The sequence below is a fragment of the Brachyistius frenatus genome, unplaced genomic scaffold, assembly GCF_029030835.1.
Source record: "Brachyistius frenatus isolate BFR_SWC_R1_liver_20210118 unplaced genomic scaffold, ASM2903083v1 Contig_76, whole genome shotgun sequence".
In the NCBI taxonomy this organism is placed as follows: domain Eukaryota; kingdom Metazoa; phylum Chordata; class Actinopteri; family Embiotocidae; genus Brachyistius; species Brachyistius frenatus.
The window spans coordinates 1,037,852-1,289,986 of record NW_027210675.1 but is presented as its reverse complement, the minus strand read 5'-3'; the positions used below and the strand labels follow the sequence as shown (position 1 = coordinate 1,289,986).

Genomic DNA, 252,135 nt, shown 5'->3' with positions numbered 1-252,135 from the left:
ACCGCAAATATCCTCAAATCAGGCGTCCGTGGCGTCTCCCGACATCACTGATTAATCCAGGAAGCTCATCAGGCTAATCAAGAAAGCCGCGTCACGTCATCTCGTTGAACGCAAGCTGCGGCACATGGACGTCGTGTGCGCTCACAAATATCAATGAAGCTAAATGTTTGTGATCACACATCAGATTACTGAACGCAAACTGTTGCAAGTTGTAACTTTCTCCCTTCGCTCGTGTCCTCGCTGACACGCTGTCAGGCGGTGTCTGCGACGTCGATAAAGTAAAAACAGTTGACAGCCGAGTCGATAGAGTACACGACGTGTCGCAGTCAGTTCGAGCTTTAGTGCCACCGCAGTTCTCTTTACAAAGATAGGGGAAAAAAACAACAACAACAACACGCATTTAAGAAAATGTAATAAAATACTCTCCAACGCACAAGATAGAGGAAGAGGTTTAATACTCTTCGGATATGCAGCACGTGAACCCAAAGCTAGATAACGCCATTTAAAATCACATCTCGTAAGTAAATACAATTTTAGAATGTAAATGCATGACCAGGCCTTTCAGGAAAAGGAAATGCCAAGGAAAATTGCCCTGTGCTGCTTTTCATACCTCATCAAGAGGAATTAGTTGCGCATCTCGCCTGGAGTTCTCTCGCAAGACGCGTCTCGCGCATCTGTTTTTCCACAATGCAGATTGGGAGTAACTCTTTCCTGCCCTCTGTGGACGACAGCTACCTACAATACTTTTTTTTTTTTTAAATGTCTTTCTCTCTCCCCTTTTCTCTTCATTTTGGTACAAAGAGTTTTTTCAGTCCGAGGTTGCAGCTTTCAAAGACTGATACGAGCAGAACCATAATTATGGGAAAGCAGCAAAATCCTCTGTGTTTTCAGCCAACTCTGCCCTTTTGTTTTTAAGGGAGGCGCAAAGGAACAGTGCTAACTAACCCTTTTTGGGAAACTGAATGATATATGATTAAATTTTTGCCGACTGTGACTTTCTGGCAAAGAACAGCCAAGTGTTAAAAAAAATATATATATATATATGTGTGTGTGTATATATATATGTGTGTATATATATATATATATATATATATATATATATATATTACAAATGCCAGAGTGTCTCTTTCGAGGTTTGTGGAAGCTGAAGCTCATTAGAAATATGTGTGAGCTGTTGTGTGCTGAGGAACGGGGGGGGGAAGAGTCCTGCGTGTCTGCGCTGACTCTAATTGCCTGTCACATTCTCAATCCTCTCCAACGCAGCGAGAGACCCTCCTCGCCTCACCCCTGCGGGGCAACTCGCGCCGCAGCGGTTCAACGGCAGAGGCTCCGCTGATGGATTAACACTCGCTGCAAAGCCAGCGCGATCCATTTTGTTTATCGCTCTCCCAGCTCTGACGAACGCCGAGCCTTCGTCACCCGCAGATGTTCGCAGATCGCTCCACGTTACCGTCGCCCTATTTCATGGACCCTGTGGGTGATCTTTGCGTACATTTTGTATCTGATTTACCTTGGTTTGTCTCTTAAAAGATGAACATGTAAAATCCCACAAGGACATGGACACTTTTTTTTTTTTTTTTTTTTTTAAACAAATTGCTCTCCTGTGTAATCTTTCATATTTCAGGAGCTTTGGAGGCTGGAAGGCACCCAGGCCCATCTGTCATTATGAACTCATTCCCTCCCCCTCTCTCTCTCTCTCTCTGTTTATCTACATCTCTGTCTGTGCCGGTGCAAAATGGCATTCAGGAGAGTTACGAATACGCATCAGTCGACCTGTGTGATGTTTGTTTGCAAGCAACGGGGCAGTCAAGGACGGATTTTTCTGTCTGCCTCGCATTTGTCTCTCTCGCGCTGACGTAGAAAGGTCAGCACACCCGTGTGTTCGGTGCCGAGTGGGTCCACATGGAGGCCGATCTTAATTGCTCCTGCTCTGGGTCATCATCGCGCCGACACTCCCGATGATCATAACGGTCTCATTGTCATCTCGTCAGCGTTATTAGGTCATAAAAGGAAGCAGCACCCACTGGACTGTTTTCAGTGTTGAGACGATGTACAAGTTTGATGCCGTTATTAAAAAACTGGCAAAGTATTACGTTTTCTTTTTTTTTTTTACACATTTACACATGATTGTTTCTGTATTGCTTCGAGTGTGGAGGCCTAATAGGCTATTGCAGATGGAGTATATGCTAATTAATGGGCAGCCCTTTTGTTTTTCATCAGTTTAACGAAGTACTTCACTTCATTGGGATGAGGGGAAAATTCGTATTTGGTCTGGTTATTTCTGCTGAAAACGGTTTATCGGTTGGATTTATAAATGAAATACACTCGGTTGCCAATTTATTAGGGACACCTAGCTAAAACTAGTGCAGTCAAACACAATCTGAACATATCGACCTTCATAAAGAATAGACTCATTGGAGGACTTTGAATAAATCCTAGCAAAGATGTGTTGATTTAACTTCATGGTCATTTTGGAGGACATAGTTGGGGATGGTGTTGAATTGTGTTAAAAAATATAGGAAAACTGCTTCTTTTATTGTCCTTATACTTAAAATTGGGATAGATTCTGTTGTCTGAATCACTGCGTGCATGTCTTTGACTCCTCCTTCCTATTTTTCAGTCGATTGTTTTCCACAAAGCTAACTGCAGCTGTTAATTAGTTGTTGTTGTTTTTTTGTTCCCGTTTTCACTTCTTTTCTCTCTTTTTTTTTTTAAGCGTCGTTTATCATTTCTATCATTTCTTTTTTTTTTTTTGCCTGTTGTCCTCGCTATGACACAAACCTGAATTGATGAGATGTCTGCACACATCTGAAGGTGTTTACGTGCCTCTGTTGCACAGTTTCAGACAGACCGCTCCAGTCAGCATTTTCAAGTTTCTCCAAACAAGGATAAAGGCTCATCTCAGTCAAACAATTTCCCCAGAACCTCCAGGTGATCTCTTGAAATCCTTGATATTGAGTTTACAGTAACAGCGGGGGGAAAAAGGGTAAAGAAGCAAATCCTGACATTTTATAGTTCTACAGGAAAATGAACAAAAACAAAGTCCAGACATGCTGCCTCATTATGGTACAAAAGTTAAAGAGCCTTTTAATGGTGGCTTAAATGTTTAAAGGAATGTTCAATGCATATTGACAATTTAATCACTTGTGAGAATCCCATCTAGCTCCCTCATTACCCCCGTTCTCAGCATCCAGTGAATAAACATAGGGCTGGGCCATATGGACACAATTAGATAACAGGATATTATTGAACAAATATTACGACAACATCGTTGGGATGTCTATATGTGCTCTCACAAAATATGTACACAATGAGATTTTTTTGCTAATTAATCATCAGTAATGTGGATTCAATGGCAAAGTGTGTAAAGGCAAATAATAACACGGCTACAATTCCATATTATGATATTACGATATCGAAAACCTAGGATGATATTTAGTCTCATATCACGATATATAGATATATATCTATATATAATATAATATCAATATATTGCCCTAAATGAACACTGTACATGACATAATAATGAAGACATACTGTACACACAGTTCCTATGTTATCAATAGATTGACATTTCTGAACTGTTGACAAACTTCTGGATATCTAATGAAAACTTGATATATTGCCAAACAAATAGCGTTATATTGATTCTCCTCTTTTGTCACATTTTTGTGTTTTGATTTCAAATTCAAAGAAACTGATTTCACCATTGACACACTTTTGGAGGGTGCTGTTATATATTGGTCTGTTTGATATAAATGTATTCCTACAAAAAAGAAACCACAAACATTTGCAATCCAATAAAAACAAAGAATAGAAATAGTTCAAGGTTAGATTTAATCTAAGCTTTGTGATTTGATATGTTTTAGACCGCCAGTTGTTTATGTTAATAAAGCCCTCAACATGAGGAAACTTTGACTTCTCCTTTCTGAAGTCGTATTTGGACTTTTCATTACGTCTTTGAGTGGCACTCCGCCGCCCTACAGTCACCTCTGGAACTTGCCGGCGAAAAAAAAGTCCTTCAGATGGCTCAGTCAGCCGTCTGCAGATGAGCTGTGATCCATGGCTACAACAGCTGCTCCCCCTCACACAACCCTGTGACTGTGCCTACCCCTGCAGCTGCCTCCATCTTTTTTTTTTTTTTTTTTTTTTACTCCCTCAACCATCACCTCCGCAGGGGATGCCATACCTCAATCTCCTCCATGAAATCACAATTAATTGTCATCAGGATAACCTGGAGTCCCAGCAGGCATAATCATTTCCTCAAGTGCGGCAGCATCTTCTCCAGAGGCGTCGACTCACTGCCGCTGTGTGCGAGAATTGTGTACATTTAGATTTACGCCACTCTTGTGCTTCAGTTTTCACCCCCATTTAAGCCCAGCCTGGCGTTAGTGGCGTGTTACAGTCTATAACCTTTTTTTTTTTTAAGGATGCCGGTTTACGTCCTCTCACCACAAATGATAAATGCTCTACATCCCCTCGGCCCCTACCGTAAACCAATATGTTCGGACATCATTCATTTATGGGGAGAAGTTAGTTTTCTTATCGATTTCACTGTTTTTACAATAAGTGGTTTCAGCCCTACAGCACGCATAACCCTCAAACTGCTGCAGTAAAAGGGCTGAAACTAGAGAACTACTCGGATATCAATGTGTGAGACATTGAAAAAGAGTCCTACCTCTGTCCTTTGGCTGTTTTTATTTTGGACCATTGTGGTTTGAATATACTGTTAAGTTGAGGCAAACATGGGCCCGGCTATTTGGAGTCAAAGGTGCATGATGTTAAAGCCTCCAGACCTTCCTGTGACTTCTCTTGTAGCTCCACCAAGAGGTTAACGTTTGTGATTCAGAGTGAATAAACTATTGGATTGGTTGCCATGAAGTTTGGTGCAGATATTCGAGGTCCCTGGGAGTTTTATCCTATAGCTTTGGTCGTCCGTTAACTTTGCGCAAAGACATACAATTATATCCAGTTGAAAAAACTAGAAATCAACAAGCGTGTCAGCTGATATTATCTTGTGTGTGCTGTATATCTGCTGATATGTAACAGTTAGTCAAGAAATGTCAATCAAGGTCCAAACAGTGTTACCAAGGATGCAGTCCACCAGCAAGCGAGATAGGTTTTGCTGTGAAATGTCCCACTTGGTACGCATCTTGTTCAATTCTTTAAAAAACAAAAAAACAAATGGATTTGTAATAAGATGTCCAATGGCTTGAAAATCTGAACCATCCAAGAAGTGTTTTCACAGTGAACCGAACCCATGGTTTAGTTTGATCCGGACCGAGACCACCTCAGGAAGGTGTGAAAGCGTCGTTAGCCTTGCTCCTCTTTTAAAGATTCGGTGTCGGCACGTCGGACGAGAACACCACCCAGTTTATAAGGGAGCCAGTGTGACGAATTACAGATTATAATTTTGTTCTTTTTTTCATGATTTATTTCCAACTTGACTCATCAGTGAGTCATACATCAGCGCCGTAGAAGAGAATATTTCAAATAATGTGGATTCTCTGTGTCATTATCATCTCCAGAAGTTATCTATTCCTTTCTCTAGACATTAACAAAATAAAAATAAAATCATCAAAGATCCATTTCCTTAATATTTCTGTCCTTGCAGTCTCTACCTTGTGGCGCCTTTCTACCCCGCAGCCTTATATAAAAAAAAATAAATAAAAAAAAATACCAGGTGTTTGATCTTTCCATCGGCCCTCAAATCCTTCACGTTGCCCTGCTATCTGTCATAAGCTCCGTCAGACGCCTCGGAGACAGGCGGGAAAAAAAATATGCCAAACGCCCTCGCTCTCAACTTTGTTGCAGGATATGCCATTCCTCAGAAACTTCCGCTCATTCACTCGCTGCTACAGCTGCTGTCGCCCGTCACCTCCGCGCGAGACGTGGTCCTTGAGTTGAACTGATTGTGACTCGGTAAAGAAAATAAAATCCCGTTACAGCTGGATGTCAGTTCTGTCTGTGCTTCGTGTTTCCTTCGCGGAGGAATTTCAGGTCTGTCTCAGAAAAGTGCTGCCACTGTGCAGAGAGACTGTTCAAACATTTATACAAGTTCTCGCCCTCAAATGTCGGGAGGCTGGAAGCTGCACCCCCACGTCCTCATTCAGGCTCTGAGCACGGCACCTGCTGCTGTCAGTCTTTTGACATGAGATGAATATATTTTATCCGGCCCTGCTCGGCATTAGGCACCTCGTTTCATTTCTGGGTGTGTGCAAACATATTCTTCCATGCTCATTGATTTTTTATTTTTTTATTTTTTTTAAAAGCTGAACTCGGCCTGAGCTGTGAATTTGATCGTGATTGATATTCAAACCAGTGTTTACTGCAACTCAACACTTTTTATTCCTGTAAATCAAATTAACACTCTGCTTGACTAATGCAGCCGGCGTTATTCACATGCCTGACCAGCATTTTGCTGACTAAGTCGTTGCTCGCTCTCTCTGCTCACCGTGCCGAGCGAAAGGTTGTTTTTTTTTATCTGGGTCATCAGCTAGGCGGCTGCCTCTCCTTTCCCCTGAGAAGACTACAGAGCACTTGATTTCAGACTGTTGTAGGGTTTCACCTTCTGAAAAATGAATGGAGTTGTATGTCGTGCGTACAGATATTCCACACAAGTAATGTAATATTTACATTATAATAAACAGAACACCTGGTCCTCATCTCTGAGGAAGTATTTGAACAATGCAAAATCTATGGAAAATACTTATGACAATGCCTGCAGCCTTTCAGTTCCGGTTGCAATAAGGTGAAGACGAAGACCGGCATGTTAGCATCTGGAAATATTTGTATAGCTCTCTTATACACCTGGGCTGCTGTGTAAAGCCTACAAGTGCAAATGGCAACAACTGCAGCCTTTTAGGTGCTTAATACTAAAGCACCTCGCAGCTCGGCGGTAGGTAATGATGGCATTATCATTGATCCCCGCAAAGTAAGTCCAGAGCGATCAATGCTTTCGTGTGTGTTTTTCCATGCAGCCAGATTAAGCTGACGCAGCACAGAGAAGACATTCTGAAGAGATTGAGATTTATCTGTGTGTGTGTGTGTGTGTGTGTGTGTGTGTGTGTGTGTGTGTGTGTGTGTGTGTGTGTGTGTGTGTGTGTGTGTGTGTGTGTGTGTGTGTGTGTGTGTGTGTGTGTGTGTGTGTGTGTGTGTGTGTGTGTGTTGCTCTGTTTCCCAGAAGCGGCCACAGGCAGAGCTTTAAGCCAACATGTTTTCTGGCTCCAGATTAGGCCTTGCGACAGCGTTGGCCAACATCTGTCTGCCATTACCCCTGTGACACTGGCAGTCATGCAGCAATTAATCACACTGTTGTGATAGTTGCTTTTCGGTCACTTGGCACCTCAGGCAAATCACTGAGCAGCAGGATGGAGGTCGGCGTTCAAAGGGTCATATGTACTGGGAGTCCTGACTGTGCGCGTACCTTCCTAACTGTAACAGAAACCAGCCTGTAGTTACTTTTATGGGGTCAGAGTTTCATGTCCGATATTAACCTCTGATCCTCTGTTCCCTCTTTTAACTGTTCATTTGTAACCATTGAAACCGGCCACCGATCAGTACCTCGATAATGTTGCAGTAATACTATGAGTGCAGAAGAATCCAGGAGCCTCACGCTTAGTGCTGCCAGATAATACTCCTCTGTTTATGGGGTCTGTAACCATCAGATCACATTTCTTTGTTGATATTGGAACAACGTATCATTGATTGATTAATCAGTTTGGTAATCTATCTTTGAACAATTTGGGTCATCGATTGATTTTAAAATCATTTATCAAAGCAGACAAAGCTAAACACTTGCCTTTTTCAGCTTCTCAAATGTAAGGATTTGCTGATTTGTGTTTTTATTCAATTCTAAATTTAATATCTTTGAGCTTCAAGCAGACTAAACAATAAATTGTTCGTGAAAACCTTTGTTGCACCCCACGCTAAAACTGTTTTGATATACAACTTATTCTTTCAGTCAGTTTTCAAGCTAAAATGACATATGTCAGATTTCAGCCTCCAATTTAAAGAAGTTCAGCTTTTCTTTGTCATATGAGTTTTTAGCTCATTGGTTGGACAAAACAAGGAATGTGAAGGTGCTGTTTTGGCATCTGGGACATAATACTGAGCACTTTACATTCATTTTATCTCCGTCATTTTATTTATGGCGCTCCTTTCTAAAACAAAAGCTACAAAGTGCTGAACAAAAACAGAGAAATTAAGGTATAAGCAGTAAAAAATATGTGAAAAAGACAATTGGTGAAATAATTTACAAGTGACTTTCTAGTAAGAAAAGTTGTGCAGGCGAAACGGCATATAAAGTACATCACAAAGAAAAGTGTTTTGTCGTCAGAAAATAAAGTTTTTCAGATTCAACATCCTGAGATTACCACCTGATATTATATAACGTTAAAGATGCATTCAGACATGCAGCGCCAAGGAGGCATGTAGCAGCAGGATGTCTGTCACTCAAGGCAAGTTGAGATCGCGCGCCTGTCACGTGATTGGTCAATGCATTTCCTCGCTCCAATCCTTGACACACACGCACACACAGTGAGGGCCGCAGTGATCTTCAAACATCAGAAATGGCCGTCACATGGAGGCAGCAGGGAGAAATGACCACCCGACAGAGGGAATGATGTTTGTTTTTGAGATGGTATCTGTCTCTGCTGTGATCTAACCAGGCTGTAATCAAAACCTTCCAACCCCAGAGGCTTCAATTCACCAGCAGCTCGGGGAATAATATCCTTATCAAGAGGAGCTGTTATGTTGGTGGAAGGTAAACACCCACCTGCATTCCTCTGGTCTCTGCGACTGTGTCAGTCTGAACTGCTTTATCAAGGGCCGCTCTCGGTGTTATGGGTTCCGTAATGTATTTGATAAGGACTGTTTGGCGCTTGGCCTATGGGCCGACATCCTCGAGGCTTGTGCTGCGCTGCTGCAATACAGCCTGAGCTCGAGCGGCAGGCTGCCTGCTGCTCGCACAAAGAAACAATCTCTGCTGAAATTTAGATTGTGCTCGTGATGTAAGAATCTTGCAGAGATGTTTACGCCTGTTTAAGTCGAGCCGCTGCGACTCTGTGTTGCAGATTTTGGCTCAGAGCTATCTTTTCAAAACAGCTGCAGACTGAAAAAGCAGCACCCGAGGTCTTGAATTTTTCTTGCTTTCTTTGTTCTCTCTTATTCCCGAACACGTTTCAATCATAGAGTGAAAGTAAGCTGGATACCAACATGTATATGAGGTTATTCCTGCATTTGTCTGGGCTCAAGAACTTAAAAACCAGCAACACTCGAGCACTGTGTGTCAGAAGATGCTGCTGGTTTCCTTTGTGTAAGCTGGAGCCTTTCTCCTCCTCTGAACCAGTGAAGATAATTCTGCACCGCTCTCTGGGATGAGCTGTTATCAAGGATGCTCAGTAATATGAGACAATGATGAGGTTGGGACGCAGGAGGAGGCCCTTTAATGAGATTTGCTGGAGGTGCTGTTGGTGTTGGCTCGCCGACTGTGTGCGGTTGACTAGTGATGGCTCTCCCCTGTTTTGTGCTCCTTCTTTGTGACTTGGAGAGAGAGAAAATTGAAAGTAAAAGATACCCCCTGGTATTCTGCAGCACTATGATGATTTTTTTTTTTTTTCTTACAGGAGGCAATCATGCACAGAGTACAGGGAAAAACAGGGAAAGCTGCTGGGTTTTGATAAAGGAACATTTACAGTGGTTGGATGAGGAAAGCCAGACTAAAAATATGACACATATACTGTAGCATCTCTGTGAAGACAAACCAGGCTGCCCTTATCAATGGAAAAAGTGATGTGATCAACCTCAAGGCTGTGACTTGAGTTCACTTCACTAAATGCTGCTCAGCTTCATGAAACGGCCTTGTACCGTTTACAGGTGCACTATAAAGAGGAGATATTTGACTAAGCAACGTTAATGAGCTCCACTTTAAATCATCTATTAAATGCAGCGTGATGGAAAAAAAAAGATTAGTCTCTTCCTTATTTGCATTGTGGCTCCAGAAAGTCTCTTGTTAAGTGGCTCCGAAAAGTCTCTCCTGTTGTCTTATCTTATTTGCAAGTGATTCCTTTTGTTTTACTTTCCGCATCTAATTGACGACTCCCCTGTGTCCTTATCTTGTGACCTACAACCAACTCAGTATTACCATACGAAAGCAGATACAAAGGGAATGGGGGTGACTGTCGACTGTTTGTCACACTGTATAAAAGCTGCCCTACTAGGAGGAGATCTGGGAGCACTGCTGGACACCTCTCTTTGAGTTGCTCCTTCTTGCAAGAATACATGTCCGATGTGTTTGATTTTGAACTGAGCCTCCGAGTAATTTTTCCAACAAACGCCTGCACACATTCTTATGATATTGCTACAGATAATCATTGTCACTCATTTTTCTGTTGTTCTCTCTCTCTCTCTCTCTCTCAGGTTCCTGTATTAAGAAAAAGGACGAGGAGTTTCCTCAGGCTAAGCCTCCGGGGGATTTTCTGATGAGGCGTCAGAAGATGAGAACATCCGAGACCGAGACCAGAACCAACTGGTCCTCCCAGCTCTCTGCCTGACCTGCGAGCAGCCATGCTGTCCTTGCATCACCCATTGAGGGGCACCCCACCCAAGATACGGGACAGTTTTCTTACATAGATTTGGCACAATAAAAAACAAAACTCACAATAGAAATGGCATTACCTTATGCAGAGCACATATTAGAGTACAGGTGAGGCTCAACCTCAGGCCAATATCCCCGGGACTCTGAAGAGGAGGTAGGCGGCCTCAGATGACCTTTCCAGAAGGACAGAGTTACACCCTGGCTTTGATGATTTAGTATCCATCCCGCTGCCTTGTTGACAAGGTCGACTATGGCTGCTGCTGATCCCCATAGCAACGGTTCCCTGGCGGGGCGAGGAGCAGACTGAGAGGGTCAATAATGCAGCGTAACGGCGGTGGGGTGGGTGTCGGAGGCCAGCCGTGGGTGTTGCGACGCGTGCGTCTCACGTGGCTCAGTTTCATGCTCTTCTTCATCCTGGTCTTCTTCCCACTCATCGCTCACTACTACCTCACTACCATTGACGAAGCTGGCGGTCCTGATAAGCGCATCTTCGGCCCGCGGCCCGGCGGCGAACTGTGCGAGGCCAAACATGTGCAGGACCTGTGCCGCATCCGCGAGTCTGTCAGCGAGGAGCTGCTGCAGCTGGAAGCCAAGAGGCAGGAGCTCAACGGGGAGATCGCCCGGCTCAACCTGCGCATCGAGGCGTGCAAGCGCAGCATTGACAGCGCCAAGCAGGACCTGCTGCAGCTGAAGAATGTCATCAGCCAGACGGAGCATTCCTATAAAGAACTGATGGCCCAGAACCAGCCCAAACTGTCATTGCCTGTCAGGTTGCTGCCAGACAAGGAGGACCCAGGACTGCCGCCGCCGAAGTCCGCGCGCTCCTGCCGCCTGCGCTCCTGCTTCGACTACGCGCGCTGTCCTCTTACGTCCGGGTTCCCTGTGTACGTCTACGAGACGGGCTCCTATCCGTGGGGGGAATATCTGGACCCACTGGTGAAGCAGGCTTTTGCTGCGTCAGTTAAGAGCAACATTTATGTAACCGATAGCCCCAGCATTGCCTGTCTGTATCTGGTGCTGGTCGGAGAGCTGCAGGAGTCCTCCTCCTCTCCGCTGCCGCCTCCTTCAGAGCTGGAGAAGCAGCTGAAAGCTCTTCCCTACTGGAGATCTGACGGACACAACCACGTACTGGTGCATCTCTCGAGAAAGTCGATGACACAGAACTTCCTGTATAATGTGAGCGCAGGACGGGCGGCGGTCGCCCAGTCCACCTTCCTGGAGCAGCAGTACCGGGAGGGCTTCGACTTGGTCGTGTCCCCTCTCGTTCATGCCCTCTCAGAACCCAACTTTTTGGAAGTGCCACCGCAGGTTCCGGTAAAGAGGAAATACCTTTTCACTTTCCAGGGTGAGAGGGTGGAGTCCCTGAAGAGCAGCTTACAGGAGGCCCCCCCTCAGTCGTTCGAGGAGGAAATGGAGGGAGATCCACCAGCTGACTACGATGATCGCATCATCGGCACCTTAAAGGCCGTGCAGGACAGCCACTTGGACCAGGTGCTGGTGGAGTTCACCTGCAAGAACCCGAGACCAAGTTTGCCGACAGAGTGGGCTCTTTGTGGAGAGAGGGAGGACCGGCTGGAGGTGCTCAAGGCTTCTACTTTTGCCCTGGTGATCGCTGCGGGTGACGGACAGCTAGTGGCCTCAGCAGGTTGCGGGATGAGGCTTTTTGAGGCCTTGGAAGTAGGAGCCATCCCGGTCGTGCTGGGAGACCACTCCAGACTACCTTACCACCAGTTTATCCGCTGGAGTGAAGCTGCCATTATAGTCCCGAAGCCCCGCGTCACAGAGCTCCACTTCCTGTTGCGCAGCCTGTCGGACAACGATATGCTGGCTATAAGGCGGCAGGGTCGCTTTCTGTGGGAAACCTACTTCTCGACCTCGGAGAACGTTCTCAACACAATCATGGCCAGTATCAGAACCAGCATCCAAGTCCCGGCGTCCCCCATCAAAGAAGAGCCCGCCCACGAGATCCCTCACAAAGCCGGGAAGCTGGCAGGAACCGACGCCAACCTGGCTGACAATGGGGACCTGGATCTGGGTCCGGTCGAGACTGAGCCCCCCTACGCGTCTCCACGCTTTCTCCGCAACTTCACATACACCGCTGCAGACACCTACCGAGCGTGGAACCGGGCCCCGGGGCCTTTCCACCTGTTTCCTCACACTCCTCTTGACCCCGTGCTGCCCTCTGAAGCCAAGTTCCTGGGCTCCGGCACCGGTTTCAGGCCCATCGGCGGGGGTACGGGAGGCTCTGGGAAGGAGTTTCAGGCTGCTCTGGGTGGGAACGTGCCCCGGGAGCAGTTCACCGTGGTGATGCTGACGTACGAGAGGGAGGAGGTGCTGATGAACTCTCTGGAGAGGCTGAATGGACTTCCGTACCTCAACAAGGTGGTGGTGGTGTGGAATTCGCCCAAGCCCCCTTCAGATGACCTGCTGTGGCCAGACATCGGCCTGCCCATTGTGGTGAGTACTCCTGCAGGAAAGATCCTTTCACTCAATAAATGTTCACACATTCATTGAAATAGCGTTAGTCTTATTCATAAGGGATACATCGCCCTCGCATCCTTTCTCTCTGAAATGCAAGTAACCTGCAACGGTTCTGATGTGTCAGAAGTGATGTGAAGTTTACTCGAGTACATCTGGATCAGTGTCACTTTGAAACTCTGGAGGAGTCCTTACAAACTACCAGCAGCTTTACTAAAAGGATTGAAGAAGTTTGACGTGCATGGTTGATAACATTTTTGCTTTTGAATTAAGCCCCCCCCCCCCCAAAAAAAAAAAAAAAATCTAATATTCATGCGGTTCTTATTTGCAGCATTAGGCCTAGTTTGTGACGGAGACTTTGTTCACAAGTGCTGAACTGACAGAGATGAAGGAAAGAGCTGGGCTCTGTAATGTTACTTCAATTAATAATCAACGTTTTGCTTTTGAACTAAGCTTGAACAATCAAATATTCATGTAGTTTCTATTCACGCCAGTACAGGGTTCCTACACATCCTGGAAAACTCTTGAAAATGAAGAGAAACGGAGTAGAACCGTTGTGTTGTCCTGAAAAATCATTTTGACACCGTCATCTTTTGCTGAAAGCAAAATTTGAGATCTCTACTGCAGCTGAAACGATGTTCAGGGAGATGACGTTAGAAAAGCAGGATGACCGTTTCCAGGCTGAAACACTCTGAACGCCCCACAAAGCTGCGGGCTTTTGAACGCACCCTGAATCATGTCAGGTGGGTGAAGACGGAGTGCCCTTCCTGAATAAAAACGACTGGCATCAAATCACCTTTTGAAATGTAGTCGGACAGGAAACCAAAAAAACAAAAGTAAATGAAGTGATCCTTCAAAATGCCCAAATCAGCCGGCTGGTAACAAGTTTGACTGTTAAATTATTGTTTTCACGCAGAGTTTTAACGCCAGCTGTCTCAACAGAAACATAAAGTCTGTAGGATTGAGGAGGATCTTTTGGCAGAAATGGAATATTCCACTATGTAATAATGATGTGTTCATTTAGTGAACAGTCACCTGAAACCGTGTTTTGGTTACCGTAGAATGGAGCCCCTCGTATCTGCGCAGGGAGCGGGTTCTCCTCTTTTTGGCTTTACAGGACTACGGGTACCGACACATTTATCCATGTCTTTTAAAATGTCTCGTCTCGTGTCTTGCAGGTTGTCCGCACCGAAAAGAACAGCCTCAACAACCGCTTCCTCCCGTGGGACGCCGTGGAAACCGAGGCCATCCTGTCCATCGACGATGACGCTCATCTCCGCCACGACGAGATCATGTTTGGGTTTAGGTCAGTGAAGCTCATCAGTACTTCTGGTATTTTACAGCGCCCGCGAAAAGTACGAGCCCACCTCGGAAACACTTTACCGCGTGGCAACATTAAAACAAAATGGATTTAATGACACTGATCGACAGAAAGCGTCCCTTTCAATCTCTAAAGGAGCCGTATTGCCTCGGCAATGAACAACAAATTCAAGGTTCAACGTAAGATATTCAAATTCAATTAAAGGTTTAGATAAATTGCAATCTGTATTTTTTTTTGTCTTTTTTTTTTTGTCAGGAAAATGCTGTGATGAAAAATGAATTAAACAGAAGGGAAAGCCTCGTTTCCTCCAACAAGCAAAAATGTCCCCAAAAAAAACCCCCACTGAATAACAGACAAACGGAACCACGGAAGTGTAGAAACTAAACAGGAAACGCGCTGTCAGCGTCTTACTCGTAGTGTTTTTATAACTTGAATACAGCATGACGGCCGTGTTTAAACCAATGAAATGATCAAGCACGCTGTTGAGTTATTTTTGTGCACCGCCTCTCCCAGACTCTCCAGCAGCAGATTGTCCAGGCAGGCAGAGACGAGCTCTCCCGAGTGTGCGCGCGAGGTCATTTGTCATGAATTATCTCGGGGCTCCCCCAGAATTACCCAGGAATGCTTCCTCACCTCCACTCGCGCCACGCAGGAGAAATTACGCAGCAGCTGGCTATCTTAGACGTTTAAGTGGTCTCGCATGAACTCATTTGAGACATTAAATTGCTTTTGGAGATTTTCTGCATCCTCTGGGTCTGAGGGAGGAATTTCAAGCATCTCAAGCTGATAAACTGACTTTTCTTTTCTTTTTTTTTTCTTTTTTTTTACTCTTTAAGACTTTCTTGCAGCGACAAAGCTTACAGCATCTGTAAACATGTGCCAAGAGTAATTGTATCTTAAAAAAAAAAAAAAAAAAGTGGGTATATACTAATACACGATGTAATAGAAAACAGCCGTGTGGATACTTGATCGCTTCCCAAGAGCAAAATAGTTGTCACACTGTATATTTGGATGGCAAGTTTGAAGCAGCTGGATTTTAAAGCACAGCAGTATGCGCAGATTAAGTAACACATCCACACAATAAAGTCTTCCATTAAACGTGTATTAATTCAGTCGGTCTTCATCGGTTAATTGAAAATGGGACATTTTGCTGACCCCCCCCCCCCGGTTGGTGTGTCACAGGGTGTGGCGCGAGGCCAGAGATCGCATCGTGGGCTTCCCGGGGCGATATCACGCGTGGGACGTCAACCATCAGTCCTGGCTCTACAACTCCAACTACTCCTGCGAGCTCTCCATGGTCCTGACAGGAGCTGCATTCTTTCATAAGGTAAGATCACGCACTCTCCACAAAAACCTACCACACCCTGACAAGTAGGGCTGCCCCCAAATAGTCGATGACGAGCGCATCATCAGTCGATTAGAACCATTTTTTTTTTTTTTTTTTTTTAGACGACCGGGTTTTCATCAGTCGTTTGGTCGTAGGAAGAAAAAAAAAAAAAAAATAAAAACTGCACTTTGGCAAAGATGTTTCAATGACCTACAGAAACATTTGGTACTGGCCAAGCCTTCCCCTTGTGGAAGGTGTCTTTGTGGGTAACCTGAGGTCATGCAGTTCCCGTCAAATCTTGTGCACCACTGCACATTTGGTCTGGACAGTACAGGCTCTTCACCAGCTCGGAGCCGGGCCAGCGTAAAGATGCTACGTGGTTCGGGCCGCGGTCTTCTTGTGCTCTGGCTGTCTATATGTTGTTTGTAGCCAAGACGAGATGCTAAAGGCAGACATACAAAACACTGTGTTGAAATAGATTAACGAAATGTTCCCGTCTCCTCGCTGGTTAGTTTTCCCGACACACTCGGAATCATTACTGCTTTTGCCGTTAGCATTGTCGCTAATAGGCGGCTCACTTTGTGCCTCTGCTTGTAAAAGACATATTTTAAAATCTCATTATTACAGTTTTGTATTTGTCTGTAATGTAGCACAGTTTTAACAATGTTACTCAATGGATTATTTGTCAGCCCAGAAACTTGCAGTGTTGCGAATAATTAAATTGATATGATTTCTTCAGTCGGGTGAAGTTTGTCTTTTAGCCGAGTCCGTGACGTATCCCCCCGTGTGTTTGTGTTCTTGCAGTACTACGCGTACCTGTACTCCTACGTGATGCCCCAGGCCATCAGGGACATGGTGGACGAGTACATAAACTGCGAGGACATCGCCATGAACTTCCTGGTCTCCCACATCACCCGCAAACCACCCATCAAGGTCAGTGACGGAACGTGCAGCTCCGGCTCTTCAAGCCCCGTTGCCCCCTTCGGGCCCCGCGTGTTCATATTTTCACCTACTTAGCCCTGCCATTACTCAAACTGGCACATCCAATACTACACACAAATTATAAATAGGAAAAAAAAAAAAAAAGGAGATCGAATCGGTGCGTTATGCCTGGTTTTTCTCCTGGATTTTTATTGGAAGGACATTTATTACCGGAGAGTATATTTATGGCTAGACAAAAAAAAAAAAAAAAAATGATAGGAATCAAGCCGGGGAAGCTGTTGGAACAGAAATGTCACTGCGGCCCTCAGTTTTTAAGTTCTTTTTGATTTCGCGTGGCGTTAATATTCAGGGGTGTTTCTGAGGGGAATTAAGGACGTCTTTGATGGAGTGTGTTGCATGACAGCGTTCCACTGCCAGGAATAAACCTTGTGAATAATGAATTTGGGGCAAGTTTGAATGTGGATTCCTAAATGGTAAAGGAACATATTTTTCTCTTTTAGTCAAAATGAGACAAATTAAAAAAAGAAAGAAAATAAATTGCTTTTTATGCACCACCGCTAAGGAATTAAAAAAAACAACAACTCGGACCTCGGGGTATCTTTCCTTTTTCTCCAATCCTTTTTTTTTTTTCCCCCGTTGTTGCTTTTAGTTATTTTTATTAATTGATGTCTCATCCTCGTACTTTCCCCCCGAGTCACATTTGCACGGGGCGAGATTTAACACAGTCATATTTTTTGAAACGACGGGTCCTTAATTTAAAAAAAAAAAAGGGCTCGAAAAAAGCCAGCGTTTGTTAATTTTGCGTTGTTTCGTTGTCAAGAGTTCAGCAACAAATATCAGTAATAAAGAAAATGTCAATATACATTGATTGCTGTGGGAATACATGTATTCTGTGCCGTTTAGTTTTTTTGCAATCCAATTTATAATTATAATTTATATGTGACGGTGAAGGCTTCAAGAGTCTGGACATTTCTGATTCGGGTACCTTTTTGAAAGAGCTTGAATTGACAAAACTCTTGTCTCCATCCGTCTCAGGTAACGTCTCGTTGGACTTTCCGCTGTCCCGGCTGCCCTCAGGCGCTTTCTCACGACGACTCGCACTTCCACGAGCGCCACAAGTGCATCAACTTCTTCGTCAAGGTGTACGGCTACATGCCGCTGCTGTACACACAGTTCCGCGTGGACTCGGTGCTGTTCAAGACTCGTTTGCCCCACGATAAGACTAAGTGCTTCAAGTTCATCTAGCATCGGGCCGAGAGACGCAGCACAAGAGCCAGAAGCGAGAGAGTGTTGAAGGACTGGAAATATTTCAAAGAGAACAGCAGCTCCCACTGCAAGCAGTGACAAAGATGAGAGGACCGCAGGGTAAATGCACAGAAGGAAAGTTCTGGGGTCGGACAAGTTTACCTTGAAAGCCGCTGGCTGGTGGTCTAATCCACAAATCGACAAGAGAGTTTGAAGAGTGGACACTGAAAGGGACCACTGCCAACAAAACAAGCCTTTTCAGTGGATGTCACTCCTCTTTTTCCTCATGTTCTCCAATCATGCTCAATCGTCAACCACTAGCCACAGATGTCATTTGCACCTCTTAACTGCCTGCTGAAGGAGGAAGGTGGTTGTATACAGTGTACAGAAACTCTCCCAGGTTCAACCCAACCTGGCAACGGAGTGAGTGAATTAAGTGACGGACTGAAGCTGGGCTGCGTTGGACCCAGCAGACTGTTTCAGCCGAGACGGCGAAAGCGTCAGTGGCACATGGCTGCCAGTTCGCTTTTTTTGTTTTTTTTTTTTTTGTTTTCCATTTTACAGTTACAAACTGTACTTCTTGTACATGTACGTGAGAGAAGCACTGATGGTCAGAAGTATTTTATTGAACTTTTTTTTTTAATTTTTTTTTTTAAATAATGTTTAAATGTGTCAATCTTGATGTGGAGTGAACATTTCCCAGAACCTGGATCTGCCTGTGGGAGATCAGAACGAGACAGGACCTCGACTGGAGAGTAAAAACAGGTCGGCCCAATCATGTTTAAGTAAGTGCTCGAGAGGGGATTCACTTCAGCGGTCACCATAATGCCTCAAAGAAGTCATGAAAACCAGCCACCATTTTATTGTTTTTTTACGCTTACATGATCCGTTTGTGTAAAGCGGCCTGTTTTTTTTTAATGGGGTGTTTACCGACGTTTGTAAAACCGGTCCGAGGTCAAAGAAGTCATGTTTGAAATGTAAATCATATTGACCAATGAACAGCTACTATGTCCTTAACTGAAGCGCAACTAAGTCCGGAGCCACAGCTGGCAAAAATCAGTTAGAGGTAGGCTTTGATATCTAATTAAGGTTGTAATTATGCAGAAAGTTAAATGTACTGTTACAATTATGGTAAAAAAACAAACAAACTCGGAAAGCAGTTTGATATTGTGGTGAATACAGTTGCTCTCTGGTGGAGCGTTTGGCGAGAAAATCAATTCTCTTTACAAATCGGTTCGTTATATCTGAAACTACAGCCAGCAAACGGTGAGCTTTGCTTCGTTTAAATTTGCATAAAGAGTAGAAACAAGTCTGACTGTCAAAAGGTAACAAGTAGCACCTTTTTTTAAAGCTCACTAATGAACTCTACATCTCATTTTATGGGTGTCGGAATATTTCTCGGCTGTTTCCCGGCAACCGGTAAAACCACAGGAATAGTCTGGCACATATTATGAAACCATCTTTCTTTTTTTTTGTTGCTTTTGTGCTCTACGCTCTGTGTGGATTAAGGCAATAAGGTGTAACGTGTTCATATTTGAGCTTTATAAAAAAAAACGTGTACTGCTGCTGTTACCGTTTCCCATCTTGGTGCTACGCTAAGCTAACCGACAGCCAGCAGAAAGTTTTTGTCCGTGTAACGCGAGTCGTTCCTCTCGAACTCTCCGCCAGAAAGCGGAACGGTTTCCCAAAATATACAACTGCTCTTTTTTTTAACCTGTAGCCAGTTCTGGCTCTGCTACGCAAGTGTTAGACATGTCCCACCGTGTTCCTGTCATCGCTCGAAGTAGAACTTTCCCACCTCCGACAGAAACGTCACTTTACAGTGTCGCCATATTGGTCTCACTTTGTCTTTTTACCGTTGCTTGATGAATGTTTTCTTTGCCAAATAGGTACGATGTCCGCTGCTTTACGGCATAATTTGCCGGGTGCGAGGTGCGAGTGCTTGCTAAAGAGATGCAGTCTGGTACACCCACAACCACGTCCACTCTGCATGGTACTTTACCAGGAGTCAGTCCGGTGGAGCCCAACCCCCTCATGTATTATAAATCCAAAATCCTTGATTTGACCTTGTCAGACTTAATTCCTGTAATCTGAACAAAAGACAAACCTAAAAAAAAAAAAAAGATCCTTTATATACGATATTCAAATTCGTGTTTTTCCCCAAATTGTGTTCTGTGACGATGCTTTTATGAAACAAAACTCATAAGTCCATGGTTCCTGTATATTTATTGAATATATTATTAAAAAAAAAAAAAAATTTTTTTTTTTTTTTTTTTTTTTAAACTAATAATGAGACATGCAATAAAATGGAAAAAAAAAAACATTGTAGTTTATTATTCCTAATGAGAAAGAGGTCCCGACTTGATAAGAGCCTTAAAACTCATGTCATTTGCCAGGGAAAACTAGCTGGTGCCCCCGAGTGGGAGGAGGGTCGGGGGACCTCACTGACCCGGGAGCAGCGAGATGACTGGTTGTTAAAAAGGTCAAACTGTAACCCGAACGTCACAAACGGAGCTGAAACGAGAAGCCAACGGAGACTAATTGAAGTGTTCTTGAAGCCAAATCTCGACCTGCTCCAGCTGGCTGCGGCTGCTTTGTAATCCTTGCAGGCAAACATAAAAATATTGGAACAGACGTGTTTACCAAAGAAGGATAAACGAGGAGCCAGATTCCTGATTAGTGTTTGGTAAAGTCCAATACAATAAAAAAAAAAAAAAATACAAATAAAAGGTCCAAATTTGACTCCGTTGTTCCACCAAACTTGGAAAAAAACAAAAACAAAGCTTTAGCTCCTAACCTCCTCGTCACATCTGAACACTTTTATTGGCGCTCCGGAGGCCTCATAATTGCCTGGCTGAGTCTCAAGCAGTCCTTGGGGCATAGCTCAGGTCAGCTGGTATTCCTCCCGTCCCTGTGGTGTCCCGTCCCCCGTCCCCCGTCCCCTCGGGGATATGTGGCACAGCTGGTTTTCCGTGGCTCAGAGCAGGTTACGTTTGCCTGGAAGGCCACAGTCACTCTGCTATGTGCTCCTGGGTCGGATCCACAACCGTGGGCGAGGCTCCGGCCACCTGCACCGCTGCTCGCGCTGTACCAGACTGATGACTGACGACAGCGTCAAACATACCATTGAAGGCCAGATGAATGGAAATAAAGGCTCTCAACATTGTTAAAGAAAAACATGACCCGACTCATGTCCTCATTCGTGCAACTGTCGTTCCTGCACATTGTGTATTGGTGTGTCTTGACACTAGAAGAGCGGATCGGGACACTTTGGGGGAAAATGATTGTTTATTTGCTCTCCAGTGGAGAGGTAATGTTAGCTTTTTAAAACGGCCTGTACAGAAGCCATAGCCAGCTTCCGGTTACCTTAGCATTATAGTCACAATCTCAAAAGATATCTATTTTAAATTAACGTCTTTTCAGTCACTATTGCTGAATGAACTAACACAATGGTGACTGGGATGGAACACCTTTTATTTGCATTAATGTATACGGAGCTGTGGCGGCGACGACCCCCGAGGAAAATCATCAACCGGCTGCAGTTCCTCCAGCGACCACTTGAGGCTCCAAAAGTGAGTCAAAACCCACAAAAAGTTAAAATTCTCAACTACGGGAAGAAATAATGTTTACAGCCTGGTATAAAAATGATTTTGGTCTCTGTAGATAATGTGCCTGTTCCTAACAACTTTACGAGGGGTGAATTTATATACAACTCGCCCTAAGTTGAGAATACTCGAGGGTGGGGCTGCTTTGAGTGACAGGTGGGAGCCATGATAGTTGGATAGCTGCCTGTGAGTTTCAGCCATGGACTTGTCAGCCAGAGCCAAACAGACAGCATGTTGGTTTCAGCAAAAAAGATTTTTATTTGGTGGCCTCTGCTCCACCCACGCACCACCTCTTTGCCCATTTTAGGATTAGACAGGAGTAAGGCATTGCCAAAAAAAAAAAAAAAAAGCCCCCCACACCCACACCGAGTTACGAATCTGCTCCTCAGGAAACCTATGAATGACGTCCGGGAGGCTACGTCCATTTTTTTTTTTTCATAAACCGTCTATAGCGTAGTCCGTGTGGTATCTGCCAACTGACTGACATCACTGCTTGGATCTCTGGAAAGTGAAGTCCAAAAGCAAAGCTGCAATTACCACTCATCGCCATAGGTGTCGCCAAAGACAAAAGAAATGGAAATCTATGAGATTGTAACTTGTAATTAATTGTAACTACGTGGGAAAATAACTGATTAGGCTGCCAGTAGATATAAATCTCAGGACTGAACAAGTCACATCCTGTTTGTTTCTTCCATAAAAAAAAAAACAAAGTGTGAAAACGGGAATTCCCCGGTTTACGTGGCCGTCATGGTAGTCCCATGTGTGGACCGGACTATTTCTTGACTTGGGACTGGTTGCCAGGCAATCAGAGGAGATTCAAGGAAGATACTTGTCGTGGCCAAGAAATACTTCAGGACGTAACCCGACGCAAAAAAAAAAAAAAAATCGTTACGTGAAAAACAACAAATCGGATAAAAAGCTTTAGAAGTGCGGGGTAGTTGGATTTGGACTCCGTTAAGGGGAGTTGTTTCCCTCTGTTCCTAGTCTTTAGGCGAGCCTCAATTCAAAAATTGCTTTACCGACATGTAAGCTAACTCTCCGCAGGAAAGTCCACAATAATCGTTTTCAGTGCTGGTTATGAACAAACTGTACTTAAAACAAAATTCAAACCAAACTTGTGATAAAAGCGCTCCAGTGGCTGATATTTCCCTTTCTGCAGTAAAAAAAATAAATATATATATATAATTATGAATCTGGTAGGAAGGAAAGAGAAATCCTGCAAAGTAATCTTTCTTTGAATATAATTTAACTCGGTAAGAATTTGTACAAGCAGGAGAACTGAAGGGAAGCGGTGCAGTTGCAGCAGCCGTTACCCACATGAATGGTTAGAATCTGACATCACTGGGATGGGGAGAAAGAAAAATGCATCCCACACCCTCAGCTTCGGCCAGCAGACAGAGGGGAGAGGGTTTCATTCAGGTCACTGAAAGGCGGGTGTGGCTGCGGAGTCTTCGGCAGCCTTTTGGGGGATTTTCTGACTCACAGCTGCTCTTTCAGATGAGAGTTTAAAACTGGCTTCGTTCCAGATGAAGATCTGTCAGGTACCACCGGATTTCTCACAGTCCTAAACAATTACATTTATTTTAGCCTTTATTCAACAGCACATTTCCAGCCACTCGAAATGAGAAAATATGATTCATGTCCTTCCTGCGGTTTTGTTTCTGCTCTCCCAAGTCGGTTCGCAGCGAACACGGCCGAGGCTGTCGTCGGCGCCGCGTCGCAGAGAAAGCCAGGTTTACCGGCCCGCGCGGGCTTCTTGCATATTCCTCCTCCTCAGCGGGAAGCACCGTGTTTCTACATGAATGAACATGGCTGAGTTGTCAGAAGGCTGAATGGTGAAACAGGCTCAATCTGTATTACACTGGAGAGGAAGCTGCTCTTTGATACCAGAGGCATGCAGAGCTGTGTCCAATTCTGTAGGAGACTCGGCGAACACAAGGAAGAATTGCATTCCTCTTGTTTAAAGTGGCGTCAGATGCATAGTGTATTGAGTTATGCAAGACCACGATATTAAAAAGAAAAAAAAACAACTAAATCTGCCTTTGTGTAACATAGACTCCAAAGACACCCATAAAACTGGTAAACTCTGACTGATTAAAGGAAAGCGAAGAATGGATCTTGCATAATGTCATATGAATGTAAACAAACTGTACAAAGCATAGCTTGTAAGCATAGTTGCAGCATGTTGTAGGCCCTTTATAACAGTCTTCTCATCGCATTTCTCTTTCATCTGTGGCTTCGACTGATGTAGAGAAATGTCTGGTATGCTGGTGGCAGCTGAAGTCCAGAGGAGCCCGGAAGGAATAGGGAAGGAGTCGGATGGTCCTGGACCGAGCTCTTTGGTCCGGAAAATGTTTGTAAGTGTATTAACATCGTCCTGTAAACAGTTCGTGTACATGCAGATTTTACCGCGAGCCGAATCGCTGGAAAACAAACCGTTTTCCTCCTGAACCGTCGTTCATTCTCAGCGCGCCGTTGCCTTTTTTTTTTTTTTTTTTCTTTTCTAAAGGCGGCAGCCGGAGATCGCAGCTCCTCCAGTAAAGTCAGTCTTGTCTGCCTCGCAGAGAAGTGGCAGATTAAAGGGCATCCACGCAGTCTGGCAGTGACGACCGGGAGCCGAGGCCCGTCCTCATACCTGTATGCAACACACACGGCGGCGCACTTCTCACGAGGTGCTTCCTGCTCTCCCACGAACCCCAGGGAATGCTCTTGCTGTCTCCCTAAATCATCCTCCTATGTGTCGGTGAGCGTGTGCCAGTGGCAGATCTGCTGTCCCTCCGCCTCTCTCATCTCTGTCCAGTGGGCCTGCTGGTCCTCGCTGGTGCTGTTGAGGCCCAGGGAGACCCAGCCCAGCTTCTCCCTGGGCCTCATGCTGCTCCGGCGGCAGAACACAGACACCACCAGTGACACCTCGGAGAGCTGGAAGAGCGCCACCTGGAACATAAATGTCTCCTTGTAGGTGGGGTTGGGCTGACCGCGGCACACGGCCGTCTTACACTTGGACATCTCTTTCCCCTTAGAGTCCAGCATGGTCAGCTTCACGTAGGTGTCTGAAAGGAGGTGTGGCAGAGCAGTGAGGCAGTGCCATCAAGTGGGGGGGAGAAAGCACTGCAGCAAACATCGCAGACCATAATAGCAGTGTTTTTTTTTTAATAGTTTTACTTTAAAAAAAAATTAAAAAATTAAAAAAAAAAAACAACAAGAACAAGAACACTGTCATTTTCTTTCTTGGCCCGGAGTCATAGGAGGGTCAGAAAAAAGAATAAATCGGCATTTAAAAAAAAAAAAGTGGAAATATGTAGAGGAATAAATGTAAGAATAATTCAGTAAATAAGAAATTCGAAATATAAAGAGAAATAAGTGAAAGTGGAAATATGAAGACAAACAACAAAAGGATAAAAGAAAAATTATAACTGTACTGATCAAAGAAAGGACTAAAGAGCCCGTTCATATAAATTCCAAAAATATGATTTAAACATATTAGATATAATTTTGTTCTCGACATGTACATCTTCTTTTTTACTGCTACATCAATGCGACCGAAGTAAATTTTGTTCATGACACTCGCAGCACTAAAAAATTAGATGGAAAGTTTTCAGTAGGAGCTTGTATTTCAATAAACAAGGGAACATTCATTTTCTCTAGAGTCTCGCTGCCGTCTAAGTTTTTAACTAGCTTTTTGTGGGCAGGTGGCAGCACAAATCTCAGTAATGGATTCTTCAAAACCCGCCAAGCAAATAAAACACAAATGATGTAAAAGAACTTTTACAGATGTCTTTTTTTTTTTTTTTTTTTTTAAGATAACCTGCTTTAAAGTCTGTGCTAAACTAAGATAACTATTTCACTGCTCTAGCTTTATAAATAATACACAGATGTTGGAGTGGTATTGAGTCCATATCTCGACAAGAAATCAAATATGAACATTTTATAAAATGTGGAACTTTGCCTCTAGGGCTAAGAACATCATAATCTGGGTAAAAAAAAAAATCCAACATGATCCACATTTCTAGATTACATTACAGGAAGTGAAAACTATGTACTTCTGTAATTGGGGTGAGACATTCGTTAATGTTTTTGATTGATATATATATTGAATTTTTGGTCTTTGAAATGTACTGTACACGTCCTTTAAAATACTGTATTTCAAACCCGTATGGCCCAAACTCACAAATCCTCTGTTGTCTTACCTCTCATGATATAAAGCTGTCCCCCTACGAAGTGTTTGACACAACAAAACAGACCATCTGCGGCGGGGACACACACACACACACACACACACACACACACACACACACACACACACACACACACACACACACACACACACACACACACACACACACACACACACACACACACACACACACACACACACACAACGGCACACACAGCGTTGGAAAGAAGAAGGAAGAAAGGAAGCAGTTTAAAGATCGTGATATACAGCTGAAGGTCAGCCTTCATGGGAACTCTGACAAGCAGCAGTTGCTTCAGCATCCTGGCTTCAATAGCTCAGGTTATTAAAAAGTAAGCGCTGTTGCCAGGAAACATTTAAACGTAGTGATGCACAGTTTGTTTTTGTGTGCGTGCTGCTGGGAGCCTCGCCCATCTGCTTTGCCAAAACAACTGCCAGATGTATCAGCACCCATTCGGGGAAGGGGCATTAACAAGGGAGAATTTTACGGAGGAGAAAATGTACAGCGTCGCTCAGCACCTCCAACTCCCGGCTCGCACAAAAACCCGAGACGTAAAGGCTTTAACGCGGCGGCTCTTGTACTCACTGACGGGTTTATCAGACGCTGTGGTTTTGAAGTGGCTTCCCTGGATAACCTCGGCCGACAGGCGTCCTGTGGCAGAGTTGTAGATGAGACCCAGGAGGATCTCCGGCATGGAAGAGTCCTCGGTGGAGCGGTAGGACAGAGCTCCCGCACTGCGAGACACACTCACCACAGAGCCGCAACCCTGGCAGGACCAAACACAGACGGAGTCGTTCAGAGGGAAGGAAACAACAGCTAATGATGGAAGAATTCATCTCGGAAATAGTTGCAAGATGCAGCTGTAATGAAGATAAATCCAAATATTTGTAACGATGGAAAAAGTGAAAGTGGAACAAGGTGTACAGTTGCTTCGACTAAACTGTGCGCAGTGGGACATATAACTTCACAACGTGTTCTCACTGTAAGTTCAGAGCCGGGCTCCAGGGTGACAGGCAGAGCTATTTTGCCCTGCAAGTTGAGCTTAGTCAGGTAGAACACCTTCTCTCCCAGGACCTTCTCCTTTTTCATCCGCCTGACGCTGTACAGGCGGAAGCGAACGGCGTAGTCGCCGAGGGCCTCCTGCTCCACCCTGGAGAACTTGAATGTCTCCGTGAAGACGGGACACGGGCCCTTCTGCACGCCGGTCTTGGCCCGCTGCTTCTTGGTAGGCAGCAGGACCAGGTGGACCTGCCACGAGATGTTGCCCGTCTGTTTGAGAGCGGGGATGTCGGTCGCCGCGGTGACCGTGACGGCCAACCACTGCTCGCTGGAGTCGTACTCGAAGGCGACGTCCAGCGTGCCGTATTGGGCGAGGGGCTCCGGCTCGTAGGCTGTGGGCAGCTGAGGGCCAGAACCGTCCTGAATATGTAAGAAAAGCAACAACAACAACAAAAAACTGGTTTGTATTCGCTCTCCGGCAATACGACTGTTTGAGTAAAAACACAAAATACAAAACTTCATTTTTTTGTTTGTTTAATCTCCCATTTTATATATCGACACATTCGGAAGTTTCTGAGCTTTTTGTAACATTCAAAGAAAACCCTAAAAAAAAAATACCTCCATTTTTCATGAAAAAAATAGACAATATAATTTGAATTATGTGCGCATTTCATATCAGAAAATTAAGTTAGACAAGAATCACTTTCATCTCCGATACGTGCTGATCGCCCACGCCAGCGAGTTAAGATGACCCGAAAACTGCAGGCCGAACTGCAGCTGACCCCGCCACTGAAGCAACGCGCGCCGGAGACGCGGTAAGCTCGGTCTCACCTCCGGGCCCAGAACGGCGGTGCTGTCGCTGGGTATGTCCTCCTCGCAGCCTTTGTTGAGGTAGCTCTCGGTGTCCTGGTCCGCGCTGGCCTCGCTGGAGCAGCGGGGGCTGTCGCAGCGCGGCGGGGACGACCCCCCGCCGACCCCTCGCTCGGAGCGGCGTCGAGACGGCGCGCGGGCCCCGGGGCCCTCGTCCTGGTACGGAGGAGGCCGGAGCTCGCCGAGGGAGGGATCTCTCTTCATCCCGCGGACGCTGTCGCCTGCTCGCAACGACAGTGACGAGAGAGGGGGTTTGCAGAAGGAGTAAATGCGACACGGAGGGAGCGGAGCCGGAGACGTACTGCGTGCTCTGCAGAGATGCTCATCAGGCACGCGGCGTACAGTCGAACGGTGTCGGCTTTTGAGTCTGCCTGTACACAGCCGCGCTGTTAATTTAAATTCCAGACTCGAAAGATGTCGATTCATTTATTAATGCGACCATTAAAAAAAAAAAAAAAAAAAATACGGCATCTTGGGACGAATTGATTTACTCTATACAATACTGAAATGATTCATGAAAAAAAAAAAATCTCTGTAAAATATGTTATTGCGCAATCTAATATTAATCAAGTGGTTTTTTTTTTTTTTTTTCTTGCCGACGGTTAGATTAGAAGATTAAAACCGCTTTTGTGTCTGTTCAGTGTAAATATGCTGGCAGCCAGTTAGCTTAGCTTATCATGACAACTGGAAAATCCGGTTACCAGCACATTTAAACGAGGAATTTGTCCATAAAACCACAGCTTGTCTTTAAACTTTGGTTTTTGTACGTATTAAACAATATATATATATATATATATCAGCCAAGCTAGAAGTTTCCCGCGGATTTATTCAGAATGGATAATCAAATTTATATTCCATTATCTCAGTGCCTTACATCTTATTTTCTATCTCTTGGAAAGAAAGGAATTAAGGATATACACCGAAAGGCTTTTTTTTTTTTCTTTTTTCCTCCGTGATGGAAATTTGTCGTTAATTTGAGAAGTATAGCGAAAAACCAATTCTCCAGAAACTTTCAACATGATCCAAAATCGCTGAAGTGAGGCTCAACGAAGAAACGTTTCATGGTATTTGAATATTTACTGCTCTTATTTCATCATCCATAATATGCCAGCATACTCCATCCTGGATGCAGAACATGTTCTACACCGTGTGTGTGTGTGTGTGTGTGTGTGTGTGTGTGTGTGTGTGTGTGTGTGTGTGTGTGTGTGTGTGTGTGTGTGTGTGTGTGTGTGTGTGTGTGTGTGTGTGTGTGTGTGTTTTCTCACCCCGTTCGCTGGAGGCCTCGCTGCTGTATCCTCCCTGCTCAGCGGACTGTTTGCGTTTGCTCCTCCACGCAGAAGTAGTGTCCTGCTGGGCCTCGGCGCCTCTGTCCTCCTCACTGTCTGACAAAACCCCCTCTGCACGGGACACATGGACACTCCAGTTCAAAACAATAGCCTCGGTTTATCTCCCGAATGTCACGTGTGCAGCAAGATTTTAAAAAGTAAGAAGTGTGAGAGTTTAAGACGCAGAGCAGCTGAAACTGGCACACAACACTCGGAGAAGTTGAATTTGAGGGTGAAAACATGAGAAGATCCAGAGAGTGGTGTCGAAAGAGAAGCAGCACACCCTCTAACCTTGCTCTCCTTTCTTTTTCTTCTTGCTTTTCTTGCCTTTCTCCTTCTTTTTATCCCCATTCGAAGCTTTTTCCGCCTCCTTCGAACTCTCCTTCGCACCCTCCTTCGCACCTTTCCCCTTCTTCTTGTCTGACTTTTTCTTTTTCATTTTGGAGGATGATCTGGAAAGCTCTGCCTCTTCCTCATTGTCTCCCTCCCTATCCGGGTCGTCCTCCATCTCCTCCTCTTCTTCTCCATCATCTTTTTGCTCTTTCTGTTTCGTCGTCGCGCTTTTGGTTTCATCGCCAGGTGAATTGGGAGTTTTATCACGTCCGTCGCCTCTTTGCTGAGCAGCTGATCGGTCTCCGTTGTCACTTGCCTTTCCGTCTTGTCCACGGCTGGCATCTGTTTTCTCGACAGCATCAAGCTCCCCCTCTTTCGCTCCCTCTTGGGACTCGTCTCTGTCCCTGATGGACTCGGCTTCTTTCTCCAGCTGCCTCTCTCTCCTTTCTTTCCTCCTCTGCTCTCTCCTCTCCTGCACCTCCTTCTCCTCTTTCTTCCTCTTCTCCTCCTCTGCTAACTCAGCTTCTGTCTTTTTAACTCTCCAGCATCCGTCCCTCCATTCCCACTCCATCTGGTTCGCCGCGCACTCTGCCTGAGTTGTGTCACCGGTTTGGTTGTTTTTGGAGCCCGCGTTACCGGCCTCGGAGTCTTTGGGCATTTGCCACATGCTTTTATGGCCGGCCTTGCCTTCCTGTGCGGCGGGGGCCTGACCAGCTTCCTGGCTGCCGCTGTTTTCCCCATCCTCCTCGTCCTGCACCTTGTTGATGATAGTCGTGACCTGCTCAGTCAGCTGGTCGCTGACAGCGTAAGTGGCGTCGCTGACAGCGTTGGCCAGGTCGTCCACGCGACTGGTGACCGAGTCCAAGATGGAGGTAATGTTGACAGATGGCAGGTTCTGCTGGAAGCTCTTGAAGAAGGCCATCTCTCAGCCGGGGATCCCGTCGCCGCGCTGACCGCTAGATTAGCTCGTACAGAGGCGCCGACACGGACATGTGGTTGTTCGCGGGATGCGGTGCCAGCATCACACCGTGAGCTGAGAGACACACAAAATCATGCCTGTCTCGTGTCTCATGCTCAGACATTGTACAAAGGCTTTTCCAAAGCAACCGCAATAAAAAGGTGTTTTAATTTATGAACTGGGATGTCAGCGCTCCGAACGCGAAAAGGAAATCTGAAAACTGTTCAGCCCCTTATCTCAGTTTCTACACATTTCATTCTTATCCTCCATGTTTTCCCTCAGTGTTAACTCTGACCTCATTTAGACCCCGCTGCTTTTCCATTCTGCAAATTATCCCTCCGCGCTTCCTCTCCCCTTCATCCTCCAGCCTGTGACCGGTTAAGTGATCATAATGTCCACCATCACCGAGGATGTTCCAATCATTAAAAGTGGGAGAAAGGAGACAGGAGCTTGAAGCAAGGAATAGAAAGTGTATCCTTCCATCGCACCGCTTTGATCAGAATGTTTATTGATCGGTCAGCTGATCTAATTGGACGGTAAAAGAAGCACCTGGCCTGTTGTAGAAGGAGCTTATGATTTGAATCACGTTGCATCAGTTGTGCTGCAGTCAGGCAAACTACCTGTGGAAACAGCAGCACTGGTGGCTGTAACGTTATTCAAGTTTATTAGTAGAATAAAACACATTAGACGTGTAGACTCTCAATTATTAATAAAACATAAACACACGATCAAGCAGAAACATTATGCAGCTGTAGAGTCCTATACGACCACACATAACATACAGGACACAAACATACAGTCATGACATCACACCCCACACTGAAGGCAACTGTCTAATATAAATATTTCCCTCTGAGGGATTAATAAAGTATCTATCTATCTATCTATCTATCTATCTATCTATCTATCTATCTATCTATCTATCTATCTATCTATCTATCTATCTATCTATCTATCTATCTATCTATCTATCTATCTATCTATCTATCTATCTATCTATCTATCTATCTATCTATCTATCTATCTATCTATCTATCTATCTATCTATCTATCTATCTATCTATCTATCTATCTATCTATCTATCTATCTATCTATCTATCTATCTATCTATCTATCTATCTATCTATCTATCTATCTATCTATCTATCTATCTATCTATCTATCTATCTATCTATCTATCTATCTATCTATCTATCTATCTATCTATCTATCTATCTATCTATCTATCTATCTATCTATCTATCTATCTATCTATCTATCTATCTATCTATCTATCTATCTATCTATCTATCTATCTATCTATCTATCTATCTATCTATCTATCTATCTATCTATCTATCTATCTATCTATCTATCTATCTATCTATCTATCTATCTATCTATCTATCTATCTATCTATCTATCTATCTATCTATCTATCTATCTATCTATCTATCTATCTATCTATCTATCTATCTATCTATCTATCTATCTATCTATCTATCTATCTATCTATCTATCTATCTATCTATCTATCTATCTATCTATCTATCTATCTATCTATCTATCTATCTATCTTGTTTGTAGTGTTAACCAAAGTTTGTACCTACATACCTGGCCAAGTGTTGTGGTACTCTGATGAAGGCTTATTTGCCAAAACATGTCAGGATAAGAAATCAAATGGTAAACTGAGGCCACATCAAGAGATCCTGTAGCTTTTGTTTCCGGAGAACTGCTGTCTCAGTCGATGACAGAGAAAGATTGTTTGGGTGTACGGTATACATCGACAGTTTTTCAGCCTACAAGCGTGGCGTGTGCACATCAAGCGCTCCTCTTCCTTATGGGACATGTGCGTGAGGTTCAAAACCACAACAGAGCCACTAATCATCCCAAAGTGTGTGCAAGTGCAGCCAGTGTGGTAAATGTATGAAGTGTGTTGAGTACCTGGCTTGTCGTTCTTATAGCCACTGAGATGTGACAGATCGTCAGGACTCGCCACTGACAGCTTGTTGCTGAGGTAAAGAAAAAACAGAGCCATCAACGCCATGAAGGCCGCAATGGAAGACAGGACACCCAGAAGCTCAGGAGAGACTGAGGAGGAGAAGAAGAAGAGCGAAAATAATAGGGGGAGGAGAGGGAGGTGGGGGGGTAAAGACAGACAGGAAAAGAGAAAAACAAAAAAATTAGACATAGACGAACATGAGTAACTCTAATTATGGAGGTATTTAACAGTTAAGTTTCCAAACCAAACTATATCTTTTTTTGTTTTGCAGAAAAAAAATATCCGAACGGCTATAAATAAAAACACACGCAGATGGCTGCAAGGTAAAAAAAAGAAAAAAGAAGAAAAATAGATCTTGAACAAAACACTTAGAGATCTGTAAATAACACATTTGATACCACAAATAATTCAGTTTGACGATAGAAATCTTACGTCGAAATGAAACTCCTCAAATTTGGGCTCGGAAAAGGAAGCATGAGCTATCGTACTTTTGAGCAGTCGGTATTGTCTTCCACTTCAAAGGCGGAGCAGATATAATCTACAGCACTGTATGTAGGCCAACCATACTTCATGTAACCATGCAGCCTTGTGCTATTTTTATGAGAGCCTCAAAGGGACTGGATGTAACTGAAACGAAGACTCAGTAAACCCAGAAAAACCCGACTGCGCCTGAACTTAATAGGCTACCGCACGGATACACCAGTGTAATAGCTGAAGAAAAGGGGGGCGCAGGTGGACAATGAAGCATGAACGGCATTTCGAAAGAGCAAATGCCTCCGTGGAAAGGGCAGCTTGTAGGATAAAGGACACTGCAGGTGAGGCTGCGTGATATGAGGTATCCGAGTTTTCAGTTTAACTACCAGAGGAGCAGAACGCAGCCATGATACAGTTTCATCCACGACCTATGTGGGCATATCAAGGAACCAATCCCTCGGTACTTTATAGAGGCACCGAGCTTAAAGGCTTTTTCCACATCCACGGCTGCAGGAGGTCATAATAGTACACAAAGAGTGTGGAGGGTCAAGTTTTGTTTTTCTTTTTTTACTTTTTCAAAAGAATATGGAAGGAAATTAAACAGGGTTTTCCCGTTAATGTGTGCTGCAATCATTACCATGTCTGGCTAGTTAGTTTAGTACCTGGAGTAGTTTCCTAACTTTACTTTTTAAGTTAGAAACGTCAGAAAACGCCCCATTCACAATTAACACAGCCGCAGCGTCGTGTTTCTACACAGTAGACCGAGCTGAACTGAACCTGGGAAAGTTCACACTCCTGCAGTCACAGCTAACGTCAACTGAGCCAACGTTAACTTCCCTCGTCTTACCTTATATTGGCTTGTCTCATTGAAGCGTTTTCATTTTGATATTTTAATATCAATATTACTATATTAATATTCATTTAGAGTCATGTTGAAATGGCCTGAGCGAAGGAGCTAACTCTTTGGATGCTGAATCTTTCTTTATGTTCACCAGCTGCCGTTTGGGGCGCTGCACGAGACATAAAGAGGATTTCTTTTGTTTCCCCGCTGTGTCAGTAAATCACGCAAAAGCGACGAGACTGAACCGAAACAGCGAAGCTGCGTGCGGTAAAAATAAAAGCATCGAGCTGAAAGCCACTAAAGTGCGCCGTAAAGCAGAGGGAACTGCAAAGTTGGTGGAAATTCATGATTTAAAAACAACCACCCTTTAAGTCACACGACGCCATTTTAATACATTGTTTACAATATCTATCAGTGCAGCTTTAAGCGTTTCTGTATTACAACTTGCATAATTCTTACCGGCAATTTTATTCTTGATTTATAATGTCAGTGTGGTGGATCTGGTTGAATATAAAACGATACATCTGGAGCTGAAACAGCTTGATTTGATTTAAAATCTTGATTTTAGTCATTTTTCTCGCAAAATGTCAGCTTCATGGTTGTGAGGATTTTTTTTTAATTTTTTAATATTCCGTAATATTGCATTTCGTGCCGAGCAGACAGAGCGTTAGAGTTGCAGCGTGTCTGCATGTAGCAGGTGCTCATACCCGAAGCAACTGTCACCACTCGCTGATGAAATTGATCGGCAGTGTGAAAACTAGATTCTTTCCTGAGCGCACAAAAGATACAGATGGAGAGGAAAACAGAGGCATACTTTTTCAAACTTTCTGACTACAGATTGAACTTGTTTGACAAAATTGCTTCACCATGGCAACAGACGTAGACCACTGCAGCCTGACGACGAGCGCTGCCTGCTGCACACTGCCAAAATGAGGAACACTAAACTCCCAAGAATGGCAAGAGAAGTCGATAAGAGAGCAGCAGCAGAGGCTTACCTTCACTAAATGAATATCCTCTTTAAAGCCAGCTGTTCCCAAAAAGCACCACTACCAAGTACTTCTGCAGCTATAGATAGTAAATGATCTAAGAGAAGGAAAAAAACAAAGTTGTCCTGCTCCGAAGTAATCCGACATGTAATAAATCCCTTACACTTAGTCCGGTCCAGCGCTTGCCAGGCTTACGTATCAACTCTCACTGCTGACAGTGGTGTCGATTGAGCCACAATGACCTCTGCAGCCATGGGCACAGCATCCGTCTGTCGAAAATGAACAGCTTATGGCCCTGTGCCCCGGGCTGTGATGACACCTCATACATGGCCCTGCTCTGTAAATGTCAACGACACCTGAATAATTTAAACACCTGAGATAACCTGACTCCTGCATCAATGTACACTGGAAAGTGGAGCGGTGTAGCAAGCCGGCCTATGAAACACTTCAGCCCCTTCTTCTTTTTTTAAATTTTTTTTTATATAACACCCATCACTCTCAGTAAAGTCTAAGGTCTCTCTTGACTGCAGAGAAGATTAAAGTGGATTTTCTTTTTAACTCCCCTCTTTCACTCTTGTCTGAGTGTTTGCATGTGCAATTTGTGTCTGAACAGAATAAACAAGAAAAAAAAAAACAGAATAAATCTACGTGTGAACCGAGGCTAAACTCGGGACTCTGAACTGAGCCTCCGGGTTCAGTGCTTATTTTCTTTTTTTTTTTCCGCGAGGTAATGACTCCAGTAAACTGACTAACAAACATAAAAAGGCAGCCAGTGAACCATTCAAATGGGAAACAAGCAAACGCATAATAACCTCAGAGAAAGATGAGCTGGTTTCTATGAAAAGTGTAAAATAGAAACGAATTATTCTGTCATATTTCTACATTATTGAGACACAGATTGACAAACGTTTCCTCATTGTGCTCATCTTTGTGAACTCCTTCATACAATGATTTATTTATTTTTAAGCTTTAAAACCAGTTCACTTACAGTTCTTGGCTGTAGTTTATCAGGCATGCTTGTTTAAAATGTGCAGGCAATCTGAAAATGTTGCTTACACATGGACCTCTGATAGGAAACAAAACCTCCACACTGAATAAATCATGAACACACAGCTGCCTTCTTTTGCTGTCGTGATCTGAAACTTGATATGGCATCCATAATTCACATTATGCTTTCTGAGGTCCGTATAAAAAAAAAAAACCCATCTGGACAGCATACTTCAGTAAAACTTCAGGACACAGGGAGGTGGAGTGCCCGGGATACATACTGTATTATTTGGACTTACCAATCTTCCCAACGCAACCAAACAGGCTACAACAATGCGCGCACACATGCTTTTATATGCTTATGAGGACACACTGGTCGGTCTTACCTCGTCTGGCACAGATGAGTTCATGAACACCACAGTTCCTCCCCCCTCCTGGGAGAAAGAGAGAGATGAAAAGCTGGGAGTCAGAGGTTCAAGCATGAATCCATGCACTGTGGAGACATATGCTCCGTCCTCTGGCTAAATGAGCTGGCAGATGTACATGTCAGCAAACATAAAGCTGATTAGCTAAAAACCCACTGAGAGAGAAAGAAAATCACAGTTGGGGTAATTTTAAAATATTCCCATTTGCTTTTCATGTGGAGAGTTGAACACGAATTGTTATTTCTGTCGAGCCGGGTTCAGAAGCCGGTGAGCTTGGCCTACTTCAATAATTACTGCTACCACTTCTCTTAGCCAAGAATTAGTGTACAAAACAACTAATGCTTTTTTTCTTTTTAAACTGCAGGATAAACAGACTAAATATTTCTATGTTAATTAGTCAGCTCTACAGGTGGCGGCGGGAACATTTTGAAACCTCTGGACAGAACCAGGCTTGCTTTAGCTTATAACCATTTCATGGCTTTAGCTTCATATTTAACACATAAACGGTATCATTTTTCTCATCTGACTCTTAGCAAGAAAAGACAAATGTTGTACTATCCCCTTATTTTATAACGCACATTGAAGGCTAAATTATAAATAGGTTACTACTGCTATAAACTATAACAGTATTGGCCATGACAAAGGAACGCGTTTTTAAAATCAAACTGTTCTAAAACCAGATGATGTACATCATATTAAAAGCGGTTATTATTACTTCCATGCGTTTTTTTCATAAGGTAACTAATACCTCAGTGTAACCAGGAATCTAAAAATGATTAAATCACACAATAAATTAGGCTATATGTATGCTTTTTGATGTTTGACGATGTAAAAAAAAAAAATAACAACATGCTTTGTGTGTCCTCACTGGTAGCTAAAACCCTGGTAACAGGTGTCTGATTATTACTGGAACATTGTCAATATGATCAATGAACACGCTCAAAGTATGCTTTGTCAGCTTTCACCAATAATATCAGCTTTTTTCTTTTTACATTACACGGAAATATGTTTCAGGTTTTATCATTTTTACTGACACAATGGGACATTTTATTACAGGTTAATAAGATATTACCTGCTTCTTATGTATAATCCCTCTGAGGCTTACGTTAATGAAGGATACCAACTCTCATATCGCTTTCTCACACTCACACACCCACAGGCTTATACATTTAAACACACACACTCATTCACACATTATCTCTTCTGGCTCAACACATCAGTGTCGAATGTCGACAGTTAGGAGCTCATCTTGGCTCTGAATTTGGGAGGATTGAGAAACAGAAAAACTGTGGAAGTAAATTACATTCGCTAACCTGTACCACACTTACTTTAAACTAGTGAAGCGATTTTTTTTTTTTTTTTTTACTCCCACGAGACTCCCCTTTATCATATTTGAAAAACTTTACTGTTACTGTATGTTGTACCGCTTCATTCACAGATAGGATTGGGTGCTGCAGGTGGTGTGAGGCACTGACTTGATGCCAGAGCAAAGAGAAAGCTCTGAGGCAGACTTGTCTTTTATCACCCAGCAGACGGACTCTCTGTGGACTAATTGACTTAATAGAACAGACGCTCTCTGTTGGATATTACTGGAGACGAAACTATTTCCAGAATGAAGCAATTCTTAATCACCGCTCACCTTAAAATAACAGGTAACTTTACCAGACGACTTTTCACAGGAACAGGAGAAGTTGATGTTTTGAGAGTCCTTTACTTCAGTCATATGTGTATTACAAAAATAACTTGTGTAAGATAGAATAACGGGATAGAGAGTATTTTTTACTTTGGATACTTGAAGTAAATTCTGTGGTTGTTAGTCACATTTTTAAAGCGCAACTTTTACTTTTAACAGAATAGTTTTAGATTGTTTTCTATTTGCACTTTTAATTCTTTCAGCGCTGTTTAGTGCGACTGACCATGACAAGTAACAGACCTGTTTGTAAACTGGTTTATGCCGGTAGACTAAAATGAAAGAGTCCCATTCTGAAGTGCAACACATGGGAGGCCCCTATGACATCGATGTATACCCTCACAACTAGTCAAAACCTTTTTAAATATCTCAAACCAAAGGTTGGCAGATAACTATACTGTTAATTGTTTAATTGATCGTTTTGAGTCATTTCTTAATGAAAATGCTGAAATTATTTTTATTCCAGTTTCTTAAACGTCAATATGTGCTGGTCCTTTTAGTCCTCCATGATAACAAACTGAATGGATCGTCGGCCTGGATAAAACAGAAACATAGGTCTATTAATGCTGCACCTGTTGTTTTGGGAAACACAGGTAACATAAAGACCACACAACTGCTCAAATAATCGTCAGATTTATCGTAATGAAAATAATCCTTAGTTGCAACCTTCCTCGTGTCGGACTCAAGAGGAGTAACAGTGAACTATTCATTCGCGTGTATCATCTGGACGAAATTAAATTCCCATGCCCCCCCCGTAACCCCGTGGAGCCCGTGGCGAGGCACTGCTGACAGCTCTCTATTAAACTGCTGCACCACCTCTCTCAGGTGTCATGTCGTATCAACAAACGCCGCTGCACGCATGGCTGCACGTGACACGATAGGTAACGGGGTCCGCGACCGGACGGGGCGACGCACGCGCCTACTCACCGATGTATCCCGGTGACTTTCACCGGAACCTCGAGGAGACACTTACGCGTCAACGCGAAGGCTGCGATGTCCGCGACACGCGTCAAACCATTAACGTTAAGGGAGAATGTCGACAGCAACGTGCCTCCTGGAAATAGAAGATCGATCGCAGCTGATCGGCTTTATGACACAATGGCCACCCGCCAAGTGACGTAGTTCTTCAACTGTAGCAAAACAAAGTAGTCGGCTGGTATTTTCGGTTCAAACATTTCGATCAATCGCTACGCGGTCCCCGGTGCGCCTTTAAATCGATGATTTCGCCACCGATATTACAACGTGATCCGGCCAATCAACGCACCGGGACTGTCTGCGCCTCCGTTCACTTGCGCATCAACTTCGAGCGCGCATCCCGTGAAATGAAGGGATCAAACCGTCCTGCATCAGTGCGGGTGTCCGCAACTCGGCATCGGCCCCGCGCTGCCAGTGAGCTGTCCCAGCTCCGGAGCACTGCGGTACTGACGGCGTGAATACAGAAAAAAAAAAAAAAAAAAAAAATTCTGATCTAAAATAAACAACAATAACAGACTCGGTAAATACTAAATAATCGTTTAAGCATCGCTCTCATTCTGCTCCGCGTAAAGTTTCACATGAGTCCCGTAGGACACCTGAGACCGAGCACCTACCGTCAATCGCCATGATGCTCCGTCCCGGACTCTACCAACTGTAGGGGGGGGGTGTGATGGAGGAGGGAGGTCATTCATACCAGTTTGTGTGTTTAAGGTTGTGTAAGCGTTGATATTTCAAGAGGAGCTCCGTGTCCAAATTGATATTAAACACATATATTACACACTTCAGATAAGAGATAAGACAACGATTTTTAGAAAGGGAAATTTAGAAGGAAGAATTTGGGTGTAACTGCAGCAGACAGAAAACATGTCTAAAATATGGATAAAATAGCGAGAAAATAATACAAAAATAATGTACGGTTCAATAAAACGGGCAAATTATGATTATACAATGTAAAAAGTAAGAAATAAAATATACTCAAGTGCAAAATAGAATATATTAACAAGCAATAAACAAATGCGCGCGTGAAAATATGGTGCTGCTGTACGGCCTGACGGCTGTCAACACAGTTGAGCTTGTGGCTGAAGTTAATTTTCTGCTATATTTTTTAATTTTATTGTTCTCAAAGTACTTTAAATGTGCCTCCCATTCTCACACCAGTGGTGGCAGGGCTGCCATGCAAGGTGCTCACCTGCCATCAGGGGAAGCTCCGGGGTTCAGTGTCTTGCCCGAGGACAGTTTAGCATGTGGACAGGAGGACCCAGGGATTGAGCCACTCGGTGGTCAACCCGCTCCACCACCTGAGCCGCAGCCTCCCCTACCAGTGGCTCGGATGCCCCCCATGTGCCACGGCTCGGCCTCGGACGGGACGGGAGGGGTTGCGCAAGGATGGTCCTGATTTTGTCCCTCATGCTCCTCTCCAGACATCTTCTCCAGACTGTCCTGTCTTAGTCCAACAACAGAGCGGGTCTTCATCACCATCCTATTGAGTCCGTCGGACTCCCTGCCTTGATGATGTTGAACTGACGGGGGTTGTCCCAACACCATCTGCTGAAGTTCAGTACCTCACCGATGCAGCGCATGATGGGCTGAGTCAATGAATATTTAATGAAATAGAATAATTGCGGCCTAAACTTGTGTGTGATTGATGCGGAGTGGTAACTGAGGTAATATTTCTCACGAAGCGGTCTGGTTAACTCAACAGGTAAAAGATCACCAAGGTTTATTAATGGTTCAAATTCCACCTCGGCCTGTTGATGGCGATTCAACTTTTAGTGAGAAATTGAAAAAGTTTTGCATACACTTCACATTACAGGAAGATATTTAATATCACTGCAAACAACTGGAAAACACGTACATATCTACTATCCAAGGAATGTCTGCGGCAATTTTGGTCGCATTTGAATGAATATTTGCGGACGGTGGAGTTATAGGTTGCAGTGAGCCAAAGGTTTGTCTCAATGGTGTCTCACTCCTGGGAAGACAGATGGTGCAGTGGTTAGCACTGCTTACCCCTCAGCCAAAAGGTTTGAGGTTCAATCCCCTCATTGTCATGATTTAAAAAAAATAATAATAATAATCACGTCATCTTTTGAACGACATGCTACAGCATGACTTTTGGGTCACTTTTTGGCCGCCACGCCCCGGGGCACCGGCGACCGACGAAAACATATTATTTTGATAACTTTTTAACTCCAAATCAACTTTCATGAGTTTTTGAATATGATAAAGCCTCCAAAAAAAAAAAATTCGTTTAAACTTTCAGGATAAAAAGAATAATCATTTTACGAATAACGGGGCTCCAATTAAAGGAACAGAAAACTCAAACAAAGTGGACTCAAAAGTAGGCGGGTTGTCCTTCTTTTGGGCGTAATCTGTCGGGAGTGCTGACGTCACTCCAGGAAGACGAGCCCATCAGACTTTCTTTTTACTACATTTCCGCAAACTTTTCTCGCAGCAGCCGCAGACGGTTCGTAGACTCTGGGTTCGGCTCAAGGTGTGTTGGACTCACGGAAGTTTGGCAAACATGAGTGCAATAAAACCAAACGATTCGGCGGCACCTGAAGACAGCAGCGAGGAAAAAGACTGGGCCGCTGCCAAAGCTTTTTTTGACACCCTCAAAAGTAACAAACCGAGACCTGTAAGTATCCTACTGACATCCTTCTTCCATTGTGGCCTTATGTGTTGCTTGTACTTACTTCCATAGCTTTTTGTTGTTGTTGTTGTTGTTGTTGCTGTTGCATCGTCGTGGCTCAACGTGTCTTGTATTTCTTCAACTTTTCCGGCCGCTCCCAGCCCAAACCTCGCTATGCCGTCAGCATCGCCGTCTCCTCCCGGACCCTCTTCAACATGGTGGCGGAGAGGAAGATCTACGAGGAAGAAGGACTCGAGAAGTATGTGGCTTTTCAGGTGGAACATGAAAACGAGCCTCTGGAGCCAGGAGCTGCTTTCCCCTTCGTAAAGGTAGGCCCGAGGCCCGGGGAGCAGGCCACCTGTGCCAAGACTCTGCGGGACGCCGGCAGGGCGCGGTGCCCGAAATGGATGAATTCAGCCGCTGCGCGCACCGTGCTGGCGCAGCGCGTACAAACAATACATGCATAACATCTGAAGCCCTCTGTCCACATGTACAGTCTAGTCTGAGACTTGGAGGCCTGTTAGACCTGAGACTTGGAGGCCTGTTAGACCTGAGACTTGGAGGTCTGTTAGACCTGAGACTTGGAGGCCTGTTAGACCTGAGGCTGCACCCCGCTGTCGTGTAAAAGCAGGTGTTCGGCATATGGCACTGCCAGAGCCGGAATAATCACAAAAATGTTGCTTCATTTTGAGTTTTTATTTTTATTTATTTTTTTTTTTTCATCAGGCTGATTGTTTTTGTTTGTCTTGAAGTGTTAGAAATCATAAAGTCATGACTGAAGCTGCAACAATTCATTAGAAAATTGATGACCAATTATTCTGATAATCAATTAATCATCTTAAGTCATTTTTTTTTTTTTTTTGAATGAGGTAATGCACACATTTTCTGACTCCAGCTTTTTCAGTGTGAATATTTTCTGGTTCTTTTAGTCCTCCACAATGATATACTGAACATGTTCTGGTTCTGTACCGATGGCCCGGGACAAAACAAGACATTATAGGTCACACCTTCTGCTTTGGGGAAGAAAAAAAAAAACTGGTTGACATTTTTCACCCTTTTCTGACATTTCTAGACCAAGTAGGTGATCGATGAGAAAATAAATTAAAATAACCATTATATTTAGCCCAATTCATGACAAAGCTTTTAAAATGGCAGAACCAGAACGACCACAAAAACATCAACAGCCTCCTCATAATAAATATATATATATATATATATCTTTGTGCATTAACTGACGATGGACGTCAGGTGAACCGCATTCACAGATTTTAAGCCCGCAATGAAATGTTTTTGTAGAAACTGAGTATCAGAGGTGTTGATTCGGTTGACATCTGGTTTTATTCTGTTTTTGATTTTTAAACGGATCAACTTATTTCTTAATCGGATACATGCATTTTTTTTTAAAATAATGTATCAGCAAAATGACCTTCATACAGGTTGTAATCTCTTCAGCGAATGAATATAGACTCGGTTGCTAGTTAATGAGATGCACTTATCAATAACTAATGTATTCTACATTTACAGCCGTGCAATATAAATCACATCTCCATGAAGGTAATAATGTTCAGATGTTGATACTGAAGAAAATGTTAAATCGTGACGACTCTCAGGCAGGTCTCTTCGTTCTGATTCCTCAGCACATTTATGGGTATTTATTTGTGACAGACATCAGAAATAGTATCATACTCAATCAAAAAAAAAAAAAAAAAAATCTGTTTCTGTTGTTTTGGTGCCACGGTGTCCTCGTTCTACGGTAAGCACGAGGGTGATTTAACTGACAGAAAAGTGTGGCTGAACTGTTGTAATGCTTCTGTTGTACTCTCACGCTGTGACTCAATATCCTGGCTCTGGGTGTAAAGCACGTTGTGCCCGCTCTCTGACAGGCGCTGATGAATGTCAACTCTCGACTGAGGAAGCTCTACCCAGACAGCGAGGAGCTGTTTGACATCGTCTTAATGACTAACAACCATGCCCAAGTGGGAGTGCGCCTGATAAACAGCATTAATCACTACGGTACGCTGCGTCCTAAACCCAACGCCGTGTGTCTCACCTGCCACAGCAGCAGACATAATCAAGAACGGCGCTCAGTCTAGTAATTACACGCCAGAAATGAACAAAGTCATTTAATTAGAATGGGATTTCCGTTTTCACGCATCTCCAACGTGCTTTTGTTCTTTCAGATCTGACCATAGAGAGATTCTGCATGACGGGAGGGCAGAGTCCTATCGGTTACCTGAAGGCCTACATGACGAATCTGTACCTCTCCAAAGACTCGGAGAAAGTCACCGAGGCCATCGAGGAAGGTCAGCGACGCTGCTTTTACATCACAATCCACATTTCTCTCGCGCGGGCTTTTTTTTTTATGAATTCTTTTGTGTCATCAATAAGTCGCGATATCGGCTTCTTTCTGCGGCCTTGAGCCGTCTATGTGCTTCTCATGTTTACACACTCGCATGTCGACTTGTACGCGTGCGACTCGTTCACACTTTGGAGGGAAATCTCGACCTCGTACTGAGCTGCAAGAAGGAGCTGCTTGAAGACGGCTTGTGATTTATGGCCCCCCCCTGTCGTCTAAATTAACACCTAACAAACATATATGAAGCATAAATCATTACGGAAATGTATTGATTATTAAAGAGCTGATTGACAGTGAATCTGAGATTCGGTGAAAAAAAAAAAAAGAAGCTCCTATTGGGTAAAAATGAGCTCGTTCCAGTTTCTTAAATCAGAGGAATTCTTTTTTTTTTCTTTTTTTTTTTTCATTATATTTGTCATTATGAACAGAATAAATTTGGGTTTTCCGGCAATGAATTTATGAGAAAAATAGTATACGAATTAATTTGTGTTGACAATAATCATTATTTGCGGCCCTTCTCATAAGTTTGTTTATAAAATCCACTTTTAACATTTCAATAACATGTCCATGCTGAGTTCAGGACCACAGCTGCTCGCGTGCATAAAATGTGAAATATCACCTCAAATCAGGATTTTAAAAGGGACTCCTTTTGCTCTTTCTTTAAATAAGTAATCCATGCGATGTGTCGTTGCTCATGAGTGACCATTGCGCAGTAGATAGGATGTGCACTCGTAGGTTGCTCTGTTGCTCACTTATGCTGCCGCATTAATTCCACGTGTGATAGCGAGTCATCAGCTTAATGCACAGACCGCCACCGAAAAGCTCCAGAATCGTTTATACTGAAGTGGTTGATCAGAGAGAGCTTTTCTCGACGGGTGCTCCTCCCTTTGCATTGTGGGATATTTACGTTCAGGCCCCAGCTGATTTACACTTTCTGTTTTTCTGATTTCAGTCCTACCAGGTGTCGGTAATGTGCAGAGTTTAGTGTCGCAACCGTAACTGATTGACAGAGGCCTTTTTTTTTTTTATTTTTAGCTCGGTTGACTCTCTTCATGAGAGACGGAGGTATCAGGGCAAAAGTGTCCGTCACCTGTGACTGCATAAATCGGAACTCAAGTGGCAGTTAAAACATCGTTACCGAAACAGGAAGTTGAAGTGATGGATTCACCTCCCAAAGTATTTGAGTATATTTTTTTTTAACCTCCCTTCGCCTCCATCAGGAATCGCAGCGGCTACAATGTTCACGCCGGACACGGAGAGCGACCTGAGCGACACTCAGCTGAGAGTGGCGTTTGATGGCGACGCCGTCCTCTTCTCAGACGAGTCGGAGATCATCGTGAAGCAACACGGCCTGGACACGTTCTTTGAGCACGAGAAGCAATTTGAGAACAAACCTCTGGCTCAGGTAAACACGCGGTTGCTTCTACATATTTCAGCCTCACTGGATAATATACTGTTTATATTCAGTAAAAAAACAAAACAACAAGTAAGACAGCAGGTAAAGTGATGTAATAATCAGCCTCATATTGATCAGCTGTGTACAAACATTTTTTATTTTTTTTTAAGCTCGTTCAGAGTTTCCTCCTTAGTTGTAAATACAGCAGATGTTGTGTTTCACTCTAAAAAAGCTCCTCGCTCCGGGTCAGTCGACAGTTTTTTTTTTTTTTTTGGTACCGTGTTGGCTGAATTGTTGTTTCGGAGGTGTTTCGACTGACTCGGTATCAGCAGAGAGGACTGACCGTCAGTGACTGTGTTGATTGGAGGAGATCAGGTTCTGGGGAATGTCTACAGGGTTTAGGAACCGGCTCGGCTGGCCTGTAGATGCGTCTTAAATCAACTAAAATTTCATTTTTGTTCCTCTGGGCCCTTTGTGTGTGGGTGTGTTTGTACTTTTTTAACTCTGCTGTCTATATCGAACATTGAAGTACATTACAGTCGTTTTCCAGTGAGAAACATTTACTCAGATGACTTGAAGAGTAGATTTTTTTATTAGAAAACACATTTCAAAGGATTTTCTGCTGATGATTTATTGTTTCTTTCGCTGATTCACATCTATTCCTAAAATCTACAGATCCAGACTGTTTTTATGATTGTCGTTTTTTTTTTTTGCTGTGACATTGTGCATTTACTTCCTCTTTCCTCTTCTTATCTGCTTCTTATTTCACACGAACTTTACTCTTTCACTCTTTCAGGGCCCTTTAAAGTGTTTCCTGGAAGCCCTGGGGAAGCTCCAGAGAAAATTCTACGCCAAGAACGAGCGCATCAACTGTCCCATCCGAACCTTCCTGGTCACGGCCCGCAGTGCCGCCAGCTCCGGGGGCCGGGTCCTGAAGACCCTCCGCAGCTGGGGCCTGGAGATCGACGAGGCTCTCTTCCTGGCCGGGGCTCCTAAAGGGCCCCTGCTGCTGAAGATCAAACCGCACATCTTCTTCGACGACCAGATGTTCCACATCGAGGGGGCCAAGGAACTGGGAACCATATCCGCACACGTCCCCTACGGAATCGGACAGAAGTACAACAGGGGGAAACTCATTGAGCAGCCTGCAAAAGAGGAGTAACCTAAATTTTTTTTTAAAAAACACACAAAAAAAACATTAAATACGCACTATGTTATCGTTTGCTACAAATTAGATTATCATATTATGAAAAATTTATATAAGAATACCGTTTCACTTCGAGAACCCCTCCAGGGAAAATCAAGTTTTGAACCTCGCTGTGTGTGTTGTGGGCTTTTTTTTTTTTACGCTACCAGACACAATGAGAAAAAAAAAAAGAGAAAAAAAAGCAGTCAATATCGTGCCTGAGCACTTCTGTTGTGGAACTGCAGTGACTGTCTGACGGTTTCAAAAACACAGATTCAGACAGTCTGGGTTTCATACGTCACAGACCTAAGGAACCAATCCCATCAACTTGCGGGATGGGAGGAGATAGAAGCAGGAGTTTGCCGTATATTCCTAGATCTGCACTTACTGAATGAAGGCGAAGGTGTCAAGTTACATCTCAGCCACTTTATAGCATTTTATTTTTTGTTTCTTGAAAAAAACATTTGAAACTATTTTACCATTTGAAAGGCTTATTGTCTGAGGAGTAACACATTTTCAATTTTATATCAGTGTTTATGTTATTTTCTTGACACTTTTGACCTTAAATGCATGTTTATCTTATCCATCCGGGTTTTTGGCCGTTGGTTCGTACGTGCAGTTTAGTGTGTCTGTACAGTGCGCAATATTGTATCGACACACAGACTCAAAGTCAGCGTGTGGATAAACGAAATATATAAATAAATACATTTGTCAAGGGCAGGCAACCTTTATGACAGGCAGGTATTTGTGTCCGTCTGCCTGACGAACCCAATTTGCTGCAATAAAAAAATAAAAAAAACAACGATAAAACAGATTTGAGGACATAATTTGCAGTTGACATTATGTTATCGCAGTAGTCTGCATATTATTGTAATATTGTCTAAAAGCATGACGGAAGTATCATGATAGTGTCGTATCTTCGGGCCTCTGGTCATTCCCTACCCTAGTATATATACTGTAAATACACACACACACACATACACATGAGCAAGCCGGGAGCATGTATCTGCTATAGTAGTTGTTGTTTTTCATAGAAGCACCAGGCAGATAGAAATGGCCTTTTCCATCATTTTTGACATCTGGCACTTATAACGGGGTCCATTAATATTTTAAAAGGGACATTCATCAGGGTACAATTGCAATTGCCTACTTACTTAAGAAACATTAATGCTGTCTGCCTTTGTTACTGTTCTTGCTGTTGATGCGCACAAGTGAGATAAAACTTTATAATTTTCCTCAAACTTTTATACTCATGCAGTGTGGCTTATTTTTACACTTTTACACTGTGTTTGTCCATCAGGCATCAAATTGTAACCTAACGTTTTTTTTTTACACATAGTCCTGACTGCATACAGTATGTAGTGTTTGCAGGTAGCATTTTATATGTTTTATATTGCAAAAATATGTGAATGTCAGTTACACCCATTTGTTTGTAAATGCTGGTAGTATTTCTCTGTATTTTGCATTGATTGATATTGTTGTAACAATCGCATCATTTTTGCACCAGTCAACTTTTATATTAAGGCCTACGTTCGTGTAATAAGCACAGAGGATGTGATTAGATAAATAAAGTAATGTGGGGGAACGATGCTCACTGGTGTTTCTCAATAGTGGAAAGTAACAAAATGCGTCTACTCCAGTACTGCAGGTATAATTAAGTTTTCTTAAGGCACTTTACTTTTGAATGAATTCACTTCATTACAGTACAGCGTTTACTTTAAAAAAAAATACATTTTTGACTCCTCAGATTTATCCTGCGACCCATTTGAGGGGACCTGACCCCAAGTTTTGGAAACGCTAAACTAAACTACTAAACTGTTGAGCTCCACCTCCACCAGCTGCAAAAGTAACATCACACGAGGGTCCTCTAATAATATAATGCATACTAATGTTTCATGTTTTTGCTCCAACGAGCTTTTCACTTTCGATGCGGTGATGCATTTTGCTAAAAATAATTTTAATCAAATGTGATTTTTTTTAATTTTTTTTTTCGCAGGACATCGTTGCTTTTGTTACTCAACTGAAGGATGTGGTCTTTTCCCCATCGTACACCTCAGCGGTAGATGGCGCTGTTGAGCTGTAGTCGCTCCCCTCTATGCTCTCACTTCTGCTTGTTTGCTTCACAGCCTCGTGTTTGTCAAGGTGTCTCTTCCTTGTGTAAGTAAACCCGCTGAGGTCAACAGTCCGCGGCGTATCTTCGGGCAGATCTGTTCTGTCATTAAACTTCCTCTGTACCTGTTCAGCCCCAGCTGAAGGAGGCCGACTCTCATCTTACCTGTACGTGATGAAAGAAGCCACAAGAGGGCGCTCGTGTTTAACTTAGAGGTGGAGGAGGAGGAGGAGGAAAAAAAAAAAAGAAATACCTCCGTGTACATTTTATTTTTAAAGTATACAGAACAGATAAATCAAATATATCAACACAAAGCATCTTTTGATGTATTTAAAATCTCAAAACAAAAGCCTCCTCCCTCCAACCACAATCAGAACAATGTTACATCTGAACACAGTCTACCGATGAGTACCTCCTCTTTTTGTTATAACCGCGCTCCCTCTCGGCCCATTTTTTCAGGTACTAAAATATCACTGGCAAGCACAGCGAGATCAACAGAATGCAAATCAGTCTGCTCTCACCGAACATTAGGTCTAATTGGAAGTTGATGAGCTATCCTGCAGTTCCAGATATGTTAGAATAGCTCCATGAACTTGATCCTTCTTGGACTGAAATAAGGTTTGGTAAACAAAACAGGAAATGGCGTTATTTCAGAAGGTCATTTTTCAAGTGTTTACACACTGACGGTGGAAGAGAAAGTACTCAGATCCTTTACCTCAAGAGGAATTTCATAAACTAGGTCATCTACGTTATGGAAAGGTGCCTTTATTTTTTTAATTTTTTTAATTGATGTCTATGAACATAGGAAAATAGTAAGGGAAAGGACAAAATCATACAACACGCAGAACTCTTCCGAGTTATTTAAATGGATATATTCCTATTCTTAATTAAAGAAAGCTTGTTGAGAATGGGGGAATTCGGCCTTTAAGTGAAAGTAAAAACACCAAACTGTAAAAACACTCCACTACAATTACAAGTTCTGCTCCTTACTTAAGAGTTGTAGCATTGCACTCCTATAACGTAAAAAAAAAAGTAAAAAAAATAAATAAAAAATGAATCAAACATACCGGAGATTTCATCATTTTATTCCTCACTGTTCTTCCCTGTTAAAATCCTTGTGTGTACATTTCCCACAATGCCATTTGCTTGCCAACAGGTGGCTTGAAGATTTTGGTGAAGTAAAATATAGTATCACTTAACGTAGTCCTCGACTTGCCAGCCTAAAACTGAGATGAGGAGCGTCTGGAAAACACTTCTTTTTAACTCCAATTTAAAAATATATATATATATGTTTTCAAATTTGTATTCCTTCTGCCTCAACAATCGCTGACTCAGGTGACATCACTTGAAGCATTTCCCTCTGTACTATATAACCAGAGTATAAGTATAAAACAAACTGCAGCTGTTTAGTATCTACTGAAGTAGCAGTATAAAGTGACATAAAATGGAAATACTCAAAGTAAAATACTTCAAATTGATACTTTGGTACAGAATGTACTCAGTTAAGTTCCATCACTGATTTCATCTTTCTTTCTTGGTCCTCTTTCACTTGCAGTGTTTTATTAGCAACAGGCATCTTTACCAATTTGGTCACCACGGTAACGGCTTTGAGTTTTGCTCCCGGATGAAAAAACTGCGAGCAGAAGACGGTCTGATGGGGCCGGATTTGTTTTAATTTTATTATATTTTCTACAGTTTAGCTATTCATCTTGTCAGTGGAGCATCTCTGCAGCGAGGCACGATTTTGTCAGGCAGCAGAGCGTGTGTGTGTGTGTGTGTATGTGTGTGTATGTGTGTGTGTGTGTGTGCATCCCTGAGAGCTGCGACCAACCGGCTGTTGCCATGGATACTCGGCGCTGACACCACAAGAACTGTGTAGGCTTGTTGAAGATATAATTAATAACAAAGGATTAGAGGCAAAGGTAGCATGGGACTCAGTGTGAGAAACCTCATCACACAGTTACTATAATTGGCACCCTTTTCTGTGTGTGTGTGTGTGTGTGTGTGTGTGTGTGTGTGTGTGTGTGTGTGTGTGTGTGTGTGTGTGTGTCTGTCTGCGTATGCGTGTCGACGCCACAAGAAAAGTTACGGAACAAAATAACCGTGGAAATGGCACTCTCATTCTCTGCTGCTGCATTTATCTTCTTGACAAGCAATTTACTCTAAATATGTTTTCTTGGTTGGTGTTTCAAGATGTTTTCTGAGAGTAAATTATTTGAACCAGCAACACCTTAGTGGGTGTTTTAATGCCTATAGTGCATATCTTGGGATCATTCATTAAATGTAATTAGATCATTGATATCTATTTAATAAGCTGTATTTTTTTGACATGGATGTACTGAAGCTTTATCCTTTGTTTTCATGGAATATAGGCTCAAATTCAATTGTGCTTAGCCGCACTATAGTTGTATGACTCTATGGCAGTGTCGGTCAGCGACTACTGATCGTTGACAACAACAAAAAATCCAGAAGTAAACAGAAGCAGCCAGAATATACTTATGTGACAAACCATGTTTTCCTTGTTATCATATCATCTGCAGTTTTTTTTATTGCACTTTTCCTTTGTGGCTGTCGACCTTTTATTGCATTTATTATTTGAGTTTTATTATTTTATGTTTTCATTCATTTTATCATTTATATATAGATCATTTAATATAAATTTTGATTGATTTTAATTTCTAAAATGCATCATATACAGCCCACAATGCTCGCTTAGGCAGGTAAAAATGAATTCAGAGACTGTGCCCTACTTTTGAATTGAATTACATTAAATTATAAATATATATATACTAATAGACTGAAAGTGAGTCATACAGTGAACATAAATAAGACATTAAAAAAACTGAATGTAGATGCGTTCACATCTGCAGAGGGGAGTTTAAAGTATAAACTGTCCAAGAAGGAAACAGTCCAGTGTCTGATGAAGAAACCATCTCTCTAGTTTCATTACACCAGCCAACAAGATCCTTCTCTGTTGCATTGAGACGCCTCGCATAGATAAGTCATTTAAAAGAAAAGCAGATATGGTCGTGGGCGCTGTTTCAGATAAGACTCTGGATAATTTTAGAGCTACTTTATTCTAGAAATATGCCAAAAGGCGAGCGATCCCACATCCTATCAAATAAAAGAGCCGGAGGCCTTCAAAGGCTGCACGCGGGGTCGCTGAACTTTGCCCATCACATGCAGATCGGGAGGCTATAAGCAGGTTCTGTGCAGTGGTGGACGAAGTATTCAAACCCTTTACTTCAACACTAAAACTCCATTACAAGTAAAAAGTCTGAATTGAATGTGATACTTAAATTCAAAGTGTGAAAGTATCATCAGAAATAGGTCCAATCAATCAAGTGTCCTCTGCTTTGCGCTATTACCACTAAATTGGTTGATTTGTATCATTACATGTATATCAATACATAAGCAGTGATTTACTTTTACTGTTCCCAAATAGTCTTTATAGAACAAGAACTCATGATTATTTTCATTATTCATTACTTTGGTGATTTTTTTTTTTTCTGAATGAAAGGTAGAAATATTTAGTTTCACATTCCTTATTTTGTCCAACCAAAGAATATAAAACCTTAAAATGATCTAAAAATGAAAATTGTTTTGAAGGAAAAACAGCAAATCCTCAAATTTGAGAAGTTGTAACAATATGTTTGACCTTTTTTTTAATTTTTTAATTTTCTGTGAATTGACTAATTAATTGATCAACTGATTATTTCAGCTTTACTTGCTCATGCCTTCAGGAACTTTAATTAATAAATATTCAGAAGTTTGTATTTATGACAAAACTAAAATTGGCAAGTGAATGTAGTGAAGTATAAAATGCAATATTTCCTGCTGAAATGTTGTCGAAGTCAAAGTATAAAGTCGCATTAAATGAAATAATCGAGTAAAGTAGTTGGTTACATTTCGCCTCTGTTTCTATGACGATAACTAAACTGAATCCCTGTCGATCATCCTGAAGAGTTTGTGTTGATGGAAGTTTCTGCGGGTGGCGCTCATTTCTTCATCTGTTCGATCGTGAAGACCGTCGACGCTCGTGATAACAACTCGGTGAATCTGCCGCACGATGCCTCAGTCACCATTTGCTGTGTGACTGAGTTGGTGGAGCGCACACAGTGATGCGAAAAGCTCTGTTGACTGTGGTATGATAATGACATGTATTCAGGTCAGCTGGTCCCCCTCCTCAGCACCACATCCTTATAGAAACATCGTCCGTGGGTACATATACAGTTCAGGAAAACAAGCTAAAGACCGCAATGCTGTAAACATCCAGCATCCGGATCCTGTTTACACTCCTGAACTGTTTGAGCAGAGCTGTTGGTGAGCGCCTTGTAAACATGAAACTATGGACTGTTTTTGTCTGTGATAATAACACACTGCCTGATAGAAACAGATGCTCATCACCCTTGTGGGTGTGCTATTTTATGCGCTTGTGTAATTGCTGTCTGGCGGGTGTCACTGCAGACCTGGCCGTGTGTTCAGCGGGGCTCCCAGGAATCTCTATCAGTACACATCCGCAGCAGCTCATTCAATTTGGCCCGTTCTCATTTTGATTGCACAGTGTGGCTCTCTGAAAGCGACCCCACAGGTCTGCAGCCATTGACAAGTGTCTCTGCGTGACACGGGTTACCGATGACACATTCATCGACGTGCCGTTTCCTTGTCTTGGCCTTTCACGAGCGCACCTGTTAGCCGTTATTGACTGGCATGGCTAAGATACAAGACACAGCTGGTAAGCTCCCGATATGCAGGCCTAAAGATGGGAACAGGTTAAGTGATTCTCTGAAAATGCTTCTAACGATCTGAAATCAATCACCACCGTTCCCGTTGCTCTGAAAAACCTAGCAGGAGAGGGAGGCAGTGATCTCGCTGATAGCACGTTGCTTCAAGTTTTAGGTTGGGCCTCCTGGTGCTCTCCTATGAGCTATTAATTCACTGACACATTTTATCAGTTTGTAGGGAAAAAAAAAACCGTTAAATGGTGCAGAGAGGAAATACAAGATTACTTCTTCTCCCAGCGTTTTAGATTTATCTGGCCTGGGGTACCCAGCCTGCTCTTGGCCACTGCCATAGTTTTATTTCTTTTCAGTATTTAAGCCACAAGTTAAACTGACTTTTGTCGTTTCGAGAAGCATTACACTGACTTCTTGTCCATCCAGTGTTTAGCACGAGGCTGTGTGGACAGATGGGAGAGCGGTCTCTGATCCGATGTGAAGGCAAGCCGAGCATGCAGAGGCACTGCCATAGTAACAGCTGAGCGGCACACAGCCATACCACTTCATGGCCAGAGCTGATCAGCTGTAGCATTTAGTCTGCTCCGCAGGCTTAGTCGGGGATGCAGACTGTGGCCCCTGCAGAGGCTTAGTCCAGCCAGGCAGTAACACAACTAGCCAGCAAAAGGGAAAGCAGAGTGCAACCAGTGAGCAAGCAAGCATCACCAATTATCTCCAACTCTACGCTTGTAGCAGGAATCCATTTCAGCACCATTACCTCTGGGTAGCCACAGGCTGACAGTCTCTCCCGTCAGGGCGATAGTTCTAAATTGGCTCCCACCCCTCTCCTCCTCCTAAGATTGAAAAGAGATTATTAAAGACATTCATCATAGAAGAGGCCCGAGCCTGTCTGGAAAGTCTGAAAATGGTGAGAAATGGCAGCACAATGGAGACGGCCTGAAGAAAGAGGAAATAAAGGGACGGAGCGGAGGGGGAGCGATATAGAGATATGTCTGCGCTGAAGGCTGGGTGCTCCTCCGTGGTGCCAGACAGATCAGGGTGGTCCCATGGGTGAGGCGGATGGACTGCAGCGGTAGCCAGGGTATGGGGCCCAAGTCTGAGGGAACGCATGCGCACCACACGCCACCCAGTCGTGGCTAAAACCCTACATAAAGGATGCGGCGCTAATGATACCCCCGGAGACCGAGGCGGTCTGGCTCGTACATGGCGAGATGGACTGTACAGTGTATTATCGCTGTCTGATCCATTTCGTTGGGGGAAAGAATGTGCAGGTTGGACAAGTTGAAGGTCTGCTCTGTGGTCTTATGCCCAGGCATCAAATTGGATCGTAATGGTTTGGAATATTAAAATGCTTATGACTTGTGAAAATCCTTCCGGCCGGGGAAAGACTATTGTTTCACACCAGCAGTGAAGAAGACCCCAAGCTGAAATCTGGATGCTGCACTGAGTGTTTGTGGAAGAAGAGAACACATTTCAGTCCAGTTTTGGACACTTTAATGGTCTCACTTTTAGGACATTTCCCTGTAACCCCTCTAAATTTGTGGTATTTATTTTCTGTCAAACTGCTGCCATTCACTTGCCAAACTCGATCTCGTACTCTCCTCGCATACACACACACTAACCGCGGTGTTATTGATGCAGTTATGTAATCACCTGAATATTGATGAACATTACAGCTACAGTATGCAAATGGAAATACACGCTTCGGTATGGGAAAGCTGTCTTCATGATACAGATTGCATTCATATCAGGAAATGATTCGTTTTGAGAGTCACAAGAAGATACAATAACAACAGAAAAAGATGAAACAGCAGTCGTTGCCAAGAGGTCAAGTTTCATAGACAACAGAAAAAGGAAAGATGCGATAACACTGGAAAACAAAGTAGTTGAGCTTCTTCTGCTCTATATTTAGCGTATGCACTTCATCTAAAGGAAGAGTTCAAATTTTGGGGAACTTGTTCAATTGACAACTACAAGATCGTTAGCGAGCACGGAGCTGTGAGCAATGAGGTAATTGGCTTTGGCGTCGTGTTGAGAAAAGGAAAACACTCCTGTGGGTCGTATGTGACCCTGGGGAGAGTGCGATGCGCTCTCTGCTCAAGTTTCGGGTTCATTGTGGACTCGCAAATTCACACGCATCACAAAAACAACGTCTAACTCATTGCAGTGCTGCACCCCGTTCATACACAACAGGAACGGTGTCAAATGTTTTGCTCGTACTTCATATGGTCGTATGGTCTGGAGGACTTGTTGCTGAAAAGTCATGATGGCAACAAAACTCTGGGAAGACGCCAAGAAATAGTTACACAAGATAACTCAAAGTAAAAAAAAAAACACAAATTAGTGTATTTTTGAACTTTTAAAAGAGGCCGTGTGTTTCCTCCTGCTTCCACTCTTTATTCTAAGCTAATGTAACTGGCTCCAGCTACATACTTAATGCGCAGACATGAGATTGCTATCAATTGATGAAAACAGCGCCATTACACGTGAAATAATTCCCAAGTTCAGTAGTGCAAGCTAATTTAATTAAAATGTATACGCGTTATCCCACAATAGATCATCTCCATTTCAAACATGCAGCCTGACCCCCTGCTTTGTTGAGACATATTGATGAGATTACCGTAATGCATTACTTAACGAGCCCATCATCCATTAGTCTGTGTGTGTGTGTGTGTGTGTGTGTGTGTGTCAGCTGCCATGTGCTCTGTTGGATCAATGCTCTTCTGTGACCAGTGACCTGGAAAGAGCTGAAAAAGCTTTGCCTGCTCTGCTATCAATAGACAGTCTAATTAAGAACAGCCACCTCATTGTAAGTTCTGCTCAAATAGCAAAGACACTTGCTAGCACTGTATGAAAATTCCTTCTCAGTAAACCCAAACCTGGATCTTCTGCGGTTTAACAGTTGAGGAGCTGTGAGTTTCAGTCTCTTTGACTTTGTCCTCAAACATGGATGTCCTTAACTAACACACCAGGAGGTTATCCTGGCACTGAAGGAGGCCATCTGTTCAGCCTAGAGTGAAATGTATTGGATCACTTTTAGGGCAGGCATGCACAATAATGAGGCAGGATTGGGGTAGAACTCTTTAAAATGGGACCTATCCATTGGACACGGGATCATCTGCCTGTTGCAACAATTGAAGAGTGGACACATCCATGCGGACCGAACTCAAACCGATGGAAGGAACAAGCAGCACAGCATGCCTCCTCTCCCACGGAGGTGCAGCAAAGCAGGGCCAGCCAAACCCCAAGTCTTGCGCCTTCCAGAGTCCCACCGGCCCCACGTTCAACAGTGACCAGCTCTGGCTGGAGGAGCTGATAGGCCTGCCTTCTAACCAGTCCTCGCCCAGCTGGCAATCGTGTCCCAGTGTCCCCAGCAGCAGCCCAGGAGGCAGCAGGCGCAGCAGCGAGGGCACTGGCAGCCTGCACAGCTGGAGCTCTGGGATCACCTGCTTCCTGCACAGCTCCATCAAGAAGCAGAGCCAGGAAGCTTTTCAAACTCGACACAAAGAAGAGAGAGGATGGGAGAGGCATGCAGCATGTCCTTTCAGTGGGCCTCGTGGCCGAGCTCATCCACAGGCAGAGCAAAGAGGAGGCCGCGATCACAACAAACCGCACGCATGGCCAGAGAGGGCTGGGCTGTGTCAGGGGAGGGATTCTGCACAAACCCACACCAGCCATGAGTGTGCAATCCTGCAGCGGCTGCTGGAGGAAAATATCGAATCCAAACTGAAGTTTTCGCAGTTCCTGGATGAGGTGACGTCCAACGTGCTCGAACCAAACAGCCTGCAGCCATTTGGAAAACCAACGTCTCCTTCTGGCTTCGCCACCACAAACCCAGATCAGCCTGAAGACCAGATCCAAGCGCTGAGCCCCAGGCTGCCCCGCTCAATGGCCCAACAGCAGGGCCCTTTATTCGAGCAGAAGACTCCAGAAGAGCAGGCTTTCCCCGACCCAGCAAAGAGGACCTATCTGGAGACGGACATTGACACAGTGAGGAGGGATGACGAGCCACAGGGCTCGGAGACAGGAGCAGAGACACCGCCACAGCTGGAAATAGACGCGAAACACGTGATTCCACCTCCTCCACAGTTCTGTCAAGGATTTGAGATGAAGAATCCCTTTCCTGAGTTTCATTGTGACTTCCCCAGATACCCCAACAGAAGCGTCTCTCTGCCCAGGGGCATCAACATGGTGAGTGATGAAACTCTTTCCAGTCTTTAATCAGAGCCAGGCCTCTGAACATATGTTATGATTGGAGCGGAAATTGTTTCTCAGAGTTTGAAGTGATGTCTGAAAAAAAAAATCAAGTCTTTGTATAACTTGAGTGAGCTGCTCCTGATTTTTCTCGGGCTTTTCGACTCTATTAATATACAATGTGCAGGAAAAATGGGAAAAGGAAAATGTCATGAAGTTACAACTAATTCAGACTCTGGGGTTTTGTTTTAATAATTCATACTAACATAAAATGAACACAAGAAAAAAAAATTAATGATCAAAGCCAGATATATGTAGAAAAATATGGAAAAAAAATCTCTATTTTACACTATGGGGAATTTATTTTCACAACTTGCACATGTTCATTTCTCATAAGCGCATGTATTCATACATATTTAAATCTTTAACCCAGTTGCACACATGTGCACGCACTGTAAACTATACACAATATAGAAAATGTAAAAACAGAAGGGGATATTATAGATAAATACGGAATATAGCAGATTTATAGATATAGAGCCACCATGAAACTTTAGTTCACTCTCACTGTTCTTGTCAACGTCTTGTCAGCAGTTTTGTTCGCAACAGGCAGCTTCTTTTGTGAATATCGAACTGACATTACATTGGTTCCCCAAAACAAACCTCCAAACAAATGCTAAAATGACTTCAAATCTCCTAGATGTGAAGAAAAAAAAATCAAGTTTTTCGAACAAGTTTTACAATATAAACTTAAAACGTGATGATGATGATGACCTCAGTGTTGCCTTCACATCTTGTTGTCCCCCAAGTGGTCAAAAATTAGTTTCAATTTGAAAACTTCTTTCTATTCTAATTAGTTTTGTTTAGTTTTTCAAATCCGTTTGTAAAAAAAAAAAAAAAAAATGATTCAATCTGTTGAATCTTTCATCGGTGAAACATTTGGAGCATTTGGACAACAGCTTAACAGTCGGTGTGCGGGTTATTCCGCTCATCCACGCTGACGCGCTCAGCTGATCCACGAGTTCAGGTAGATGACGACGAGTCCGTGAGTCCGCTCCGGAGCGCTGCTTCACGCTGACCGGTGAGCCGGCTTTTATGGGAGTCCTCATTAGCATTCTACCCATCAGCAACTCCTCCACACAAACGATCTCAACCGAACAATGCAGTCATTTACTGACTCAGCCCGCTCGCTTGCAGTTATTTTGTGGCATCCATCATTTACTCAGCATGAGACGTAACCTCGCTAAAATGGCAGTGCAAAGCAGAGAACCTTGGTAAAACAACCGTTTTTCATGAGGACGAGCAACCGGTGTTTCCACGGACGTAAAGCAGCGGTGTGCATTGAAAAGAGGAAAACGCCTGAAGGCTCAATCAGCAATTACTGCATCAAACGCAAGTCTCGGTACGACACTGATCTCAGTGGTAGATAATACTCCATCCGGCTGTGGTTATCGTGTTTCAAAGTGCACATTACCTCACTCGCTGCAAAACATAAAAGCGCTTATTACTCGGCTCAAATACCACCATGTTTTACATCCCCTGGACAATACAAAGAATCTCTGAACAAGCGATTGTTCTGATTCTCAGTCTTTGTCAGTGTTCCTTCCCCAAACCCGAGGCACACTTGACAGATGTTCACAATCGGGCACCGCTGCCATTTAATAATAAAGGAGAAGATCACATTGCCTTAATTTATTGTCTGATTAAAAATTCAGCCTTTGCCGTCACCTTAGCAACTGCTTGAAAAAAAAAAAAAAAAAAGGTGGGTGGTGTGGGGGCTGAGAGGCAGGCAATGCGAGCCTGTTGGTGTTCATCTCGGCGGCAAAGTGTGTGAGTGTCTGCGTGTCGCTGCAAAGTTGCGTCTCCTCACACAAAGTCCTTGTACTCGTGCGAGCGCACAAACGAAACATTCTTTGCAGCCACTCGACCTTCTGCTGTGAGCTCGCCGAAGACGCAGACTAAATTCATCAGGCATCCCCTCCCTCCATCCCCCCCCATCCCGCTTCAGGCTCAAAGGTGGTTCTTGTAGTTATTCTGACTCGTTCACGTTTCCCACTGACCCTCGGAGATCAAACCATGTCTTTGCAATGGTCTCTTCCTTCATTAATTACACTAAACGGACCTGCATGGACAAAAAAAAAAAAAAAAAAACGGTTAGCACACTCACCAAATCATGAAACGTGAAAACAAAGCAGCATAAATGTCCCACTCGATCGGGCCTGCACCCTAAATCTGAACGAAGATGAGAATTCAGGGGGAATATTCTCAAGTTGATCCATAATTCATCGCCTTCGGAAAGAGGGCCGGCAGCAGCAGACTCATAAAACGTATTCTCTCTAACAGCCGGGGACTTCAGATGTAAGATTCAACAGATTGAACCACCTGTTCCCCCCTCACCTCCTCCCCTCTCCTCTCCTCTCCTCTTCCTCTGTCTCTTTCCACCTCCTCCCCCTCCGTCTCTTTTGTCTCCATCTCTTGCTCCCTCTCTGCGATTCAGCACCTCGGCAGAGATACTGAGTTGCTGCCAGTATCCCCTCATGGGGGGGAGGGGGGGGGGGGGCCTTTGCCATGTATCTGCAGTCTGGCTGCATTGGAGGTTTCCACTCTCCCTCCCTCCCTCCCTCCCCCTACGTTTCCTTCCCCTCTTAATTCTCACTCTCTCCTCTCGCGCTCCTGGTATGATATGATTGTTCTCTTCTCACCTCAAGTGAGCGCAGATGTAGACATCCGGCTGCAGTCTGATGAGCTTTCTCACGAGCGGGAGTGGGAAAGGGGGGGGGGGGGAGAAAAAAAGAAGGGGAAGGGAGCAGAGCAGAGGGTGTGTGTGTGTGGTGTGTGTGTGTGTGGGGGGGCATAAACAAAAACAGAGGGGAAACAGAGAGAGAGAGAGAGAGAGAGAGAGAGAGAGAGAGAGAGAGCGTGCCTGCTGAATATGTATGTTTCATTTTTTGTGTGTGTGTGTGTGGAGTGTGTGTGCTGCAGCGATGCTCTACTTGGCAGCTCCTGGGCCAGTTTGATATGTCCCCTCCACTAACATGCTGTCATTTCCTTTAGGTGCCTGACGAAGAGATGAACAACATAGACACTATCAGGTAAGCTTCTCCCTCCCTCTCTCTCTCCCTCTCTCTCTCTCTCTCTCTCTCTCCCTCTCTCTCTCTCTCTTTCTGCACATATCTTCCAGCCCTCCATCCTCACGCCCCCGCATTCTCCCTGTCTTCTTCCTTTAAGCTCCTTCCCTCCCACTCTTCCTCTCTATCTTTCCACTCTTGCACAGCCTCTCTCTCCTTCTGTCTTCCCTCCCGGCTCTGCTGCTGTTGCTGTTGGAGCGGCGTGGTGCTGGTGGCGGTGGCAGCAGTGGTGGTAGGGGTGTGCATGTGTTGGGGTTTCTCTGAGCTTTAAGGGAGAGCTGGGTAAGCCAATCCAGATAGCATATAGAGTGGGGGGGGGGAGGGGGAGGGGGGAGTTTCTCCATCACCAGCGAGGCTCGGGCAGCAGGATTTCTACCTCTAAGTCTCCAGGATGAAGCTCTGCGTGAGCGGAAGGTACTGCTTCTCTGTTTGCATCTTTGATTTGGATTACAAAAGCTCGGCTTGGCTGTGTCTGCACCTCTGTGTGTGAATGTTTATGTGCTCATTTGTATGTGATGTGGCTGCACTCGCGGTGTCAGTTCGTGCTCTCCTTGCACTGATGCAGTGCTGTTGGGAATCGTCTCTCTTTTCTGATAGTTTGTCAAACATAAAAGGGTATTTAATTTATTTTTTTTAGCAGAACAAGGCTGAACGGTTGTACGCAGGGAATCTCTTGGCTAGAAATTTACTGCAGTGAATGTGGCGTTACTGTAAAAGCAGATCAATCAGAAGGTTTTTTTTTTTTTATTAAGTCTCGAATGTGTTGAGGTTGTAAAAATGTCCATCCACGACTGACGTGTCTGCTTCTGCATGATATTTTTGGACAATCACCTGTCGGAATGTACCTATAACACTGATTAATTACTCTGCATGATAGCGCTGCTTTGCCACCATGAATAACTAAGCAATAGTAGCTCTTTATGTGTCTAAATAAGTCTCGATATGAACACAAATCAAGGTAAGATCCAAGCTGATGCCTTCACATGCCTGCATAAACAGATTTGAATGAGCTCATTACAAAATTACAAGTGCTCACCCACTTTTCTGATTAAAGTTGCATTACACAGGAATTAAAGCGGCAAAGGAAACATGACGAAATGCAGGAGCAGTTTCACCCTCCTCTCCCTCGCTTTCCTCTTTACCTCACTGTCCTACAGTAGGCATGTTTTAATTAATACCGTTACCAATTAACCATTATTAATCCGGCACAGATGAAAATAGATCCCGAGCTTTCCCTTTTGTGTTCGATTGCCGATGGTATTATTACGATTTCAGGCAGATTACAGTCTAAAAGCCGTTTAACCAGCCGATGAGGGGTAATTAATCTTGACGGGGTGTTTCTCTAATATGAGGCATCAATTGTCCTCACCTCTGTGTCACAGCTTTAATTGAATTATAGCAGCTGTGCCGAGATAAGAGGGGGTAGCCCTGTGCCTCATCTCCTCGCTCTCTGTACTGGGGAAACAAGGTCACCTGTAGCCTCTGAAAACGCTGGGACGAGAGGGTTAAACAAGAAGCTGGGCCCAAACCTGAGAGTCTGACCTCACCTCTCCATCACCCCCCTCCTCCTCCTCCTCCTCCTCCTCCTCCAACACCCCCGCGCCTCATCTCCGAGATGCCTTCTGGCCTAAATGATGAAATGTCCTGAAATCTCTCGCACTCTCTTGCTCTCTTTCTCTTTCGCAATCTCTGTCCCTCCCTTGGCCGGGCTCCGGCGTCGGGGCCCTGTGGCGGAGATGGAGATTCTAAATTTTGCATGGCGACACAATGGAGCTGGAGTGCAGAGGAGGCCTTGGTTGGATAAACAGATTTATAGTTTCAAAGAGTTTTTGAAATATCCCAGTGAATGTCAAACAATTTGAAGTGGTTCCTTAAAAAAAGAAAAAGAGATTGACACCACTTAAAAAAACTAGTGACAGCTGCCCTTCCAGGATGATTGACAGCCCAAAATTGGACAAAATTATGATGCTGCTGTCTGGAAGAGTAATGCTGAAATGACATCCTTGGCTGGCAAGGAAACAACTGTTTGACTTGGTTTTTAGACTTTTAAGATGTTGATTGGTGAGATTAAATTTTTTTTCTATCAAATGTACTGAGAGGATGTCAATATAATATTATACATAATACTATTTCAATAACCACATTAAACAGGAAGAAAAGGCATTTAAAAGTTGCTTTTTACTCTTTCAAGCTTGTTTTAGGTCTCCTTGCGCAAGTTGTATTTAAAAGTGACATGACAGACAGGCCGGTCTGACGCGGCTGAAACGTAGTGTCATGAAAAAGGACTAATAATAGTTCAAATGCTCATTGATATGCAAGCTATAAATAGCTAGCATTATCCCTGCGACTTCTCCCAGGTGTTCACTTGGGTGGAGGTCTGGCGACTCATTAAAACATTCAGTGACCCCATGTGCCCTGAATAAAAGCATCCGCATTCATTATGTTTCTCCACTCTATTATTCTGTTGTGCTTTAAAAGAACAGTCCGTCATTTTGGGAAACACACTTTTTTTTTTTTATTGAGACGTCAATTATGAAACTGCAGCCAGGAGACAGAGAATTTAGCAGCAGGACTGGAAATGGTTTAAAAAGATAGCTTAACTCTCTAATTAACAAGCTGTCCTATTTGTTTAATCTGTACGAAAGCCCGAGTGAAACTACAACTTGTCGTTTTTAGTTTTTTTTTTTTGTACGGATCAAATCAGATTTGTACAGAAGTGCTGGTCGGTGGATTTTGTTGCCTGAAGACGGAGCCAGAGTGGTATCAGTCATATAATCTAATTGTGTGCTACAACGGCTTTCTCAAGGTTTTGTAGTGTTTCTTTAATTTCGACTCAAGTTCACCATTTAAAGTCTTTTCTTTTCTTCTACAGGTATCTGCTTTTATTTTTTTATTTGACGGTAGTCAGTAATATTTCATACTTCAGCCACTATATAATCCCTTTCATTCATTTAAATCACTTTCACTATACACCACTGAGCCAAAACGGTGTGACCGATGTGAAGGTTTTCGATACTGGTTTTAGTTCAATGGAGAAATGCGCAGGTGTAAAGACCTGCGTGGCTTTGACAGGATTGTTATGACGACCGGTTCGAAGCATCTCAGTCAGCAGTGGTGGGCGGAGGAAGACCAAGCGACTGGGTTTTGGGGGGAACAAGTCGGATCCACATTAGCTTCAACTCACAACTTTACAGGAACCAAAGGGTTCTACCTGTAAGGTGTTGATACCGCAGGGCACCTTCAGGGTTCCTGTAGAGTTCCTGTAGAGCCGGTCTGAGTCGTGAAAGCAGCGTGGGAGAGAGGCTGGTCTGAAGAGGCTGAATCATAGTTTTGACCGGCTTGAGTGGACGCCGTGGCTCTAACAGACTAATGTTCTCCTCTGTCCTGTGCAGTTTGAACAGCCGGCCTCTCGTTCCCACTCTGTCTGTGGTTCTCTCCCTCCCGAAGCACTGACAGCTCCTCCAGGGGTCATTATCATCTCAACCCCATTATTCCTCCTCCCCTTTGCCCTCCTCACCACCGGCAGTCACACTGTGCAGGTCAGATTTATTCTTCATGGAGATGAAGCTGCCTAAATAGTTTCTCTATATATGACAGCTGCTATATCTCAATGTTTCTGGTAATTTGACTTGAATTGAACAGTTAAATAGTGATATGCAATGTGACGCAGTTCCTTCCTCAGTCAGTCAAATTAATAATTTTAAAGTGAGACTTATGTAGGTGTTGCTGAACAGCTGCCACCGTGAGCCCCACGACATTTATTGAATAATGCTAAAATATACTATTAAGCGAAAGCAGTGTTTAGGATTTAGCTTTTTATACCAAACTACTTTAACACTATTTCAGCAGTGGGGTTGAGTCAAAATACGGCCAAATGTAGGAGACAAAAAAAATGTGGTCTATGAATTCAACTTTTTATTTGCAAGAAAAAGATTTCAGGGATAGTAAAACTTATTTGGGAAATATGCAAATTTACTTTCTTACCAAAGGTAAAAATCACACATATCCGTACGGTTAATATGACGATAGCCAGGAGAAAGTCGGTTTATGTCGCCTTCAGGTGGAACCGGTGAGCCGGAGAACACTGTTGCTAGGCAACGGCAACATGGACGACAATTTATCATTCAGGTAACGTAATGCCGTAAACACAAAGGCGTCGTAACAGGTGAATTTTGTTTTGTTGTTGTTTTTTTTTTTGGCAGATATCTATTAAGTTACGAAGAAAAACTCCGCATGACTAAAGTTACACTGTATGAGCTTACTATTCAACGAAAATGTCAGCAAACACGGCAGCATTAGCAACCAAAACTTCTTATTTCTACACATATTCCAACACAAATATAAAATGGAAGTAATTCTATCAAAATGAAAAGTTCAAGAGTTTTTAGAACGAGGCCTCCACTTTCTTGGTTAGACACCATACTCATGTCTGTACAATAAATAATGGGCTATAAGTTGCAGGTATGAGATTTCATTGCATTTGCGCAGACGTGATCAAAATCCTCTCATCTAACTCGAAGCAAAAACAGCAAACAAATGCGTTTTCTGAAATGTCTAACTGCAGCATTAAACCTTCATTTGAACCGCACGGCAAACCTTTTAGATGTAAAATCCCGGTGACCTTGGTAACAAAGAGGAGCAACATGTGAGGGAGCTTCGAGGAGAATTAAACACGCAAATTAATGCTATTCGAACACATTTCTGAGGCTTGTTTGCCTGTGATGATCCTGAGCTGGAGGTCACAGATTACACATCTTTTTTTTTTTTCAAAGCCACTACATTAATGGCACTACGCTGCAAAGCTGTTAGCGCTATATTGCTTTCTATAGTTTCTCAATATAGTCTTTTTTTTTTTTTTTTTTTTTTGCAAACGCTTCATTCATGCATCTCCGAATTGAGGCTTTTTAGGCAGCCTCTTGAGACTCATGGATGGGCCAGTAAGTACATCTGAGCCGCCTGCTGTATGTGTATAAGTGCATGAGGCAAATGCTTAGGGACACACACACACACACACACACACACACACACACACACACACACACACACACACACACACACACACACACACACACACACACACACACACACACAAACACACACCGCAGGCTCGCAGATTTGCAGAGGTTGTTCCTTTGTTGTCTAATCACTACCTGTCCATGCGAGCTCCACTCTTAAGCGATATGTTGTGATGGTGGGCAGTGTGCTGTGTTTGTGTGCGCATGTGTTTGTGTCTGTTCTAATTTTAATGAGCTGAACCCTTTTGAAAGCTGCTTGTGCTTCTCCATCCCCATCCCCTTTTGGTCGTGGCTGCATGGGTTGCAAACACTGGCCTTATTTTTGTGGCGCAAATGAGTTAAATGCCACAACATTTACAACCTTATTAAATTTACAGCAGCTGTATTGTTCCACCAAGAAGTCAGCGTCCAAAAATGTGAGGACACTGCAGAAAAAAAAAGACAGTGGACGGGAGTGTTTTTTTCTTTACTCTGAACTGTACGGAAAAATTGAAATGCCAAAGCAATTCAGAACCACTGACTTGGAACACAGTAATCACTGCAAAACTTTAGACTTTCAAACTGAGCAAGAGAGTTTTGAAGTCTCCATGTGAGTGTGTGGATTCTGGGTCGGAGAAAGACGAGGTCTCAGTGGCTTTGCTAGGACAGCTCTCGGTAGGATTCACTGGCACCATAACATGGATTTCTTGTCTTCAGGCTGATGCTGTTTTTTGTAGAACAGCATGTGCTTGTGTATGTGTGTTTAATGAGCTTAGTGTGTGTGTGTGTGTGTGTGTGTGTGTGTGTGTGTGTGTGTGTGTGTGTGTGTGTGTGTGTGTGTGTGTGTGTGTTATGTGTGCATGTCAGTGTTGTTATGGCTGGAGGCGTTTCTCGCCTCTAACTCCTAATTTTTCAGCGCACGTAATTTGTCAAAAGCACTTTTAGAGAACCAGTACTAGTACCAACCTTTTCACTTAGTTTTGTTTATGTTATTTGTATTGACAGGAAACACAATGTTGCTTCTTTGAACTTTAAGCAAACTGTTAATTAGGAAATCATTTCTCTACTCTCCTTTTTAAATATTTGTAATTTATATATGTATATATTTTATATAGTTTAAGGTTTAAAAAATTGCTTTGTTGATTTTAAGAGATCAGAAATGAAAAAAAAAAAGTATGAAAATCATATCAGACCACTTTACACCATTCCTTTTTTTTCATTCAGGTATACGAATGTAAACTTGAACTCATTTACATTTCATCAACATTTCCCTCTTTTAATCTCTGTGAACTGAGCACTGCATTCATTCAAACAAAACAATTATCAGGTGCCGTAAACTCAACATTTGAATGAATTGGGATGTGCAATAGGAACCCAGATGAAAAAGGCTATTTAAAAAAAAAAATAGATCTCTGTGTTTCTCAAAGTAAATCAATAAACAACCAAAACAATGAGCCTCAGGTCCTGTTCAGACCAGTATTACACCCTCCAATTCTCACCAACACCAAACATTAAAAAAACAGAAATCGACTTTAAGCCTGTGCAATGGAAGCCTTGTGATGGAGTTGTTCGATCCTGCATATTATAAACCACTGAACGATGGCATCTGATGAGCTTTAAAGGAATCTTTTACAGTTTGGGAAAAAGTGTTATTTGTTTAAATAGATAAGAATGAAATAATACAGCCAGCCGCATGTTAGCTTTAGCTTGATACAAAGATTAGAAATAGGTGGAAATGGGGACTGTGCCCAAGTAACAAACTCTGCCTACCAACACCTCTAAAGTTCACAAATGAACTTTATAATCTTTTGTTTAATGTTAAGGCATTTTGATAATTGGCCAGGAATTATATCTTCTGTTATGTAGGAATTAAACAAACAAGATTAACTGTCTTAATTCGTAAGCTTTAGAGGTGTTGTTATGTTCTGACAGGACAGGCTAGCCATGTTTCCTAACAGCCTGTAGCTTCATATTTCCGATACAGAGTGTTGTTGGTCTTCTCATTTATCTCTTGGCAGGAAAATAAAAGAGAGTTTTTCCTAAAATGTGAAAACTATTTCATTAAAACACCTGCGTGATACTGAAACTGGTCCTTTGTGATTATATTTCCTTTTTTCATTTTTTTTCATCTATTTTCTGTCTAAATCTTTGCTGCAGATTCTCCTGAGTTTGATGTTGGACTCAATCTGATGTTTCTGTTGATCTTTGGGATTTTAGCGGCAAAGAACTGTGTATATTTTTGTGCTTGGATTTGGGACTTAGCTCACCTCCGCCACCTCTCCTCCAGCTCATCCTAAAATCCTCTCGGGATGGTGTCGTGATTACACACTCCCCCTGTGCCGAGCGCCATCAGCTGCACATGAAATCCGTTCAGCAGGTCATTATCACCTGCTGCTGCTGCTAATGATGTTGGTAGTTGGTGTGTAACTACTTAGGTGTCTGCTCCCCATGTTAATCAATGTCGGACTGAGCAATGGCGATGGCATAAACCCACACACACACTCACAGAATAATTTAAAAGTTGATTTTATTTTTCCCCGTGAGGTGGTTGAGTCATACTGTACATGTCATTGTCCTGAGTGACTGCTGGAGGTTGGTTGTTAATCTGGAGGTATACAGGGCAGAAAGAGTGTCATCTTTGTCTTCTTTCTTCGCCTGCTGCTGGATGAGTCAGCCACTCGGGTTCCCCCGCTTTAATGTTGAGGTCTGGGCCTGTGATAAGGGCTTTTCCTGAGCTCCGATCTATCTGCAAGGTAGATGCGATCGGGACGGCAGAAAGGGAGGAAACAGATAGGCGGATGAGGCAGGGAAAAGCAGAGGAAGGAGAAAAGCGGAATGATGATTTTTAGTGATGACTTCACACCCTCTCTCTTTGATTTTTCTCTCTAATTTGGGCAATTATTGCTTCCTCTTTAATGTCTTTGGCTAAATTCTAAATACTCTGGCAAACATTTCCTCCCCAAAAGCTTCCTGCTTTTCCTTCTCCCTCCTTCCACAACTTTAATGTCCTCCTTCTCCTTTACCACCTCCCTCTTCCTCTTCTTTTCAATGCTCTGAGTTCCTCTCAAATGTCAGCATGGCACGAGTGGGTGGCAGGCAGCGCCATCTGAACGAGCCCCCTCTAAGGTTTTTGCTGCAGTGTGAAGATCGGCTAAAGGAAAAAGAGGCAAGCGAGTGAATGAGCGAGTGTGTGTGTGTGTGGGGGGGGGGGGGGGGGGTTGTGTGTTGGCGGTTTGACAGCGGACACCTGATGTGGCCTGCAGATGTGGTGCTAACTGCCGTCCTTCTGTGACTTTTAGGGCAAATAGAGTTGGTTTATTTCGTTCCTTGGCAGAAGGAGATCGAATGGGCAGAGCTGATGCCGCAGCATAAACACACACGGACACACATGTAGGTACAAACTTAAGACATATAGATGCACACGCTCGCACTCAGACCCCCACAAACATATACATACGGGCGAGGAAGTGTGCATCTAGATGTATAAGCACATTTCTACACGTCGTGCACACACAAAGGCGTCCTCACACCTGCCAAATCACACACGCACACACACACACACACACACACACACACACACACACACACACACACACACACACACACACACACACACACACACACACACACACACACACACACACACACACACACACACACACTCATCCGGTGTGCTATGACTCAGAGGGGAGCAGCTGGAGTGAAGGCTCCAGCGGCAGTGGTGAGCTGTCACCATCTGGGGGAGTACATGTCTCTCTGCCTCGTCAGCCAGCAGCATAAATCACCTCCCAACAACTGGGTGTCAGTGGATCAACATGTTTCTTGATGTCATCTGTTTTTTGGTTTTTTTTACACGTGTGTGTACAGTATCTCCGGCTACAACACCCTCACACAGGACGCTTTTCTCAGCTCTAACCCACAGCGGTCACATCCACAGTCTGTCATTGTTTTCTTTGCTGAATGGTCAGCGCTGCGCTCGGATCAGAGGAGCTTTGATCAAGCTTTGACGGGCTGTCTCATCTAATAACCTGCACCATTTGTTTGTGCGCTGAAGGCTGCACCTGTGCTGCCGACGCCATCAAGACACGGAGGATTGGAGGGACGGAGGGAATATTTATACAAGAGGCTTCGGTCTTTTGGCCTTGTCAAACTCTTTTCGTTCAGACTGGGTGGACGTGTCAGTTCGTGTCCTTTTTGTTTGGACATATACGAGATGAAGACGTTGGGTCTGCAAGGGATGTTTGTTTTTACTGATAAGTCTGATATCCGCCTGTCGCAAAAGACTTTCATCTCTGCTTTTATCCAAAGCAGAGAAATTCTGCATCCATTCATTGTTTTCTGCTAAATTTAGAACAGTTTTGGTTATTTCATATGCAATATTTCTGTTCCTAATAGTTTGAAGTGGGCGTGACTCACAAAAGACTAAATCTGATCAAACTGTCCTAATGAGGTGGATACTGTAAGTATTAAGAGTTCCAGGGTATCAAACTATTAAAGATTTTTAGATTTAGAGTTACAGAGATATACTATCAAACTGAAGCCATGTTTTCAAGGGGCTAATACATCATCAGTTTTCGCAAATGTTCACTACATAGGGTTGGGAAACCAACATTTAAGAGGAACAAACAAGCTGTTCATGAAGATTTTTTATTGAAGCAATATACATTTTACAGAGTTCAAGCTGCTGAACATATACCGACTATCTGCTTCATTGGATTCCCCTCACATGATCGGTGAACTTTGCTGGATAACGGAAAGAAGCCTTTGCTCTTTACGTCTGAAGGACCGAGTCCAAAGCTTGACATTTACCAATAATGCCTCATATAGTTGTACTTTCATTTTCACTTCCACTGTTTCACTGTTAGGAAACAACATAGAGCGACATCAGTGGAATAAGTAAAACCAAAAAACCAGGAAAATTAGTCCCAAAGCTCCATCACGGAGGGAGGATTGTACCCTTTTGAAAGATGTTAACCTTCAAAGCAGTCTGTTAGTCAGAATTTAGTGCAGAGTTTAATGCTGTTTGTCCTTTTCTTGTCAAGGACAAAAAATGTGGGGATTTTTGCCGTTAAGACGACTGTAAATGCAAAATGTTGGCAGCATATGTCCGGCCTTTTTTAAATCAACTTTGTCCTTCAAACAGGATCACTTCTCGAACCGTAGTTACTAATAGTTGCCAACCTGTCTGTCTGTTTGTTTGGCAGGATCAACACAGATAGAGAACTCAGTAACTCTACCGGCCAGACTTAGCTGATCTCCTTTGGGAAACTAACATACATGCCGGCTCCCTGTCGTCAAGCCCTATAAACACATGAGAGGGAAGGAACACAGACAAACCATGAAAAAGATATACATTGGCAAAACCGCCTTAAAAGTCCCCCGAAATGGCGGCAAACATCCAAAAAAGAGGTAAGAGAGAATCTCTCGGACGCCATCTTTCCATCCATCTTCGTTTTTATCTGTTTGTCCGTTCATCCGCCCACAAGGTGTCTCCTGTTGCCGTCCAGTGGTGCTAAAGCAGCCTCATGCCGCCTCTCCGAGCCCAGAAGTCACGCTGCCTCGTCATCTCATCTCACTGGAATGAAAACACTCATTATGTCTGACTCAGCCCCTGTTCACTGAGGAGGTCACTAATGGGGGATTTTACATCCCTGGAGCTACCTCACGTAAACTCATCCTCCACCAAACAACAAACACCTGTATTCCCTGGTGAATGGCTGCCCATCAAAATGAGGCGGGAGGTGACGGGGTGGGGTCTGCTGGGTAATGCGGCAATCAAATGCCATCCAGTCACATTCATTGAATCACCCTGTAGGCAGGTATTTTTTTTTACTCACTGACATACAGTAGTTGTGGATGCAGTAGCTTCCCAGGAAACAGTATTTCAGATCCAGTATGTTGTCACCACAAGTATCTCTTTCAGCATTCAGCTGGTTGTAGGACCATATTTGCAGGCGATCAAGCGGAAACAGGACTCACGCAAACATTTCTTAATGCAGAGCTCTGATGGCGGCAAAAATACTTTGTGTAGAAACATTTAAATGACTGAAGCCCTGCTGTAAGTCAGCAGTTGGCTTTTTTTCCCCGTTGAGTTTACGTTATAGCTTGCTTATCTCCGTTTTTAGAAAATCGGTGGTAGCACAAAAAGAGCCACTGCAAAACCATTATATCGACAGCATCAGGAATGTTTTTCCGTATGGTTTATATTGCCATTAGCTGCACTTTGAGATCAGTTTTAAATTGTCCAAACAAAGTCAGTACCCCTGGATTGTTTGCTAAATAAAATTGCCTCAGTTTGGTAGATGGCTAAATGATGAGCTAATGAGGCAAGTCACCAACAGATATTCCAACTGTTCTGAGGCACATCCAACAAACTGCTCATCAAACAGCTAACTCGACATAATTACAATGTCCGAAACTTACCTTTATAAGCTATTGCTTTTCTTTACCTGCTAAGATCTGATTCCAGCAGTGGAAGGCAACACCAATGACTGGACACTACGATGGCTCATTATTGCCTCTCCAGTTTTGTCAAAACTCTTAAAAAGTTGAGGATGGTGGCTCTGAAGCCGATGACACTTATGTACAAAACTGGTTTACATCCAGTCTTCTGTCAAACCTTTTAACCAAGTGAACTTTTTACTAACTTTAAGCAGATAATATTAGTTACCTAAACAAAGGTAGACTTTACAGAGGCCAAAATCACTTTGCTGATTTATTTCCGTTTAAACATTTGGAGTCACTGACTATTTCCTACCTTTTTGTTCTTAAGCTAAGTGTGTACATGTTCTGAATCACTATTTTAACCACAATGGTGGGAGATCAGAAAATGTGCATGTAAGTTATGTCATGTGGACCATCATTTCAATGGACCATTTCAAAAATGAATCTGCAAAACACATGTGGTCCATCTGTATTGTATGGCATCAGCATGCCTGTTTGGTGCATCTACGAATCAATTCATATTGACCATGCCGTGTCTGTGTGCCTGTACAAATGTAATAATCCCAATGAAATGGATTATAACACTAAAATTTAAACAAAAAATTGATAAGAAATTGATAAACTCAAAATATTTAGCAAACCCAACTGAAGTTCTGCATGAAGTCCGGTCTGACTCGTTCTACTTTTCATCCCACTGATTGCAGAAATATTAGTATGCATGCTAATGAGATGAAAACTGGGTGATACCTCTATTTAGTGACCTGAAAAAGTCCTTGAAAGGAACCTGTTCCTGATTTATTTTTTTCCGCCTCTCTCAGCCTCCTTCTTCTGAATCTATGATCTCGTTAAAAGGGAGAAAAAGAGACAAAGAAAGGAAGTGAAAAGAGCGATGTGACCACATCTCCATCCACTCTCTGCTATCTGTTATCCGGCTGCAGATAGAGTCATTACCCTCCTTCCTCCATCTGTCCGTCAATACAAGGTCCATTAAGCCCAGCCGTGCACATTCAGATCCATCACGGCAACAGACATTTCCTCTTTTCCCACTCACACTTGCCCTTTTATTAGATTGAAACCCAGGTAATGCACATACTCTAAAAATAGTCATCATTGTGCTGTCTCACTGAATTACTAGTGGGGGATATCGCTGTTTCGTAAATCTGAGCCTTCAGCTTCTATTCATATGATGTATTAGAGTTCATTGGCTCATATTTCACCACAGATTACAACCTCCAATTTTTTATTTTATTTTATTTTTTTTGGGGGGGAGGGAGGGGGGGGGGACCCAATCTCACTGCTGATTGGATTTCTGTGATGTGCTGCAGAACTTCAAAAGCTCTTTAACTTCCTTTTCCCCCTGCCTGGATTCTTAATTAGAAATCATGTTTTCTTCATACAAAGCACTTTTACAAGCAACTTTTCCAGTTTTAGCACCCTCTCATGATGTTCATCGCAGCTGCATGGCCATTCAGGGGTGCATTAAAAAGATATGTAGACCCTCATAAGCATAGACCCAAGTTACAAGCTTGTATCCTCAACCGTATGCCCTGAACTCAATCATCTGCTGTGTATCTCTCTGTGTGTGTGTGTGTGTGTGTGTGTGTGTGTGTGTGTGTGTGTGTGTGTGTGTGTGTGTGTGTGTGTGTGTGTGTGTGTGTGTGTGTGTGTGTGTGTGTGTGTGTGTGTGCGTGCGTGCGCGTAGTTCATTGCTGGAGCAGAAGGAGGACTTACGGAAGAGGCTTTCCTACACAACACACAAGCTGGAGCTGCTGCAGAGCGAGTTTGACTCCACACGGCAGTACCTGGAGACGGAGCTGCGCCGAGCACAGGAGGAGCTGGACAAGTTTACTGACAAATTGCGCAGGTAGGCCCACAGTACATACTGCACAACACTCAGGATATAAAGGAGGCGAATATGAAAGGTCTATAAGCTCCGAGGTCCATAGTTAAAAGTTTAAAAACATCCAGAGGGGTTAGACATTGAAGTGAATCATTTTTTTTCCCCCACACTATATGGTGCAAAGTGTTGCACTGAACTTTAAAAATTCAACATTCACCCATGGGTATCCACAGTTAGCCAATCTGGAGTTCTGGTCCACTGAACAAAAACTCTAAAACTGAGGAAAGATGAAACATACTAAGGGAGTTTTGAGGAGACCCTTGCAGCCCGGATAAAAGGACATTATGTAATTCTTCTCTTGCTGTTAATGAAGACCAGAGGATTTCTTTCATATGAGATTTAGCTTTATTAATAAAATTCAAGGCACATGATACATTTTTACGAATTACTGACTGAATAATATCTCAATAATTAAGCACAGGCTGTTCCTATCATCTAAAGAAAAATACACAATATGGACAAACCAAATAATTATCATCAGATTATAAAATTATTTCCAGGAAACATCCTGTAAAACAAGAAAGGAAGAAAAGACATCATTACCAAAGTAACTTTTTGTTTATGAATGCCACGAAGAGGGACAGGAAGTATTAGTTCTTGGAAATATGGGTTCTTATGAAGAAAAAAATTAAAATAATAATAATTAAAATAATTAAAAAAAAAAATTCAATAACACACCACTCACTATCCCTGACTTGGCACAGGAATTATCTGTGGCGAGTGAAAGTGTTGTTTCACCAACTGCTCAGACACTGCAAAAAACATTGCATGATGTGAGTCTCAACGGAGTCCAAGAGTAAACCATCGCTCACAAAACGTGCAAGATTAAACTTTGCGAAAGAACATGAAAAAAAGCCTGATGAATATTGGCTGGACAATATTTGGTCAGATGAAACCAAAATAAGTTTGTTTGGATCAGATCGGATTCGGCATGTTTGGTTTGGACCTGGCCAAGACGACAAGTGATTGCACAGTGCCAATCGTTAAAAATGACAGTGGGAGCGCGCTGATATGCGGCTGCATGAATGAAAACCTTGAAGAGGAGATTACTTTGATAGACGGCAGAACGAACGCAAGTCTGTGCACCCAATTACTGAATGAAAACTGACTCCCAGTCTAAAGAAGCTTGGCAGGAGAAGAATTTTCTAATGTGACAATGATCCCAAACAAACAGCAACAATCACAGCAGGAGTCGAAAATGTGAAAACCATGACCTGGACAAGTACCATAGGTCTCCTGAATTAAATCCAATAAGATACCGTTGAAATATAGTGAACGGAAAAGCAAAAATGATCATGTGTGAAAAACAGCACAACATTTCTTTACATATTTGTTTAAAACTGGTATCATCCAGTAAAGTAAAATAGTATATTTTTTCAAAATTGATTTGAATTCTTCATTCCTCTTGGGCTTTGGCTTAAAACAATTAAAACTGCATTAAGTGCATTTGCAGCCATTTGATATTTTAGTGATATCGACCACTGTATATATATCTTGTGTTGCATTTCCAGAGATGTTGCAAGATTTTTAACAAGGTATTTGAACTTTTTGTGGGAAAACTAATTATTATTCATATTAGAGCAGCTCTTTAGGTCTCATTAATCACGTCTGAAGGGGAGCTTAAGTGATCACATGGGATTATTTGAGACCATCCTTATAGAGTTTTATAGAACAAACAGTGCAAATTAAGATCCTCCAGTCCATGACAGTGTAATTCATCAGGTCAAATGTAATATCAACTTTAAGAGAGATGAGCAAATTGTGAGGTCCTGATTCTTATCTGAGCCTGTGTTATTTAATCTTACTTGTCAAACTTGTTAGCAGCAGTGTAAAGCAGGTTTTTTTTTCACAGCCTTAACCTATCATTTGCACATGAAAGTTGTTCCGTTTTTTTAGTTTGGATTTGTGATAACTTAAAATGAAGCCATGTCTCATTATGACGGCACCATCAACCAAAGAGTTGCATCGTTTCCTTTGAGGAATGTTTAGAAACCTGGAGAAGTGCAAACATTTCAATTTAAAGAAGACAGAAATACATGATTTTGTGCAGCAGATTTGATTTTTCCTTTAATCATCTTGTGATCCCTCAGATAAATTTCAAGGTCCCCAGTCTGGGATTCACTGTCATAAGGACTGACTGACTAACATTACTTTGAATTGTTGCCATTTATTGTGTGTCTCTTCCTTCGGGATCACACGTAATAGAGTAAATAGTCTGAATGATTGTGGTGTTGTACGTACACTAAAACGATGGCATGCGATTCAGCTTCGACCTGCGTCCTGCAGAGCCTGCCATTGTGCTTATTTCCAGTTTGGAGAGGTCCCTGGCTGCTACTGTCTATATGTGTATGCACAAGCTACTATCTGCAAGTGAGCGATGTCGTTTATTGTGTCCTTTTAGAATACAAAGCAGCTACTCAGCACTGCAGAGGATCAACCAAGATCTGGAGGAAAAGATCCACAGAAATGTAAGTGTCTAAGTCTGTGTTTGTCTTTTAAAGCCCGTCTGTAAGTGCGCGCTGAGCCCAGACATGCTTGCCGGTTAAATACCTGTAGACGGAGGAGAGAGAAGCATCTAAGCGAGTCGCAGGATTTAGAGATGGCACACTTGGAGAGCCAGCGTGAATATGAATGCCCTGCTGTTGGTACCACTGATGTTAATTATGGCTTATTACAATTGGCTGTCCTCCTTCCAATGGCAGAGTGATAGCAAACCCATTGTTCCCCAGTGTACCGCACCTCACTTCATTTGTCAGACGTTGCTTTTGCCGGTGGAAAGATACAATTAACTAGTCTGCCTGAGAACATTGTATGACCATCAGGTGTCTCTGCTGTTGAATAGACAGCTGAGAAACGCTCATCGAATGGGTGATGCGAGACACCAGGTACAGATAACAAGGAGCTGAAGGTCACTGAAGTTTTGTGTTTAAGAAAATTGGTCATTTTTCAAATAAAAGCCACTTTTTTTTGTCTTGTAAAGTGTTCTCATCAGCTGTTATTGATTCATCTCACGTATACCCTCCTCAAAGGTGAGAGAGGTGCTGAGTAAGTCTCTTTAATCGTAAAGCTTGTTTACTCCAGAGGTGCCACAAACCTATCTGACCCCTCGGCCCTGCACACCTACACAGAGTGTAATTACAAGACAGATAAACACTGTGATATACTTTGGATGTGTGTCTGTTTTATAAAGAGGTAAAACTTTTGGCACACTTATCCCTTTGGTACACAAGCTACCTGTATGCAACCCCCTTCTAATGCACAACATGGGTCAAAAGTCACCCGTATTCATTTCCTATGTTATTTCATATATCAATTTATTTCATCATTTAATATTCCAATTAGATATCTTATTTTTGATGACCACAAATGATTATTCTCATTCTTCCTTTCATACTCCATGAATAAAAATATTTTTTGTAGCACTACATCAAGTTACACATTGAGGTCAAAATTGACCCATGTATGCTAGTGTGCCAAAAAAAACAAAAAAACAAAAACAAAACACTAATAAAAAAAATTATTATTATTATAGGTGTGATTTGGACCAAACAATAATACATTTAAGATTTGACATATGTTTGTCACTTTTCACACATACATATTCCACTTATAACTTATAATACTGATATGAAACTGTAGTGTATCTGTAGTAAACATGCATGAAATAACATCTGCAATGAATACGGGTCATTTTTTTTATCCTGGTCGTGCATTAGAAGGGTAGAGATACAAAAATGTTTTTTACTCAAAAACTTAGAAAGAAAAAATGAAAATAAGGATTTGTGATGATCAAAAACAAGTTAATTGAGGAATACATAGAATACTGAATGACGAAAATAATTCATTGCAAAGATATAGAAAATAAAAACTCAGTCGGGTCACTTTTGACTCATGTTGTGCATTGAAGGGTCAAACCACAGGTGCACATTTTGATTACAGCTGCCGTGTATCCAAACTACTTTTTTTTTCTGACAGTTATGGACGTTGACAGAATCTCTGAATCAATTTGTTGAGAGTTCACACCAAATGCAACACCCAGAAGAAAATGTACATTTGTGAAAACTCTGTTTACTGACATCACGGTTTCTCAGTTACAAATCGTAGCCAAAATCATTCAGCTGTTTTATCTGTTGCTACCACATCAACACCGTCACCGTGCAAAGCTGCATATTGCAACTATAAATCCATCCTGTATTTGTAATTAGAACCAAGATCAGATACAATGTTTACTTTTTGTTTACATTTATACTTTTTTTTTTAAGCATTCACAAGGCAGGTTTTTTTTTCTCTTTAAAGGCTTCATATCCATAAGAATTGGTTCAACCTTATTTGTAAAATGTATTCATGATAAAAAAAAAAAAAAAAAAGAATATATATTTGGTGACAAAGCATAAGCAACTAACTTGGACATGTGGGAATTTATTGTAATGGGATTTGATATATTCCGAATGTTGTTTCCAAGTGTATTCTTCTGTTTGTGATCTCTAAAACTCTGTTCCTGTTGCCGTCAGTCGCAGCACCACGACGATGAGAAGCGAGCTCTGAGCAGAGAGATCATCGTCCTCAACAACCACATGATGGAGGCGAAGCTCACCATCGAGAAGCTTCAAGAGGACAACGTGAGTAAAGATCCCAGTGACCATCACGCTGCTCAGACTGGTGTTTCCTAACAACAGTAATATTCATTTATCTCTGCAGGACCAAGCAATGCATGTTAGCACTGGCGTTAGTAATAAAAAAAAAAACCTAGTTGTGCAAAAGTTTTAGGTAAGACTGTGGAATAATTCCCATTCCTCCAAGTATATAGCTTACCACACTATATTGTACAGATGGAATATCAGCAACTGAAGACATTTATGCTTTTCTTATGCTCTTTAATGCTAAACCAAAGAAACCAAAATTAATTTCGCAATTAAAGAAAACGGATAATATTTGCAGATATTAACAGTCAGATTCAGTCTCACATTTCTGAAGAGGCAAAGTTGTTTTTTGGGAAACAGAAGTAAAGTGAAACTTACCCAAATAAAGACCAGAAATAGTCAGCAACACTTTTGAATATCCATCTGTGGCCCCGTTGAACCTCCACAGGAACTGTACAGAAAGGACTGTAACCTGGCCGCTCAGCTCCTCCACTGCAACAAGTCTCTCTACCGGGCCCAGCTCTCCGAGGTGAGCCCCACTCTCACTTCTACAGGCTTCAATCCTAATTTTTCACATAAATCCTGTTCTTTAACCATTTCTAAAAAACACATTTCACCCGTTCTTCAGTTTTAGTGGGGATTCGGCCTAATCCTCAGCAGTTTAAATAGATGACACATTTAAACTCACAAAAGTCACATGCAGCCACGAGTGAAAAGCAGAGGAGCTGCAGGGTTTCTGTGTTGACATTTGATGTGAATCCACAAGAGAAAGAATTTTGTTTTTTTTCAGTTGTAGCCAGGTAAAAGAGAAAGCTTTGGTGAGGTAGCTGTGAGGGTAAAGAAAAAGTGTGAGATGTTTCCTGAGCAGCACTAAGCTGAATTTTCTGCTCATGACATGAGATGGACAAAGAATTTGCTGTCTCGACTGTTAAAGGGAAGGTCATCTTGCTCTGCGAGAAACAGAAAAGATAAGAGACGAGACTTGGTGGAGCGCGATGAGGACTGTAGGTCACTGCAGAATGGACAGAGATTGAAGAATTAAAGCAGTATGGTGGGTTTTTTGGGGGGTTTAAATAAGCTTCACCTGAGAGAGATGAAAGAGGCCAGGTTTCAAAAGGTTTAACAGACTTCCTGAAAAACTTATCAGTCTAGACCTACAGTATATAATCATGTAACGTGTAAGCAGAAGGTATGCAGTGAAGGCATCATTTGTATTATATATTGTACTGTCCAATCAGGTGTGTCTATGTCCACCAAGTCCTCCAACCAGGTCTGCTCATCACATAATTGTCTGACAATAATTAAGCATGAAGCAGCATTGGAAACTACTTCAAGGCTGTGAACAAACGTGAAGGACGGCTAACTGTTAAAGGAGGTAAAACTACAGTACGTGGCAAAATGTAAATGGGATCACACTGCAGCCTCATCACACTGTCCTGCTGCTGCTTGTGAAAACAAAGCATGTGGGTATTGATGAGTGTTTTAACACATAGCCAGCTTGGCGCCACTTTCCGCTGCATCAGCCATGGGCCTTTTGGCTCGCCCATGTGACAAGAGTAGATTGTGACGCTGGCACATGTCCATGAGGTTAAATCATTCCTCTCCACATTTTGCCCTTATGGCTGGAAGGAAATATCAATGCAAACTACGTTTTATTGCGTAAGACTCATAAAACATCGCCCCAGACACATACAGAGCACACAGATACATGCATGCACAGCTGCACCGTACACGGTGTGGGATCTATCACAGGGTGAAAAACTGTTCCGCGGGCTCACTGCCAAACATAATGAGGGTCAGAGGCTATACATGCTCTCGGTGTACGTCCAGCGGTCTGCTGGTCCTGTGGGCAGGAGCTAATCGAAAGCATATTGATGAATGGTGCTGCAGCATTTTGAGAAGTGCAGCGGCTCTCCAGCGCCCACTGAAGTGCTCCAGCCGTTTGTTGTGCTTGCAAAACAAGCGCAGAGAGGGTATAAAATGATCGGGCTCGCATTTCTGAACACTACACAAGAGCTAATTGTGATCTCGTTCAAAACAAGCCCAAATGAAAAAAAAAATTTGTGGACGGTAATTAAGTGGCTGATAGTTCGGTCCAAGTTGTAATAAAATTGTTATGATAAAATGCCTTTTTGCGTTCGGTCTAGTGTTTCTATAAAGTTCTAATTCTCATTGGCAATTAGAAACAACTGACTTGATTCCTGTTGATGATGTGCCGCAGCTAGCGTATTGCTTGTTGCTATGGAGAGGTAGCTACAGATAGTGGATGGAGGATTTTTTTAATTATTATTGAGAAATGCTCAAAATAGAACCATGTCTTTCTTTTCCTGAGGAAGACCTCTCAGTTTGCCTTCATCGTCACGTGCTGTGTTTTCTTCTCTCTGTTCAGCTTCTCACCTCTGATAATGACACACTTTTTACAGTTGTCGTGAGCACGATTATTGCAGCCGAGGCAGGTAAATGAATAGCTGGATGTTGTGGTGTCGTGCTCAGAAATTATTAATAGTAAGTGACATGGTGATACACATACAGCAGGGCACAGGGACAACACAACCTGCATGCAGCACAAAAAAAAGCCATCAAGACAGTGTATTAAGAAACTACACTGTAGTATGAGTTACATATCTTTCTACAAATAATCATAAATTGAGTGTGTATGCAATACAGAGGTTTCATGTTGAGACCCCATTACAACGTGGGGTTTTAGGCTGATTTAAGACTAAAGCTCACAGTCCTGAGAGAAGTGCAGGAACATCTTTGGTCATCAAACAAAGAAATGTGTTTGTGGCTCCCATTGTGAGACACTGATGGGCAATTTGGAGCTTTGGGGACTGAAGACAGACTGTGGCAAAAAAATACTGGCAGAAATTTAGAGCCAAGTATTCACAATGTAACTGCTCGATACCAAATTCAAAAGATGGTGCGGACTCCTTAAAATTAAAATTTTACGTCTGTGGTGTCTCCACATACATTATGAGGGCTTAACTCAAATAAAGTAACTTTTCCTGACACTGGAAACGTTTTTACAAAGCTAAAACGTCCAATGATGAAATTCCATAATAGAAAGAACGATATAATAAAGTATCAGGCTCACTTCATACATCTATGCTACAACCCACATCTACAACACATCCGAAGTTATGCAGAATACACTAGCTGCTATGAAAAAGTTTCATAACTTTTTCAATAAAGTTATGAAAAATAATGCGCAAACACACATGAACCAAAAAAATAAGTCCATTGGACACTGGCAGATCTGCAGTTTTAAACACAAAGAGTGGCATGGATGGAAGCTGCAAACTGAGGACGTGCCTCTGATTTGATATTTCATTTCCCAATCTAACAATCTTAATTAATATTGTAGAGTTTGACACAAATTGGCAAACTAGGATTTTAGTAGACTTGTTACTCAGTGTGAAATTCAGTGAACTTAAATTTTTGTTGTTGTAAAATCGAAAGGTGTCTTTGAGGTATACAGACCTCTGATTACAATGATAGAGACTGCAGGAAGTGTTTGATACAGAGAATACAGCGTTCAATAAACAGTTTACAGAATTAGGTGCTTGAGAATTATGTGTATTATATGCAAAAACTTCTTAAAGAAATATCTCAGGAATGCATTTATCTCACATATTTTCCCGGCCTTCTCTTTTCTCTGGCACTTGTAGCTGCCTGCAGATTTTCAGGAGCGACTGACCTTGCACCTGGAGGAGGCGCCTCTCTGTCACACCTACTCCGACTCCGTCCCGGCCTCTCTCATCGCTAAAGTGCTGGAGAAGCCAGATGAAGCCTGCAGCAGCAGCCAGGCCTCCCGCTCCCCCAGCCCCCAAACCCAGGACCATGATTTCATTCTGGAGAGTTTGGGCCCCGGAGAGCGCCTAGGGCTCCGTGGAGCCTACAAATCCGACCTGTACAGCAGTGACACGGCTCTGTACTGTCCCGACGATCGCCACCGCGAGCGGAGGCCCAGCATGGATGTCCACGGTGAGAGGAAGCTGCTGTATGGGCCCCAGAACTCCACCGACAGCAACCCGGAGGAGGGTTCGATGGGGCTGAGGGCCGGCTTCTCTCAGGAGCACTTTGCTAAGTTCCCTGCCACGCTGGGTGCCGGCTCCAGCTCTTACTCCAGCTTCAGCGGAGGGGGATCCGAGGACAAAGGCAATGGCCCTCCCAGCAGTGCAGCTTCCTCCCCGCGCCACCACTCCCTCTACATGGACTGGAGAGATGCTGGGGACTATGAGAGAAAGAGTGATTCATCCTGGGAGAGGGACAGTCCAAGGGCCTTCGCCAAAGCTCATCCCTTCCAGCAGACGGAGCTGAGCCACCACCAGAACGGCAGCTCACCTGTCTACAGTCGCACCATGTCCTCCTGTTTCAGTGAGCCCTACGAGCCGCTCCCTCCGTCCTCCTCCCCAAGCGTCGCCTACGGAGATAGTCGCCGGGGCAGCACGTTAGCCCCTGAGGAGGAGGAGCTGATCGGTCGATGGAGACAACTGAGTGTGGAGGACTTGAGTGCCCACAGCTACCGGAGTCCGGGCCGGGCCTCACCTTACAGCTTCTCAGAGCAGCACTTCTCTGTCCGTCCCTCCAAGATCCGGCTCGGGCCGCTCTACAGCAGCTTCCAGGAAGGGGCGGACTATTACCATCAAGGAGCGGCCGTCATGGACCAGGCGTGGGTGGCCGCCAGCCCCAGCCCCGAGTGCAGCCCGGGACTGCGGCAGGCCCACAGCCAAGCCCACCTGTTCCGGGCCGAGGATAGCCAGGAGTCGGAGCACAGCCTCTACCAATCAGGGAGCTCCAAAGACAGGGAGGGCAACGTGGCGGCTGGAGGCCAGAGCACAGATTACGTGGACCCCAGCCCCAACAGCTCCACCGAGTCCCTCCACCAGAGGTCCCTGGAGATGGCCGCGGAGCTGCAGCACTATCAAGTGGAGATGCACAGCCTGCCTGCGCAGGTGAGCCAGTCTCCTCCCCCGGCTCCGCCCCCTCCTCCTCCTCCTCCCTACAACCAAAAATTCGGCTCCCTGGGACTTTCCAGGAAGGACAGTCTGACGAAGGCCCAGCTTTATGGAACGCTTCTGAACTGAAGAACTTTCCAATTAGGTTTAACCTTTGATAGGATAGCGGAGGTAAGGCCCTGACGTGTCCTGCTACATCTTCTGTTAGCGCCACCATTTTGATAGAAAATGGTTCGAATAGCAGCCAGGAGCCAAATAATTCAGTATCATGATTATGTAACTATTGCTGATCATTTAAAAGCATTGATTGTGTGGCAGTGGATGGTAACTGTTTACAATACTAATGTCCACAGGAAGTAAGTCATATTAAGAGTTAGATGTAGGGGGAAACAGGCAGAGGAGCTCGAGGAGCCCTTAACATTTGTAAGAATGTGTATGTATTTAAAATACAAATGTACAAATATACACCAACTAAAAATCTAGTGATATATTTTGTATGTAGCTGTTAGCAAGAAATACACCCAAAACAATCAAAGAAATCTTCTAGATAATCCTGGATCTTGTACATAAATAAAAAAAAAACTGCCAATGCTATATTTTAATTGAGACTTGCCCCAATAAAACTGCACATAGATTTGTTCTAGTCATTATTTTTAATCGGCTGAAACTCTGTTGGCCTTGTGAAGATTTACATGAGTGTTGGAAGTAAGGGGGCGGGGGGTGAACAAATTCCTTAAATGATCAATGAGAAACATTTGTTTAGTTTTTTCTTCTGTTAATTGAATTTGACAGTATCGGTGGGTGTGATTTTATTGTTATTGATGGAACGTTTTGAGGTATAAACATCTGTCTTAGCAGTCGGTATTTCTTTAGTTTTGCTCTTCTGTATCCCTCAGAGAGGTTTTCCTGCCCCCCACTCTACCTCAGATTTGGATGCCCACACCCCACCAAGCCACTGTAACCCTGTTTCTTTGACAACAATGCATGTTTATATATTTTGGTTGTTTTGTTCGCCTAATAAAGCACAAATTATACATATAGTGTCCCAGCTCTTCCTTTAATGCTGTGGGGATTTGAAATGTGAATGCATGACAAGAGTGTTTTAATGTCACTCTACTTTCACTTGCAGCTGTTTCAACTTAATTACACGTCTGCTGATCCGCAGCGTTAAGTCGACGGCTTGAATGACGAGTCAGATTGCTGCAGCCATGTGGTACGTGTCTGCTGAGTCACCACGAAGCTCGGCTTTATCACTGTTGTGAATTTAGAAGTAGGTTAGTAGAGAAGGATTATTGCCAAGATCGGCAAACCCAAAACAAAGAGGACGTTTATTTGTGTCATCCAAAGACTCATCATGAAGAAAATGAAGAAAGTGGCTTCTATGCTGAGTATCTGTGATAACACACTAAATAGGAGCTGCTACTATACTTGACCCAGCATCGACTCTTCTTTGTTACGTTAAAACTTTATGACAAAATACCTAAAAGTATCTCTGCTTTAAATGCAATTTTTGTTATAACTGAGCCAGAGACTTGTTAAAATGTGCTCTTTTTAAAAAAAATTTTTTAGGGCTAATATGCTGCAGTAAGGCATAAAGCTAAAAACAAATAGTCAAGTAATTAATTATTTGGATAATTGCTGACAAAAATGTCAAACACATCTTGACCCCAGCATCTCAAATTTGAGGATTTTCTGTGTTGGAAAGAATTGCAAATCAAACATGTCTGACATTTTTCTCAGCTACTTGGAGAGTTAAAAGGACATTTTAAAAAAATATATATTTTCTCACAATTTACAAGTCAAAAATATACTAGATTAACTCTGGAAATAACTGGCAAATATATCAATAATGGAAATAAGGGTCAGCTGTTGGTGTACGCAGGAAATTCAGTCATTTCTCAGTGTTTTATTTATTTATTCTTATGCATTTGAACTTCACATTATAATGGTATTGTGTTGCTGCATCTCCTTTCTTTCCTGCGTGCTGACGTGATCCACAGGAGGGAGCCGTTGTGCAAGCAGCAGCTCTCCGATCTGCATCGTCGACGATGATTGTTCCAGTTTTTTCAAACACAGCAGCAAGCATTTACACATCAAACATATCAGGAGGAGGAAAGTAGATTAACAGCTGCCTCCCCCTCCCCTCCCCTCCATCCTTTACACTGCAAAATAGATGCTAAAGTGTGCACAAATTTGGTGTTCAAACACAATAGCATGAACCTGAAATGGATACGCGTTTCCCTCCACTCGGGAGGATTTGCCGAGCACAAGCAGTAACGTGACCTCGCGTCGGAGGAAAATGTGACGGCTCAGCTCGGCTTTGATGAACGCTACGAGGCGATTCGCTCCCTTTGATCTCGGTGTGCGTGTTTGAATGTTGGTCAGGTCACTGCTGTATGGAGCAGTGCTACCTATGCATTTATGCAGACTGACAGGGCTTTCAGTAAATTAGGAAAGTTTTAGTCATAACTTTACTGACGGTCTAAAAGTAGTTTCCTCCCTTCATGAGTGTCTTTCTGGGAAGTCAAGAGTTACAAGTTCTTGTCGACGTTGTCTTAATCAGTGTTTTTACATGCAGAGTTACAGTTGTCTTTTTTCAGCGAGCTGACTTCTTAAATGTTCTGTAACTAGAAAACCTGTTCTTATTGTGTTTAGGAGACGAGGGGAAACCTGGAGAGTTATCGAGAAGAAAGTTTAACCATCACTTTTACAGGCACATTTTTAAATTCAAGCATTAACACAATCTCAGATCAGCTCACTGAGGAAATCACTGTCGCACGCTGACACTTAATTATCACACTTTACTGGCACAATATGTCAGTCATTTAATGTTTTTATCCCCAAGGTGGCAATTGGGTCTTTTCACGAGTCATCTCTTGGAAAACGATGTCTGTGGGGCTGCAAGAGATTAACTATCTGCTCCCAGAGCACTTAAGTCCCCCCAGAAGTGGACTTTGCTCAGTTAGCGAGTCCAACCATCCTCATGCTTAGGTCCCACAGTTTCTTGGCTGCTTGGTCGTCTGTAGCTTTGGCCATCAGCTCCTCCTCCTTGCAGTTAGCGAAACACTTCCCCGACACTCCCTCCACCTCTGGGGAGCAGGCCAAATAGAGAGGAGTCTGGGCCCCCTCCAGGGGACTCTTGAAAAAGATCAGCGAGGCGAGGTGGAACAGCGGCTTTGCCAGGAAAGGGATTTGAACATGTCTGCCCAGCCCGGTCCTCACGATGCCCGGGGTGAGAGCGTTGACTGTGACGCCCGTTCCCTCGAGCTGACGAGCCAGCTCGAGCGTGAACAGCAGGTTGGCCAGCTTGCTCTGACTGTAGCAGAAGGCCTTGTCGTAGTTATTCTCACTGTTCAGGTCATCGAAGTTGATGTGGCCGTATTTGTAGAGTTTGGAGGAGACCACGACGATGCGGCTGGGAGCTGAAGTCTTCAGGAGGTCCAGCAGCAGCTGAGTGAGCAGGAAGTGGCCCAGGTGGTTCACACCGAGCTGCATCTCAAACCCGTCCTCTGTCTTCGTGTAGGGACACTGGTAGACGCCCGCGTTGTTGATCAGCACATCAATCTTAGATTCCTCCTGACAACGAGAGACATTTCAAACAGGTAAGACTCAAATTTAAAACATTAACTAGAATACGTTTTACCCATAAATACACAAGTTGACTTTTTTTTTAATTTTTATTAAATACTCGAAAAGATGTATATGTAAATACACTTTTAGCAAATTTAAAATTGCTTGTTATATTTATCACTAATTATTGATATATAGCACATGATACATTCTGTATTTGTCTTACAAGTCAAAGTATGAGTGTCAATGTGACCGTCCAGTGTACCAAATTTGATTAAAGCTCTAATTCCTTCATTTAGGAGCGTGCTGATGCTATCTGACTTTATTTAATTTCACGTTATTATAAATACATCCCAAAGCTCAGACCATTTCACAAACATAACAAAACACAACATTTAAACAAACACTGTAAATACAAGTAATATAATTTAATAGACCCTGAAATACAACAAATTTGGTCTTACCTCACATAACCACACCGTCAGCAAATGACAAAGAAAAGACAAACGGATGACTTTGTTATTTGACATAGAGGAAGGGGGGGGGGAAGGATGCCAGCGGGAAGGACAAAAAAAAAAGGTATTCTGTACAAAGTGTAAAGCATCCAAATTACTGATTTTGTGTCAAGTCACTAAAAGTGACTTACAGCATAAAATGTTCTTATTTCGAAATGCAGCCAGACGTCCCAGAGAGAGACCCCTGTTGGGTATTAGCTGTAACGACCCCCTTTGTATTGGACAATGACAACAGCTGGACTGAGCTGGACAGCTGTCTTGTCCGAAGACAAACTGCCCAGCAGCTCGTGAACAAACAAAGCCAACGTCCTCGTGCCTGCCTGCTCCCACAACACGTACCTCTTTGATTTCCTCACAAAACCGCCGCACTGACGTCAGAGAGGACAGGTCCAGGTGCTTGATGACCACCTCCCCTTGCTCCGGGCCCGCCTGCGCCCTGATATCCCGGGCCGCCTCCTCGGCGCTGCGCAGGTCCCGGCAGGCCATGATCACCCGGGCACGGAGCCTCAGCAGCTCCCCGGCCACGGCCTTGCCTATCCCGCTGTTAGCCCCGGTCACGATGACCGTCTTCCCTCGCATAGTGTCGGCCGGATAGCGAAGCAACTCGGCGGCTTTTTGACTGGGGAACAAACGGCGCATAAGCAGCAGGACCCCACCGCCGACTGCGGCGGCGATCAGCACCGCCGTGGACATAAAAGCAGGCGGGTCAGCTGGGACGAGCTCGCTGGGTGACCCGGTTCGTTATGAGTGACAAAACTCACCCCGGAAGTAATCGCTGCGCGCATTTCCCAAACAACCGGCAGTACACTGCGTATTTCATGTCGTATATGTGACGAAGCATTTTAAAAACGAACATACGACTTGTGTTATTGCCCGACTGAGCTCGACCACTACATTTATATTACAGTCTTAACCTGCAGCTCTTGAGTACAAAAGTTACCACTTCAAATGGCGCTTGTAGATCATATTAGATCGATTGGTGTCGTTCAGTTGACCCGTTTTGTAAGTTACCTGCGTCAACCACTAGGTGGCGCTATACGAACACAAAAGAAGGGCACTAAGGTGATCAAACATCTCTACAATCTTTACCCACACTGAAAAAAAACTGTGCAAGAATTGAAACTTTGATGGTTGTGAGTTAGTTAATCCACTTTTGGTTGAAGAATACGTCTATTTATTAGTCTGATGATTGTTTTCACAATTAATCGTTGAGCTGGTCTTTAAACTGTCAGAAAATGGTTAAAAGGAAAAAAAAAAAAGTCAACCAGCGTTTTCCAAAACTCAACGTGCAGCCTAAAATGTTTTTAAGCAAAAACCAGAAGATCTTCAGTTTATTATCATGGACGAAAAAGAGGAATCAGAAAATAGTCGCATTTATTTGGAATTTGAAAAATCAAGCATTTTTAAATACATAAAAGTCATAGTTATAATAGGCAGGACCACTTTATTATTACAGCTTTGACTGTAGACTAGGATTGTCATGATAGTTTTTAATTTGTGATCTTTGTTTGCAAACCAATCAGGATTGTCTTTCACATCTTCGCCATAGTTTTGGAGCGGGAAGCTTTTTTGCATCATCAAATCTGTCCTTTTACGTCGCTACGGGAGTAAATACAAAAGTTCAAGTTTGGATTCTGCCGATGAGTTTCTTCACTTCCTCTGTGTTTCCAGTTGAGTAATACCTCCCGTTTATTTCAGGTCTTGCCTCAGTTCCTCTTACTTGATGTCAGGCGAGGATATGCAGTGAGTGCGAGGCAGTGTGATATAATAGACTCAGTAAGTGCGACTGCTGTACCGTGTGGTGCAGCTGGACTACTCAAATCTCTAAATGTATTTTAAAAGGCGATTCCTCTGAGGTGTGGTTATAAAGTGAAAGGATGTATACTGTCCTTTTTGTCCTCATTGTAATCCCATCCATTTGTAAAGGTAAGTCACTTTTTTCCCCCTCTCTTTTATGTGTTTTGTAACTGAACAAGTGAGACGTTAAAGTAGCTCCATGTCATACTCTGGTTTTGGTTTCATTACAGAAGGTCCACTCTGGCTTTTATAGGTACTTTATTTAAAAATACTTCAAATTTATGTAGGCTACAAATAATTGTATTTTGCTTTCATATTATTTTTAAATACAGAGGGGTCTTGAAGCTCATTAAATGCATCAACATCTTCACTGTTTTATTCTTTCCAGGGCGTAATTTGTATTCAAGAATATAAATAAAAAGATATTTAAATGCTTTTATGAGATTAACATTTCTTCTTCTCAAAGCAGGTGTCACTGATAACATTCATTGTTGTAGGTGTCCATAACACTACTAGACACAAAAATAAACTAATATATCATTGTACTTTAACAAAAAGAGTCCAGTGACTTGTCTGAGGATCCCTCTCTGAAAAAAAATGGAAATCACCAAATCACTGATGCTGATTAGGAGAAAGCTTTATTGACAGACTAAAGGACTATACAGTTTTATTTTAAAGAAAATAAATATATCATGTTCTACATAATCTAAATTGAGGCAGTTTTCTTATTTTGCCAATGAATGTGTATGAAAAGTATTGTATTTTATGTTTGCATCTGCCATTGGTCCGTCATGATAAGAGTCAACATATTATTCTTGCTGTGGAACAAACTACCTGTAGATATCAGAGAATCTAGCTCAGTTCATACGTTCAAAAGAAAGCTCAAAACATATCTCTTTACATCAGCCTTTAACTAGATGCTCTTGAATCTCTCTTACACCTGCAATGCACTTGAACTACTGTGCTTATGCGTTTTACCTGTTTTATCTAATTTATTTTCTATATTTTTAGTTGTTCCTTTATATCTGTTTTTATGTGAAACACTATATGTAATTATTTTGCTGTGAAGCACTGTGAGCTGCATTTCTTGTATGAAAGGTGCTATACAAATAAAGATTATTATTATTATTATTATTATTATTATTATTATTATTATTATTATTATATTAACAGCCTTTAATGATTCCACAGCAGGACAGACTTAATGTTCTCTGCAATTGAGTTGGAAGAAAATACGTGCATATCGACAATCAGCTAAAAGAGCTGGAAAGACTAAATTTCCCCACTGTGGGATTAATAAAGTCTAAATCTAAATCTAAATCTAAAATATGGGGGGGGGGAATAAAAAAAAAAAATCAAATTTTATGCATCTGTAGTTATGTTTTGTAACTAGTTCTATGATCAAAAAATATATTTAACTCAAAACTCTGGCCTTGCCTATACTTGGCAAAAGTTTTGTCAAAAGTGCCAAGTCTAGATGCCTGCACTCAGCCTGGTGTCACCAGAAACAAATTGCCTGCGTTAATATATGGGATTTTATGGGGAATCGTATCCAGTCATTGCTTGGTGCAGATTTAGGGTTAATTTTTAAAAGTATTCAAGCAGACCTTAACCAGTTGCTATTGACCAGAATATGCGCTCAACTTGGACAAAAGTCCATCACCGCTGCAACTCCATTTAGAAAAAAAAACACTTGACTTCTGCGTCATTGCACGTTGTCACCTCCACTGGTCGCTGATTGGTCCGCCCTTCAAAGTTGCTGAGCAATCCTTAATGCAAACAGGGTTTCTGGACTACAATCACAACAAATAAAATGGAAGCTGTGAGCACTTGGTGGTGGAGCCAGGCTAGCTTGAACTCTGCTGCTGATGTTGTAGATATACTCATATACTCACTTCTGAGTCATTTAGAGTGGGCTGATGGGTGTTTACATTGCCTAAAGTCAGTCGAAGCTTTTCTTTCGTTATGTTGTTGTGAAACGATAGGCTCAGCAAATGTGGTCGGGCGGGGGACGATGATGGGACAACCATTTCTAAAACGCTTATAGTTATGCTTTCAGTAGTTTTTCATGTCCATCCACAATCTCTGCTTCTCATGTGTCATTGTTACACTCGAGTCACAGAGCCAAAGGGTCCCATTTCCTAAAAGTAAACATGAGACATTTAAAAAACCCAAAAGGTTGTTTTTACAAAACTTGCGGATATTTCTCCAACCACATGAATGAAAACCAAACGTATAAACTTGAATAGAATTGTGTTGCTTTCTACAATAATTTTTAAACACAGTAAAATAATACTACTTTTCTTGTGTTGTACAAAGAGTGCATAGTTAAAGGTCATGTTGGAAATACAGTTTAAGAAACATATCTAAAAATTAAGGGTTTTTGAATGACCTTTTGATTTTCTGATCTCTTGGTATTTATATTCCAGACAAATGGATGCTACGCTTTGTGACTCGATTGTAATTCTTATATACGACAGGCACAAACTGGGCCCACTGTGTCCCCTGTGTAGTGTAAGTGTGGCTCTTACTCCTGTTCAGATGCCTCATAGTTGTCTAATGAGCTCTTTGTGCTGTTGCAGCTGTAATAAACTGTATTTGCAGTGCTAATGTACTCTTAATGCAAACTGAGAACTTCCTGTTGCTGCAATAGAAACGCACGAATATGCACCTCATTTGCGACCCCCGTTGCTGTTTCTCCTCAGCTGAACTTGAGAGCATGAGAGGAAGATAAGAGCAGTATATCACTGACAGTTCTCTGTAAATCCCCCCTGAGGCGTTCTGTAATAATTTACAAAAGCAGGGACAAGAGCTTGGACTCTGAGGTTCAGAGGCAACCAGATACTCCTTCTCCAATATCAAGAAAAAAAGAAACAAACAAAAAAGAGTCTGATGTGAAAGCGACTGCATTTGAAAGCTGAAATAATGATTAGTATGCCAGAGACCGTTAATAGAAACATTAAACTGTATTCAACATGGACCGTAAAGGTCAGTTTTGGACGGCGATTTTAATCGAGTGTTTAGGACTGGTGTGTGGGGCACACCGTGTTGTTTGTGTAATAGAAAATGCCGCATTTTACATTTTAATACAGTTAAAATAAATCTCTTCATGTCTTCAAAGCATTATGGATTGAGTGAGTAGTGGCTTAATGACTATTTCTAGTTCAGAAAATGAACATGAGAATGCACGCTGGACAATGCTGTGGTGTTGAGTGCTTTGTTATTCAAATTTAAGAACAAGCCACCGAAGGAGGCCTTGTGTTTCATAACCGTGTTTATATTATAAAGATTTATTTTAGTCTGTTGAGATCACTGTTACAGTTCATCATCCTCTTGACAGATAAATAATTGCAGGTTTCTCCTTGTGGGATTGCAATATTTGGGCCCTTGCCTAAATTCTTGACATCAAATTTTATTATATTTGTATTCAAAATGTTCAACCTTCTGCTTAATGTCAGCTACCTTACCTCAATTTTTTTCTTTTTTTTTTTCCCATGAAGAGATGAATTGTGAACAAAATTGTAATATTTCATGTGTATACTTTTGAAATAGTTATTTCTTTCAGAAAGTAGAGTGGAGTCTACGCACTTTTACTGTTACTTTTTTAATGAATATGTAGCATAGAGGAGTAGTTTACCAACAGTTAGATACAAATATTGACACTTTTATGTCTGTTCAATAAATATGAAGCTTCAGCCAATAGAAAATGAGTTTATCTTAGACTAGAAAGATGGGAAAACAACTGGCCCGTCTCTCTCCCGAGGTAACAAAATCAACGACTGTACAGCTCAAATTAATAAAACTGTCTTGTGTCAAAATCTGTTCCCACCTCAAATAATATTTCCTTCCCATTTTAACTGTTTTTGTTGTTGTTGTTGTTTTTTTTTTATCACAGTGTCCAAACCCAGCAATGGGGGAGGATTTGGACTTGAGGAAGGTTATAGTACATGACCAGTACATAACCTCCCTGTAAAAGGGCAAAATATTCACAACCAATAAAAAACAAAGTGTAAAAACGATAAATGAGACAATTGCTTGATGGCTCCAGTTGTGCACAGTATTTGCTGCGTTTGATTAATAATCTTATAATTTCCTGCAGGCCAGCATGACAACCGCTGCATCGTTTTCCCTAGCGATCCGTACATTGAAATGGGATCCACAGCAGAGATAGTGTGCCAGTGTGTAAAGGGAAACATCTTCTGGACACTGAACAACATACCCATCGATGAAAACCTGTCAAACAAGATCAACTCCACACACACAGTGCTGTCACTTCGCAACTTCACTCACAACAGTGCGATACTGCAGTGTTACAGTGCAAAAAATCAACAAGTCGTTGGAGGCACCATCATCAGAACGTACTGTAAGACGATTAATGTGGCTGTTAATGTTGCCAGTAAAATGCAATCAATGACATTGGTTACTCGTAGGGATGTCCTGATCGAGTTGTTTTTGCCCCCGATCTACTTCATTTAATATTGAATTGGTCTATCTGCTGATACTGAGTCCCAATTCAATACTTTATTTTCACAGACAATACAACAGTGTCAACTTCAATAAAATTTAAATGACAAAAGTCATTCCCATATACTGTATATGTTTGACAGTTTAATAGGTCTGTAATGCATCAAGAAATGCATGTTCTATTCTAGCCGTTGTTATATTCTTTTTATTTATTTTTTTACAAAATTACAAAGTAAACTGAATGAAAGCAGTTTTTTAAAGCACATCTCCACTTAGTGCAGCCTTGGTTTCAGTTTTCTCTCTTTTAAAAAAACAAGTAAACAAACTAAAATATGTTTTTATAAATAACTCTTATCAATTCCACATAGTGCAGCGTTGGAGTAAGAGCATATTCAATATGACTATCCAACCCAGTATCACAGCAAAGCGTGAAATAGCCTCTCTAGGCATCAGTTACCTAAGTGAACTTAAGTATATTTTGTTGAATAATAATTTTTTAGGTGATGTATCAAATTAGTATTACTTGCTTTTGTTTTCACAGCAAAACCCACAAACATATCATGCACCTTGGGTTTTGACAACCAAGAGTTCAGTGGTGCACCAGAGCACCTCACATGCAAATGGGAGCATCAGATTAATCCTTCATTGAAAGTAAAATACACTGTAAAATGGTAGGCTTTGTGTTTTCTACTTAAAAAAAAAAAAAAGAATCAATACAGAAATATTTCTTTGTCATACTATTATTTATGTATTTATTGAAAACATGTTTTGCTTTCAGTTCTGAATCCAATTCCTCGAGGAACTTCTGCAACTCAGAAGTAAAAACATGCCATTTCAAAGATATCGATCGATCTGCTATGATACTTATGGAGAAAAATTACACTGTTACTGTGACAGCTACAACTGATACTATGGAGGTTGTGTCCGACCCTCTGGAATTTAGTCCATACCACATATGTAAGTGATATAAATCAAAAAATTTATAACTATATTTCCTAATGACTTGTTTGTGAAATAATGCTGCTGCCATGATTATGTTCCCACAGTGAAAATTATCCGCCCAAAGATAACAGTAACTGCGTCCCATGAGCATGTGTTGGTTGCGTGGATACGATCACTTCCCTCAATGAAGGGTTACTGTCAAGTCAGATACAGCCAGGTATGTCCCTCTTTGATAACCCGAAGACAGACGTTGGCCACAGAAGTATAAACTGGAAAACCAACTAAAAAACTAAATTTCAATGATGGTGACAGCAAATCAGACTACAAGGTCAATCGCAGGGCACCGACATCTGCCAAGACCAGTAGTCAACTTGTCTATGATGTGCAACAACTGTCCTCCCTATGGTCCATATGTGGAATTTTTTCTGGAAGTCTCTTCGAGCTCTTCCACAGTTCACCTCACTGCAATTCCTCAATAACGTTTTAGATGGTGAAAATTGCGAGCTGGAGGCTTTGATATATTTTTTTTATAACCTTCCCCTGCATTGTGGCTGAGGTGTCTGAGCAAACCCTCCCAGAAATAAAAAACAAAAAAAAGCCTTCAGCCTGGAAAAAAAAAATCCCACCACTGCATCACTGGTTTAAGGAAACCAGAGAGGTTGAAAAAAAGAAATCCACAAACAACGGAGACAACTGAGCGGACTTTACCTGCCTCACTCAAAGCAAGTCAACAGACACTTTTTACCAGAGACATTAATATTGCAATAATTTGACATTTTCTCCCCGATTCTGGCTGTTTTCTTCAGGTCTTCCAGTTCCCACAAATTCATTCATTCATTCATTCAATTCATTCATTCAATTCATTGGCCACTCTAAATTGCCCGAAAGTGTAAATGTTCCAAAGTGTAAAATCTTGAACTTCAAAAAATGTGTAAAAAAAAAAAAATCCTTCATACATTGCTGTAGTTTGATGTAGATGTATAAGTTTACAACCATGTCAGAAGCTCTGAATGGATGTGCTCAGGCATCGCTCAAATAAATGTTAAAACTGTTTGTTCATCTTTGTTGTTCCCAATGAAAATGTAAATACCACTCATGGCTCATGGCCTTTTCTGTTTACCTTTTCTGTTCCAGAATTCATCCGCCACTGAAAAAACTACTGAAGTGAGGAAACTTTTTTTTCTTCTTTGTCTCAGCTAGATGGGAATTCATTTTTGCTTTACAAGGATTTCTAAACTATTATGAAGTGATTGTTCATAGCTGATGAATGCTCAGCACAATAGCCTCAAATGGATCACAGAAAAAGGAACGTATGTCATACTAGAACGGTACTCGGGAGAGTGAAGACCCCTGCCAAATATCTCTGGTTTGAGTTTTTTGCAGACAATTCACATTTCATTGTGAGGAAAAGTATTTGAGTTGAATGATTAGTGTGTATTTAAATCTCCATACCTACCTTAGTTTGAGGAAAAATGGGTTTATAATTATCATTTATTTACCATTCCTGTGGTGAGAATTGTCCCAGTTTTCGTTCCCCCCTCCCATGACATCGCTGTTTCTGAGTGATTCATAACGTGAACTGGAGCTGCTGCTGAACTGTGAGGGTGACAACAAAGTGTTAAGCTGAAACCTAACTGCTACTGGCAGCGCGTCAACATTCGTGTCTTTATATTTCTTACTTAAAATGAAAAGCTGAAAAAAACAATGTTTTTGCCAATAACGCTGAAGACTAGACAGGCTCAAAGGTGACACACCTTTTCATAGGTAAAGAATCCTACACCAACAAAACTTAAGTTGTGAAATCTCGGCAAAGCATGACATTTTCCATGACAGCACTGATTTGACGGTCATGGGCCATTTTCTAGCCTTGTGGTTCTGGAAATACACTATAATTTAAATGAATATTTGTAATGGAAATCTTTGTTTTTCCTGTAGTGGGTGTTCAATAACTCCATCCCCATTGAAGAAGTAGAATCCTGCATCAACTATACATTTGCTGTCCGCTGTGCTTTAGACAAGGCTCCCCCGAGCGACTGGAGCAAAGAGGAGACAGTTCTGACCAAACTCAACAGTAAGAATAATCTGTACCTACTCTAAATTTTACAATCATTCCAAGGAATCACATTGACCGCTTAATTGTTACTGAGAATAAACATTAGTTCTTTACTGCATAAATAAAGCCATGACATCTCCATTTAAAACCATTTAGGACCATTAACCATCAGAACTATGAAGTTAAGGATGACATCTTTGATAATTTGATGCAGGAAAAAACACCAAAATAAACACATTTTAACCTTTTACAGGGAGTCATGTCAAGCTGCGTCTGTGGAGGAAGGTGGCTGAACTGGAAAAAAGTGGAGTTAGAAAAGTTTATGCCATGTGGAAGGTAAGGAAGCATCTCTTTGCTGCCTTACTACAGCATATTTTTTCATTTCTTTATTTCTAAACTAATAATTTAACTTTGTATCTGTTTATTTCCCAAGACACTTGCTACTCACATTGCTTCTTTATCTCTTCAATCTATCCACACAGGGTATTCCTTCAACATGTGAGGACACGCTTACCTACACTATCACACAGGCTCCCTACAAAGAGCAAATGACTGGAGTGAATTCTACTAATATTCCATATGGCAATTCAACTTATAACGTTGAAGTGAACCAAGATGCACACAGAATAAATCTGACACTCTTCCACAATGAAGTCCTGCTTAAAGAGGACTCTGTTTATGTTCCAGCCGTTGGAGAGAGTGAGTTTTAATGCTATTGATTTTGCATTTTTAATGGGTAACCATAATTTATGTGTCATTCAAATGGAACAATGCTTTGCCCTGATGCATGTTAGTGATCTGGTATTGAGCTTTTCACTTGATCTCATCCGCAGGCCTCCCTCAGGTTACAGATATTCAGACGTCAGCCCACAAAGGTGTTATTCTGGTCAGCTGGAAGGCTCCTGTTCAGCCTGTCAGTGGTTACATGATTGACTGGAGCCACGATGGAAATCAATACTATTGGAAGGAGAGCAAACACACTAATGCAACACTGTTTGGTGGGTTACAGAGCGGGAATGAAATGGCACATGGTTGACAGATAGTAAGATGGATTCTGAGTAAGTTTTGCATTGTGGGGGAAATCTGAGTCATTTTCGAATCCATGCAGAGCTATGGGTTATGACTTAACTTGTTTTACAATCAGATCTGTTTGCATCTTGTGTTTCATTGTCTGGGTGTGGTAAGTAATGGACCCACTGGTGGAACTGGCGGCTCTGTAATGCATCTGCCAGAAAGAGCTTATCATTTTAAAAATGTTTCTGAGAACTGTGAGTCATGATATGCTGCAGTCTGCTCTGTTGCTTTCCTGCTTAATTCGCTGCAATTAAACAAAAGAACAGAGGTAAAATGAGTATATTAACTCAAGTACTGCACAAATCGATTTTTTTTTTAATTCAAATTTATGCAGAAAATTTAGTTTTTCTTTTTTCCTATGTTGCAACAATCACTTCGCTGTCATATATTTTCAGACCAGTCTTCCCTTTCTTGCAGACCTCCTGGATAAGAAGCTGTACAGTATCACAGTAACTCCCCTCTTCGATGACAGGACAGGTCAAGGCACACAAGCCCTTCAGATCTGCTCCAGTTTTGGAGGTACAACATTCAGATCCTTAAATTAAACAGTATTTTTCTCATGTTATATCAATCTGAATTAAAAAAAAAAAATTTGGTCCCTACAGATGCATTCAATGTTGCCATCATTGATGTTAAAGCTTACGACAAGAGTGCCAACGTGATCTGGGAGACAAAGTCAGCGGATGCATGCAATGGTAACGCTATCAACTACACCGTCTTCTACTGGACAGGGAAAGAACCACGGAACAGTAAGTCCACCAGACTTTTTTTTTTTTTTTTTTAATTTTTTTTTATTGTACTCTATTAATCCCCGAGGGGAAATTCTTTTGCTACAGCAGCATCCCGAGGGGGAGCTGCTGCAACAGGCTGCTACGACTTCACTTGTGTGAAGCTTGCACGTTTCCATTTCACCCTATGTTCATGATATTTCTGTGATGGATTTTTTTTTTCTAGTTGTTCCTGTAGACAGCAACAAGCATGACGTCATTTTGGAAAATCTGCATCCAGTCACCCAATACCACGTCTATGTCGAGGGCACGGGGTTTACTGAAACTATCAAAAGCAGTGAAAGGTTATTTACAACCAAACGATTTGGTGAGTATAGTGGTTGAGGACTGTTAAGAGACACACATTTGACACAATGTTTAGCCCTGATCCTATAGAACAAGTGCAGCCCTCTGTCAGGATTCAATACCAGAAATTTGCATACTTGTCCTTCTGACTAGCAACAGTTTGACAAGATTAGAAGTTCTGTGCTCGTAGAACCAGAGGTACAACCGTGACCATTCAATTTCACACAGTCGTCACCCTCTGAGGACTCTCTAGGCTTAGAAGGGGGCAGCCAAACACTTGTATCCTCTACTGTGGCACCAGCGTAGTGCAAAAGTTGAAATGTTGAGATCCTGAATGTGTTCAAGAGGATGGTTTTGATCTCAGAACTTTTGAAACAATAAATTAAAGAAGTGCAGACATTGCTTTTGGCCCCTGTCCCAATACACTGTAAAAGGGGATATAGCTTCCGGGTCTGAAAGATGAGGCCAAGGCGGATGTGCCTTAAAATGCAATACCACCGAGTGCCACTAGGGATGGCTACAAAAAGGCTCTGGCTCGATAGACTCTCATTCAACTTCTCTCATGAAATACAAAGTCAATCAATTCTTTCCACAAGTCATTATGGTGTTATTTGCCAAAGTCACTTCTTCTTATTAGTTTGCTGGTGGTCCACTGGAAAATAATTCCATCATTAATTAGATATTAGGCCTCAAAAAGCAGCATTTTTGGTGGCGTGTCTGTTTGATTTACAGGCTTGTGGTGCAGTCAGGTTTCTGCTATCGGTGGGCGGGGCGTTGTGTCCTCAGGTACCAATCAACTTGAATCAGATCCACTGCTTGCTCCTCCCCATCTTGTCCAAATATGGTCACTTCCGGCACCAAAATAACAAGATGGCGACGGCCAATATACTGAACTCGAGGCTTCAGAACGGCAGTTATCAAAACCAATGGGTGACGTCACGGTTGGTTGTTGCTTGGTGCCATTACGTGATCATTTGCTAACGGTTCTTCAAAATGACTAAAGCTGCCCGTGTCTCTGAAACAAGAGGGATCAAGTGGGGTGAAGGAAACTCACAGACCAACAATTACGGCCTGGGGGCGTGTGTCAATGAGTTGACCCCCAGGAGTGATTGTTGTATGAATTCATGATGAGCCTCGGAGCAGTTTGGCACTGCGCAGTGTTTACCTTCGCTTCACACTCCAAATACAACACTGATATTTATTGATGGAATCAAAAGGATAAAACCTTAATTTTGGCATTTGGTGAATGGCCATAACTCAAACAGATGCCTCAGCTTCATCATCATGTGTGGTATGCATTCTTTGGCACTTCAAGCTTGATAAGCAGCAGTTGCTTCACGTTTGCAGCCATTTTATTTGTTTTCCTTTGGGGAGAGAGTATTTGTGGTCTTGATCCAAGATCTGTGTGCTTTCCAGCAAAGGCCATTAAAAAGGGACCGTTTTTTAAAAAATTTTCTTAGCAGACTAAGAAGTATCTTGGAGTCCATGTCAACAGCTGCAAACTGAGATTTACTGATTTGAGATCTGGGAAAATAAAGGGGAATCATGAATTACCAGAAGATGTGAAAAGGTGAAACCTCATTAAAATAAAAGTTTAATAAGGATTGGTTTGTTCTTGTCCATCAGTGTGATGTAAACAAAATATATCTGAATTAAAACTGCAAGCAATGATATACGGGCCCTCGCAGCTTCACATTGGGGATCCAGCGGGTCGGGGCCGCTGGCTCCCCGACGTGCAGCACGCGAGGGTCGGGATATTCCCGCTTACAGTTTTATTTTTTTTCTCGATGTTGTTCCATATTCTTCTTTAAAAAAAAAAAACAACAACAACAAAAAAAAAAGGCTTTTTTTTTTTTTTAGCAGCTTTAACATCTTCAAAAACTCATGAAAGTTGGTGCCTGATGCAAGTTTCATGAGGTTTGGAGCATCGTTTGACCTTAAACATCAACTTCCTGTGTCACGGCGAAACATCAAACTTAGCCGCATCGCCCTGGCTATACTATATACTGTATACGATATACAATATACAATATACAATATACTATATACTATATACTATATACTATATACTATATACTATATACTATATACTATACGGTCTATAATCTATACTCTATACTATATACTCTGTACAATATACTCTATACTAAAATGAATTTTGGGTCACTTTTTGGACGACATGCTATGACTTTTCTTTGGATATTTTGGATGACTTTTCATGACTTTTTGGAGTATGACCTTTTTCTGAACTGACATGCATGCCTCAAGTTACTTCTCACTGCTCTAAACCCACTGTGTCATACTCTATCATGTCCGAAATATGAAAAAGAAAAGTGACTTTTGGACTTGTATTTTTTTTTTTAGTTTTGTATTGTTGTTGACCTTTGGAAGTTGAAACGTTTGGAGAAATTGAAAAAGTTATGCATATACTACACATTACAGGAATATATTTAATATCACTGCAGACCCCCTTGAAAACATGTATATCTACTATCCAAAGAATGTCTATGGCAATTTTGGTCGCATTTGAATGAATATTTGTGGATGATGGAGTTTTAGGTTGCAGTTTGTCACAATGCTATCTAATTCCTGGGAAGATTGTTGGAGCAGTGGTTAGCACTGCTCCCGCTCAGCCAGAAGTTTTGGGGTTCAATCCCCCCCTTTGTCATGACTTAAAAAAAAATATCATAATTTTTTTTTGACTTTGAAAATGCTGGTCATTTTTTGAACAACATGCATGCATGCATGACTTTTGGGTCATTTTTTGGCCACCACACCAACTTTTAATTCCAAACATGTTAAGAGGGCACAGACTCAATTTCAAGTCGGTGTGACAAAATCTGAAGGAGGAGTTTGTTAAAGTACATGTGCGAATCGCCAAAAATGGCAATTAAATTCAAAATGGCGGACTTCCTGTTGAGTTGACGTAATGGTGCAATGTAACTTTTTTGTACGTCTAAGTGTGATACACATGTCCACCGAATTTCGTGCATGTAGGTAAATGGAGTGGCCGGGACATCTGTTTAGGGGGCGCTAGCGAGCCATTTGGCCACGCCCACTCGCGATTCCACTAAAATACCAAATTTTTCGCTGGGCAAGACGGCTGTAACCAACTTTCATGAGTTTTTGAATATGAAAAAGCCTCCAAAAATGCAGTTGTTTACAGAGAATCATAATAATCTCTTGGACAACAATAGGGCTTTCGCACCATCGGTGCTCAGGCCCTAATAAGAGAAAACAGACCAAGAGTAAAAAAATGGTATATTAACAAAAAATTCACTATTATTGCGTTGCTGTTGTAATATTAGCTGCAAAGTGCTGAAACTGAGATCATAACCAATAACAATCTTAGTCACAACAATAAATGCTCATCAGTGAGAATAATGTGTAATGTGCTGCATTTCATACAGTTCTGGGAAGTGAACCACTTTTTATGCTCAACAATCTGCTGCAACATTGTTTATGTTCTTTTTAACAGATCCGAGGCTCATTACAACAATGATTGCCTGCGGAAGCATCACCATAGTTCTTGTGTTATCTCTTGGATTATGCTGTGCTATTCAGTAAGTTTCAACCTTTTATTGTCACTGATGATGTGATGTGAATGGATTTAAAGTGAAAACAATGAACCAAGGACATGTCCATGTCAACAATAATAAAAGGCATGTTGTAATCTATTAAAATTTTTCCTAATGATTATTTTTAATCTGTCTTTGAGGTGGAAGAAATTTTTGGCGAAGCCGGTGCCAAATCCAAGCCACAGTTCAGTGGCGACGTGGCTGCCGCAGAGTCAACAAAAGGTGAACTATATCCATGTTAACGTGGCTGAAGGAATGAAACGATTCATTTATTGGTTATTTGTGATCAGAAGGGAAAATATTAAACAGTTTTCACTTTAAGTTGGTCAGGGTCATGAAAAAGTGTTAATAGATTGCAGTGATTCGTGTCCACAACCCACTTGGCACCAAAAAAGTCATTGTTTATTTCCTTATAGTTAAATGTTTATTGTCTCTAAATGAAAGCTGAAATGATTAGTCAGTTATTCGATTAGTTGATCAACAAAAATGTTTTGATATATCAAGCTTGATTCTCCATTCAGATTCGGACTCTCCGGTGTGAGGATTTGTTATTGTACTCTGTCATATATGATAAAAAACAGAATGTCGTTTTTTGTTGTTGCTGCTGTTCAGACAAAACAAGCCAATTAAAGATGTCACTTATAACTCTGATGAATTATAGTGCACATATTACTCTATTTTCATCACTTTACAGAAAAAGACCTGTTGATTAATCAAGAAGATCATCAAATTAATTAATCTGCTCAAATTTTCATTCATATCTAATTATATGTAATGAAGTTAGGTGGGCCTACATTTTTTTCACATTTGAAATGTACTGTCTAATAATTTAATCTGCATCATTTTTGTTTAACTTCTCTGAAATGAGTGAAATGAGTAGAGTTTGTTCACCCTTTCTGTGTGTGTGTGTGTGTGTGTGTGTGTGTGTGTGTGTGTGTGTGTGTGTGTTTATAGGAAGTGTGCCCCTTCAGTAATCCGTCTGAAGGCTCTTGTGACAGAGTTTACACCGAGGAAACTCACAGAGCTTCCACCCCTTCACTGGCCTGGACTTGTGACCCAGCCGCAGACGAAAACTCTGACTCAGCCATTGTTCTGGCTCCAGATATAGAGAATGATAGACTAGTTGAACCAGTAGAAACAAATAGTCCGTCTTCTTCTAGTGAATCCGCAGCCCTCCTTACCTCAGACAACGGCCCAGTCAATCCGTATCGAAGTCAGAGTTCTGTGGAAACTCCTGTTTCCAGCATGAGTAAACAGTCAAACTATGTTTCGGTAAAACAACAAGGAAAGACAGCGCTGGAGACTATATATGTTTCTTTGGACATGTTTGAACAAGGCCAGAGCAGGTGAGGGTAATTCCTCGAGTCGAGATAAGTCATTTAGCTCTAAATATAGCAGACGTGGTTTAAATTTCTCAAGGATTTCAATGACAGGGTATGGCATTATATTTAAATCTTATATATAGTGTAAATAAAAGTGCTTTTTGTGTTTGTCGACCCTTTTTTTTTGTACAAATGTAATGCTTATAGCAAAACAATGTATGTCTGCTTTATTCTGTCCACTTATTGTCTTTAACTGTGTAACCCTCAAGCAACAGTTTTGGTCTCATTTTACGCAAACTGGTTAAAAAGAACTAAGGAATTCAGGATGATATGTGGACCCAGTGTTCCCTATACTTAGTACTCTAAACAGTGAGTTTTGTTTTGCAGTGAAACTGGTGCCCACATTATGGAGCAGACTGAATTAATGCAAAATGCACATGTAAAGTCTATATTATAGTATTCTGTAAATATGATATTAGCTATGTATTATAATAATATTTCCTGTTGTTTCCTGTTTGTTTTCACAGTAGTAAACATGCTGTAGACTCATTGCAGTTTTTTCTTTTATGATGTTGTGTCACATGTAACGACATGAACTCTACACAAGTAAATGGTATGCATTTATATAGTGCCTTTTTACCTCAGTGGTATCAGTGTGCTTTACAATTCACCCATTCACACTGGGGTGTCTTGACCACTTCAACTTTGTGGTTCACCCAAGAATTGAACCTTACGATCAGTGGGCGACCCTAGCTTTTACTAATGTTAAAACTAGTAAGGCTGGAGTGGCGTCAACGTAAATAAAACTAATCATCAAAGCCAAATCCACACACACACAAAATAAAATAAAAAAATCATGCATCAATATTCTTTTTTAAATGTTTTGAAGACAAAGACAGCCTGCAGATGAATTTGTAGTTGTATGCACTTTCTCGTACGTACCAATAGGTGGCAGTGCGACACAGGAAATGATTTTGAACTACAGCTATGAACAAGAAGAAGAAGAACGTAAAGCTAGTTTAGCTGAAGCTAGCTAGCTCATTTAGAGATTACTGATGTTATGCTAGCAAATTGCTAACAATCTCGGATTTAAGGGAAACAAACAACGAAGACAGCAGCATCTTCCGGTCGCGGAGCCGCAAGCGAGTCGTGACAACCAATGTTTGGGGGTAAATGTCCGCCGGCCCGTCAGAAGGTTGACCGGGCTTAAAGTTGTTGGATGATTCTCCTGAATCAGCAGCGGGAGGGCCTCGAGTCCCCGGTGCTCGAGTGAACGACTACCCGAGGTCCGGAGCGTGAGAGAGAGGGGGAGAGAGAGAGGGGGAGAGACGCGGCAGCGCATCAAGCCTCCGGCTCGCTGGTGATACAAAGGGACTTTAGTTATTACCAAGCTCTTTCTGAACATGTCACACACCGGAGCCCCTCCTCGATGGCGCACTTGTCCCAGAAGAGGACAACCTGTGGCCGGTGAGTTGATTCACCTTAAATCAGGTCGGCGCTGTTGCTAACAGCTTAAGGGCTCTTTATATCTGCTGCACGACACGATGGGGAAAAAACACAACAAAAAACTCCCTGTATTCTTTGAAACGTTAAGATCCGCTGTCCAATTTCCCCCCCAAAACCTCAAAAGCAGGATATCAGGATATCAAGGAGATAATGGCTCGTTTTCATTCATACCAAAAAAAAAAAATCAAAATTTTTTTTTAGCAAGGCTAGCATCAATGAAAGCGAGCAGTATAGTCTAAATTAAAAGTGCGCTTAAATTAAATTGTTTTTTGGAGTGAACTGAATCGCCGAAGTCAACCGATAACACCAACGAGTTTATTAATTCGTTATATTTTAATGAGTTTTTATTTTTTTGTACTATTTACGCGGAGGCCAACTTAATTTGCTATATTTTTAAACGGAAGCTGGTCCAACACTATTCCGGCGCGCGTTGTTTCGCTAACGCGGCACCTGTGGCTAACGGACTGACGAAAAGCTCAGATTTTCGCAGACGTGCGTGTTTTTTTTAATTTTATTATTTTTTTTATTTTTATGTTCGCTTTCAGCGTTACTTTAATTTCGAACAAAAACAAAACAAAACAAAAAAAAAAACTGAATTTGTGAGCCGTGTTTTTCCAACATCCGGGAAACTGTTACGGAAAAGTGCTGCTCAGCTGGCGAGCTTTGCGGTCGAAGCGTCACGTGTCAAAACAAACTGGGGCTGTAGCGTGGTGCGCGCGGAGCTGTACGGAGGTCCTCGTCAACAACATGTTTACGTCGCAGGTCCTTGTTGGTGTCATTGCCGGTGCAACGGTCCAGACAGATGTTTGATTTCAAGGCGCAGCTGGAGGAGCTTGGTCTTCTTTTTTTTTTTTTTTTTTGAAATTCAGGTGTTACTTCTAACACATTGAATTGAGCCCGCAGTTTCATTGCCAACTTCAGTATACAATTGGTGTGCTATTTCACGCTTGATTTAACACAACCACAGCAGATACTTATTCCATGATTTGTACCACTGCCAAGGCTGGTTTTTTTTTTTTAAACCATGCCAGATTTGCCAGGTGATGAATCTAAATGTTTAGAATTGATCTGGTATGAAATTGTACATGCTGTAATGATGGCTACATAGGTTTAATACTCAGGGGACTATTGCTTCATTCCCTGTCTTTTCCCTCTCAGGTAAATTCCTGCCAATGAAAACAATGTTGGGCCCCAGATATGATGACCAAGTTCCAGAAGAGAATAGGTTTCATCCGAGTATGCTGTCCAATTATTTAAAAAGTCTAAAAGTAAGTATCCCAACAGCGACAGAGATACAGAGCTGACATGGAAACCCCGCGTCTGACAACATCTTTTTGTCTTGTCCTCAGGTGAAAATGGGTTTGCTTATGGATTTGACGAACACTACTCGCTTTTACGACCGCAACGACATTGAAAAAGAAGGGATACAATATCTGAAGCTTCCATGTAAAGGGTATGAGTGCATTCAGCGTTGTAAACTAAACCAATTGTTCACTCACTATGTTGTAGCTCTTTCTGGGGTAATGCAATGAAGACTAATGTCACTCTGTATGTTTTAGCCATGGGGAATGCCCTTCAAAAGAGACCACCACGATGTTCATCAGGTTCTGCGAACACTTCATAGAGAAGAATCCCACAGAATTGATAGGTAAGTATTGTGATGATTTATTCATTTACTATAGAAAATGTTTAATTAATTTTTTTTTTTTTACTTGCACAGATTTAATACAAAAGACCTATTTATATAGATAACTGGGTTTTGATATCGAAGGCTTGGGTCAGGTTGAGGTTTGTGGTGTTATGTTGTTGTATGTGAGGCACACTAGCAGACGCAGAGTCTGTCACTGCACCATTTTTACTTAGTGGTACTAAATTTGTACCTCTTTGATTGGTTTGACTATCGTTCTTTATGTTTGGCCCTTGCTAATGTAACGGCTTGATTTAAATATGACCACTTTCTTATTCCTGGCATGAAAATGGCAACGCATCAACCAGAATAGTATTTCATCACCGTTAAATCAGAAACGGCGTAAACAGAGGAGGTTGAAACTTGTCTGCAAACTTGGACTTCAATTCATAATGCTGTGCTGGAAAGTTGCTGGGTAATTGGTTGTACCAAACATACATCAATAAATGCTGATCTCCGATTTGTTCCCCTGCCATGTCCTAAAAACTCGGTCAGTTGTCAGAGCAGAGTGCTATTGCGAGCTGACATACTTGAATGCTCTGAAGGTGATTTCACATTGACATTGTTGTGGTGCTTTTGTAGTATCTTATGATTTCTGGCAATTATAATTATTTATCTTAAAAAGATTGGTCAGCCTGTCCCTTACAACAGTCAAAATACTGAACGCTTGAGAGCCGAGACAGACAGAAAACACACAGATATTTGCATAAGACTTTGATCTTGTTATGACTCCAATGTTGTATGTTGTTTACTTGTTTTTTTATGGAAATTTGCAAAAAGAAGTAGTTCAGATGGACAAAGGCAGGCTCATGGGCTGTGAACTCTGATGGTATTTATTAACAGAAATCTTCCTCTTTTGTTGAACATGCTACACGCAGTTTTGATAAAAATGTTGTACTTTGATTCTGTAATTTTTTTGTGTAAGATTAATAGTCAGTTATTCTGCTAATGGACTACATATTTATGTGAACATCCATATGTTGCAGTTTGTGCATAACATTTATATCTAAAAAAAAAAAATACTTGGTATTGAAATGTAAATCAAACCACACTTATACTGAGGGTGAAATTACAAAGCTACGGAAAAAGCTACAGTTAACTTCCAAACATGAAAAACATTGCTACAGTTATGTGTTAATGTTTGTGCATTAAATGAACGCGTGAATGGTCCGCTATTAGCAATATCTAATGTGTCCAGCAGAGAGCAGTGTTACTCCAGAATTAGATAAATGCAAATAAGAGTGAGGGGCATGTTTTATTGGAGAAAAAAAAAGTTGAGACTTTTTTTATGATCTCATGTTTTATATTCATACACTCATGAGTGGTGCCACAGAGCTTCCCAGTACAGCCAGTCCTCTTCTGGAGGTCCATGTAAGCAGCTGGAGTTTAAACGGCCCTCCTGAGGTTTACGACTGTTGTTGTTAAACACCGGGAGGCCATTTGAACGTTTCAAAATTTCCACATCACTTTGTTGTTGGTTTTTGTAAGTGTAGGAGTTTGACCTCAGAAAAAAAACCTCTCCTCTCCCAGTGAATACCGTGTAGGTGATTTACAGGTGAAGGAACATCAATATTCTCCTCGGCTAAATAAGTTTGATCTAAAACACAAAACGCGTGTGTGGGCAGTTTTTTCACTGTTTAAACAGTTTTTTTTTTAATGCTGTAGTTGTGGTGTAGATTCTTCAGCTCGTCATTATTTATCAGTATTTTACTTAAAAACATGTCATACTTAATTCTGCATTTCTAACACATGAAGTTAACAAGAGTTAGGTTACAAGTTATGTTACAGCGATCACTCTGTGTTGACATGCTGCATTGATATGCAGATAGTTTTAAAAAGAGCTGGAGACATATTGTGTCTACATATTAAACCTGGCTATGTATTTCAATTAGGGCTATAATTAGCTAAAATAATCTTATTGCATGTTTGTGTCAGTATATATGCTACTGTTTATCAACTTACTGCACAGAATTGGTAACCTAGGTTTGAGGTAACGTAGAAACACTATCACGATTGCGTAGTTTAATCATTTTAAAAATAATTTTGGCTGCTGATTGATTGTTATGAGATTGTTTTTGTTGGTTTGTTTAACTCATAAATGTGTGTGTCAGTGTCAGTATACCATAAACATATATCTAGTATTGGTTGGCTAACTTCACAACAGGGTTTTTGAAATATCACATATTGTTGAGTTTTGTGTAATTGGACCAATTTGGTTTTATGATTCATGATATATAGATCTCAGTTCTCAAATACTTATTGATGTACTTATTACCTCATGCTCGAACCTTGGGAATGTTTTGGTATAGAAAATATGTTTTTCTCATTTGTCATTACACTGCCTAGATACACTTTATTTCCAGTGTAATCACGTACTCAGTGATTATAATCTGTTGTGACATCCTTTCCCTAAAGGCAGTCCAAAGGATGTTTACTGATGGTGCACTTTCACACTCGTGACAGCAGGGTGCTCTCTTAAACCTCATCCTGAAATGTGATCTTTACTATTAACTACTGCCCGGCTTGAAAATCAAATTTCTCGAATGTCAGGGCAAAATGTGTGAATGTCATCTCGGCAATGTCCTGTCTTTAGCCAGCTGGTGGTTAGTCTCTGTTGTCTCCGCAGTACACTTGTTCGGATCAGACAGCTCGGCCGGTAAACGTGATCCCCATCCTCTCACGTTGGCTCACTTCATCTTGTTGCCGTTGTCAGGCAAACTTCCTAAGCTGGGGAAACATGATAGTCAGATGCTTTGATTTTTTTTAATTTTTTTTTGTGAAGTTTGAACCCTGCTGTGCACCTGCTGATGATTGCTTGTTTGGGAAAATGTCACGTTGTCACAAAAATGAGGAGGATTTTTGTAAAATGTGACTAAATATATTCAGTGGGCTTTTTAGCACTCAGGGGTGCTTTCTTTTCATAATCTGGTTTCGTCTTTCACCTTAAAATAAAGTGCAGGGTTTTTATCTCTGTTTTTGTTTTTCCTGTGCCCTTTTCATTCACTCTTTACCTCCCAGAATGTTTCATCAGCCTCTGGGTCTTTTCTGTGTTTGCAACGGCTAGCCTCAGACAGATTTTGATGTGGGTATAAAAGAAAGACCACCCTCTAAGGAAGGAGGCTTGTGAGTCTTTTGAGTGTGTGACTTGATGCCCTCACTCAAAACATGGACTCAACCTCAGTTTATCCAAGAGGACTGATGTTAGTGACATGAGAGGAGATCACATTGGATGAAAGTGTGCTAAAACAAATGGCCGTGGAAAGAATGATGACTCACTCATATTATACTATATTAAATTGCTTATGTAAAGGCTTCAAAGCATAGGTCAGAGACAATAGATTAGTTATAGGTTCTACATATTCCACCATTGCTCTTCTAAGTGTGAGGTAACTGCCTACAATTTTAAATAAAATTTAAAGTTGGGATTCTGAAGTTTTGACCTGTGTGCTTCTTTCTATCCTTTCCCCTGCAGGTATTCACTGCACGCATGGCTTCAACCGGACAGGCTTCCTGATATGTGCATACCTGGTGGAGAAGATGGACTGGAGGTAAGGGCTGACACGCTTCGACCCCTCACACTGCTGCGAGCGCAGTTTTGCAATCTTCACTATCGTCTTGCTTGACAACACAAACCCCACAACGTGTAATGCCTCCGGTGGATTGCATCATTACTCTGGTCTCATTCTCTCAGCGCTGTCAGTCTTTTTTTTTTTTTTTTTTTTTTTTTTTTTTTACCTGAAAATCCCATCCTCTCCTGGTAGTTGCCGTACGTTTGACGGCACGAGATGTTCCCTTGTCACCACCAATCAACACAGAGCATCACAGAGAAGCCTGTTGGTTACTTATGACCGAGCTCGGCACCTCATGACAGATAAATAATTTATAAACAGCTGAGCAGGAGGGGTGAGGGTGCATCTTTAGTCAGAGGTGGAGCAGCAGTCTGAAGGCAGAATCCCTGGAAGCTGTAGACATGGAGGCTGGATTAAACCCACCCACCGCCCACTACTTCCTGTGAAATTAATATTCTGAAAGCACTCCAGTATCATGTGTTGCAAGATCATTTAACAGATCAGATCATCAACACTGGTCCATTTTTTTCATTTCTGCTGACTGTTTAAATGTTGATCAAGTGAGTTATGACGAGCACCACAACTAGCTCGTATTTTGATTTGTTTATTTACTTTTAATCCCCAGCAGTTGCCATTGCAACAGCTATGCTTCCTGAAGTCCATAGGTGGAAAATTTAAAGTGAACATGACATTAAACATTGTACATATACTGTACATATGCACATACATGCATACATAAATGTAAATCATACACGCGTACATAATTAGATGTACTATTTTGTGTTAAAATCAGCAGTATTTTAGCACACACATAACCACCCGGTCTGTAAGCCTAATGCAAAACATTACACCTCCCCATTATGTAAATAAAGTATTTTGATATTTTCCTATATAAATACGGTATTTGTAAAAAAAAAAAAAAAAAGCGCCCTGATATCAATATGGGACATATTAGAAATGTCAACAGTTTGTTTTTCAAAGATCTTTTTTCATTTTATGATAAATATCCTGTTAAATTGCATGTAAAGAACAGAGTTAGCTCTGAGCTGAGTTTTGTTAAAGTTATTCCTCCTACCAGAGGTCGTTCTTGAGAAAAGACACTTTGGTTGTTTTTTGAGCATAGCAGAGAAAGGTTAAAAGCCTCTTCGTCCACCTCCTGTCTAAATGCACCGTTCAGGACCAGATGTGCTGCTTGATTTTGAGCCATTTGAGGCTTCTGCAGATCCTTTCTCCTGCCAAAGCATTATATAAATGGTCGTGTCAACACCAAGCATTGTACAACCTGCTTCAGTGTGTTTTGGAGATAGAGTGAAACCTTTTAACAGCGGATTTTGCTGTGTTTATCTCATAATGCATAAATTGTTCTCCCTTTTAATTGATTTATCTGGAGATTGTCAGACAATTGCAACACTCCTAGAGCCCAAATACTATCCTCAAGTTGCTGGTTTTATCTGACTGTCTAAAACCCTAAAATATTTAATTTACTGAGAAGTATGAGTGACAAAATCTCCTATTTGAGAACCTGAAACCATCACTTGTTTGTGATATTTGCTTAAAAATGGCCTTAAATGACTATTTGTTCATCAAAATAGTTGGAGATTGTTTGCTGATTGACTGGATTACTAGACTAATATCTGCAGCTCTAGTTTTGACAGTAATAAACAGAAAATCACCAATATACCTCTATAATCTATAACTATATTTCACCCCCTGTAATGCAGGTGTTGTTAACATAAAACTAGACTGAAACTCGAATCAAAGAATGAGGGTGTTGTCAAGATGCCCTGTCTGTGTTTTTCTGTTTCTTATCAGCGTCGAGGCAGCAGTGGCTGCTTTCTCCCAGGCCCGGGCCCCAGGGATCTACAAGGGAGACTACCTCAAAGAGCTTTTCCGTCGCTATGGCGATGAGGAGGACACGCCCCCTACCCCGGCACTGCCCGAGTGGTGCTTCGACGACGACGGCGGGGAGGTGGACGATGACGGTAACTCGGTCGGCCCGGAGTCGGGCCCCAGTTCCTCCGGGTCAGCGCCCGGCAAACGAAAGAAGGAGAAGGTGAAACTGGTAAGATTCCTGTGGAGCTCCAGGAAATGGACTGTTAAGTGGAAAATGGGTTGATCCCTCTCCACAGGACATGGATCTCATGCAGGGTGATGTAGGTTCCAGGGAGCCATCCTTTCTAAGACCCATGTTCAACTTTATATAATAATCCAGTAAATCTGATGCACTAATTCAGAGAAAATTACACTTTTTATCTCCTCAACTGCTGGCAAAGGTGTAATTATGATCAGCTGTCTGCCTGTTTTTATATAAAGCTTTCATCACTTCAGCCGGGTGAAATTAGGAGCGCTGAATCATCTCCAGTTCCCTATAATTTGGTTTTCTTCTGTTTACATTGAGCTGATGCTTCCAAATTATTTATAACTGTTACAAGAAGCTTAAATTCAAATGGTGCCAACAACCCGACAAACAGTCAACATGGAGGCAACAGAGAGGCAAAAGCAGCGTTTGGATAATAGGAAGTAAAGTAAATCATTTATTGGCGTAAAACATTTGTTGAAATTATATCAATGTCACTTTACTGCTCTCACCTCAGGAACTGCATTTTTCTCCGGTCATTAAGTTGCGACCCAAATTTGTCGAAATTTAGAGCCACTGAAATTTATTCCACAAAAAAACGTGAAGCACAAAGCTTGAAACAAAGGTGCAAACGGAGCTAAAAAGGCAGACTTACTTTGAACTAAAGGCACATATGCTTTTAAAGCAAGTTTAAAGTCCTGATGCTCATCAAGTTTTAAGAATCTTACCTGAAATGTATGAAATATATAAAAAAAAAGTGAAACAATCCTAAACCTGTTAACAAATTGTCTAATGAGAGCTAGCAACAGATGTGACCACCTTTGTTTTTGGTTGATCAAGTGCAGCAACAGAAGTTCAGGTGTTTTTTTGGTTGTTTTTTTTCCCCACACACACTTCCTCGGCCCCCTCACAGTGGCCCTGCATCCCACTTTTGTGTAATGAGCCACCTGTTGGTCTTCAAACCTTTTTCTTTCCTGTCCCCCTTCAATAGCCGAAAAAAGTTCACGACTCCCACCACATAGAAACTAGAATTTTATTAACATAAAATACATGATTCAAGTCAAAATGATAGCAGCAGCAAACTTGTTTACTTTTCCTCCATGAATCATATTCATTCAACTTCGTCCCACTCTATATCTTTCCTCTGGTCATACACGCCCCCCTGCACTGGCTCTATGGGGAACCGCCCCCCAGTTTGAGAGCAGCTGAATTAATTAGTGCTTTGCTTCGGAGGATTGTTCCTTCAGTTTGTGTTGGTAGAGTTTCCTCATTCTGTCTGATCAGAAATGTTCGAGGTGGAGGGGAAATCACACTCGTGTCTCTTTTGGACTTCCGTGCACTTCATTTTCATATGTTGAAACCATTTAATTATAATCTCTGATCCAACCAGAGCAGCGCCTAAAGATTTCCTCCACCATTTATTAGTCTGCTGATTATATCAAACTTTCATTAGATATTAGTGTGATTAAATAGTGTTAAACACAAAGGATCTCTGTGTCTTTAAGGTAGTCTAAAAAAAGGCCTTAGAAGTAAGTTTTATATCTTAACTGGACATTATAAACATCAAAGATTTTTTGCATTCAGAAATAAACATGGTTTTATTGTCAATTCATGGACTCATCATTTTTCATTAGAAATAAACATGGACAATTCATGTTTCAATTAATTAATTAATCGATTAATTTAAAGTCTCCTCCCACTCAAACATGGTTTTGACTTATGGTTACTTCTTTTGGATGTTTGCCCTTCATCACCCAGAATCCCAGAATGATGTATGTGCAGAATTTGAGAGTCTATTTTCAAATTCTTTTTGCCATCAGAAACTTACACTGTAAGAACAATGTTCTTTTTGGTGAAGTAGGAGATGCTTTTATGGATTAAATTATTCATGTTTTTTTACATGTATGAAGGAGATCTTATATGGATTACATCTCCAGTATTTTCTCAGAAGTAAAGAAAGAAGTAAACTAAAAATTCAGTAAATAATTCTAGGACAAACCCCTCCCTACTTTGTCTTCCGCTATGATTGAATTTTCCGGTATTAATGTAAAACGGGTATTACATTTTCTTTAGTGTGTCGTTAAAAAGTGTTGAAGCCTGCAATCATCTTGTACCCAACTTCAACTGGTCTTATTACGAGATAAACTGAGTGTAAAATGAATGAGGTTAAGCAGTAGCCTCACTGTCTAATACACACAGTCTCCTCTATATTGAAAGGCACAGAATGAGATTCATATGAATGGTACTGATCTTTACATTCTCACTACGGCCTCTCTTACTCAAAACATGCACTAATGGTACCGAGGGTGATGGATATTTCCATACCAGATCGGTTTCTGTCCTAATTGGCGTATATTATCATATTGTACCAGTCCTGGTGACTCATCTGTGAAGCATGAGTGTGAATAGGTCATGACAGCAGAAAAAACAGTGAGATTAGGAAACATGGTGAAGGACAAAGTGTCACAAACGTCACCAACAGGGAGCATATGGGTGAGAAGGTAGTAAGAGTAAGGAGGCAGTAGAGTGAAGTTTCCTGGGAGTCGTTGTAGAAACGGGGTTTACAAGTTGGATTCCTAAAAATAATTAAAGTGAGAGCGGTTTTAAAAGTGGAGAAGTCATAAGAAGAGCCGGGTTTTTGTATTCCTTCTTGATGCCTTTGCACACAGGGATTCATAAAGCAAAGAAGCAGCTGTTAGGAAAAGTATTACCGGTGTTCAAAAATGTTTTTCCTCTGTGTGTAGGAGGGCGTGAATGCCTCTTACAATTGAATCCAGATTCATCTGTCTGTTTTCCTTCTCTTTTCTATTCCCAGGGTGCAGTATTTCTCGAAGGTATCACGGTAAAAGGAGTCACACAGATCACCTCGCAACCCAAGCTAGGCGAGGTCCAGCGAATGTCTCAGCAAATGGCCGAGTGGGAAAAGTAAGAGCTTCCTTGTGCCCTCCTCATACCCCTCTGGGAAACTGTGTGTGTCTGTGTACACGTATGTAGGTGTACTGTGCTCTGACTCATTTGTCTTAGTCTTTTCTTTTTTTTTTTTCTAAGATCTATACAATTTCAGACAGGCGGCAGAGTCAGGAATAGATTTAGCTATTCTGGAGAAATATGCTGCTGCAGCTTTTTTGATGAAATTGCAGAGAGTCAGCTCTGCTGCAGTGTCTCGTCACAGCGGGAACAGTCCACGCTTCCATTGCCACTACCTGCTGTTGAAATGATTGTTGTTTTTTTTTGGTCTAGCTGTGCGGGCTCATTACTGCTAATTAAATGTGATCCAAATGTAATTATTAATGTTGTTTTCTGGGGTTCTTAAACATGTCTGAAACCCAAAATAGCTGTCGTGCCCCAACTTTGTGGTACGGGTGATGTGTGTACTACTTTACCAAACGTCTCTTGTACTTGTCAACAAACCTATTGACTGAGAAGTGTTTTATGAACTCAGCCGTTCACTTCTGCAGAGGTTTTATTTCTTTTTTGGGGGTTTGTGTGTAAAAACCTTTGCCAAAAGAAATGATCTCATAATGGTCCCTGAACTTTAAGCCAAAAAGTCTTGGACAAAAGGACTCTGTATAAAGTAGCTAACTGTAACCATAGCAAAGTGTAAGTGGCATTTCTAAATGCAGAGTCCTGGAAATGATTATTCAGATATATAGAAGCGTAAGTATTAGAGATATCTTTTGACACAGCGGTCTAAAAGTCAAGATTATGATTACATTACAGAAAGTTAGTTTTAGGTGATACTCTTCAGTAGATGTTCTTTCAAATCTTTTGTCTAGACTAATTCAAATAATGTTTGTAGTGGTCAGGACCAAACTCAAGAGTAAGACGTGTTTTCACTGTTGCAGGTCTGGTTTTCCCGGAGCTCAGCCAGTGTCCATGGACAGACAAAACCTGCGCTTCCTGGAGCAGAATCCATACAAAGTCAGCTGGAAAGCTGATGGCACACGGTGGGTCTGTTGTTCAGGAGTTCTCTTAATGACTCCTTGTCCATATGTGTGAACACTGGTGTCGAGGTTTGGGTCTCTTGACTGGACCGATCGGCTTCTTTTTACATTCATTCGGCTCCTTTTGAGTGAGTTTACGTCTGCGGGAGTTGTCAATGAGGACTAAAATGAATACTAACAGGAATTCTGTTGTTCAGTAGGTTTTAATTACACTATCTTCATATAGCTAATCAACCTGAGTGGGTGCTGATTGTAGCTGTGGAGATGTGCACTGTGGAATTGTAAATTAAGCTTCACCGATGGAGACACAGACTCAGCAGGATGAAATGCAATTGGGCACGTCTTCTTTTCTGTTACATAGTCACATATGCTTGCGTTTTATATCTCTTTTGCCAAAAGCTAATCCTGAGGCGGGAAAAGGTTTTAGTATTCTAGTGGTCTACTGTGAAGCACTGTCTCCCCATCTGTTGCAAATGTGCAGTGTGCTGGTGAATATTTAATGGTTGCAGTTAATTTCAGAATTTTACATATTGGTGCTTTAATTTCCTGTAAGAGTGAGACATGCAGAGTACAGATTTGGCCCTGGCCAAAATGCTGTTAATGCATATAATCAACTGCCATCATCTGCAAACGCTTGTCGTCAAAGACTTTGCTGTCTGAATAGAGAGTGACACAGGGCTCTTCCTCTACCGCTTCAGGCTCTTGTCCTTGTTGAAGAGTAGGGATACCTGATTTCTGCAGAGAGGCAGAGTATCCTATGTATGAGTCATCACTCAAAAGCAGGTCGTACTCTGTATTGAGAATATGATATACAACGCCCTCCTCAAATTTAAAGATAAAATTGTATCGTGCAAACCGGAATCTTTTTTTGTTTTGTTTTTTACATAAAGCCCAGATTTTCACCTCATCAATCAGTAGGAAATATTGCTTGAAAACTGTATTGATAATGATTAAAACGACATCAGTAAATCCAGGGGGAAAAGTGTAACAAAAAAATACATCGAAAATCCCTCAAAGAAACATAGAAGTTCCAAGATTTGAGTGTTGATTTATGTCACTTATTATTTATTTTGAATCTCATTTGAATCAAGGTTTAAAAAAACAACAAAAAAAACAACTATACACAGACTTACATCAGCAGCGTTACAAATCAAGTTGTCTAAAAAATAATAACAATGTTTTTATACGTCAAAAAGCCCCAAACCAGGCTGAAACAAACAATGTATTTACTTCAGTTCCTGTTAAGGAAAGCGAGGACAAGTCAGAAAACATTCAGAGACTCAAAAGTACATTGTTGGATTTAGTTTTTATAACGTTCATCCTGAGGTTGTCCTGAACTGTTTTTCTAAGCTGAGATTTTTTTTCTGTTTTTTTGTAGTGCTTGTTGAATGACAGCGACCTTCTTTCTTCATACAACTTCTATCAATATTCTGTCTGCTACAGCAACCTGTGAACTTAAAGTTTAGTGTCACCTGTGTGTGTGTGTGTGTGTGTGTGTGTGTGTGTGTGTGTGTGTGTGTGTGTGTGTGTGTGTGTGTGTGTGTGTGTGTGTGTGTGTGTGTGTGTATCTACTTTTAGTCGGTCTAAATTGACTTAAACATGCTATATTTACCATCATCATACATGTTGTCAGTGCCGTCCAAATATATGCAACATCTCCTGGTAGTCCTTATTTTTTTTACCACCTGAAACTGCTTTCCAAACAACTGGGCATCTTGTTGAAGGGGAAACTTGGACGATGTGGTGTTCCTGGGGCAGGAAACACTGCGCCGCATCCTATTATAAAGAAATGTTTCCTGACTCTTGTTAGAATATCAGCAAATTCTTAAAGGTTGTTTACACTTCACCACAGAAAGTCAAGGTTTCTATTCATCTCCTGCTGTGTGCATAAACAACATCAGGACCTCAACCTCATCATATTTACTTGGCAAAAGCTTTGATTTGGTAGACGGTGAACTTTGATGATTCTCTGTGTTTATGTTTTTGTCAGCGTGCTGTCGGCCTCCTGTTCACGATTCTGTTGTTTCTTTCCATTTTGAGCCGACAAAAGTTTTGTTTATCTTGGAAATTGACACACAGGGTAGCAGTGTGTCAGACAAAGGGTGCAGGATGAATGCAGTGTTGTGGATATTCACACCAGGCACGTCTTGCTGTGGGCTACATATGAGTATAATAAGTTTGTGCTCTCATTTGGGAAAAGTTTACAAAGGAAAAGGCCTTCATTCTCTTTGCGAGGGAGAGCTTGTTGTGGTGTGTATTTTCTCATATCACTTTATCCTACAAAGGCGAGAAATAGATTGCGGCTCTTTAACAGAGTCACCTTCTTCGTACCTTACTTGAACCGCTGTGCTTTTTAATTTATCCAGCAAATAACCACGTTTTTCATACAAGCTTTGCTTCAGGGAAATAAATTGAATTCACACAAAAGAAGTGATAATGAGAGACAGTTTGGTGAGAAATAGATGTGGAAAAAAAACTGTGATGAAATAAGTTGGGTTGGACAACAAAAACTGGTGTTAAAGTCAAGACTGAAAGGCAACCCACTTTGATGTCACACATTATTTTGTGAGCTTCTGTTTTGAACCCTTCAGTCTGGCATCTTGATTGTCGCCATCTTGTATTTTTTTGGAACCAGAATTGACCATATTTGGACAAGCTGGGGTGGAGCTTGGACACTGTTACTTCCCATCTATTGGAGCCAGAGGTTTTTTGGAGCCAGCCCCTAGTGGCCCTCAGTGGTATTGCACTTTAAGGCACCTCCACATTTCTTACTTTCAGGCTTGGAGACGACATCCATTTTTATATACAGTCTATGGCCAAAACAGAAAAAAGTCAGCTGTACAGTTGGGTCAGTTGTCTTTGAATGTAGGCCACCAAACAAAAGTATTGATTGGGTCTACTTTTAATTGTCATTTCTTAGGGTCTTTAATCTTAAAATATCTTGAAAATTAAAGTATGAATTCTGAAAAAAATTGCAGTTATATGTGGATGACTTGCAATGTATCAGATAAGACTGATGGGTTTTAAGGTTGTCTGCGTTTTCGGAGAGATTTACTGATTGCAGTGGTGGAGCATGAATTTGTCATTCTCACCACACATGGTATAGACTGTGCTCTGCATTTTTATTAAATGTCATATTTTCTTGCTTGTGGTGCCTCTTAACACTTGAAATGGATTTTTAATAAGAAATTTGTCTCTTCAAGGTGGTTGGAAAAGATTTTACTCTATGCATATTGCCACAGGGCCTCAATTACAGTATTACATATTCTCAATCCGTCCCACTTTCCTTTGTCACTGACGAGTATAAGAAAGTTTCCCATTCTAATGAAAGTCATTTTTACTTTTAAAATGAGTAATTTATTTTTTTTAACTTCATACGAAAGTATTATTTTTACAGGGAAAAGGTTAAGTGAGCAAAAATGTAAATTTGTAACAACCTCTAATGCTCTGAGAACCAAATGGATGACTCTGGAAGTCTCTTCTTATGACCACAGGACTGTGCATCAGCAGCTCTGACAGTTAAACTGCCTTGCTCAGGAGCACAATAACAGACACAATGGTGACAAAGTATTGAAGGGACCCCCACTCGCCTGTAAATATTCTGCAGCCCTCACTGATGCCCAGAGTAGTCATACAGTGAAAAAAATCTATCACTGCCCGCTCTCTGCCAAGAAAGTGGCTTCTAATGGGCTTTGGAAAGGACAGCAAAATCAGTGGATTTGCTAAGAAGGGGAGACATGGCTGAGTTGGGTTTTTAATCGCCTTGTTGTAGAGCCTTCTGTCAGGGCTAGATTGGTTTGTGCCCCAGTGAGGAAGAGGAAGAGGAGGAGGAGGAGTTAATCTGAGCAGAAACCAGTTTTAGCCAATGAGAGCAAGCGGACCGGGAAGCATCATCAACCTTCGTACAAGCCCAGAGAACAGATATATTAAAATGGAAGATTATCTTCATCGCTGTGAAAGGTCAGATAATGTATAAAAAAATTACTATAATTCTAATGATTATAGGTTTTACTGTCCCTCCAATAAAAGTACGATTAGCTTTGTATCAATAGCTTCCATTAGATCTCAGGTCCCTGCATTTGCCATTCTGTAATTGTTTAGTATGCACGTCGTATTTGAAATATTAAAGATCAGTTAAATCTGTCATTATGTTTGTGGTTATCCGTGTTTTTAAAGTTAAAACTTGAGGACCTCTAGTGTGCACCAGGCATCAGCTAGTTCTATGTATCCCCTGCTTAGTGGATACGATGGTCTCCCACATGGATGATGTCAGAGTTGGTTAAATATCCTGTTTTCACAAAACTTTCAAATGGGGTAGAAATAATAATTCCCATTTATTCAGGCTTGACTTTTAAGCAAGGCAATTTACCCACAAGTATGTCTATCAGGCTTTCATTTGGAGCATTTTATGTTAGAATAGCCCCACATCAAACAGAGGAATACAGTATGACCCATCTGCAGTATGTACATTTGAAAGATCTTTTTTTTTTAATTTTTTTTTTTTTTTTTACTGCATTTGCAGTAAAAAATGAATAAATGAATGAAATGAATGAAAGTCTAAATGAAAGTCTAAAATGAAAAATCATCCTGGCGTCTTTAGGTAAAAGAGAGCAGTCCTGCCTGTTGATGCACCACTAATGATGTGCAAAGCTGCTGTATCTGATCTAAGCCCTCCCCTGGTTCTCAGCTGCTGTCAATCATGCTGCAGGACTAGACTGGCAGAGACGACACAATGGCCGTCCGTGCCTCATTAGGGCTAAAGTGCTCGGGGGAAATGGCTCAGGGATAAGGATAAAATCTGAAGCGCACAGCACCCATTAGAGGACAGGACAGAGCAAAGGAGTAGGTGGGGAGGGTGGTACACTTGTGTGAATAAAGGAGCACATTATGTTGAATAATTTCTGATTGGTCAAAAGAACAGAATACAGTGTCTGCTACCGTAATGTCAGAGAAGAGCGGTAGAGATAAATAAGGTGAAGCTGCGATAAAGAGGAGGGCCGCTGGGAGTTACAGAGAACTAATGGTCTCTTGCCGCTTTCTTCTGATAGTACTTGACAGGAGTTAGCCGTGGCTAACCGGCCAATTAGACAGCAGGGGAACCACTTCTGCTCAGCGCAAACCTGTTATCCTCCCTGGTTGACAGATCTTCTCTGTTGTGACACTCAGCCTCATCCATTTGATCTTCATAGTCATTGCTTCTTTTCTCAGATAAAAGATTTTTATCCCTTTGCACTTGAAGATCTTCCCGTCTGTGGGAATCATCATTTATAAAACTGAGCTATCCAGCTATTTCCTGTCCCCTTTCTTATCCAGCTCCGCGTTCTCTTAATGCTTTCATTGTGCTTCCACTCCTACCGAGAAAATGTGAGTGAAGTTGTATCAAGCCCACTCACCATTCCTTCCTTCTCCTCCCACATTTTTTTTTTTCCTGCAGTTTCCACAAGACTTTTGGACGACCCTGTTTTCTGTGTGTGTGTGTGTGTGTGTGTGTGTGTGTGTGTGTGTGTGTGTGTGTGTGTGTGTGTTTTTTTTTTTTTTTTTTTTTTTGCTTTCAGCAGTCATGACTGGAGGTGGAGGGAGAGGAGGTCGAACTGATCGCTCTTAGCTCTCCACTGATCTCCTCTATTTGAACAGTGTGTTATGATGGCCACTTTCCTTGGCTAGTGTGCTTGAGAGGCATTTTACTGTAATGGAAATAATTAGGTTATACAGTATGTCTAGCTTTTCATTCCCCTCTGTAAAAAATGATAGCTTGTTGAAATGATCACCAACTAACTGTTAAGGGAGAGCCATCTACCTACACATTTACCCCGGTCAAACAACAATAATAACAGCAAAAACAGAAATAAAAGAGCTTTTTGTGATTTTCTTTTATCCCTACCTGGCTCCACTTGGTATTGCAACAATAACACATCCTGACAAAATTGTACTTTCCAGTTAGACTATTCCTTCAGCCTCAGATTGTAATTTTATGCCTAATGCATCTCAAAAAAGATACAAAAAAAGAGCTCTTGTTTATCTTGATATGGCAGTTTCAAAGCACCTCTGTTCAAATACTTCAAAGGATGATTATAAGAGGAATACAAATATTTCGTTTATTTCATTTTTCATGGTTAATTACTTGTTTGTGAGTTGTTCTGTTATGTAAGGGGTTGTAATTCTGTAATAGAAATATATCAAATGGTTCTAATACTACAAAGATCCACATTTGAGAATAAATATGTTTCCAAGTGACAATCTGAATCTACTATAAACTGCTGGTCCAAGCGACGAGGCGTCTAGGGGTGTAACTATTTCAGGATATTGTCATAAACAACCATTGTTTCTTAAACCCCTTACCTCAACCGGCTTTGGTTGGTGAAATAAATTCCTCATTACTGTTGAATTGACAATTGGATCAACAGAAATGGAAAGATGGCAACTTTTTCTTTTTTTGCCAGGCAAAATATTAAACAGCTTAATCAGTATGATTTATGTATTTTAAATCGATGTTAATCTAATGAACTTTGATTTGTCAATATATTATGAAAGGCACTTTTAATATTTCATTTGATAGATTATACATGTACATTATTTGATTCATCAAAACAATATTCTGCGGATGAATCGATAATGAAAACAATCAGAAGTTGCCTATAGTAAAAAATGGGAGATGTTCATTTACTCCTTAATTCAGTCCTGGTAAAAGTCACATTGGTGCAGTCAGTGCAGACTTTTGTCAGCTGGTGTTAAATTACACACACACACACATTTATTCTTGGCATCTTGTCAAGTTTCCCCTCTTTGAACCAGCTGGCATTGATGGCATATTTATTATGTCTAATCCCTTTGTTATAATGGTGGAGTCACAGCAGGTATGAGAAATGCATCGCTTTGTCTGTGGGGAAGTCATTAATATCGACTCCATCTCTGCCATTCGACTTTGTTTTTCTGAAAGGTGTGCATCCTTTTCAGTGTGTATGTGTGTCTGTGTGCTACCTGTGAGTTTGTGCACCATCAAAGCATTCCACCCATTTCATTCGGGCATGAATCCCCTATTATGTTAAAGTTACAAGATAATTAGCATCCATTTTTAGCCGCATTTATTAGGATTTTTAACCTTTGAAATACAACAGGACGGTAGTTGCTCATTCGGACGTTAGTTCATCCTGCTTTATCCTCAGCACTTGTTTTGTGTTGAAGAGCAGCAGGCAGCCTTCAAAGCATGACTGAGTTCATGAAAGGTGTGATGAAGCCACCAGATTACCATTTATGTACATTTGTCAGTACATTATTTTTTTTTTTTTATACAAATCATGTACACGAAGATCCAGTTCCTTCTCATTACAGCACATTTCAAAGGACTTCACTAAGACAAGCCTTCTCCAGTCTAATCAACCAGTAAACAAAATAATGGCATACAAGTGGTTGAATTTTCAGCCAGTCAACAGAAAATGATTTCACAATAACATAGATGTCAACCTTATGGCTGTGCTAGTTGTTGAGATATTACAGTCTGGACCAAAGTGGTTGACTGACAGACAAATATTGCCACCCCCGAGAGACGTGCTGCCAGCATGGCTAAAAATTTCAAATATTTGCTGCTTTCAGCTTCTCCAATATGGCTGGGTTTCTGTCTTTTATACGTGTGTAAACTATCACGGGATTTCAGACTGTTTCTCTGACAAACTAATTAATTTGAAAATGTCTCTTTGGACTTTGGAAATTTACTGACATCTTGGAAAGTAAAAGGTCAAGTGATTGAAAAACCATCAATAGATTAATTCATGATTAGTCACGGTGTTGTACGGTACAGTCATGGTATTCATATGCTTTTAAATGAATAAAAGGCTTTTGTTTAGAACGTACAAAAAACAAAACAAACAAAATACAACTTCAGAGCATTAAAAGTGTGTCTGACAGTAAATTAAAGGATTCCAAATCAATTGGTTAAATTTCTTTCAACACTGAGTGCTTACTGCTATTATAGTTGGACACTATTCTGGAGGAGACACAAAGGCAACAATGGTGCCTGTGTTTTTGGGTGTGGCCCATGTTTTCAGCTCGTTCTTCAGGAACCAACAGAAGGGAGGATCAAGGGTTTTAGTCGGTTTAATGTCCCCCATTTGAAATTGCCTGCGATGTTTGCCAACTCTGTGATCAGCCAACTCGGTTGATCAAGCAATAAACATTTGGATGAGCGCTTTGATTACACTCGTGCCTCTCTGGATACTCTTCAGGACTGTTCTATTTTGTCACCAAGCGTGTGTAATTTTATTTCCATTTTGTTTTAATCACATGTTGTTTGATTTCTTTTTGTTAGTGATTTTTCTTAATGTAACAGCTAATGAAGAAAGTGACCTCATACAAATAACTCACTCAGCACAGTTTAATTTAGCCTCCAATCAAACTGAAACATCCCATTACATGCCATATATTAGTTTAATCTTTCTAAATTGAGCAGCTCATGCAGAAGGATAATTGCTTGAAATTGTAATTGGGTTGAAGATGATTTTGATAACTGTTGTCCAGATAGGGTGTTTACATATTAATAGATCAGTTCATGTGCATCTCGAGCTCTAAACCGATCACTTTTCCTGCACACACCTCGAGAGAAGATGATGCCTCCAAGTAGAAAATCAAAAGTTCACACCTGAAGTGTTCTCTCAGGTTATTTAAAGATTTTCCTCCCCACACTGTAGTATTTCTTAAAGAGTTGAGATGGAGGAATAAAGATGATAAAAGTGTTGAAGTGTAAGAAGTCGTGACAACCTGGCACAACCTGTGAACATAATGTTGAGGAAGAGTGGGGTCAAATTGATACCAGTGAAATGCTCATATACCTGTGTTGGCAAGCTGACCTATTTTGACTGCTATTTTACAGTTGAACAGTCGCTGCTCTCAAGTTTTTGAATCTCCCAGATGAGCGTACTCAAGGATGATAAAGTAATTTTCCAGCAATACCCAGTCTTTGGTTGGTTTACTTAATTTTACTTTCACTGAATTCAAAACAGGGAAAAATCCGGGATACGATGGACAAAATACCAGTAAATCCCTTCTAGTGCAACACTGTCTAATCCAATAATACCAACAAAGAATGACCACAAGAATAAACATAAATCTTTTCAAAAGTTAAGCTTTTAAACATTGATGACTGTATTTATTGTGGAGCTTCTACGCTTGATTACATTTGTTTCCTGCCTACACAAGGGCCAATTTCAGTCAGTTTCAGCCAAATTCAGTACATTATTGCATTGTTTTCTTCCTGCAGAAGTTAAATTTCTCAAAGGGAGACTGTGGAAGTTATTATTTTTGTTGTTGTTTTGTGCTTCCAAGTCTTTATCTCACCTGTGAAGGCTGGCCATGGATTAGCTGAACTTGGACCACTGGTGATGTATGCAATTTGAAGATAGAGCAATTCCCCTAAAAAAAAAAAAAAAACAGTCTTATGTGTTGGTGCAAGGCAACAAGAGACTTTTGTAATGGGTAAGAAAATGTGTCTACAGTTTAGTAAACATTTTATTAGTATTTGCAAAACCGAGAAAACTACTCTTTTCGTATCAAAAATCTGCTGTTGTCATGAAAAGTGGTAAAAGTTTGTATGTGATATGGCTATTTTGCAGTCACAGATCAAAACTAATTTCTGTTTGCAATGATGGTTCCTTTTAAAACACGGCTAGATAAAAGGAAAAATGATTTCCTTGGTAATATGTGTAATTGGCAGGTACCTTTTTGGTGATCATTCTTCTTTTCCCAGACACGATAAAAGCTCTTCCGCATTCACCTTGTTTTATTTCAACTGAATGCGACGCATTTCCACATTAGAGACATGCACACAGGCTCTTTGTTATTTTGTAGAGCTGAGTGTAGCCCCAAATCTCAAGTGTTGTTTCTCTTTGCTCACAGCACTTCAGTTTTTAAGTATGATTACCAAATTCAATCCCCCAAGTAAACTAATTTAAGAAAATTATAGTCATTCTTTGTTTACCTGGAGGAATTCGGTTTGAGCAGAGCAATGCTAAATGTATTAATTAAGCGACACAAGGGTCGTAATAGTTGATGATAACCCCAAAGGAAACAATCAAACATTCTGTGTCTGAAATTGGAAAAACTCTGCACGTTGAATCAGTTCTACCAAGATACTGTTTTTCTAATGTAATCGGTAAACATACTGTAGTGAGGATGCTCGTGACACATTGGGCCACATGACTGTATAACTTGTCAGGCTACTTTTTGGCAGACTTGCTAGCTTGCTAGCTAACTTGTTTTGCATATGAGTGTAACTATCCATCAGGAAGTTTTTTTTTTATATATATTCAATGCATGAAAATGACTTGCTAGCTGCCCACTCTCCAAAACTTCAATAATGAATGCAAAAACATAGCTGCTAGTTAATGAGGTGCTGTAAACATGTTTTCTCAATAAGCTTCTTGTGAGTGATGGGTCCTAAAGGAACGGTCTGTTTTCTGCCAAAATTGTTTGAAGAGTTTTGTTTTTTTCATCAGACATTTCTGTGTTTCTTTGTTTCCCCTCTCCGTCCTTTTTAGTGGTGGTTTAAAGTGGGCGAGGCTCAGTTTTAAAAAGTTTATATCACATACTTCTGTGCACAAATCAGGATTTAACGATATTTGAATCAGAATCTGGTGACGGTTTCATGGCTTGTAGTTAAAACATAATAAATAGTATTTTCATCCAAAAGAAATTACACTTCAATAAAATCCATTATAAGATTAAATACCAACACTAACAGCAGTCTACAGATCAGCTCGCTAGCGGTCATGCAAGATTTGCGACGAGCACAAATACAATACGAATACAAAAAAAAAAAAAACGTGTAAGCTTGTACTTACGACCACCTCTTCTTCCACAGGTACATGATGCTGATCAACGGAAAAAATGAAGTGTTCATGATCGACAGAGACAACACCATCTTCCACATAGCAAACCTAGAGTTTCCCTTCCGGAAGGATCCACGCGTCCACTTATCAAACACTTTACTGGATGGGGTGAGTAGCTGTTCTTTTGAGTCATAGTTTCTGTTAAATTGTTATATGTGCCACGCTACGTTTTCTTGCAACTTGTATGAAAATACTACAAATGACCAATTTCTGTACTTGGCTGGAGTTGCATGTCCCCTTCATACCCAACTTTAACCTTCCCGTCCTGCCCCCCCTGTTGCTCAGTCTGGCGGATAATTGACATCAGTTGCTAAACTTCAGGTGAAAGAAGAACTTGTTTCAAGTCTGAGCCTGCAAAAGACGGCCAACAGGAAAATGATCACCCATGTCCTGGAGAAATGGCTCATGAAATGTTTCACAGTTTCCCCGTCTGTGTTTTGTTCTGTTTTTTTTTTTTTGTAAAGCTCTGCAGTGTGCTCTGCAGTGTGCTCCCCATGGGCTCCCCAGGGGCGGCGGCGGGGATAGGAGACTTATCCTCATGCTGTAATACCAAGCTCAGACTTTCATTGGCGTGTTTATGCAGTTTTAGGTCACGGAGGTCACAGCTCCCTCCAGCAGCAGGTGCACATACATGAGTCATTATCACAATCCCTCCCTGAGACCACAGCAAAGGAAATTGCTCCATGTTCATGTACTCGGAGGTTTGTTTATACATGTCTGGCGGGGTTTATGTTTGGTATTCCAGCGCTGAAGATAACAGAGAAGTGGCCTGTTATTCTTTTTGTTTTGCTCCCGGTGTTGTTGTTTTTTCCACAGTGTGGCAGTTTTATGCAAAATAGGTATCTGCTTCCTCTTGGCTTAACTGCCGCTGACTGATGTGGCGTTTTTGGTTTCCTCACTCCGACAGATCACCTAATTTTAGCACAGTGACGGAGCAGTGCGGATGTGTGTTTAGATTGCTACAAGGTTTGTTTTGACTGGTGCTTATTCATCTGTTGATGCTTCTGGCTCTCAGTTCACAGAGGCGGATGTGTTTAACTGTTTACAGCGAGCCCTGTGGAAGTCCAGCTGTGTTGTCTCTGATATGCTTCATCGTCAGCCACTGGTCTTTGTCTTTACATGCTTTTCTGTGGCACAGCTCTTAATGAGCTTTACATCAACTTGAGTTCCAATTTTGGATGAATGCACAGTCTAGATTAAATTCCTGTAGGTTTTCCTTGGTCACATAAATGTATTCATCCGCTACTGTCTGTCTGTGAAATGGTTCAGTGCACCAGATACATAATGATGGCATCCTCCTAGAATTACATCATTGTTCCTCACCAGCCACTCCTTCAGTTTAATGAATACCTCCCATTCACTCCCTTAGTCCTCTTTATTATTTAGTTTTGATGTGTGGTGTCTTTGACCTGTGAGATGTGAAGTAAAATTGCATCAGCCAGCAGCTATACACATTTGAATTATTTTTTATTCATGATTGTTTATTGTTTAACTCAATACAAATATTCATTAAGGTGCAGGTACTCGCAACCAGCAGAGACTCCAGGAAGTAGCTAGTCCTTGCCAAGAAAAAGTTCAGCACAAAACCCCCATTAAAACCACAACTTAATGTTTTTACACTTCAGTTTTGTGGGAGTTAAACAAACAAGTTATGACTAAGTGGCATTTTGGCCATCGCCATCTTGGTTTTTTTAGAGCCAGAAGTCACCATATTTGGATGAGAAGGTGGAGCTGGGGAGGAGTGAGGAATGGGTTTTACTGAAAGACTGCCCACCTTTAAAGGAAACCTGACTGCACCCCAGGCATGTCAATCAAACCAGGCACGCCCACAAACATACTGCTCTTGGAGGCCTCATATTTAATCAATTATAAAATCATTTTCAGAAGGAGTGAATATAGCTAACGTCACCATAATGGTTTGGAATAAAAACACTTTGACATCCTTTTTGAATGTGAATCTTTTGAAGTCTGACGGTGTTTGGAGACAGCCCCTAGTGGCCCTCAGTGGTATTGCACTTCAAGGCACTTTAACATGATGATGGTTAATTACCATAGTCATCTTACCCGTGTTCATGCTTTTGGACAATTTGGGGATGAGTCTTCCTAAAATAAATTTTTTGCATAACAGCGAAGACCTTCAGTGATGTCTTACCTGCTACCTTTTACGTTTCTGTTATTGCAGCCAAACACTGCTAGTCGCCTGAATATTTTATGAGGGGAAATAGAATAAATATAGCTCCCTAAACGTGGTGCTTCACATTCACATTCAGTTCAGGTAAAGCGTCAAGGTTGCAATCCTTCTTTCACTTCGACTACCTCAGCAACGGTAAGTTCACATGCTCGTCTCTGCTGTCACTTCACCGCATGGTTGTGTAACACTTCTCTTAAAGCTAATCAGGTGTCTGTTGGTTGTCCTGAGCCTTCCATAATAGATGAGCAGTGCTATTTCTGCTTCATGTGGTTCTTCACCATACCCCTCAAACACACCACTTTCAGAGGTTTTAACACACACACACACACACACACACACACACACACACACACACACACACACACACACACACACACACACACACACACACACACACACACACACACACACACACACACACACACACACACACACACACCACCCACTTCCTCAATTCCTTGCATCCTTTGCATTGCCGCAGGCAGCTCCCTCTCTGTACATGCGTCATCTGGAGAGTGCTCAGACTCTAGTGTCCCATCCTGCATCACTTCTTTTAAACGGGCACCACTTTGATCGTACTGTGATATTAAAACTGCACATATTTTATATATATATATATATATATATATCTTTTCCACTCAATTGTATATCTTTTTCAAAAACTTTTCTCCTGACATGACTCTGTTTTTATCTCTGCAGGAGATGATCATCGACAAGGTGAATGGTCAGCCCGTCCCTCGCTATTTAATATATGACATCATCAAATTCAATGTGAGTAGCCTGAGCATTTTAAGTGTGTGTTGTCTTTTCTTTGACCTGTTACTCCTGAACATGTGCCAGGTCAAGATGTCAAGCATGAGTAAAGAAAGTGCACATTGGGAGCACGCCATTGACGCTGTGGTCTATCTGCAGCCCTTTCTGCCTTTTGCTTTTTTCTTCCTGTTTAGACGGTTCATCAAAGGGGTGTGTTATTTCTGTGGTCATAGTCAGCAGATGGTAGCATATGAAATCGGAGCAAGAAGCACTGACGGGGAAATGGATTTGTTCATCCCTCAAACCTGAAAAATCAAAATGTAGCAAGCAGCAGAGCGGCGTTCATCCAGGCTCTGCAGAATCTGCATAGAGATGACAGAGCTTTGACATTCTGCATGCTGAAGGGGAGAGCATGTCTCTGCTTGACCCCGCACCCTGTCACGCACCAGGCTTTACTAAAGTGTGACCTTTATCACCAGACGGGGGCTGACCCATGCATGAATATTTATAACATATACGTTTCTATCCTTTCACCGCTGAAATTGGTTTTGCTGAGCTACAGTGAACTGTTTTTTGATAAACATGTAAAAAATGTATTTAATATATATCTAAACCTTTAACATTTTCAGGATTCAATTGAACCTGTGATCAGTCACTTACTTGCATTTATTTTGGGTAGCAGTAATATCTGGTGTGTGTGTGTGTGTGTGTGTGTGTGTGTGTGTGTGTGTGTGTGTGTGTGTGTGTGTGTGTGTGTGTGTGTGTGTGTGTGTGTGTGTGTGTAAGTAAGTGTGTAATTCTTTTTTTTATATATAAGTGAAGTAGCATGTTTCTCCTGTTACATTATTTGAACTCTGCCAATTTTCTTGGGAATAGCCTGAGGACAACATTACAAGGCTATTAATTGCTAACACTCTTCCGAACTGTAAATTAGTTCATCCTTTCGACCAAATCTGCGTGTTGCTAATGGCAAGCAGGCAGGGACAGAGACAAATTAACTTACAGTTTGCCCTTAGCGAGCCTCTGCTGTCTTTCTCAAAAAGAACTTGATGAATATTATGGGGGAAGGGGAGGCGGGGATTCAGCCATTGTGTTTGTCCATCGCCTCTTTTTCGCCATCGATCGGAGGATCGCACAACAAGCGGCTCAATAAAGGCTCCAGTGGTGAGGGGAAGGTCTTTGTAAGACGGTGCAGAGGTTAGCAGCTCCACATGACTCCCACCAAGCCTTCAGTAAAGCTCTGCTGTATCGATCCTTGCCGGCCATTATTAGCCTTCTCCATTATCTGTGGTGGGCAGCTCCTTCGCACTGAGGCTCCATCCTAAGACTCAGGGTGGAAATGCAGCAGGAGGCAGAACACAACAACCTGCTTGGCCCGTGGCCTAATGTGACGCCCTGCTTGTTTGGAAAGTGGGGTGTAGCACAATCCACGGGGATGCTTTCAATCCTAGTGTAATGACAAGACTGTGCCCTTTTGCCGTCTAGGGTAATCTAGTGGTGTGTGAAGAGTCAGACTTTTATTGACTTATGTAGAGTATTAAAACATTTTTTTTTCTTTTATCTTTCTTGACAGTTGTTGCTGCTCATCAGTCACTGTCAGCTCCCCCACTGTGGGGGAACTGACAAGACAGCAACAATTACATATATGTCTGCAGTTGTTTGGTAGAAAGCTGTAATTTTGAATTAAAACTGTGGGGGTTTGCACTTGACATCACCGCCTATGTGCTGACACTTTAATTGACCTCATCATCTTTCATCTTGCCAAAACAATCATGCCTTAGATGCGGAATTAGACAAGATAATTGGTTTAACTACATTAAGAATTGAGCAGGAAGGAGGGCTTATAACATCCACCACAGCAACCTTATCTGTTTAACTATGGACAGCTTTACTCACATCAGTTCCATTTAGTTATGCTTGAGTAAATCATTTCCAGGTACAGTCTGTAGCTTTCCAAAACCAACGAATTTTGCCTGTGCTGGAGTGCATAACCCTCTACACTATATGTTAAACTCGTGGTGATGAGGACTTTTACTTAGAGCAGATAAGAAGAGGTACCAGTCAATAGATAAACACAAGTTCCAGTGATGGGTTATAATGGACCTGTGGCTCGTAACAGCCACCACTGGCTAACTGTGCCTTCACCGTTGACCTCGGGTGCTGCAATTTCCTCACAAATCCCATCCACTCTGCTCGCTCTTTTATCTTAATTTTGCCTGTGATTATGACATCAGTCTTCACTTGTGTTTCCATGTGAGGCATGTGGTTGAACATGTGGACATTCATTATGGAAATTATGTGGCCATTATGGGGGTAATTGTACTGAAGTGTTGACGAGCAAGTAATGGTTTTCCATAATTGACAAATATGTCTGAATATTCAACACAGGACAGAGTTCATGTTGTGCTCCTGATTATCTAAAGAATAATAATGTGCTGCTTTTACTGCCCTCACTGAGCACAGTACATCCAAAAAAATGGTATTCCCTTTTTCACATTGTTTTATTGTGTTAATTATAGGAGGGTATTTGAAAAAGGATTAGTTATAAATCTTTTGGTCTTTAAATTATCTTGCAGCTCTATAAAACCTGCTGAAACATAGTGATCCGACAGATCTTTTCGACCTGTGAGATGCATTTATTTTTGTACTGTTTTTTAACTCTGTCCGAGTGGTGAACCCTTCACAGAATTAAAGTGACTCATAAAGGATCAGGAAGAGTACGCTTCAGGGGCTCGTACAGTATAGCTGGATGGACTGTCATTATAAATTCTGCCCTTTGGCCTCTTAGTATACATTTTTAGACACAAATAGACCGTCACCCACAGTCAAAGAGAGACTCACAGCATCTTAGGCACACCGGTGTGATGGTGAAATAAAGTTGCAGGACCTGAAGGCTCTTTTGTGTTAAAGTCTTCTGTCTTTTTTGTTGGACTGTGGATCTAAAACTTGAATATTACCAGCAGATTCTCAGCTCTTTATGTTATGTCTGTCTTTAGAGGAAGGAGTTCATTTATTGATCTGACTGCGTCACACCCCGGGATAAATACAGAGGGAATTGTTAGATTGAAAGCATTTGTTATCCAACTTATGATATAGCTAACATACGAGCAGTAAGTGATGTCACCTGGTTTTAAACCCTCGTTGAATAAATACAATTTTCCAAACAACTTGCTTTAACACGGCCCTCACATGTTTCTTTCATGTAATGGCTCAGTTATACAAAGCCATTCTGGACACAGAATGTGTTTTACAAACAGTTTTAGGCCAAAACAGTCTAAAAGCCTCTCTGTTTTTGTTAGAAATATCCCCGGGGAAGCAGCACATTAAGCCTGTGTTGACTGGTCCCAATACTGATTTTGTCACCAGTGAATAATGTCATTTTATTTTCTAAAATTATTGCTTGACAGTCTCAAAGCTTTCAACAGAATTCCCAGGGCTCTCACTGTTTTTGCTGTATTCTTGAGTTCATCCTTTAGCCTCTCCAGCTTCACACTCAAGGAGCCTTTATTTCTGATTCGGCTGTTCTCTGGTGTTTAACATTTAATGTGTCTGTATATATAGTTTACGTATGCACTTAGTTCAGTTATCTCGTAAAGGGACCTATGTGATTTTAGTTTTCTAACCCTTCATGTTACTGAGGTGACTCCTTCCAGTTTTTAATGAATACATTGGTGCATTAGTTATATTCAGTTTTATTTATAGTATTTCAAGAGCCTTCAGAGTTTATATTCGACTAATTTTGGATTTATGTTCAGATTCTCTGGATTGAAGGAAATGTTTCACTTCTAAACTGACTCAGAATTTTAGGGCTGGAACTTCTCATTGTTTTCATTGATTGCAATCTGCCAAATTCAAGTTTTGATACAGTGTTTGGCTTTAAAGATACAATGACAAAAAGTCTCTTTTATTCTCTTTGAAGATTAGAGGTAATTCTAGCTGTGGTAATTGCAGATTTTGGACGTTACTTCATTCCCAAAGAAACAAACAGTGTCACCTGTGTGACGTCTGACAGTTGGCAGTTATAGAGCTTCACACAAAAGTGAGTTGAAGAGCAAACCTGTTAAAAAACGCGTCACTGACTGTTATGCTTGTGATTTTTCCAGGGAAAGTCACCACAGACACTCGGCTCATATACTTCGTAAAATCGCAAATGCATGAGCATTCACTGGTGTAAAACTGTCTTAGTCACCGTTGTGTTCCTTCATTCTGTGACAAAGTGACTCAACAGACCGTTTATTCAAATTGAAATGAATTACTTTAAGATGTCAGAAAATATTTTTTTTAAAAATCCCCATCACTGGAGGCCATTTTGAAATATTGAAGTGCAAAAGTGGAACATATTCAATTTACTACCATATGATATTAGGCAAATATTTACACTTAGACTTTATTAATCCCACAGTGGGGAAATTTAGTCGTCACAGCAGCATAGAAACACAAAAATGTGCACACAATAAGAAAAAAAAATTACAAATACGTACACATAAAATAAGGTAGATAAGAAGAATTATTTGAGAAAAAAATAAGAGCAATGAATAAATACACACAAATAAATCAATAAATGAAACCAGTGACTGTTCATCATACAGTCAATTGATTGGCAAATTGCCAAGAGTAAAAGTACAAGTTTGATCTTCGCAGGATGTGTATAGTATTTGAAGTCGGTAAAAGCCAGTCTGTGAGATGAATATCCGAGCTGATGAAAGTATTTCTTGGTAGGTTTGTATTTGCTATGTCTCGCTAGATCCATCGCTATTGCTTTCCAGAGATGAGTGAATGTGGAGCAGCATAATAGCCCTAAATGGCAGCTTACAAGTTTGAGTATATTTGTCCACACTGACCATGAGCTATTCGAGAGGAATTGCCTCCTAGAATCACAGCAGAAAAGTACAAATGGCACGGTGTTTCCACTGATATAACTGATCTTTATTCCCTGTAATGTTTGGTTAACAAGATTCTTATCGGCTGTGTTTTCCTGTTGAACAGTCGTGGACAGCACATGCCTTGAATCATCCACACTTACATCTCGTTCTGTCCCGATGACACAGCTGACAGATGGTGCCGAATGTGTGGGACATGATACCAGCTGTTGTTCCAGGAGAATGTGGTGTGGTTACTGAAGTCACCCTAAAAGAGAACCAAGTCCTAAAAAAAAAAAAAGCCTAAATGAGACCTTATCAAACTTTATTTTTGGTCTGGGACATTTTTTGAAGTTGCCAAAAAGCCCTTAAGACGTTGCTCAGGCTACCTTAAGCATGACAGACTCAAACAAAGATCCAGGGACAGACACGGTCATGGCTTGCTGCTGGAATATCAAGATGTTATGGCTACTGTGTTGGCAAATAGTTGGCTACTGATGCATCCAGCAGACACAGGGCAACACAGGCATCCGACTGAAGTCACAACAGACTGCCTGACAAATTAAATGGAAATATTTGTTCCACCTGCTCCCTTCTTTTAGATGGTATATTTACCAAGAATCCTATGTCGTTTGGGCTGTAGTCATCATTCTGTAACAAGGATCTACCATCTCCAATAATTCCATACAAAGCTCTGGAGAGAAGAGATGGCCTTTACCAAACTTACAAAGCAGAATACAAATGCCCCCAAGTCACAGCTTCCTGCTCAGAGCCTCTTGATACAAATCAAAGAATATTGATCCAAAACCCACTGGTGTCATGTTTCATCACGTTTTTGATTTTTATGTTATTTTCTGTCTTTTAAATGGGTGAAAACCTCATACGGTGTTGGATAGACAATATTCGAATACGTGTAGACACATTTTTTTTTTTAGATTTGCCAGACAAACCAAATCTTTGTGTTTTTCCTTCCATTGTTGGACCCAGCTGTGAAGGAAGGTTTTCCAGTAGTCAATTAATCTACTGATTTCTCATTATCACATTTTTCAAGAAATGATTTATTGAATAATACTTTATTCACTTTCACATGTGAGGATTTGATGTTTTTCTTTTTCTTCTGTGACAGTAAGCTAATTATCATCGTGTCTGCTTGGTCTAATTGAAATTGTGACATTTCTTCTTCTTTTTTTTTTTAAAGAAAAATTAGGAGCCCTCAGGTTGATCCCAAGGAACTCTAAACCAGAACTTATTGCTTTTCTTCTGTAAGAAAACATTATAATGAACAGTGTGAAATGCCTTGAATATAGCTGTGGAAGAATGGAAATTCATCTGTAGTTTAATTGTTCATGGGCTATTGCTTTCTGCCTTTTATACATATCATGAAAACATTTGGGCTGAGTGCTAGATTGGAAACTATTTCCATAGATGGTTTATTACATTATTTTTGCTACTCGTCACAGCAGGACGCTCTAGAAAGGTTGGCCAGTCATGATTTTTAATGAGTTGGCAATTAAGAACTGTCAATCTAGTTGAAGTTTGAGCTCTTTTTTCCCCCTCTGATATCTTGAGAAATATGAAATGTTAAGTTGTCATGCGTTCAGTTCACATCCATCTCGCAGATCTTCAGAACTCTCTTCAACAGTTTTTTTGTGCTGATAAAATTGAAGTCCGTGAGTCATTGTTTTTAAATCACTTTGTCAATTGAGCAGCGGAGATGCGTGGTGGGAACTGTCAGTTGACCGAGCCGTCCCAGTCGGGTTTCATCATAACTCCTCTGCACCATTTAACACTTCAGTATGATCATGCCGTCATGTTTGTTGTTGGCACTTGGCAGTTTTAATTTTCAACCCAAGCTTTTATTTATTAAATCCTTGAGTTCCTGGTTTTCTTCTCCGTTTTCCTGCCACACTCACAGCAGTCCTCTAGGTGGGTTTGGAGGCACCTTTACTCTGCCCTGTCTGTTTGAAAGGCAGTGACGGCTCAGGTCGATGCGCTTATCTGTCGAGAACAACAGTGTGTCTGGCCAAAGATGTGTGGAAGCTGTTGTCATAGTGACAGGAAAACTGATTTCAAAGTACTGTGTTCTTTTGGTATTGATATTCCCATGAGTTCAGGTGATGTCAAGGTCTTGTTGTCCAAGGCTTTGCGTACTTTATGCACCTCCACACTGCTCACCCATTGAGTAACTATTAAAAAAAGAGCTGTATACAGTTACTTTTATTGATGTTTGAGGATGTTATTGTGTGCGCCATGGGTTTATAATGCAAGTAGTGCTGTGGTTAACGATTATATTTATTATTCATTTTTCTGTTGATTTTTTTTTTTTTTTTTTTGGTTTGTTTAAAAAGTAGTCAAGGATGTCTGCGTTTTCTGAAAGCCCCAATTTAAAACTTTACGCAATTTATCCATTTGGACATTATTAAAAGGAGTCCAAAAAGCTTTTCATGTACTGTTCATTACAACTGGTGTAACAGGGGTGTAGAAGTTGGTTTAATGTCTGGCTTGTTCCAAAATACAAAGGTTTTAGTCCTCAACCTTACAAGTAACATTACCAGTATTTCAATATCAGTGATTTGGGCAATATCTAAATATTTAAATATAAAGATATTTATTTTAAAATGTATGTTTTAATCTAGCCCTGGGTAAATTGGGCAGTCAGGTCCAATTAACGTTTCACGGCTACTTACTGCTTTATGTATTCTGTACATATGTGTCATAATTATTTATCTTTATGTGTATCGCAGAGTATAAAAAAATTTAATATACAGTGCATCCGGAAAGTATTCACAGCGCTTCGCTTTTTCACATTTTGTTATATTACAGCCTTATTCCAAAATGGATTAAATTCATTTTTTTCCCCTCAAAATTCTACACACAATACCATCATTTTTTATTTTTGCAAATCTATTAAAAATCAAAAACGAAAAAAAAAAAATCACGTGTACATAAGTATTCACAGCCTTTGCCATTACACTCAAAATTGAGCTCATGTGCATTCTGTTTCCACTGATCATCCTTGAATGTTTCTACAACTTGATTGGAGTCCACCTGTGGTAAATTCAGTTGATTGGACATGATTTGGAAAGACACACACCGTCTATATAAGGTCCCACAGTTGACAGTGCATGTCAGAGCACAAACCAAGCCATGAAGTCCAAAGAATTGTCTGTAGACCTCCGAGACAGGATTGTATCGAGGCACAGATCTGGGAAGGGTACAGAAAAATTTCTGCAGCATTGAAGGTCCCAATGAGCACAGAGGCCTCCATTATCCGTAAATGGAAGAAGTTTGGAACCACCAGGACTCTTCCTAGAGTCGGCCGCCCGGCCAAACTGAGCGATCGGGGGAGAAGGGCCTTAGTCAGGGAGGTGACCAAGAACCCGATGGTCACTCTGACAGAGCTCCAACGTTGCTCTGTGAAGAGAGGAGAACCTTCCAGAAGGACAACCATCTCTGCAGCACTCCACCAAGCAGGCCTGTATGGGAGAGTGGCCAGACGGAAGCCACTCCTCAGTAAAAGGCACATGACAGCCCACCTGGAGTTTACCAAAAGGCACCTGAAGGACTGTCAGACCATAAGAAACTAAATCCTCTGGTCTGATGAAACAAAGATTGAACTCTTTGGCCTGAATGCCAGGCGTCATGTTTGGAGGAAACCAGGCACCGCTCATCACCTGGCCAATACCATCTCTACAGTGAAGCATGGTGGTGGCAGCATCATGCTGTGGGGATGTTTTTCAGCGGCAGGAACTGGGAGACTAGTCAGGATGGAGGGAAAGATGAATGCAGCAATGTACAGAGACATCCTTGATCAAAACCTTCTCCAGAGCGCTCTGGACCTCAGACTGGGGCAAAGGTTCATCTTCCAACAGGACAACGACCCGAAGCACACAGCCAAGATAACAAAGGAATGGCTTCGGGACAACTCTGTGAATGTCTTTGAGAGGCCCAGCCAGAGCCCAGACTTGAACCCGATTGAACATCTCTGGAGAGATCTGAAAATGGCTGTGCACCGACGCTCCCCATCCAACCTGATGGAGCTTGAGAGGTCCTGCAAAGAAGAATGGGAGAAACTGCCCAAGAATAGGTGTGCCAAGCTTATAGCATCATACTCAAAAAGACTTGAGGCTGTAATTTCTGCCAAAGGTGCTTCAACAAAGTATTGAGCAAAGGCTGTGAACATGTTATATTTTCATTCTTTATTTTTAATAGATTTGCAAAAAATGTAAACAAACTATTTTCACTTTGTCATTATGGGATATTGCGTGTAGAATTTTGAGGAAAAAAATGAATTTAATCCATTTTGGAATAAAGCTGCAACATAACAAAATGTGTAAAAAGTGAAGCGCTGTGAATACTTTCCAGATGCACTATGTATGCATGTGTGAAAGAGTTACATTTCTTATGTACATTTAGATAACAGATTTTTTTCTTTTGTGTTTTTCAGGGACAGCCTGTTGGCCAGTGTGATTTCAATATCCGGCTGTTATGCATAGAAAAGGAAATAATTTCTCCCCGGATGGAAAAGATGAAGACCGGACAGATTGACAAAACCAAGGAGCCCTTCAGTGTCCGAAATAAGCCCTTCTTCGACATTCATGCATCACGCAAGGTAACTAAAGATGCTCTTTTCCTGTTCCAACTCGTTTTCCTCCCCATTTCTTTGACAGATGTGACCCAGTCAAAAAAACATTTCCTGCACACTACCGTGACCTGTACCCACTGGGGCTAATTGGGCTCAGCCTCAAGGTGGTAGCTGCTGATGCTAATCATTAGTTTGAACTTGTAAGCGATGGAAAAAGCATAATTTCATAGATTACATTAAATGTCTTGTATCTGGCATTGCTTTAATGTGCTCAATGATAAGAAGTCATGGGTTTTTTTGGTATATTTTGGGTCTTTTTTTCCCCTGTGTTTCCTTTTGTATTTGTCAAATAATGAATAGCATTATCTCAACTCAGGTTGTAATACTGTGCTGTTCACAGGCTGAAAGCAGAGCTTTTATCCTCTGAATAGCTGTCAAGCCTTCCTCAAAGGCCGGTACTTGTGCCCTACTGTCAGGTCTGTGGGAGGTCAGCGCACAATTAATTTGATGTTTTGCTCGGACCAAGATCAGTCGGAAATCTTGGCGCTGCACATTCGCAGATGATCAAAGTGTACAGAGGGAGTGAATTTTTATACGTTTCTTGTGTTTTTGTCGCATGCCTTCCCCTGTCAACAAGGATATCTTGGTGTTTTCGTACTTGGTAAAATTCCTCGTATGAATGGTTTGCGTTACCTCTGGTTTGACCCCGTGCTATTCACTATTCTAAGAACCTTTATGAGGAGTCACCCCCGCAGGTTAGGGGTTCATGTTGATGAGGATATTCTAGAAATGAAGTCACTGGAACTCTGTCTGGCTTCTGACTGCCCCATTGTGTTTTTCACTTGCCATCTGCTCCCCATACAGTCATATCTCTGTTGTGTGGGACATTACAAGGGGGAAACTGGAATCTGGCTCCACTGTATGCCATATCGACCAGAAATTCCTGTTACAGATTTTTCAGTCACAGCCTGGAGTTGTATGATGGCTTTTGTGTGTTGCTGGACTTCTGTTTTTCATATCAGACACTTAACACATTCATGTTGCCATTTCCCCACCAGTTGGGGGCCATTTATTCTTTTTGCTTCCTTCATTTATCCAATTATCCTACAAAGAGACCTTTTTGTATCACAGAATCTTTACACCAAGGCAACCTGATAAAATATTTTTGGAATTTCCCTTATTTGATTTAAGACATGCTTTGTCTTTAAGAAATTCCTCTTTACTTTCAATTTGAGATTTGTTGACATTTATCTGACATAAACCAGGCCTTTCACTCACAGCACCTGCAGAAAATTATTTAAAGAAGAAAAAGAAGAAGAAAGTAAAATACCCAGTAGTGTATTTTTATGTAGGCATTTATTGTCATAACTAAATGAAAAAGACAATTATTTTGCTTATTGTCTTTAATGACAAAATATATAAATTTTTAGTGTGACATAAATTTTGCATGCCACAAAAAAAAAATCTAAAAGGTATGTGACTCAGCAGAGGACTGTAGCTCTGCCAATACTAAATGAAAAGCAGCTATGTATTGGAGCTTTTTTGTGATATGGAGAGACATCATTGACAATAAATAATCAACTGTCCAGTCACATTTTTGGGGGGTAGAGGTGGGCAGAGCTTATCATCAATGTATTTAGCTGATAGCAGCCATGACAGATGATGTTTAACATGGACTCAATATAAAAATGGAGGTAGCCTCCGGGTCTGAAAAGTTGGGCCACTGCAGAAGTGCATTACCACTAACCACCTACAGGGGCTGGCTCCAAAAAAACGGACTCCAAAAGAGTCCCAATCAAACGCATTAACTTATTTCATGAAACATAAAGTCAATAAAAAATTTTCCACAAGTCATTATGGTGTCATACACTTAATTCACTCCTTCTGATCAGTGTACTGGTGGTCCTTATAAAAATAACTCTATATTTTATTAGATATTTGGCCTCAAAGAGAAGTATGTTTGGGGGCGTGCCTGGTTTGATTCGGTCTGGTTGCCAGTGTAGGTAGGCAGGCATAGTGTCCTCAGGTTCACAGGCAGATCCACCCCTTTCTTCTTCCTAAGCTCATCCAAATATGGCCCCTTCTGGCTCCAAAAAAACAAGATGTCTAAATTGATAGACTTAGACGTTGGGTTGTCACCGTTATCCTGTGGGCCACCTGTCTCGAGGCACGTTAGACAAAACCATCTGGGTACATTTGTTCTTGACTGTAAGGAGGTTTAGGTTTTGGAAGCTAAATAATTGGCATTTTAACATATCATTTTATTTAAATATGACACACTAAATACATGTATAAAAATGAAATGCACATCACAATTAGTGTTGTATGCAATGTTATGTCTTTTTTTAATTCGTTTTTATATTGGCACTTTAAATCCTCCACAGAAAACAAAAGTACACGCAGTTTAAAACTCCAATTATTGCCTCATGTCTTTGGTAATTCCCAGCAACATATATGACAATAATAATTGCAGTGAATGCTGCACATGTTTCCCTCATTTCTTATGAGCATGACCATTACACAGGCAAGTGTAATGCCTGTCAAACAAGCTCTTGTACCAATTTAACAATGTGTGCCAGCAAATAAATGAGTTTGTTTTCTCGATGCGGTGCACATATACGATACTTTTAATTTGATTTGGGGCAGTTGACGCTACATGCAGAAAATATATGCAGCATTCTCAATACACAGAGGTGAAATTTTCTCTCCCCATGTAATGGCCACTGGTAAATTGCCTGAAGAGTGTGTTTGGCAGGGATCTGCGTTTCCCCTACATGGAATTAGAAATCAAGTCAATTTTCTTGCTTGCTGAATTCAAGAGTATTAGCAATTTCCACAGAGGATCAGTGTACAAGGTAGAAATACCTATTCCGTCCCAGATTACAGAGACAAGTGGGTATGTTGGTCACACACAAAACATTTTATGACATTTCTATCTGACATTTTATCAAATTATTCATCAAGAAAATAATTAATAATTTCTGGCAGAAACATTTTGTAGTTACAACTTTAATTGCATGGATTTAGTTGTCTGGGCAATGCAGGATGGCTCCTTTTTTAATGAATAAGATTAACTTAAACCGTCTCCCTGTTTGCAGCTATAAAACATTTCTACTTGAATAAATCCTCTGAACTTTATATATATGTATGTGTGTGTATATATGTGTGTGTGTGTGTGTGTGTGTGTGTGTGTGTGTGTGTGTGTGTGTGTGTGTGTGTGTGTGTGTGTGTGTGTGTGTGTGTGTGTGTGTGTGTGTGTGTGTCCTGGTAACACCTGTCCAACTAAATGTATTGTTCCTCAAAAGCAGGGAAAAGTTTAAACCGGCGTAAAGACTCTTTTCAGTCCTTGAAAAGGAAACATTTGGTGAGGCATTACCTGGTTGAATAAGTGGAACATTTGCAGATTATACAGTGATTAGATGTGACTCGGGGTGTATCCAGATTTAATAAAATCACAGTTTGGTAACGTTGAAATTACAAAAGGATATTAGATGGTGTGAGTTCGCAGAGTATCTAATATCCCACGCTCATTTATCATAGCTTTAAAAGAAAAAAATTAGGATTAAGATGAATAAAGTCCCCCCCATAATATTGATATCTCCAACTGACCCCGAGACATCACTCCGCTCCTCCCAGGAGTCCAGATGGTTGTGAGAGAATCAGTTTTCTTACCTGAGAGTAGACCTCATCTTGACATACCTCTTTGGAATGAGATTAAATTTGGATAGAGACCTGAAAAGTAGTAATCTAAATGCATTTGTAAGACTGCATACGATTCATAGAGCTCAAACCAAATCACAGCAGGTGTGATTGCGGTATGGTGGATGCAACCTAAATAGTGAAGTGAAATAGTTTTTAGGGCCGATGAGCTATGAAATCACAATTGTTGATGTGCATCAAAGCACTTATTTTGTTTAGTGGGCTTTTGTTTATCTTGCACCGACGGATACTTTCCAGCTGCAGTTTATTTATACAAATATAAGTTTAAAATATTTTTCAAAATGGTCTCTTAACTCTTACTAAAAAAAAATTAATTCTGTGAAATGGCCTTTGGACCTAATGAAACAAATAAGATATTTATTTGTTTGGAATGTAGAAGGACAAAGTCTTGGTCGCAGATAATCAAAGGCCAAAGTGTGATGAGAAGACTCTGTATCCTTTCTGGACTTCCCTTACTCTCCAGCAGGTTTATTCATCAGTAATGGTCTTTGAGTCTCCTCTTGTTGTTCCACTCAGACTCGTGAGTCTGAGTCCTGCTTTTCCAGTTGAATCAGATTTATCGTGGTCAGGCTTGAAGTAACTAACTCCCCCTGAGCAGCATGTCTCGTTAGCTGAGGGCTGTCAGTCTGCTTGCTCCTCGTTGCTGCCTGACCTCACACCTCTGTCAGCTGTTGAGGCTCCACCTGACTGCAGGTCTCCATCTTTTTTTAGTCTCCTTTACGTGGGTGTTTGAGCTATGCGTGTCTGTCACGCCACAAAGTAGTTTTCAGCTTCTCGCTGGATAATAACTGAACTAGAGAAGTAAAGTTTTTGGTTTTGACTTTTAAACCTACATTATTTTATTTGTTCTAATTAACAGCAGTCGTGTGGGAATCCTTTGGCAGAGGAAAGCAGACAGTCCAAATCTCACAGCTCGGCTGCATGTCCCGCCTGGTTTATGAAACGCACTGCGAAAAAAAGCATTCATCAGCCCGCACCTCTGGCCTCAATAATACACACATCCTCCACGGTTAGGTTCAACAACAAGCCGCACTTTAAAACCTGCACCCGCTCTCTCTCTCTCTCTCTCTCTCTCTCTCTCTCCTGCTGCTGCACCCACTCACACAGGGAAACATGTTGACTGTTGTGTAAGGGCTTATGCTGCTTGGAAGAACACACGACATGGACTCGATGACTAATGTTTGTTTACCTCAGTTACTTTGAGATTTTTTTAGTTTTCTTCAAAGCCTCCAAGACATTATGCAACAACTGATGAAGCACGGCATATCTATACAGTAAAGGTCGGACTCAGTGGAGAAAGAGAGAGCGGCTGAAGATGCGGCAACATCGAGTGTAGTGGCTCATTCCATTTTTTTTTCTGCTCGCCTGCCCTCCTTGTGCCTTCCAGGCGCAGAGTTGATGTACTCAAGGAAAAAAAAAAATAATATCCTTCTTCGTCAGGTCAAGTGTCTTTCATCAGATGTTTTTTGGACTTTTGTGTTTATTCTGCATTTCACCACTCCCCCTTTAGACTGCTGTCTGTCTGTTTTCCTCTGTTTGACCCATGGTGATGTCAGGATGTCCTTGCCTTGATCCCTGTCAACAAGTCCTTCTGAGATAACCAGCACAGCTGCTGCCATTACAAAACAAACCCAAATCAATGTTTTTCTAGATTGCCTATTTTTCCAAGATTTTTCATTTGTAATGATTTTTTTTTTTGCTGTATTTGTTTTTCTTTACTTCAAACTGAATTACTTACTTTTTGTACAAGGACATATCGGCTATTAAACAGGATAAAACTATTTTTGAACATAACCATGGAAACTGTAATCTAAGATTAAAGTGGGCAGCTGTGGCTTGCTAAAACCTGAAAGGTGAAATGTTTCTATGACCTCCAAAGCTGTTACTCAGAAAGTGCACAAACATAAAGATATATGTGTGTGTTATTATTATTATTATTATAAATAAATAATGAGAAAATATGAAATTGCCCTGATTCTTACAAACAGTGATCATCCAGAGATATGTTGCAGCCAGTCGACCAGCACTGTTTCATTACAAGTCGTGTTCACCAGAGCATTTAGCAGCAGCAGCAGCAGCAGCAGCAACAACAACAACAAATGTTTGAGCCTTTCAAAAGACATGCTGTAATAATGGTTTTTTTTGTAAGTGCCAGACTTTGTTTGTGTACTTGTGTGCTAAATTGTCTCATAGCAGCATTTTAAGAGCTTTGCATGATGGAAAGAGTGTTTTTAGAAATACTCTTTGAACGTGCTTAGTACATTCACATACCAGGAAATAGCTCTGTAATTTTACAGCTGCATCAAATACATATTCCATTTAGTAAACATCCGAGTTAAACTGACAGTATCACTGGCAGCGTTTGGTACCAAAAGGTAAAACTGTTAACATTAGTGTAATTTAATCTATCTACGGTAATCTAATTATGCACGCAGAACCCACCAACCTTACTCCTCATTCCCAGTAAGTAAACGGTGTTAGTGCAGTTTACCAAAGACAGATGTGTAACTTAGGACATTGATTCCACAGAGCAGGGCAGTTGATTTAGAGAATTAGCTTCACTGATCAATAAATTAGTAGAAAGGAAGAAAACTAATCTGCACCTATTATGATAACTGATTGGTGTTTTTGCTTGACTAATAAATAATTTGGTATTCACTTGCTCGCTGCCTCTCAGTTGTGAGAATTTGCTGCTTTTGGAATATTGATTTGACAAAAGCCACTGAAATGTCTTTTTGGGCTTCAGGGAAGGAGAAGTTATTTTACTAATGTTTTCTGGGGCATTCGGTGGGCCTGATGTTGTAGACTCGTACCGCATACAGTCACTGCAGCAGCCAGGGGACCTTTGTTGCACGTCATGCAACCTTGTTTCCCTTTTATGCCATCATAGACTGTAAAATTAAGGTGAAAATGCCCCTAGAATTCAATTTTCTGCCTTATCATATGACAAAAGATTATAACAATTAATTAAGAACATTTTTATTAGGTTAACTGAACAAGCGTTAGTTCGCTTCCTTAAGCTTAAATTGAGCCTCTTCTGACACAGCTGTTACTATTTTGTGATGCACAACAGTATCTCAATACTGTGCGATATTTTCATTCAACGTGAAAAGTTTTGCTCTTGAATCTTGATTGATGATGACAAGTATGCTCTTTGTACTTTCAAACACAGAAACAAACCTTTTAACCTGTCAGACATCCAGACAAGCCCGGCGCTCAGGACAGACGGCCTCTTACTGACAGCACAAATGCAGCAGCATGCGGTCGGCGTCCAGTGAAGGGCTGCCTCCTGGTCGTTGCCCCTTCACACTGACTCTCTCTCCGCTGTCTGGATGAACGTGGCTCAGTGTGTGGGCTGTGCTGAGCACTGCTGTGCGTTTGTGGTAGTTCATTTATCTTTCCTCTCTCGGACACAGGCCGGCAATGTGTCTTAACCGGCGGTGATAGCAGACTTGCACTCGCCAAAGTTCCATCTCCCCGCCATGATAACGTAATCCTGTATGGTTTCTTTCTTTAACATTGACAATAATGTCAATTTCACTGTTTTTCAAAGATTATTTTCTGTTTATTGCCAAATTGAATATGTATACAAACTATTTGGGAAAGAGTCTATTTCACAATTTTAATGTTGTTATAGGGGGTCGTAGAAACATTTTTATTTAACCCTTTGCACACCAGTTTACTAACCTGCCTGTTGCTCACAGCTTCAGTCTTCGTTCTGATTATAGTCTGGAAAAACATAAAGGTTTGCTCAGCCATTGTGAAGGGCGGACCAGTCAGCGACCAGGGAGGGTGGTTAAGTATGATGGCATCGAAGTCAAGCTATTGTTTCTAAATGTAGTTTCAACAATGGTGGTGGTGGAAGAATTTTGTTGCAATATATACAGTATATGGCGGTCTATGCCGCTTGGTTAAAGGCTGCTCCAGTAGAGCCAGTGGAGTGTGCCCAGACCCATCTATGCATACAGGGAATTTGGGTCTGGTAATACCAGGGTATCCATTTACCCCTTAACAAACCGATTGACTTTTCATATGTAGGTAATAACTAATTTAACGTGGGAGCTGTGCACCCACTGGGGCAGCTGTGGCCTGGAGGTTGAAAGCAGGCCCGATTCCCAACTGCACCCAGGATAAAGCAGCTGCCCACTGCTTCACATGTGTATTTGTGTTCACTGCTCACGGGCTGAATACATAAAAGAAAACAAACAAAAAAACCTGAAAAAAATCCAACCTTTGTAGACACCAGTGAGGCATTACGTGCTGCTCAGGCAACATGCCAGGTGTAGACACAATGTAAGAGTTTAATATTCATAATGCCTTGTAGTACAGCTTATATCAGGAGGACTTGTGTCTGTGCTCAATATTCTTCCTCGTGTGCTTTGTTTACAGTATTGTTTTTGGGGCTACATGGGCACCTCTTCTTGTTTTGTCAAACTAGTACTTGATTTGATTTGTTCTGGGATACAATTTTTAAATAGAAAACTGTTGAATACTGACTTGGTTTGAAGCCCTTTGAGCTATGCTGCATAATAAAGTCTGAGAAACAATCAGTGGCAACCTGGACCTGTAAAATCAAATGCAATCCAACGCAGCAGCTCAGACCTAAATTATTAAGGCTTTCGTTTGTAGTTTTATATTTATTTTTATCCTCAATTCGTCATGATCTTGTAATAGCGTTCTAACATTTTCTAATTTTACAGTGAGGGATTTTGGCTGATATTAGACGCCTGTCTAGTTCACCACCACTTCTTTTTATAATAATTAAATTTCACGCTGTGGTCTGTTATTTCCCATCTGGACTGTTCTTGTCTCATGCCAGCCTATACTGGTTTAATCCTCTGAGTTTCAATGTGTCTGTTCATCGTTTCCCTCTCACTGCAAATGATTGTCTAAATGTTATCTTGATCATGGTTTTAATGAGACGTCAAATATCCATCAAAAGACGAAGTTGTTGAAATTCTCTAGACTTCGTAACCTTGTTTGACTCCGGGCCAGTCGGCGGTTTAGCATCTCTGCCCGCACACTCTGATGTAGGTTTTTCCATTTAATAGGGAACTGCACATTGGCCTCAGAGGGCCATTCACATTAGGGTTGAAAGGAGCCTCCAGTAACCGCCCCATGGTCTGACTGGAATATCAATCCATCCTTTCCACCTTTGATTCAGGCCCCGCACCTAAACCTCTCTAAGAGCAATGAGGATGAGCAGACAGCAGGAAAATACAAAAGCTGCAGGAGAGGAAAGTGCAAAATATCAGTCCAGGTGTGCTGAGGAAGAGATGGAGATACTGCACAGACAATGAGTCATAGAGTTGCTTTGTGAATGAGAATATGCTGCATTATCCTGCTTGTTCACAGCATGCATATTAATAGACCATAAGGTGTAGGAATATTTAACACGCATAACAGAAAATCAAATTCACAATGTTTCACTGCTCATATTGCTTATTCCTTTTTTTTAAACATTACCCCATGTTAACGGCATGTCAGTTACGCAGGTCTTTCATTCATTCTTTAAAGTGACGTTTTGTTAACTGTAAATGTGTTTTTTTGTTGAGCAACTTATTTTCAGCGTGACAGCAGTCAGCTGGAAAGTACCATCAGTCTATGAGCAGTCAGTGTGAAGAAACTGATTCCTCACTCTCTGGGATATTTTTGCGCATTGCTGTGATTTTGTCACTTATACCTTTTGTGGTGGTGACATTCATTCACTAGGTTTTGTTAATCTGACATTGTTGAGCAAAAATACTTTTAAGGTTCTCCAGATTGCTTTCCCCTTGGTGTTAGTCCGGTTGATGGTACCTTGAGTAAAAAAGAGTTTAAAAAAAACCAACAACGTATTTTGCATTCCATTAGTTTCTGCTTACTTTGTATTCCAGTCGAGCAATTACAGTGCAGCCAATGCAAACCCATTATTCTTAACCACACCAGGAAATGGTCATTCGATGTCAAGGTCAAGTTCCACACTATAAATTCTCCACATGGGATGTTTTTTGGCAGCAAAATACAAAACTGCTATAAATGGTGAAGGCGTGATAAGACGATTTGATTTAATAATTATAAAAAAAAAAATCAATTAATCTTTCCCACAGTTATGATTAAAAGCGTGTTCCACAAACACTCTTCAAGCAATGCCTCAGGACCTTAATAAAGTTCCAATTTTCATACATTTATCAAGGTTTTGCAATCTTGTCTTTTCCACGGGTATATGGATGAAATTTTAGAATGGGGACACAAAATCCATCATGACAGACCAAGATCAGCTCAGACTTTGAATATACTTGATGAACTTCTCTCTTCTCTTCAGTTTTGGAGTGACATTTGCATATTTGTTTGTCAGGTGTTTTTCTCTTCGCACTTCAGGTCATTAGTTATGCTGGGTCATTATCTAGTTTGCTGTCACCAACTTGACTAGAGCTGAAATGATCAATGGATTAGCGGGTTACCGAACTTTGATACTTAAATCGCCCTGACCGAACTGGTTCAGAACAATGGAACTTTCAAAAAATGCCTTATCTTTCAGTACCAAATTTTGATTTAAGTCTACATCCACACCAATATCTTTTGGTTTTTTGCATAACGGAAGTAAATCTCATCAAAGTTTGTGTACCACAGCATTTATAATTTGGGCAGCCCTCCCACATAGATAAAGTCACTATCTTTTCATTGCGCCTTACTTCAGTCTTTAAAAAGAAAAATGTGGTCACATATCTGTCTGAGTTGCATGCAGTGCAATAACCGGAGGCTTTTCTGTATATAGCTGGCCTAGATAGCATCTGCTGATAGCATGTGATGCGTTTAGGAGTCTTCTGTTGATCGTAACTACAGATTTCATCAAATTTATAGTGAAAAAAGTATCGTGCAGGAACCCGATTCTCGTTTAATAATATTTCAATAGTTCTCCGTGAATAAAACAAAACAAAAAAAGTAGCTTTGCTTAAAATGCCCATCCTTACTTTGGTAAAACATGAAACAATGGAGAGGAAACTGGTCTGACTTCCATCACCCTGACATTCACTCTCTTGAGGGGAAAGACTCCACTTAGTATGTTAGCAGTTGATTTGTCTCCCAAGTGCTTCTGTTGTCCCGTCTCTGCCCTGGAGTCTGCAATGAAAGCTTGATCTCCTAATGGGGCTTTGCTGTTCGCCTCCACCCACACACCCCTATTCTACCAGGCTCAGCTTTGTGTTTCTATCCGAAAGAGGTTTACCACGAAAGCAGGGTCGATGCCCCCTCTCTGCATTACCACTGCAAGGAACTTCCTTGCTGTAGGAGGATGTGTGATTGGAAGTCGTCTTTCTGCTCATCTCTCCATCCAAGGTTCACTGTGCTTGCCGAAGGTGGTGGGTGGGTGTGCTAAGATGGCAAAAGAACTGAAATGGAACTCCCAGATCTTACCGCCTACATGCCGTTCCCTCATGAAGGCACCATTTCTTTTTAGTCTGGCTATCTGCCTTCTCCATGTCAGCATGGTTGTCAAGCTTTGTGTGATCTGCTGTGACTCATTCATTATTCTGGCGAACACTGATGTTGCTCTGCTTTCTTTGAAGATACAGCAGGGAGTGAACAGTTTTCTGTTGCTTTAGTTAAAACTATGATGTGCTCCTCTACGGGCTAATGACTTCACTTACTTTCCTGAAGCACGTCGTTAGAAAAATGGTGATGTTTAGCTCCAAAGTGTTTGGTGGAAATCATTCACTGACACCTGGTATTTTACTGTAAAGCCTGTGCCCCGAATCTGGAAACTCACCGTCGTCAAGACCTTAAAAAAAAACAAAAAACAGTTCCTATTTGCTATAAAGGCCAAAGTAAAACCAAACTTATGGGCTTCTTTTCACAAGTAATAAAACCTCTTAAAATCACTTTGACATTACTAAACATTTGCTGATTACTAAAAATCACACCGTTTTCCATAAAATCTAGACTATCATGGGTCCCGGTCTCGACAACTGAGATAAGTCCTTGGATGAATTAAGTTAGAACAGCAGGACAAACCGGACTGACCTGAGAAGACTGCTAGAAGGTTGAAAAAAATAACATTTCAAAAAGAGAATTGGTAGATTTTATTTTGTAGATATTTATAAATCAAGTAACTGCTATACTATTTTGATGCGAACAAACGGATTATTAGACTGTGTAATTGTTTGACCACTAATAGTGCTAAAGAGTAACGTTTTTATGAGTTCGCCCCCATCTTGTTTGTACTGTGCATGCATGTGGGCAAAGTGATACCTTTTCTACATGTTTCGCACTATTCCACCAATTGACCTGTAGTTGTGTAATATTCAAAGAAGCATGGAATTGTGCCAACAAAGGCAACAAGTACAAAGACTGCAACCTTGTAAACATGGATGTTAACAGTAAATGATTCAAAATATTATTAATAACTGGATTTGCAAATGTTCTGTGGGAAAGAACATGTTTTCAAAAAGTTTGGAGGACATAAATTCAAGGACACACAAAACACATTTTGGTGAGAACACAAAATATAAAACATTTTTAAAGTCCTTATATTACCTTCAACTTCATTAAAATCCTAAAGATTTTAACTTCCAATGACACATGCTGTTGTGGATGCCAAAATGTCTCAGCCCCATGAACACATTTCATTTTTGAAGTAAAAGCAATGAAAGAAATAAATCAATGAGAGGTTGCATTGGGTCACAAAGGTTAGGGAAGAGGTTAGTCCAGACGTGATATCAGACCTTTGACTCCGTGTTCATTTCAACTGATAATTCCCATGTTTATGTGTTGATACCAGTGTCTTTGTTTCCTCATTCATTTGAAAATATAGATATATATCCTCCTTTGCAGCGTATTTTATCTGTATTACTATACAGCAGAATCTGCTCGCTTCAAAGAGACTTTTTTGAGAGACTAACGGTGTCATCTCAGACCACAGAGCGGCCGAGGCAGATCTCTTGGTCTAATGCTGGACAAAATGCTCGGGTCACAGGCATCCTTCACGGGAGACAATTTTATAGTGCTGCTGTGGACAGTTTGCCAACCTTACTTTAAGTCCAAATTAAGTTATATGCCACACTTTCTTGTATTTGTGACTGACCTTATAATTTGATTTGTCTGCAAGCAGCACCAGGACACAAGATGAAAATCTCTCATCTCTGGCACAATGACTAATTTTATTTTATTTTATTTTATACACTTTATTAATCCCCGAGGGGAAATTTCTTCACTACAGCAGGGGGGCTCTCAGGGGGGAGATGCTGCAGCAGGCTGCCACTAGCGCGGCGCCAGGTAACCTAATGACAATGACAGTCTGCCTGTCTGCTGAACACTTTGCAATCTCCGAGCCAAGAGCGACTTTACAACGTCCATGCCTGCTTATTGAAATGTTAGAGCTGGACAATAAGTAGAGATATGCAGGCTTTGTTAATTCAAATTTCATCATTTCATTTTATTGTTCATCCCAACAGGAGACGAGATACAGTATGCTGTAAAAGAGCACTGTACGATACTGTTGTTGCACCTTTCACGACCTTCCTGCATGGCTACAATGCATCGCTTTCTGCTTTAGCTCATCTTGATGGCCTGGATAGGACACCTGATATCCACTGCAGTGCACTAATGCATTCACTTTCTATTTTATTGACCAAGGCCATTTCCTGCTTGCCTAAATATATTTAACCTTTCCATGAGGTTAAGTGAAGATTACTTCTCAAGTTTTCACATAAAGCAAAAAAAAAAAAAAAAGAAGAAAACTCCACTGACATAATAAAGCTCCTGTGACTCATTCTCATTTTCTGTAAATCCATCCAGAGTATGACAAAAGTATGCGTCTTTTGATAACCGATGGATCATTTTATAATTTCATGAATTCATTTTTGAGATATTTCTCAAACATCTCTCGAACCCACAGATTTGTATGTGTTCACTGTTTTGGGGCAGCACAGTGCACTGTAAAAACATAACTTAACCCATATTTCATATAATCCATGTTTTTTTTTTCAATATCCAGCATTTTTGTCATCTTCAGCTCTTACTTGGCAATTGAGTACACCGTGATTCTACAATCTCTGTTACTGTCTGCCCTTTGAAAAGCTTGCATTACATCTCAGTATAGTTATGTGCACTTGCGTGTTAGGCTCAGCAATTGGCATTACGTTACAGCAGACCTTTTCCAAGGCACATTACACGGTTTCATATTGATTTTTTACTTTCCAATCAGCACAAAGTTATAAAGCTGTATGCTTCCATTCGCCATAGTACACGAGAGCACAGAACATGGTGGACCCACAAGAACACAGTGATCATATATTATTTTATTCTTTTCATCAGAGAAGAATAAACCAACCCATTATCCTACCCATGTCTGTGTGCAATAATAATTATTATCATCATCATCATCCTCCTCCTTAGGTGATATAGTTGATATCATAATTATATTGAAAAAAAGTTCATAAGTTTTCTCAAGTACTAATGTGATTCATTATTCTATACAACAGTTAAATGGTACATTGCAAACAAGAACTGCAGATCACTAATTCTTCGTACTTTAAATGGTGCTTTAAATTTCCCAAAAAGTAAACAAACCTCATTAAAATCTGCTTAAAGTTGTAGATTACCACTAACTCATTAATTCCATTGCAATTTAATCTTCTTGTTTACATCCCCCAAGTCAGGCCGTGTCAGATGATACATTTTTTTCTGAATATTTTTAGATTCTCAGGCAAACATTGTTTCCAGGTGTAGTGTACCCACCAAGTCATTAAGCATTTTGCAATGCTAAAATGATTTTTGCTGTTACAGATTTGGACAAATTTGTTCCTGTAGCTACAGGTTCAAATACTATTAAGATGTTTAAAGCCCATGGGACTGTAGCCAACCTCCCTGAACGCAGCTGCAAGAGGAAAATCTACCCTAGATTGAACAGAAGGGCGGTGTATAAGGTGATAAAAGAGCCACGGGAAACTTCCCAAAAATACCAGCTCAGTTCCCAGATCAGGGAACATCGGTGTCTGATTGCAATGACAAAACCCAGGAAGACTCCACTGTTAAAGTCAAACATAAAAAAATTTAAAAAAACAGACTGGAATTTACTAGAATGAATATTGACATGCCATAATGCTTCTAGGAGAGCTTCCATTGGACACGAGAGAAAAAAAACTGAAGCTTTATGGGGAGTCACATCAGTTCTATAAGGATGAAGCATTCCAAGAAAACAACACCATACCCACTGAAACCACTGAATCTGTGCAGGGCACAAGGAAATCGCAAGACCATCAAGGCATTCTGGAGCGAAACATGCTGCCTCGTGTCAGAGAGCTCTGTCTGAGTCACAGGTCATTGGTCCTCCAGCAGGATAATGACCCAAAACACAGAAGTAGAGTTGCCCCCGAATGGCTCAAAACAAAACTTCGGAATCTGAAGTGGCTTTTTATGAGCGCTGATCTGAACATTATTAAAGATAAGTAGAAAGAGCTGAAACATGCAGTCTGGAGAAGGCATCCTTCAAGAGGACTCCACCTATAAAAGTCTTGTTGAGAGCGACATAAATCACTGGTTTTCCGTGATTCTTTCTCAAGGTTTTGCAGCAAAATACTAAGTTAAGGGTCCAATCATTTTTGTCAATGATTCTTGTTGGCTTTTGCTGCTCTGCCGTTCCAACCATACTTGAAGAAAATCCGGTCTTTTGTCCCCATCCCTGCTTTTTAGCCTCCATACAGCGTGCGCTTAAACTTCCAAAATAAAAATTCAGCAGATTAAGTATCTTTAAGTTTCCACTGTAGGAACATAAAACACGTTTGTAGACAGGAGAAGAGAGTGTCGAGAAGTCAGAAAAAAACAACGTTTAAATTGTAGGATCTCTTTATCTGTTTCCTCATGCCGACACTATATCCAGCATTAATTTAGAACAGCTAATATCCCGACTGCAGTTGCCATGGTGGTTGATGTGCTTCGTGATGTAGAAAATGTGCTTTTACTGTGCAGCAGCTCCACCACGTCCCCTGGGCATCCCTCGTCAAGTTTGGTGCCGTATTTTCCTTTTCTCTGCTCCAGCTGCGGCGGTTAGTGTTAATGGAAGAGATGAAATCCACTCTGTTCAGTCATCAGGAACTTAATGATGTGTTGCTATTCTTGTCCTCCTGGTCTGTCAAGTTACAGATATTGATCGGAGTCATGCATTATCAATCAAAGAGATAAGTGCATAGTTTCAGGGATACACGGATGAAAACAAGGGATCACAATTATTCTTTTATCTGCAGGATTTGCCAAGTGCATGCCCTCCAGTTATGTTAAAACTCAATACGTCCCTTTCTTTTAGAGTGTTACGTAGGTGTTGGCAGGCTCTATAGCTATAAATCAATGTCATTTCATGCTCTCAGCTACCCATCGTGTCATTTAACAGTTTTGCTTGACTGAAACTGTCTTTTTTTTTTTTTTACATTTTATTTTTCAGCTCCTGGAAGGCAGCTTTACGTCCCAGGTCAGCCATGAAGTCGATGGGCTTATCTTCCAGCCATGTGGGGTAAGCCTTCATCTATGTACAACAGTCTGTCATTTTTCAAACCCATGGCACTACTGAAACAGGTTGCTTGTCGAACGCTGCTTTTTTTTCCTCCACCGACCTCCTACGTAAGCATCGGACAGCTTGTCACTATACCACCCGCCGTTTGTCACTCACTGTACCAGCCCTGCCGTCTGTTATTGTAAAGGAAACCGCACTCCTACATAAATTCACATAAACACAGGCCTCGCTGTTAGACACCGCGCTGTAAACCAGACACATGGCGGTTTGCATAACGACGGAAACGGCCTTAGTTGAAATACTGATTTACTTGGTTAGAGCAGTAGAAAATCTCTTTTAGCTGTGACAGTAATACTATTCCCCTTTTCTTCTTTTGTGATGGTCTCAAAGCCCCATATTCCACTGTGTAATATTTTACATAAGCGACATAATATGAATGCATGAAGGTCATACAATACGGTTTTTGCATATTATTCTCTGCTTTCGCATGTTATTCTCATAGTTTCAACTTGATGTTTAGCCCCTGTATCTATATTTCTGTTTACTTCCTCTAAAATCTCAATGTAGGTTGGCTCATATCTTTAATAGATTCATGTACAAAACAGTTGAGGCCAATAGGAGGGCACATTTTTCATTAAATCATCTGGGAAATCTATAATGGCAATCATAATAGTTTATTTCTAAAGCATTGATTGTTAATTGCAAAATGGAAAAGTTCAAAAATAGATACAAAGTCATATACATAAACCATAAAAACACATTCAGCAGCATCAGGTTACATGAAAGTATAGACATGAGGTGAACTCTACTGCTGTTTAAATACATGTTCAACTCCCAATATATCATTGTTTTAATTTCGGTGGCATGGAAGAATACTTCAGATTGCGCTTTGTAAGCTAAAGCCTCTGATTTTACTCATAAGCACATCTCCGAGTCGGGAGGGAGCATTTCATAATCACAACATGAGCAGCAGAATGTTTTTGGCCGAGTTGAATCCAACAGATTTGCATGTCAGAGAACCGGGCAGCACTCCCTTGCATGGATAATTGCTGGTAATGCATATTTTGTGTGTGGACACCTGCTTCTCTTTTGTTTTGATGCTGGAAATGCTGAACATCTCTTTAGTCAAAGGTAAAATCAACAGGGCATATAACTGCAGCCTCGCTGCTCTGGCCGTGGCCCAGACAGAGATGTTACATTCGGTGTGTTGACACTTGACTGTAACATGTTGAAAAAAATGAAATGGTTATATTTGCTGCCTTACCTAGGTTCACACCGAGGAGCACTGATGATTACCAGGATTGTTTCTGCCCTTTACCTAATGAGACTAATTTCCTTGGGAGCGAATAAGCTGAACGTCTATGAAAGGGTTTTCATATAATCATTTTTCACCATATGGAGGCTTTGTTTTTATTGTATAGCTGGAATATGGGAGTCATTGAATTGATATTGATGGTTTTGATTTACATCAGAGCTGCAACGCTCAACACTTATCTGTTTCTTAACGCGCTCAATCAACACATAAATCCAAAGAGATTTGACCTGTATACAATGCAATGGAGTAGTATAGTGACATAAAAGCCAATGGTGTTGATACACATAAGTGACATTTGCCTGTTAAATTAAAAGAAGATCTTATTTCAATTATTATTTTCCTTCTCTTATACAAGATCATTTTTATTTATCTCTTACAGAAATAAAATTTTGATTTATAAACTTATTGTTTAGGTAAACAAGAATTTGACATCAGCGGTGACTGTTTGTGGTCACAAAATGTCTGGTGGTAAAATATATATATATATATATATATATATATATATAAAAGAAAAGCGAACTATAATTGTGTTATAACAGAAATGCTTGTTGTGGCAGTGGCAGACCGAAAATAGAAATGCATGAAATGATGGAAACTTTGGATTCCAAGTTGGCCCCAGATTCAGCCACAAATCAGCGTGTTTCTCCCTCTTGTTGTTTTCTGTGATGTGAAGAAGTAATTATCAGAGCTGTGGTTTTAGTCATCAGGTAGAAACAGTTATCAGGAGCGCTGGCAATGAAATTTGTCAGAAGCAGGTTTACGCAGCTGCACTTTGTCTCCAACACAGCATGAGCAGAGACAATGTTTATTTCAGAACACAAGTATCTCCAAAGCTGTGTCATTGATGCGTTACTGTCTGGATCAGTATTATCTCTTATTTTTGCAGGTGCTTGCAATTCCTGAAGTTTTTTTTTTTTTTGGTTCTTGTACAATATAATCTTTCCCCTTTCGGTTTCTTTATATATACAGATATTGGTTGTTTACGGGTGTGCTTGATTTTTCTGAGCTCCTATTACACTGAAGAAGGAATGGGATTTAGCTCTTTTTATTTCCACAGTTCATTTGTAATTTTTAGAACTGTAAGGATGATCCAGCGTGTTTGGGGAATTATTTGTGCAAAAATAGAATATGATCTTTGGTTTCTCTTTTAGTTGATCAGTATGCATGAGATGTGCCTGAGAGAAAATGTTCATGAGACTGTATTGAATTTCCAGATTATATACAATCCTGACCTGAAAATGAGTTTGGATTCAGAGCAACGTGGTTGCTGCTTTTGATGCCACTCATTGATTTATGGTCATATTGTCCTGCGTAGCCTCCGTGAATGTGATGGATGATGAATAACAGGGTTGAAGAAAGGTGTTGAAAGCATTCTGGCCCGTCTGATGTCAGAATGTATGTGACTGAGCATTTATCGAACCTGCAGAGGAAATGGCAACAACATCATCTGCATCCCAGTTGAGGATTAGGAATACGCCGTCAACCCTGGTTTGTGATTTGTTTTGACAGCTGTGTTTTACAGAATTGAAATTATTGCTTTTCAGCAAGGAGGAATAAAATCAGATGAGGCGACGTGCAAATATACTAACAATAAAGAAAAATGATTGCACGGATAGGTCGTTAGTCAGACAAGTCAATTTGGTTGTCAGATGCCTTTTTTCACTCCCCGTTCTGTAATTCTTGCCTTTGATTTGGATGGAAGTCATTTGACAGCACTGCAAGGTTGCTTATGACATACAGTTTCCGAAAACTACCACCATGGACAGATTTTACATGTGTCCCATTAAGCTGTCTGTTCTCATTCATTCAGTGATGTTTTATAATAGTTTCGTGCATTTGACAGAAGGAAATGTCTCCAAACTCTGAAGGCCAGCAGCTTGTTCCTGTCTGCAAAGCCATTCAAACAAATAGGCCCGAAAAGCTGTCAAGTTTAATGTGACTCAATGACGATAAATAGTCCGACGTTTGATGTGAAATGACAATAGAAAATGCTGTATATCAATGTCTGCCTTTACTTTTCTGTTACAAAGTCTTTGTGAAACTGGTGTGTGAGCGTTTGGTTTGATGAATCTGTCTTAGATTGAGAGAAAATCGTAAAAATTGAAGACAACACAAACAGGACTTTTATAATAGACCAGCAGTAGTTACTAAAGCTGAATTAGAGATATTCACATGCATGTATTCACCCGGCTAATGAGGACAACAGTGTGACAGCGGCCGGGGCGTCATCTCAACAGGTCCTGCTGGTCACTAACAGGTCACTTAAATTAAGCAGCAGAGACACATTTCAGTGGTTAAAAACTACCGTTAACAACGGTGATGGCAGGGTGAGAGACACAACACTGAAAATATATCACACATAATGCAAATAGGAATGACGTGCGCCTGCTGTTTCTAGGTCTATTTGAAATTAGCCTGCTGATGTCGTTTACTGTGTCGTAGACTCGCTTTCCTGGCCCTCACATCCACCATGATGTAAGACTTTAGACTAGAAATTATGGCAAAGATAAAAGTAATCCTTCTTCTACCTTTCATCTTTGTATTTTATAGATATCAAAAATAGAAAAAGACCTTTAGATGTTGCCATGCTTAGATTTTGGATAACAGAAAAGTCTTTTCTGCTAATGCATCCAGGAATCCACAGAAACCTAATCTTAAGGTGGAAGCACATGATGTTATTTGATAGCCCGCATCAAATGAAACTTACACAGCAGAATAGCAGCCTGCACTGAAATACAAGAGACGTAATTTCCAAAAGGTTATCAAATATTTACGTGAAAGATTGAAGGATGAGTCATTTGGTAGATGCAGTTATTGTTTTAGGTGCATTGCTGCTTGTTTAAATTAGTCTTTCTTTCTTTTTTTTCTTCAGAAAAAACAAAATTTAAAGGAGAAGTAATTGATTTTGTAATATATTTGTCTTCGCTCATATCTGTTTGGTCCTCAGTTGACACAGAAAGCCAATCAGCAACAATAAGCTATGCACAGTTAGCATGTCTACGAACCATCCTTGCTTCAATGTTGTCACGATCACTTGCATAGAAAGAAAAGTCTGGCATTGTGAGGTTTACTGAATTAATGCACTGTTTAAAATGCATTTACTTTTGTGACCTTTAGCCTTTGCCATTGGATTATTGATTGGCATGGTGGCCCCTGTGAGGAATTGCCTTAATAAGCCATTTTTTTTTATCAAAAACGCTGTTATTTGTGAGGGATGCTGAGCAGCGGGAGCAAACATATTGCTTTGTGGGGACCTTTTAATGCCAGTCCTCAGAGTGAAGGATTGATGCGCTCTATTTGGAAGCACATTTTCCTTTGAGACGTTACAGAGGTCGACTGCCTCTTTTGTAAGAAAAATGTTCAGTTCTTTGATTTATCTAAATTCATTAAGTGTTAAAGCGCAGAGAGACTGTGGCCTTGATGCTGGATGGTGCCTCGTTGCCAACGAGGAGCTGATCACCTGCTCGAGTCACATTCATGGTGTGGATGCTTCTTTCTGCCCCAATTCTCATCTAATCAAGTCAACTGAGTATTGGCTCCACTTGACCTGTTTGTAATTTGCTTTTCACCATTTGATACTTTTACGGCTGACAGTCAGACACAATAAATGCATTTTATTGTTAAGTGATTCACTGTAAACCCCCGAGTGCCAACAGAGCCATTCATGATTAGTTAATTGTCAACAACAAGTGACTCAGTTTAGGTTTTATCGAGAACATTTACCCTATTTTTTGTCAAGAAGTATTTTTGAGTCAGTGCATGGATTGAATATTATTTTAGCCAGGCGAGAGGCGAACGTTAGACCCGCTAAACTTCAGCATGTTTACACTGACACTGTTAGCATGCTGCCATTAGCTCAAAGTGTTGCTGAGTCTTCATTAAGCCTCGTGGAGCTGCTAGCATGTTGCTGAAGCTGTAGAGTTGTAGTTTTTGTTATGACATGTTTAACAAGGTTCGAGTAAGAAGAGCCGGTCAGAAAAGGAGTTCCAGTTCACTTCCACTCGGCCCCAGATTCAACCATTACATCTTCCGTTAGTTCCATTGCACTTATTACCGATTAATGACAAGAGAAATCCCTTTGTAGAAGTTATGTAAACAACTTCAATTTTAGTTTGTATAGGGGAAAAAGAACACGCAAATCTGTATTCAGTGCCGATATGCAGAATTTAGATATTGTAATCAGCATTGGAGAGAAAAGGTTGCATTGCATTATGGGGTGTGAAATCACAGAAGAACTAGTCTTCCTTCTACAGAAGACTTTTGATCTTTTGTCATGTTAATCCTTAAAGTAGGCTAAATATCTGATCAGATTTTAGTTTACAAGTACATGACACATTTATGAAAGGCATCCTCACCGCAGTTTAAACAAATACCACTGAAGAATTAGTTTAAATTATTTTTGTATCACCAACGCTACTGGCAATCATTGTTGTGTAGGGCACCAGTAAGACTGGTTTATAGTGAAATGGTTTTCTGAAGTCATTGATTTTATTTCAGTGTCTACACCAGCCAGTGCAATGTTAATCTCTTCTTGTGCGAATGGGATTAGGGTGGTCTCGAGGTTAATCTCAGCGGGGTCTGGCTACATTGAACGTCCATTAATATTAGCACAAAGGTTGCCGCAGCAGCAGCCCGCAATCACTGGCTGTGTTATCTCGCCAAGCACATGGTGTCCTTGGAATATCTTTTCTTTGTTTAGTGAACACCGGAAAGATATTGAATTCATAACAGAACCATTGCCACAGATGGCAGAACTGCCTTCGGGAGCACTCCAGATGGTGATCTGTACGCAAAGAGTACAAATACTTTTTGTTGTTGTTGTTGTTTTTTTTGTTAAAATGTTTAAACTCTACTTAGAAGTCAAAATTAGAAATTCAGAAGAGAAAGTGTGATTTGTGTACCGCTGAACTTTTGAATCCTATTGTGAAAGATGATCTGAAAAAGATATTTGACCGTATGGGGTGACATCATTGGTTAGTGTGCATCTTATGTGGCTTATAAATCGGTATGATCATTTTCTGTGGGCTGTGCTACGCTTAAGTATGTCTTTGTGTCATATCTGCAGACAATTTACCTCAAGATTTACTCCTGTCCCAAAACACATTTTCTATGCCACTGAACCATTTTGCACAGTGACTGTAAAGCCCAAAAACACACAAACACATTTTCAGTGCACTCAGAGAAATGGGCCAGAGTGTCTGAGCTGTAACAGAGGGAGCTTTTCTCCGGGGAACGGATTTATTGGACTTTTCCAGCCTTTTGTCTATAATCCGTAGCACACTTGGACATAAAGTCTGCCTTGGAGCAAAAAGCTGTTATTGAAATGAGATTTAGAAAAGGAATACTGTAATCAAATGACTTGATGCAAAACATCCAGCAAGCTTCTTTTTACCCAATACATTAGGAATTCTACATGTATTAAGATTTGTTTAACATAGACGTCCTATGCATATAATTAGCCAATTTTTCACTTTATTTAATCCCTCAAGGGAATCGTGATATTCCAATAATTCATGTGAATTCCACCAATCTGCACAATATTTGCTTGCAATTTAGCGAAATTCCAGCGATTTCTCCAGGAAGTCAATAGTAGTTCTGCTACTTTGCTGCACAAAGTAATCCTTTCCAAACAAAACTTTGTTTCACCAACAAAAATAACTCTTTATTTACATTCAGCAAAGCTCTCTGCCCTCTCCTCTCATAATACAAATCAACCACATGCCAGCTGACCGCAAAAAAACGGAAAATCCAGGAGTTACAGGCTTTATGGGAAATGTGGTCTTATCATCACAACGTCCAGTTGTAAGAGATTATTTTTAGTTTTTGTGCATACAGTTGTTTTGAATTAAAATTATTTTAAAAGCATTTGAAGCATTTTTTTTTTTTTTTTTTTTACAGAAAATGCAGCCAAGTTCTTCTCTGTTATGGTCGCACTGTCACTTGAGCCCCAGTTTTGAAAATTTAAAACAAAGATGAGCGCTAACATATTTCCAGACATTACTTTCAGAATATTAAGGTAGAAGCTAAATTTATAAGTCTCTTTGAATTGTAATTTTGTACATTTCCCCCAATTTTTCTGCAGAAAAAAAACAAAAAAAACCCACATAAAACGAACTAAGATCAGGAACACGGTAAACATCATCAGCAGGTTAGCAAACAGCACTGCTGTGCCTAAATAAGCAGTTGTCAGCGTGCTTGTAGACTTCTTGTTAATCCCAACACGTGCTGCATCTAATTTGATTTTTTTTTTTCTTTTGAAAAAATATGTGGTTGATCTCAGCAGCTGTATGCAAGTATTGTATTTCAAGCTCAGAATTTTTTTTTAAATTTATTTATTTTTTATGAATAATGATCTTAATGAGAAGTGTGTTAAATGATTACCATCTGATCTTTTATTCCATGCATACCGTGTATACGGTATACTGTGGTGCAAAAAGAGCAGTGTTTCTAAATATTAATATTCAGCTTTAATGTATTCAACAGTATTTTCTTCCCAATACCTTGGCACACCGTGAAAATGATAGGGCTCCGTTTTTTCCAGTGAAAATATGGATTGCTCTGGATCCAATAAACCCTCTATTCCTGGACTTTGAAAGGGTAACAAATCTCTGATCTGTAGCTGTTCAATAACTTGTCACATTGTCTGTTTGCTTGTTCTCTCCTGAGATTGTCAAATGTATTCACATTCACAAAATGGCTTTATTGGCCAAGCATGTTAATGCATAAAAGGAATTTGACCGTTTTTTTTGTTTCTCTCAATGAATTTACTCACTAACACAGTAGACGTACAGCAACATAAGAAGAGCAAAGCTTAACAAATTCAAGTCGAATAAAATGGTTCTATACATCATTAAAAATACACTTAATACATTTTATTAAATTCCTTCAAAGTCTGCATTGCATAGATGTTATAAGTCTGGACAAATGTGACTAGAAACTGCAGCTTGATTGGCGGTCAAAGGCGTACAGCCGTGAGTTCTAGTTTTGACATTTAATCTCTACTTTTTAAAAATTAAAGACACCATAGAGCCAAACATCTACTTATACACTGTGCAGCTCCCTAAATTTCTCCTACTAACTCGAAACGCCAGCCAATTTATATTCAATGAAACATCTATGTGAAAAGGACTTTGAGAGATGTGTTTCTGAACAGAAGATCTGTTTTGCATTTTAATAAAGAAGACTAATAGTAATGAAATTGCAAGTGCAACAGGCAGCACTTTTTCATTTAGAGATGAATTTGAAGGTTGCCTGTTTATTCTATCTGCAGTCTGATTGGGCTTTCATGGGGTTGTTGCTATGGTTCTGCAGGCATGAATTAATTTAGAGGAAATATCACTGGTTTAAAAAAGGAAGCAAACACATTTTACATACAAAGTTGGGAACAAGCCTTAATACACCCTCCGGGCAGTGAATTGTCAGAGGGTCTGACTATTCATTAACAATTACAGATGTACTTGTGTTATTTTAGCTCAGTTAAGCAACACAGTACATGCAAACCTTCTTTTCCTTATATATTTTAGCTCTTCGGGAGTCAGCGTCGTATTTCTTTGTCTTGTATCCGGCTCGTGTATGAAGTCATTTGGATCGTTAGATGCATTCGTAGATGTCATTAGAGCTGCATAAGTGGTCTAAGTCAATTTGAGGCCTGTGCAGCATAGCATTACTAACTGTACTGAAGATGTTCCTTTCCACACCCACGTTTTCAGAAGAAAAGATGTTCTCAGTCGAGGTCCTTCAAAAGAGACATCTTTTCCTGCCGTCTAACTAACTGCAGTGAATAGCCATTGTGGAGTGTGTTGGTTTCAAAGGCACATGAAGGCCACCTCCCACACGGAGAGCTCCACGGCAGACAAAGCTGAAGGACACCCAGCATTCGTGGTCCCTTTACTTTACACCAAAAACTAAAGTCAATCCCACCTTCACTCTTCCAGTTTTTGAAGTTAGAATTCACCAAAATGATCTCATAATAATGCCCGTTACGTTCTGGGCACAGTGACATGTAATACATTGTGTAACATGCAGGAGCATTTGTTAATCCTTCAAGTGTTGACTTCACTTAAAAACATTATCAACTGTGGTATCTAACAATGCAGATAGGTTCTGGCTGTAGTGAGAAGCACTTCAATATTTCTATGGAAGTAAATGAAGCACCAACATATGATAAAAATACAAGAAAAAAGTAATTGTCCTGCATTCAAACTTTTGCTGTTATAAAAGTGTGGCAACAAAGTGTACTTAATGATCAAAAAGTAAATTAGTCTCTGTACCGAATGTTTCATTTTATTAAATACTATAAAACAAATCCTGTAATGTAACACATTATATTTGTTGTTGATGCATTATATGGAAGCAGCATTTTGCTGTTGTAGATGATTGAGGTTCCGATTTTATCCAATTTTTGTACTGTTAGGTTCCATGTGGTTTTTATATGCAGAATTACCCACTGAGATGCTGTATAATGGAGAAAAAAAAAATCCTCAGCAGCAGCATCTCTGGCGAGAAAAAACATCCCTCTTTGTGTAAACAAACCGTGCAGACTAGTAAATAGGAAGTAGAAAGCGTCTCCAACCTGAAAAGAATGAGATGGAGAAGCAACAGATATCCCCGACCAGAGCTTGAATGAGGGTTGATGGTTGGCATACAGTGTGAACCAGCGAGCTGCGGACGCCTCCGTCATTTTAACTTTTCTTTCTAGCTTCAAGAATAGACTGGTCAAATGTCTGAACTCTTCTCCCCTTCTGTGTAGTAATTACTTGTCTGAATAGACACATAAAAGAGTTATAGGGATCAGGGAGGTGTGATTATTTGGAACAGGTATAAAAAAAAAAAAATAATGTAAAAGTGCTTTTGACAGGCATCAGATAGGACATGAGAAATTCTGCTTCATTTCAAGTATCCCGAGCCCATTACTGCCTGCAGTGGCTCTGAACTTTGATACCAGACATAAAACTTGGGCTGCAGAATCACACAATGCAAGTATAATTTCTAGAGACACTGGTCTTGACCCTGAATGGATTTAATGTGTCAGGCCGTAAGATTTTCGCACTATTCAGAAAGCCAAACTCAGACACAAGGATTTGTGTTTGTGTAGGAGGAGGGTGTTTTTTTGTTTAGTTTTTCTTTTTATGCAGTTAGTGATGTTTCTTTCGGACCATGCTGATGTAAATTTCTTCTGGATGTGGGTGGAGCCAGGATGTCCGTACGTAATCATGTGCTGTGACAGTGGAGGTTCTCCTGAGGAATCCTGTCTCGTTTTCCGCATAGTTCCTCGGCGTAGACTTCTGTTACCGGGCAACCTGACAGTGACTGAATCTGGTCATCTGTTCCCGCCTCCACACGTGATGCCTTTACATTTCTCATGTTTCAGTGCACTTGATTCATTGCTTTCTAAATGTCAGGCACTCATAAATAATCAAAGCGACGAAAAAAGAGCATGAAGTCCAGTGTGTGTCATATGTATACAGTGAAACACAGCAGTGACGTGAAAAATGTGATTATGTTGAATCATTGTGCATCATTATATTTGCATATCTATTCTTGTGCTCCCACCATTACATTTCCCTCTATTAATCTTTTGTATTAATATTTAAGATACTTGCAAATTAGCTCCTCTTCATTTTGTCAGGAAATTATTTGCATTTCATAACGTTCTTGATTCCTAGAGACTGAATTTTAGCCAAAGATTAATTAGTTAGTAATAAGTTAAATAGTGCATTATAATAGAGCCTAATTTGTTGGAGGATTTTTTTTTTTTTTTTTTTTTGCTCAATAACTGACTATTGCTTAAAAATTCTGCTCTGCACACAAATTATTCAGCCATTTAGTTCTTCAGTGTTTTGTGTTGACAGAAATGAATAATTCCTCAAGCAACCTCAGTGTCACATTTGTTCTATGAAATCTTATGTAATATAAATTTAACCCAAAAAAAACCTTCTGTATTGTAATTGTCCGGGGGGGTTGTCTGGTGTCCCTGCAGAGATACAAACCCGGGAGGTGTGACGAAATCCTCAAGTGGAAGCCCCCCAACCTCAACTCTGTGGACTTTCGCCTCAAGATCACTAAAGTCGGGGGAGAAGGGTAAGTCACTGTTGCCAGGGAAACGCTCTGCCTGACGAATCCAATAGCACCTATCATTTTGTGACACACGCGAGTACTCGGAGAAAGCCACACACTCACACACACTCGTACATTATAGCGTCTGTGTTGGTATCAAAAGCATGCTTTGAATCAAAAACCCCATTGAATTCCTCTGACATTAATCTTTTCTTTCTATTTCATCCTATATTTTTTTTCTTGCGTTTCCTTTTCGCCTCGGGGTTCGATTTCTTTTACAGCAGCGCTGCTGCTACGGTGTACAAAAGTTCATTTCTCTCTCAGTCATTGCTTACGTACACTCTCGTCTGCAATACCAGACATTTGTCGTTTCCCATACGCGCTTTGTCCTTCTCCTTTCCTTTCATTTCATGTTCATTATCCCATGCAATATGAATTATTCAGATTTAATGAAGCTCATTCTGGTCCTCAACCTGGTAAACATTACAGCTCGGCAGAAAACCAGTTACATACCAGCAACGACAATCAACTCCTTGCCGTGATTTGCTCGTTGTCTTGAAGTCTGATGCAGGATATTTAGAAGTTAATTTCTGAAAAGAAACCCAATTTGTATTTGCTGTGAAAGAAAATCTGACAGCTTTTCCTCTCGTGTCTTCAGCAGGAAACATCTAAGTACCTACTGGATCGATTGTCACAAGACGTTGTGCTGACAGTCATTGTTCCTCTGGCATGAATTCCAATGACTGTTGGTGATCCCCTGAGTTTTCCTCTTGTGGTACTGTGAGATTGACATTTGTGGGTTTTAGCGTCTTGTAAAAAAATATATTGGATGGACTGCAATTTAATGCAAATTATGTAAATAATTTGTATAAACACATCCAATACATGCAAAACTAATGACATTGCCAGCAGCCTCAGTCCTACCCTGTGTTTTATAGTATTTAGCAAACATTACACCTGCTTAAACATCAGCGTGTTTGCATTGTACTTCTGAGCATGTTTGCGTGCTGACGTTAGCAGTTGATCATAGCACCAGTGGGCCTAAACTCAGACCCACAGAGCTGCTGGGTTGTTTGTTTATTCAGTCCGTGTACAATCATTTTAGTCTCTACTCTTCTTTTTTTTTTTAGCACAAGTCTGAGTGTTGTCTGAGTCGCAGTCCGGTTTCTGGCCAGGCTGTCTATTCCTCTGAGAGCCAGGTGACCTCTGCGACTGTCCTAGCTTTGTAGCCGTGAGCCTGCCACCATCGACCAACAACAGGCTGAGAGGAGGGCAGCAGGGCAGAGTCCCTCTTTCTACTCCGAAGCCACGCCAGCAGGCCGGCTAGTCCGCTTCTTGACTCCTCCCTGCGTGTGTGGGAGAGCACAGACGATTTATTGTTTCCATTCGAGAATGTTCTTATATTTCCCAAATATCTGTCTGAGAGGGAGAGGCAGAGACGGACAGACGTGTAAGGAGGTAACAGCCGTTTATTCATCAGCCCACGTGATCAATCCTCGAGCACATCTTCGTGTACCACTGAGGCATGCAGCCTTGCAAGTTTTCTTACCTTCTCTGAAAAGCTAGCGCAGAGCCAGACGGTGATTATTGTACGGTAGGAAGAGTGGAGAGGTGGGAAGGAACAAAATGGAAAAGATGAAGCAATTGGTAGCGACATTGCCAGCGCCCTTCCCAAGCGTGGAATCGAACCGTCTCAAGTATTGTATAGATTGCTTGAATTATGGTTAATTTGAGCCCGTGTTCTCTCTGAAGACGGGATGAGTAACGGTTACATCATCATTCAGCAGGTCTGGAGACTCGGAAAGGAAGAACGTTCCGGTCTGATTGACTCGGTTTGGCTCTTTGGGGGCCAGTAGCCGAGTTTTCTCGTTACTGCTCTTCTACTCAGAGGACTCCAGTGTCATTACAGCACCGCAATCCACATATTGTGTCTCGCATCCACAGTCAGACTTACCAATCAATTGCCTGCCTCGAAAGCACATTTGAGCAAAATTATGAACAACGTGAAGTCAGAGCTGTTGGGTCTTTTTGTTCCTGTGCTTCGACTAAATTGCTGAGAATTATTGTCCGCACACTAACGGATCATCCACTTTACCTCCAGAATGAAGAAGATTCAAACCATCGTGGAGGCCCTGCTTGGTGTCGGAGAGTTTTATTCCAATAATGATCTTCTGCTGTTTCAATTATAAGATGCAAACACTGAGTTCAGTTTAGAAGCAGCAGAGAAGGATTTAAGAAAGATATTCACTGCAACTCGAAGGAAGTGAATCTGAGATGTTAAGAGAGCCGCTACTCGCTGCGTTTCATCCGTCGGAGCAAACATGACCTTTACAATATTTGTTCGTTACTATTTGTTAACAGTAACAATCATTTGCCTAATCTCACAATGGCCACTCTTAGTCACGATATTTAAAGGATAAAGCTGATGGTGTTCTTTATTTTTGCTGTTGTCAACAAACTGGTGATGCTGCATTAATCCATCTCCTAATACTTGCTTATTGTTATAACGACAATAATACAGCATGGAGCGCTCGCATACTACATTTAAAGACTAAGCTTGTTTGTCATGCCTGTTTGTAGATGGGTCTTTATGTAAATATACAAAAAACACAAACATTGATATTATAAAATTAGCATAAAACCTAATAAATAGTTCAAAATCACTGAGGACTACATGTTGGATCATCAAAAGCCATTTCAACTTCCTGATCCCAGTCATGGCTGAGGATTTCCACACATTGATCCCTCGATCGGAAATAAGATTTATGAAAGCGCGCCTCATCGACACACCCTAAGGAATGACTTCCTGACACGTCCAAATGAAGGACAAATTTATATACTTTTATTATTATGGAAGACTAAGCAATTTCCTAAAACCGCTGGGTCCTGTAGTTTTTAAGTAACACATCTCAAACGGCTTTTTTGAGGAATATTTTCCGATGGTGATTAATAATTTGGTCATTTTAATTTCGGTATGCTACACAATTGGGATCGACTCAGTGATGGGTGCGCGTTTTGTGTCAATCACTCACTAATCAGACACTAATTTAACTGGACCTTTAATTCCCCATTCAATCTTTGTTCCTGTTGTATCTACGGATTGTGAGCATTCAATTATAGAAAAACATGGTGCTGCACGATCAAGGCGGTAAATCTAAAATATTCAAAATTTATAACATTGATAGTCATATAAATATTATTGCAGATGTGGAGGTTGTATTATATACAAGACCTTGAAAATTACATGTTAGTCGCAGTATCGGATATAAATCAGGAAATATATTCATGACAAATACCAGAAATATATAATATTACTAGACCTCTCCTTTAACATTGACAGCTGTGTTATGGTGAGGCGAGAAGTTAGTACATGATACACTTGTGTCGTTTTTTTATTATTATCTTGCTCCAGTCCAAGCAGTTATGAAGGTGTTTTATATTTTTTTCACTTGACTCCGAGTGCCTCGAACATTTTTCATCTCCTACCTTATTTTCTTCTTTTTGTTTCATGATGTTTTGCTTCACAAATCATTTGAGAAATTGTTCAGCTGGCAGGTAATGTGGTTCTGATTGCCTGCTGTTCACATGACATTTAACAGAATCTTGATGGTTTTTCACAGATCTTGTTCTCTATGTTGAATAACTCGGAGTAAAATTGATGTTGCGGTGTAACTTAAGAGAGCAGGACTCGTGGTTACACATGAACCATGAGCCTCGAGCACTCAGGTTGTGAGTTGAACATCAACTTTGATGTCGTGAACGACAACAAAAGCCTCTGTTCTTCTGCGGCTCTCTGATGTACATACTCTCATCTGTTCCTGTGCCTCTGGGAAAGTCTCACTGACATCCTCCTGTGTCACAATTAGTGCAACTGTCTTGTTTGCGAGTCCAGCAGTTTCATGAAAGTTGTCCCAATATGCAGGTAAGACGTATTAGTGGCAGCAATGATCGGAAGGGACTTGGGTGTTGTAAGGCTTTGGTACTGGACAGTGTCCATCACTGCACGGCTATTTGGCTCTCGTAATGTCTACTGCTGCTTCCTTCCTGCTGCTGCCAGCTATCATTACACCGGAGGGGGTAGGAGCGGATGGGAAGATGGTCTCCAATTTCAGCTCCAATTGAAATCACTGAAGGAGCTGCATTAGACCACGTAGCTGCACTGTTGTTTAGCCGTCAGTTCAGCTCAGCGGCCCCCTTATTTCCGTTCTAAAAATGGCAAACTAATATGAAACCTCTGCTTGGGCGCTCCGTCCGCGGCACACTGAGCAGCAGACAAGGTGTCTGGAAATAACAACGGGCACATGGGGGGTTTTGTTTTCAGTGGAGGGGGGTGAAGGGAGCAGTGTGTGATTAAGACATCTGTTGGTGAACTCTGGGGCACATGTTTGTCAGATTGAAAGGCAAGAGACACAGAACTGCACATAACAACGCCTAATACGAGTGTTGAGAGATCGCAGTCAGCTCTCACGCAGCGATAGTGAAGTATAATGTCCATGACTTCGTGTTCAGTCGGCATTATATGTCTCAGAATTATTATTACCTTGTATCCTGAACTTGCCCGTACTGTGGTTTTAGAAGTTTAGGAGCATCAAGCAGACAGAAAGACTCCGAGAGGTGTAATCTCACATCTCCGCTGGTTTCTTCGCGCCGTTGTTACCGCCGAGATCCTCTCCCGTTGAGATCCTGAGCCGAGTGTGTTGCGGGTGTTAACCGTGATCTTTTTGTCTTTGCAGGCTACTACCACAGACAGTCGGCTTGCTCTACGTCGGCAGCTATGACAGGCCCTTCGCGAAGATGAAGGTGAGAAAGGAAATGGGTTGTTTTGTTCAATTCGGTTCCTCTTTGCCGACAAGTGGAACCTCTTCCAGCGTCCCTTTAGCGTGGCATAAGAGTTTTGCTATGTTGAAGGAATGTAGGAAAGATCACACTGTCATGAATTAAAGGAGAACACCAACCATTTAGCAACATCAATTCCCCCCCCCCCCCCCCTCCTCTGTTGTGACAGTAATTAGCACTGCGGATACTTTTTTGAGTAGTTTTTTTTATATCAATTCTTCAGTGGTATCTGGGTTGTTTATTCACCTCAGTTCTTAATTTGAAATAGGCCTGTATTAAAAACTAGGGTTGCAATGGTATGCGTTTTTCACGATATTATAACCGTCTCAGAGAAAATCACTGTATGAGGGTGTCATGGTACATTGTATTTTACATTTATAATTATTATTATTATTATTACAAGTTACTTTGTTCATTTGAAGTGTAAAAGTCTCCCTCTTATGAATACATAAAACACATGAAGGTAAAGCAGGATTTTACTGCTGTAGTTGTTTGAGGTTGGAGGTCTTTCGAAACTATTTTGCATCCAGCAACAACTCCTGCTTATTTTCATTATGGAATATTGAGCTGATTATTTTCTCCATTAATTGATTGAACGTTTGGAAATGTCATCACAAGTGCTCTCGACTGTTATCAGAAAATGGAACCGTTCATGGAGGTATGTGCCGGCGCAGCCAGAGCTGGAGTTGGGAGCGGGGATGTGGAAAGTTATATCGATAGAGTATTTTATGATTGATCATTTAACCAATCACGTCTTTAGTTAGGCATTTAAAGTTATTCAAGAACAGGACACATGCTTTATTCTGCGCGGAGAGATTCTTGAAGATGTTTGACGCGTTTCCTTCTTTGCCTTATATTCCTATTTTTTTATTTTTTTTCATGTAATCGCTGCACTTAACAGAGACTGAGTCCAAGGATTTCTCTTTTGAATATTGTCTGTGTGAATATACAGAGTTGCGCTGTGTGAGATGACATCATCAGACCTTTGACCTGCAGCAACACAGAATCAGTGAAGTGCACTCCATGATAACCAGCATCTCATCTCCATTAGAGTATAATGAAATTCACTCGTCTGAGGCAGAGAGCCGGTTCAGGAGCAACATGGTTTGTTCTACTTTGATGTCGATTTCTATAAAGCCATTGTGTAATATGGAAATGTCCCATTTCAGGGAAATGAGTTGTCGTATGTGTAGGCTTTCCAGCAGTCACACTCATGGATTAGAAACACGCTAAATGAATGTTTCTGTTCCCCTCCGGTGTTGTCACTGCTTCGCCAGTTTCCCATGTATCAGCTCTGGGCTCCGTAACTCAACACGGTGGATTCTCTGTTTGCCGCTCGGTCTCTGAACTTCTCTCAGAAATACAGAGCAAATGCTGCAGCCCTGGGGTCGTCCTCTGTCGGCTTCCATGTTGCTATTTCTGTTGTGGAACGTGTTTTGCAGTCAGTCCAAGTGCAAATATGCTAAAAAATGGTAATTACATGCCAGCGCAGGGCATTATGACTTGTGGTTTTTGGCCAGAATCATGTTCCTGATAAGTCTGACACCTCTACACAGTTTGTGTTTATTATATGCAGTGCACCACCGTACAATAGTTTGGACATTCATCCTTGTGGGCATGCTAGTAATATCAATGTGCCAGATAGATGCAGTTTGAGGCACATCTAGTCTCCAGCTCATGGAGATGCTTTTGGCTGCCGGTGCAGGAAATCAAACCAACTGTGTCTGCAATTAGAGCAATGTCGTAATGTCTTCATGGAAATCTATTTTATTGGCTGAATTTCTCCAATTTAGTTCCTGATTGTCGTAATTTCTTACACTGTTGGTACCTACAGGGAATAACGAGAATTAATTTTGGAAGGCAGCTTTTATGATGTTTTATCAGCTCGGCCGTTCGTGGAGAGCAAATATTGTGAACGAGCAGATTGCTGAAAACCTTTTTGTCTCGCTGTGCTTGCGTCTCTGAAATCCAAACAGACTCAGAGCATTCACTGAAAATGGTTTAATTATGAGAAGCATGTCTGGACCTTTTTATGACTCAATGTTATATAATTATAATCATGTAAGATTTTAGAAAGAAAGATATTTCAATAATCTGCTAAAATTGTGTTCTTTTGCCTGTTTACCAGGTTTCACTATGCTGCAACTAAAATCCAGTAAACTACAATTTTTCCAATAGATAAAATCAGTAATATTCCTTTAAAGAAAACAGAAGTTTAGAACATTTAACTTTTTTATTATCGCAATTATGAAGAAGTCTCTAGGAAGTCCAACAGAGCATCAGACATGACAGGTTAAAGATCAGACAGTTTGTGGACAAACTTTCAGGTTAGTCTGAATTATTTGAAAGAAAAAAATGGAGAATGGCAAATTATTATTCAAACTGTCCGTTGTAAATGTGCCCTTGGACATTTTTCCTGAGCAGTGAGATCATTGAAGCTGCAGTAGGTGCATCACCTTCCACCTTCACCTCCAAATGCTGTGGTTCTAATTGGTCTACAGAGTTTTGTTAAACTGAATAGGGTACTTTAAGTTTAGAGTTAATACCATTAAATCCATAGTTCCTGAGAATTGAAGAGGGGTTTTCAGTCCTTCTGCGAGTCTGACGTCAACAAAAGGTTGAAGATTGGTGAAAGTTTGGTTGAAGTAATGGTTATTGTTTCTTCACTTAGGTGTCATTTTCACTGCTCTGTGTAATTGGCTCCCTGTGCAGAACTATATGTAACCTGTGTGCATACAGCTCATTAATCATAAATAATTTGAATGGTGCCTGACAGATGTACCCACCAGAGACGGAGATAAGAGCAGCTCTGTCAAAGACTGGCGGCTTTGATGAAGCTGTGAGAGTCTGGCAGCGGGCACTTCACCTGCTGAGTGCTGAAAAGCCTCTGACTGTTGTTCCCGTCACTGATTTCCCCATTTCTGAGTCCATATGCTTCACTAAGTGACTTAAGTGTAATGAGGGCAAATATATCTCTGTTTAATCTCTGCTATAACTTTATTGTTAAAGTATAATTAAAGTGTTTTGAAGATATTTTAAGTTTTCAAAGTTTTGTTGCCCATAGGTTTTTATCTATTATATAGGATGTAGGATTAAAAAGCATGAATACTGTCAGAGTAATTGAAAGTGCTGCCCACAGGAAACTAAATGAAACACAGTAAGTTGGACAGTTAAACACATCTCGGTGTTGTCGTTGGTGTCAGACTTCACAATGTGCTGTCCACCTGCTCTCCTCATTTCCCTCAGTTCCACATTATTACCTTGTTGTTGGTTTTTTTTTCCCCTCTTTGTTTTTGATACAGCAGCCAATCTGGGCACGTGGGATAATGATCAGTGTTATACATATTCACCAGGGACCCGAATCTGACGTCATGTAATTGGTTCATGAGGAGTCGCTGAGTTGTCGGAGTTCCATTTTGTTTACTCTCTGACAACAGGCCACATAGCTGCAATTGGCCCGAGTAATTAGACTGTGGATAATACAACAGATCCGAGGGAAATATGTTAACGTTACAATCCACTCGGGCTGCTGAGTCATCCGATTCAGCTCTATGTATTTCAGTCGCTGATATTAATGGACAGTCAGCTACTGTATTCCGTTTGAAAGCATATATTAAGGATTGGACATTTGTTTTGATGTCTATCAGTGATGTTATTCCCCCTGAGGGCGTGTTTTTGCTCTTCATACTTTTGCACCTTATGCCTTCTCCCCACTTAGATATTCTTCCATCTCGTTCCTCGTTATTAAAATGGACCCGGGTGCTGCTGCGTCGTAGACCTCCGGGCCACTTCTAATTAAGTTTAGAATGAAACAAAAGCAGGGTCAGTCTGCGAGAGCATAGACGAGCTAACAAAACAGCTATTCAAGGAAATTGCACACATTGAATGTTTATCCACCTGTGCTGCTATCTCTACAAACGTCCTGTCATATGGTGTAGCACAGCGCCCTGGTACAACAGTGCCCACGGGTGTCGGTATTTGATAAAGAAGCAGGTGGACTCTCGTTGTGAAAGGTCGGTTGCCATGAACCCCTGGAGTTTGTTTTGGGCCCAGTTTTTGTTTCCTGTATCATGTGGTGTTGACATAAAGTAACTTTCTATGGGGTAGACCACATGTTTACACCTCACTCCTGTTCGCTGTGCCTTTCAGTGAGGTTTAGGGTTGAATGCCTGTACTTCCAGCTAAAATAGGTAGTTTTCCCTCGTGCAAAACACCTAGAGGATTTGTAGCGTTAGTTTGTGCGTGTGCAGTTGAGCATTCATGCACAGTAGACTACAAGGTGGGATCAAAAAGCTCCGACTGTTCCTGCTTTGCACGAATGGAGCTCAGCACAGTAATGCACATGGAACGGGGCAGAGCAACAACTTTCAGGAGTCCATATTTCAAATTTCCGTCGCTTAATCGACATCATCACCTGAGTTACACACTTTTTTTGTGACCTCTGGTACGATTGTGATTTCATCATGAACTTGAGCAGCACATCAAGTTTTTTTTGTCAAATTCCGGGAACTCGGCAACGGAGAGTCGCGAAATGCTTCAGAAAGCCTACAGCAATGAAGTAAAAAGTGAAAGTCACGTTTCGGAGGGACAGGACGTCGCTGTCCAAGACCGAAGAAGGTGCATCACGTCAGCAGCATCCAGGGCTGATTTTTTTTTTTTTTTTTTTTTGGGGGGGGGGGGCATTCATCGAGTTGTGTGCCGTCGCTTCGTCCCCCAGCGTCAGACTGTCAACACCAAGTTCTACTGTGACTTTCTGAGGCGTCTGAAGGAAAACATTCAGCGCAAACTACCTGAACCGTGGCGAGGTGGCCATTGGCTTCTCAAACATGACAACGTGCCGAAAACACACAAGTTTATTATCCGGAACAACACAATCACAGCTCCCCACCGTACCTACTCGCTGGATTTTGGCTTCCTGCAACTTCTTTCAAAATTTCACGTGCGCTCTCTGTTCAAGTTTCAGGTCCTTTGTGAAATCATTAACGCACACATAGCCGTTATCACAAAAATGTGTGTAAGTCAGGTGCTTGGAATGCTTGTTTAAGAAGGTTATAGCTTCCCCCTCCTCCGTGCACATTACTGTGCTGCATGCCACAGGAACAGTCTTCACAAACCTTTTGATAATCGTTAACGCCGCCACGAAGCTGTTTCAGATAAACCCCAACCTCGGTGTTCTGTTGTTTCTTCCAGTTACTTTTCATGCTCAAATATCAAGTTATTGTCGAGCTGTGTGGTCAAATAGCGGCGAATAAGTGTGAAAAGAGTTTGTGCCGAGAGGTGCAGACGATTGCTGTAATGTCACAACTCAACGTCCGTGAGTAATTGTTCTGAAGCCGCACAAAATAAGCTTAATTACAGAAGACGTTCTGACAGGTCGCGGCAGGATGTCGAAGATTTTTCTTCACCGCTTCGAGTTTAAACAGCTCAGCAGTAACACGGTCATTTTCTTCTCGCATGTGATAAAAACGGTATCGTTGAGAAATTATTCAGAAAAACAGGATCAGACATCTGTTTTTACCTTCCACATACTGTAGGATCCTGTTGGCCTACTGCCACATTATATAAAAAATGTGAAACGATAACATCTCCAAACTAGAATTAATATTTTATTATGTGTTTAATATCTCATCTCATTTATCGGGCAAAATCCAAAGAATCATTGGAAACGAGCGATGTGTTGAAGTTAAAAATTTTCAGTCACAATAAATCCTTGGTGGTCCATCTATTTAAGTCGAGCTCATCTCAGGAATAATTTATATATATTTTTTATTATTGTGAGCCTGGATCTTAAAACTAGAATTCTCAAACGTATTTTCTTTTAATCTGTCTAATTTCAGACTGCAACTTTTTATATTTCTTGTTCCTTTTATAAACAGTTCACATTTAAGAAGCTGGATTTTAATTAAAAATGACTCAAAACGATAAATCGATCATCTAACTAGTTGGGGACGAGTCTTCTGACAACCAACTATTCGATTAATTGAGTTCTCGTTGCCGTTACAGTGTTTTGTGAAGAAAACCAGGAGTGTCAAAATGTGCACTGTTGCTTTTCTTTCTTGTTGATGGTTTCTTTATAGTTACTGTATATCTGAACATCGCCGGAACGTACAGCAGAGATCTGCATCAGTGCAACACAAAGAGCGTGACTCCCACATAACTGGTGGCACATGTGAGCCGCCACAATGAGACAGATTTGGACGGATTAAGCACCAAGTGGTGATGAAAAATGGCATCCAACATGTCACCCCTCACCAGCAGGAAGAGATCCAGCCTGTAGCAGCGCGTCCCGCCTGCCTCTGCGCTGCCCTTCACAGTTTGCTGGCAGTTCGCTGGCAGTTCGCTGCGTCGGGGCTTCAGAGAAGATTAAAAGATTCTGTCGCTGCTTGGGATCATCTGCCGTTCTTCTCCAAATAAAGTCACGTTTGACTCGTCAGTCTCTGTCTTCGGAGTGCGGTAATAGAAAATATTTTTGGGACATGGATGACAGTGAATAATTACATGTGTTAATAAATTATGAGTCCTCAAGGTTATCTAAAATTGCATTTCTATAATGTCCCTCTTTGGCCGGCGTTCGTTCTCTCCCTTTCTGTCTTCCTTCCTCGCAACACTTTCGCACTTCCTGTGTGAATTCGTGCCCCCACTGGGAGCCCAGACGTCCCGACGCTCCGGGATCACACATGCTCTTACTTTGTATTTTAGTGTCCTGCCAAAACGCCGGTGCTCTCTTGTGATAGTCTGACCTTGGCTGCAGGTCAAGTGTTCACTCTGACCCCCGGAGCTTGACGTCTTTGTCATTTTTCTTTCAATACAACAAACGTCTGAATAAAACTCTCTCTCTCTCTGTGAGGTGAAGGTGAGAGGTCAGAGTTGAGGCCTTTATAAAGCCCCGTGTCGCTGTATTGATGTTTATTTTAAATGCCCACTGTCACACGCGACCATTTCAGCCGCATTCTCTCCTGCCTTCTTTGCTCCCAAGCAGCTCGAGGATTTGCATTTTCCAAGTCTCGAGAACCCTCTCAGTGAGACACAGTCCCTCGACGAATAAACAACAGATGCTCAAATGTCTTCTTTGACTCATTCTTGATCTTCAGTGTCGTGTGCCATTTTCATACACTTGAGCAGTGTTACAGCGTGCTCAGTGTGTACAGCTGAGTTTTTTTTTGTTATCAAAGCAAAGTATGATGTAATAAGTCAGTGATCCTGTGTAGCTCAGTAGGTGGAGCAGGAACTGTTGCACTGCTTTGTTGAGAGACGCATCACAGAGACTCACATTGTGTTTGTATGTGTGTGTGGTTTAGCCTGAATCCCACAGAGAAAAATCATTTTCATTTAGATTTAATTTAATAAATAATTATCTCTTGAAATCTTCTCCAACCGTCTGGACAATTCGCCTCCTTCATCCTTCATCCATTATAGTTTTGCATTAAGCCTCATCGACAGATTTCTTCGCTACAGCAGCATTGAAAGATACACGGTAAAAGCAATAAAAAAAAATGACAGAATAAAAATAGAGGTAGTACAAATATTTATTTTATTTTAAATGTAAAATTGCACAGTATATGTAAATACAATTTTATAAAATTAGATTAAATTAAACGACAGGGCAATGGTGTAAAGCTTAAATTAAAGCTTAAAGTTCATATTTGTAAACAAAAATACCTCCTCAACTGTATTTTGCGACAGTAACTCTTATCACACATTTATTTATTTCATGTGAACTTCTGCCTCTCAGACTCGACACTTTTTATAGTACCTATTTGAAATTGACGCTTTGCCCATGTAAATGTTAGCTGCACAAAATAATAACTCGAAGAATACTTTTTCTCCCGGGGCTTTCGCCAGAATCGAGCCGTCATCTTCTTCTGCTGTCTGTGATTTGTGTGACGGAGGTTTCATGTTTTGTCCACATCGTGGTAACCGAACCTTTTTCATCACAGTTTAAACAAACTCCACCCACTGATGAAGACCATGAGATAGGCAGTTGGAAAGGTCTGGAAAAAGAGAATAAATGAAGCAGGAGTTACAATTAAGATTACTGGGTGAAGTTTATTGCATAAACCTTTAAAAGTTAGTTTTCAACAAAAACATTGTGATGAGCAAGTGTATAAATGAAAGCTACAATAACTAATATAAAAGCTATTAGACACCAATTTAAATAGTAGCGATAACATCAGTCGACAGGAAATCTGATTTTGATGTCAAATATTTGTTGGTTCCAGCCTCTCAAATTTGAGAATTTGCTGAGTTTCTCTGTTTAATATCTTTGTAAGTTAAATATCTTTGATTTTTGGCCTCTTTGTGGAACAAAAATATTCTTTAATTTGAAGATGTCACGTGGTGCTTTGGTAACTTGTGATGGTCACGTTTTTACTTTGTGATATTTAATCATATTCTTGAGTGATCAACAAAAGTAATTATTGCAAGTTTAATCAGCAGTGAATATATTTGTTAGTCGCAGCTTCGTGTATCAGAGCTTCCTCTCTGGTGCAGTGGAGCTTTAATGTGGTTTCTAAACCACATTTAATGGGTTCAGAAATGGTAACTCCTCACCTCCATTTGTCCGTTTTTTTTATTACCGATTTAAGATATTGTTATTGTTTTTTTTCTCCTTCTGACCAATAGAGAGAGCCATTTTTAAACCAGTCAGTATCTGCTGGAATCAAACGCTGCCTGAATCAACATGATTCATCATGCTCAGCTGTAATCAGTGTAGGTTCATTTGCAATTCCAACTGGGTGTCAAAGGATCTAATAGTAAGTAGTAATATCCAAGACGATAATAATTTGCAGTACACGCGTTTAATGCTTGAATGAACTGTAGTTACATGTGCCGATCATCAAACACGGGTTGCATTGATCAGTTCAGCAGCAGGATCGACGTCCTTCAGTCCCATTCGAAAAAAAGAAAAAAAAAAAGGCAAAACTGCACTGACTGATAAAAACATGACTAGATTGATCATTTTAATGGGCGGGTAATGGCAGCAGAATAAAATATAATCTTCCTTTCTTTCTCTCACGTTAAAAGTACAAACCGTCTTTCATCTCTGTCTGCGCAGGCCACCAAAGAGCTGAAACAATACGACAACAAGATCATCGAGTGCACCTTCGCCAGCAACACTTGGGTGTTCATGAGGCAGCGGGTGGACAAGAGCTTCCCCAACTCCTACGAAACAGCCATGGGTGAGACTTTGTGCTTCCCTCTCCAACAGTCGGTTATTAATATCTCGCTGTCTCCTCCCTCTGTGTCAAAATGCGAGTGAATATCTACCAGTGAGCCTGAGATTTAATGGGTTGTTTTATCTGTATCCCGCCTCAGTTTGATTTCCGCGTTATGACACTCCGTGGCTTCTATTTTTAACGAGCTAACGGCCCAAAGCGCGAGTGCACTTAGGACGTGTTCAAACCTGAGCGCTAAGCGAGGCGCACGGATCAAAAGTGTTGTATTAATCTTTTGATTGAGCATGGGTGCATTTTTGAGCGTGACACGAAACCAATCGGTGTTATCTTCCATTCCCTTTAAAAGCCAGGTGTCCCTGCGTGCGCAGCAAGGACAGTGTACACTTATCTTAATAATACGCAGTAAAATACTGCACCACTGACGTAACACCAGCTTTTTATTGGTCATTTGAGGAATTGTGCTCCGTTGCCTCAAGATAGCAATGCGGCAACATTACACTTGATCACACCTGCTTTTAAGACCAACATGCCAATGATGCTCAGATAGGCACAAGTACATTTAAACAACCTGGGTGTTGGACGGTAAAATAACAAGCGCAGACTCTCCAGCATTGCGCTCGGCGACGGGTGAATGATGCAGCCCTTAAAGTGAATAACTTTGTTTCCATCATTGAGCTAACATATCTTTATATATTAAAACAGCTCCACGAGCCTCTCGGGGAAACGGGCGGATAAAAACACAGAAGAGAGGAGGATGGAGAGAGAATACAAAGAGGATGGTTTCGCACAGTCATAAAAGCTAGTTTTTGTTGCACTTAATCTGAATGCTGACTTCACATTGTTACACAGGAATGAGCGTAAAAGTACAAAATTGAAGCAATAAAAGCCAGGAGCCGAAGCGAGAGAAAATACATTTAAAGAATGACCCGGATTGATTGAAGATAGAAAAGATAGTTCTGAATTATTGAGCTTCAGATCCTGAGGCGGGCTGTTGTGCAGCCATGGAGCTCAGATGGCAAAGCACCTTTTATCTAAAAATCTACACAGCTGGAGCTGCATTTCTCCCCGAGCTGATAACACGTTGTTCCATTTAGAAACGGTGATACTCATCAGTGTGTTGAGGGTATCAAGACGCGGTCACGAGTGTGCCGAAGGAGCTGTGAAGTAGGAGGAGCTTTTTTTTTCTTTCTTTTTTTTTCTTCCCCCCCCCCATTGGTCCCAGAAGCCCAACTCATTTTCTTTGAGGTGACTCAGTCGGAGCTCTTCTGAGATCAGATGACATAGTGTAGTTTTATAAGTTGTACTTCTGCAGTTTGGATGGGCATCAAGTTCACTCTGTTGAATCATCAGAACACGACTACGAGGGTGGATCAAAAACTTCTGAAACTCTTCTCGTTGCACGCGAAACACACTGCAGCACCCAGATCTTTTGGATCGCCGCTCGTAAGCCGGTCTGGAAATCTCTATCAGCGACTGTGTTGTAACTTCCTTCCACCTGTACGTGTGTGCGTTTCTTTGTTTTTCTGTCCCCAGCTGTGTGTAAAAGCATCCAGGAGCCCGTCACTAAGGAAATCCTTTTGGAGTACGTGGACCGCTGCGCTCAGGGAGTCCAAGGCCAGAACCGGAAACACCCACCGGACCCAGACGCTGAGCTCATGCCCCCGCCCCCTCCAAAGAGACCCAACCGGGCCATCCCGTAGCCCCCGGCCGGACCCTCTGGACTGCTCCTCGGTCACAGTGTACATCCTCATCACCAGCCACACACACCCTTACAGAAAACAGACATTTCAAGGCTTTCTTACCCACAGCGGCACATTTGCTTTATCAGCCTGTACATGTAAGGACTTTCAAAAAAAAAAAAAGTGACGGCCTCGATGTCATTAAATTGTAGACTTCTTTGTAGCTTTAATTGCTTGTGTTCTTATTAAAATGAAAAAAAAGATGTTTAGGTAATTTTTTTTGTTTGTTTTCCTATTTATCTTTTTTAAACTCTGAGCTAACTGGTGTTTCTCAACCGGGACATTGTTATGGCTGCAAATACCACCTGACAGACCTTGTTTACATTTTGTCAACTCGTTCCTTAATTTCTTTTTGAAAATGGAGTAAACATCACCGAAGCTCAGTCTGCTGTCTGTATGCGTTTAAATCGGGGGAGGGTGGAGGGGGGATGTTTCTTTCATCAGAGATCTCATTTAGATGACCACAAAGCTGCGTGGATTTGAGGTTTTCCGTTCAATTAACAGAATAAGTTTCAACCCGTGACGCTCAATCGGGGGTTTCCGAACGGTTCCATTTCTAGAGCCGGCAAACAGGTCGGGATGAGACGTCGGCGCTGCGCTGCATCCCATCTGTGTGGAGTTTAGTTTTTAAAGGCCACGCTGGTGGGCGGCGAGATGACAACATGATTACACAGTCTCTACAAACCCAGAAGAATCAACAGAGCGTCTTTAGAAAAGTGAAGCAGCTTCAACCGGTGGGACGAGCGCCGTTCTTCCCACCGATCAGAGCTTTTTATGATTCTCAAGTGTGGCAATAAAGACAGGGGTTTTTGTTTTTGTTTTTGTTTTTGTTTTTATCAGCGGGCGGTTAAAAGGTGTAGATGATATTCGGCGTCGGAGCAAAGAGCAGAAACGAGGCTCGCTAACGTCGGCCTCCACCGCTTCCACTTTTGTATTTAGAAAACTAAACTAACTGTAAAAGTTTTTAGTTTGCTGTTGCACAGCTCAAAAAAAACAAAAAAAAATGAACACCCTCAGACAATTTCCTGAAAACATCTTCAGTTTGAGTTTGTTTGTTTTTTTAATTCATTCGTCAAGGACCATATAAAAGATTTTGCTCGTTCGGAGTCTCTTTAATGAGGTTTAAAATTGTCTTGTAGTCACAACGATACCCCGAAACCCTGCGCAGTGTATACTGTATACTCAGTACCACTTACCCCCACCATACATGTGCCATTGTGTTGTTCTGACAACACAAACGCACAATAAGTGTCACCTCCGTCATTTAAGTCGTCACGGCAACATGGCAAAACATCAACGTGCAGCTCTGTGGAGATGTGACGAGAGTTACTTGCGCCTTGAAATTGTGCATTTGTTATCCGTCGGCACGTTTTTATTGAATTTCTCACCGTCTGCATTTCACGTCTTCGACTTTTTATACTGCAAAAATGACAAACTACTTGTGCAAACCACCGTTATGACCCGCAAGCGGTTGAACCTCTGAAGCGGGACAGATGCTGCGTTGAGTTTCAGCCCAGATGAGTCGCTACGATCGATCGTTTTAGAATTGGACAACATTTCTGCCACATTGGTGTCGTTTGACTCGAGGCCCAGAAAAATGTACTTGACAACCCGACTCTCAGACAGTCGGTTGGATTTGGGACAATTTGGGTGGATTGTCTTTTGGCAGTTTGAGCAGTTGTAGTTTTTTGGATGAGCGTTTAACTTGTTGGCTCAAATTTTGATCCCGTAGTTCCGGTCGTAGCAAAACTACACAAACGTTTGGTGTGTTCGGAGCTTGTGCGGATCAACTTAGGCGCTCCGGGCCTTTTATCCATCGACGGTCTGAACAGAGAGATCGTAGGTCCTGTTTGTGCAGAAAAGCTCGTTAACGTGAAGTTATGAATTACCACAACGGTTCCACATTCATAGAAACGCCATCAGACCTCCGTCATTGCCATGTTCACTCTTATAGTACAGCTCAGCAACATTGAATTGAACTTATATCTGTAAAATAAAATAAAAAAGAAGCTTCCAGCAGCGCCTGACAGAAATCACAGGAGACTCCAGATAACAGAGGAATTAAACGTCATCAGCCCGACGCGCGTGCCCGGCCGAAGTGACCTCCAGCAGCAGCAGCTCTTAAACACGTTGTGCTGTGGTTGACCTCTGACCTCCCCGCGTGGGGCGAGCAAATGACGCCGTTAGACCCCCTCATCACCGCTCCCATACTTCAATCCCATCTGACGACCGTGTTGCCAGGAACCTGTCGCCCGCGGTGTTGCCTGTTGCTAGGAGCGGTTACCGTCTGCTGCGTTTTTTCACCTATCGTACCGTTGGTGGAAAAAGGTTTTACTGGCTTAGTAAAAAAAAAAAAAAATCATCCCTCCATTAATGTTATATCGTCTTGATTTAACTATTTCTTTATGAGCGACGGTCTCTCTCTCTCTGAACCAGAAGTGGATGGTTCAACGTCGAGTTAACATTGCTGCTTCTGTCTAGCATTTGGAAAGCATTATGCTGCTGGAGTTTGTTTGAAACGTGTCTCTCTGGGCTCCGGTGCAGCCGGAGCGTTTAGTTTTCAGCGCTCGAGAGTCCGAATTTGTGCTTATTTTAAGATCAGGGTGACGGTGAGGGATTCGTCATGCAGCGGGGAGAATTTAGATCAGGTGATGGGGAATAAATATAAATCGGTGGCGTACGGCGCACACGTGTAACAAATCATGCCTGTGTGTGTGTGTGTGTTTTGAGTTTGTGTCTGTTGGTGCCCGAGGCGACTGATCTCCTTGTAGCACAGATAGATGAGCTCTCTTCCCCGCTGGCCGATTCTCATCAAAGTCTCGCTCACCGTTTTTGTCGTCAGGTTGCCGCGGCGGAGACGTCACCGCTCTCATGCGGCAGGTGCAGGATTCGACGTTTATTTTTCTGAACTTCAATTCCATTCGCTTAAATTCATCGTGTAAAAACACTTTGATTAAATATGAACCGAAACCCCTGTTTTTACCCCTTCGGCAAGGGCGAGGACGGAGGCGTGCACAGGAAAAACACGCGAAAAGAGAGATCCAGGAACATCAATAAGGCGTCTCCTCTGGGCGTGTTTGTGCCCCGGAGTGGGAAGGGGGGGACGGGGGGGGGGCGGGGGGAGCGCTGCTGCTGTACGGTTCTGGAAATGGAAATGCACTCGGCGTCTCTTGGCTTGTGCACAGGTGGCGCAGCGAAGATTATGAGGCTCACTCTCGGCTCAGGTGTTGGAGGCTGGGAGCCGCCGAAGGTTCACGGCAATATTAGATGACCAGAGAGGACGTGCGGGCCATTATCGTCTCGGCGTTGTCTGCATTGTGAATAATGCATTCGTGCGGTTCTGCAACCCGAGGTGCAGAAACGGCCTTTTTCGATTGATATCGGAGAAGCAGAGTTTTGTCTCCGCTGGGACATTTTTTACTGTCATCTTGAAAAATAACAACGTTACCCCCCCCGTCCCCCGTCCCCCGTCCCCGTCCCCTCCCCGCGATGTTCCATGATGACGAAAAATGTTCCAAAGTCAAATGTTCCCCAACAGCAAAACTCATGTGATCACATGTGCACCCTCACATGAGTTTTTGCACATGAAATTCAGAGTAGATAAAGTGGTCCTTCTTCAGATGTCTAATAAGCATTTATTTATTGACCTCCCTGAGGCTGTTAACACCCTCTGACCTGATGATGTTTTGAAATGCGTGTCTACTGTCATTTATTGATATTTCAGATAGATATGGTAGATGGATAGATGTTGTTTTAGATCGGTACTGTGGTAGATTAATACTGTAGATCGATAGATGATCAAAAGACGTTGGAAAAGCAGTTATATATCGACCTCTCCGTAGTTTAAGCGTGTGTGTGTGTGTGGCCACTTGTGACCTGATGAGGTCTCGAAATGTGTGCTTGTTCGCACTTCATGTTTTATATGAGTGGTTCTGCGTGAGAGAAGCGAACCAGTATAATTATAATGAAGTGTAATCTCTGCTCTAATCTCGAGGAAGAGCGACGTGAACTCCAGCGAACGCGGAGTCACGCTTGTGTATCAAGTCTTCATCTGACTGATTTTAATAACAAGCTTCGCTCTTGATAATAAAGTCAGACAGTCCCGACCTGATTACCTCGCTGAAATTATCAATTTAATTGGATACATTTCTCACCCGCCGGAATCGAGGAGGCACGGCGGCACAAATCTATTACCGGCACCTTCTCCCATCTCATGAAATGACTCCCATTTGGGTGCGAATGGCGGCGAGGCCGCAGCGCTGCTCCGGTTTCCGTCAGAAGGCAGCAATCGGGGAAGTGGTTGCTTGTGACGCCAGACGGCCGTTCTGCAGACGTCGTTTGTAACGGCAGCGGTGTGGCTGCCGGTGCTTTCCGGGATCGATATTTCAATCAGCACGACACCGAGGTGAGAATGAGCAGCGAAGAAACTGCACTGATGAATTCCGCCGCATTTCTAAAGACCGCCGAGCCAATAAAATACCGGAAGGGAAATCACCGAGGAACGATCGACATCACAGAGAAATACACGACAAAATCCTTCATTTAGGAGGGTGTTCTCCGATTCGCATCTTTTACTCAGCAGCGGCTCTATTAAAGCTCCGGCGACTGGATGCAGAGTGCCGGGAGAAATAAGCAGCAACGATCGTCTGCATTTACACTGAAAAGGTCAGGCCATTTTTTTTTTTTTTTAATTTTTTTGTAAATCTCTTTTTTTTTGGTCTCCCATCGGCACTGTAATGAACATTAAATCGCTTCTCTGTTAAGTTTTCTGCACTTCCACCAAGTTTGTATTAAGTAAATGACTTTTTCTTCCCGCCGGCTACCGCGGAGTACAAACCCAGAAAATAAGAATGAGATGTGAGTCGTGTTTTTAGTTTTTATTTACTCCATTAACTGCGTGTGAGAATGTCAGCAGGTGGAGGAATGCATTCACCCACGGGGTGGAATTTTCTTATGTTTTTTTTTTTTGGACTGACATTTTCTAAAGCTTTAAGAGGTGATACTTAAAGATCCACTCCAAACGGGTTTTAACATGTTAATAGTAAGGATCTGTCATGAATTTCAAATGTTCTAATAGTTATTCAAATGTAAAAAAAAAAAAAAAAAAAAAAAATCGATTAGTAAATGCGAGTTTTGTTCTTCCTTAATTTCCCTGTTTTTACCGGCGCCTGGTGGTCATGCATGACTCCAATCAGAAGGGGGCAGTAATGCACCTAAAAGCTGTTTCTTTGTTCAGAGTGACTATCGAATAGTATTTTTGCTTGAAATGCCCATTTAATAACACACTTTACTTTGATCAATAATTTGTTTCTGATACAAGAAAGTAAACATGAACAACGGTCATATTTACTGGATTGTGTTGTATTGCAGTATCGTCTGTTATTTTTCAGCTTGCTCTTCGTTTTAGCCTCCTGTCGGTCAACGGCGTGGACGCACTGTTGAAGTTGTCACGACGGGAGTGAAAGTAAAAATATTTTGATACGCTGGTTTTGTCCGGAAGCCGTTAGTATTGAGACAGAGAGAGGAACTCGGGCCTAATTCATTTCCGCATCTGTGGGATGTGAATTTAGTCATCTACCCTCTGAGGCAGCCCTTGTGCTTTCTGTCCGTCAAAGGCCCCAAGCTCAGAATTCTCCAGAAATCCTGTCCTAAGGCTGCCGACTGTGCTCGGGGACAAACCGCGTCTGGCTTCTACGCAGGCTGGAACATAATTGTAAATTGTAGTATTAATGGACCTGCGTCAGCCGACATGAATTAACCTTTAGAGAAATCCTTACATTCCATACGAGGGACTTGAAGTCATGATATCGTTGCTTCTGCCGATTTTTGACCTTTCTTTGTCAGTCTGTGGGCTTCGCGGCGTTGCACTGCTAAATTGCTCATTTTTCAAGAAACTAAAAAAAAAGACGATTTTCTTGTTTCGGTGCTCACTTCACAGGGCATTGCCGTTCTTTTCTTTTTTTTTTTTCCTCTCCCAGGGACATGAGATGATTCTGCTGTGAGTGCACTTAGCAGCAGCAGGTTGGATATACTCTACCTCAGTGCATTAACCGTCCGCTCCATCTGCTGCAAAGCACTAAATGGTGTCTCTCTTTCCCCTGAAAGTAAGCAGCGGTCTTTAGCTCGCTCCATACATTCACTCACTTTGTCAGCTTGACTTCAGTGGTTCAAAGGGAAGCCCTGTTCAAAATCAGTGATTCAGACCTCTGTAGACAGTCAGCTGCCTGTGGAGGCCAGCATGGCGCTAATGCTCCTCCTCTGTATCATTCCTACGGTGACTTTGGTGTTGAAGACAATATTGGCAACTAGATCAGCATCCGACTCTCAGAAGCGAACATTTCGCGAGTGTTTGTTCGGATTATTTTGTCAGTACTTTGCGTGTTATTCTCCCACAACACTTCAAACCGAATGTTTTTCTTCGTCTTTGGTTGAGCTTTTCTATGTTTCTTCGTGTCACTTGTGAGATGTCTGAAAAGTCTGACTGTTTTCATCCAGAATAAACCTTGTTCGGTCGTTTTTGATTTAAAAAAAAAAAAAAAAAAATTGTCACACATCCCCAGATATTCTCTCTCGGTGTTTCCATCGTTTCTCTCTTCACATCCTCCTGGCAGGAACGTTTTTTTAATCAACTTTGAACTGGCCTGCTGCATGAAATGAGGAAAAAAGAGAAGAACGTGTAGGAAAACAAGGCTGCAGTGCAGTTAATTTGCTCTTTAAAGTTTTTGAGGTGCACTTGGCGGCATTTTCCTTTTACGCCCATCTTATCAGCAGAACTCACAAAGTTGTGCAGCAATTTCTCGCCATAATTGAGATGCTGTTTGCAGCCTACGGGAAATTTGAAAAGTCATGGGGAGAAATTCTCTGGCAGAAACCCACAGGAAGTAGAATATTAAAACTTGGGTAAAGTCTGGAGGAAGATGGATGATTGTGAAGCTTTTGTCTCTTAAGCATCAGCGACCGTTTGTGTTGCTAGGAATGGCGAAGCGTTCTCCAAATGATTTGATCCATTGGAATTTATTGCCTCTGAGGTCATACATTTGTATTATTTTTATTGATGGCAGCCTGTTTTTCTGACAGCTGACAAGTGGTGCAGCGCCTCTGCTTGTAATGAGCCTAGTATTTAAGTTAGAAATCATAAAACCTGTGTTAAACATGGACTATAGCTTCCTAAGTTTTTATATTCATTTGATTTATGTTCTTTTCTTTTCTATCTTCACATCCTTATTGCTGTGACTTATTGCTAACCTTGTAAAGCCTTTCTAAAGACTGTTCTTGTCTAGAAAACCTGATTTCTCTTATTTTTTTCAGTAATATTCACCTGCTTTCCTCGAGATAAAACGCTACTTTTATGCAGGTTTGCTGTTGCCCAAATATTTGTGTATATGGCCTCCAGAACTTTTTGTTTTCTGTTGTTGCAATTTCAAGTCATAACGATCCCATATTCTCAAAAGAATCTCTCCTCGCCGAGATCTTGCAGATCAACAGATTATCATACTGGAAGAAGTAGCAGAGTCGTTTTGAGACGAGGAAATTGGATTTGGTGGAAGTGTGGTAGGAGGGGGCTGTTTTTGTCACAGCAACATTTTTCAGGTGATGCATCTGCAGGATGGTGTGCTGCTGCTGCTGCTGCTGCTGCTGCTGCTGCTGCTGCTGTGTATGAAACTGAATGGGGGAAGACGAATAAGTCCTTGGTCAATGGAAATATCCCTAAACTTTTTCCTTGACAAAGTTTCATCGTAAAACAATACCAGAGGGTAAAGTCTCATCTTGCCACGCCTCATTATGCTCAGGGAAACAGCAACAGTGATGTGTGGAGAGTGTTGGTGTGCGTCCAACGAGGAGCCATAAAGGAAATGGACTCGACAAAGACTCCTCGAACAACACGAGCTGACACGGCAGAAAGACTTTGTCGTCTTTGGAGTTTTTTTTGTTGTTTTTTTTTGGTTTACAGTGCTCCCTGTAAAGCAGAACTCACGACCACCCCGAGACTAAATACTGATGAAATATCTTCATATTATTAATATGACTCTCCCGCCCTCATTTCACTCCTTCGATCTCTGTCTCTGAAGCTCCCTTTATGTTCCCTTTTATGAATCCAGCCCTATCTCAAACCGCAATGTGTTCACCGACTGCCTGATGCAGATCTGTCTGAACGCTGAGTCGTTACAAAGATGCACAATAAAACATAACCACAACAGAAAAGTCATAATGAATTTTATCATTCGTCTAGCTTCAAATGAGCTTAGTCCTGCAGTGTGCCAGCATCAGTTCACCTGAATCACGTCACTTAATGACCAATAAATAGTCCATTTTTCAATAAAGTAGCCATTTGTGGTGAGATTAAATGGATTAATCATTCCGTTTCTACATGTGGAGCCACTGTAATTTGTCCATCATGTAATTACAAAGTTGAACTATGATTGAAATGCCTAATGTTTCTACAAGCAATATTTGAAATAATGGTCCCATTACTTAGTCCTAAAGGGGTAATCAGCTTCTTTTTTTTTGCATCCATCTTCAGTGTGGCAGATTTTACAATCCTACCAGCCGCCTGTATCAGTGATCTCGTTCTTTTTGTCATCACCGAAAACTTATGGGGTGCAAAACGACAGACACGGAAAACATTACCGCTTTACTGCTGATGCTGCACCGATGCGCCTGCCAGTCTCCCGCTCATCCACGCTAAATCGTGAACATGACCCCGAGATTGTTAAACGAGCGAGTTCCTTACTCGGGGGGTGATAGTGTAGAGATAGCGTAAGAAGCTCCAGCATCCGGAGGGGGCCTCGGAGTAGAGTCGCTGCCCGAAAGGAAAGTGAAAGGAGCCGGTTGAGGTGGTTCGAGCTTCTGAGTTGGATCTTTTCTATCGGAGGTTATCTGAGCATGTCCAACTTGTACGACGTCTTTAAATCCCCCAGATGGAGCTGGAACATGTTGCTGGAGAGAGGGACTCTGCAACTGTGAACCAACCCTAAGTGTAAGAAACTGGATTGATAGATGATACTATATAAATTTCACTCGCCCACAACATACAAGTATCCTGCAATGTCTCTGATAGAAGCAGAACCAGGCCTTTATTTTTGACCTCCCCTGATAAAGTAAACTCAAAACTCTCTAAATATTTAAACTCATTTTTACATAGTCGTTCATGGCGAGACCTATCTGCATCGCGCTGTGCCAGTGCTGGAGAATGGACCCATGAGGCTATAGGACTTGTTTATGTTCCCTTATCTGATTCAAAGTTCACAGTCAGGACCGTCATTTCTTCCTAAAGCCTCTCTTTACCTGCTGGTGTGGCTAACGGCTTCGCAACTCCCTAAAACAGCTGTAACTTGTGCCCAATATTACTCGAAAAGAAAGCAGTGCATTTCTCAGCCGCGGATCATTTATGTAATTTTAATAGTTTGCCTACAACACTGGGGCTCAGAGGAATAAACTTTGTTGTGTTTGTTTGCAGGGGCAAATAATTGTTGATTTTAGACTTGTCATTGTCTCCAGTGAGAAAAATAATATCAGCAGACTTGAAGCCCCCAGAACAAACCCGACAAACTTTGCTTGGTGATGTATCGTCTTCCGTTGACGCTCTCCTCTAATTACCTTGCTTGCTCGGCTCTGATTTGAAAATATGAACTTTTCTGGTGTCAATTACAGGCCCGTATAACTCAAAGCAGGAGGCAATTTTTGGAGAAAAAAAAATCCTGCTGCACTTCCCCCCCACCTACTTTAATGGAAATCCCTCTCAATGTAGCAGGCAAAGTATTGCCGGTTCGTGCAGCCTCTTCCAGATGTCACTGCAGGGATCCATTTGATTTGTGCGAGGTCCGCCTCCCCTTAGCTTCCAGCTCCACTAATGACATGACTTGGTGTCATTGGCGAGATATTTGATACCCAGGGATGAGACACTTGGAGTGGGGAAACTCCAAGCTTCATTTAGCCAGCAGTGTGTTCACCGCGGTGGCTGGTGTGTTTTTTTCAGCACCCTGTTTGTAGCCTGAGAACATGCATGAGTGTCTTTATCTGTGCTTTCTCCAAATGCAGAAAGGAACAAATAATGAGGTTTTTTTTTTCATATGTTGAATATTGTAGACTATGATTCACTCAAAAGAAAGAAAAACACCATACAATAGTAGTAATATACTACAAATTGTTTTTCAAAATTCTACAAACAAACACATTTCACTGCTTTGAATCAGCCTATTTAGCCAGTGAGTCTGGCAGGAAGATAGATGTTGGAAATTGCACCCCAGCTGCTATTTGTAATTATGCATTTTAGAAATGCATGAGCAGAAAATTGAGTCAGAATTTTAGTGTGAGGGGGTGTTTGTAATTGATATAATGCAACGAGGGGAAAAGCTTTGAAACGAGAGCTTCGGCGAGGAGAGCAGAGAAAAGCCTTTGTATGACTTCAGCACAGGATCTTTGTCTATTGCAGAGACAACACAAAGCGCCGCTGATCTGACTTGCAGCATTATTTTGGATTTAAGAAGCTGAATTCCCCGACACTACTGACCCCCGCCACATCAAAGACTGTCCTCCAGCTTAAAGTAAACAGGCTCTGTGTTGTTCGCTATCCACGGCGGTTTAATGGTGGACAGCCAGTAATGAATGTCTATGTGTATTAGAGCAATTTGGGATTACCACCGTCCCAAAACAACAGCTAAAGCCTTCAGATGAGGAAACATACATTATACAGTCAGTCTGCGTTGTGTTTGTGAGAGATGTAAAAACGCTGTGTCATACTTGCACATAGTAATGAGGGGTCTGCGATCTCATCACATTTTGTATGAACAGGCTACAAGAGCAGGTCTGAGAAGGATAAAAACAACTTGTTTTTTTACATTTAGTGCCAAGATGTTCAAATTTATTTCGCTGCAATATCTGTGGAGGTTATGAAAAGTTTCTGGGCACGACAAATACATTATTATGAAGGTATGGTTTGGTGCAGGTCTGTGATGATATAGTGAGCGCTCCATTCCCAAACAGCCAAATCTCTACATGCTTGAGCTGGAGGTTGTGGGGAGGTTACAGATTAGCAGTTACTCTGTTAAAATGAAATAAGTCATGTTTTTGAACAACAGAAAACATTCCTGTGGGGCGAAAAAAAACATTATGTTATATTCTAAATGTAAACTTATTACTGAAAACAATATATTCAGATGCAAACCCAATTTGTAATCGCCAACATTTTGAATTTAATTACATATTTGTTATCTCATTAAATGTAAGTTATTACAATCACGTTTAAGTTGCCGTTTAATTACTTAACTCTATTCCATGAAACCAGTCGCTAAATCCTGTCTTAGTTCAACATCAGATCTCCTACTAATCACAGCACCACAAACTTCAAATATATTCGCCACAGTAATGCGTTGGTCTTGATTTGAAATGATGATGTTGATTATTTCATATATTATCAAGCTGTTTTCTCTATAATTTGTTTGTACCGGTGTCAGTAACTAGTAGGAGAAAACACAAACACCTCAGACTGACCAGCCACATGCTCTCGCTGTCCCTTCGTGATATTTCTGTCGCTGCCATGACCTGAAACACTGCGGTTATAGAGGCACATGCGAGCTGTAACCCTTCAACAAAAAGTGAATAAATGAAGCTGTAATTTGTCCCTCACTGAATAAAAGCACGTTACTTTCTGCAGCGGCACCAACTCTGTCCTCTTCACAGCCGTAGCAGAATCATCCGATAGAAATGTTATGACTGAGTTTGGATACTTTTACCACTTGATATCTTTAAAAATCCTTCAAATGAGCTAAAACTTGTGGCGAGGGGCCACAAGGACACACTGCTTCCTTGTGAAGGCTCACAGGGCAAAAATATCTAGACGTACTGCACAAGGACAAGACTGGGCAATGAAATGTATTTTTCTTTTTGTCAGCAAATGTGACAAAAAAGACCAAATTCAACAATATGATATCTCAGATCTTCCAGACTATAGCAGCCTGCCTGTGTCCTTTCGTTCCTACAGAAGATATACATCTTTAAAAAGCAGTTCGCAAACACATAAATTCAATCTAAAACAGTTTGACACTGTAGCGTTTGTTGGGCACTATTTTCAGCTGCGGATGAATCCTCATAACTAAAGGGGGGGGGGAAGACCAGCAAGTGCAGTGACGCTACTTGGAAAAAAAAACCAAATAATTTCAAATGCATTAATTAGTTTATTGAAGTTAGGAGGGATCAAAAGATGTTTGAACTAAATTGAAAAAAGGATCCCACATGATGGGATCAAAAACTAATGAAAGTGGAGGAACCCTGGGAGCTTAGGCTCAGGGTGAGTGCAACACTTTGTTGATGAGGCATTTCGTGGCTGCATCCACCCCTCTCCCCCCCTGAGGTTTAGTACCAAGAGAGGAAACGAGATGGAAATGAAAAACAGGGGGAGGGAAGGAGATGTGAAAACAAACATGAGAAAAATGTGGATTAGCTCGATCTACATACGGCAGGTTGGGACAGGGAATCGCGTATTATCTGTGATATTTGTTTTTAAACTTAAGTTACAGTGTAATAATTTACTTTCTTGTGTAGATTTAAGTGGTTTCAACAGCTGAGACTCAGATTAAAACAGAAAAGCCAGTCTAAGAATAATAAGCGTCTGTCGGTGCCAAGGCCTTATCTCAGTTAGGCAGCGCTTTAGATAACAAACACCTCGAAGCTGCTGTCTTGTCAAACCAAAAGCCCAAAATCTGTAATTGAAGCACGGTGCCACCTGTCAGGACACAATCGCCTCAGTCCTGGCTTTGACTAGGCTTCAGTTTATCTGACTAAAGAACTTTTCTAAAGGCTCAAAATCACTCGAGGTTTGAACTCTTCCAAAAATCGGAGTCTTTGTTATTCTAAGCGGTAATGAAATGTTAGTTTTACATTTAACTAAGCGCATAAATCCTATGCATATTACTATTTTACTTTTATTTTGTAATGCAAAAAAACCTAAAGAGGACCCCTAAAATCATGATTTATTTGCAGAATTGAGGGCTGCTGCAGTGTTTTGCAACATAGAGGCAGCATATTCAAGTTTTAGAAACATTAAAGCACAATCCATAAACGCAGAAAGGAAGAAAATCAGGTAGAAATCAGTTTCTAAAACTGAAGCCAAAGCTGCCCTTTTTATTTACAAGTTGTTTTATTAGCTCAGTATTTGCGTTACAACATTGATAATCCAATCTCAAATTCAAATCAAGTTGTGTTCCCAAAACACTTGTTTTCCCTCTTGTTTTCTTTCTTGCACTCGTTCTTTCTTGTCTGCTTTTGTAACCTGATAATAGGTTGTGAAAATCACATAATTGCTTCGAAGTTCACCTGAAGTCCTCTGCATCAACGAAGTTAAAGTTTAAAGACGGATTATTTCTATACGCAGGAGTGGACTCAATCATGGGCTTTTTTTTTTATTGGCTTTAAGTTTATTTTAGATGCTGCCAAACTTACAGTAAAGGCAAGAGTACAAATTCAAGATAATTACAAACTACAGCATCTTTAAGGAGGAGAAACTATGGTTCTTGGAAACTGAAAATGTATTTCTTAACAGCGCCCTGTATTTCAAATTTCTTTTTTTTTTCTATTCTGACAAATGAGCTCCTTCAACTTGTCAGCTCAGCCAGAGCTCTGTAAAATTGTGTCAAACCTCCTCCTCCTCTGTTGTGAAGAAGTAAAATCTGTGACAACGTGGTGTGTGTGCACTTATTCTGTAAAAGCTGTAAATGGGGGGATGACAGCCCGTTCTCCCCTCCGCCAGCTTGTCCGTCAGTCACATCCTCATCCTCCACCGGCAGCCCGCCTGCTTCACTTAACCTAAACTCCATCTTAGACACAACGCCTCCCACCCTCTGGGTCTGCGTAATGTTTACTGCTGCACTGTCTACTGACTGCTCACACAGACTTTCAGTGTTTATCTGTAACTCTGTGTATTTACGTACGTATGAGGAAACCCCTTCTCTTCTTCACCTAAAATGATGAAGATGGTAATGAAAGTATTACATTTGTTTCTTTAGGTATTTCATAATGACTTAATTATCTTTTGTTTTGCTCATCAAATAGTCTTCTTTTCACCAGCCAACCCAGTATCACAGCTAAGCGTGAAATAGACTCGCCTGCCCACTACAGCAGAACGTGAGATAGCCACGCTTTGGCCTCTTTAGGCGTGGCAGTTTCACGTTTTGTGAGCGTGAAACTTACACGCGTGTAAAAGTAACGTAACGAAGGATCATGTGACCAGGTACCAATGATATTTTTCATCAGCAATGGTGGCATGAATCAAAGACTGCCACGTGGGAGGTTTGAATCCAGGAGGTGACAACGTTGTTCTTCAGCTGTTTTTGTTCTAACCTCAACCATGTTTTTTTGTTACAAACCTGAACCATGTGGTTTTTTTTCCTAACCCCAAACGTTTTTTCCTAAAAGTTTCATTTTCCTGTAAATCACATGTAGTAGGTTTCATTTTTGTACACTGCAGGAAAGAGTGAAAATGTCACGCCTAGAAAAGCTAAAGCGTGGCTATTTAAACAAATTTCTGTCGCGGAACAACGTGTCTATTTCACGTTTTTCAGTGATACCGAGTTGAAACAGCACAACGCTTGTATTTGTGTTTTGTTATGTATCCTTTGCACTATGCATTCCGTTTCGCTCCAGTGGTTCAAGTTCAGAAACCCATTTTCTCTATTCCTATTTAGATTCTCTTTTATTCCGTTTTATTTCTTCAGATAGCTGCTGTTGCAGCCAGTTTCCCCCACGAGAATGATTCAAGTTTATTTCTATCCTATCTTCATTTTCCCTTCAGCAGAGAAAAATCAGATTTCAATGTGTATATGGATGGCAAAAGCAATCAGCCTACATAAATCATATCAGGACATCGAGTAGACGTCGAAGGGAACACTAATGACAGCTGTGGACGTGAGCCTTTGTGACTCAGAAGGTGAGACTTTCACCTTAAATCTAGATTTCCATCTCCAATGGACATACACTGAACTCACACTCTAAAATGTTGAATCTAAAGCAAATGTCACTTTGATGCCGAGTTAGGTGAGAAGATTGATGTCACCTTTATGTCTGTGCAGTAAATAGGTCAGTTAAGGTCAGTTTATAGCTGAGCATAAATACTTGAAGGGAGAAACAGGTAGCCTGGCTCTTTCTGCCTAAACAATTACATTAACAAATTCTCAAAGAACGTGTCATTTCTTCTTCATTTCATCTAGAACTATTCATCCGTCCATTTATCCACCTGACAGGTGTGGAACATCAAGGTCCTGATTAAACAGCATATTATTGAGCCTCGGAATGGTCACAATAAATTGTGTAGTTTTACTACAAAAAAATTTCACATACTGATACCAATGTGCATTTTTTTTTTTCTAGGGGGCAGAAAATCGGTCAGTATCGTATGTGACCACCATTTGCTTCATACAGTGACACATCTGAATGACACATCTTCATGAAGAGTTGATCAGGTTTTTGGTTGCCTGTACTGCTCCTCTCCTCTTCAACGGCTAAGTTGCTGGATATTGGCCGTCTGTGGAACAAGCTGTCGTAAATGCTGATGAAGAACATCCCAAACATGCAGGCCATGCAAGAACCAGGGTGTTTTTACCCTGCAGGATTTGTGTACAGATCATTGCAACTTGGAGCTGTCCATTATCAAGCTGCAACATGAGTCGGTGACAGCGGAAGAACGACACGACAGCGGGCCTCAGGATCTTGTCACCACACCTCTGTGTTTTTTAAATTATCATCATTAAAACACACCTGTTTTTGTTGTCTGTAGCTTAAGCCTGCACATAACCACAACCCCACCGCCACCGTGGGCCACTCCGTCCACAACGTTCATATCAGCAAGCCGTACACGCTGTCTGCCATCTGCCCGGTACAGAACCCTTCTCCAAAGTGTCAGACGCCATCGAGGGGGAGCATTTGACCACTCACCGTTGGATGTGTCGGTCCCGGTCTGGCGTGTCGACACGTGATCTGCGGTTGTGCGGCTGGTTAGATGTACCGCCAAATTCTCAGAAACAACATTGGAGACAGTTTATGGTAGTAATGTGAAAATTCCTGTAGTCGGCATGCCGATTGAACTGCACATTTTAGAGCGGTCTTTTTTTATTGTGACCGGTCCGAGACACGTGTGCACTAATCATACTGTTTAATCAGCATCTCGATGTGCCATACCTGTCAGGTGGATGGATTGTCTTGGCAAAGGTGAAGTACTTACCAACATGGATTTGAACACAAGTTCGTGAACAAAATTTGAGAGAAGGAAACCTTGCGTGTGCATAAAAGAAGTTTTAGATCTTTCACTTTACCTCATGTAAAATGGGAGCAAAAACAAAAGCGTTGCACATATATTTCTGTTGAGTGTAGAACATATTTATATATGTAAATTTGTGAACTTTCGTTGTGCTGGATTGTCGGTTTAGCAGCAACAAGCAAAGCATTTTGTTTCAAGTTTTCGATTAAAGCTTGACCTTAATCGTTCCTCAGCTTTAACAACATGTTTACCTGGAAGAGGCAGTCAGATCAATGACGTGGAAGCTTATAAAATGACTTTATTTTACATTTGATTATAAAATGACCTTTTCACAGTTTAGGGACTTGCTCATTTGGATTCGCGATTGTAACATGATCAACATAGAAACAGGCTTGTTTGAACAAATATATACAACCAGTAATGTGGCACATTTTATTAGCTGGGGAGCCCTGAGGCCCGTGTGTGTCTTACAGCACCGAGTCTTTCACTGCTGTTAAACTCTCGGGGGACAGATGTTGGACAGTGGTGTGAATGACGGTGGGCGCTCGGTGATCACACTTCAGCTGAGATCAGCTCCATGATCATATCTGTCCGGAGGCCTGCTGTTTCGCCGCACGCTGTGGCAACACCAACATCTCACTCAAAGGGACTCAGTTGCCATGACGCCCAAGCTTAGCCCTGGTTCAGATAGCAGATGTTACGCAGTTCCTACTCATTTTTCTTTTGTTCTTTGTCTCCTCACCCTTCCTCAAGGAGCAGTAATGCTCCGTTTGTGCGCAGCTCAGTAACACTTGTCGGATCACAATGTGCCGGGCTTGAACATCCACCCACTCCAGCTTTGCTGTGTAGCAGTGGAGGCATCCTTGCACTTACTGGATGTCCCAGGGATAATTGGCATAGGACAGCATGTTATTGCCACCCCCCCCCCCCTTTTTTTTTTTTTTTTTTTTTTTTTTTTTTTGGTGCAACACTGTTTGCTGTGAAGTCTTTCCCACTGCGGGAAAATTATTATTTTCTCTTGTTTCGTTTGTGCTCAACCTTGGCTGTGTCATGCGACTAGCCATTTCAATCCTCACTGGTTGTCATGCCAACAGGATATCTGAGGCAGTCGTGCTAGCTCAGTGGAGGGATGGGATGCTTGCACTCCACAGACAGGCAGGTAGGTGCATGCAGCAGGTCAGAGTGTAAGCTTTGGTTTTCGCTGTCGCACTCTTATAGTACATTTGTATGTTTTTCTCATTTTATTATTTCAGGATCTGGATTAAATTTACAGGCCTGCTGAATCCGCAGGGTAAATTCTTAATTTGTATTCCCACTCATCCAATAAACATCATGCTTTCATTTTTCTTAAAAATCCCTTCAGGAAATGATGGGGTTTAATCTTTTTCACAATGTATAAATCACATTGTATAATGTTATCTCGTGTAAAAAGCTGACATGTAAATATACAGATTTTACTACTAGGTTAATGTTAACATCGAGATGATTTAATAGGTACAAGAAAAAGCACATTTTTATTATGAAAAATGATATTTTTGAAGGCTTTTCTCAAACTTAAACTTGCTTTAAGTTTCACCCTTACAGGCATACAATTCAGCCTCCGCATTATTTTCCTTAATGTACTTTTAAACCTCCTGATAGACTTGGTTTCAAATCCTTTTCTAAAAATGTATTTAAGTTATCTTCATTCATCAAAAAGCTCTCATCTTTAGTTACTTTTTTATAAAGAATTTAACATTTGAACTCTCAGCTAACCTACTTCTGGACAGTTTGATCATTTATGAGCTGCAGTGATGAAACATCCCACCGACTGTCACCAGAGTTTGATTCAAACGCGGCTAAATCCTGATTTGTGCACCAAAATCCCCCACAGACGCACAGAAACCTGCCATGTGTAACAACCAATTATAGTTTAATGTACTGCGGACTATGTACTGTATGAGCCTGTCCTCACTTTTCACTGAAATGAAACATTTACAGCGAGGAACATTTAGCTCAGCTATTCTGTGCATCGTTTTAGTCAAATTTGTCTTTCTTTGCTTTGCCCCTTAACAAACAAACATTTACAGCAAATGAAACTTCATCAAATTAAATTATCTTTATTTTGGAAATCAGAGAGTCTCACATAATGGCGGTGATATGATTTCACATTCACAAAAGTTACAATATTTGATATTGTTATCACTTTCTGATAGTTATATCAGGCGAAAGGGCTGCGGATATTTGGTCATTATTTCATGCTTGAGACTTTTTTTGTTTAGTTTCCTATCAAGGATTTGTTGTGATCCAAGGCGAATCTCAGGGGTAATTCATCATCACATGAGAAGGGACGACTTAATATATGACTGTGAAGATCCAAATATCATGAATATTACTGTTTCTTAACACAACAAAGATCCCAGTGTTTTGTGAATAAGGATGATTTTTATGTTCGAAGCTTCCTGGCTTTAAATTTGTGTATCACTGATGACTAATTAATTTTGTACTGTATCCATGGACTAAACATCTAGTTCGAATTCACATGCCGCGATTGTTGTTGTGAGAATAAGATTTAATGAGTTGGAGCCCGAGGCATTTCACAGTCCAAATGGGACACACGGTCCTCCGGTGGGTCTCGGGTCAGCCCGAGGTCTCCTCCCAGTCAGTCTAACCCGGAGCTCCTCCAAACAGGAGGCACGCAGCGGGCGTCCTCACCAGCTGCCCAGCTCAGCTCAGCTCGACATAGCAGTCTGACACAAAGCCTGCACGACAGGCCGTCAGTCCTGCTTCTTAAACTCTCGGAGGAATAAGAACACCGGACGGCTGCTGTCCTCTCTGATCTGGGAGAAGGCGAAGCCAGGAGAAGAAAGTATCTGCAAAGTATCTGAAAAAGATTGTCACTAAACTAGGAAAGCAATCGGTAGCGTCTGATACTGTATGTAGTCTAAGCAAATGCATAAAAAAAAAAGGTCACTGTGACCTCACAAAAGACGTCTGTGGCCATAACTCAACAATTTATGTGTTAATTATGAATATTTTTCACACAAATGTTGAAAGGACAGAATGATGATTTCTGGTTGTTATTCAACGCCATAACTGAAGCATTGTTTGTTGTCATGGCTCCAACTTTGTGTTCTATCAGAATCAACTTTTTTGGACAAACTCCTTCAATGTTTTCACATAAGTTACATACGTATACATGTATGAGTCTGTACTGACATGCATGTAAGTCCCTCTTTGGCGGATTATTCGGTTTTTCACTTGACTGCCTGACAAATGTTTCCTGGAGGACAATAAGATGAAAGACTCGGTTTTAAATCCACTGTAGAGAAGTCAGTACGGTAAAAACCTGGTGGTCGTACTGTAACAATGACCTGTTTAGAGTAAACTGTTCATTACAGCTTTCTGAATGCAGACTTTATTGTTCTGACAAAAACAGATTTACAAATTTGAGTTTCAAAGCTCATTCTTTATGGCTTTTCTGGAGCTTTCAATTGAATCACATGTTTGTCATCAGCACCAGTTAGCTCAGTTGTCATAGACCTACAGATATTGACATTCCTCTATATGCAGTTGCTGATCAGTATCACGCCATGTGATACAAAATTTACAGAAGAACTCATACATTTACCTTAAACAGAGATTGTTTTGTCAGACAAACACACTATACACTATGTTGTCACACTGTTTGAATCCGCATCCTTCTTCTTTTCAGGAATTTGTCTGACAATTTCAGGAATTCCTTTATTACCGGGCCTCTGTTGAACCACATGTCATTTTTGCACTTTGTAAAAAGATTAGCTTTAACATTTTAATACGTAAACTTCAAAGATTTAGAGATTTTATTACTTTTGGACAGAACCAGTCTGAGCTAAGCCGTAGCTGAACAGTTTATTTAAGACTGTGAATGTTAAGTAGCAGCTAAGAATGTATGTATAAATCTAAAAGAAACAGCTTATGAGATAAATTATTATCCTCAAAGCTGCATGCTGAGATAAATTTAAAAGCAGCTCTGTAATGTTTCGGTGACTTGACAGTTGCACACATGTCTGTTTCATTAGGAATATAGGATGTACATGCAGTTGATGCCTAGGTATGAACATTTCTTATTTTCAGCTTAGAGTGCAGCGTCTTCACCCACATTAGTTGTTTTGACTTATGATTCATAAAATGTGTATGAGTATGCTTGAAAGGGCGGCATCATCAGTCCACACAGTGGCTCAGCTCTGCGGTGTTCAACCATGTGAGACGTCCTGACTTTATTGCATTTCCTATAAGTTTGGCAGGAACAAGGAGATAAACAAAATGCTGATTTGCCTTCTTTTTTTTCTTGCTTGCAGTGCATTATGTTTCCTATTTCACGACCAAAATGTCTCTCTTCTACTTCAACTTAACTTTATGACAAATGAAACAATACATTGTACATTTCCTAACACATAGCCCACAACGTATAATGAAAAACTAAGCGTAATACTGAGCTTGTTTTTGAAGTTATTGGTTTGGTATTTTGCATTCGACAATAATTTATCATGCACAAATGAAAATACAAACACAAAGGCAGTAGTCTAACAGAAAAGTGGCAGTTTCCAGCTGTACAATTTGTTACTGTTATAATGTGCTCCTTATGGGTATACAAAAAAACATATGTTTCCCATTAAATAATGCAACTTGCAGAGAATTAGACACTACAGCAGCGTATTAGTGACACACCAGAAAAGTTATCATAAGATGTTTTTCACATCAAAACGGCATTTATTTCATGTTATAACAAGATATTTTCCCATTATTACAACGCACTTATCTTGCTATAACTGTACTATTTATGTTGTTATAACATTTTAAGATGGTCTTGGGTGGAGGCGACATGTCCCTCTCAACCCAAGCATGAATCAAATCGTGGAAATGAGTCATATTCCTCAGTTTATCAGCTGCATGGCTCTCATGTCACAACAATGTAAGTTATATTGTAACATCAAATGTCACAACAATGTAAATTTTCACATTGTGATGCAAAACATTTCACATAACGTGATAAATAGTCATTTTTATAACAAGAAAACTCTCTTGAAATAACGCGATACGTTTATATGTCGTATAGCATAAAAATATCTTGTTGTTATACGGAAAAATATCTGAACTTTTTTATGTTGAAACGTGTCACGAATCAGTTTTTCTTTTCGTGGCAATATGCGATATACATAGAAAACAACTGATGAAGAAATAAAATATTAAAACTGCAGCCACGCTGACAGCACTGTGAGTCTTTACAAGCTAAATGCTGACGCTACAGTAGCATGAAACCTGCTCATGTTAACATGCTTGTTGAGCAGCTGTAATGTTTTACCCTGATTTATTTGGCTAATTAGCACTAAACACAAAGATAAGAATGTTGTTTGTTTTGCAGGACTGACCAAATTCAAAGTTTGATCTGAAAACGGTGCGAGATGGAGAGTTACAGAATCACCACCGTTATTACGGTTCTTTTTAAAATCATTGTGCCGATCCATGTAAAAGCTGCTGAGGTATTTCAGTCTGGGCCAAAGTGGTGACCGCTAGTCCGACACTGCTGCCATACTGACAACACAACAAACTTCAAAACATTTGTGATAACAAAAAGTTATTTGTGAAAAGCTGTTTTAAAAGACAGGATAATTTGAGTGTCCACAGTAAACACGCTGGAGAGTAATAATGCTTCACCAGATTCTTTTAAAAGCTCATCGCATATGCCTATCAAAGAAAACTGTGCAGGATGATCAGTCTGCACTTAAGAGGACAACTTTAAAGTCTAAATTTAAATGTTGTTCTATTACCTGTTGTCAAGCTTTTATTTCCTGCTCTGTTTTTTGAAGCGAGGTCGTTTGGTTTGTAGAGGGGGGGGGGGAAGTGTTTTCAAACACAAATGATCAAATCAATAAAGGCATAAACAAACTCAGTATTTGGCTGACAGCATTTCAATATGCAGTGTCCTTCTGAAATTGCAAAGGCTCTCGGAGGGGAGGAGCTAACAATGGAAACATCAATCCACCAATAAATCTTAAGAGAACGTGGCCTCTTCTCCTGCCACAGTGAAGACAGACTCATCAGACTCATCGTCAGATGACCTTTTAAAACTAATCAACTCTATTCATTCCAATTACTCCCAATTGCTGGTGATTATTTATTGTTGAGCACAAATAAGCAGAAGTTCAGCGTGGTTGTTGTAGAACTGGAGTAAAGTTTAATTTGTCATTTACTGATGGTGCAGCTGCAGCTCTATTACAACAAGACAGGCTTTAGAGCTGGTTTGTGTCTATTTATGGAGGCACCAGACAACGGCTCAGTCGTCTTTATAGTTTTCTCAGCATTTCACACAGAATCATGAGTGAGAGCCACACGAGAATAATGAGCTCTGACTTCGCTGAACTGCTTCCTGGCAAAAAAGGCAAAGTATCTGCTTACTATAGATACGGCCTCTTTTCAGATGGAGGTGACTCATGCAAAGATCATGTGATAACATTAATCACTGGTTTGGAGTATTTAGTAAAAGCATGAGCAACTGAACTCTCGTGTTTCTCAAGGAGAGCGTTGATTTCCAAGCTCAGATCAGGGGAATACCGGTGGGAAACCGGGCTCAGGTCGACTCAGGAACCCAAGACACATTTTATTTATTCAGCTGTACTTTTTTCCTCTCATATTGACGAGGTTGTTACTTATGCATTATTGAGGTCTCGCCCAGGTTCTGTTGGTCAGAGCTTCCTCCTGAATGAGCCTTGAATGTGGAACAGTCTGCAGGAACGAGGCCGGCTATTAGGATGGTGCAAAATGCATTAGGAGTCCCAACAATTATAATGTGAATGTGACGTGAGGAAGTACTTTATAGGTTAAACTTATAAAACTATTCCTAAAGCCTTCTTTAAGTTTGTTTGTGAGACTTTAAACTAGCCAGAAGTTGCTGAGAAAACAACAAGTACGACAGGAAGTCACCGCAATAAGCTTTAACATAGTCACTAAAAGTAAGAAGCAGTACAATTTATAACGACATATATTTAACACACACATCTGTGCGTTTCAAATTAGTTAGTTGCAGTGAAACTGATCCGACTCAGTGACATTATTGACATGTTTGTTGCTGTATATTTATTTATTTATTTTTGCTAAATGTAATTTAAAATCTTCCAAAGTCTTTAATTTGAAAAGTCAATGTCGACCATGTTCCTATAGACTACATCTCTTACTCCTTTTTCTCATTTGAAACTTTTCTAGAAAGAGTCACAGCTTTTCCATCAAGTTCAGATATGGCCACCATGCTACTTCTTAAAGGTGCAGTGAGTAGGATTGAGGGGATCTACTGGCAGGAATGAAATCTAATATTCTTAATTATATTTTCATTAGTGTATAATTACCTGAAATTAAAAATCAGCTTTTCATATCTGCATAGGTACCGGGTCCTCTTCCACGGAGCCCACCATGTTGCGCCGCCGTGTTTCTACAGTAGCCCAGAATGGACAAACCAAACGCGGACTCTTGAGAGGACCTTTCGCGTTTTTTTTTTCGTGGGTTTCGCAGCCATCGTAGATTCTCTTACATGCTTGAAAGGGGAAGTGCAACAGTTACATTTGGCTTACGGGTGTAAGTCTGTTTAGTGACGTCTAACCTCTACGAGTGAATAGTTAACGTTAATTCTGTCACATTTGATATGGAGCACGCACACCTGGCGATCGTAGGTGTAAATATTTTGAAACAGCTACTTCTTAGCTGCAACAGTTACAGCTGGCAATTAGTGGGGGTATGAAAATAACGATGCATTCAGGTTTATTTTAACACGTTAATTATAATACAGGCTTGAACTTGAAAACAGCTGTTGACGTTTCTATTTTACAGGATGCTTGTGACATTGTGAGAAGTTATTTCTGTTTGACTCTGTCGGTCATTTTATCAGCATAAATGGCTGCCGGTGAACGTATCTAAACTGGAGAGTCTGACATTTAGCGGTGAACAGCGATCAGTTAGGACTTCCTTCCTCTGACTGGAGTTTATTTCCCCTGTCCTAAGCTCTTTTCTCGGATCAATGGACTCAAAGTGAGTCACCGAAGGACAAAACGTTATGTACCAGCACTGAAACACAGATGGCCGCGAGCTTTGCTTCAGACATCACTCATTGCTCACTCACAGGTTAGCCCGCCAACCAAGTCAGAAGAAACTGTCACAGTACACCAGTCAGTTTGGCAATCCACTGTGTTGCCTAAAGTCAACTGCTCCATGTGGTCGATATTACAAAGTGGCAGCTACTGGGATGAGAATAATAAGCAGATGAAATTCAAGTGTTAAACACTTTTACTGGTACATTTTGCGCTGTTTTAGAATACGACTCGTGCTTCCTGCGCTGCGCCTGCAGATGTTTTATGTTTGATGAATGTTATATTTATAGGCGTTGCATGTCTAATTATACATAAAAGGCAGTCGATTACGTTGTGCAGGGGTGACAGGGAGATTTGTATCCTGGCTACAGAGACATCAGTCTCACAGAGACGTATTTAGCTGCTGCCGGTTGTCAATCAAATAGATGTGAATACTGAATGGTGCATTCTGCAGAAATAACATGTAGATGTAAGAAAGGCCTTCACATTTCCAGCAGGCTGCCTCAGGCTTAAATGAAATTCAACATTTAAAAAAAAAAAAACAGCTCTCTGTAGCTATTTGCTGATGGACCTTACATTATGGATTCCACTGTTGGGTAGTTGTTTCGAAGGTCGGTTCATGATTTTGATTGAGACTAATGTCTCTTCACAACTTTTGGATGGACTAACAATAGCAATGGCTTTCACAAGGACAATAAAACATACAGAAAAATACATCGTAGAGGTTGCCAAGATATAGATTTCTTCACTAAAAGATAACCTCAACAAATGCCAGATCCATAATAGATACACTGTTATTTGGCCTAAAGTTAATTGAAGCAGAAGTCGACACACAGGTACAAACAAAGCAAAGGTGAAGCACATGATCAAAACAGAACTGTGCAGAGGCTCTATTACAGTGGGAGTGCATCCTTCCAGGGTGTAACTAAAAACTGGAAGATCAATACATCAAGCTTGTGTGAACTCCAGCAGAGGGAGCGCTTTGATGTTTTAAGAATATGGAATTTATCTGCTGGCTGGAGAAGAGGGCTTTTATTTTGGTCCGCTGCCCGTTTCGAGTCAGTGTGTTCTTTCTCAGTTTGTCTACAGAAGATTTACAAGTAACTTAGCCGATCACACTGACGACCTTCCAGCAGTTTATTTTGACCAAAAAAAAAAAAAAAAGAATCTGAATCTACAGAGACGTGAAAAGATTTAAGTTGTTTGCAACATTTCTATCATTTCCTGATCATAAATGTTTTTACATTTTGGGAAGTAATTTTTTCATTTTAGAAATAAATGGCTGAGCAATTATCAATAATGAGACCTGTGGTAATGATAGAGGCTCATTTCAGTCCCAAAGAGAAACAAGGTTGCCATGTTCTGTCCGCTGAGGCAGTCTGTGGCTGCAAAATGTCACATTAATGCACCTGCTCTGATTTAATGCAGCCACTCAACTCCTGCCTCCATGGCCTACACTGCTACTCCTACCGTTGTGGCAGTGTGGAGAAAAGAAAACATCACCAAAATGTTCCAATACATGGAAATTAGATCATTCATTATCAGTGAATTGAATGGGTTTTCATCTGGGCCAAGCAGAGGCCACATCTTTGGTACTGTGATCCATAACAGGATCTGACTCCTTCATTTGTTGGTGTAATCAGGTTGAATGCGCTGGTAAAGTAGTTGGTTTGTCCAGAGGAGAAGGGGCAGCTGGGGCGGATGTGAAGTGTACAAAAAAAAAAAAAAAACATAACAAAGTGTGCATGAATCATCACTGCTCTTTGGAGTTTAGCTGAATGATTTGGCTCCTAAAACGTACTTTTCTTTTTGCATGTTCATTCAAACACAGGCTCACTTTTATGGTCTTGAAATAGCCGTTTTGGATCAGAAAATAATCATGTGGACAGCTTGATGGGTGAAGACGGCTGGGTTCACCATTTGCAGCTCAGCCAACACCATGAAGTCTGCTTTCTGTTCTCTGAGATTGTCAATTTTGGTTAATTATTCACACAATAAACAGACATGCTCTGGCTATCAATGAAGTCTGCAGACTAAAGTAAAGTCTACTCCGTGCCACTGAAAATAACCTTCACGAGGACATTTTAAAGAAGAAACTGCTGCTTTTTGTTCCCGCAACAATGAGACAATTGTGTTCACAATTACCTTATAAATTAGGGAGGATAAACTGCTTTTAATCAATTTTTTTTTTTTTTTTTTGGTGCTGGTTGATGCTGGTTATTTGTCCGACCACTTCGTCTGCTTGGGGAATTCAAATCAAATCCTTTTTATAAGCCTCCGCTGTTGTCTCCCTTGTTCCTATACACCGCACTTGATAGCTTTATGGGTTGGGCATATGAAGCTATATGGAAACACGTGACTGGGCTTGTAGCGACGCTTCATAAGTGTGAAGACAGAGGAAAAGACCGGAGACGTTGGAGGCAGGCGGCAGCAGCAGCAGCACGCAGCAGGAGCGTACTCCAAGAGCGACAGGACACTTCTGCAGAAACTTATGTTACACAGAGAATTTCAAACAAATTATTATGATAAAAAAGTGACGACTTTGTTCTAACACATTCACGCTGGTGGTCTCTCCTTTTATGTAAGATCTGAGTTGGTTGGACGATGCGCTTCTGACTTGGATTAACGCGAGGTGATAAAGGGTGATTCTGCGCGCTTGGGAAAATTATGTAAGGTAAATTAACCACTTTTCCATCTTCAAACGTTTAACGAATGCTTATATTTGCACTTTAAATGCTTTGCACTGGGTTTTTTTTTTTTTTTTCCATCATGCAAGTGTTCAGTTTTCTTCTTTTTTCTATCGGGCAGATTCCTTTTTGTGCATCAGAATAATGATAGATTTACATTCTTTGCTTGGTTATCAGGCTTTCTAAATAGCTTAATGTTTAAAATAACAGTGCAAATTTGGCATATATTGTGACAGTTTTATTGTGTATCTCTTTAGTGTTACTGTCAATTAGTCAATCCAAATTTGAACAGGCATAGATTGTATTGGTATAGGTGTTGTTTGCTTGGTGCTTTTGGCTCTAAATATCAGAGAAAGAAAAAAAATTTGTTGTTTCTTGTTTTTATATGAAGGTTTCAGGTTCTTGAAAAGTAAAAGCCAATTGATGCATCATTTTATGTTGTATTGAATCGTACATGGTGCACATTTCAGGATTAAAGTGCAACCAGCTCTGGTTTATGGCCAGTCCAGGAACTCAGTTAAATGTGTGAAAAACACATCTGAATTGTTCAAACTATGAAGGAATTGTTTACATCAAACATCTGAAATATTTTGATTATAATTGTTATTCCATGTTAATGGATTTTCTTCATGAAGACTCAAATATTGCACTGCTTCAAACAGAATCACAGGGTTCTGTTTTTAAGCTTTTTAGAAATGTGCCTGAAATGCTTGTCATTCAATTTGTAGGTTGTCCAGGCGTCTTAGACTGCAGTACTACCCTCAGACACAGCCATGAAATCCGTGCTGGATGGTGTGGCGGACACCACCTTCCGGACTATCACATCTGGTTTACAGTATCTGGGCTCCAACGATGCCAACTATGACGACCCCATCAATGATGTAGACTTCAAGGGCGGCCTCTCTCTGCAGAAGCCCTTGTCTGCTTTCCGCAGCAACTCCTTCCCAAACAAACTACCTGCGGACGAGGAGCTCATCCTCAAAGGCATCCCGTTCTTCCCCACCAATGCCACAGACTTGTTTGGCAACAGGAGCACCTTCAGAGATGAGACTAACAATATACAATGTGGGGAGAACTTTATGGACATGGAGTGCTTCATGATCCTGACTCCCAGCCAGCAGCTGGCTGTGGCTATGATGTCTCTGACTCTGGGTACCTTCACGGTGCTGGAGAACCTGGTGGTGCTCTGCGTCATCCTGCAGTCCCGCAGCCTCCGCTGCCGGCCGTCCTACCACTTCATCGGCAGTCTCGCTGTGGCCGACCTGCTGGGCAGCGTCATCTTTGTCTACAGCTTTTTGGACTTCCATGTTTTCCACAGAAAGGACAGCCCCAATGTTTTTCTCTTCAAGCTGGGTGGAGTCACGGCATCCTTCACGGCGTCAGTCGGGAGCCTTTTCCTCACTGCTATCGATCGCTACATCTCCATTCACCGGCCTCTCGCCTACAGGCGCATTGTGACACGGACCAAGGCTGTCATAGCCTTCTGCATGATGTGGACCATCTCCATCATCATCGCAGTGCTACCTCTGCTGGGCTGGAACTGTAAACGTCTCAACTCTATTTGCTCAGATATATTCCCTCTCATCGATGAGAACTACCTGTTGTTCTGGATCGGTGTTACCAGTGTGCTGGTTCTTTTCATTATCTACGCCTACATATATATCTTGTGGAAAGCACACCACCATGCCGTGCGCATGCTGAGCCGCACCTCCCAGAAGAGCCTTGTTGTCTATTCAGCAGACGGGACTAAAGTGCAGACCACACGCCCTGAGCAGGCACGCATGGACATCCGCCTGGCCAAGACCCTGGTGCTCATCCTGGTGGTGCTGGTCATCTGCTGGGGCCCGGTGCTCGCCATCATGGTCTACGACCTCTTCTGGAGGATGGACGATGACATCAAGACAGTATTTGCATTCTGCAGCATGCTCTGCCTGCTCAACTCCACTGTCAACCCGATCATCTACGCCTTGAGGAGCAAGGACATGCGGCACGCCTTCCTCAGCTCCTGCCACGCCTGCAGGGGCAGTGCCCAGCGGTTGGACAATAGCCTCGAGTCAGACTGCCAGAACAGAAATGCCAACATTTCTGCCAACAGGGCTGCAGAAAGCTGCGTGAAGACCACTGTGAAAATAGCCAAAGTAACAATGTCTGTGTCAACTGAAACTTCTGCGGAAGCTGTCTAATTGGCCGTGACGGGGAAAAACTGTGTAAATGTCATCGTCCCGAAACAATGCCATTCCACATAATAAAGCAGAAGTTATCTATTCACAAGAACATCCTCTCAAAGTGTTGACTTACATGCTCACGTAGACGCTTTAGTGGTTCCATAACTTGATGTTCATGTATGAGTATATAGTGTGCCAAAGTGCCAAATGGTGTTGCAAGGTCATAGAAAGGACTCACAGTTGGGAAGGATTATTGAAGACTTTCATAAGTCTGCTGTTTACCATATAGACGTCATGATATCCAATTAGCGAAGGCATATTATATTTTTGTACTGTGAATTCAGGTTTTGAAAACAATATATCTTCATTTATGGGATAAGGGGCTACCGACATTTTTAATTAGAGATGTTTTACTGTCTCATTTAGACTTTAACATGTCTTTCACCTTCAATATAACTAAATCCTTGCGCCTTGATTTTCTACAGGCTTCATGTACATGTTGCACATAGACATTTCTATAAGCAAATAGAAAAATAACTTCAATTGATTCTGATTGTTTTTTCTCCAAAATGGCCATTAAACATGTCGCTTTTGTACCTTTTCTGACAACACTCAGCGGGTGGCAAATGTGTAAAGAGATTTTTGAGAAATGAGAGGTGGTTTCACGTTCAAGGGAAGAAAAAAAAAACTATCACCATGACAAAATAGACTATAATAAGATAGAGGTAAAGAGACTCACAGCTTGAGTTTGTGAAATCTGAAATGGCATTTTTCTGTGGCAGAGTGATTGTCTCTGACGTCCATTTCTTTTCTCGCTAGCTGTTACTAGAGTAACGTGTCTTTGTTCAAATGTATACCTAAAAACTGTACAGTGTTCTCTTGCAAAGTAAAGTGTTCAAATTGACTCATTCAGCGATCCGGCCAAGACAACAATAACACCGAGCCATCGGTCAAAGCTTGAACTGATCAAAACTGAGTCTGGACGCAGTGTGCTGGTCACTACTGTGGGAAACTGACGTGGTTTCTGACTATAGCTGCTTTCATCAGATGTATGATTTTACTGGATTCAGCCTTATATGTGTGTGATACCTTGTGACTTGGTGATATATTTCCAACCCCAAGCCGTTTTGATCATTGCAGTGAGTTGTTTTAGTGCCACTGTTGCAGCGGGGCATCATTTCGGAAAACAGAAGCAACCCGTGCACATGGCTAGTGAAGTAGTATTGGCGTAACTCTAAATGAATAAAAAAAATAATGTATCTGCTGTTAATTTCACTGAACAAAACAGAGAAACAAAGGTCTTTTCATTCGCTGGTAACTTCAATGGGAGTTTGTGTGTATGTCTTCTGTGGCGCATCGAGAGCTGACCTTACAAAAGAAGTTAAGACGATGTGACTTTTCAAATAGATGATGTAGTACTTTTAATAATAGAAATCTCACTGCACAATTGTTGTATAGACATGTATCTTGGTGTAAAGTTATCCAGACTGCTGTTTATCAGTACGCTTTGCTGCCTCTTGTATTGTTGAGTATTGAAGATCAAAATGTCAACTGTCAAGTGGCTTCTGTACATTGGTGGCATAATGAGGAATCTATGACTTAAAAATCACAATTCGTCAAGTGTTTTTAGTATTGCTGTTTTCAAACTTTTGAATAAAGTCGCAGCTGGTGGTCATTTTTGCCTACAGTTGTTTGATTTATTAATTAATGATGGAAAACACAGGTCAGGACACATTTTTGCTTCATCCATCCAACAGTCACTGATTCAACAGGAACATAAAGAGGAAGCCAAACCCTGAGCTGATGGACACTCACAGCCATCAGTGATGTTTTACTGCCCCCTTGTGGAAGATCTAATACTCCTAATAATGGCGGCCTTTCTGAGGAGTGAGAGAGCATGTCTCCACATGGATGTTGAGCTTTGTTAACATCACTATGGTTACTTCTCACCACAAAAGTGACAAATTGCAAATAAACAGCAGCCACAGCCTCCTCTGACAGCCACATCTGCTTTGTTCTTTTTTTTTTTTTTATCTCTTGGCTTACAGAGATACGGAAATTGCAACATCTGTTCACACAGATGTCCACAGGATTTTGTTTCATTTATCTACAAATGGCTCCAGTCTGGAGAAAGCCACGAGACCGGTTTACTATACCATATGTCCAAGGGGGAAAATACAACACATAAATAAATAAACACTCCAACAATCTATTCGTCATTTGACAGAAATGTATTTAGAAGACTTTTTGAAAATATGTACCGAGTGCAGGGGAAGTCTAGACATAACATGTTATGACTCCCCACTCGTCCCGTTTCCAGCCGAACGGTATGAATCAAGATTCAGCACCATTTATGCGTCTTCAGAGATGAGCATTGATGAAAACAATAAAAAAAAAAAAATAAAAAGAATTCACTGGTTAGCCCTGAACTTACCACATCAAACAAAGACAATCCTCTAACTCGCAGCTCCTAAACCAAAAAACAAATACACAAAAGGGTTTCTCGCTCCAAAACTGCTTATCAGATAGTCTATATTTACAAAAGTGCCGTGTACAAATGTAAGTTACGCTGTTTAAAAACACCACTACTAACTCAGGATGATCAGAATCACCAAAACGATCGTCCCAGGCCACCAACATTTACATGACCGGACATTACCAAGTGAAAGTGCTCATTTGTGAGCTGCTTTTTTCTGCCTCATGTGGAGCTCAGTCTTTGCATTTTAGAAGCTGCTCAAACTCAACAAGCAATTTGAAGACATCGCTATATGGCTTTCAGGACAACATGTTTATAAACCATCAACTTAGATCGGAGAAATATTACCTAGATTTTCTACTTGCACCATTCTTTAACTTAAGAATTTGTATCGCTGACTGGATCTGGTCAACTTTCCAGCTGTACATTGTGAGGCTTTACGTTTTTGTTTTTTTGCCTCGGGAATAAGTGTTGACATACAAGTGGCTAACATCCTGTTGCACAGTTCACGATATGAGTGTGGACAGATGTGGGTGGGAAAGTGGTACCGATGGAAATGTCTCAAACGTTTGTGTGTGTGTGCAAAGAGGGTTGTTTCAAAACTAAAAAGTCAGACAAAGAGTTTGATGACCTGTAAGCTTTGAAAAATAGTAGATTACTTTAATATCTATTTATCAGTGTTTAATCGTCTCACACAGTCCCATTTTATAAAAAAAAATTTTTTTTTTTTTACAACTTCATTAATTTACTATCAATTTGAAATGATCCACAGATCATTGCTGACCACTAATTTAACAGACCTCACTGCAGTTTTATTGTTAACTTTGAACAAATTAATTCTTGGGCAGCACCATTGCTATTGTCTTTTCTGAACCGGCCATATCAACATGTGTCAAGAGAGAGTACTTGATACTGTACTCATAAAATACTGCTGAGAAAATACATCAATATACGTCTCCTTTAAAACTGCATCCAGTAGTTTTCAATCAATGTGTGTGCATATTATGATTATTATTATTATTTTTTTTAAAACACATTAGAGTGAAACAATAATGATTGAATATTTCCTCTTAAATTCTCAAAAGTGAACCCTCCTGTATATCTTGTGTAAAGGGTAAATGATTGGTCCATAAAACAAACGATGAGTCATTTGTGTGCACGCCCAGCAAAAAGTTTTGATTCAAAAGTTTTTAAGTGAAACAGAAACTTTTGCTTGGGCTTAGGGGAGGGAGGGAGGGAGGGGGGACTAAAAAAAACAAACAAAAAAAAACAAATTTAAAAGGACGATGTTTTCTGGGTTGACGGGAAATGTAGTATTCAATATAATGACAGTAATCGACACAGCGCGCGTTAGAAACTACAACTACCAACACGAGGCGGTTTTTCTTGCGCATGCGCTGTTCCAAGCAGATAGGAAGGAGTGAAAAGTCCGCTCGCCCGGTCCGTCGTGATTATTGCCCACCCGATGATGCGGTAAAAATCTACCATCATCTGATTCCCCACCGCGTTTATCCGACGTTATTTCATCCCGATTGCGTAGAGATATATCCGGCGACGGAAACATCGAGATATTTTTGTAGTTGAAAGCCGCAGGCGAGAAAAAAAGAAAGAAAAAGAAAAGGAAGTACGGATTTGTCTGCTGCCCGGAATCGCTAAGCTAACGCCAGCTAGCACTAGCAGCGCGGACCCGGGGCCCAGATCGGCGACTTCCTCCGTTGAACAAAGAAGTTCAGGTTTCTCCTCCTCTTCTTTCTTTTTTTTTTTTTTTTTTTAGAGTATTTCCGAGACATTTTTAAAAGCGCGATGGCTTGCGGAGCTACTCTGAAAAGGACTCTGGACTTTGATCCATTAATGAGCCAGGCGTCCCCCAAAAGGAGGAGGTGCGCCCCGATCATGTCTCCGGTGTCGCCGCAGAAATATCTGCGTATGGAGCCCTCTCCTTTCGGGGAAGTGTCCCGGCTCACCACAGGTAGGAGGAGACGCACTCCGCGTTTTGTATTTCAACGCAAAAATAAAAAAGTGTTGTTTTACTGCCGTGTCTTAATTGTGAACTGGACTACGTTAGCGTTTCTCCCGTCGACATCCCAAGAGTCGTGTTGGTGGCGTCGAGACGAAACTCCAGAGGAAATGTTGTCAACTTAAAGGGAGTTTTATTGTTGTGACTGCTGCTGGTGGACAAACTCGTTGGAGATAGTTTGATGTGAATCCTTGTTCTCGTGTGATGAATTCGGCATACATTGAATGGCAGTTTTTTTTTTTTTTAAATCACTGAAAGGTGTTATTTTGGGGGATCTGGATTAAGTGTGGGAATAACATGTAATGGGTTAATGTTGTACTAATAATCTGTTTTTTTTTTTTTTTAAACAAAGCTAGGTGATGTGCTGATATTTTATTGGATCGTGATGAGACCAGATATTGTCTTGCGTTTTAAATAATTGTTGTCTTTTCCTGGTTTTATAATGTCCGTTTCAGTAAAGTGATGGCATCTTCTGAACTTACCAGACTGCTGTCACTGTTTTTTTTTATTATTATTATTTTGTCTTTACCCAGTTGGTCATGATGTCCACATTACTGATGGATATTTATCCAAACTATCTCATTATGAAATGATTTTGTGAAAGCACCAACAGAGATCCCTTCAATATCGCGGCAATATCCATATTGAGGTATTTGGTCCCTTTTGTCCAGCCTTTCTTTAAAAGTCTCAAGTCATTATGTCCCTGAATGCATCACCGAGGCCACATGAAGTAATCAAATCTGTGACTGCTGCAGTTTCTTTGTCTCCATTTTCAATAAATTACTTGCGTGTGAAGATGCCAGTTAATAATAATAATAAAAGGGAGGCTGTAGGTTGGTGGTTCGATCCCCAGCTCCTCCTGTCCACACGCATAAGTGTCCTTGAGCAAGACACTGAACCCTAAAATAAAAAATTTCTCCCGATGGTGTACCATCGGTGTGTTGTAAGTCGCTTTGGATAAAAGCGTCAGCTAAATTGTAATACACGGGGCACGTCTTTTTCTTTCTGTTTCAGAGCAAATCCTACACAACATCAAACAGGAGTACAAGCGGCTGCAGAAACGCCGACACCTGGACAGCGCTTTCCAGCAGGCCGACGGCTGCTGTCCTCTGGATCTGCACAACGTTCAAGGTGGATTGGCCCTCCCAGGTAGCTACAAAGCGCTGCTTCCAGAAAGGATACTCAAGTTTTGTTTTTTTCTCACAAATTCATCAACCTCCTCTTTGAGCTCAACATTTAAGGGATAATATAAACTGCTGTCAGTTATTTATCATATGGATTTTCAACCATTAGCATTAATCAATGTAGGAAACTTAAGGAGTGTGAAGGGCAAAAATGTCCCAAGAAATTTCAGAATTCCTCTAAAAACTGTGATAAAGGGCCAAAAAAAACTTTTATATTTACAGATTTATGTCAGTATCCTAATCCTACTTCAAGATTGAATTATATATATATATATATATTTTTAATTAATTTCCTTTCTGTTCACTCTAGGGATGATCATTTTAAGAAAAAGGAAAAAATACTATTCAAAATTTGTTCATGGGATGACAACATCTAATGGGTCATTGTTAAAAGTGTGATATTCAGATTGAATAAGCATTTTGTCAGCCCTTCGTTATTAAGCGTAACACTGCCCTCTTGTTCCCCGTTTTCTCCTGGAGGATGAGTTGATTTGACACGACCCGTCATCTCCGTCCTCATTTTACTTTTGGAATTACAAGCGACTGCGGGGAAATCCCGCCGCCTCAGCCAGCTCCCAAAGAGGAAGAAGAGTGGATGGAATTTCGCATTTATTTTTTCACTTTCTTTTCTTATGAAGTGGGTCTTTTCCCCCCATCAGTCCTATTGTAAAAGTGAAATTAACCGAGGCTCTGGCAGGGAGTATACGTGAGGCATTGCAGGGAATTCTCCACTGAGTCTGTCGCGCGCAGTACAGATTATAAAGACCTTTATGGTTTTATAATTGAAATTGAGTTGACACAATGCAGAGTGGAAAGGAAAACATTAAACTCGGGTTCAAGTGGAACAGAATCTGCTTTTCCGATATTAAACTGAAGTCGAAGGTGCTGTCAAACGAATGGTGAAGCCTTTTTTTCCCTCATCAATAACTGCTCAGCGTTAATGCGGTGACACATCGGCCTAATATTTCCAACGTGAGACTGTTGAAGCGCTCGTACTGTGTTTTAAAGCCATCCGTCCCGCATTAATTGTGCGATACTGACTCCCCTTACAGGTACGTCCGCGGGTGCCTCATCTCCCACCCGGAAAGAACAGCCTTTATTCTCCCTCAGACAGGTTGGGATGATCTGCGAGAGACTACTGAAGGAGCGGGAGGACAAAATCCGCGAGGAGTACGACGAGATACTGACAACAAAGCTTGCAGGTATAAATTTCTTTATAAATGGTTTCGAAGACAAATTGTTTTGCGTGATCCAGACCGATTGACGGTAATTGCTTCTTTTGCGGGGTTTTTTTTTTTTTTTTTTTTTTTTCCAACAGAGCAATACGATGCATTCGTCAAGTTCACGCATGACCAACTGATGCGACGGTTCGGAGAGCAGCCTGCCAGCTGTAAGTGTACTCAGTATTGTTTAACGGTTTAAACTAATCTGGCCTCTTCAGGTTCGAGTCCATCACATGTCGTAAACTACGAATGGTTAAAAAAAAAAAAAAGAGAGAGTTGACCAGGGGAGGGGGTTCAGTGTCTCCTGGTTTTTGCGAGTGCTGAAATTGCTAATTTTTCTCAAGGATTTCCCCCCATTGATTAAGGCATTGTCTCTAAAGGGACGTGCACACACATCTGCATTTGTAGCACAGCCAATAGTGCTCCTCTTTCTGAAATGACCTCTGATTGCCCTACAGTTTTTTTGTCACGGGCTCCATTTTCCAATGCCTGAATACAGAACCGATAGGAGGCGAAGAAGTCCAGTGGTCTCTCAGGTTACTAGAATTACAATATACTAATACAAATCCTCTGCTTACCCCGGCTTTAAATACATACATTAAGAATAGAGATGAGTTTTAAATGCCATCTATTTTTATCATCTGAAAGCAAACGTCAGTCCTTCCGTGCCTCCGTCTACGTCCAAAGTTACACAGGAATCATTGCACGTCTTTACATTCAACGCAGCTGTCAAAGCTGTGGCTAAGCTTCACAAATGACAGCAGCTAGGGATATAAGAAGGAGTGATGATGTAAGACTGTCTAACATGACCAAAGTATTTTCCACAGTATTCTGTAAGAGCGAAGCCTTTCAGCGTCCCCCAGTCATTGTCATAATAACCCACAATCAGCTCGTGCTGTCCGAGTCAGATAAAGCTGCAGTCAGGTCAGCATTAATGACAATCTTATTCTATGCCAAGTGTTTATAGGAACTCACAAAACCAGTATTTGTTCCTCTCCTGTGTAAAATAGTGGATGAAAGACTATCAGAACAGTTAAAAAATGTCATTTTAACTGTTCTGATATAACATCAGGACAAACGAGAGGTTTTGTGATCAGTAAAAAATGTACTATTTTGAAACGAGTAGGTATTTGAGGCAAACTCCCAATTGAATTTTTTTTTTAACGAGAAATGTGTTAAGACGGAACAGGCTTCTGAAATTCATTTATTCAACCTTTATTTATAAATCTCACGTTTTATCAAACGTGTTAATGTTGTTGATATTCACAAATGTTTCTCTCCACAGATGTTTCCTGAGTGTCAGCGTCGGATTTCTGACCATACCATTCGCTGCGAGCTACTCCAGGGACTCAGTGTGTCTAGTTGGACTTTTCTCCTAGCTGTGCCATACCGCCTCTATGTGGACTCACTGCCTCAGGCATCAGTTAGTGGCATCAACGTTTGCTGTTGCTCCCAGAGTTAGGAGGGGCTTCCCGCTGCCAACATGTCCGAGGACTCTCTGCGACTCTACCAGTGGCCTCTTAACTGCTGTGTCGATATTTATTTGGCTTTGTTCTGATGCCTTCGTAAAAGGCTGACTGCCACCACACACTTGGCCTTTTCATTTTACTTTATTTTTGTCTTTGTTACTTTCACAGAAAGGATGTTAGCTGTGCAGCTTTTCTGTATGTACTTTAAACAAAACAAAAAACAAAAAAAAGGGATTGGATGTTAATGAGTGGAGGAAGGCAGCTTTCAGACTGGACTCCAGGAGCGGTTCTTTTTTTTTTTTTTTTTTTTTCCCCCAACATTGTTTTAACTGTTGATTACTGCTATTACATTTGTATACACTGTATTTTTTTTTTTTTTTTTTTTTTTGCTTGACTTTTGTTCATTGTACCAAAATTTTATGATTTTAGTTGCTGTAGGTATTAAGGGGCTCTGATTCAAGAAGAATAAGTAAATAAATAAAGTCTTTCCACAACTGTTTGTTTTGGCTTTGCAGTGATTTTTCAACTCTTGTTTGTACATCATCAGAATTGTTATGTATGTATATATGTATATCTTTAAGTCAGAGGAAATGAAGCATTAAGCAATTCTGAAATGAACTGTCGTTCCAGAGACTGCGCCTCCCAAGATTTGAGATAAAACAAACTTTGGTGTCAATATTTATCATTTGCACTTTTTTAATTTAAATTTTTGTTTTGTTAACTCTTCATAGCTCCAGGTCATTGTTTTAATAACTTTTCTGCCATTATTATTTGCCTTTTTCTTTAGTAGCATACCCAGGGTTTAAGTGTGTTCACTACATTTCTACTTTCTGTTTTTACATTATGTATTTAAAACGGAAAATTGCTTATTTATTATATCTTATATTTTTTTACATAAAAAAAAAAATTCATGCTTATTTTGACGTTAGAATTTAACGTTATATTAATGTATTTAAGGTTTCAGTGTTTTTGAAGTAATTAAAAGGACCGGATGGAAGATACTGATTTACGGGAGAAGCGGGGATTAAAATCAAACGCACGTTTTCTATTAGTTGTGACGCTGTTCTGGAGCGAAGCCTGTGATTGGTCGAGCTCAGAGGAAGCGGCGTTGTAAAGGAGGAAGTAACGCAGCTAACATGTCAACGTGAACAGACCGCGGACAGATTTATTTATTTTTTTCTCTCCTCGACATAAAAGTTTAACGTTACGTGTTATTTGCGCTCGTAGGAAACATGGCTTGTTTCTTTAGAAGGAGAATCGCAGCGAAGGTGATGAAACTGAAAGTCTCTGAAATTAGATAACACTGTGCAGAGCTGTCTGGGAGCAGGTGACATCTTTATCCTGTTGTTGTTGTTTTAATATCCAGCTGAGCAGGGCGCTGCAGCAGCCCGAGGAGGCCTTCATACCAGCTCTGACAGCAGTTCCAGTTATGAAGAAACAGTTAAGTGTGTTTTGTGTTTGCTCGCTCGTAAAAATCTGCCGAGATTGCTCCACGTGTGCGTCTGTCCTGTCCTCTCTCTCTGTCTCTTGTCTCTTGGTTTGTTTACGTGTCCTGATCTCGTGCTTCTCAGGCAGAGTGCCGACTTTAAACTGGCTGTCGGCACGTTACGAGTCGGCGGGGTTTTACCGTCCGGCGGAGACGTCCAGCTGCAGGCGGAGACCCTGGCCACGCAGGTGAGACTCGTCCTGTTACAGGTGTGTTGACATCTGTCTGTGTTAAAAACAGCTGCGTGAAACTCACGGAAATGTCATATTTTCCATCACCTGCGTCTGCCCACGTGACGTGAGAATCAGCTGTTTATCTTCGGAGTTCGTCGCGGGAGCGTCTCAACTTCTAACGTGCAATTGCGCGAGTTGCAACGACGTCATAAAGGCAACACACGGAGAGAGCAGTTGCGCATTTGCGTACTTAAGAAGCTGGAAACAGAATGCGCTAAAATACTTGATCAAAAATGGGTTGCGGATGAATCCTCTTTGAGTCACTATATTTTGGCTGAACACGAGCGTTCACGTTCTCGGTTCATTAAACATCAGAAAAAAAAAAAATAAAAAAAAATAAATCAACCGTTATTTAATCCAAGCTGTGTTTTCCAGTTGAAGCCGGACAGCGTGGTGGAAGACGTCTCTGCTGGACGTGGACTGATCAACTTCAAAGTTCATCGCCAGCTTCTTGTTCAGGTTTGTGAGCGATCACTTTGACAGAGTGAAGAAAAGTCTCCACCGTTAATCTGCTTTGTGTGTTTTAGAAAATGCTGGAGCCATTTGGAAAGGGGGAGGACCACCGATTTGGGTTAAATAGTGAACTTTTTAATCATCTCAAACAAGGAACAACATTAGTGGAGTATAGGTACGTTTGTTTGTGTGTTTCTCTTCTGTACGTCTCCCGCTTTTACAGACTGTAAGTAACGTGTTGTTTTGTTGCAGCTCTCCAAATATCGCCAAAAAATTTCACGCTGGACACCTACGATCGACAATTATTGGTGAGTTTGGGCTAAAGTTCGTTTACTACCGCAAAACTCATATTCATTCATATGAATGCAAGTGAGCTGCATTGTAAACTCCAGCCTGACCAATAAATCTGTCCGGGTTTGTTTATCAGAGAGTCGCATCAAGCTCGTTTTAGGCTATAAAATCTCTGGCTTTTGTACATTTCATGGTTGCAATTCAAATAAATAATAAATGTAAGGGAACTTGATTAAAAATGGGCGTTAATGTTGTGGGTTTTGTGAAGAAAATTAATATTGAATACACCATTATTGGATTTTTTTTTTTTTAAAGGCCTAAAGATCAATTATTTTCTTTCACAGTGAAATTACATGTTGCAATAAAAGATATAAACTCCATCTCCAGGTAACTTCATAGCGAACCTAAAGCAAGCTCTTGGAAATAATGTTATTCGAATGAACTACCTCGGAGACTGGGGGATGCAGTTTGGTGAGTATATCGTGCAGAATATTCAACAGTGGATTTTTATCAACAAAACCGTTGACCGGTCTCCGATTTCAGGTTTGCTGGGAGCTGGTTTTGGACGATTTGGAAATCTGGAAAAATTTAAACAGAATCCGTTACAGCATTTGTTTGAGGTGAGTTCGCATGTTTAGAGAAAGAAAAAAAAAAGAGCTGCTCAGCGGCTCTCTAATCATCGTGTTTGTCATTAATTTACACGGAATCAAACACGCCGAGAGGGTTTTTTTTTTTCCTTACGTAGTCTGAAATGCTGTTAAAAGGTGCTTTTGTCCAACAGGACCCTGGTGGTTTGACAGCATTTATTGTTTGTGTTTTGCAGGTTTATGTTCGAGTGAACAAGGAAGCAGAGCACAACGAGGAAATGAAGCAGGCTGCCCGAGACTTCTTTAGACAGCTGGAGCAGCACGAGAGCTCGGCCGTGTCGTTATGGCAACAGTTCAGAGAGATCACGGTGAAGGAGTATCGGCACGTTTATAAGGTACGACCGGTCACGCAACTTAGTCCACACTCGGCTCTCTAAAACGCAAAATGTCTGAACAGTTATGATGAATCTGTGCCATAAAACACGACTGAGATTCGTCTTGAATCTCTCCAGCGGTTGGGGGTCCACTTTGATGTTTACAGCGGGGAGTCCTTCCACCAGGATCAGGCCCGGGAGGTGGTGCAGCAGCTGCAGAGCCGAGGCCTGTTGAAAACCTCTGAGTACGTGACGGCCTTCCAGCGGTGACTGGCGTGATAGACAGCAAGTAAACATGTGCCGAGATGCCGACCGGGGGACCCGGGGAGCTGAGCAATGAGCTGAAATTTGATTTAAAATGAATTGAAGCTGAAGATTCGCATAATAATGATATGCAACCCGCTTCAGTAAGAAGTTTTTTCAAACTGTAATTGCACCTTTTTGGGGATTAACAGGGACAACAACTTTTGAAAACCACCGTCAGCGGCAAAAACATGCGGTTTAAGTACATGTAAAGTATTACTCAGCGTCCCGTTTCACCAGTTACCCGCCGAAGAGCTCTCGCTCAACACTGGACCGATCTCAGAAGTTGTTCCCTATTAGTCACCAACTAGATGAACTCGTGTTTTTTTTTTGTAATTATTTTTTTTTTTAATTGCACTTGAAATTGATGTACAATAGATCAAAGATAAACACCCAGCCGGAACCTTTGTGTGCTGGGCTTGATGGGAGTTTTTGCATTGACAGGAAGGGGACTGGTGTTGTGGATCTTTCCCCTGATGGAGACATGAGCAGCGTCTGCACACTCCTCCGCAGTGACGGAACGACCCTCTACATCACCAGGTCAGAAGATGTTTACAACTGCGTTGAGACTTTATTTGTCCGCAGGATCAGAGATGATGTATCGTCATTGTAATTTTTAGCCTTCTCATTGTGGAAATACAGGCATTGGAAATATCAGTCTCGACTATTACTTCTGTACAGCAACAGCTTATCTCGCGTTTTTCTGTGTTTCAGAGATATCGCCGCAGCTATTAGCCGAAAAGAAAAGTACCAGTTTGATGAGATGATTTACGTGGTAAGGACACTTGTTCGTTTAGTTAAGTTAATGTAGTTAATAATTTTACTGCAGTCAACGGTGAGGAGCAAAAAATGGAATTGAATTTATCCTCTGAATTATAGCTTCATTGTTTTTGTTTTTTTTGTAGATGAAACAACTAATCAATTAATTGAGACAATATTTGGCAGATTAACAGAAGATTAAAATAATAGTTGACTATAGCTGTCTTGCACAGTATCATAGTGTCATTAAAGGTTATTTTTTTATATACTTTGTTTGACTGGAGAAACAAATGTCAAACGTTGTGACTAACATCTGAATAGTCAAACACAGAAATGCAGTGTGTCTCTGCTGAAAATTGTTGATCTAGTTTGATAATTATTGATGTCACTGTGAGCCTGTTTCCTCCTTTAGTCGCTGCTGTTCTGTGTTACAGTAAAGCAAATTATAATTTAAACAAATGTGTATTTTAGTGATGTTTTGAACTGTGGATTCAGATTTTCCTCTTGCACTACTACTATAAAAAGTCAGCCTTTCTTTTTAAACTCTGCTAATGCCTGTTTGTTCAATCTGTATTTTCTTTTCTTTTTTTCTTCAGACCGACAAAAGTCAAGAGAATCATTTCTCCCAGTTATTCCAGATCCTGCTCAATATGGGACATTCATGGTCTGACAGGTAACTGGAGAAATATCTGCACACAACACGTCACGCTTATAACACGGGCAGGTTTAATCAAAACTGTTTGATGTTAGGTCATTTGTAGTTCTTATATTTAATCCTACATACTGCGTCATTTAAATCACAAAATGTCAGATGGAAATGAACATTATCTTTAAGATGGACTGACATCAGTATTTTCACTGCCTCTATCGTTACTTTATCACTTTGTCAGATTTCCACCCAACGCAGACATGTTTTAATTATAAACACGTTTAATTTTGCTCTCGAAGATGCCTTTTGTCTCGTGTGAAGTGTTGTTTCAGTGTTAAAATTCATCTTTGATGTATTTTGTGTTAATATTGAAAAAAAATTCAACTTTGGACTTTTACTCTACAACATTTCAGAGGGAACATATCATAGTTTTCTACTCTACAATTATCTGACAGCTGTAGTTACTTTGCAGTTTACACTTTTTTCTTTCAAAACAAATGATACTCTTAGACATTAGGATATGTCAAAACACCCGACAGTCTAAAAAGTACTGAAAATTAGCTCCACTTATCACTCAGAAATAAGGGGTACTTTTACTTTCAAGTATTCTTGATTTTTTTAAAAAAAATTTCAATAATGTTGTTCAGATACTTTTATCTGTGTCCGTGACGTGATTACTGGTTGCAGGTGTCGGCACGTGTCCTTCGGTCTGGTGCGGGGCATGAAGACCAGGACCGGCGACGTGGTGTTCCTGGAGGACGTGCTGGACGAAGCTCGGGCTCGGATGCTCCGCAACATGGGCCAGTCGAACAGTAAGGCGGTTATTAAGCAACAGAGAGCGCACGGGACCCGGGGCCGCACATCTATCTGCATGTGTTCCTGTACTTCAAACTCAACCACGTACTCAATGCAAACTGGTGTGTGCAATGTGAATATTGTGACACTCTGAAGCTGATCAATCATCACGAGGGCTTTCTACGCAGCACTTCGTGGGCCGCATGCTGCCTGGTCTGGTGTAAACTTGTGATATTGTGTAGGTGCAGCTCACAACAGGAAGATGGCGCCGTGTCCCAAATGCCTACCGCTTCCTCCCTGTGAGTTGTTAAATAGCAGGCTGGAAAAGTGCCAAAACAAAAGTGTCATTAAAGTAATAATCACGCCTAGGACAGAACGACCTTCTTTTTCTCCCACAATGCATTGCAAAACTATAACTTACAAGTTGCTCACGGCTGTAAGAAATTCAAATTGGGAAGAAGAGTGCTGACGGAAAAATCTTGGGTCGGTTTGCTGTCTCTTGTATTCCTGAGTCACAGCTGATTGTCATGCAAAGGTGCTGGTATTGCGTCATTTCCTGTTAGTATATAAAGGTGAAGGGTGTTGACTTCTTGGATACTAACTGCTAAATCAGTAAACTATAAAGATTAACATGTGGTTTAGAATTGGGCCACAAACACTTCCCTCTCAACCACACCTGTCATTTACTTCTGTCAGGATCATTTAGGGGGTGGCGCAATAGAAATTCCTTCATTTAAAAACTGCTGCTGCTGTCATGGCAACAGGAACAAACGTGGGAATGGAAACAGATTTCATCATGTGTCATCATGCATATTTAAACCTTTTTAAAGAGGGTAATACAACTGCTCGTTGTGGGAATAATGAAGCTGTATTTGGGGACTGAAGTGACTCCAGCGCTCGTTCTCTCCACAGCCACAAAGGAAATGGACAACCCGGAGGACACGGCAGAGACAGTGGGGATCAGCGCACTCATAGTCCAGGTGAGCTATTACAACTAAAAAAAAAAACACGTTTTATAAAACTAATATCCAAATGCGAGCTGTTCCATTTCTTGGTTTCAGGACTTTAAAGGCCCCCTGCAGTCGGACTATAAGTTCGACTGGGACCGGATGCTGCAGGCTCAGGGCGACACGGGCGTCTTCCTGCAGTACACGCACGCTCGACTCCGCAGGTCTGTTTCCAAACTACCTCCAGAGCTCGAATAGTCCCGATGTCACTTGGCTACTGTGGTGATTTGATTGTTTGAATCTTTGACATTGTCATTACCGATCATCTTAATACTTTTGGTTCATCGTTTAGTTGATGAAATGACAGAAACTAGAGGAAAGCGATGTCTTCGGGTTTCTTGTTCTGTCTTGAGTTCAGAACTTTACGATATTTAATTTAAAGTTATATAAAACTTAAGAGCAGCAAATGCTACTTCAGAGAAGCTGGAACCAGAGACTATGAGGTGCGATCAGAAAGTTCAGAGGCTGTTACTGCTGCGCACTAACGGGAGTGCAGCGCAGTGACCTTTGGGGAGAGCTGTATTTAAATAGCGTACCAATAAAGTCTTAACGGCTGTTTAGTCACGTTTATGATATAAACGCACCGACCGAGTTCATTCGCGTTGCTTTTATGTTTGTTCGCAATAAATAGCCGCGACCTTTCGCGCAAGTTTTCATCAGCACTGAAACTAGAACCTGCGTCGTACGGCAACTCTGCTTCCAAGGAAAAGAAAGACCACGGAAATGTTAATTGTGCTGCAGTTTAATCCGGAGGAACGAAGGTGCAGAGGCAGCTACATTCGATCCATCTCTTCTACTGGAGCAGACGAGTATCGGCATCCTGCAGCACCTCCTTCGGTAAGCAACTTTTCCAATTCCCGTGTCAAACATGAGGCAGTGAAAGCAGCCGGCACGATCTCACAGCGTGTTTCCTCTTGCTTTCCCTAAATTCTCCCGTGTGCGTTTGCAGCTACGACGAGGTGTTGAATCAGTCTGCCCAGGATCTGCAACCGAAACACCTAATCAGCTTTTTACTGAAGCTGTGGTAAGCTGCAGGATGTTAGTCTTAAGGGTTGGGTCTTATTGCTGCTCAGAGTGTTTACCCGTTTCTTTACATCCATGTAACCATAAATTACGGTCAGTGGGTATAAACCTACTCTTGTGTTCTTGCTCTCCGATGCCTTCCAGCCACCTCGTCGCCTCGGCACACAGAGAGCTGCCGGTGAAAGGAAGCTCGCAGGATGTCGCACAGGTAGAAACAAACAAACGCTTCTTTCTACGTGCGAATCTGCGATTTTTTTTTTTTTTTTCTTCCTTTTGTAAACATGCAACATTACACAATCGGTAGATCCTCATCTTCCTAAGCACATCAAAATCAATAACATAAGTAAATATTATCTTTTAAATACATTTCTTTCCGCCTACACGATGGTGTTCGAGCCACCAATAAAAAAACAACAAGTGCTTTTGCAGTATTACTCTGCAAACATTAAATAGATCGTGTTTTAAAAAGTGTTATCTTATTTGCTAAATGTCAACAGGCAAGGTTACGACTGTTCAGCGCGGCCGGCTCCGTCCTGTCCAACGGGATGAGGATCCTGGGCATCACACCGGTGCACAAAATGTGAACCTTTTAAGACCGTTAATGTTTCATCAGGATTATTTCACTGCTGAAGGTACCAGACTGCTATAATGTTAAAAGAAATGTTCATTTATACTGTAAATACAGAGCCTTACATTTTTTTTTTTTTTTTTTTTAAATAAAATCATCATCATTAAATTCAGTTGTTATCCGTCAACTTTAGTAGGAATCGGTGTATTCTGACGTACGAGAGAAAAACTTAACGTCTCTTTTTAATCCATAATTCTGTTCAGTTTTAATAAAATCTTTAAAATAATGTTCAGAACAGAAGGCAACACAGACGTGACACAAAAGATACAAGACATTGGAAAGATGGTAGTACAAACATGCAGCCTGTTGTCATTGTTTCAAGTGAGTTCTCCTGTGAGTTGGATACATTCAGAAGAAGTGATTTGGATGTTTGACAGTCACATTTCAGTTTAAACTGACTAACTATTGATTGGGAAAGAAAAAAAAAAAAAACCTCCATGATAAGGAGTTGTGATATTTTTCCGCCCCCTCATCACACATATAAGGATGCTTCAGAGTACGAGTAACAAAGTCCAGTTACTACTTATCAACTCCGGCGTGGCTGAAGATGAATTCCACGACTTCAGTGATTGATTATTTGCAAACTTTACAAGCAGCGAGCTGCACGGGCCAGTTTTCAAAAATGTTTTGTCTTCTCAACTGAATGATTGTTTGAATCTGGCAATGAAAAGATGTCTTCAAATTATCTGGAAATTGATAGTTGTGTGACCAGTCCCGTGTGTGTGGAGGGTGGAGCAGGCCTACGTTAAAGTGGAAGTTGTCATCTGAACTCGGGTGTTCACTTGAGAAATAGCGTGAGTGGCTCGCTACTCCCCCCTCTCCCTCTCCCCCAGTACCTGAACTCTTTTATATCCCCAGAAAAAAAAAAAAAACATGACCCCCCCCCCCCAAAAAAAAAAAGCCCACCTGGTCCTCCAGCGATAAAGACTTCTCTGCTGCACGTCAGTGATTCACACGGTGACCAGTTTCTGTTTGGATTCCTTCTCCATGTTCTTAAGCCCCACGCTGGATGTGTCTTGCTTCGGCAGTCCGTACAGGTAGATGGAAACGCACACGAGGAGGGCTCCGCCTGCAAATGTGATCGCTGCACAAGAAAAAAAAACAAACTAAAATGAGACACGACTCTTGAATTGACAAACAATTTTACACGTTCTCTTATTGCCAAATAATTACGAGGGAATTCTCCCAGAAAGAACTGAGTTGGTGACAACTATGGGAGAAAACTAAAGTTCCCCAAAAGCTCAATTTAAACCCACGGAAACATATTCATTCTTAAAGTAAATTGGGCTTCCAAGGAGACAAATTTGACATTTTTCCGTATAAAGTTGGCCTGCTGTGCTCTCATGCCTGCTGTTTCATCCGCTGATAATTAATTGAAAGTAATCACTGCATATTTTTCAATTAGAATCAAATTGCACCGTCCTTATCAGAAAGTTTAGGAGTTTAAAGCCACATTTCAGTTTTTTTTCTTTACAGAGACCCATGAAGCGATACTGAATGTTTTATAAAGTGTAGCTTAAAAATCAGCAAATAAATAAACACTTAAAACTTGAACAAGACAAGAATGTAGTCTGATAAAGGCCGAAAATCGAGGTTCTTCTTCTGAGCACGCCGTATATTTGAATGTTTACAACCTACACCTCATCAGTATGCTAACAACGTGGCTGTAAAAAACGGACTTACTTATCTGGAGTCCAAACAACAGGACAGATGCCACGGTGGAGAGAACAATGGCGGCTGCAGCGGAGAAGCCCTTCATGATATTGTCGGTGTACTTCACCACCACCGATGTGTAGAGACCGCCGACGCTGGCCAGGACTGGAAACACAAAAGAGAGCAGGGTCAGTCAGAGCGTCAGAAAACCGAGGAAACGTCCTCAGGTTTTGCCATACTTACATACTACGAAGCACACCCAGGGTGTATAACCAAAGAAGAAGCCTTTCTCCAGGACGCTTTCTCCATCGGTCGCGTAAACGCCAATCAGGGTGACCACAATGCCGGACAGGTACATCTGGATGTTCCTCACCCACAGAGACGTGTCTGAGCTCTTCAACACCTTCTCAAAGTACACACCTCAAGAAGTAGAAACAAAACTGTCAGGTACCAAAAAAAACAAAACAACGCAAAGTAAGACACTTCACCTTAACACTGCTTTAACCGACTTTTGGCGAGATGTCATTTGGAATCGGTTTCTCGTTTCAGTGCACATCAAGTGTTGCTTCGGCCGAGAGTTTGTTTAGCCGCTGAACGGATTTGTAGGGATGTTTGGTCGCTGAATCAGATTTGGACAAACGGATGGAACCACATCTCCCCACAGAAGCCAGCAGCATTTTTACCTGCAAATCCAGAGCAGAGGACGGCAATAGCGATGGCCATGAACCCCTGGACGGGGTTCTGCTCTACCTGGCGAGAAAATGAAACGATAAGGTAAACACAGCCTGTAGCTTTACTGAGGAATCAGGACGAGGGTACACGTTTAAATTTGAAATCGTCCCGCCCTTACCTGAACTTTAGTGGCCTCCGCGGGCTTCCACTGGACGAGTGTAACGCCTCCACAGAGCATAAAGACAGAGAACCACTGCAGCCGGCTGAGAGAGCGGTTCAGCATGAGGACCATACACAACGCCGTGCACGGGATCTTCAGCTGATAGGTGACCTAAGTAGGAAAACACAAGTCAGCCACCTTTTACTGTTTACTGGGTAACTTCACACTTGCAGAAGCATTTCGACCGTTAATTCAATACTTTGCAGAAGCCTCTTCTTCCTGCAGGTCCCCCAGGATCACGTCAATCTTATGGGATATGACCGTCTTGATTTGCTGCTTTAATTGGGATATTTTGAGTTTTGAATTGCTGGTTGGACAAATCATAAAAGTCTTCAAGACAGAACGACGTTGGAAATTTTTCACTATTTCACGAGTGATCGATTAATGTGAATGCGATCGGCAAGATAGAAAAATCACACATCGTCCATTACGTCAGCATAAGCATCAACATTTTGTATTCAATAATTGTGTAGCCATCAATGTGATATAATTTGAACAAAGATAGTGCAAAAGAGCGTTATTCTCTACACTTAGAAAAAAAATAAATAAACGGAAACAACAACCCTAAAAGATATCAGATCATAAAATAGCTTCGACAACTACTCGATTTACTGGTTCACAACCAGCGAACGTTGACCACACCATGCCTTCTTTGTTCATGTTAAACACCAACGAAACAGGCTTCCGATCGTACCTGATAAACTGCTGCGTCGAGGTTACTCAGAGCGACGAAGGCCATGTTATTCTGAATTGCGTACACCACCGAGGGCACGCTCAGCTTCAGCAGCTCTTTGGGGCTGAAGAAAATATGCTCCTTTATTGCACTCTTGAGTCTGGTGAAGCTTCCCGTTTCTCTGGGAGAGTAAACAAAAACAACAACAACAAAAAACAGACCAACTAAGATGAAACGTCGACACCAAATAGATGTCGATTCCCCGAGCAGAGGTCTTCAAAAATCCACATCTGTGATGTCGTTGGTGTTTTTTTTTTTGAATTTTCAACATTGTGATTCAACTTTTGTCATTTTTCTTTTTCGCAGCTGTTACATTACTGTGAATATATATATATATATTTATTTTTTTATTACTCAGAGACCACTTCCCTCCTAAATATGAACGCATCGATTATTACCAGCGTATATATATTAATGAACCGTGTGTCCAATGTGGTGGATCCCTGTGGTTTACAAACCCCTTCATGAGCTCCCATGATAACAGCGGTCGAGTGACCCGACACTTACTTCGACAGCATCCCCAGACTCAGGATTAATTTAATGACCTCGGTGACGCACACTGCCGTCGTGGAGAAGTACATGTCCCCGGTGGAGATGGTCCTCGTGTACCGTAGTGCCACCGTGTACGCAGCGGCCACCAGCGTCATCACCGTCAGGCAGTACAGTTTGAAGACCACGTTCACGTTTTCTGAGAGAAAGAAGAAGAAAGAAAGAAGGAAATAAAAAAATAAAAAAAAAGGGGTGGGGGAGATGAAGATGTCTTAATTATGTCAAAGTATAACGTTTACACCAGCAAAACAAAAGATCAACTTCAGTAGTTATGTCACGTTTCAAAAAGCCGCGTTACGACTTCGCGGAGTAAATACGAGCACGTGACCGGCCGGTCGGTCGACAGCTCCGTAATTCAGATAAGATATTATTGTTGTTTTGTTTACTAAATGTTCCCGAGAGCTAACGTTAGCTTCTCGTGTTCACCGATGAAACTCACCGCCGGCCATCGCTGCTCCGCTTCGTGTCCGTCCGAGTGGCAGGAAAGTCGGCTAACCTGCTTGCCTTACATGCCATTAAAAAAAAAAAAAAAAAAAAAAAACACCAAAAAAAGAAGAGTCGTGTCCGGAGAAGATTGAAGAATGCTGCCCGACCTGCTGCACGTCGAGTTGACCCGAGCCTTACGTGCAGTTTCCTGTCTGGCGCGACACCAACTGCGATTCCCAGAATGCAGCGCGAGTCGAGGGTGCGTTTGTTTTTGACGCCCCGATTTTTTTTAACCGGCGCCACTCCGGACGCGTCTCCAAGCGAGCGGGTTGCCACGTGTGTTCGACGCCAGGCGGCGCTGCGCAGCGCTGAGGTCGTGACGGAGCTGATGCTTTCTGTGAGTCCGCGAATCTGCGTACGTCATACTATAGTATTACTTTTTGCTGATTTTTGGGTCGAAGAAAAAGTCATACTATAGTATGACGGTTTGGACGACATACTATGGTATGACTTATTCTTCATATTTTAGACAACATATTAAAGTATTAAGTATTTTAATTTTTTTGGGCCAAAAAAAAATGTCATACTATAGTATGACTTTTTGGTGATTTTTTTTGTCGATGAAAAAGTCATACTATAGTATGATGGTTTGGACGACATACTATGGCATGACTTTTTCTTCATATTTTAGACAACATATTAAAGTATTAAGTATTTTAATTTTTTTGGGCCAAAAAAAATGTCATACTATAGTATGACTTTTTGGTGATTTTTGGGTCGATGAAAAAGTCATACTATAGTGTGATGGTTTGGACGACATACTATGGCATGAGTTTTCTTCATATTTTAGACAACATATTAAAGTATTAAGTATTTTAATTTTTTTGGGCCAAAACAAAATGTCATACTATAGTATGACTTTTTGGTGATTTTTGGGTGATGAAAAAGTCATACTATAGTGTGATGGTTTGGACGACATACTATGGCATGACTTTTTCTTCATATTTTAGACAACATATTAAAGTATTAAGTATTTTAATTTTTTTGGGCCAAAACAAAATGTCATACTATAGTATGACTTTTTGGTGATTTTTGGGTCGATGAAAAAGTCATACTATAGTGACTGATAGTCATACTATAGTGTGATGTTTGGACGACATACTATGGCATGACTTGTTCTTCATAGTTTAGACAACATATTAAAGGATTAAGTAATTAAAATTTTTTGGGCCAAAAAAAAATGTCATACTATAGTATGACTTTTTGCTGATTTTTGGGCAGATGAAAAAGTCATACTATAGTGTGATGGTTTGGACGACATACTATGGCATGAGTTTTTCTTCATATTTTAGACAACATATTAAAGTATTAAGTATTTTAATTTTTTTGGGCCAAAACAAAATGTCATACTATAGTATGACTTTTTGGTGATTTTTGGGTCGATGAAAAAGTCGTACTATAGTATGACGGTTTGGAAGACATACTATGGTATGATTTATTCTTCATATTTTAGACGACATATTAAAGTATTAAGTACTTTTAAGTTTTTTTGGCCGAAAAAAAAGTCATATGACTTTTTTGACAAATACATACATTGCTTCCAGTTGGACTCGAACCCATGGCCTTCGTATGACTTTTTGGTGATTTTTGGGTCGAAGAAAAAGTCATACTATAGTGTGATGGTTTGGACGACATACTATGGCATGAGTTTTTATTCATATTTTAGACAACATATTAAAGTATTAAGTATTTTAATTTTTTTGGGCCAAAACAAAATGTCATACTATAGTATGACTTTTTGGTGATTTTTGGGTAGATGAAAAAGTCATACTATAGTGTGATGGTTTGGACGACATACTATGGCATGAGTTTTTCTTCATATTTTAGACAACATATTAAAGTATTAAGTATTTTAATTTTTTTGGGCCAAAACAAAATGTCATACTATAGTATGACTTTTTGGTGATTTTTGGGTCGATGAAAAAGTCATACTATAGTGTGATGGTTTGGACGACATACTATGGCATGACTTGTTCTTCATATTTTAGACAACATATTAAAGTATTAAGTATTTTAATTTTTTTGGGCCAAAACAAAATGTCATACTATAGTATGACTTTTTGGTGATTTTTGGGTCGATGAAAAAGTCATACTATAGTGTGATGGTTTGGACGACATACTATGGCATGAGTTTTTCTTCATATTTTAGACAACATATTAAAGTATTAAGTATTTTAATTTTTTTGGGCCAAAAAAAACGTCATACTATAGTATGACTTTTTGGTGATTTTTTGGGATGAAGAAAAAGTCATACTATAGTATGACGTTTTAGACGACATACTATGGTATGGCTTTTTCTTCATATTTTAGACAACATATTAAAGTATTAAGTATTTTAATTTTTTTTGGCCAAAAAAAAAAATGTCATACTATAGTATGACTTTTTGGTGATTTTTTTTTTTACAATGAAAGTCATACTATAGTATGATGGTTTGGACGAAACACTACGGTATGACTTTTTCTTCATATTTTAGACAACATATTAAAGTATTAAGTATTTTAATTTTTTTGGGCCAAAACAAAATGTCATACTATAGTATGACTTTTTGGTGATTTTTGGGTCGATGAAAAAGTCGTACTATAGTATGGCGTTGTGGACGAAACACTACGGTATGACTTTTTCTTCATATTTTAGACAACATATTAAAGTATTAAGTATTTTAATTTTTTTGGGCCAAAACAAAATGTCATACTATAGTATGACGTTTTGGTGATTTTTGGGCAGATGAAAAAGTCATACTATAGTGTGATGTTTGGACGACATACTATGGCATGACTTGTTCTTCATATTTTAGACAACATATTTTAAAGTATTAAGTATTTTAATTTTTTTGGGCCAAAACAAAATGTCATACTATAGTATGACTTTTTGGTGATTTTTGGGTCGATGAAAAAGTCATACTATAGTGTGATGGTTTGGACGACATACTATGGCATGAGTTTGTCTTCATATTTTAGACAACATATTAAAGTATTAAGTATTTTAATTTTTTTGGGCCAAAACAAAATGTCATACTATAGTATGACTTTTTGGTGATTTTTGGGTCGATGAAAAAGTCATACTATAGTGTGATGGTTTGGACGACATACTATGGCATGACTTGTTCTTCATATTTTAGACAACATATTAAAGTATTAAGTATTTTAATTTTTTTGGGCCAAAACAAAATGTCATACTATAGTATGACGTTTTGGTGATTTTTGGGTAGATGAAAAAGTCATACTATAGTGTGATTGTTTGGACGACATACTATGGCATGAGTTTTTCTTCATATTTTAGACAACATATTGAAGTATTAAGTATTTTAATTTTTTTGTGCCAAAACAAAATGTCATACTATAGTATGACTTTTTGGTGATTTTTGGGTCGAACAAAAAGTCATACTATAGTGTGATGGTTTGGACGACATACTATGGCATGAGTTTGTCTTCATATTTTAGACAACATATTAAAGTATTAAGTATTTTAATTTTTTTGGGCCAAAACAAAATGTCATACTATAGTATGACTTTTTGGTGATTTTTGGGTCGATGAAAAAGTCGTACTATAGTATGACGGTTTGGAAGACATACTATGGTATGACTTATTCTTCATATTTTAGACGACATATTAAAGTATTAAGTACTTTTAAGTTTTTTTGGCCGAAAAAAAAGTCATATGACTTTTTTGACAAATACATACATTGCTTCCAGTTGGACTCGAACCCATGGCCTTCGTATGACTTTTTGGTGATTTTTGGGTCGAAGAAAAAGTCATACTATAGTGTGATGGTTTGGACGACATACTATGGCATGAGTTTTTCTTCATATTTTAGACAACATATTAAAGTATTACGTATTTTAATTTTTTTGTGCCAAAACAAAATGTCATACTATAGTATGACTTTTTGGTGATTTTTGGGTCGATCAAAAAGTCGTACTATAGTATGACGGTTTGGAAGACATACTATGGTATGACTTATTCTTCATATTTTAGACGACATACTAAATTGTTAAGTACTTTTAATTTTTTTGGCCGAAAAAAAAACGTCACACTATAGTATGACTTTTTTGACAAATACATACATTGCTTCCAGTTGGACTCGAATCCATGGCCTTCGTATGACTTTTTGGTGATTTTTGGGTCGAAGAAAAAGTCATACTATAGTGTGATGGTTTGGACGACATACTATGGCATGAGTTTTTATTCATATTTTAGACAACATATTAAAGTATTAAGTATTTTAATTTTTTTGGGCCAAAAAAAAATGTCATACTATAGTATGACTTTTTGCTGATTTTTGGGTAGATGAAAAAGTCATACTATAGTGTGATGGTTTGGACGACATACTATGGCATGAGTTTTTCTTCATATTTTAGACAACATATTAAAGTATTAAGTATTTTAATTTTTTTGGGCCAAAACAAAATGTCATACTATAGTATGACTTTTTGGTGATTTTTGGGTCGATCAAAAAGTCGTACTATAGTATGACGGTTTGGACGACATACTATGGCATGACTTGTTCTTCATAGTTTAGACAACATATTAAAGGATTAAGTAATTAAAATTTTTTTGGGCCAAAAAAAAATGTCATACTATAGTATGATATTTGGTACTATAGTATGACTTTTTGGTGATTTTTGGGTATGATTTTTGGGTCGAAAAAGTCATACTATAGTGTGATGGTTTGGACGACATACTATGGCATGAGTTTTTCTTCATATTTTAGACAACATATTGAAGTATTAAGTATTTTAATTTTTTTGTGCCAAAACAAAATGTCATACTATAGTATGACTTTTTGGTGATTTTTGGGTCGATCAAAAAGTCGTACTATAGTATGACGGTTTGGAAGACATACTATGGTATGACTTATTCTTCATATTTTAGACGACATACTAAATTGTTAAGTACTTTTAATTTTTTTGGCCGAAAAAAAAACGTCACACTATAGTATGACTTTTTTGACAAATACATACATTGCTTCCAGTTGGACTCGAATCATGGCCTTCGTATGACTTTTTGGTGATTTTTGGGTCGAAGAAAAAGTCATACTATAGTGTGATGGTTTGGACGACATACTATGGCATGACTTGTTCTTCATATTTTAGACAACATATTAAAGTATTAAGTATTTTAATTTTTTTGGGCCAAAACAAAATGTCATACTATAGTATGACTTTTTGGTGATTTTTGGGTAGATGAAAAAGTCATACTATAGTGTGATGGTTTGGACGACATACTATGGCATGAGTTTTTCTTCATATTTTAGACAACATATTAAAGTATTAAGTATTTTAATTTTTTTGGGCCAAAACAAAATGTCATACTATAGTATGACTGTTTGGTGATTTTTGGGTCGATGAAAAAGTCATACTATAGTGTGATGGTTTGGACGACATACTATGACATTACTTGTTCTTCATATTTTAGATAACATATTAAAGTATTAAGTATTTTAATTTTTTTTGTGCCAAAACAAAATGTCATACTATAGCATGACTTTTTGGTGATTTTTGGGTCGAACAAAAAGTCATACTATAGTGTGATGGTTTGGACGACATACTATGGCATGAGTTTTTCTTCATATTTTATACGACATATTAAAGTATTAAGTATTTTAATTTTTCTGGCCGTCCAGCCAAACTGAGCAATCGTGGGAGAAGAGCCTTGGTGAGAGAGGTAAAGAAGAACCCAAAGATCACTGTGGCTGAGCTCCAGAGATGCAGTAGGGAGATGGGAGAAAGTTCCACAAAGTCAACTATCACTGCAGCCCTCCACCAGTCGGGGCTTTATGGCAGAGTGGCCCGACGGAAGCCTCTCCTCAGTGCAAGACATATGAAAGCCCGCATAGAGTTTGCCAAAAAACACATGAAGGACTCCCAGACTATGAGAAATAAGATTCTCTGGTCTGATGAGACCAAGATTGAACTTTTTGGCGTTAATTCTATGTGTGGAGAAAACCAGGCACTGCTCATCACCTGCCCAATACAATCCCAACAGTGAAACATGGTGGTGGCAGCATCATGCTATGGGGGTGTTTTTCAGCTGCAGGGACAGGACGACTGGTTGCAATTGAAGGAAAGATGAATGCGGCCAAGTACAGAGATATCCTGGAAGAAAACCTCTTCCAGAGTGCTCTGGACCTCAGACTGGGCCGAAGGTTCACCTTCCAACAAGACAATGACCTTAAGCACACAGCTAAAATAACAAAGGAGTGGCTTCGGAACAACTCGGTGACCATTCTTGACTGGCCCAGCCAGAGCCCTGACCTAAACCCAATTGAGCATCTCTGGAGAGACCTGAAAATGGCTGTCCACCAACGTTCACCATCCAACCTGACGGAACTGGAGAGGATCTGCAAGGAAGAATGGCAGAGGATCCCCAAATCCAGGTGTGAAAAGCTTGTTGCATCATTCCCAAGAAGACTCATGGCTTCCAGTTCAAAAGACTCGAGCATCCCATGTGATATTTCAGTTTTTCGTATAAATTTGCACAAATTTTTGGTCAAGATTTTTGGAGTGTACATTAATGAAAATAAAATGAAATTTTAGCAAATGGCTGCAATGAAACTATAAAGTGTGATGGTTACATTGCTTCCAGTTAGACTCGAATCATACTATGGCATGACATTGTTCTTCATATTTTAGACAACATATTAAAGTATTAAGTATTTTAATTTTTTTGGGCCAAAACAAAATGTCATACTATAGTATGACTTTTTGGTGATTTTTGGGTCGATGAAAAAGTCGTACTATAGTATGACGGTTTGGAAGACATACTATGGTCTGACTTATTCTTCATATTTTAGACGACATATTAAAGTATGAAGTACTTTTAATTTTTTTGCCCGAAAAAAAACGTCATATGACTTTTTTGACAAATACATACATTGCTTCCAGTTGGACTCGAACCCATGGCCTTCGTATGACTTTTTGGTGATTTTTGGATCGAAGAAAAAGTCATACTATAGTGTGATGGTTTTGACGACATACTATGGCATGAGTTTTTATTCATATTTTAGACAACATACTATTATTAAATATTAAGTATTTTTAATTTTTTGGGCAGAAAAAAATGTCATGACTTTTTTGACAAATACATACATTGCTTCCAGTTGGACTCGAACCCATGGCCTTCGTATGATTTTTTGGTGATTTTTGGGTCGAAGAAAAAGTCATACTATAGTGTGATGGTTTGGACGACATACTATGGTATGACTTATTCTTCATATTTTAGACGACATATTAAAGTATTAAGTACTTTTAAGTTTTTTTGGCCGAAAAAAAACGTCATATGACTTTTTTGACAAATACATACATTGCTTCCAGTTGGACTTGAACCCATGGACTTCGTATGACTTTTTGGTGATTTTTGGGTCGAAGAAAAAGTCATAGTATAGTGTGATGGTTTGGATTACATACTAAATTATTAAGTATTTTTGTTATTTTTTGGGCGGAAAAAAAAGGTCATGACGTTTTTGACAAATACATACATTGCTTCCAGTTGGACTCAAACCCATGGCCTTCTGACTGCAAGGCAGCAGCACTAACCACTGTACGACATACTGATGTCTTAAGTATTTTAAAATTTTTTTGGGCCGAAAAAACCCATCATACTATGTCAGTGTGACGGTTTGAGTCCTGCTCTGTTCAAACATTATACTATACTATACTCATTTTTTAGGTTTTTAGGTTTTTCAGTCAGTTTGGATGACTTTTTTATGATTTTTTTCGAGGACACATTTTCAATATCTATATACTTATATGTATGTATGTATATATATATAATCACAGCGGGGTCTTAGCGGGGGCAAATGTCATTTTGACCCCCCAATGTAAATATTATGGTTACACCCCTGGCTTTAAAACTGATGAACCCATTGACATAGGATCAGTAAATCAGACGGATGGAAGATCTTTGCAGCAAATGCGTACTCATTGTTGATTTGAACATATTGAAATGAAAAAATTTAGCTTTTTCTATCGCTGTAAAACACATTCTGACGAACTTTCTCATCATTTTCAGAAGATAAATAAAGTGGATGAAAATCTCATAGGCTGAAACTGATACAAGGTTCAGTGGAAGTGACATCAACATGATAAATTAATATTACAGTTTTTTTTTAAATGTTATAATAAGGAACACTCTGACACAGCTAACATTGAAAAGTAATGTAATACTTATTTGACAATTAAACAATTTCCAGCAAACTATCACATTGAACACTTGCTTGAAAAGGAATGTTTTGTAGCATAATGCTTAGCGACTAACTTTATTTCACTAAATCCAACAGCATCAATAGTCTCAACTGGCCCAGTCTTCTGATAAGATTCACCAACTGTATGAGCAAATCCTCTTGGTCCGACAGTGGCCAACATCCCACCACACCTACGCGTCACATTGGGCACACATTGAAACAGTAGGCGATCTTAAATGGGAAGAAAGGCAACAGCATTTCCTCTCTCAAGAGAAATCCCGAGATGTTGAAACTTAAGGGACAATATCCACCACTTCCTGTTTAATCTTCCCACAAACACCCAGCCTGTGATATTTTTTTTGGTGTAACTCTAATCACAAATGGAACACGGTCCATGCAAGTCCAGGCACTGCTGCTGGAGGGAAAGCGGTCGTGTGCACGGATTGAGCATTGCCCGGCAGTAACTGGAGCGAGCTCAGGAGTTGTCGGAGGGAACGTGCTCGAAGCCTTCACTCTCCCTCACCAGCGCCCTCTCCAGGATGACTCGGCCCTCCTTGTACCGCTGACTTTCCTCGGTGGCGAACTCGTACATCCAGCCCAGCTTGCTGTTGCAGTTCTTGCAGCTGACGTCGCGCACCATGTGTCTCCCTGTCAGCATGACTCTGTCCTGCACCTCGCTGTGCTGCAGATTCACAACCTGGAGAGCAGCAATCGCACATCTGTCACTGTAACGGTTAACTGCTTCTACACAGGGGATTTATTGGGTTTTTCAAGCAAAGTAAAGTCAAATCATTTAAGAAAACATTTCAGAGTTGAATAGGAACAAATGTAGATACAAAGTAAACAGAACTCAAGTGAGCCAAAGCTGACAAGTTTAAAATGTTTCAATTTTTTTGGTTCAATCAAGCCTAAAACCCAAAAGATATTAAACCACAATGATATAAAAACAGAGAAAAGCTAAAAATCCTCATATTTAAGAAACTGGAACCCTGGAACATTTGGCATTTTTGCTTAAAACTGCTCCATGCCATGTTTTAATGATATCCACAATTATATCTTGATGTTCTTTGCGTTGTTTTGAGAAATTAGGCCCTTTTTTCCCCCTTGTACTGGATAAAAACATTTTTTTTAAAAAACTGCGTTCATGCTCATTTTTAATCTGTTACTGTTAATTTGAAATGCTTGCTGGCATCTGGCAGCAAATGAGAAACTGATCATGATATGGATAGTGAAATTTGTTTACAATCTACCGAGCTATACGCACAGTATATCTCAGTGTTAACACGAACTGAAACATCTGGCTCAGGTTAAAGTCCGACCACATCATCCAAAGATGTGTGTTTGGGCATGTCAACAACAGTCCAGTCAAATTACAGCAGCACAAAAAGCATTGTTGTCTTTGATGACTGGTGTACGTCATGTGAAGGAAGCGATGCGCAGGTACCTTGTTGAAGAGGAAAGCTCGGCCGGTCGCTCCTGTGAAGCGGGTGGAGATGAGCTCAGTTCGGTTGGTCAGGATGGTGTCACAGTTGGCACAGGAGAAGAGGCGAGTCCCGCCGATGTGATCTAGGAAGATACGTCCCATTGTGTCTACAACTGGGTACGGACAGCCTGAAGTAAAGAAAGCAGCCGTTAGATGATCTCTCCCACTTAAACATAAATACAGTGAATTATTTTGCCCCAAAACAAAAAACAAAAAAAATGTCATCAGGCAAAATTCATACAGTTCAATGAATTTCTAAAGAGATTTCGAGTGATTTAAAGTCTGTAGGATTATTTGGTTGTCTTTTCGAGTGTTTGATCCTTGTCACTGAGATGTTGTCGTGAGTAGGATTTTTTTTTTAAATTGCACATTTATTGGCAAATGGGCATAATAAAGACCCAACACATAAATGCAACATTCAAAATAGTGTTTTTCTCACGGGTGAAAAATATGCAGTTATTGAGAGCATAAACTTGTCTACCATCAGAGATTTTGTTCTGTTTCTAATGTTTCCAATCCCATATCTGATTTAGACACTTTTGGGTGCAAATAAATGTGTAAATCTAATTTACTGGTTGCAGATTTTTTTTCTGGATTTGCCAAAGATATTCCAGTTCGGTCCTTTTAATAAATTAAATAGCTGATTTTCCAGAAAGGTTATTACATCACACAGATATGACATAAAAGCATATATATCACAGAGGATTTTATCCATTGTGCCTGCTCCTTTTCATTGCTGCATTTAAAAAAAAAAAAAAATTTGTCATTATGGAAAATTTTGATGGACATATTACCATTTTCTGACAGATTAATCAACAATGACAAAAATCGATGGTTTAATCCCGATTAAAAATTATAACAGTTTAGTTTTACTCTGAAAGATCCATTCATAAGAAGAAACTAGTAGGCTATTATTGACTAGAGACCTTTGGATTTCTGACATTATTAGGAGCCACCTGAAGGCATCATCAGGCCTGGTATGTCTATAACAAGGTTACGAAAATACAGGAAACTGTGATTCAGCTTGCTTCATAATAAATGTGCAAAGCTGCAGTTTAAAAAAATAAACGGTACGCTTTCAACCTTGTAGGAAAACTGTCTAAAATGATGATGTCAAAGTCACCCAAACAATAGCCAACTAACGGTAACATTAATAGGCCAAACAGGCTTTCAGGAGACTCCACATTTCTCACCTCGCAAAGTGAACTGAAAGAAAAAGACCCCTCGAGATATTTTGAGTCGCTGAGTCGTCTTTATTCTCCAGTTCAAGAATAATTCAGTGTTTCCTCTGTTGTTATGATCGTCAAACTCAACACAGAGCAGTTGATGCAATTATGGCGTTTTTTTCAGTCAATTCACCAGGATGAGAGTGGTAGTTTCTGGTTTGGACTTTCAAAATAAAAGCAAAGTTGGTAAAATATTTTTTTTTTAAAAGTAAAACTTGAAGTGAGACAATTTCAGAAACCCAATTAATACTGAATTCAATGATAATTGTAATCTTAAACCTGCCTTATCTGCATCTCCTCTATATTTACAACCAGCCATAGAAAAGCCTATACTTTTATTTTGAATGCCTTGTGTTACCACTGTTTACCGTGTATCTATGCTGGCTTGATGCACCTCCCAATTACGGCCACGAGGAGGCAGCAAAGCACACCGCGATAGAAACCCAATGGCAGACTCGTGGAAGTAAACGTTGCAGCGACTACTTTCTGCAACTGTAACAAAACAGTGCTATTTAATGCCTACTAATGGTGGGTTGTTACTTCCCAGGATCGTTACCTTGCATCAAACATGTGTTGTTAAATTAGGGCCAAGACACCTGCTGACAAAGATCATGGAGCCACCCTAGAGAAGAGAAGAGTTTAATCTGTAAGAAAATATGTATATGTAATATGTAACTCATATTTTAGATGAATATAGAGAATGTTTTAGATGTCAAGCTAAATCACCGTGCAAAGTTGCATAGAGTAGGAGCATGAAGTACAAGTACCTCAAAGCGGTGTAAGTAAAAAGAGTGTCTGCTGTCAGGTGTACTTTTGATGATTTTACTTTATTTATTACAGTAAAGTTGCCGTACTTTGGCTGATCAACCTCGTTTACTGTAACAAACGCTGCAGTCAGATAAAACCAAAATGAAAAATAACAGAAAATCCTACACTCTTGACTGCAAGCCCTCCTTAATCTAAACTCATCTACTGTCCGGCTCCACCTCCACCACCTCAGTCAGGTCTTTGCTTCCATACTATACACCTCACGCACTTTCTCCTCTCTTTCTTTTATATGTCCTCACCAGACTTAAAAAAGCTCCAAAGCCTCCTTCTTTAAGATGGTGTGTCAAAGCCATCTCGCCAAATACCACAGAGAGATACCCCTCCTCCGGGATGACTGACTGCATCTGTTGTCAAATCATATCTGTGTGCTCGGAGCTGCCAGAAAAGCAGCGATCAGTGACATCCATCTGGTGGTGTATCCCTCCAATAGGTGCGGTATTTGAAGGCAGTCATGTCTCCCTTCACTTCTTCTTATCTCTTTGAGCCTCTCCTTTGTTCCTTCAGTTAATTAAGAAGGAACTTGATGGATTTCATTGTCAGTTTTGTGGGAACTATCCAAACATGCTCTTTGATGATTCATTTTTTTCCCCCAAAGATTTACTCCAATCTGACAATTGATTTTTCATTTTTTTACAACAGGAAGACTCTTAGACCTTCTGTTTGTCAGGTTTAAAGAAATGTGAAAAGTAAGTACACCCCATGGAAACTGTTTACTTTTTTTTTTTTTTAACGCATTTGGATGATCAAACATGTGATTTTCCCTGACACAGCACCTATAAAGGGAAGATTATCATTATCCTGTTGAAAAGTTTTCTTCTGGTTCAACATTCGGACATATGGCCTCATGTTGAATACAATACTGCCTTGAGGCAAAGAAGGAAGATGGTGCCTTGACACAAGTAGGCCAATTTGTTTTGAAGTGTTTGCAGAGATCATGTGCTATAAATGTAACTACAGGACTGACTTGTCAGCCCAACCAAGTCCATTCAAAGATTAGCATAGATCGGGGAGATAATATCATGCTACAGCAGGAGGTTCACCGAGAGTTAATGTCCTTGACAGAAGATAACAGATTGCAGAGTTGGCATAACCGCAGCATTCAACATGCTGGGAGCTTTGATAAAGTCTGTATTCGCAGGATAAAAGTATTAGGTAAATCTGGGAAACTGACAACATAATATATTTGCCCTCATTTCTGATCATCCTCTCAGATAAGAGGTCAATTGTTGTTTCACCTTAGCAGTAATTCTAAAGAGAGAGGTAGCATCAACTCACTGAGCTATTATCCAATATCATCTGTTCCCCCTTGCACCTGTGGTGCTTTGCCCCATCACACCACAGACATAATCATTCACACAGTTAAACCATTAACCAGCGCATTAAGTGGCGAGATCCCTGACCTTTTTACTGCAGTAGTTGAGGGGTCAAGTCAACATCCCACTAACGTATACTGTGTATTAGGAGTTAAAGAAACAGCTCAACACTTTGGGAAACATACCTTTGCATAAAGAATGCAAACAGGGAAATAGCCTGGCTCGGTCCGCCTACAAGCCACCAGCACCTCTGAAGGGACTTCTGGAGTCTCGACTGAGGCTGACAGGGAAGTGGAAGAGACTCCAGGAGGCTAAGAAACAGTCCAACACATAAAAACCACATCACGTTGTTTGTGAAGATTTGATCTGAACTCCCAAACTATTATGCATAGTTTATTAAACCAGATGCTTTGCTTCAGCTCTTATCTAACTGTTCAACAGATGAAAAATTGTTGCTTTAACAGAGAAAAGCTCCAACATCAAAGCTACTTCGTTTTGTAAAACTAATTGTCTCGATTTCGAGTTCAGTGTGAATTAGACTGTAACTGCAGATTTTCCTTTGCTTATAAACAGCACTGTTATTTGGTATTAGTGGTTTGGTTATAGGTTTTTAATTGTTTTTTTTTGTTTTTTTTTAACTTAATGGAGAAAAGAGTTTAAGATCAAAATAAATCTTACAAAAACTCTTTGACAGTCCAGAAATAGAAATCAATAGAAAGTGACCTTCTGATTTTATCAGAGTAATTGTTTCCTCATAAAACCTTATGGCCGTGTCCTTTGAACAAGCAGATCCTCCCCTTTGCGCAGATTTACGATTTAGTTTCTTGACTAGGTTTAACTGATAATGACACAGACAGACTGCCGACTGCTAGACAGACAGAGCAGAGAGGACGGAAAGAAATACAGAAAAGATCCACGAGGACAAACATGAGGACGAGGATGCTTCAACAGCTGGTTCTGATCTCACTGCTGGGTTTCACATGGACAACAGGTCTTCAGACTAATTTGCACTCAGTCACTTAAAATAACCTTTAAAATCTTATTTACTTGTTATTTTTCCAGGTTCGTTTATTATTGGCTCAATTTGCTTGATGCCTTTGCTGCTCCAGAAATTCGATTTTATTTTACACTTGAATAAAAGAGTTCTGCATGGCTGTGAGGTTGGTGCGAGTAAGCAGATGTGTTGTACCAGGAGATCTTAACGTGTTGTGTGTGCCTCCAAAATAAAGCGGATTTGAGCAATTTTGAGCCTGTGATGATGAACAATTGTTATATAGAACAGTTTGCCTGAGCCTTAAATGTTCTTAATAGCTGCTCCACTCATGCAGTATCTGTATTCTTTGTTATCTCTTCACGCTTTCAGCAGACGGACTGCCCTGCACTCAGATGTTCCCCTCTCAGCAGCCTCCTCCAACTGGTAAGACAGAAAGAGAGCAGATTTACATGCAGTGTTTTCTCGCTTATTCTCAGGTCACTCAAGCGGTGAAGAGCATGACTAAAGAATAACCACTTTTTTTTTTTTTTTTTTGACAGAGCTTCTTCTTCAATTTTGAGCATGTTTAGTGCAATAGAAGTTATGTTTTACTGATGCATCCTTAAAATAAACACACATATAATATGATTGGTATATTATTTTAATAGGACATTCTGCATAATGACGACTTCCGATACTTTTAGTACACTTTGCTGACCCAAGTTTGAATCCAGGACTTTTGTGTGTTCTGTTATTGTTACTTTCTAGATGACTCTTCCACCACCGATTGGTTTATTCATTAACGCGCTGTCAGCCCTTTATTTTATCTACCTGCTGAACTCCCCTACAAGAATGTTATTTCTGATTTGAAACAAATACAATTCTTCATTATTCCTGTTTGTCTCAAGTTAACGGTGTTAAGCCCTCAGATGTGACGGTGCTCTCCTTCATCGGACTTCACATGCACAGGTGAGCACAGGTCACCGCTCAGCTACACTCTGCAGTAAAAGTTACATCCAAGGTCTAAAATTCCCACTGTGGTTTTCTTCTGCAGCACTGAGCTGTCCACAGTCGTGTCCAGACTCAGAGGTAAGTTTCTGTTTGACAAATCATCATCTCTGTATCTTTTTTTTTTTTTTTTTTTTTGAAATTCAGTTAAAGGCCCCAGTAGGACTAAATGTTAAAGCTTCAATTTGTTGAGACAAAAGGAAACCAAATGACTCGTTCAAAATCTTACTTTGGCTGCAATTGGCAGTCTGAATACACTAATCTAAAAACGGTTGATATGAGCTTCTATTGCACTACTGCGCACTAGCTTTACTTCAATAATATCTAAACTGACGGCGATAATGTGAAACAACGAACCCCGATACTTTAGATTTTTACACAGCAGGCCTGCAGAGTCTCTTATCTTCTTGAAAGCCTTTCACGAAATCACGAGTGCCGCCTGTTCGTCATACAGATAAAACACAAATCAGGAAGGTCACAGTTGTCTGTTAACATTTAATTTATTCTGATAAAAATGTCAAACCAGGGTTTAAAGCCCTGATAAAACTGTAACCTTGACTGATAATGCACTCTATTATAACTAGAGTTTAGCTGTTTTTCATTGTTAAATGGATTTGATGCATGGATTTGGTGCATCTTAAATTTCATAATCAATTATAAGATACATAGCATATGTAAGGTTGCCATTTGAAAGCTTTCATGATAACAGGTGATGAGTACTTTAATTGATATGACAGTAACAAAAACACAAGTCCTATTTGGCTGCAACAAACAAATTATTTTCACTACTGAACAAAAAAATTCCATTAATTGTTAGATATATAAAATGTCAGAAACTAATAAAAGGAAATGCCCATCAGAAAAGCTAAAGCCCAAGTTGACATCTTTAAACTGCTTTTGTCAGACCAACAGAAATTCCCAGATATTCTGTTTTTATTGAGGTAGAATATAATGAAAACTTGTAAATCTTCTGGAACCAGTGAATCTTTTGGCATTTTTAAGTGACATGTAAACAAAAAAATTGGTGTTCATTAGTTTTCTGTCATTTGACTACTTGATTAATCAGCTCACCATTTAAGTTCTACACCTGTGAACTACACGGGGAAAATAAGCCCTGAGGTTTGACATTAAACTTGTTCCTTTCCCTCCATCAGAGCTGATGACTCTGTTCAGTCCTGAACTGATCAGCGTCCTCTCAGAGGAAACTAACTTGTACACGCCTCAGTTTCTTCAACACAGGTAAAGACTGCATTTCCTGCCACCTGAAAAATACACTAGCAGTGACCCTATCTGCTTCAAATGATGTTTTTCTTTCATGTTTTCTTCCCTTTGTAGCACGCTTGTGGAGCAGGCAAAGGAAGTATCACTCTACCTACAGAACAGTCAGGTACTCAAATATAAGGAGCTATTAAATATTCAAAATGAAAAGTGCCTCTCTTAACTGTCTTCCTTGTATAAAATAAAAATAAAATTTGTAAAAAAAAATCCAAGCAGGCTTTGCAAAGAATTATTATAATTTGGCATCAATTTTGGGTAAAATAAAGAAATCTTTAAAAAAAAAAGAAAAAAGAAACCTGTTCATTTAACACCCCAAAACATGTTCTCTAATTATTGATTGTTTTTGTCAGAAACTGTGATCTTAATATTTGTTGAATTGTAGCTATGTTAAAAAAAACAAAAAAACAGCTAAATTCTCGAGGTTACACTTGCTATTATTTGGAATTATTTAACTAAAATAAAATTTCCTAATAGTTACTGCTGAATTACTGGCTTAATGGAGAATTATTGTCACAAACCCATAAATTAAACAGCTTTAAAGGAGTTGATGTGATTTTTTTTTTTCCCCCCGCCAGGATATTGATGTGAATCGAGATTGGAAGCTGGTGCTTCTCTTCGTTCAGGTGGATCCGCTCTGTGCCTGCAAGCAGCAGGAGGTAAACAGTCAAAGACATCAATAAGGATGTTTTATCATTTTTGTTGTTGCTTTGTCTTTAAGAGTCCAAATGATTTGTCTTCCACGTTTCTATTGACTCAAACACGGAAGTTATTTATTCTTATCAGTGTCTTATATGCATTATTGCCATTACTTCAGATATTTTGTATTTTGCTAATATCTCCCCCATTTTTTAATTATTAGCTGACAGCGACCCTTTTGAAAATGCATTGTACAGTTCATTTTTAAATTCCATGCAGGTGACTATGTTGTTGAGAAGTTTAGAAAATTGTGGCTCTAGAAAGGCAATCACAACAATTCTTGCAAAGTTTCAAAAAGTATCTGAAGTTTCCTGCCGTCTCCGACTGATGTGTTTGTGCTGCAGGTCACATCTGTTATCAGAGCAGTCGTTGAAGAGGTGGACGACGCTCTGAAGCTGCTGCACTCTCAGGTACATTTCAGACTATTTGCAGTCTTTCAGTCTTTCTGTTTTACCAATATTGAAAAAGAATTCCACATCGCTGTGTTGCAGCTTAAACGTACCACTGTCAGTGTTGCATTATGGGATGGAGAGCATGACACTATCCAGAGCAAGTAAGTGTTGTAGATCTTCTTCGATTCTTCAACAAAATTATTTCCAGTCAAGTTTTTAATGAGTAAATTTGTTTACAAACAGGATGTGTCCATGTCTGGAAACAAGCAGCGAAGGAGAAGTCAGGCATCTGAGGGCCATGTTGACTCAAGCTCTGCAGGTTTGTCCATATTTCAGACCAAAAATGCTGTTTGTGTATTTAACTACTTTTAAATCTGTGGTTATTTTAGCTGCTGTGAAAATGTGATAAGATCGAGTGAATTCATTTTCCAGGAGTCCTTGGATGAGCTCATGGTAAAGAGGCATTGGTACAGTGACAGAGACGACTTCACCGTCACACTTCAGGACACTCCTTTCATCAGAGACCCATCAGCTGTCACTGTGAGTTACATTCCCGTCTGGGATGTGGGCACATTTTGAAGAAAAAAAAAATCTGTTCATATTCTATTTATATCTGTCTGCTATAACGGTAGCAACAAAATGCTGTAATCCGTCAGATAATTATTGTTTAGATACGGATGACACAATTTAGAGGGAAGAGGTGGAACAAAATCAAATAAATAAATTCAAAAACATGGTGACTTAGGGTCACAAAGACTACCTTCTTGACTAATCCAAACTAAAATTAATACAAAACCTGATCAAAACGAACTTTACACTCATAAAACATAAAGGAGGCAGCCACACACAGCCCTGCAGTTATGGTATGCACCAATGGTGCGGTGTGCAGTCCAAGAGCCGCTGAACGAGGGTTAATTTCCCATTTGTTAAACCGTTGCTCTTTTGTAATACCTCTTCCTGTGATTGCAGCGGTGAATCAAACTTACAACGCACCAAACCTCTCTGTTAAAATCAACAATTGCCAATGAAGACCAAAAGCTTATGTTCTGAGAGGACGACATTTCACGTGTTTGTGACATTAACAAACACGGAGTGAAACTGCAGATGTACTTTCTGTATATTCTTGTTTATCTTCTTTTTTTTTTAGCAGAGCGAGAAGCCTCTCTCTGAGTCTGAGGCGTCACTGCACACGGATAAACTGACGCTGCAGCTGTGGACAAACCTGGTGAGGCCTGAAGCAGCAGAATTAAAAATGAAATCCACCGGCTACTCCTCCCTCATTTATTCTTCTTATCCTTCTCT

The 252,135-nt window shown here is 40.9% G+C and overlaps 13 protein-coding genes across 25 annotated transcripts in view; 9 read left to right on the top strand and 4 right to left on the bottom strand.

Moving 5' to 3' along the window:
- The first annotated feature begins 10,424 nt into the window (after positions 1-10,424).
- extl3 (exostosin-like glycosyltransferase 3) lies at positions 10,425-19,338 on the top strand. Its single transcript, XM_069708555.1, has 5 exons — positions 10,425-13,054; positions 14,254-14,381; positions 15,579-15,723; positions 16,528-16,656; positions 17,701-19,338. The coding sequence occupies exons 1-5, from the start codon at positions 10,916-10,918 to the stop codon at positions 17,908-17,910; spliced, it is 2,751 nt and encodes a 916-aa protein (XP_069564656.1). The 5' UTR covers positions 10,425-10,915; the 3' UTR covers positions 17,911-19,338.
- Positions 19,339-22,697: 3,359 nt separating this feature from the next.
- On the bottom strand, positions 22,698-39,189 carry syt14b (synaptotagmin XIVb). 3 transcript variants are annotated; one of them, XM_069708554.1, is made up of 9 exons: positions 39,168-39,189; positions 35,850-35,897; positions 32,118-32,264; positions 28,843-28,974; positions 27,539-27,798; positions 26,690-27,127; positions 26,294-26,474; positions 25,703-25,759; positions 22,698-24,565 (listed from the first exon to the last, which is right to left on the bottom strand). In XM_069708554.1, exons 1-9 carry the CDS (start codon positions 39,178-39,180, stop codon positions 24,249-24,251), a joined length of 1,593 nt encoding a protein of 530 aa, XP_069564655.1. In that variant the 5' UTR covers positions 39,181-39,189; the 3' UTR covers positions 22,698-24,248. The 3 variants fall into 3 exon arrangements, with proteins under 3 accessions (XP_069564655.1, XP_069564653.1, XP_069564654.1); XM_069708552.1 differs by lacking the exons at positions 32,118-32,264; positions 35,850-35,897; positions 39,168-39,189 and adding an exon at positions 29,194-30,207; XM_069708553.1 differs by lacking the exons at positions 25,703-25,759; positions 32,118-32,264; positions 35,850-35,897; positions 39,168-39,189 and adding an exon at positions 29,194-30,207 and having other exon boundaries at positions 22,698-24,449.
- Positions 39,190-40,960: 1,771 nt separating this feature from the next.
- LOC138626700 (cytosolic 5'-nucleotidase 1A-like) lies at positions 40,961-47,368 on the top strand. Its single transcript, XM_069708551.1, has 6 exons — positions 40,961-41,191; positions 41,347-41,514; positions 43,069-43,198; positions 43,366-43,488; positions 44,762-44,946; positions 45,734-47,368. Exons 1-6 carry the CDS (start codon positions 41,078-41,080, stop codon positions 46,097-46,099), a joined length of 1,086 nt encoding a protein of 361 aa, XP_069564652.1. The 5' UTR covers positions 40,961-41,077; the 3' UTR covers positions 46,100-47,368.
- Positions 47,369-56,597: 9,229 nt separating this feature from the next.
- On the top strand, positions 56,598-84,265 carry LOC138626699 (brain-enriched guanylate kinase-associated protein). Of its 5 annotated transcripts, none has more exons than XM_069708544.1 (7): positions 56,598-57,160; positions 60,218-60,255; positions 73,432-73,593; positions 76,031-76,097; positions 78,141-78,248; positions 78,718-78,798; positions 81,938-84,265. In XM_069708544.1, the coding sequence occupies exons 1-7, from the start codon at positions 56,858-56,860 to the stop codon at positions 83,354-83,356; spliced, it is 2,178 nt and encodes a 725-aa protein (XP_069564645.1). In that variant the 5' UTR covers positions 56,598-56,857; the 3' UTR covers positions 83,357-84,265. The 5 variants fall into 5 exon arrangements, with proteins under 5 accessions (XP_069564645.1, XP_069564649.1, XP_069564651.1 ...); XM_069708548.1 differs by lacking the exon at positions 56,598-57,160 and adding an exon at positions 70,490-70,694 and having other exon boundaries at positions 60,112-60,255; XM_069708545.1 differs by lacking the exons at positions 56,598-57,160; positions 60,218-60,255 and adding exons at positions 60,622-60,705; positions 70,490-70,694.
- An 858-nt stretch (positions 84,266-85,123) lies between these two features.
- Positions 85,124-88,210, bottom strand: rdh14b (retinol dehydrogenase 14b). Of its 2 annotated transcripts, none has more exons than XM_069708542.1 (2): positions 87,652-88,210; positions 85,124-86,803 (listed from the first exon to the last, which is right to left on the bottom strand). In XM_069708542.1, exons 1-2 carry the CDS (start codon positions 88,003-88,005, stop codon positions 86,186-86,188), a joined length of 972 nt encoding a protein of 323 aa, XP_069564643.1. In that variant the 5' UTR covers positions 88,006-88,210; the 3' UTR covers positions 85,124-86,185. The 2 variants fall into 2 exon arrangements, with proteins under 2 accessions (XP_069564643.1, XP_069564644.1); XM_069708543.1 differs by having other exon boundaries at positions 85,124-86,800.
- A 711-nt stretch (positions 88,211-88,921) lies between these two features.
- Positions 88,922-104,164, top strand: LOC138626697 (interleukin-6 receptor subunit beta-like). 2 transcript variants are annotated; one of them, XM_069708541.1, is made up of 16 exons: positions 88,922-89,088; positions 93,209-93,472; positions 94,115-94,244; positions 94,352-94,530; positions 94,620-94,732; positions 95,650-95,679; positions 96,451-96,586; positions 96,822-96,904; positions 97,051-97,267; positions 97,402-97,566; positions 98,060-98,161; positions 98,248-98,391; positions 98,597-98,737; positions 102,194-102,278; positions 102,434-102,515; positions 103,248-104,164. In XM_069708541.1, exons 2-16 carry the CDS (start codon positions 93,259-93,261, stop codon positions 103,641-103,643), a joined length of 2,217 nt encoding a protein of 738 aa, XP_069564642.1. In that variant the 5' UTR covers positions 88,922-89,088; positions 93,209-93,258; the 3' UTR covers positions 103,644-104,164. The 2 variants fall into 2 exon arrangements, with proteins under 2 accessions (XP_069564642.1, XP_069564641.1); XM_069708540.1 differs by having other exon boundaries at positions 88,922-89,238.
- A 453-nt stretch (positions 104,165-104,617) lies between these two features.
- rngtt (RNA guanylyltransferase and 5'-phosphatase) lies at positions 104,618-183,382 on the top strand. Its single transcript, XM_069708539.1, has 16 exons — positions 104,618-105,082; positions 106,280-106,389; positions 106,471-106,574; positions 106,681-106,769; positions 110,281-110,356; positions 112,190-112,439; positions 115,270-115,379; positions 116,300-116,401; positions 127,248-127,383; positions 130,166-130,237; positions 139,526-139,690; positions 155,799-155,867; positions 167,162-167,262; positions 171,972-172,038; positions 181,130-181,253; positions 182,784-183,382. The coding sequence occupies exons 1-16, from the start codon at positions 105,019-105,021 to the stop codon at positions 182,948-182,950; spliced, it is 1,806 nt and encodes a 601-aa protein (XP_069564640.1). The 5' UTR covers positions 104,618-105,018; the 3' UTR covers positions 182,951-183,382.
- Positions 183,383-209,666: 26,284 nt separating this feature from the next.
- On the top strand, positions 209,667-213,858 carry cnr1 (cannabinoid receptor 1). 2 transcript variants are annotated; one of them, XM_069708536.1, is made up of 2 exons: positions 209,667-210,000; positions 210,747-213,858. In XM_069708536.1, the coding sequence occupies exon 2, from the start codon at positions 210,792-210,794 to the stop codon at positions 212,199-212,201; it is 1,410 nt and encodes a 469-aa protein (XP_069564637.1). In that variant the 5' UTR covers positions 209,667-210,000; positions 210,747-210,791; the 3' UTR covers positions 212,202-213,858. The 2 variants fall into 2 exon arrangements, with proteins under 2 accessions (XP_069564637.1, XP_069564636.1); XM_069708535.1 differs by having other exon boundaries at positions 209,669-210,005.
- Positions 213,859-216,070: 2,212 nt separating this feature from the next.
- Positions 216,071-220,879, top strand: akirin2 (akirin 2). The gene is made up of 5 exons (XM_069708538.1): positions 216,071-216,628; positions 217,691-217,825; positions 218,913-219,062; positions 219,179-219,250; positions 220,369-220,879. Exons 1-5 carry the CDS (start codon positions 216,463-216,465, stop codon positions 220,377-220,379), a joined length of 534 nt encoding a protein of 177 aa, XP_069564639.1. The 5' UTR covers positions 216,071-216,462; the 3' UTR covers positions 220,380-220,879.
- Positions 220,880-221,678: 799 nt separating this feature from the next.
- On the top strand, positions 221,679-229,219 carry rars2 (arginyl-tRNA synthetase 2, mitochondrial). Of its 3 annotated transcripts, none has more exons than XM_069708530.1 (20): positions 221,679-221,820; positions 221,919-221,992; positions 222,124-222,226; positions 222,647-222,730; positions 222,799-222,899; positions 222,977-223,032; positions 223,403-223,486; positions 223,559-223,635; positions 223,839-223,997; positions 224,115-224,221; positions 224,724-224,819; positions 224,994-225,054; positions 225,635-225,711; positions 226,375-226,499; positions 227,395-227,462; positions 227,544-227,653; positions 228,231-228,326; positions 228,439-228,513; positions 228,657-228,720; positions 229,010-229,219. In XM_069708530.1, exons 1-20 carry the CDS (start codon positions 221,785-221,787, stop codon positions 229,094-229,096), a joined length of 1,740 nt encoding a protein of 579 aa, XP_069564631.1. In that variant the 5' UTR covers positions 221,679-221,784; the 3' UTR covers positions 229,097-229,219. The 3 variants fall into 3 exon arrangements, with proteins under 3 accessions (XP_069564631.1, XP_069564633.1, XP_069564632.1); XM_069708532.1 differs by having other exon boundaries at positions 221,802-221,820; positions 222,128-222,226; XM_069708531.1 differs by lacking the exons at positions 221,679-221,820; positions 221,919-221,992; positions 222,124-222,226; positions 222,647-222,730 and having other exon boundaries at positions 222,883-222,899; positions 223,360-223,486.
- Positions 228,326-233,580, bottom strand: slc35a1 (solute carrier family 35 member A1). 2 transcript variants are annotated; one of them, XM_069708534.1, is made up of 9 exons: positions 233,407-233,580; positions 232,926-233,106; positions 232,380-232,539; positions 231,644-231,796; positions 231,477-231,543; positions 231,037-231,213; positions 230,824-230,958; positions 230,047-230,224; positions 228,326-228,472 (listed from the first exon to the last, which is right to left on the bottom strand). In XM_069708534.1, the coding sequence occupies exons 1-8, from the start codon at positions 233,414-233,416 to the stop codon at positions 230,091-230,093; spliced, it is 1,017 nt and encodes a 338-aa protein (XP_069564635.1). In that variant the 5' UTR covers positions 233,417-233,580; the 3' UTR covers positions 228,326-228,472; positions 230,047-230,090. The 2 variants fall into 2 exon arrangements, with proteins under 2 accessions (XP_069564635.1, XP_069564634.1); XM_069708533.1 differs by lacking the exon at positions 228,326-228,472 and having other exon boundaries at positions 230,044-230,224.
- Positions 233,581-241,595: 8,015 nt separating this feature from the next.
- Positions 241,596-244,460, bottom strand: LOC138626691 (protein yippee-like 5). The gene is made up of 3 exons (XM_069708529.1): positions 244,313-244,460; positions 243,081-243,247; positions 241,596-242,333 (listed from the first exon to the last, which is right to left on the bottom strand). Exons 2-3 carry the CDS (start codon positions 243,219-243,221, stop codon positions 242,112-242,114), a joined length of 363 nt encoding a protein of 120 aa, XP_069564630.1. The 5' UTR covers positions 243,222-243,247; positions 244,313-244,460; the 3' UTR covers positions 241,596-242,111.
- Positions 244,461-247,413: 2,953 nt separating this feature from the next.
- Positions 247,414-252,135, top strand: part of LOC138626706 (phospholipase B1, membrane-associated-like) — a 14,672-nt gene continuing 9,950 nt past the window's right edge. The window contains exons 1-12 of the mRNA XM_069708560.1: positions 247,414-247,477; positions 247,853-247,903; positions 248,368-248,428; positions 248,514-248,548; positions 249,622-249,706; positions 249,803-249,854; positions 250,321-250,401; positions 250,786-250,851; positions 250,933-250,994; positions 251,077-251,152; positions 251,266-251,373; positions 251,981-252,058. Of these exons, the coding sequence (XP_069564661.1) occupies positions 247,414-247,477; positions 247,853-247,903; positions 248,368-248,428; positions 248,514-248,548; positions 249,622-249,706; positions 249,803-249,854; positions 250,321-250,401; positions 250,786-250,851; positions 250,933-250,994; positions 251,077-251,152; positions 251,266-251,373; positions 251,981-252,058 (819 nt within the window). The remainder of the gene's footprint in view (positions 247,478-247,852; positions 247,904-248,367; positions 248,429-248,513; positions 248,549-249,621; positions 249,707-249,802; positions 249,855-250,320; positions 250,402-250,785; positions 250,852-250,932; positions 250,995-251,076; positions 251,153-251,265; positions 251,374-251,980; positions 252,059-252,135) is intronic.

Excerpts from the sequence above, each read along its gene's own strand:
- extl3 (XM_069708555.1), top strand. The coding sequence starts at position 10,916 with ATGCAGCGTAACGGCGGTGGGGTGGGTGTCGGAGGCCAGCCGTGGGTG. Across the intron at positions 13,055-14,253 it reads ACATCGGCCTGCCCATTGTG|GTTGTCCGCACCGAAAAGAA; the intron begins GTGAGTACTCCT and ends CGTGTCTTGCAG. Across the intron at positions 15,724-16,527 it reads GAGCTGCATTCTTTCATAAG|TACTACGCGTACCTGTACTC; the intron begins GTAAGATCACGC and ends GTGTTCTTGCAG.
- syt14b (XM_069708552.1), bottom strand. The coding sequence starts at position 30,157 with ATGGCCTTCTTCAAGAGCTTCCAGCAGAACCTGCCATCTGTCAACATT. Across the intron at positions 28,975-29,193 it reads GAAAAAGAAAGGAGAGCAAG|AGGGGGTTTTGTCAGACAGT; the intron begins GTTAGAGGGTGT and ends TGTCCCGTGCAG. Across the intron at positions 27,128-27,538 it reads CCGCCGTTCTGGGCCCGGAG|GACGGTTCTGGCCCTCAGCT; the intron begins GTGAGACCGAGC and ends TTACATATTCAG.
- LOC138626700 (XM_069708551.1), top strand. The coding sequence starts at position 41,078 with ATGAGTGCAATAAAACCAAACGATTCGGCGGCACCTGAAGACAGCAGC. Across the intron at positions 41,192-41,346 it reads AAAGTAACAAACCGAGACCT|CCCAAACCTCGCTATGCCGT; the intron begins GTAAGTATCCTA and ends GGCCGCTCCCAG. Across the intron at positions 44,947-45,733 it reads AGAACAAACCTCTGGCTCAG|GGCCCTTTAAAGTGTTTCCT; the intron begins GTAAACACGCGG and ends TCACTCTTTCAG.
- LOC138626699 (XM_069708544.1), top strand. The coding sequence starts at position 56,858 with ATGGCCCAACAGCAGGGCCCTTTATTCGAGCAGAAGACTCCAGAAGAG. Across the intron at positions 57,161-60,217 it reads TGCCCAGGGGCATCAACATG|GTGCCTGACGAAGAGATGAA; the intron begins GTGAGTGATGAA and ends CATTTCCTTTAG. Across the intron at positions 76,098-78,140 it reads AGGAAAAGATCCACAGAAAT|TCGCAGCACCACGACGATGA; the intron begins GTAAGTGTCTAA and ends TGTTGCCGTCAG.
- rdh14b (XM_069708542.1), bottom strand. The coding sequence starts at position 88,005 with ATGTCCACGGCGGTGCTGATCGCCGCCGCAGTCGGCGGTGGGGTCCTG. Across the intron at positions 86,804-87,651 it reads TTTGTGAGGAAATCAAAGAG|GAGGAATCTAAGATTGATGT; the intron begins GTACGTGTTGTG and ends TCTCGTTGTCAG.
- LOC138626697 (XM_069708540.1), top strand. The coding sequence starts at position 89,190 with ATGTATACTGTCCTTTTTGTCCTCATTGTAATCCCATCCATTTGTAAA. Across the intron at positions 94,245-94,351 it reads GTAAAATACACTGTAAAATG|TTCTGAATCCAATTCCTCGA; the intron begins GTAGGCTTTGTG and ends TTTTGCTTTCAG. Across the intron at positions 102,516-103,247 it reads TGCCGCAGAGTCAACAAAAG|GAAGTGTGCCCCTTCAGTAA; the intron begins GTGAACTATATC and ends GTGTGTTTATAG.
- rngtt (XM_069708539.1), top strand. The coding sequence starts at position 105,019 with ATGTCACACACCGGAGCCCCTCCTCGATGGCGCACTTGTCCCAGAAGA. Across the intron at positions 106,575-106,680 it reads CTGAAGCTTCCATGTAAAGG|CCATGGGGAATGCCCTTCAA; the intron begins GTATGAGTGCAT and ends TGTATGTTTTAG. Across the intron at positions 110,357-112,189 it reads GTGGAGAAGATGGACTGGAG|CGTCGAGGCAGCAGTGGCTG; the intron begins GTAAGGGCTGAC and ends GTTTCTTATCAG.
- cnr1 (XM_069708536.1), top strand. The coding sequence starts at position 210,792 with ATGAAATCCGTGCTGGATGGTGTGGCGGACACCACCTTCCGGACTATC.
- akirin2 (XM_069708538.1), top strand. The coding sequence starts at position 216,463 with ATGGCTTGCGGAGCTACTCTGAAAAGGACTCTGGACTTTGATCCATTA. Across the intron at positions 216,629-217,690 it reads AGTGTCCCGGCTCACCACAG|AGCAAATCCTACACAACATC; the intron begins GTAGGAGGAGAC and ends TTTCTGTTTCAG. Across the intron at positions 217,826-218,912 it reads AGGTGGATTGGCCCTCCCAG|GTACGTCCGCGGGTGCCTCA; the intron begins GTAGCTACAAAG and ends CTCCCCTTACAG.
- rars2 (XM_069708530.1), top strand. The coding sequence starts at position 221,785 with ATGGCTTGTTTCTTTAGAAGGAGAATCGCAGCGAAG. Across the intron at positions 222,900-222,976 it reads ACAACATTAGTGGAGTATAG|CTCTCCAAATATCGCCAAAA; the intron begins GTACGTTTGTTT and ends GTTTTGTTGCAG. Across the intron at positions 228,514-228,656 it reads AGCTTTTTACTGAAGCTGTG|CCACCTCGTCGCCTCGGCAC; the intron begins GTAAGCTGCAGG and ends GATGCCTTCCAG.
- slc35a1 (XM_069708534.1), bottom strand. Across the intron at positions 231,797-232,379 it reads TCGACGCAGCAGTTTATCAG|GTCACCTATCAGCTGAAGAT; the intron begins GTACGATCGGAA and ends TTTCCTACTTAG. Across the intron at positions 231,214-231,476 it reads CCTCTGCTCTGGATTTGCAG|GTGTGTACTTTGAGAAGGTG; the intron begins GTAAAAATGCTG and ends CTACTTCTTGAG.
- LOC138626691 (XM_069708529.1), bottom strand. The coding sequence starts at position 243,221 with ATGGGACGTATCTTCCTAGATCACATCGGCGGGACTCGCCTCTTCTCC. Across the intron at positions 242,334-243,080 it reads GAGCTTTCCTCTTCAACAAG|GTTGTGAATCTGCAGCACAG; the intron begins GTACCTGCGCAT and ends GCTGCTCTCCAG.